This window comes from Choloepus didactylus, chromosome 17 (assembly GCF_015220235.1).
Source record: "Choloepus didactylus isolate mChoDid1 chromosome 17, mChoDid1.pri, whole genome shotgun sequence".
Classification (NCBI taxonomy): domain Eukaryota; kingdom Metazoa; phylum Chordata; class Mammalia; order Pilosa; family Megalonychidae; genus Choloepus; species Choloepus didactylus.
In genome coordinates, this window is record NC_051323.1 from 20557965 (window position 1) to 20801557 (window position 243593).

Genomic DNA, 243593 nt, shown 5'->3' on the forward strand with positions numbered 1-243593 from the left:
GCTTCATAAAATGAGTTAGGTAGTGTTCCATTTTCTTCAATGTTTTGAAAGAGTTTGAGTAAGACTGGTGTCAGTTCTTTCTGGAAAGTTTGGTAGAATTCCCCTGTGAAGCCATCTGGCCCTGGGCATTTATTTGTGGGAAGATTTTTGATGACTGATTGGATCTCTTTGCTTGTGATGGGTTGATTGAGGTCTTCTATTTCTTCTCTGGTCAGTCTAGGTTGTTCATATGTTTCCAGGAAATTGTCCATTTCCTCTACATTAACCAGTTTGTTGCCATACAGTTGTTCATAGTATCCTCTTATAATTTTTTTAATTTCTTCAGGATCTGCAGTTATGTCACCTTTTTCATTCATTATTTTGTTTATATGGGTCTTCTCTCTTTTTGATTTTGTCAGTCTAGCTAGGGGCTTGTCAATCTTGTTGATCTTCTCAAAGAACCAACTTTTGGTGATATTTATCCTCTCTATTGTTTTTTTGTTCTCTATGTCATTTATTTCTGCTTTAATCCTTGTTATTTCTTTTCTTCTACTTGGTTTAGGATTGGTTTGCTGTTCATTTTCTAGCTTCTTCAGTTGATCCATTAGTTCTTTGATTTTGGCTCTTTCTTCCTTTTTAATATATGTGTTTAGTGCTAAAAATTTCCCCTTAGCACTGCTTTTGCTGCATCCCATAGGTTTTGGTATGTTGTGTTCTCATTTTCATTCGTCTCTATATATTTAGCAATTTCTCTTGCTATTTCTTCTTTAACCCACTGATTGTTTAGGAGTGTGTTGTTTAACCTCCAAGTATTTGTGAATTTTCTAAATTCCTGATGGTTACTGACTTCTAATTGTATTCCATTGTGGTCAGAGAATGTGCTTTGAATAATTTCAATCTTTTTAAATTTACTGAGGCTTGTTTTATGTCCCAGCATATGATCTATTCTGGAGAAAGTTCCGTGAGCACTAGAAAAGTATGTGTATCCTGGTGATTTGGGATGTAATGTCCTGTGTATGTCTGTTAAATCTAATTCATTTATCAGATTGTTTAGGTTTTCAATTTCCTTATTGGTCTTCTGTCTGGTTGATCTATCTATAGGAGAGAGTGATGTGTTGAAGTCTCCCACAATTATTGTGGAAACATCAATTGCTTCCTTTAGTTTTGCCAGTGCTTCTCTCATGGATTTTGTGGCACCTTGATTGGGTGCATAGACATTTATGATTGTTATTTCTTCTTGTTGAATTGCCCTTTTTATTAGTATGTAGTGGCCTTCTTTGTCTCTCAAAACATCCCTGCATTTAAAGTCTATTTTATCTGAGATTAATATTGCTACACCTGCTTTCTTTTGGCTGTAGCTTGCATGAAATATTTTTTTCCATCCTTTCACTTTCAATTTCTTTGTGTCCCTGTGTCTAAGATGAGTCTCTTGTATGCAACATATTGATGGCTCATTTTTTTTTATCCATTCTGCGAATCTGTATCTTTTAATTGTGGAGTTTAATCCATTTACATTCAATGTTATAACCGTGAAGGCATTTCTTGAATCAGCCATCTTATCCTTTGGTTTATGTTTGTCATATATATTTTTCCCCTCTATTAATATCCTTTATTGTACCCATACTGAATATCTTTAGTACTGAACCTTTCTCCAGATCTCTCTGTTCTTTCTTTGTTTCTCTGTCTGTAGGGCTCCCTTTAGTATCTCCAGTAGGGCAGGTCTCTTGTTAGCAAATTCTCTCAGCATTTGTTTGTCTGTGAAAAATTTAAGCTCTCCCTCAAATTTGAAGGAGAGCTTTGCTGGATAAAGTATTCTTGGTTGGAAATTTTTCTCACTCAGAATTTTAAATATATCGTGCCACTGCCTTCTGGCCTCCATGGTGGCTGCTGAGTAGTCACTACTTAGTCTTATGCTGTTTCCTTTGTATGTGGTGAATTGCTTTTCTCTTGCTGCTTTCAGAACTTGCTCCTTCTCTTCCGTGTTTGACAGTGTGATCAGAATATGTCTCGGAGTGGGTTTATTTGGATTTATTCTATTTGGAGTTCACTGAGCATTTATGATTTGTGTATTTATGTTGCTTAGAAGATTTGGGAAGTTTTCCCCAACAATTTCTTTGAATACTCTTCCTAGACCTTTACCCTTTTCTTCCCCTTCTGGAACACCAATCAGTCTTATATTAGGACATTTTATATTATCTATCATATCCCTGAGGTCCGTTTCGATTTTTTCAATTTTTTTCCCCATTCTTTCTTTTATGCTTTCATTTTCCATTCTGTCATCTTCCAGGTCACTGATTCGTTGTTCAGCTTCCTCTAGTCTTGTACTATGAGGGTCCAGAATCTTTTTAATTTGGTCAACAGTTTAATTTCCATAAGATCATCTATTTTTTTATTTAGTCTTGCAATGTCTTCTTTATGCTCTTCTAAGGTCTTCTTGATATCCTTTGTATTCTGTACTATGGTCTCATTGTTCATCTTTAGTTCTTTGAGTAGCTGCTCTAGGTGCTGTGTCTCTTCTTATCTTTTGATTTGGGTGCTTGGGCTTGGGTTATCCATATCGTCTGTTTTTTTCATATGCTTTATAATTTTCTGTTGTTTTTGGCCTCTTGGCATTTGCTGAACTTGATAGGGTTCTTTTAGGATGTGTAGACCAATTGAAGTTCCTGTCTCTAATTTATCAGATCTACCGCTTCGTGGAGTACACTTTCTCTAACTAACCAGCAGGTGGCGTCCACGAGCCACCTGTTCTCCACAAGCCAGTTCTCCCCTGCTTTGCATTTTTGGTGAGTGGGGGAGTGAGTCTTGTGGGGCCCAATTGGTGTACCAAGCTTGCGTGCGTAGTTGGTGTTGCCCACCCTGTATATGGGGCGTGTTTCTGGGCAGTCAAGGAGGGGGGGTAGCTCTAACAATCAAATCTCCCTGGTGATCCTGGAGTTTTAAAGCTGCTGCAATAGTCTAATCCTTCAGTTCAGTCCTGCCACAGTTTGTCTCTGCCACTGACCCACAAGTCCTTGGTATTGGCGTATGGCTCCTGAGACTTGTAAGTGGGTCCCTCTTCCAGGCCGTGCACCCCCTGGTCCTCTGTTGAGGGATGACTGTGCTATGTCACAGGTGAGTGCCGTCCCCCCAGGGCGGTTCTGGGCTGCTGGGCTGTGTAGGGAGGCTCCCAGTCTGCTGAAATGATGGCTGAATGGGGCTTTGTTAATTCACACTGCTCCACCTTCCCAACTCTGGGACAATCAGCTGAGGTTGCAGGGAAGGCTAATGTCCACGCCCAGTTTTGTGGAGTGTGCCTGTTATTTGAAGCACTTCCATCACACTGGGTTGTCTGGGGCAGTTCTGGGCTATGGGGCTGGCGATGGGCAGGAGTGTTTCCTGTCCACCAGGATGATGGCTGTGAGCGGACACCCCCCTTTTCTTGGGAAGTTGTGGTGTTTAGTGAAATTTCTCAGCCACTGGATTATTGCCTTTTCTCTCAGAGCTCTCTTAGTTCTGCTCTTGTCTTGACCTGCCCAAATTGGAAGTCTTTGAAGCTTTCTGTATTGAGCTTCTTAGAGTAATTGCTTTACAAAAAGAAAAAAGGATTAAGGGAGGGAAAAAAAAAAAAAAAAAGGGCCCTCCTCACAGATCTAATGGGTTATTGAAATGCTAAGAGACAAAGCAATTAGGGCCATTAAGGAAAGGTCCACAGGGCAGAGAGATCAGCTTTTCTTCGGGATTTGCATATGAGCCTGAGGGTCTGAGCTCTGCCCTTCCCATTTCTGTGTTCACCAGAACTCCCAAAATCCTCCGCTTTTATTTTGGAGTTTTTCGTGCTGTTTTTTTCTATGTCTGTCTCCTCTCTGCTGGGCTGGCTGCTCTCAGATTCTCTGGTGTCTGGTCTCAGTCTATCTATGGTTGGAGTTTGGATCAGTAGAATGAGTTTCCGATAAGGGCTGCCACTGCAGTTCTCCCTTCTCCTTCCCGGAGCTGACGGCCCCTCCTCCCACGGGACTGGGCCTGGCAGGGAGGGGCGCGGGTCCCCTGGCCGCAAAAACTTACAGATTTCGCTGATCTCAGCAGTTCCACGTTTTCATGAGTGTTGTATGAAGTTTGCTCAAAGTCAGATTGCACTGTGGTGTCCAGTCCACACAGTTCCTGGCTTTCTACCTACTTTCCTGGAGGAGTAACTAAAACATACAGCTCACCAGTCCGCCATCTTGCCCTGCCCTCTGTCTTTCCTTTTGTTGCTTTCTAGCTGTCATGGTTTTCTCTCTCTCTCTCTTCTTTTTCTGTCTCTCTACCTTCTTTGACTCTTCCTCTTTCTTTGTGGAAGAAATGGAGATGTCCTTATTGAGATAGTGGCAATGGTGCTGAATACATAAATATGACTATACAGGGAACCAACGATTGTTTACTTAGAATGTATGGTGTGTGAACCAAACCATCTTAAAAAAAATGGGTTGATATTAAGAAACACTGAGGACACAATATTGAGTGAAATAAAACAGACACATAAAGAAAAATATTGCAAGGTCTCACTGACATGAACTAATTATAATATGTAAACTCATAGACATGAAATACAAGTTACCAGGATATAGAATGAGGCTAAAGAATGGGGAGCAGCTGCTTATTATGAGCAGAATGTTCAACTAGGGGGAACTTCAATGTTTGGAAATGGACATAGGTGATGGTAGCATGTTGTGAGACTAACAGTGCTGAATGGTGTGTGAAGGTGGTGGAAAGGGTAAGCTGAGTCACATATGTCACCAAAAGGAAAGTTGGAGGTTAAAAGATGAGAATGTATAAAACAGTGCATCTTGTGGTGGACAATGTCCGTGATTAACTGTACAAATATTAGAAATCTCTCTCATGAACTAGAACAAATGTATAACACTGTAACTAACAGTTAATAACAGAGGGGCATATAGGGAGAAAAGTATACCTATTGCAAGCTATATACTACAGTTAGTAGTATTTAACAGTCTTTCATCAACAGTAACAAATGTACTATACCAAAACCATGAATTAATAATGGGGTGTGTGTGTGTGGTCTGGGGTATGGGAGGATCTGAATTTCCTTTTTTTGTCTTTATTTCTTTTCTGGAGCAATGAAAATGTTCTTAAAATTGAAAAAAAAAATTGTGGTGATGGATACACAGCTGTATGATTGTACACTTTGGATAGCTGGATGGTATCTGAGCAATCTCAATAAAAAAATTAAACAACAACAAAAAAACTACACTACACAGCTGTGATCAATAAAATGTGGGCAATCTTACAGCAGTGCTTCTCAAGCCATTTCTGGTGCATTTTCTTTTTTTTCTTAATTTCCAATCCACTACAGACTAAAACTTCTGCAAAATACAATCAAATGAAATAACACCAAAAACTATTAAGCCCAATTTTTAAAATTAAACAGACAGACAAGCAGGCATAAAACCACTCTGACAAACCGCAATAGTTTCTGAACACTCTCAACTTCTGTACTTAAATTGTCACAAGCTGGTAACAAATATCTTAGTGGACTGGCATTGGGTCTAAAGACCATATTTTGAGCAGCACTGCTTTGGAGAATAAATGCCCTTGTTTCTTCATCAAAAAAAATTGTGTGTGAGAGAGAGAGGGAGGGAGGGAGGGACGGAGGGAATGAAAGAGGGAGAGAACCTATAGATTAAATATAATATGAAAGACCTATCAGCCAGTTGCAATGTTTGAACCTTATATGCATCCTAATTCTAAGTAAAATGTAACAAAAACCATTTATGGGACAGTTGAAAATCTGAACTGGATTTTCATTAAAATGAGAAAATTTTAAGGAGACTGGCTAAGTTAAACAGAATTATCATCTTTTAGAAATACATAATGAAACATGGGTAAAATGGTACGATGTCTGAGATTCACTTTAAAATAATGAAAGAGGAAGAAGTTATGATACATTTTATGAGTGCCCTTCAATTGATAAACTGTTGAAACTAGGTAATTAGCATAAGAGGGTAAATATTCTACTTTTAACGTGCCATATTTTCCATAAGTACAAAATATTAAATATTAAAATAAAATTTAAAGTTTTAAAAACCCGAATCCCATAATTTTTTCTCCAAAAGAATTCAAAAGGAACAGTTTTGGAGAGGCAAGTCACTGTCACATTTTGTGCCAGAAAAAGGAAGCTAAAAACTTTTATTAGAGTACTCAGGCGATAGAATTAAGACTTCCTCATGGGGGGGTTGATGCAACAAACTTTTTAAATAAAGAGGCCATGCTGAAAATAACTTTTTCTTGTTTTGATGTATAGATGATGAAATGGTAGAAGCTTACTCCAGATTATAACTCCAACCCAACGAATAAGCAGAAACTGTTATATATATATATATATATATATATATATATATATATATGATGTCCCAAGTGTGTGTGGTATGGATAAAGGAGGGAGGTGTTTCAAGGTCTTCTGAAAAAGTCAAGAACAATTCTGAAACATGCAAAAAATATATATTTATATATATTTCTAGAAAACCTCCTATCAACTTTTTTGTACTTGGAGCCCTATGATAAAAATTCTAAGCATTAAGTTCAAAAAGCAGCAGAGGAACATTATTTACTATGCATACATAAGATCTGTAACTAGGATGAAAATCACCCCTTCCACTTTGATGCTTTAGCAGTTCCTTTTGTTCTAATTTCGAATCCCAATTTAGAAAGAGAAAATACTCTTTCTCTAGATAATCAATTTGAAGAAATATGTGTGACATACTTAGGTTCTTAAGATGCAAACTCTGAGGTTGATCCACACAAGATTAAAGAATGTTGTAACTTTTCTAGTCTTAAAAAAAGCTTCAGATGCCAAGTCCAGGTAAAGGAAGATTCTTCAAAAGTATGATACTTACCCTTGACTGCGCTGCCTTAGCTTGCTGGCATCACAATCTCTAGCCTTTTAATAGTTTTCTCTCTCATTACTCATTCATCATGTAGTTTTTAATTACAGCAGACTCTTGGTACTCACAAGCCAACCCTCCTCTTCACCCTCACTCCCCTTGTTTGGGGCATGTAGTATTTTCTAATTTTTTTTCAGGCTGTTGCTAAATCTAAAACAAATGTGCAGTAAGTTTTAAGAGCAGTAACAAAAGGTTGCTGCTTTTTGTTCTTCACTCCACGTCTTGCTGATTGTGAGGAAACATCTGTGCTGTGATGGGAATACTACATCTAAAAAAATAACTTTTTCTCTCCACTCATCCTCTTTCTATTATTAATTGGTATGCTCTAAGCTCGGAAGGAATGAGAGCTCAGATAAAACAATGCAGTCAGCAGGCTTATGTCTGAAACATGGCTTACACTAAAAACTTTTAGTACAGGGCTTACCAGTACCTGCTAACAATCCCCTGAATTACTTTTTTTGTACCTTTACAACTACTTACCAACATATTAAATTATAATTCAAATGGCTTAAAAACAAACGTCGGTGAGCCATAGGAAGTGAAGGATGCTTTGTAATTTCAAGCTAATACTAAATGACTTGCTAGGTCCAAGTCCTGGCAGATATACAAGGTTTTAGTAAAAGCAGAGAAAGTATCTTCCTGACATTAAAAATACCAAGCATACTCTTACTCAAACCAATTTGGGCCAAACATGCTGTGATCTAATTTTATCCAGAAAAACTGAGAGATTTAAAAAGCTTTGACCTGTACATGGATTGGTAAAGTACAGTGAAACACTGTCATGCTATGAATTCTAGTAATACATGGAGAATTCCAAAACACCCCAAGCCAAAAGGGCTGAATAGAAGAATCTTTTCCACAATCATAGACAAGCAAAAGTATTTAATAAATCAACCACAAACACAGATGGTATTTTAAATATACAGTAGGAACATTTATTTTAACACTTCTAAAAGATATTTCTCCATGCCTGATGATTTGATATAAAAATCAAACCCATCATACTTTCCCCATCAGTCTCTCTACATCAAGGGCAATCAGAAATTTGTACAACATGAATATTTGCTTCTGAAACAAAAGGTACAAATTAAGTGATAACAAAATACACAAATCAACTGGACCCTAAATGAAATTCTAATGAATTCTTTCCCCTTTCCTCCAATCACCTAGAGCTTCTTTCTTCAGCCTCAGTCTGTTCCTTTTCCTTTCTTTGCTTGGCCATGAACTTCTGTTAAAAGCAATTTGCAATATAAAATTCTTATCAGACATTGTTTTGCTGTGTATGCACACATACCTAACGTATTTCATTGTATTTACAATTTTAAAGAACCTGGTCCTACAAAATAAAGATTAGAAACACAGTGCCTTTTTATCAACATTCCTTCTTTTCACTCATCAGTCATCCAATATTTGTGATATAGCAGGCATTGTGCTTGGGGATTCAGTGGTTGGTAAAGACCGATAATGCCCTGTACTGTGTGGAACTTACATTCTAGTGGGGAAAGAGAAACAGTAAAGGAAAACTTAGAATAAACTAATACAGATAAAATAGTTAATAAGTTAAGCTATAATTTAATAATCATTTATTTTTACAATATATTTATTTTAAATCTATTAATACTTCTACTTCATCTATTTAATCTATTCTATTAATAAAGAAGAAAGATAATTTAGGGTGGTGGTAAGCATTACTGAGTAAATATAATAAAGTAACTGACTGAGGCTGACCCTTTTTTGAGGTGGGCTGGGGTATGCTACTTTAGCTAGGTCTTTCTCAGGCGAAGGGCTTTATGGGTAGCTGATATTAAGAGCTGAGACCTAAAAGATGAGGCAGAACCAGCCATGCAAGTAGGACTGGGAGGGGGGCAAAGGGACAGCAATATATAAAGATGCAGAGGCAGCAAGCGGCCTTTTTGTGTAAGGAAAAATAGAGTGAAAAGAGCCCGGAAAAAAGTTGGAACAGAGTGAACAATGAAAAAAAGTGAGGTCAGAAAACTATACAAGGGATCTGATCATGTAGGGCCTTACGGACCCACAAGAAGTTTCGGTATTATTCCTAACGCAACATGAAGCCACTCAAAGATTTTCAACAGAGAAATGACATGATGAACTAAGTTGAGAGCAGAGATAGCACAGTACAAAATTTTAAAGGCTTTGGCCTAGAATAAAACAGAGCTGGGTTCAAATCTTAGCTTTGCAACCTTGGGTTTAGTTATTTAACATCTTTAAGCCTGTTTCCTCATCTTCAAAATTGGAATGATAGCAACTACTTCATCAAAGTGATAGGAGAACTGAACAAGCCTCCAGCATATAATAGTTTAATAGATGTTAAATGAATACCTGTGCCCCAAGATCAATGGTGAGGGCATGCAAAACAATTCTTAAACACTCAGGAGGAATCAGAATCATTGCTTTGACTAGGGCTAATGATGATTCTTTAGAGTAGCACTTGCCAAAGATAAGTATAAACTAATACAGCGGCTTCTGTGATCAAATCAGTTTAGGAAATGGGTTAAATAAAGTTAAGCAGGGTTTTTTCTGACTAGACATTTCAGAAATTTTAAAATACTAAAGTGTACATGACTCTGTAGGGCATCATAATAAGCAGATTCCCCTAATTTAATGGAGTGTCACAAGGGACTTCTGATCTACAGAACTTACTTTGGCAAACGCTATTGTTCAAGGAAAAGGAGCAAGCTCCTGGCAAAGTATAGTGAAAGAGAAAAATAGATTTTGGACTTAAAGGAATAAACGGGTATAAACATTCAAAAGTTCTCCCAAAGGGAAATACTGTTCACAGATAAAGATTTTAAGAGAAGTTAAGAATAAAGAACTATTTACCTCTGTATTTTGCTTATGACGAGTACTCTTGCAGTGATTTGTCATTGCTTTTTCACCTGAGTAGAAGAGGGAACAAATTGGACAGAAGAATCCAGCCTTCGGTACAAGAAAATCTAAATCTAGACGACAAAAAGAGAGAGAGAAGATAAAGGAAGAAAGGAACAAAAATTTATCTTTAGTTGTGCTGTAATCAATGTAGCTAAACATAAGAGCAATAAAGCCTTTAATCATCAAACAGGTCTTTATTTTTTAACAAATTCTACAGTATTCCAGAGCCAGTATGCCAGTGCACTGGTGCACTGCAAGTTGAATCGATTCCCATGGAAAATCTTTAAATAACAAAGAACTTTTCAGTTATCCTTCAGAATACCAATTCACTGGAAAAGAATCTGGTAGAGAGTTTTTGAAATAAACCTCTTAGGAATCCCTTATTAAAATAAATCAGGGGGAAGAGGCAAAACGATGGGCTACTGCCTGCTTATTGATATACTGACTAAACAAATAAGGTCTCCTTCAGCCTTCTTTCGCAGGCCATGAACAAAGTTTGCTAGTGAAGCTTTTCAGCATGTTCTGCTAAGCCATGGAGTTTCTGCCTGGGCCAGTGTAACTCCATTCTCACCAGAGCAGCAAGGAAAAGCGCCAGGAATAAGAGATGAAACATACACCACACTTCAAGAGAGTAATAAAAATAATCTTGTCAGGTTAAAAAGAACAAAACAAAACAAAAACCTAATAAGCTGTCTTCAGAAATGCCAATGTGTAAAACTTGTTAATTTCTACTCTATAATAAATAATCACCAAAGCAAGGTTATTCATCTAAACAACTGAAAACTTTTTATGGTGTTTATATTTCATAGGGATAAGGAAAAAAAAGTCATTTTTGCTTTACCTTCAGGGATATCAGGTGTGTCTGATGTGTCTAAAGAAGAGTCCTCAATCTTCTTGCGCTTTCTTTCTGGTTCTGAATCTTTTAATTCAGACTCATCATCATCATCATCTAATCATTAAAATATTTCACAGAAAAAAGAGTTATTCAAAATAGACTTACGGACTTCATGAAACTAACATAGGATAATCCTCTCTGTCTTCAAAAACTAACTTATAACTCATCTCTCCAAAGAAATCTTCCTTGGATAATCTCACCTGCCTACTCTTCATACATTATTCTCCAAGATTCTTTGGTGCAAGGAAAAGATGGGTAAATGTGCTCAGCTTTATTAAATAGATATAGGGGAATAGGGCTAAAGCTAATACCACATTTTATTTCTATATTGTTCCAGAAAGAATTTAAAAGCTAACAGAAGCGATTCAAATTTTATAATTACTGGTAACAGTTAAGCTGCATATGGAAAGCGTTGGGTTGAGCGGAAAGTGTGCATTAAGGGGCAAAGGATGCAGGCAGAGAGTAATTCTGATACCTTGTACTGTCCTTTTTAAAACCCAGGAAAACTGACTGCCTAAGACCCTTATTAAGACAGAATTACAAGTGAGATTACAAATCTATAAAGCCCAGCAAAGTAAATAACATATAAAAAACATCCAGTGTTAGCAAACTCTGCAGAATATGATCTTGGGGGAAGACAAAAATGGAAACTGGTTCCAAGCAATTCTGGTTACTCTCAGTAAGTGAAATACTTTACTGTTGCATAGTACTTGATGGATCCCTTTCACATACTTATCATTCATTTAGCTTTTATTTTGTGTATGAAAGGCAGGTCACATGAACATTTTCCCTATTTCCTCATAGACGGAGAAAGCAAAAACCAGAGAGGTGGTAAACTGATTTGCCCACGGTGGGCATGGCTAGTAAGTGACACAGGCCAGAACCAGAATTTCAAGTTCAGTGCTCCCTCCAAGTCTGAGGGGATAACTAGGAATTTTGAAATCATCAGTTATTCTTCTCTTTTTCCTTGCATCCCACTGGTCCTGAAGATTCTATTAAAAAAACACAAAACCTGTCTCCCTTTTCATGATCTGACAGTTAATCCAGCCTGGTCTTCCTGCCTCCAGTCTCTTCCTACAATAGTTTATTCCTTCACCAGAATAACCTTTCTCACTCTGCTCCCGCCACTCCCATTTCTCTTTTAATACTAATTTTACTTAATCTAAATAGATCAAAACAAGTAAGTTTGAAATTGCATGGTGGGAAAATGACTTTTTCTTGAGCTAGGTCCTTCAGTCAAACATACTGCCAATTAATAGAAATTGTTAAATAAGCAGTAAATACATCAACCTTTCTACAATACTCAGTTGAGATGAGGCAGACTTAAGCAAGCTGGTAGATGAAATTGCCCTATCATAACAGAACCCCCCCCCCCATAATCTCAAGAAAACATATTAGGAGCTATTAGTCAAATTATTAAAATACTAACTCTGGCTTGGTTTCAAGGAGTGACTATGAAGAATAGACAACGCAGGAGAAGTACCTATTTCTCTTTAAGGCAGAGAGACTTTCAGAAAGAGGGCATGATCAATATTAACAAAAGAAGCAGAGAAGTCAAGTAAGACTAAATTAAGGGGGAGAAATCCTGAAAAATCAAGTTTGACAAGAAGCTAATGAGGGTTTCTTTATCAAGATCAATTTCAGGAAGATGGTAGAAGAAACAAACTCATCCAGATGAATGGGAGATGAAGAAATGAAAACAGGTGATTCATTCTAGATGCTCTGTTCTGAAAGGAAGGAGAAAAGATGGGAGCTAGAGGGATCCCAAGGGTAAGGGCATTTTTTTTTTTTTTCCCCTAAAATGGGGAAGACTTGAATTTATTTTATGTGAGAGGAACCACTATAGATAAAATACAAGTTGGCAGACAAGAGAGATTCTGTTTGCGCTGGTAAACAGAACAAAAGCAAGGTCATCTCCAGTAAAACACAATGGGAAACAGCCATATATTACAACTGCTTAGAAAAGAGGAAAGAAGGAAGGCCAATAATAAACTGTGGAGCAGCACTGAGGGCCCAGCTGAGGTTAGTCAATAAACTTCTTGGACTGAATCATGGTTGACAGTTTTTCTTCAGAGAAGGTAGGAAAGATAAGCGAGAGGGCAAGTAGGGTGCTATAAAGAAAACGAAGAAAGAAATACCATTATAGTGCTGTTCCACACATATTTGTTCCTGATTTTTTACTTTTCTGAGTCAATAAATTCCTTGAGATCTGGCACTGGGTGCTTTTCTTTTTTCTAAACTTTCTAGCATTTTGCTATGAATAATACAGCGGTCACAATGACAAGTATTTGTTGAGTGACTAGATTAATTTTCCTCACTGGACAACTAACTGCTCCTTATTTGTTTCAACATAAATTTTATTAAAGTCATTAAGACATCTTGTTTTATTCATTGGCTATCTGGCAGCATCCACAAAGCAAAGGATATGGTCTACATATAACAGCTAATTAATAAATGATTTCTACCTGATGCTGCAACATGGTCAGAATAACCTTTCATGGATCATTTCCACAAATTTTTCAAATTCTATTATCAATGGTCTATTATCTGTCCAAAATAGAAAGATAAAAACCTTTAACCAAATCTTATAATTAGAAGTTTGCCTCCCCCATCCCCAATCTACTTTAATCTTTTAAACTTTTTTTCTTAGTAGAACTTTGGAACTTTAATCACCACCTCATGTTGTGTTACTCTCTTCCCCCTTACATCAATCCTGCTTTACCTTCACTAATTTTGAAGGCCTCTTAGCCTTTTGCTGGTTCTGATGTATCAGCTTTTTCTGGTAGTGGTGTTCCCTCAATTCTAACTCTCTTGGTTGGTGGTTTAGCTTTAAAGAGAAAGTCTAATTTACTGCTATAGTAACAGTGTTTAAATTGCTCTCAACTATGAACAGCTAACAAATAATTTCAATACCTTACTCTTTCTCAAACAAAATAACAAAATGTGAGAAGGAAACCTATTTCTGAAATAAAACAGAATTCTATTAAGAAATATTTGTATCAGTTCAAACATTCTCTTTTTCTTTTGCCAATTTACCTTGTGCCAGACAACTATACTTTCCTACCTTCCTTTCCCAAGGTGCCTACACACATTTTTCCAATTTGGTCCATATGCCTGTAGGACCTTCCTACATTGTTTTCTTAGTTTAGTCAAATCTTTTAAGATTTTCTTCCATGGAAATTATTTTGATCTTTCTCAAGTCCTGAGAGTGAGTTGATCTATTATTCTATACCATCAAAATAACAATGAAATGATACTTTTATGAATTGTTCTAAATGCTAAGTCTAAGCAAAAACTGGAAGGCAGTTCTGGTACAAAAAGCCTTTTGCTTATCCAAAGCTGCGTTTTTCCCATAATACAAATATACCATACCAATTTTAGTCCAATTCTAATCTGGGAAATCTCTCTTGCTTCCTGGTTGTGTTGTCTTTTCCTGAGGTGTATTAACTTGGGCAAGCTCTGCTCCCCAAGAGAAATTTATGGAACTTTAACACACTTCTTTGGAAATCAGCACTGCCTGTAACTGTTGTTGGTGTCTTAATATCAACACAGAAAGAAATTGCTAGCAATGTTACCAAATACGTTTTTAAATTAATTTTAAATGTACTCTCCTCATAAAATAGAAAAAACTATCACTCCCAAGTATCTACCTGCTAGGTGTCTTTCAAGCATAGTTTTCAGATCTTCTTCCATAACATTCTCATTTACTTCACACATTTGGGACAAAGCTTCCAGTTTTGTCTTCTTTGCTTCCACAGCTCTCTTCTTTCTATCCCCCATTTTATCTGTGGGATGATCATTTTTGCTTTGTGCCAACTCAACTTTTAAATCATTTTCTCCATCTTCCTCCTCTCCAACTTCATCAACAGTAACAAAATTAAGCTCTTCTTTAAGGTTGTTAAAATCTGCCAGAGAATCTTCATCTTCTTCAGTTACTTCATCCAAAGTCACTAAATGTAGATCACTGCTGTCATCCTGTATTTCATCAACAGTAACTAAGGTAGTAGGATCTTCAGGCATCTGAGAAGAAATGAACCCAATGGAATCCCTTACAGTATTTCCCTCATCTCCTTTAGTATTTAAAGTGGCAAAAGTTATGTCTGCTGACTCATTTAAAGGTAGCTCTTCTACTTCTCCAATTTCATCCACCGTTACCAAGCGTTCCTGTTTGAGATCTTGTTCTTCAGCCACTGACAGAACAGTAACATCTTTAGGTTCACTGTGGGAAATGCAATCATCTTGATCAATTAACTCATCTAATGTAAGAAGTGAATTTGAGTTTTTTACCATTTCTTCCATATTTAGTTCTTCTTCATCAATTACTTCATCCACAGTGACTAGAGCTTGTGCTAGATGTGCAGCCGCATCTTCTTCGTCCCCAATTTCATCCAATGTTACAAAAGATAATTCTCCTTCAGCAACATGAGGGGCAGAACTTTTCCCCTTCTTCTTCTTTAAGTTAATTTCAGAGGAAGGGGTACTTTTGACAGCTTCTTTCCTTTTTCCCTTTGGTGGATTCTGCTTGGCTTGAGAAGGATTCACTTCTTCTATAACCTCATCCACAGTAACAAATTCATCCAAATTAAATGGAAATAATGGTTCCTGTTGGGAAGTTAAAAATCAGTGTTGTGAACAACTATTCTGACCACTGGGTGAGTTCCAAATAGTCGTAAATGTGCATGCAGTATCATTTGTGAGAATGTCAGCGCAAAAAAGTATTCTAAGGGGTACTAAAGAACTTAAGAGTTACCAATCACCTGTAAGTCATAAAGTAAACAACTCCAAAGGTAAAATCTTATTATTCTCATTCCACCTTTACTTAGATTACAATTATTTCCTAAATGAGCTATGAGTTTTGAAATATGACACACAGATATACTACATTTAAAGCAACTGCCAAACAATTAATATAATGTAAGGAATTTACTATTTCATATGATAAATGGTATTAACAAGTATCTAAGAAATTTAGTGGACTTCTAAAAGGACCTCAAAATATAGTTAACTGGAACTGTTCCATTGGCTAATTTATAGATAAAATAAAAAAACTGCATATTTTAATATATACAATGTTATGACAAAGTTTGTATTTTGAGAAAGCTTTATGAAACAATTATTACTGAGACTTACTATTTAACAGAATTCTACTTAAGAAACAAAAGCAAAACCAGTAACTTAAAAACAGTTTTAGGAAATAAATTTCCAGCAGGTCTCCCAAAATTAAGTATGTTATCAATGATCAATTACAAGTACATATAATGATGACATCAGAATATACAGCCAATATTTCTGGGGAGTAAACTGGTAATTAAACTTAAGTCTATGGACCTAACCATAATCCCTTCTTCTACTTCTTAAGAAGCTAGGAATACTTCTCCTTGCCCCAGAAAACAGGCCCAAATTCATCCTCTACCAGGCTAAATGAAATAACTGAAAAAATATTTGATGAATGGTTCAAACCTAAAATACCAAACAACCAAATATAAAATATAAGAAGTTTGTTTGACAGTAGAACTCAGTACCCAGAAAGTAAAATCTTGGAGCCCATCCAGTCAGGCTAAATTAAAGCCACACAAAAGGATTACCTGTTTGCAAGTTCAATGGAATGGGGAGAACTCAGTATATCAAACGCCAGTTTCCTTTACACAGAAGATTTTATTCTGCATTTATAACCTACTGCTGTCAATGAGATGGGTGGTTATTTTCCAATCACCCGCTTCCTTTCTATTTTCTTTCATATTTCCCGCTTAAATTTTTGTCCTGCACTAAGAACACAAACTACTTAGGCTAGCTCAAGGTAAAAAGTCAATTAGTGGCAGGATTAGTGGCAGGGTCAAAAATAAAACTTCTCATTCCTGACCCTTGCTCTATCCCTCATCTCACTCTCTAATCTGAATTAAGTAGTTATTATAGGAAATACACAAGTTACAAGATAGACGAATTCTGCTCATGGAGGGACAGAAAAGAAGGGTCAGTCGGTTGTTTCTCACCTCTTTAGATTTGGAACTTCTAACAGTGGTGCTTTTAGAATTCTTAGTGTTTTGCCCAACCAAAGTCTGAAATATCAAATAAGAAATAAAGAAAAACAGAATTTACAACCATGTTATTAATGCTCTTCTTGATAAAAACACAACAAAACAAAAAAGTCAAACAGCGAACGTTATCTGAACACATTCACTTGTGCAAATTAACAAATAGTGCACATGCAGAACTAGGTCAACGATCATTTAATGGTATAAGCATAGTCTCTATAAGTTGCAGTTAAATTCAGTTTTACTGATCTTTTTTCCTTATAGCCACAACTGAGTTGGGCAATCAGTGACCTGATAAAGGCAGCTTCCACTTAAAAGACAAAACAGTTTCCCCTTCAGAAGCAAAGTTCTAAATCACCTTATGAGATTCACTACAGACTTTTTTTTAAACCACAGTTATATTTCTGACCAAATTTTATCCAAATAATGCTTTTCAAACCTGTTAACAAAGTAAGAACTTGAGCTTAATATTCTAAATATATAACGACTTAAATCAATGGACTTGTTTAAGAAAGGGAAATAGGAGCTCGGGGGTGGAGTAAGGAGATGGAAGTATGAAACAATATTACATCTCCTACTCCATAGCTACAGCAGCAGAGCGAATCACTTCACAGAAACACTGAGCCAGTCTTCCTACCCTCCTCACCTTATTGTTGCTGTCATCCCGTTTCATGATGGAAGCTCTAGCCTCTGTTTCCTGAGACTGTTTGGTTATATCCCTGTAATCCAGTTTAGAATCCTTGCCTTGCAGGGCTGAGATCCTTCCATTGCCTCCTCTGGTAATACCGCTCTGAGAGGGTTTGGATTTACTGCTGCTTTCTGCAAAGCCTGACGTGGCACTTGTAGATTTAAGAAGACCCAATTCCTTGGCTAAAAGTTTCTTTTCAGCATTTATTTGATCTCTGAGCACCAACTTTAGAAAACTTTTCTGATTTTCAGTTTTTGAAGCTGTAGCTTTTGCCTTTGGAGAAGAGGCCAGAGCAGCCTTGATACTTGATTTACTACCTGATACATGTGATACAGGCAGCATACTAGTTTTACTATTTTCATCAGGCTTATTGGCTTGGCCCAATCCTTTACTGGGGTATGCCTTGTTCACAGTGTTTTCTTTCATTGCTGCCACAATCTTCTCCAACTTCTCTGAAACCATCCTAGCTTCATTCTTTTCAGTTCCTGTCTGCAAATCCATTCTGGTTTCCATAGTATTAAATTCATTCTCCTCCTTTTCCTCCATGTTACTTTTTTCAGAAATCCCCTTTTTGCTCACTGACTTCTCATCTCCTGTGGAAATTCCTGCTACGAAGGCCACAACACAAGCAGGTGGCACTATTTCTGAAACTGTTTCATGTTTGTCCACTTCAGCTACAGCTTCTACCATAGACTGTGTAATTCCAGAAAAGAAATCTTCTGTTTCAGATGGAGATTCTTCTAGAATTCCTCTGATACTCCTTTCTTCTATAAATGCTCGGTCAGATGCTGAAAACTCTGTTTCAGGGTTAATAATTTCTGCCTCTTCCTTCTCAAAGTCACTAGTATACACTTGCTGATTTATAGCAGACTCCTCTGCATTTTCAGGGAATAATTCAATACTGGCAGGAGTGGATGCTACAAGAAGAATTTCTTCTCTGATTTCCTCTCCTTGAGTTTCAACTTCAAATGTTTCAATAGCAAAGTCAGAGTCACTTAGTGATTTTTCAAGTTCTTCTTCAAAAGTCTCTTCCTGCTGTACAGAAGTTTCTGCTTGAATGTTGGAAGTAGTTTCTTCTTCAACCTCACTAGGTTTAACAGAGGGACTATCATCTGCTGTTTGCACCTCACTCTCCTCAACTGGACTGTTTTTCAAGTCAGGGCTAAAAGTATTTAAAAACAAACAAACAACAACAAAAAACAAACAAAAAACACAAACAAAAATCAAACTATGATGAGAATTCAACCATTATAAATAATCCCGTTGATGCCAATTGTTAAGACTTCCTGATGCATTAGGATTAAGCACCGGGAAATCGAGACAATCAGCATTAAAATGGTTAAAAGATTTTGACGTAAATATGTAAGCAATATACAATTTTAAGAGTGCTTCCCCACATTGCAGGTATCTTGCAGTTCAAAGGAAATAATGGCAAAATTATGACTATCAATATGATTCTCTTACTCATGTGAGTTACAACCACACTTTACCCTCCTTGGGTCAAGTCTGTACCTGATATTACAATGCTGACAATATGAGACACCTCAATTTATTGTTAGGTGGCATCTTCCCAAAAGGGATAAAGGAAATAATAAAATATGTACATAGTTCTACAATGAAACTAATAACCCATACACTGAAATCTCAAATTTTATAAATGAACCTTGCCTAGAAAAAATATAAATAGGAATTGGTAAGGGGAAAAGTCCACACTTAACCATATTGCCTTTTTTTTTTTTTTTGTGGATATGAAACAGGTTTGTTTTGAGTTTCCCAAGAACTGTATTTATTAATGATATTAATATTAATGATGTTAATGATAATACTTACAAGAAAACTTTCTTTGGAAGTATCCTTTAAATACTCTATTTATAGTTACAGTTGAAACTCATAGTCACCTTAACATGAACTATATATATAGCCCTATTATAAAACAGTGCTTTGGGCTACATTATGAGAAGGTATATGTTAAAAGAGAATAATTTACTACCCTAATACATAACTTAAAAATTTAAGTAAAATTATCCAGAAGAAATGGAGGAAATACATGGCAAGTATATGCAATTGATTTTATCTCATCATGGTACTCCCAAGTCCAAGGTAAACCAAAGTTTACAATTCTATAGTTCTGATATTTTCCCTGAGTCAGAAAAACTATTTTTATACTAAAAGGTTATCTTTGAGAATAACAAGGAAAATGTTAGCTTCTGAAGATAATGTCCAGCATGCCATCAACACTAATAACACTTTACCAAATATATTCACATAATTACATTAGAAGCAGCAGGTTAGAGAAAGACACCAGAAAGTGATCTTGCTATACTTAAGAGTACTGACATTTTCCTCCTACTTTTCAATGAGGGACAGGATGAGACATTGACAACTTAATGCTTCTCAAAAGGTGGCCATATGTCCTTTAGTTAACAATGCAAGATGATATGTTTTTGTTTTGAGATGTTAATCATATTTCAGAAGTTCAGAAAAAGTGCCTACTATCACAAGTCTAATCATTTGAGCCAATAAAAACTGGCCCTACTTCCCAAGATTCTAAAGATTAAGCTTCCAAAGGAGAAAAGTTTTCCAAGAGATCAGAGGAACCATTCTTTATGAAAAGTTGTAAAGGCAAAGATTTTGAGGAATTTATTAAGTTGAACAGTCAGTAACCACAGACTTTAATATCTATTTTATAAATTTGTGAAAGCCACCCTTTGTATGCTGAAAAGGATTTAAAATTTTTTATTGGAAATAATTCACAATCCTTACATTCAAAATACCAATGGCCGATTTTTAAGTGTTCCAAATTCTTAGGAGTGAAAATAAAATTTGTGGCCAAGAAAAATATGACAAAATAAGAAAAAATTGTGATATTCATATTTACAGCAGTTATGTGACTTTGCAATAATCATTTGCAATACTCATTTGCAATAATTCCTTCCTCATAGATTTTACAAAAACACCCAGGAACCTACTGGACTAGCAGGAAAACTACCATATTTAAAGTTTGTCAATAATAAAGGGTACAATCTTCAATATAAAATGAATTGTTATGTAGTTCTATACTTCAGAGAACACTAACATACTTGAAAAAATGATTTAATTCCTTATTTATTCTTATGAGTTAGTTGGTCTTCAAAACTTATAGTGCTTCCTTCATAGAACTTATTCACCAAAATTAGTATCTGGTTTTCTGGCTAATATGGGAAAAAGGCTCAGTATTGATCAGGTTAGTTTGGAAGATCAGTTTGAGAAGTTGTATAAATGACATTAACATCAGTTTAGTTAAAAGTCCATTAAAAGATCAAAAGAAAACAGTCATATTCTGAGAACTAGCACAAAAAAAGGATTCCAGGAAGGCATTTTATATGAGCAGATTTCACAAAAGAAGGAAATCTGCAGGTTTCTACTACTCTGATTCCATTACTCATATCCAGTTAGTATTAAATCTGGAATCTCTTAGCATACTGGTATCTGATTCCCCACTACCCCTCTGCAACCAATACCAGTTTCACAACGCTCCAGAAAAGCATACAATAAAAGCTGAAAATGAGAAAAAACGTTAAGACCATATGACACACATTCTGAGAAACTTTAGACTGGGACTTAATACGGATTATGCTTATTTCAGAGGGCCACTGGTTACTTCCCAACATTATTAATAAACCAGTGAAAAGTTTATCTAGCATCCTTATTTACAGTCTTAATTATATGATAAATAAATCTTGTTTACTTGGGAAGGGGAGGAGTGAATACAGGTACATTATGGACTATTAAATTATCAATAAATTCACATAAGATTTCCTTTAAGTGGGAAATCTACTTAAATAGTTTAATTATAAACAAAAGGATCATATTCATGATGAATTAGCACCCACAAAGTTTAAAAAAAAAAAAAATCAACCAACCAACCAACACCAGTATTTTCTCAGAATCAGTTTATTACAAAGAAATTCTGGCCACATCTCACATCTTTTTTTCTAATGCCAAATAACCCAGAAAAAAAAATGACTGCAAAGTTGGAATTAAGAAGTTATTTGTGCTAGAATTTTTTATTAATTTTATGAGCTTGGACAACTATCTGTAAATTCATTACTGCTTTTGATTTTAGGAAAAAAGTCTAAACAGTGAGAGGAAAAAAATGATCAAAACACAAACAGCTGTTCTTATAGACCTGAGAGAAATTTTGTCAAATGAAATACATACAATCGATTTTTGGAAGAGCCTATTTACTTACCAGCCACTGAGTTACCGTGGCCAAACTGTAGGTCAATCTATGCTACATGTGGCACTGTTACTTTTTAAGCCCTCTGTGGGCTTTTATATTAAACACTGCTTGTGTTATTACTTTTAGGCATGTGAATACAATTGTACGGTGATGTGCACTTAAAAAGTCCGTACTGACACATATAGCAATGCTACTGCTTAAAGCTACCAAAATATTTATTGTGTTCATATTAATCTTTATTATTTAAAACTGTCTTGTTTTATAAGAATTAGTTATTGGGAAGAAAAATCCCTAAGACATTCTGTTTTTCAGGTTTCTTAAAATTAGATAGGACAGCAAATAAAATAATTAATTTCCATATTTAAACACTTTCAAACTGCTGTTTCAAACTAAGCTCATACTACTTGGACTGTAAGAAATATGGGTGAATCACTTAGTATAGAGGAGAAAAAAGAAATATTCTAAATACGTGATTCTCAGTGAAGAGCAGTGAAAGAGAGGTTATTGATTGGTGGGCAAGAGGGTAGGGTGATAATGGTGGACATTCATCAGAATGAAAAATTTACTAAGGAGAAGGTGTACTACATGCGACCAAAACAAGACTGGGAGTCTCTAGTTCGAGTAGATTCTGAAGAACAAATTTTTATCCTTTGAAAATACAAAGTAGTATACACAGTTATTTTCTTTTACACATATCCCCTTTCCTTACCCCAGCTGCTTTATAAAACAGCAAATTCCACATTAAACTCTAACTTAAAATGCTCTGAAATGAAGCAAGTGCTCATCTTTCCTGGCTGAGAGTTAGAAAATGCTAGTCTAAAGGTTCTTCTCTCTTTCCCTGGCCCAATTTTAAAGATAAGACATTAAACAAAGATTTTTCTCTAATTCAATATACTTCAATCAACCAGATAAAAATGAACAAACTTAAGTGGTACCTTCTTAGTTCCAAGACCGTAAGATTAAAGAAAATTATATAAAAAGATTAAAATTTTACTACTTTGTTTATTTTGGAATAGAAAAGCTAACAAAAGGAACAACAATGATCATGGAGTCGAGCTGTTCAAAAGCATTTCAGCAAAACATTTTATAAAGAAGTCATATTTGTAAATGTAATACATTGACACATTCAGTTTTTTAAAAATAAATAACAAATTCCTGAACGAGACAATACAAACAAAAACAAAACTAGGTCAAAAAAGAAAACCGTAACTGGCTCATACAGAGAATGGAACAAACATGTAAGAGAGGAACGCTTGGCTGCATGTGAATTACTATAAAATACGGAATAAAATTTAGTAACTAAATATTAGACAAAAATATTAGCATATTAAAGCAACATACCTTTCTTTCCCTGGTTCTGAGTCTTTCTCAGCTTGAGCCTGCAATATTAATTCCACATTTTATTAAAGGCTTTTAAATATTTAACCCATTGATGCATCAATGTAATGTTTTCAGTGCTTAAAATCGAAGCTAAAAAACAATACATCTTTAAAAATGTACTGAATAGCTAGTTTTTAAGCATCCACATAAATATCAGATTCTAGAATTTTTTCCCATTAGATGAAGACCCCTAATTTTAAGTTATACAGAACAACTGCCATGAGCAATTTAATCAGAAAAATAAGTTTACATAATGTTGACATAAAGAAAAACTTTATTTTTAAATTTTAAAACCCTCAAAAGTTATCACCACCTTCTGCTTGGGAAAAAAAAAATAAACCTGAAACATCTTATCTTCCTTGTGATTATATTATTTTTTAAAACTTAAAAAATAAAAATCAGTTGACACAGAAAACGTCCCACTCAAAACAACTAGAAGTTTTGGGCAAAATTTAACAATAATCCTTATTAATATATATCTGAACCCCAAAGAAACAGCTCTGAGAAGAGAGTAGATTATATTCAATAGCAATTAAGTTAAATGATGAAGACAGTCTTTTTTTTTCTCTCTCAACAACGAAATATAATCCCTAAACTGCACAAGAAAGCTGAAGCTATTGAAGAAAACAAAAATGACTGGAAATATAAAAAAGTGAGTTTCAAGTTAGAGAGATATTTCCTCCTTTACAGACCCATTCTCATTACTAAATTCCACAGCAAACATCTTCATAATCAATCAAGATGTAAAAAATGCACATACTGGTTTTCAGTACTTAGAATTAAGTTAAATCACCTTTCATACGCACCTAATTATAGTCATAGAACTAAAGGTTGTAACTTACTACATATGGAAGTAAAATTACAGATAACAAAAATGGGGGGAGCATGCATGGGTATGCTTAAAAGAGGGTGATAAAGAGATGTTGATCAACTCATTTTAAACAGTGGAAAATTAAACAGTGCTATAACAAAAATCTGGGGTCAAGTTTTCCTTCTATTTTATAATCTATTCCCTGGTTCAGGCCTTCATTACCTTTCACATAAACCATTACAATATCCTGAAATTAGTCCACCTGCCTCCACTATCCAATTCACCATTTGTTGAATGGATATAATGGACACTATGTGACACGATCAAGATCATACAGCTAGCTTATCAGTGGTGGAGCTAGGTCTTTTAAAATAAGCCAAATGTGCTCCCCATTTTAAAAACTATAAAACTAAGGTTCTGAGTAAGGGCTTGGGAAGTAAAGTGCCAGTTCAGGCAGGGATTTTACAGAAATTTCACCCATTTCATTTTCTTTAAATCTAAGAATCTGGGACTGTATATCTAAGAGAATTTCTATAGTCATTGTTTAGTACAATTCTGAACTTAACTGAAATAAACAACTTCAGAAATACTGAAGTTATGTAAAATTTTTCAAATGCAATGTTCTATCTTCTTGACCAAAAGGGAGAAATGAAAGGAAATGAAATAAGCTTCAGTGGCATAGAGATTCCAAAACGAGCCGAGAGGTCACTCTGGTGGGCACTCTCATGCACAATATAGACAACCCCTTTTAGGTTCTAATGAATTGGGGTAGCTGGCGGTAGATACCTGAAACTATCAAACTTCAACCCAGAACCCATGAATCTTAAGATGACTGTATAAGAATGTAGCTTATGAGGGGTGACAGTGGGACTGGGAAAGCCATAAGGACCACACTCCCCTTTGACTAGTTTATGGATGGATGAGTAGAAAAATGGGAGAAGGAAACAAACAGACAAAGACACCCAGTGTTCTTTTTTACTTTAATTGCTCATTTTCACTTTAATTATTATTCTTGTTATTTTTGTGTGTGTGCTAATGAAGGTGTCAGGGAATGATTTTGGTGATGAATGTACAACTATGTAATGGTACTGTGAATAATCGAATGTATGATTTGTTTTGTATGACTGCATGGTATGTGAATATATCTCAATAAAATGAATATTAAAAAATGCAATGTTCTGTTGAGAAAAAAAAGGCTAATAAAAACTTTCAAATTTTTTTCTGAAATTATCCAGTTAAACGAGTTACTCAAATTTGTGCTTAAATTGGTTCCTATCATGTCACATTTACCATAAGCACTCTATTTTACTTGGGTTTAGATAGTGGAATTTCTTTTTCTTGTTTTTGTACTGGAGCAAGATTTCTGGTGGATTTACAAACAAAAATAAAAGATACCAAATTATTTATCCCCTACTTTTGAGATACCCAAACTATCATACATTATCACCACATAAGCCAAGAACCTATAAAATCTTGTTTCCTACACAAAAACAGAGTTTAATGCGGTCACTGCTATAGGGGGGCAGCCACGGAACCCTCTGCGCTCAGCGTTGCTTGAAGGGTACCGGCGGCAGCTCTTCCCGGAGGCGAAGGTGAGGCGGGGGACTTGGCCGAGTCCCTGGCGGAGGCGTGCAAGGTGTGGAGGGCGGCGAGAGAGGAACGCGAGACACTCTCTTTTCAAGGTGGTTAAACAAAAAAGCCCTTTATTCAGGGGTGAGCACAAGTTAAATAGGGTGGCATAGAGGGAGGGGTCGGTGGTAGGGGTGTGTGGCCCTACATGGCAATGCTGAGGGGATAAAGGCTAGGATTGGTTCTGAGAGGGCGCGGAGGTCGTTTGAAAAGGGCGGGAGTTGCTCTGGCAACGGAGAGGGCGGGAGTTGCTTTGGCAACGGGGAGTGTGCGGGCAAGATAAAGGGGGCGGTTTTCTCTGGCAAGCTTCCTCTAACAGTTGTATTTTGGGTGAGGGAGATGGGGCCTGTAGCCGGCTCCACTTTCTCAGGCCCGGGGGGCTGTGGAGGGTTAATACTGCCCATGCCCACTACCCTCTCCAGGGGCTGGCCAGGTTCCCTGGGGGGGGGCTGTGGAGGGCGCTACTGCCCATGCCCATCGCCTCCCCCAGGGGCTGACCAGGTTCCCTGGCCCCGGCCCGCCAAGTTGGAACTCAGCACCAGCAACCCGCAATTCCCCCTACTTTTCTAATTAGAGGAAGAAGCTCACAGGAGAGATCCACCAAGGGATGAGGGAAAGGGGAGGCCGGGGAGGGGAAAAGGATTGACGGCAGCTCAGAGAGGCTGGAGCTCGGCGTTGGTGTGGCGCCCGAGCGTTCGAGAGGGGCCTCGCTGCTTGCGGGATGGACGAGGGTGGTGACGCTGCGGAGGGCTAGCTTCTTGAGTAGAGGCAAGTCGTTGATACTGGACTTGCACAAATGATAAGACAGCATTGGCCTGGTTTTTAACAAGTTGGACAATTCTGCGGATAATGCAGGGCCCTAGGGTGAGAGCTAGAATAATCATTAGTAGGGGGCCAATGAGAGGGAGGAGGTATGGGAGGAGGGGGGTAAAGATGTGGGACCAATAGTTGGTGGCTTCACGGTCTCTTTTGCGTTGTTCTAGTCCCTCTCGGACCTTCTTTAGGCTGTTTTCGGCGAGACCTGTGGAATTGGCATATACACAGCATTCTTCTCCTAGGGCGGCGCAAAGGCCTCCTTCTTTGAGGAGGAGAAGGTCGAGACCTCGGCGGTTTTGGAGCACGACCTCAGAGAGGGAGTTAACAGAATTTTTAAGATGGGAAATAGCGTTTTGTAGGTGACGAATGTCCTCGTCAACAGCCGCCCGGAGGTGAGTTAGGGCGGAGCCTTGACTGGCTAGCGCAGCGATTCCGGTGCCAGCGCCTGCAAGACCTAGGAGGGTGGCGAGCGTGAGGGCGGTGATGGGCTCTCGCTTTTGCAGAGGGGCAGGAGCTGCAGTTCTTTCTAGGCGGAGGAAGAAGTCTTCCTCGCTGTGGTATAGGACCCTAGGGATAAGGACAATTAGGAGGCAAGTTTCATGAGTTGTATTGAGGGTTTGCATGTTAAGGCAGGGGGTAAGTCCTGTAGAGGAGCAGAGCCATTGGGAGGAGTTGTGGGGAATAAGAAATTTGGCAGAGCTGCCGGGGGATGAGTAGTTGGCACAAGCTGTGAGGTTGGGAGAGTTGTATGAGAGAGGGCGGATGCACTTTCCTGTGGAGGAAACTGAATGAAAGGTTAGGGGGACGGCAGAGGTATTCCAATTGCATTCCGAGGGGCTATTCTCTGTATTTTCCGAAAAGGAGAGGTTGGAGGCGACGGGCTCATACAAGGAGGAGGAGGTGGAGAGGCAAAGCCAACAGGAGGAGGTAAGATTGGGGTGGGAGGAATTCACTGAGGTGAAGGCTGCTTGGATAAGGCCGAGGAGGGGAGAGGAGTAATGAGAGGGGTCAGAAAAGGTTGGGGTGGTGGGGTTGGCGATGCGCTGTTTGCAGCTGAGGTGCGGCTGGAGGGCCGTGGATTAAGGGGGTTAAGGACTTTGTTGGGGCCAACGCCGCTCGGATCGGTGGCGGTGGGGTGTCTCTTTTGTATGGAGAAGAGACCACCCCAATCATAGCCCTCCATGTAGAGGCGGAGGCCATAAGTGCGGCCACAATTGTCCTCGCCGGGGTTTTTAACCTTAAGGGTTATATTGCGCCAATTTGGCTTTGTCCATGACACTTGGAGGTGCTGATCTCTATTGGGAGCTTCAGACCATCCGTGGGCCATTGTTTCACACCCCCAGGAGGGGCAATAAAAATGCGAGGGGTCAGCACAGCCTTTGCCTGTGGAGGGACATATGTAATAACCAGAAACGAGGCCGCCTTGACATTGATTACGTAACCAATTATTGTTGTTTAAACCTGTGAATTGAACAAAATCACAAATGCTGGCAGTAAACGAAGGAGCCTCGGCTGTAACATTATAGAGGAGGTCCTTCTCTATTCCCCCCATGATATGGACTGTCCAGTTAAAAGGTTGGTGTAGTGAGTTGGCCTGGGTGGAAGAGGCGAGAGCAAGCATGATCATTAGAAGGGAAGTAATGCTTGGGTGGGGGTTATGGAGGTGCAGGGGGCTGGCTTTTGCCCGTCTGTATAGGCGCATAATCTCCATGATTTCTTGTCTCTCCGGGGGTACCTCCGGACTGGGCTCCCGGTCTAGGCGCAAGGTTGTCATCTGGTACACCAGGGTGCGGAGACGACGGCGTTCTCGTCTCGTTAGACGCGTGGCTGCTGGTGGCGGGTCGGATTGCTCTTCCTGGGATCCAGATTGGCTGTGATGCATCATCTGGGAAAACACAAGCAAACCCGCGCCCCTGGGCAAGGAGTGGGGAGGGACCCTTCCAGGCATTACTCTCTGGGTCCTTCCAGTAGACCATCGGGGCCTGGGTGGGCCTATACAAGGGCCCCCAATGTTTATGTAGGGGCGAAAGCCCTTCCTTATTGAATGTGAATAGGTTAAGGTGAACAAGGGCTGCTGTGATAAGGTCCCCTGGAGTTGCCTGGGGGAGCATGGCCCTTTCTTTTTCAATTTGTGTTTTTAAGCGGCGGTGGACTGCTTCCACAATGGCTTGCCCCTGAGGATTATAAGGGATGCCGAAATGATGGGTGATGTTATATAACTGAAGAAAGGCCGCAAAGGAGGCACTGCGATAGGCAGGCCCATTGTCCGTTTTTATGTCCCAGGGGACTCCCATGAAGAGAATTCCTTGTCTCAGGGCCTTGATACAGTGTTTGGCCGTTTCCCCGGCAAGGGGGACTGCATAACACATGGCCGAGAAGGTGTCAATCATTACATGTACATACTTGAGGCGCCCAAAGGACGGAACGTGAGTTACGTCCATTTGCCATCTAGAATTTGGTTTTAGGCCTCGTGGGTTGACTCCCTGAGGTTGCAGGGGGCCAAGCGGCGCGAAGGGCGCACAAGTTGCGCAATTGCGGACAAGATGTTTACAGGTGTCTAGGGGGAGGCCACATAGATGATGCAACGATGCAGCCGAAAAGTGAAACTTAGAATGCAATAACTTGGCCTGGTTAACAGCGTCCCCCGGAGGGGCCGCTGTGCAAGTTAGCATTGCTTGGGTATCTTGAGCTGAGACTGCTTGGTCTACTATACTGTTGCCATTAGCCAAGGGCCCCGGAAGGCCTGAGTGACTACGAATGTGGCTAATGAACCAAGAATCCTGTCTATGCTCCAAGATGCTCCTGAGGTCAGAAAGTGCTTTATCGATGGCCGAGTTCCCGGGGAAAAAGGTGGAAAACGCGAGGACTCGGCAGACCTGATAAGTGTAGAGGCTGTCGGTGAAAATGTTTACTAGGTGGTTCCAGTGGGTGTTCAGCGCGTATGACACCGCTAGGATTTCCCCCACTTGGACTGAATGAAGGTTGACATAGCTGAATAGGCGGGGTTCTGGGTGGTCCGGGGGATAAGAGAGGAAGGCGAAACGGGTTTTGGAGGCGTCAGTAAAGACGGTAGTGGCACCCGGGATGGGTGCAGAGGAGGGGAAAGGGTGGAAGGGGCTGCGGAAGGGAAGCTTGGCGAGCCCCTGTAACAGTCGATGGCTAGGATAGTGGCAGCTGAATTCCCCATGAAATCCTTCTAAAAGGATTTGCATGTCCGGGTTATCACGTATAAGCAGGCGGGTTTGGCCTGCGTCCAGGGGCCAAACAATTTTTTCCGGCGGCGCTCCAAATACATGAACAGCCAGGGTGACTAGATCTGAAGCTAGGCTGATCCAGAGCCGCACTGTGGGGCAGATTTTTCTAAGCCGGCTTTTAGCGGGGTGCGCCCAAAGTAGAGGGCCATCTTGCCACAGGCAGCCCATGGGTGTTCCGGGCGTAGGAAGGATGAGTGCCATAAGATTGCCCTCTCTAGTGCTGAACCTGTTGAGACAGCAGGCGGCGAGCGCCTTGTTAATGGCGGCAATGGCCTCCTTTGCCTCCTGGGTGAGCTTAATGCGCCGGGAGACTGCTAGCGGCGGGGCTTCTGGGACACTCAGCAGCATAAAGAGTGGTTGGAGCTGCGCAGTGGTGATCGGCAACGCAGAGCGGAGCCAACTGATTTGACCGCAGAGCTGTTGGAGCTCAGTGATGGTGACCCGATCTGGTATGTCCAGCTGGGGAGCGGACGGGGCAATGGTTTTATCAATGCTAAACCCTAAGAAGGCCAATGGCGGCACAATCTGAACCTTTTCGGGCTGAACCGTAAGGCCGAGGTCAGCTAAATTAGTGGTGAGGTCTCTGAGGATTAGAGGAAGCGCCTCGGCGTTCTCAGAGGCCACCAAGATGTCATCCATGTAATGGATGAGCATGGCCCGCTTTCGCAGGGGGGCCACTGCGTGATTAACATACATTTGGCAGATGGCCGGACTGTTACGCATCCCTTGAGGGAGGACTTTCCATTGGTACCTGCTAGCCGCGCCCGCGTGATTGGGGACGGGGACTGTAAAGGCAAAGCGAGGGCGGTCTCGCTCATGTAGCGGGACGGAAAAGAAACAGTCTTTGATGTCAATGGTGGCTACGTGATAGTGAGCCGGGATGGCCACCGGATGGGGGAGGCCAGGCTGCGGGGAACCCATGGGAAGAATATGCTTATTGATCTCCCACAGATCATGGAGGAGCCTAAATTTCCCTGTGGCTTTTTTATGAATAACAAACACTGGCAAATTATAGGGACTAGTAGAAGGTTCTATGTGGCTTGCGTCCAATTGTTCTTGGACAAGGGCTTGGAGTGCAACTAATTTGTGCGTGGGAAGGGGCCACTGCTCCACCCATATAGGTTCCTCAGTATCCCACTGCAGAGGAACGGGCGCTGGAGGTGTTAAACGAGCAGTGGTGCACATTATTGGGGGGGCTGCGTGGTAAGCACTGCCCCAGAGGCGGCGAGGATATCACGGCCCCATAAAATTTGGTCTATGGTGTGTAGGAACAACGGGCGGAAGGTGCCTGAGTGGCCTTCTTCATCCTCCCACTTAATGGGTCCCATGGCCTGAAGAGAAGTGGAGGTACCGGTGGCTCCCACTACCGAGGGACCATCGAGAACCATGCACATGGTGGCATAGTGAGCGGGCATGCAAGAGACTTCTGCCCCTGAATCGAGCGTGCCCGTGTACCATTGCCCCCCTATTTTTAATTTACGGGTAGGCTTTTCCGGAGTGATAGGGAGTGTCCAGAGAAGCGTTTTATGGCCTTCCTTTTGAGGCTTTGGCGGGGAGACTTCAACGGTGCCGTTAGATGCCACATGCCACTGGTACGGGCAATCCTTCCTAGGGGAGGAAGGATGACAATGGTAGGGGCACTCGGGAAGTCCTTTGGGGCCACCGTTGTGGTCCCCGGTGGGATGATTAGTTCCATTAGAACCAGCTGGGAGTTGTATGGTTACAGAAACAATCATGCAGAAAGTACAGAGTTCCCATATATTGCCCTCCCCAGTTTTCCCCATTATTAATATTTTGCATTGGCATGATGCATTTGTCACACTGATGAACCAATATTATTATAGCTCTATTATTAACTAAAGTCCACAGTTTATATTGGGGTTCACTCTTTGTGTTGTGCACGCCCATGGATGGTTTTTTTTTTATTTTTATTTTTATTGTGATAACATATACAACAGAAAATTTCCCACTTTCACCACTTTCAAGCATACAAATCAGTGGCATTGAGGGCAGCAAGACATTGTGAATGTAATTAACATGCAGAAGTTTTTCAGTGGTACTCAAAGGATAAAAGAACGATGGAAGAGAGAGCTCTTCCTAGACTATGATTAATTATGAAATAGATGGGTAGATGAGGAGCCCCGGCTGCAAAGATAGCTCAGGCAGAGCTGAACAAGCACAACTTTCTTTGGTTCTTTTGGTGGTACGCTGCTGCAAATTAGTGCTATTTAAATAATTTGCTATATTCTGGTTAAATAAGTTTAATAAAAATTCCTGGTTTATTTTATTTTTATGCCTACGGGATGTTGTATCATGTAAAATAATTACTCAAATAAAATATTTCTCTTGTGAAAAGCAGTAAGTAAAAAAAAAAAAAAAGAACCAGCTGGGACGCTGCCTCTTAGGGGCGGGGCTGAGGCTTGCCCCGCCTGGAGTTTAAAGCTTGCTCAGCGCCTTGGTGCTGACCCTGACTGGGGCGGAGGGGTTTGGGGTTAGATTTGCAATTGCGCGCCCAGTGATAGCCACGCTGACAGCGTGGGCAAGGAGTGGGAGGGGGGCGCCCTTTGCGCGGCATGAAAGGTGGGCGGTTGACCTCCGCAATGGGGCACTCCTGGGCAAAATGGCCGCTCTGCCCGCACTTGAAGCAACCGGCGGTGGCGGCTAAGGCGGCCGTGACAGCGCCAGAGACAGCCTGGGCTAGGGACGCGGCAGCTGGGTCAAAGGCGCTGCAGGCAAGCACCCAATTGTGTATGCTCTTCTCCCGCAAGGGAAGGATAGCCTGCTTGCAAGGGGGACTGGCTCCCTCGAGAATGAGTTCTCGAGCGAGGGCCAGTTGGGCCTGGGGATCACTAACCTTTCGAGCGCAGGTTTCTTCGACCCTGGAGACAAAGGTGGCGAAAGGCTCACTCGGCTCCTGGAGGAGCTTGGTGAATTTATTAGGCCGACAGGCGAAGCAGTTGGCAAACGCTCGTAAGGCGATTCCCCGAAGGATAGGCCAAAAGGTGGCGGGTGCATTGATATAGGCGGATGCGTGTATAAACGCTCCCGTGCCCACGTAAGCCTCGGGGGGATGAATGGCTCCAGTGGCTGCGTCTTGCTCACTCTGCCTAGCTGCTTCTGCCTGGAAGTGGGCACGCCAATCAACGAACTGGCCGGGGCCAAGGATGGTATGGGCAAGCGAGGCCCAGTCCTGGGGGAGGCAAAGGTCCATGGCGATTTCCTGCAGTATTTGGGAAGCGTATGGGCTACCCAATCCGTCCTCCTTGACGGCCCTGCGAAGTTGCTTGATAGTGTCTGAGTCAATGGGATACCAGTCGTATGGTTTTTGTGGTGTGGGGGTAACGTTAAGGGGAAAGCAGCGAAAAGCACGAGGGAAAGGAGGACGCGCTTGCAGAGGGCCTGGCACAGGAGTGGGGGCAGGGGCAGCGTTGCCCCAAGGGTTGCCTTGAGGTGTAGAAGGCAGCCAGAGGTTGTTTACTGACGGGGCGGGAGGGGCAGCGGCAGCCGCTGGCAGCGGCTCTAAGGGGGAGAGGAAGGCGGGTTGTGAGTGGGGGGTGGGTGTGGGTTGCGGCGGCGCAATCCAAGAGTCCGCCGAAGGGGGAAGCGGAAGCGGGAGGTTCCAAGTGTCGCCAGATGGCGGCGCGGTGGGCGTAGCTAAGGCGTAAGATGGCAGGTCAGCTCCGCCCTGTGGAAAGGCGGGGTAAAGCGCATACGGTTTCCGGGCCTGGCTCAGGGCTGACGTCATCGCTGGAGCACTTCCTCCCTTCGGTGGAAGAAGAAGGAGGAAGTTCACCATCTTGGCGAGACTCGGTATTGTTTCGTTTTTGGGGGGTGACTTCGAGCGCGTTGTTAATTTGCTCGACTAAGGATTCTGTGTCCGAATCGTGGTCTGCATTGGTCTCACTGTCCGAATCTGTCGACTGAGTCGACAGGGCCTCCTTGGATTTAATGGGGCCTCGATCAGGGGGGAGGGAGCCTTGAAGGCAGGAGCGGATGGTTATTAAGGTGGGGAGCAAGCCGGGAGGGAAGCGCTTGCTCTCATGTTCCATGGTGTTGGTGACCCGATTAATAAGGCGATCATAAGTGACGGGGTCCCAAAGATGGCAAGTGGTGAGCCATGGGTTAAAGGGCAGCAGGAGGTCCCAGTATACTTGCAGCTGCCGGACAGACACCTTGCAACGATGTGTGTCCAGAAGACCCGCCAGAGCGCGAACTTGAGGCGCTTGGCGTGCGGATAGACGATTACCCATAGCGGAGGGGAAAGGAGGGGGGGGTCGTCTACCGAGCAAGAAGAATGAGGTAAACCGTGGCCGTGAGGCCGAAGAAGACGACGAGAACAGAAAGCAGGACTCTCTGGTAACGGGAACAGTTTAAAATAAATACAACTTGAACAAATAAAAGAATAAACAAACTTCTTTCTACCAGGATGAAACCAAAATGTATTCAAAGTAGCCTAATGCATTCCGGAGACAATCACGTTACATGTATGGATTCACTCTACTCCTATGCTCATAGTAAGTATAAGAATGCTTATACTATGCTTTTCAAAATTACCTCAATTTACTGTCATTCAGACAAATTTATACTGCTCGGTGAACCATGAAAATTCAAACACTAATTATAAAACAAATTTTTAAAAGAAGAGCTATCCAAATTCAGAACCAATTTACTCTCTGAGAATAATTCTTGAAATTATCTTCAGAGTACATGTTCTAGCTTTGGGAGAATAACATTTACACTTTCCTCATTTTCTGAAAGCAGAAAAGTTGATACAAACAACAAAAACAAAAACCCCAAAAAACAAAAAACCTTACCTCTGATGAGTCCATCTTTGGAGATAATGTGCAGGTCAATACATGGTCACCTATGTTCTGTGGATTTTGTTTGAGGAAGCTGTACATTGACTGAGCAGATTCAGGACTATCTAACTGAAGAATTGCCTTCGGAGAACATAAAAAACTATCAATATATTTTTCTTCCAGACTTTAGATATGTGATTACAACATAAGATTAATACTTATTTCAAAATAAACAAGAGAAAACAATCCTTAGAATGCTGAGGCAAAACTGCAAAGGATGGCAGGTATTTTTAAAAAGAAGTAAATATGGAATTTCTATATTCCATCTGTGCCCCCTTCTTCCATCCTATGTCACAGTATTTCTAAAGCCATGACCATGCAGGATACATGCTGAAGAAATTAATACCAAGTTGTTGGTTAATTAGGTACTTTTTATGAAGTAAATATTGTCAACATTGATTTGAAACCCTGCCTTTCTAGGTAATAATTTGGTTGATCAAAATCTAATTTTAATGGACATATACCTGAAAGAAATATTAAATACAGAGGGCATAGCCAATGCAAATGGATGAACAACATATGTTCTTTAAAGGAAAGAAGACATATCACAAAGGTAAGGAATGATTATTCTTCCTTCCATATAAGTAAACAAACTTAACACTATGTGTTTTATGGCTAGAAGGAATACAAAAATACCTAATAACACTCCTTCATTTTACAAGTAAGAATTCAGAAGTTCGACTTAGCAAAGGTCACAATGGTAGTTAAGGGCAAAGTTTGATAACTCAGGTCTAAACTTTACACTATAATAGTGTAATGCTCTTTACACTATTATTACTTTTCTCTCCTGTGCAAGTCTTATTTTCCCTTAAAAACCAGGAGTTCTCAGCAGAGATACCATCTCTTCTTGTCACAGCCCAAGAGAAAATATCCTAGTTCATTACAATCCCACTAAGAGGATGGATGATGTTTACAGGTGCTTCAGTTAAGAAGCTGAATTAAAAGTTGCAGACCATAAGAGTGGTTTCAGCTACTTTTTCTCAATGAACACAGAGCTAAAACAGGAGATCTTGTTACCTTTTTTTTATTATTCATGAATATGTGGTGATCCACTTTTCCAAACTGAAGTCCAACACAAAGCACACACTGAAGTCCATCTTCAGGTAAGTTATCAAGATGTACAAATCGACTGTAAATTGTATCTGTATTTGCCTATAGGTTTTTTTAAGAGATAGCATAGAAAAACAAAAACACAGTATCAAAAAGTAAAACAGATTAACAGCAATTTAATATTTTAAGAAAATGACTACAAGGGTTAAGATACTGAAATCTTAATTTTAGATTTGAATAATCAGAAAAAAATAATATATTAAAACAGGAGGGATAACCTTTCTTCTTTTTATATAATATTTACCCAAAACATCCTCAAACAGTGTACTGACCTTTTTGGCCACTTAACTATGCATGCAAGTATCTGGATAAATTTTTCACCCCTATCCTAACCCTTTATTTCTTACTTTTACCAATAAGAATACCTTGACATTCCACACCTCAATATCTTAAAATTGGTACTAACGTTTTCTTTAATTTCTAAAAGGTGAACAAATAAAACAGTGTTTCTATCAACTAAATAGCATACAAAAGCATTTAAATGCACAACTCACCTCTGGGTCATTCTCTTTAATCAGGGTTATAAATACAGCTTCCTAAAAAGCCAAGTCAGATAAAGGTTGAATGTGTAACCTCTTCCTCATTCATATATTTAGTCAACATTAATAATATAAAAAATCAGATTTTTCTATACAAATAAGCATTTAGCAATTATTTCATAAAAGAAGGCGGCAACTCCCCCCTACGTGGGACCCGACTCCCAGGGGTGTAAATCTCCCTGGCAATGCAGAATATGACTCCCGGGGATGAATGTGGACCCAGCATCGTGGGACTGAGAGTATCTTCTTGACCAAAAGGGGGATGCAAAATGAGACAAAATAGTTTCAGTGGCTGAGAAATTTCAAATGGAGTCGAGAGGTCACTCTGGTGGACATTCTTATGCACTATATAGATAACACCTCTTAGGCTTTAATGTATTGGAATAGCTAGAAGTAAATACCTGAAACTACCAAACTCCAACCCAGCAGTCTGGATTCCTGCAGACAATTATATAATAATGTAGATTACAAGGGGTGACAGTGTGATTGTGAAGACCTTGTGGATCACACCCCCTTTATCTAGTGTATGGATGAGTGGAGGAATGGGGATAAAAACTAAAGGACAAATGGGGTGGGATGGGGGGATGATTTGGGAGTTCTTTCACTTTTATTTTTTATTCTTGTACTGGTTCTTTCTGATGTAAGGAAAATGTTCAGAGATAGACTGTGGTGATGAACGCATAACTATGTTATCATACTGTGGACAGTGGACTGTATACCACGGATGATTGTATGGTGTGTGAATGCATTTCAATAAAACTGAATTTAAAAAAAAAAAAAAAAAAAAAAAGGTGGCAAAAGTTCTTTTCCTTCCAAGAATCTTTCCCTCTTCCTAAAAAAGTTATTTAAGTCCCACCCTACTCATACACTTTAACTCTTCCTACTCCTAATCCTCATTAGGATTAAAAGGACACTCAAATTCACATACAAGGGAATATCAAGAAGATCAGATACACAGGGTACCCATAGTGTACAAGTGTAGAGCAATTTGGTGCTGCTAAAATATAAAAAGGCTAAGAGTAGTATGAGGCAAGGAAGACAAAGTTGGCATATGTTAGCTTACATGTGCAGGAAAGGAACTTGCACTTTTATGAGACTATGGTTCTTAATATGTTTTTCTCTTCCACACTACTGACTTGTATAAACAATCCTAGCAATTATATCACTTTAGAGTGATTCTCAAGGAAAGGCTTTTTCAAATCACATGCATTCCCACTTCCCCTAAAGATTCCAAACATGCCTCTCAGCAGTTGAAAGTAAATGTTTGTGGCCACAGAAAAACATTGGAGGGTTTCTAAATCAGATGAATTTGAATAAACTTCAATTTTATGTCAGTCTTATGGTTTTGTGGAGAAAAGAGTTAAGGGAGAGAAAACTGAAGTTAAAAAGAACAATGAGAAGGCTACTTTGTGGTCTAATAGTTTTTAAGAGATAAAGCCACAGTTGATGGAACGAAAAAAAAAAAGAGGGAACAAACCCCAGAAATATGTAGGAATTAAAACAGAAAGACTTCGTGGTTGACTAGATGTGGAATATGAGAAAAAATGAAGTAATTCAGGTTTTCAAACAGCAGTTTTCAACTTTTTCCACTGCAACATACAAGAGGTACAGGATTTCCACACCATCAAAGTAACATTCAAGTGGCAGGATGGGAGGGTGTGGAGGGGGCAGAGAGCAGCTTTTGCTGTATCTGAAACATGTGGACCTAAGGAAGAAAACTAGAAAAGGTAACAGACCGGAATAAAACTGTTAGGAAGTTTATTGATATTCTAGTTAAAATAATGGTATAAGTCTATTATTTACCTCATCTTTTATATTCATGTTTTCAGGAGCCATACTTATTGTGAGTTGATTTCCATCCATCGACATTGGGAAGCAAGTATAAAATTTTACCATAGAATCTCCAGATTTTCTATTTATTTCCATATATGCCTTTTAAAATAGAAATAAGAATGAAAAAATAAATCTTGTTACTTTTATTTAAGTTTAATAACTAAGAATCAAATGAATTAAATAACAGTGAATATTTTACTCTTTTCTCTATATTATAATCTTTTTAAAAAACAGCTTTGAGATATAATCATGAAGTTAACCTGCTTAAGTGTACAATTCAGACGTTTTTAGTATTTTTATAGAGCTACAACCGTCCAAATGATAAAGTAATGTGAAGCCACAATTATCTCATCTGTACTAGCTCTCCTCCCCTACTATTTTCTCACTGGCTCTAATTAGCTCCTAATATATCTTCTATTCTACTCTCATAGATCAAGTAATTGCCAACTCCTCATATTATAAAAATACCAATTCCCACCACTCTAAACATGTCATTTCCATTACTTTAAACTCTTTCCTGAAATCTCTCCTCCTCTAAAATACTTCCCAGAAGTTGCGTATTATTAAAAACAAATTTTATTATGTAGCTTAAAAATTACAAAATAACAGTTTTATAGAAAACAGAACATACTGATAAACCTGGTTCTAAGTACTGATGACATCATTAGATGGAGTCTGAAAATGGTTACTTCCCATTTGTGTATCATTGGTAAAACAGAAGAAATACTAATAAAAAGTGTTCTACAAGATTTTACGAGGTCAGTTTTTAAAAATTTTATGTAAAACCAACACACTAGTAAGCCATTCCTTCCCATTATCAAAACTATGTCTGATTAGAACACTACTAAAATAAGGATACCTGTTTTATATTTTTAAAATCTCTTAGCTTGAAACAGTTTAATTACTTTGAGACTCTGCTGAAGTCGCTTTTTCTAGCTTTGTGAATTTAATGTTTTTCAAAATGTGCTTGCAGACAATATGAACAGCTGTTATGAACTTTTACCTTGTTATGAGATGATAAAATCAAAATATCTTTTAGACCACCAAATGGTTTTGCTAGGTTGTAAATTTCTTCCATAGAATACCCTTTATTTGGCAAATTAGAAACAAGGATCACACACATTTCTTCTGTCTCCTTCAAAACAAATTAAAAAATTAAAGTGACATTAAAATTTCTTTACCTGCTTTTATATTTAAGTTTATATTGCAGGTCATCTATTACATTAGTACTTAAATTGTATTAAATACTGAGTCAAGTCTGATTAATTCAGAAGGCTAGTCTGAACCTCATATGAAAAACAAAACCAAAAATAAAATGCTAATCTACTTTTTTCAAATACAGAAACTATTTGCAGTCAGGCCATCTGTCATCTAGGCCAGGTCTTTCGGTCTTTTTCAACCAATGTTTAAAAACAGAAAAACTTGACTATAATTCATTCCCTTCACTTACTGTTGTCATTCCTATATCTGGTGATGCTAACTTTCCCAAACTCAAAATCATTGTATATCCTTTCACCTTCCTGAATAGAATCACCACTTTTAGGCAATATAAAAAAGGCTACCTAGTCTTCTTAGGACCCTTACCCCATAACCCAATCTGTTTTCCATTCTCTCAAATTATTTTATTTCTTAAGACCATTATTTTATCAATGACAATTTTTCCTTTAGTGGATGTTGAGAAAATCCCCAAAGGTGTGCTCTAATAAATTTGGCAATTTGTGACTCTTCTTTGAAAAACAGGTGGGAAGTTATTATTTTCATAAACCAGTTGAGAATAACCATGAGCAAGTCATTTTTTTATAACGTAATTTATTTATTTTTTTAATCATTTTATTGAGATATATTCACATACCACGCAGTCATACAAAACAAATTGTACTTTCGATTGTTTACAGTACCATTACATAGTTGTACATTCATCACCTAAATCAATCCCTGACACCTTCATTAGCACACACACAAAAATAACAAGAATAATTAGAGTGAAAAAGAGCAATTGAAGTAAAAAAGAACACTGGGTACCTTTGTCTGTTTGTTTCCTTCCCCTACTTTTCTACACATCCATCCATAAACTAGACAAAATGGAGTTTGGTCCTTATGGCTTTCCCAATCCCATTGTCACCCCTCATAAGCTACATTTTTATACAACTGTCTTCGAGATTCATGGGTTCTGGGTTGTAGTTTGATAGTTTCAGGTATCCACCACCAGCTACCCCAATTCTTTAGAACCTAAAAAGGGTTGTCTAAAGTGTGCGTAAGAGTGCCCACCAGAGTGATCTCTCGGCTCGTTTAAGAATCTCTCTGCCACTAAAGCTATTTCATTTCCTTTCACATCCCCCTTTTGGTCAAGAAGATGTTCTCCGTCCCACGATGCCGGGTCTACATTCCTCCCCGGGAGTCATATTCCACGTTGCCAGGGAGATTCACTCCCCTGGGTGTCTGATCCCACGTAGGGGGGAGGGCAGTGATTTTACCTTTCAAGATGGCTTAGCCAGATAGAGAGGGCCACATCTGAGCAACAAAGAGGCATTCAGGAGGAGACTCTTAGGCACAAATATAGGGAGGCCTAGCCTCTCCTTTGCAGCAACCGTCTTCCCAAGGGTAAAACTTATGGTAGAGGGCTCAACCCCATGAGCACGTCATTTATGTTCATAAACGGTTCCTTCTAACCTGCTTTAAGTGAATCTAAAATACTCTATTGGTGCCTTAAAATATACTTAAAACAAAACAATAAGTTAAGACATATGGCTTGTTACTATTTAATGAATGGAATTACTAGCCAGAAATAAATTTATGCTTAGCGAATGAATAATCTCAAAATTTAAATCAGTAAAATGAGATTTTAATATATTCATAATAATGACAGATGCAATCATGTGAAGACCAATAAACTGAACTTTATGCCATCCAAATAAAACTGCAAACTCCTCTTGCTCCTCCAAAAAAGCAAAAATCTGGTATTATAATTACTAACATAACTTCCATCTGCTTCTAGAAAAAATGAAAATCCACAGACTTCGACTAGTTTAAATTCGACAACCTACTGTCTATCTGAAAAGCCATTTCAGCTTAACATATTGTTCTCAGTGAAAAGTAATCCTCAAAAACATGTACATTTATTGATAATCTGGTCCTAAAGTTTGGTGATTCACTCAAGGTTTTTCAACTAAAACCATACTAATAAAGTCACAAATTACTAGCATTTTTTACCATGTCAAATCCTGTAATTTTTTTTCCTACTAGAATATAGTTTAGTTTATAGTAACAAAAATATCATGTTGCCTCAAAATTTCTTAAACTTTAAAGAAGTAAAATATAGAAACTGACCATTCCAACTGGTTCATTTTCTGTGGTCTCCAATGCAGCTTCTTAAAACACAAAATAAAATAAAAATTCATACATGCAAATATACTTTATCAGCTTCTCACCTCATTCCTTAATGGATTTAACAGTAGCTACATGAAAATGCATACAAATGACAGAAGATCAGAGAATCATTAAAAAACTAGCAGTAAGTTTAAAGTTTAGTCTTCTTCCTTCTCAGAATAAAATTTCAAAATAATCCAGAGACAAGGTGAAGATCTAAATTATAATATTCTATATTTTCTTTAGGTATGATTCTAGTATTGAAATATACATATACACAAGCGATACAAAATTAACAGAATAAAATAAAATTTCTCTTTACCTACCTGAAATATTTTCTTTAACACTATTTTCAGTGGCTTTGGCCTCCATACTGGTCTTTATTTCAGAGTTTTCTGCATGAAATAGACGGCTTTAAAGTCTAGAAAACACACTAGTACAACTAAACTTATGAATCTAAGCAGGAGCTTAAGCTTGTTTAGTATACTTTGTCAGTTCAAGTCTCCTTAGGCTGAACTGACAAATCAAAGCTGATAACAAGCTTATCTTTGAAAACCATAATAATCCCTTTGGGGATTTTTAAGCAGTAACTTCAAAAAGTAATTTAAACATAGACCAAGAGGATCTAAAGAAAAGAAAGCACTGAATGACAGTATTTCAAGCTTACCTGGCACAGTTACAGGTTTACTAGAGTCCTTGTTTTTGACATTCCCAGCTTTTTTTATTTCTAGAGACTTCTTTCCACTAGATTTTCCTTTTTAAAGTAGAATTGAACAATTATTCTAAAAGACTGTTCAACCATTAAGCATGATTCAGATACTAGTGTATTAGTAAATAAGTAGTCATAAAACAGTTCATTTCCAGATATTCATTATTTGTAATTATTTTCAAAATCTGTTCACCAATAATATTAAAAGAAAATTTAAACTGTAATACAGTTTTTGTTGATGGCTATAAATGAGCCACAAGGTTAACCCTTACCTCATGTGGCAGAAGTACATCATAATCACACACACACAATAACATATTTTGCAATTTCTGAAAAGGTTCTTTAAAATTAAGTTATAGTTGACTGGCAAAAGATGAGATCATGCTACATGCTACATTTATTTTAAATAATGTCCCATTTCTTTATGGAGGAAATACGTTCTCCAATCATGGAGGAAGTCGTCTTAAAAAAAAAAAAAAAAAAAAAGTAACATCAAGAATTGTGCAAGCTGGGGAGGGTAATATGAGTTGGCAGCTCTAAGAAAATGAGGAAAACAAAGATAAAGCAATTTGTAGGGGAGAAATGGCTGAGTACCCTAGTTCACAGCTGTAAAAAGTGTTTTCAGCCCATAAGCATGAAATATACCTGCAATGGCAGATACTGTTGAAGAATAAATTAAAAACAAAACAAGAACTAGACAGGTCAGGTTTTAAATATCAAAAGAATTGTCCACTAAACTCTTAAAAGAATTTATAGATGCTACAAATTATTACTTAAATTTAAAACCTGTTTTTGAGATTATATTCTTTAAGGAAGAATTATAAATAAATGTAATAAAAACTTCTCTTTCCTACATCTTACCTGTTTTGATTGAAGCTTTAGTACCTTTAGCAGCTACTGTTATCACAGATTTTACAGAACTCGTTGATTTCCCTAAATCACAAAAACTAAAATCAAAACTGGTTTATTTAATCAATACCAATGATCTGCAAAGAACCTTACAGAGAAAGAATATAAAAAGTACAGACTATATTTATCCAAAACATTAAATACTATCATCTTTGGGGTGGGTGTGGGAGTACAGGCCATTTTCTACATGTAGTAATGTTGATAATTTCTTGAGGAAGGGAAATATCACTGAAATAAGATTTCACCTTCCTGCTAAGGTTCTTAAAAATAGAATAAGGAAACACCAGATACCAAGTAAAATAAATAAATAAATAAAATAAAATAAGGCAAATTAAATAAATCTCTGAATATGTGGATCAACCAGAAGCAAAATCACTAATTCCAAGAACATAAAAACAATCTTGTGATGCTTTTAATGGTTCCAAAAGCAGTTATATCTATGGCCTCCCAACCCATACTTCCTTGGCTCCCCGTTGACTGAAAAGCATTCAAGAAAAAACTACATCATGAGTGATTGCTGACTCATTCCTAGTGGGTTCCATCTACATAGGACTATATCAATTGCTCAGACCCTTCTTTACACATAAGCATCTATTACTCCTTTTTATTTTCTAAAATGGTGCTATTTAAAAAGACTGTAATCATCAAAGTATGGCTGAAAAAAATCATTACACAGTCAAAAATCTTTCCACTCAGAGGTTTGGCTCTGAAAATTAGGATTCATAACAGAGAGATAGCATCAGGAAAGGGCTCAGGATCAGAAGTCAGCAGACCTAAGTTGAAATCCAAGTATAATTTTGAAGCTTTGGACAAGCCATTAACCGATTTCTGGTAATCAACTTCCCCATTTATAAACAAGGGTAATTGACTACCCCTGTGAGAATATGATTGTTCTTTTGCAAACTTAAATCGCCATACAAGTAAAAACAATTAATTACACACACGAAAATCAATCAAAATAGTTCACAAAACCAACATTTATATTCAAAGACAAACCAAAATCTTTGCTCAAAAGGAGCAACACCAATGCTGGGTATAGGAGCATAAGGGGAAAAAAAGGCAAGAATTAACTTCCAACAGTTAAGGGTAGCTAGTGTCTTTCGTACCCATTCCCCAAATTTCCATCAGTGACTCCCACAAACTTACTATCAAAGTAGTATCAATGTGTTTGTTAAATAAACACAGCTTCCAGACAAGTTCCCTAGCCAACCCCCACACCCTTGGATTAATGCTTTCAACAAACTACTTTATGGAAATTCTGGAGCTGTCCCTAAGAATGTATTTGACAGTTCAAGGCTATTTCCTTTCCTTTTCTAACATTATAGTGGAGACAATTTAATCCATTTATCTCTATCCATGTAAAGAGATGACCCTGAATTAACAAACCTTTAGCAGAAATGGGAGGAAAAGTAGAAAGAAGGATAATACTAGAGAGCAAAGGGAAGAAAATTAATAAATGTTTTTAAAAAAAAGAGAACCTAACTTGCTGCATGTTTGTTATCTGGACTATTTTATAAAAGAAAGAAAACAGAGAAGATCTCAATAAAAGAGAAAGCTGGAAATATCTCTGACATTCTTCCCATGAAATAGTTTCTCCAGTTAAATAGAGCCAATGAAATTATCTTATTTTGATTAATTACTAGAAGGAAAGCATTATTTATTGAGTCATATTTCTCAAAATTTCTGGATAACTAAAAATTTCAAAGATTAATATAAATTCAGCAAATACTATGTTGCATGAAACCCAATACTATCCTTATATGCTTCCTGAATAATTAAAAGTCAACTAATGTGTCCAGAATTATAATCAAAAACATACCTGAAGATTTATTCACTTTGGCTACAGATGTCTTGGCCTGTCCAGTTTCAGCTAAAATAACAAGGAAAAAAATCAGTAAGGTTTACAATTAAGATTATTTAACTTGAGCAAAGAGTTAATCTGGCAATAATTTTTAAGGCCATCATTCAGGAGCTCATGGCCATATGCTCTTAACACTGTTAAGAAACATTCCCATACACATCGTTGTATGACCCTGGAACTAAAACTATGGATTAAGTATTTATACATGGATTTGCTAAGTCAAAAGGCACTCATGTTTAAATTTTAAGGATTAACATCAAATTTTCCTACAGAAAGGTTTTACTGATTAATATTCCCATCAATAGCACATGACAAGTGGGGCTTCCCCAATTCCACACATAGTATGTAACAGAAATTATTAATCACTCTAATCTAAGATGGAAATTGGTATGATTAAATTTTTGTTTCTTTAATTATAAGTATCAATTTTCATATGGTTTAAGTCATCTGTAATTCCTTCTCTGTGATCTGCTTTACCTTCTGGGTTGTTGGTGTCTTATTATTTAGTAGAGCTCTTTACATTAAGGGAATTAGTCAATGTCACCCAGATAACAATTATTTTTAAAGCAGTCATATTAAAAAAAAATTCTCTACATTTTCTTGCAATATTTCACAACATCTTATATATCATTTTACTCTTTGATCCATCTGTAATATACTTTGGTATTATAATGCTTTACTTTTAAAAAGTGGCTAGTCAATTTAATGAATAATCTTTTCATTATGCTTATTCTTTTATATTTCAGCATAATTTGAAATATAAGCATAATGATTTACTAATGTTCCATATGCTTTCTGGGACTCTCCGTATTCTGTCCCAGTGACCTTTTGTCTATTTACACAACTATATCAAACTATTCTAAATCTAGTAGCTTTATTTTAGCCATTCTAATAGATGTCTTGTCAACTTTTGAAGGCAGTATTATTAGTCTGTCTTTTTCTTCTTGTTCCCCTCTCCCCATTCCCTTTCTGAAAGGAAGTTTTTCTTTCCTCCTAACATTATAAACCAGTTGAAATAGACCTTCAGTTATTGCTTCCTTAAAGGTTTGGTGGAACTCACACGTGGGAATTTTTTGGGCCAAGTGCTTTTAATGGGGAAATAACTGTGACTTAAAAACAACAATAACAAAAAACAGTGGTAGTCTCTGAATGGTGTTTTGTAGGTTTACTGGGAATAAATGGGGGAGGGGGGGAAGAGGGACACTGCAAATTATTCTAAACACTTAAAAAACAGTTATGAGGATCTAAGATGGTGGCATAGAGAGGAGTGAAAGCCAGTTAGTCCTCCTGGAACAACTAATAAACAACCAGGAACAACTAGTAAATAATCCTTAATAACTGCAGGGGGACAAACGTGACTGTCGACTCATCATACACCAACCTGAACTGGAAGGAATGCCTGAGATCCCAGAATAAATTCTGTAAGTAAAAACTGCGGATCCAAGCCGGTAGCCCCCTTCCCCCACAGCCCGAGCTGCAAACCCTTGTGGTGCTAGAGAGAAGCTCTCTCACAGCAAGCAAATATACCTCAGCTGAGCTCCAAATGGGGTTTTAATTAACAAGCCCGGACTGCTTGCTGAGAGCTATGAATCCCCAACAAGCAGAGGCTCTGGGTGACGACTGACCTTGGCGAGCCAGAGGGGTGGCTGCAGACAGGCCCTGAAAGGGGCTTTCTGTCCCTGTTTTGGCTCAGTGGAGAAAGCCTCAGCCATTTTCAGTTCTCAGTGCTCTGACTCAGAAAAGAGTGGAGATAGCACAGGCAGTACACTCAAATGCTATGACCTCTCCCCAGGGGCTTATCCTTCCTAAGAGGAAATGGGGTGGGGCCCAGCTCTACTACTTTGCCTTCCATTCAGAACCAGACCCCAGAGCCTGGGGGAAAACAGCCACAGGTCACACCTCCTTACACCAGTCTGGAGTTACAGGCTGACAGGCACCACCTGCTGGGCAGAAGAGCACAGTGACCTGAGGCATCACAGGGTGTACCAATTTTCTAAGACACAACCTCAGGGAAACTGGATACTGAATATTTCTTCCTTCTGGGACCTGAGCCCGTTCTGGTCTGGGAAAATCTGATTGGGGTAACCAAGGAAACCATGCCCAGACAACAGAAAACTACAACCAACACTAAAGAAAAATGAAGTTATGGCCCAGTCAAAGGAACAAACTTATACTTCAACTGAGATACAGGAATTTAAACAACTAATAATAAGTCAATTCAAAAAATTTGGGGAAGACATGGTGAAAGAGATGAACTGTACAGTGAAAACACTGGGCATATATGAGGTAGAACTTGAAAAGTTCAAAAAACCAACTGACAGAATCTATGGAAATGAAACGCAAAATGCAAGAGATGAAAGACACAATGGAAACATACAACAGCAGATTTCAAGAGACAGAAGAAAACACTCAGGAACTGGAGAACAAGGTACCTAAAAGCCTACACACAAAGGACAGGAAAAGAATGAGAAAATACGAGCAACATCTCTGGGAACTTAAGGACAAAACGAAAAGCAAGAATGTACGTGTCATTGGTGTCTCAGAAGGAGAAGAGAAGGGAAAAGGGGCAGAAGCAATAATAGGATATAATCAATGAAAATGTCTCATTTCTTATGAAAGATATAAAATTATGGATCCAGGAAGCGTAGTGTACCCCAAACAGAACAGATCTGAATAGGGCTACGCCAAGACACTTAATAATCAGATTATCAAACATCAAAGACAAAGGGAGAATCCTGAAAGCAGCAAGAGAAAAGCTATCCATCACATACAAAGGCAGCTTGATAAGACTATATGGGGATTTCTCAATAGAAACCATGGAGGCAAGAAGAGAGTGATATATTTAAGAAACTGAAAGAGAAAAACCACCAACCAAGAATCCTATATGCAGCAAAACTGTCCTTCACATATGAGGGAGAGCTTAAAATATTCTCTGACAGACAATGACAGAGTTTGTGAACAAGATACCTGGCTCTACAGGAAACACAAAAGGAAGAACTGTAGATAGAAAGGAAAAGACAGGACTGAGAGGTTTGGAAAACAATTTTGGGAGATAGTGGCACAGCAATTTAAGTACACTGAACAAAGATGACTTATGTGTATGGTTGAAAGAGGAAGGCTGGGACCATGTGGGACACCAGAACAAAAGACAAAGGATAAAGACTGGGACTGTGTAACTCAAGGGAAACCTAGGGTGCTCAATGATTGTAATAAAAGGTACAAATATGTTTTTACATGAGGTAGAACAAATGAACGTCAACATTGCAAGGTGTTAAAAATAGGATGGGATTGGGGGGAAAATACATCAATGCAAAGTAGAGACTATCATTTACCGAAACATTGTATTATGCTTCCTTTAATATAACAAAGGCAATATACCAAAGCAAAACGCGTATTCAGGGGTGGGGAATAGGGGAAGGGTATGGGACTCCCAGCATTGGTGATGTTGTCTGACTCTATTCTACTTTAGGTTAATGCTGTCTTTCCTTTAGCTGCTTTCCAGCTGTCAAGTTTTGTTTGTTTTGTTTTGTTTTCTCTCTTTTTCTTTTGTCTCTCTACCTTCTTTGACTCTTCCTCCTTCTTTGTGGAAGAAATGGAGATGTCCTTATATACATAGTAGTGATGGCGCGGAATACATAAATATGTGACTATACAGGGAACCAACGATTGTTTACTTAGGATGGAATGTATGGTGTGTGAACAAAATCATCTTGAAAGAAATGAGTTGATGAAGAAAACTTGAGGGTACTATATTGAGTGAAATAAGACAAACACATACAGGCAAACATTGCAGGGTCTCACTGATAATGAACTAATTATAATATGTAAGCTCACAGACATGAAATATAAGTTACTAGGATATAGAATGAGGCTAAAGAATGGGGAGCGGTTGCTTATTATGAGCAGAATGCGCAACTAGGGGGAACTTAAACGTTAGTAAGTGGACAGGGATGATGGTGGCATGTTGTGAGAATAACTAAGAGTGCTGAAAGGTGTGTGAAGGTGGTGGAAAGGGCAAGCTCAGAGTCACGTATGTCACCAAAAGGAAAGCTGGAGGTTAAAAGACAGGAATGTATGAAACAGTGAATCTTACGGTGGACGATGTCCATGATTAACTATACAAAGATTAGAAATCTCTCTCATGAACTATAACAAATATCTGACACTATAACTAGAAGTTATTAATAAGAGAGGCATACAGGAAAAAAATACACCTATTGCAAACTATATACTACAGTTAGTAGTATTTTAACATTCTTTCATCAACAGTAACAAATAAACTATACCAAAACTAGGAATCAATAATGGAGGGGGTGGATAGGGGTATGGGAGGATTTGAGTTCCATTTTTTTTTGTCTTTATTTCTTTTTCGGAGTAATGAAAATGTTCTAAAAATTGAAAAAAAAATTAATTGTGTTGATGGATGCACAGTGGTATGATGGTACCATGGGCAACTGATTGTACACTTTGGATCTTTGGATAGTTGTATGGTATGTAAACAATCTCAATTAAAAAAAAATAAATTAAAAAATATATATAAAATATGCTAAGTAAAAGAAATCAGAAAAAAAAGTTATTAAAAACTAGGAACTATGGCAGGTATTTTACATACATTATTGAGTCCTTGTACTTATTCCTGAAGAGATTCCATAATTATGCAGTCTTAAATGCTAACCATTTGCTTAATACAGGGATGAATTAAAGAATGCAATTTGGGTCTTTTCTTTTAGAAAACAATAAATAACATCCTCCTAGAATCATCTTTCAATAAGTTTCTAGTAAACTGGCAACATATACACATTTGGAGGAATATTTAATGTGATAACATTCACATATAACATACCAGTAGAAGTTGAAGTCACAGTTTCAACAGCTTTTGAAGCATCTGTATCTTTTCTATTTAAAGAAGAAAAATTAAGCAAAGACTTAGAAATTCTAATTTGTATGAACTTCTAAAATTTCAATGCTTAAATCCAAAAAAGATTTAAAATAATTCACTTTGAACAATGTCTCATTTAAACTGTAGTTAGGGTGATAAAATATATTTAAAATGCAGTTTAAATACTAAAATTTATTATTTCATACGCCCATCATTCCTACATATGAAATTATGGAATCACTTACTTTAAAGTAGATGCTGATGCTTTCTTTGAATCTGAAGCCTTTTTCTTCACCTCTTTGTTCTATGAAGGAAAATATTTTGAACAAAAAAAATTGAATTTCTTCTCCAATTATAAAAAGCAGTTGAAATTATACAGGAAAGGATAAGAAATCCAAGAAAAAAGTCATTTTAAAATTTCCCATCCTAAACCATAAATGCTTACTATTTTTTTAATATAGAAATACAACTGAAGTATTTTCTTCAAATTTATGATCATATAGCGTAATTTTACATCCTGTCTCTTATCACTAATCCATTTTCTTATCATTAACTATCTTTCAAAAACATTATTTCTGAAAGCCTTGTGACAGTTCAGATGTCTAACTGCTAACCAACCTGGTCCAATCCACCACCAGCTTTTTTTTTATTAGTATTTTTTTAATTGTAGAATATAACATATATACATAGAAGTGATAACTTTCTAAGTGCAATTTAACAAGTAGAGAGCAAATTTCAAAGAATGTTATGGGTTACAGTTCCACAGTTTCAATTATTTCCTTTTTGTGAAACATAACATATATATGCAAAAAGGTAGTAACTTTCGAAGTATGTTACTGTTAAAAGTAGTAATATAGGAAATTTCCAAAAATGTTATGAGTTATAGTACCATAGTTTTAGTTATTTCCTTATTATGAAATATAACATATATACAAAAAGGTGACAGCTTTCAAATTACAATTTAACAAGTAACTATAGAGCAAATTTCAAAGAATGCTATGGGTTACAGTTCCACCATTTCAATTCTTTCCCTCTAGCTATCCTAGTACCCTAGCAATTAAGAAAAAGAAAATTATTATATAGAGATTCAGTATTCATAATCCTTTGTTAAATTTCCTCTTGTTTGTTGCCACTCCTTCCTCTAGTTTAATCACCTTCCCAATCTTCAGGGATGTCTAGGCAGTGACCATCCTAACTTTTCACATTGAATAGTAGTGTCAACATTATGGGAAAAGGGGACACATCTGCTTGATGTTCTTGAAGAGGTTATTGCCTCTGGGTTTGGGGACTTAGTTAGCACAGGAGTTCTGCGGAGGATTTAAGTTTCTGAAGAATCAACTTAGTGACTGGAACGTTTATAGATCTCAGATAGGGATCTGGAATTTTGGGGACTACTACTGATTCAAGCTTATACCAACTTTTGATTTGATTACTACAATATCCTCATAATGCTCTCTCTGCTGTCTTTCTTTGCCATTCTACCTACCCCCCAGTCAACTTTCAACAAAGAGCCAGACCTATCTTGCCACTCCTAGAAGAAAAACCTTTCATTACATTCAAAGAAACAGTTAATATTTACAACAGTCATAGAGTTTACATTGTATATTCCACCCATCCACCATCCCCAAACCACCTTTTCCTCTACTCCTCTACTCTGAACCCAAAGCATCCTTTGTATCTGTCTTTTGCAGCTGCTATTCTGTCTGGAATGCCCTTGACTCAGGGCATGGCTTGCTCCCTCACCTCCTTCATGTTTTTGCTGGTAATTGCCTTTTCAGTGAAACCTTCTCCAACTGCCTTACTGAAAAGTACAAAGCTCCTCATTCCCCAACAGCAATTCTATTCCTCGTTCCTGATATTTTGCTCCAAAGTAATTGGTGCCAACAGACATAACATGTATATATATTTATTTCCTTGTGGTCTATTTCCACCACTTGAAATGAAATTCAGTGAGAGCAAGGACTTTGTTTTATTCACTATCTATCCCCAGTGCCTAAAGTAGTGTGCATTCAATAAATAATTGGTAAATTAATCTGAATTTCATCATAATTGCTTCCCCTTATTTTATAATTTCTGCCCTTTTTGGGCATCCTTGCTATTTCCTTTTGAGATATATGGAATTTTATCCCAAATGCCTCTCTCCCCCAAAGAGATTTAGAAGATCTTTACCCTTCTATTTTTATACTACTAGCACTGACCTTACGTTTTCAAAGAAATCTGACAGTGCTGATTCTTTGTGTACAGGTTAAAAAACTTAGCCCAAATTATTATATTATTTTTTATAAATTTAAGTGGTCTTTTTGGCAATTTATTTTATGAAAATATGATTAATTTTATTTTTAAAATGGTTTCATTTAAATCATTACCAATGAGTTTCAATATATTGTATAATAACAATAACTTTTCCATTTCTTAAGTTCTTCATTTTGATAGTAATTTTTTAGGAAGCATATATGGGTAAAATACTTATTTCTAAGCCCATGCATGTCTGAAAATACCATCCTAACTCACAACTTGGTAGTTGACTTCAGACAGACATACTGAATCACAATAATTTACCATCTTACTTTCATGCAACCCTGAGAATGTGTTGTTCTGCTATGGAAGGATAGATTATTCCTTTGTACAGTTACACTGTTTCTGCTTGTATAACTATAGATTGCCCCTCCGTAACTATGAGATTTAAAATCTTTACCAATATTTAAGTGATGTCCTCTTTCCATTTATATGCCATCTCCTGTATGTGTCTACCACATCCACCTCTTTCATCAATTTCAGCTCTTTAACATTCACTAATAGACTCCAAGAGGGTGGGACCTCATTCTTCTAGTCCACCACTGTATCTTCTGCAAATATCACAATGCCTAACACATATAAGATACTTAAACAACAGTTGTTTTTTTTTTCTTTTTTTTATTAAGAGAGAGTGTGAACGCAGTTCCCCAATACCACAAATTATTCAGTAGTTTCCCACATTTCAGGAAATCGCAGGGGTCAGCACATCCAGAGTGCAATGGACAAGCCTCGCCGCGGGAAAACCACTTTTGTGATCATGGTGTCTCTCCTGCCGGGTAAGTATTAACAATAGTTTTTGAATTAAAATTAAATTCTCATCTGAATCTAATTTCATCTTTTCAGATTTATCTTCTTGTTACTCACTAAATTGTCTGTAAGGCTCAAATTGCTGTTCACTGCCATCCAACATTATTTTTCACTTCCATGCAATGAATCTTAGTTGACTACTTACTCTAGTTTTAGATGAATGCCCTCGTGATTCTTGCTGAAAACACTAAGTTGTTCTTTGCAGGTATTTGAGCTACAACAGTATTTCACAGTTGCATGGGTTCTGTTTGTTGAAAAACACAATCACACTACTTTCTAGATCAAGGGTCTGCCCCTTTAAGGAAAATTTTGTGAATATGGGGCATGTATGCATTTCTCTGGAAGAAAAGACTGCTTCCTTTTTACTGGTAGTGGTGGTGGTTGGTGTAGCTTAAAAAGGTTCAAGATCATTGCTAAGGATTAAGGATTATGTTGGTTTATAAAAAGGACAAAGTAATCAAATTTCTGCCAGACTTTTGCAAACTTTAATCTTTCAGTTTTAAATACAGGGATATGGGAAACTTTGATCTTTCCTGTAACATTTCTTTATTGGGTCTGAGAATGAGCAAAATGGAGAGAATGCCAAGTGAAATCACAGCCAGAGTTAGAGGCAGTACTAACTGGGAACATCAAATGCAGGCAGAAAAAGTCTTCTTTTTGGTTTAGACTAACCATGCCAAAATCAAGATCCAAGCAAAGGTAACTACTGCACTGTCCTTTTTCCTACTTTGGGCTTCTAGTCTACTTTGGGCCTACTCTGGCAGGAAAATTTTGTCTTCCACTTAATGTGGTTACAAAACAAAAAGACTGTCCACATATTTCCAATCTTAAGAAGCATTACCAGAATTCTGGGGACCCCCACCTCACACCATCCCTAGACATGCTGTTCAATCCCAACAGAAGTGTCGTGAGTTAGCCTTCTATTCCATATCATCCGAAACATATTGAACTGAAAGTCAACAATATTTTTGACAGATGGATGGCATGTTTTCTAGTTTATGGTGCTGATATTTTCCCCTATTTATTACTTTGAAAATCAGGATAGGACATATGGCTGGCCTCTTGGGACTTACATTGCTACCTTACCAATCTTAGCAAAAAGTTATCCAAGATAATTAATTTGTCTGAAACACTCCAAGACCCTAAATCTATCCTTATTTCCCTATTTTCTCAGATTAAACTTCTCAGAATTAAAAGAAGAGTAGCCTTCTCCCTAGTTCTCCAAATTTAATGATCAACTAGGTCTTGCTTGACAGTCACTAGTATAAACCACTTCTTCCTGTTCTCAGGATTAACCTACCTAAAACCATTATCATTATCACAACAGATTGTGTGAACTGACTGAGCCTTCTAACAGGACATCCACACTCTTTCGTCTCTTCTCCCCTTTAATTCACCTGCTAAACAGTCTTTCTTCACCTTCAAAGTCACTTGCCTAATTTATTCTGCAGACCTCTTTCAGACAACTCTTTCTAATTCATCTATTTCATTATGCCATACCCCTGTTCAAAAATCCTGAATAATGTTTAACTGTCTACAGGATTAAGGTTTAACTTCTTAAATTATGCATTTAATTTTTGCTTCCATAATCTCCCCTACACCTAGAGATCATGTGTCACAGTTTTGGTAAATCACATGAAGGCAAAAGTTGCTGGGAAACTCATTTTTGCCAGAAAAGAAAATCAAAATCTTTTCACTCTTGAATTTTATTCCTTACTTCCTGCTTAGAAGACAGAAATGATGATATAGAAGGTGGCACAGGAAGACAAAAAGGCTGGGTTCCTGTATAAATGGAACTCCTGCACCAGCCCTGGACCAACAACCTACAGATTTCCTGTTCAGAGATAAATAAAATCCTTGTTTCTTTAAGCTACCACTGATCAGTTTTCTGTTAGTTGAAACTGAAAGGACCCACAACTGATAAAACAGGTAATAACCAGGATCACCATACTTTCCAAACCAGGAGAATGAGGATAAATGGATAGAATACAACAGGTATAAACTAGAATGATAGATTATTTTAGTAGTAACTAACCAGAAAACATAAGAGAAATTAAAAATAAGGATCTGTCCTCTCAACATGAATAGTATTTATAATACATACAAGTAAATATAAATAAACCTAATCCTCCACAAACTACGTCAGAACTTTATGGGGAAAAATTTTAAAAACTACTGAAGGACATGAAATGAAAGCTAAATAAATGAAGAGAGAAACTTTTTTATTGGAAAGGACTCAGTATTATAAAGACATCAATACAAATTCAATGCAATCTCAGTAAGATATTTCAGAGTATTTAAGCTGATTCCAAAACTAATATGTAAGAGTTTAAATGTTTAAGATTAACCAAAATGATTTTAAATAAATAACAAAGAAAAATGACTCTACAAGAAAGACAGGGAAATACTACCAAGTTATAATAATTGAAACCATAGAGTAATGGCACAAAAGTAAACAAACAGATTGATACAACAGAATAGTCTAAAACAGTCCTAAATACATCTAAAGGATCATAAACATGACTTTTTCAAATGAATGAGGAAGAACAGACTATGTGTAAATGGTGTTGGGGTAACTGGCTACACATTTTGATAATTAAAAAAAAAAAGCACAGCTGTAATAAAAAAATGCCAAAGAAAATACCTCTCAAATATAACATGAAATGAGTATCTAGGATAATGAACACCTCAAATCAATTTTTTAAAAAGGCAAGTCACACAATAGAAAATGGGAAAACACAAAGACAGCTCATTTTAATGTAATAGAAATGGTTAATAATTACATAAAAGTTTCTGAAGTTTACTAATTAGGAAAATGCAAGTTAAAACTAGATAACTATTTTTTACATATTGGGTTCTTAAAACTGAAAATAATAAGATGTTGGTGATACAACTGAAATACCAGTATTCATAAATTATCAGAGTATAAATTATTTAGCTATGTGCTTTACCTATTATCTATTAACATATATTCTGTGACTCAACAATAACACTGGTAGGTAACACCCTAGAAGCAACATTGTAAATGCATTAACCAAAATGCCTGTGAAGGGCATATTAAAAAAAGTTAACTAAATTCCTGTTTACAGCAGTTAAAAAATAGAAATAACCTAAATATCAATCAATAAGGAACTGATAAAATAAACTGTGGCATATTAATACAAAGTTATACCAAAAGGAATGAGAAAATAAAAATGAGAATCTATATGTACTAACATGGTTGATCCCCAAATCAGTATTACTGATGACACCTACAGAGTAGGCATTCTGTAGCAAATTAAAAAAAAACAAAGCTAAAAGGCAACAGCAAAAACAAACAAATACCCAAAGCTAAAAGAACACATATATGTAAAGCAAACATTATTAGCTATTTTAAATCAACTATATAGATAATACCTATGGATATATAAGCTAAAGCACAGAAAACGATCTAGAAAGGCTGAACTCATAAACATTGGTAGGGAAGCAAAAGGTGCAAATTAATGGAATACTGTATGATTCTCTTTGTTAAAAGTTGAAAAACAGGCAAAACTCAAGTACAGTATTAGAAATCAAGTCATGGTTTGGGGAGAGGGAGGGTGTAAGGACTGGGAAGAAGCATGCGAGGGGCTTCCAGAATGTTCTCCATGTTCTATTTTGTGACCTAACTATTGGTTTCACAGATATTTTCTATTAGTCTGCTGCTTGCCGTTTGATACTATGTGTAATACTATATATATATAGTTTTGATTTCAGTGTACTTAAATTCACACACACATAATCTGTTGAGTTATACACATTTATGTTTTGAGCAGTTTTCTGTATGTCTATCATACTTTATTTATAAAGTTAAACAAATAAAAAAAAAAATAAAACACCCTGTTTTAATCAAGTTTACCTGTGATTTTTTCTTTCCTGGAACACTTATTTTCACATTTTTTCCTTTTAACAGAAGAGGTGTTGTTTCAACATATTTCATGACTGCAGTAATTGCCTCTTTAAATTCCATTTCCAAGTAAGCCTAAAATAAATAAAATTACTTATTTTTACTCCACAATTTACCTTAAAAATTCTATGCATTTTTTAAAAATTCAGTTTTACTGAGATATATTCACATATCATACAATCATCCATGGTGTACAGACATCCAACGTGTACAATCAACTGCTCACAGTACCCTCATATAGGTGTGCACTCATCACTCCAATCTATTTTTTGAACATTTTCCTTATACCAGAAAAAGTAAAATAAGAATAAAAAATAAAAGTTAGGAAAGAAAACACCCGTATCACCCCCCCAACCTGTTTTTCATTTAGTTTTTTTGTCTACATTTTTCTACTCATCCATCCATACAAAAAATGATGGTTAGATGTCACAAAGTAGGTGGCAATGCTTAACCGTATGCGTGTTGTGCAGACCCGAGGGCCTCTCCTATCCCTGTCAAGGGGAGTGCTAACCTTCTCTCCTTTGATACAACATTCTATGCATTTTTTTTTAATCATCATTTTATTGAGATATATTCACATACCAGGCAGTAGCACAAAACAAATCGTACTTTCGATTGTTTGCAGTACCATTACATAGTTGTACATTCATCACCTAAATCAATCCCTGACACCTTCATTAGGACACACACAAAAATAACAATAATAATAATTAGAGTGAAAAAGAGCAATTGAAGTAAAAAAGAACACTGGGTACCTTTGTCTGTTTGTTTCCTTCCCCTATTTTTTTACTCATCCATCCATAAACTAGACAAAGTGGAGTGTGGTCCTTATGGCTTTCCCAATCCCATTGACATCCCTCATAAGCTACATTTTTATACAACTGTCTTCGAGATTCATGGGTTCTGGGTTGTAGTTTGATAGTTTCAGGTATCCACCACCAGCTACCCCAATTCTTTAGAACCTAAAAAGGGTTGTCTAAAGTGTGCGTAAGAGTGCCCATCAGAGTGATCTCTCGGCTCGTTTTGGAATCTCTCTGCCACTGAAGCTTATTTCATTTCCTTTCACATCCCCCTTTTGGTCAAGAAGATGTTCTCCGTCCCACGATGCCGGGTCTACATTCCTCCCCGGGAGTCATATTCCACGTTGCCAGGGAGATTCACTCCCCTGGGTGTCTGATCCCACGTAGGGGGGAGGGCAGTGATTTCACCTTTCAAGTTGGCTTAGCCAGAGAGAGAGGGCCACATCTGAGCAACAAAGAGGCATTCGGGAGGAGACTCTTAGGCACAAATATAGGGAGGCCTAGCCTCTCCTTTGCAGCAACCGTCTTCCCAAGGGTAAAACTTATGGTAGAGGGCTCAACCCATCAAAACACCAGTCCCCTATGTCTGTGGTCATGTTAGCAACCATGGAGGTGGGGTAGGCGAATACCCCTGCATTCTCCACAGGCTCCTCAAGGGGGCACTACATCATTTTTTTTTTCCTTGTTTTTCTTTTTCTTTTTTTTTTAACTTTCCCTTCTTTTTTAAATCAACTGTATGAAAAAAAAAGTTAAAAAGAAAACAAACATACAATAAAAGAACATTTCAAAGAGACCATAACAAGGGAGTAAGAAAGACAACTAACCTAAGATAACTGCTTAACTTCCAACATGTTCCTACTTTACCCCAAGAAAGTTACATAATATAGCAACCTTTCTGTGAACTTGTTCCTACTATATCCATCAGAAATTAACAGACCATAGTCATTTCTGGGCATCCCCAGAACGTTAAATAGCTTATCTGTTCTTCTTGGATTATTGTTCCCCCTTCCTTAATTGCTCTCTACTGCTAGTTCCCCTACATTCTACATTATAAACCATTTGTTTTACATTTTTGAAAGTTCACATTAGTGGTAGCATATAATATTTCTCTTTTTGTGCCTGGCTTATTTCGCGCAGCATTATGTCTTCAAGGTTCATCCATGTTGTCATATGTTTCACCAGATCGTTCCTTCTTACTGACGCGTAGTATTCCATCGTGTGTATATACCACATTTTATTTATCCACTCATCTGTTGAAGGACATTTGGGTTGTTTCCATCTCTTGGCAATTGTGAATAATGCTGCTATGAACATTGGCATGCAGATATCTGTTCGTGTCACTGCTTTCCGATCTTCCGGGTATATACTGAGAAGTGCAATCGCTGGATCGAATGGTAGCTCTATATCTAGTTTTCTAAGGAACTGCCAGACTGACTTCCAGAGTGGCTGAACCATTATACAGTCCCACCAACAATGAATAAGAGTTCCAATTTCTCCACATCCCCTCCAGCATTTGTAGTTTCCTGTTTCTTTAATGGCAGCCATTCTAACCGGTGTTAGATTGTATCCCATTGTGGTTTTAATTAGCATCTCTCTAATAGCTAGTGAAGCTGAACATTTTTTCATGTGTTTCTTGGCCATTTGTATTTCCCCTTCAGAGAACTGTCTTTTCATATCTTTTGCCCATTTTATAATTGGGCTGTCTGTACTATTCTCATTGAGTTGTAGGATTTCTTTGTATATGCAAGATATCAGTCTTTTGTCAGATACATGGATTCCAAAAATTTTTTCCCATTGAGTTGGCTGCCTCTTTACCTTTTTGAGAAATTCCTTTGAGGTGCAGAAACTTCTAAGCTTGAGGAGTTCCCATTTATCTACTTTCTCTTTTGTTGCTTGTGCTTTGGGTGTAAAGTCTAGGAAGTGGCCGCGTAATACAAGGTCTTGAAGATGTTTTCCTACATTATCTTCTAGGAGTTTTATGGTACTTTCTTTTATATTGAGATCTTTGGTCCATTTTGAGTTAATTTTTGTGTAAGGGGTGAGTAGGGGTCCTCTTTCATTCTTTTGGATATGGATAGCCAACTCTCCCAGCCCCATTTGTTGAAAAGACCATTATGACTCAGTTCAGTGACTTTGGGGGCCTTATCAAAGATCAGTCGGCCATAGATCTGAGGGTCTATCTCTGAATTCTCAATTCGATTCCATTGATCTATATGTCTATCTTTGTGCCAGTACCATGCTGTTTTGGCAACTGTGGCTTTATGATCAGCTTCAAAGTCAGGGAGTGTAAGTTCTCCCACTTCGTTTTTCTTTTTTAGAGTGTCTTTAGCAATTCGAGGCATCTTCCCTTTCCAAATAAATTTGATAACTAGCTTTTCCAAGTCTGCAAAGTAGGTTGTTGGAATTTTGATTGGGATTGCATTGAATCTGTAGATGAGTTTGGGTAGAATTGACATCTTAATGACATTTAGCCTTCCTATCCATGAACATGGAATATTTTTCCATCTTTTAAGGTCCCCTTCTATTTCTTTTAGTAGAGTTATGTAGTTTTCTTTGTATAGGTCTTTTACATCTTTGGTTAAGTTGATTCCTAGGTACTTGATTTTTTTAGTTGCTATTGAAAATGGTATCTTTTTCTTGAGTGTCTCTTCAGTTTGTTCATTTCTAGCATATAGAAACATTACTGACTTATGTGCATTAATCTTGTATCCCGCTACTTTGCTAAATTTATTAGCTCTAGTAGCTGTATCGTCGATTTCTCAGGGTTTTCTAGATATAAGATCATATCGTCTGCAAACAATGACAGTTTTACTTCTTCTTTTCCAATTTGGATGCCTTTTATTTCTTTGTCTTGCCGGATTGCCCTGGCTAGCACTTCCAGCACAATGTTGAATAACAGTGGTGACAGCGGGCATCCTTGTCTTGTTCCTGATCTTAGAGGGAAGGCTTTCAGTCTCTCACCATTGAGTACTATGCTGGCTGTGGGTTTTTCATATATGCTCTTTATCATGTTGAGGAAGTTTCCTTCAATTCCTACCTTTTGAAGTGTTTTTATCAAAAAGGGATGTTGGATTTTGTCAAATGCTTTTTCAGCATCTATTGAGATGATCAATTGATTTTTCCCTTTCGGGTTTTTAATGTGTTGTAATACATTGATTGTTTTTCTTATGTGGAACCATCCTTGCATGCCTGGAATGAACCCCACTTGGTCATGGTGTATGATTTTTTTAATGTGTCTTTGGATTCAATTTGCAAGTATTTCGTTGAGGATTTTTGCATCTATATTCATTAGGGAGATTGGCCGGTAGTTTTCCTTTTTTGTAGCATCTTTGCCTGGTTTTGGTATTAGATTGATGTTAGCTTCATAAAATGAGTTAGGTAGTGTTCCATTTTCTTCAATGTTTTGAAAGAGTTTGAGTAAGATTGGTGTCAGTTCTTTCTGGAAAGTTTGGTAGAATTCCCCTGTGAAGCCATCTGGCCCTGGGCATTTATTTGTGGGAAGATTTTTGATGACTGATTGGATCTCTTTGCTTGTGATGGGTTGGTTGAGGTCTTCTATTTCTTCTCTGGTCAGTCTAGGTTGTTCATATGTTTCCAGGAAATTGTCCATTTCTTCTACATTGTCCAGTTTGTTGCCATACAGTTGTTCATAATATCCTCTTATAATTTTTTTAATTTCTTCAGGATCTGCAGTTATGTCACCTTTTTCATTCATTATTTTGTTATATGGGTCTTCTCTCTTTTTGATTTTGTCAGTCTAGCTAGGGGCTTGTCAATCTTGTTGATCTTCTCAAAGAACCAACTTTTGGTGATATTTATCCTCTCTATTGTTTTTTTGTTCTCTATGTCATTTATTTCTGCTTTAATCCTTGTTATTTCTTTTCTTCTACTTGGTTTAGGATTGGTTTGCTGTTCATTTTCTAGCTTCTTCAGTTGATCCATTAGTTCTTTGATTTTGGCTCTTTCTTCCTTTTTAACATATGCATTTAGTGCTATAAATTTCCCCCTTAGCACTGCTTTTGCTGCATCCCATAGGTTTTGGTATGTTGTGTTCTCATTTTCATTCGTCTCTATATATTTAGCAATTTCTCTTGCTATTTCTTCTTTAACCCACTGATTGTTTAGGAGTGTGTTGTTTAACCTCCAGGTATTTGTGAATTTTCTAAGTCTCTGATGGTTATTGACTTCTAATTGTATTCCATTGTGGTCAGAGAATGTGCTTTGAATAATTTCAATCTTTTTAAATTTACTGAGGCTTGTTTTATGTCCCAGCATATGATCTATTCTGGAGAAAGTTCCGTGAGCACTAGAAAAGTATGTGTATCCTGGTGATTTGGGATGTAATGTCCTGTATATGTCTGTTAAATCTAATTCATTTATCAGATTGTTTAGGTTTTCAATTTCCTTATTGGTCTTCTGTCTGGTTGATCTATCTATAGGAGAGAGTGATATGTTGAAGTCTCCCACAATTATTGTGGAAACATCAATTGCTTCCTTTAGTTTTGCCAGTGTTTCTCTCATGTATTTTGTGGCACCTTGGTTGGGTGCATAGACATTTACGATTGTTATTTCTTCTTGCTGAATTGCCCCTTTTATTAGTATGTATTGGCCTTCTTTGTCTCTCAAACCATCCCTGCATTTGAAGTCTATTTTATCTGAGATTAATATTGCTACACCTGCTTTCTTTTGGCTGTAGCTTGCATGAAATATTTTTTTCCATCCTTTCACTTTCAGTTTCTTTGTGTCCCTATGTCTAAGATGAGTCTCTTGTATGCAACATATTGATGGTTCATTTTTTTTGATCCATTCTGCGAATCTATATCTTTTAATTGGGGAGTTTAATCCATTTACATTCAACGTTATAACCGTGAAGGCATTTCTTGAATCAGCCATCTTATCCTTTGGTTTATGTTTGCCATATTTTTCCCCTCTCTCTATTAATATCCTTTATTGTACCCATACCGAACCTCTTTAGTACTGAACCTTTCTCCAATTCTCTCTGTCCTTTCTTTGTTTCTCTGTCTGTAGGGCTCCCTTTAGTATCTCCAGTAGGGCAGGTCTCTTGTTAGCAAATTCTCTCAGCATTTGTTTGTCTGTGAAAAATTTAAGCTCTCCCTCAAATTTGAAGGAGAGCTTTGCTGGATAAAGTATTCTTGGCTGGAAATTTTTCTCACTCAGAATTTTAAATATATCGTGCCACTGCCTTCTCGCCTCCATGGTGGCTGCTGAGTAGTCACTACTTAGTCTTATGCTGTTTCCTTTGTATGTGGTGAATTGCTTTTCTCTTGCTACTTTCAGAACTTGCTCCTTCTCTTCTGTGTTTGACAGTGTGATCAGTATATGTCTCGGAGTGGGTTTATTTGGATTTATTCTATTTGGGGTTCGCTGAGCATTTATGATTTGTGTATTTAGGGTGTTTAGAAGATTTGGGAAGTTTTCCCCAACAATTTCTTTGAATACTCTTCCTAGACCTTTACCCTTTTCTTCCCCTTCTGGGACACCAATGAGTCTTATATTTGGACGTTTCATATTATCTATCATACCCCTGAGGTCCATTTCGATTTTTTCAATTTTTTTCCCCATTCTTTCTTTTATGCTTTCATTTTCCATTCTGTCATCTTCGAGGTCACTGATTCGTTGTTGAACTTCCTCTAGTCTTGTACTATGAGTGTCCAGAATCTTTTTAATTTGGTCAACAGTTTCTTTAATTTCCATAAGATCATCCATTTTTTTATTTAGTCTTGCAATGTCTTCTTTATGCTCTTCTAGAGTCTTCTTGATTTCCTTTATAACCCTTACTATGGTCTCATTGTTCATCTTTAGTTCTTTGAGTAGCTGCTCTAGATGCTGTGTCTCTTCTGGTCTTTTGATTTGGGTGCTTGGGCTTGGGTTATCCATATCGTCTGGTTTTTTCATATGCTTTATAATTTTCTGTTGTTTTTGGCCTCGTGGCATTTGCTGAACTTGATAGGGTTCTTTTAGGGTTTGTAGACCTATTGAAGTCCTTATCTCTAATTTATCAGATCTACAGCTTCCTGGAGTACACTTTCTCTAACTAACCAGCAGGTGGCGTCCACGAGCCACCTGTTCTCCACAAGCCAGTTCTCCCCTGCTTTGCCTTTGTGGTGAGTGGGGGAGTGAGTCTTGTGGGGTCCAATTGGTGTACGAAGCTTGCGTGTGTGGTTGGTGTTGCCCGCCCTGTATATGGGGCGTGTCTCTGGGCAGTCAGTGAGGGGGGTTGGCTCTAACAATGAAATCTCCCTGGTGATCCTGGAGTTTTAAAGCTGCTGCAATAGTCTAATCCTTCAGTTCAGTCCTGCCACAGTTTGTCTCTGCCACTGACCCACAAGTCCTTGGTACTGGCGTATGGCTCCTGAGACTTGCAAGTGGGCCCCTCTTCCAGGCCGTGCACCCTGGGTCCTCTGTTGAGGGATGACTGTGCTATGTCACAGGTGAGTGCCGTCCCCCCAGGGCAGTTCTGGGCTGCTGGGCTGTGTAGGGAGGCTCCCAGTCTGCTCAAATGATGGCTTAATGGGGCTTTGTTAATTCACACTGCTCCACCTTCCCAACTCTGGGACAATCAGCTGAGGTTGCAGGGAAGGCTAATGTCCACGCCCAGTTTTGTGATGTGTGCCTGTTATTTGAAGCACTTCCGTCACACTGGGTTGTCTGGGGCAGCTCTGGGCTATGGGGCTGGCGATGGGCAGGAGTGTTTCCTGTCCACCAGGGTGGTGGCTGTGAGCGGACACCCCCGTTTTCTTGGGAAGTTGTGGTGTTTAGTGAATTTTCTCAGCCACTGAATTATTGCCTTTTGTCTCAGAGCTCTCTTAGTTCTGCTCTTGACTTGACGTGCCCAAACTGAAAGTCTTTGAAGCTTTCTGTATTGGGCTTCTTAGAGTAATTGTTTTAGAAAAAGAAAAAAGGATTTAAAAAAAAAAAAAAAAAAAAAAAAAAAGGGCCCTCCTCAGAGATCTAATGGGTTATTGAAATGCTAAGAGACAAAGCAACCAGGGCCATTAAGGAAAGGTCCACAGGGCAGAGAGATCAGCTTTTCTTCGGGATTTGCATATGCGCCTTAGGGCCTGAGCTCCGCCCTTCCCCTTTCTGTGTTCACCAGAACTCCAAAAATCCTCTGCTTTTATTTTGGAGTTTTTCGTGTTGTTTTTTTTTTCTATGCCTGTCTCCTCTCTGCTGGGCTGGCTGCTCTCAGATTCTCTGGTCTCAGTCTATCTATGGTTGGAGTCTGGATCAGTAGAATGAGTTTCCGATAAGAGCAGTCACTGCAGTTCTCCCTTCTCCTTCCCGGAGCTGACAGCCCCTCCTCCCACGGGACTGAGCCTGGCAGGGAGGGGCGCGGGTCCCCCGGATGCAAAAACTTACAGATTTCGCTGATCTCAGCAGTTCGACATTTTCATGAGTGTTGTATGAAGTATGCCCAAAGACAGATTGCTCTGTGGTGTCCAGTCCACGCAGTTCCTGGCTTTTTACCTACTTTCCTGGAGGAGTAACTAAAACATACAGCTCACCAGTCTGCCATCTTGCCCCGCCTCCTATGCATTTTTAAATGGACTTAATGATTCCTTGTGGAACAGACTATGAAATTACTTCAAGACCTGGTTGCTTTTGCCTCTCTTTTTGCCTTGCTAAATTATAATTTATCTTCAGGGTATTTTTCACATATGAAATGGACTTATTCTACTTTTAGAATTTTATATACCATTACTTAGATAGGAAGAGAGATACAGGGTTCCATGGCAGACTCAAGAAAAAAGAGGAAATGGAAGGCAAGGCTTATGGAACAATAGGAGGGAAGGCAGGATATGGTCTGGTTCTAGTCAGAACCTTTGAAGGCTTCTTAAAGACACTACCACTAAGTTCCCTTGTCTTATCTCACTACTTCATGCTCTGCTTAGTCTAGGGTTATTCATAGCTTTGATGAACTTTTAAGAAGTGAGCTAGAGGAATATAACCAACATCCAAGAAATACCAAAAAATGAAATCCTCTGTTACAGTATAACCTAACTGGTGTTCTGAAGTAGGCATCAGTGAACTATGGCATCCTTCCCATCTTTCCTTGTAAAGTTTCATTGAAAAACAGCCACCTTCACTCATTTACATATTATCTAGAGCTGCTTTCACAATACAAAGGCAGGGCTGAGTAGTTGCAAATTTAAAACTAGCCCAGAAAGCCTAAAATACATACTATCTGGCCCATTACAGAAAATGTGTGCCAACCCCAGCTCTAAAGAATATAAAACAGTAGTCTGGTACCTTGTTCAGTTGCATCCGAATATATACATAACTCTCAATGAACTCTCAATATGAAATAAAGCAGCCAAGAGATTCAACAATTATCTTTACAGAATCACTAAAGTAATGACTTTATATGCATTTTTAGACCAGATGAAACAACTCACCTCCTTCCTGTATGGAACAATCAGGACATCATTAACTTTTCCAAATGGTTGAAATACTTTTCTAACCTCATCTTCAGTACAGCCATCCTCTGGTAATTCAGATACAAGAAGAACTGAACCATAATTCAAAGACTGGTCTTTCCGCAGCTATATTTGGGGTGGAAGAGAAAAATAAAAATTAAACCAAATTAAGCCACAAATTAATAATAATTCCCAATACAATTTTTCTACCACTAATCTGAGTCCTTTAAAGGATTTTTCTAAAAATTTTAGCACAATAAAAACAATCTTTTAATGCTAAATATAAGTGGTTTGAAATGTTCTGATGTTTCACCACTCAAACCCAACAGTAATGAGTTTGTAAGTAAAAGGTCACAGATGCTCTTGTAGACCCTTTTCTGTTAATATACATGTTGTAATGATGAAGACCTATGGAGCAGTCCAAAACCATTAGAGTATTTTTTATATGAACTTGCATTGTTGTCTAGAGAGATACATCATTTTAATATATTAATATGTATCTGTATACAAAAATACAATATAATATCAAACTTGCCACCTATACAAAAAATTTACTAAATTTTTTTTTTAAAGTTCCACTGCTACCACCTAAGGAGTCCTGAAACAAAATGAGAACAATTTTATATTTATATATTATCTTAGTCCAATTCAGTCTCTTCAAACTTTTCCCTACATTCAATTTTTCTTCTCAATGCTCTTCTAAATATAACCTCTTTAGGTGCAGGGAACAGTAGTTGTTAAGTCTTTAATATATGTAGACAATGTTGACAGAAATGTGTGCGTAAGTATTTGAAGAACTGGCAACATTACAATACACTATCTGATAAGATGACATAATAGAAATTATCCTAATGATAGTCTAAGGATGTTTTGTTATATTATTAACTGTAGTGGTAACTTAACATACTCCATAAAAACAGTACCTCAGTCCTACCGTTCTCCCACCTACTCCCATATTACTGATGCGTCTTGAAAATGCTTACATTTCTTCATTTTGTTGCATACTTATTTTTGTAGTACTAATACATACCTAATTAAATTATATAAATGAATGAATTAAATCATACTTTATACACACTTAATGTCAAAATTAGAGGGAAAGAATATATAATTCTATAAAAATAGAAATAAAAGAATTTAATAATCTGAAAAAAAAAAAAAAAAAAAAAAAAAAAAAAACAGTACCTCAGTATTGTAACCAGTAGGTTACAGAAGAAAATGCACCAGTATCAGTACCCAGAAAACAGACTATTCTGCAATATACAACAGAGTATTTGATTTCTGAACTCTACTGTGGAAAGTATAGAACAAACTGAAAATCATCAATTCTCAGTAGAAAGTCACTTATAGCCTACTAACAAAAATTACAAAAAATCATTAATGCTGCGGGTGATTACATTCACTTCACTAATCATGGCAAAACTCATCAGAACAATCTGTTTGTTAGCCAGCCAAAACACTAAACCATCAAAATGTTCTCACCTTTTGATACCTCAAATGCCAAACTTTGGAGTTCCTGAGATATAAGATTTGAGTTACTAACCTTTCATTATATTCATAAGAGAAACCAGTAAAATATTCCTCATCAACATAATTTAAAAAGTCACCATTTAGACTTATTGGAAATATGGAAATTAAAAAATTCTAGACAACTTTGTTTCCTATTTGTCATAATAAACATATGCACTAACTTAATAAAAGGATTACTGACCTTACGTTGGACAGAGACGGCTTTATCAGACACCTGTTTACCTTCTGGTAAGCTGTCATCTTCAAGACTCTTTGATTTGTAACGAGTAGAATGACCGCCTACATTTGAATCACTCTTTGTAGAGCCTGTAGATTTAACTGATGGTTTGGATGCACTGCCAGATTTAAGCTTTTGTGCTGATGAATGTCCTTTATCAACTGCTTCAAGATGCTTCTGTTTATTAAATTCTGATGTGTGCCCAGATCGTTGTACCACATCTTCTAATGCTTTTTTTCTATCTAATAAAGGCAATATAAATACCGCTTCAACTGAAAAGAACTTAAGGTAGGAACCATCTCATTACATTATAAAATAAATAATCCCTCAAGCAGGCAATTATCTATCACATAGAACCATTCTCAAGTCAAATAGAGATAATATACAAAGAAAAAAATTAATAGTTACCCAAAAGGCTTTTATATGAAATTCTTCTTTATCCAGTGAGCTTCCCTTATACCAGAGGTCCTCAAACTTTTGGTTTCAAGACCCTATTACACTTCAAAATTGATGTACCCAGAGTGCTTTTTTTGCTTGTTATATTTATCAATATTTACATTAGAAATCAAAATACTTTAAAAATATTTAAGTCATTTAATAATAATAAACTCATATGTTAACATTTTCTTGAAAAATAATTATACCCTCCCCCAATAAAAAATTTGTGAGAAAAGTAGCACTGTTGTACATTTTCCCACACACTTTAAACTTTAATGATGGGCTTAAAAGATGACAACCAGATTCTCATATCTGCCTTTGTATTCAAACTACTGGATACATTTTGGTTGAAATATGAAGTAAATCCAGCTACACAGAGATACGTAGCTGGAAAAAAGGAGGACCTCACAGGATACTGAAAATATTTCAGAGACTCCCTAGAGTTTCTTTGATTAATACTTTTGAGAACCACTGTATTATACACTGTATTTATAAGTACTTCCATTTACATTCAATCTTTTAGAATATATTGAATACAGTAAGAGATCTGCTCAAAGTATTTCCTAAACATTTATAATGGTCTCTTTCACTGTACATGTGAACTTCAATATATATAGGAGTAACTCTACAAAGGTTACCAAGCCAATATTAAGACACATAATTTCAAAAAAGTTTAAAATAAATGCATGGAAGACAAATCTATAATCATCTATTAAGGTAAGCTGTTCGTATACCTTTGCTTTTTAAATTTGATGTTAGATAGTCAGACACCCTCTCCCACATTTCATCCTCCAGTTACTGGAGGGGAGAAGAATGAACTAGGTTGGGATCTGGGTCAGATTTAATGTAGCAACTCCAAAACTCAGTAAAATAGAAGACTTCATTTCTTAAAAACGTTTTAAAAAGTTGAGGCGAACAGCTCAAAATGTCACCTTCTATTAAATCTTGGCAGTGGTACATGTCACCATTTCAAACTTACTGGAAATATAGAAGTAATAAATTTTAAAAAATATACTCTAAATGCAGTAAAAGAGTAGATTTACTATTTCATAGCCATTGGTGTACCTGATGATCTCACTGATCTCCTTGATATCCTTTCAGGGCTAACCGATCGATACCATTTTGGACTATCTCTAAATGGATTTCTAATGCGATATGGTGAACGGGATCTGGATCTGTATCTAGGAATGAAACGATGGTAAACTCTTGGACTTCGACTTCTTGGTCTATATACATAACGCATTGGGCTTCGAGATCGACGGAACCTGTGACTTGAGCTTGATCTCCTAGAATGCCTAGGACTGGGGGAATGAGAACGTCTTCTTGGAGTTTGATTTTCTTTTCTATTGCCCTCATTTCTACAAAGTAGGGGGAAAAAAAAAACACAAGATTCAGCAATTTAATGTCAATTTAAGTTGTATGAAATGACAAAAGTAGCTTCTTAGAGAACAAGACTACTAGCAATACCAAACTCTGATACCATGTATTTACTTAAAACAAAGTAAAAATAAACACCCTTTTGTTATGATGCAATTAAGTCGAATACCATCATCACTTTCTTGGTCTTTTCCATAATACTATTACATCCAATTATGTTTTTAAAGTATTAAGTTACATCAAGAATTGGGGAAATTATTTATTTTTCAAAATTTTTTGTCCTTAAAGATTATGCTGTCTGGAACACTTCTTTGACTGGTGCATTTCCATATGTATAGAATGAGTAGGGCCCACTAGGGGATACCAAGTTTAATAAAACCACTCCCAGTCTTCAAGGCATTTACAATCTTAAATCCCACGAACATAAAATAATAATAAAGTGTCAGCATAAAGTATTTTCAGAAAAGACTAGAGAAAGTAGATGTTCTGAGCTATCACATTTAAGCTGGGGTAAGAAAGGATTCACAGATGTTGCTGCCTTTGCCTGCTGTTTAAAAGTAAAAATGGTGACTAGTGACTAGCAGGACTCAATTCAAAACAAGATCTTAAAAAAATATATTTGTTTATTTTTAAAAGAAAATGAAGTTTTAATAGTATCACTATAAAAATTACCTTCTTGATGGGAGGATCTCAGGATTCCAATCAGGATACCTATTTTGAGAATAAATAATTATTAAAGAGCAGTAAGACTGTAAGGCTCAATTAATTTTTCCCAGCAGTAGACCAGAACTGTCCAAAACCTAAGTTTGCATAGTGATTTACTCATGTATTATTTCATTATGTTATATATTAAAATATGAAAGTTTTCTGGGAAGTAAAATATTTTGAGTGTCTAACTCAATAAATAATCAAAGTATTATGCTAGTAGGAACATTAGGGAAAGGAGACACATTATCCATACTTCAAGGCCTCAGAATTTAAGTAAAACAGGCAGTACACATAAAAGTGTTGAGGCACAGAAGAGTTCTAAGATACTACAAGCTTGGAAAGGGATTAAAAATTCACCCATTTTGCGCAATTTCAGGGGACACCATACTTGTATTTATGTGGCACTTCATACTATATGGTATGAATGGTGCCCTACAAGTTGTTCCAAGTGGTCCTAGGGAGAGAGACATCTATTGGGAAGAATCAGAAGAGAATTCAGAGAAAAGGCTGCTTTTCAAAAGCCTTCAATAGACATGGATCAGGTTAGGTTTCATGTAGTGGCAATACATAAATGAAGGAATGGAGGCAAACACCAGGGTTCTAGTCCAGGAACCAGTTTGGCTGCTCATGGAAATGATGAAAAGGAATTATGAGAGGAAAACCCTGGAAAGACAGCTCAGAGACAAATCATGAAGGGCCCTGAAATTGGGTAAGGAGGTTGTACCTAAGCAGAAGGCCATGGGGAACAAAAGAACATTTCTGAAAGGAAGAGAACACAGGAATGATAATTGGTATTATCACTGGATAATGCGTATCTAGATTTAGAGAAACAGGTCAGGGCTGAACTACTTAGAAATCATGGATGTAGAAGGCACAGCTGCAGTCTTAAGAATGAGTGAGACCAAGAGAAAATGGTGTTTGTACAAAAAAAAAAGGGCTGAGGTCAGAATCTTACATATATATCAACATTTAAGAGTCACGGAGACAAAGGTAAACCAAAGAGGGATTAAAGAGCAATTACAGAGAGAAAAAGAAGTAGGAAGAACAGCAACATCAAAGAAGCCTAAGAAAAAAGACTGCATCTTCATCTTTTCATCTTTAACTTTTCCAGGGAATCTAGACTGATAGTTGGACTTGAAGATTAAATCATGTATTATTAATATTCAAGAATACAATTTCAGTAGCAAGATGAGAGCCAGGTAAGAAAACGGAGGCAGCAGATTTTTTTTTTAAGAAGTTACATGGCAGGAAATTTAAATTAGGACAAGACCTTAGGAACAGTACAGTAGTTTCTATTTGTTGCCATTTGTGTCAGGCATTGTTAGTGGGCTAACTCAAGAAATTCTCTACTACTTTTCCCTCACCTAACTCCACTATAAGGGCTAGAATAGCTAAATATTTGCTTTGCTCGACTCCCTACAAGATAGCCAGTGAACCAGTGGGACATAAAGAGCAAGACCAGTGAAACTATGAGTTGACAAAAGAGGAAGACATTAAAAAAAAAAAAAGTTAATATACCTATCACCTAGTTTCAATTATCAATACATGGATAATTTTGTTTCATCTACTCCCACACTTCAAAAAATTTTCATTAATTCCTAGTCTTAGAGTATCAGACAAAGCTGGGTTTAAGTCTAGGTGCTGCCATTTAATGGCCATGTAACTTTAAGCCAGTTATTTAATATGATTAAACCTTAGCTTTCTCGCATGCACAATGCCAGAAATACGGCTGGTTCTCAAAATATAAAAGTTATTACTAAATTTCCAGAGCTCTTCAGTTTATAGATTTATGAGAATTTAAGGACTATTATTCAAAAGCTGGAAATAATGTTTTAGATTGTGAATAGGATGAATGCTGGAATACATGTTTTCTTCTCTACTACCCACGGCAGAAAGATATAGCATGTATATTATTCTGTAAGTAGAGTTTAGACTACTTATATACTGCCTAACTAGTCAAAAATTTATTTCAGAAGGTCTGCAAGCTACTCCTTCAATAATGGTTAAAAGCAACGACCTAGACAACTGACATTTTCTTGTATCCCAATGTGACATAAAAAGCATATAACACCTATACCTATGAGAATTTTTGCCAAAAATATTTAACGTGGCTTTCATGAGGAAGGAAACAGACAATTACAGAATATAAGATATTTTACAAGACAACTTTCCCAGACTTTTCAAAAAAAGCTGCTATCAGGAAAACATCCCTCTTGCCAAAAAATCAAACCAAGAAACCCAGAGTGGGCTATTCTAGATTAAAAGAGACTGCAATGCATGAATCTTGACTCAATCCTGGATTAGGGGTGAGGGGTAGGCAGGGATAGTTATAAAAGGCACTCTGGAACAAGCAGGAAAATTTGAATTTTCCCTATTTATTACATGGCATTAGATAATCACTGTTAATCTTCTTAAATATGTTTTATTGTGGTTATATAGAAATTTTTCTTTATGTTAGGAGTTAGATGTTGAATTTAGGGGTAGAGTGTCATAATGTCTATAACTGATTTTCAAATACTTCAGAAAAAAAGATATAATAAATGTGGGAAAGGTTAACATCTAGTAGATATAGATGAAGAATATATGAATCTTTACTATCCTTTCAACATTTCTGCAGCTTAGAAATTTTTCAAACTAAAATGCTGAGAGGACAAATACAGGGTTTAGGAGCAAAGGTACCTGAGCTAGACAGACTAGATGGGCCATTTATTTGCTGTGTGACAACAGAAAAGTTGCCTCTCTATGCCTGGGTTTCCTTATTGGAAAAATCTGGAATTATCATTACACCTACCCTTAATGGGGTTATTCTGAAAATTAAATGAATTAAACCACTTAGAATAATGCAGAACACATCATAAGCATACAACTATCATTGTTATTTATTATGATTAATACTAGAAGTCTGATGTACTGGACAACAATTGTTCTCAAGTTAACCAACTACCCTTATGTCATAATCCAGAAAGATCTACCATATTATATTTATTAAAGAGAGGGAGGATAAGGTAAGCCTTTAAAAAAAGGAATTAAGAACTTAAATGTACATCAAGAGAGGAATGACTATATAGATTAAGGAATATCCATAAAACGGAACACTATGGAATACTCTTTAAAGAATGAGATAACACGTTTTGCTTTCTATTTGACATATGTTAACTTTTTTGCAGTCAATAGAAAGCCATGAAGGGTTTACTCAAAAGCACAAACTGGAATAAGGTTTTTTTTTTTAAAAAAAAAAAAATGTCATGATCCAGGTCTGGCTTATACCACTTTTAACTCTAGGAGGTAGAGTCCCTAATTCCCATAACCACTATAATTGGTTTAGAGACAGATAACTAACCCAAAATGGACTAAAAGTGTCAAACCAAGGATTTCTGCAGCAGTTATAGGCAAAGAGGTGACTTTTTTTTTTTTTAACTACAATATGCCAGCTATACAGACCACTTAAGTCTAACACAATAGGAGTCATTTTTGCCACATGGAGAAAATCTGCCTGAGATCTGAAGAAGTCAATGCAGAAGAGAACAGCCAAAAAATGGAGATACTTCTGATACTTGGATTTTTGTTTCAGCTCAAAATCAACTGTTTCTGAAATCAGAAACACCCTTTAAACTTCCCTATTAAATCAGTTAATAAATTCCCCTACTTTTAAAAACTATTTTTGAATTGCGTTTGTCAAGAGTTCTTAATAATAATCTCAAAAAACTGTTGATGTTTTCATAAAAATTAAAATCAAACACCAAAACAGCTGCCAAAAATCTATTTGCCCAGGGAACATGTTACTGTCATTCTGGTGACCAGAATGGTGACCTGACGCCAACTTAGGCAAGCATGTTTAATGATACTGCAGGGGTGGGGTGGAGGCAATTTCCAGAGATAGCGAATACTGTTAAACTCATACTTTTCACCCTCATGGCAGGTAGGGGAAATCTTCACAGGCATCCTGTCTTAAAGAAGGAAAAGGTGGAAGAGTTGAAGAACCGTTGTTAAAGAACATCTATTTTGTTCATTCTCTACTTAAGGTTTACTCTGAAAATAGGTTTTAAGCCAGAGGAGCACTTCAGACCTGAAATTAAGTACTGCTTTTTGGTTTGGGTTGGCTTTTAGTTCTGTATTGACCCTTTGGGAAAGAGGGGTGGAGAAAGGAGAAGGGAAGGAAACGTGCTTTCAAATAAATAAACCATCCTGAGGAAGGCAAGCCAGAAAGGAACACAACAATGATACAAAAAAAATTTACCTACTGGGAATTAAGTTAGGAAGGAGTCAGAAGAAAAGAATCATATTAATTCTCCTGCTTTGAAAAACTATTAAATGTACCTCTACAAAATTAATATTTTAAATAGACAATAGCCTTTTAAAAATCTTTTTCTCCAAAGTATCAAACTAACAGCATTTAGCCATCATTACCTGAACATAAATTCTTATAAATTCGCTACCTATAAAAAAGAAAAATGTTCTTACTGTTGACGTAACCGTCGACAGCTCTCAATATGAGTGGATGTATTCTGATGCTGAATCCAATCCTATTGTAAAAGGAGAAAAGTCCTTAAATTAAAATATTTCTTATGACAACTAATGAGTTAGGCTTTTAAAAATGACAGTGTATAATAATTTTTTCAAACCTTACAAAATCTAGTTATAAACAAATAGCACTTGGCTATTCAATAAAATTTCCACAAAAATTAAAGACTCCAAACAAATGCACCTCACTAAATTGCATTCTAAAATATTTTAATATAGAAAACATTTAAAAAATCATACCCATGGATATTCATTTTGAAATCAAATATGTATTTAAACTTGGAGGAATAAAAGCAAGGATCAGAAGAAATTCATCTCAAAACATAAAAACAACACTCCAGAGAACACCAAAAATTCTACAAATAAAATGGTATCTGTGAAATGGGATCTTTGAAATACAAGGTCTCAATAACCATACCTATAAAGTTCAAACTAACATTAACATCATCAAAACCCTACCTCTTAGGCCAGTACCATTCCAATCAAGGTACTCATTGTATTGGCAAATGGTATGATTAGCAAAAATATTAAAAATTGTTACTGATCAAATCTAATTTATTTGCAACATTTAAGAAAAAGTAATGCCATTTCAAAAGACAAATGTCCCTAACACATAGAGCTTTATAATGAACACAATCCTTTCTTATACATTACTTCATTTACAAACAAATCTGCCCTAAAATTATAATCTGTACCCATAAGTAACTCCTAAAAAATACATCTGATTAAAAAAAAAAAAAAAAAAGCCAATACAGTTTCCAAAGATACAGTCCCAGAAGTAACAATTAGTTGAAAGCATCATACATGTTACTCAATGTTTTATCGTTCCTCCAGCATTTGAATAGGCAAAAACGTATAACACAGTCCTGTATTTTAAAACTTCCCTTGAGGAAAATCTGTATTTCCATTTCAAAAACATTTTAGTTTATGTCACTGCTAAAACACGAACTAGCAATTTCCAATGTTAAAACAACTATTTTGCCTTGGCAAGAACTACCTGAAAATAGGTGTATACTACTTGTAATACTCAGCAACAAGTTAGAAACCCTAAACTAGTTCATTAAGCCATGGAACTGATTGTTGGCTGCAAAAAAAAGAAAAGTTCGCATATTCTGCTTAGTAATACAAATAGAGAGCTACCAAGAGATTAGCAGTTAGAGTCTCTAGTAGTGCTAATCCCATGCCTTTGATATTAATTGGATATTGTTTAAATCAAACATACATATTGGCAGACAGCAGATTGGGTTTATTTGGACCATACAGTGTTTTATTTTACTAAGTTTCCAATATTTAAAAATCCGGAAATTTATACCACAAATCCAGATTTCCAGCTTTTCTTGGGAAAAAAAAAAAAGATCTGATAATACTAGACATGTATTCTATATAGCAACTATCATCAGCTAAAGCTGATAACTGCTTCTTTAAGGCATACTCTCTCCAGATCAAGTCTCTCTCCCCTCCCCCCACTCCTGTAAGTTTTTTAATAGGTCCTCTTTACTCACTGACATTGTTTTACCTCAGTAAATATGTTTATACCATCCCAATTTCTAGACACTCTCTAGTAAACATATCCAAAAAAGGTAAATGTCCAAAAGTAGCACTGCCTCTTCCAGAGAAAAACTGCTATTTATCTACTAAGCAGGAGTTTACTGCAAGGGCTGCAGACTTGAAGAGCCTGGAATGCAACTGTAAAAATTACCTACCCATATCAGAGCTCACTTTCTATCATCCAACTATGCTAAAAATCCTTTACGCATGTCAGTACTTTCTCTAACAATTATTTTTCAGTCAGGTCACAGCTTCTAAACCAAGGATAGCCTACATGTGCATTTATTGCTTCTCTGAAGTCTGAGCCCCAATTTGAAAAGGACATATATTTCATGTCCTATTGTTACCTTCTCAAAGCACATCTTCAGGATATAAAGTTTTAAAGACTGGGAGACGTGAGAGAGACATTGTCAGAAGTTACTTAACAAAAAATTTGCAACTGGTAAATTTATATCTATTGGCTACATATCTATGTCATATATATGCACCCTTACAAGGCAGCAAAAACATATCACAGAAACAAGAGAGGCGTTTTGTACCATCCAAGTCCATGTTCACAAACCCCTATCACTTGTTCATCCAGTAGTGAAAAATTCATTTAGGTGATCCCCAGATCCCCATTCCATTGTGTTGTTCTGCATGTTAAGATACCCTTTAAAAAAAAAAAAAGACAATCTCTATGCACTCTAATGATCATTAAATGATTTGTCTCTCAAATTTTTACTTCTATCATATTAACCCAAGCTTTCACCACCTAACACTTCAATACTAGGGAAGCCTCCTAATTAGGCACTCAACCCTCTCTCTTCTCATTCCTATTCACCCTGCACATGTAAGCCAGATTTATCTCCCTAAAATACACTTTTTGACAAGTCAACTCACATATCAAGAAACTTAATTAGCTTCCTAATGCCTTTCACCCAAGTCTAAACTCCTTAACGTTAGCTTTTCAAGGCTCTTCGTATTTATTTCTACTATGCTAACCACTCTAATCCAATTGCTTGCCACTACAATGAAATGCAGATTTCTCTTAGGAACTTTGCTCCTCTGCATGTTTCCATCTGGAATGTCACCCCTCCTCCCCTAAGTCATATCTAAAGCCTACTGATCATCTCTAAAGCCTACTCATCATCTAAGACCCATCTTCAACCTACCTCATCAAGTCTTCCCTCTTACTCTAGTCCATACATATATAGTGCATTTAGTCACTACCACTCAATTAGTCTTATTTAACTATAAAACCCTAAATATAAAAAGCCCTTTTATATTTATATTTAGGAAAGCATATTTGTATTTCTTTTTTAATCACATACCACTAGATACAGAAAAGCTATTGGTAAATTGACAATGCCAGCTTGAACTAATATAAGCCTGAAATCAATCTCCCCTATAGCATACCCACACAAGTTAAATACAATCACCAAACCATTTATTGCTCTGTAATTTTTTTTTTAAACTCTTTGGGTGTGTAATTTTTCTCCTCAATGAGACTGTATAAGCTGCTTCAAAAAAAGGACTTAATCATATATAGTTCTTCATTTCTACCACAGCATCAAATATATAGTTGTATAAAAAACTGATAATCAACAAATGCCCACTGAACAAATACATACCCTTTCTACTCTACAGAATAAAAAATCAAAGCTTCAAATTTTTAATTTTAAAATATCAAAACAACATTTTCTGGGACTCATCATAATTAATTAAAAAATCAAAGTAAATTGACAAACTGTGTGACATACCTAGTCACAGGAATACAAAGAGTCTAACACTCAATTTAGTACTTAGCGGCCAGAGCTACTTCCAAAGCACTGTGAATCATTCTGAGATTTTTCAAGATAAAGACTTTGCTATGCCTTTTAATGGGAGTAAGGCAACTTTTATTTTATTAGAAAACAGTAGTATATCTGGCTAAAATGAGGTAGAATTACTGCTGTGAGGGTTACTGTTAAGCAGTAAGGCTGATTCTTTTGCTTAAGTTGACTGAAAGACAAGACTTCAACCCTAGGTATCACACTCTGTTGGCTGAAACCTGGTGAGTGGGTAATAAAAGACAATAAATGGAGAGCACTGGAAGAAGGGGGGAAAAAAAAACAAAACAGTAATAAGATTAACACCTATGGATATTTAAACCTATTCCAGGTACACAACCAATGTTGTGGCCTTGAATCAAAGTTGGTTCTTATGGGAAGCATATTCCCTTCTTACCATTTATAATCTAAATTTACAAATCACATTAGTAACTAGAAACAGTGGCTTCCAAATATGTAAGTAAATAAAACTAATTTGGAAATCCCTATTCAACTCTACCAATAATTACCATCAAATGGTATGTTCTACATTATACATTAACCTACCTTCTAGCACCTTCTAAGTATAAAAAACCATGAAGGTATGCAAAGCTTCTTTATTTTTTAAATATTTTTCTCTAAAATTTCTATCATACTACACTCCTTTCTGAGACCATGGCTGTCCCCAAATAGTTCATTCATCTTGATTCAATTTTGCTACATACTAGGTAATTTTAGGCAGTGCCTTATCATCACATACTTAAAATCACTAGCCATATACAGTCGGAAAATATTTAAATAAGCATTAGCTGTCTTTACCCAAAACAGGTAGTTACATGCAAGGCTCCAATATACTGTCTCTTAAAAAGTGTACAGTATAAATGTGTTATATCAATTTTTTACACTTTCACACTAACAGAAATACATAATTCTCTTATTTAAAGATGATTTGTATGATACTGTCTTAAAGGAAACAGTTTATGTTGCATAAGTTTCTTGGGGTTCATCATAACTAATTATAAGTTCAAAATACATGGACAAATTATGTGGTATACCCAGTCAAAGGAATACAGAAAGCCTAACACTCAGTTCAGTACTTAGGCCAGGACTACTTACAGATTACAACTAAGTGTTGATGTTGCAATCAAAACTAATTTCTGCCATTTCCATACTGCTTAGTTAACACCAGCATACATATCAGAATTTAGAGGAAATTTACGCGCTGAGTATCATTATACAGTGATCTTTAAAAACACTCACCTTCAAATGACTACATTCTATGTTACACAGAGAACACATATGTGGAAATATTCTTGGAGATGCTGCATAATAATCATTCATCATAGAAGGAGTTGGAAGTCTCTTCATCTTCTGGGTATCAGCATGTGAAAACTTTGGTAGCCATGATGCTTTCACAATCCCAAAGGGAGACTGAATGGGCACGTCAGCTTCTGACTGGTAATTCTTTTTACTTCCTCCTGATCCAACATGTACGTTAGATGAATTAATCACAGGTTCATGTGGGATCCTCTCTTGCTGACTTACAGCTGAAATTAGTTCAGATGAAAAAGCTTGTTGGTTCACAGATGGAGGAATCAGAGACTGACTCATCGTCTGGCTAACTGTTTGGCTAATGGATTGGCTCACGGTTTTTACAGGTTCAAGGACTGACTGGCCTCCTGAAATGTGTAAGCCTGACATCTTGGTTCCACTCTCAACTGGGAAAAAGGACTGATTATTGGAGGACTCGCTGGAGAAGTCCATCTGTCGAAACACATCTTCAACAGGAAACAAAGAATTACGCATCACATTTGGAGTGGGAACAGATGCAGAAATACTCTGCTGTGACCGAAATTCATTCTTGACCTCATCAGTTGGAATTTCAGGGTCATAAATACGTACTTCAAGTGGGTCTTCTGTGTAGCCATATTTGCTTGCATGCCCATAATCAATCACATTACTTGAAACTCCCTCACTATCAAGTGTTTCTTTATTTCTGCTCTGAGAAGGTAAATTAGGTAATCGGCGCCCCATTTTCCGCATTCTTATATCCCTCAAAATTAATGGCATATTTTCAGGAGTTAGCTGTTCATCAGGATAGCGACTGAGTTCTTCCAGGTCTTCATTAGACAATCCAAAACTTGCTAATATACTCGAGGCACTCTCTTTTGTATAGCGGCTCTGTACTTTAGGACTCTGCTCTGTAACCTGTGTTATAGAACTCTGTTTTACTCCTACAGATGCAGATATAGGAGGATCATCATCCCATCGGCCACCTTGAGGCTTTCCCTTCTTTTGTTGTGCTTCATGAAAATCCAATTTTTCTTTGGTCAATCTTGGATCAGTCCGGTGTTGAGTTACCTGAACATTCATTCTCTGTGGTCCAATATTCTGATAAGAATCATGGCCAGCAAATCTGTGTGGAATTCCACGAGCTCTTCCTGCTGGGTAAAATCTTGGAAGATTCATAGATCCAGGCCTTATAAATGGTCCTGGAGGCCTCATCCCAGAAGGGTTAGGTGCTCGTGGCCTCTGAGGTGGAAAGTTTCCTCGAGGATTAAACCTGGGTCTCGACATGGCTATTTTCAAAAAAGCCTGATTTAATATATTATAAGGTGGTGCTGAACCATGTGAGGCAACGGCATTCAGCTGCTGAAGCGCCAACTGCGTCTTAATCTGAGCAAAGTACAAAGGAGATGGGCCCAAAAGAAGTGGGTTTGCAATGCCCAGGTTCAAGGAATTCACAAGTGGTGCGAAATTTTCCAAGAATAACACAAAGCTGAAAGTTAAAACACAAATATTAGATCATTTTAACTCAAACTACTTCATGAAGTGGGTTCTACAGCCAGTGTAAAACATTTTGAAATAAAGCCATGAAACCATTCTGCATTTCATATACTTTTAGAGTTAAGGGTTTAAGAGGATCTTAAACTTCCCCCAACACTTTCTCTTCTCTTCTTTCCCAAATCCAGAATATAAACCCCAAACCTCAAGCCTGAGTTCATGTATATTGTGTTGCACTGGGTGCTTGCTGTCCTATATTCTGAATGGTAATTATAATTCCTTTTAAATAACCTTGAAAAAATTTGAAGATTTACTTTAAGTTTTAATACTGAAAAGAAGATGAAGGCATTAAAATACTTAGAAACACAAACACAGTAAGTGTATTATCAGACTTAAACAAACAATGAAAATAGGAACTTTAAGTTTTATGAGATCCATCTTTCAAAGACATTCTTCCTTGGAATTGGCCTTCACAGTTAATAGATTTCACATAACAATTAAACTATACTTAGGTTTCTGTTATTAGGTAGTTTCTTTTAAGATAAAAACTTGTCCCCAATAATTTAATTACAATGTCTAACAAAGCAGTGTGCAATGGCATGGGAATTGGTCATAACATACAACATAACAGGTAACAACCAGTCGTCCTTTTCTTCTTGGATTCCCTTCAGTCAATACAGATATTTATATAGATAATAACAATGACAACTTTATAGAACATTGTCCATGTGTCAGTTGCTGTTCTAAGCACTTCACATGGATTAATTAATTCTCACAACTTCTGAGATAATATAGTTTTTCAAAGGACACTAAGGCACAGAGAGGTTAAGTAACTTTTCTAAAGTTACAAAAGTAAGTGGTTGGGTCAGGATTTGCATTCAAGGTAAATTGGTTCCATAATCCCAGCATTTAAACACTAATAGATGTGAATATCTTGCAGTTCCCAGATACTTAATGTCTGAAAATGGTTGCTTCCCAGCCAATCAGAACGCAGCACTACCCACTCCAACCCACTTAGTAGAGAAATAGTCATTTAGTTATTATTCAGGACCAAGGCCAGCAGCCACACAACTTGCCTTCCCTCTACCAGTTTTTTTTTTTTTTTTCTTAAAAAAGCATCGATTATGCCTAGGCTTCCTACCAGTTTTGTACTTTTATGTCTGAAGGAAATGCAGGATGGGAAATGTGAGGTCTTGAGACATCTATGTCTGCTACAGATCATATTTGATAATCAGTGCCTTCTGGTCCAACCTACAATTTTATCAATAATTCTACTATATACTTTTTCCTTTATTTACACATACTGTTAGTAAAATGTTAATATGGCTAAGACACAGACTTTATCAGTTAACATTCTCCCTTCCAACCATCTTGCATGCTACCACCAAATTTAAAAAGAACCTTTTATCACATCACTGTTCTGTTCAAAACCCCAAGAGCATCTCAAATTCTTTACCTCTTAGCTTCATGTTTAAAATCCAATTAATCTAAGCAATCTTCACCTTTCTAATTTTACCAGCCACTTATTCCAGTTAGGTCTTTGCTCCTTCTCTTCTCTTCCCTCCTCTCCTCATCTCTTCCAAGAATCAAAACAAAACAAAATAACCCTGTCCTGAACTTTTATTCATCCTTGAAGATAAGCCTCCATTAAATCTGCCACGACTACAAAAGCCCAGAGTGTGTGTTCCAACAAACTTTATTTGCCTGTGTTATATCTGACTCATAACTTTTACTATCTTAAGTTTTTGTGCTTAAATGCATGGTATTTTCCAACAATCTACTGTCAAATGAAGGCTTATGCTCACTGTGTCTCATCTCCCAAGCATGTAACCCCACCTCTGACTCAGAAGACATTCATACATTCATTAAGCCATTTGAATGATCACATCCAAAGTTCTCATAAATTAACATACATAATATTTTAACTAAAAAATACAACATGTACACAGACTTCTGATTCACTAGATGAAAGCAGCAGAGACAAGCTTATTGTACAAAGAAATCCAAATCCTGTAAATAATGTTCATTTACAGTAAACTCCAGATCTTTGCAAACAACCATTTTATCATATGAAATATGCCCACCTTATATATAATAAGGATAAGGAAATATACAAAAATATTTCCAATCATTAAACAAAAACAATCCTTGCTTGAGGAAGCAAGTTGGTCAGTCTGTCATCTAGTTCCTCGAACTATGCACCATTTTCTCTATTCGATGAACACTCCTCTCTCAACTTCAGGTGCATACGTTCCTCCAGTCTTTCTCCCCCAGTAATAAAAACACAAAAGGAAGAGATTTCAATTGCAGAGTCATCTAATTACTGCAAGCAATTGATAACAAGTATCAGTTCCAAGTGCCTACATTTCAAATTCTTTAAAGACAAAGACCAACTGATGTATATCCTAATGTGCTTAGCACTATCTTTCAATGACATAAGTAAACATTTATACAATAGAAAAGCACAGCTCTTCACAAACTGTTATTATGCAGAATACTAGTGTCCTTGTAGGTCTTCCACAAAGGAGTGCCCACACCAAGAAAGTATGAAAAGCTCTGCACATACTACCATTCTTAAAATGTGCAATGCCTGTTAGCACATTAAAGATTCTGAGAAGTCCCGTTATCATTTTGCACTTTCCAAAATTCAGTTTTCTACATGCTATACAGAAGGATGATATTCAAAACATTTAGTAACTGGTCAAGTACAAGCAATGAACAATCAGAACAGTAACTTGCCTTATAGTGTGGAAGCAAGGTCCTGAGCCCCTCGTTCCTACATCCCTCTTAGCCTTTTAGTTATTGGATCATGAGGTGGTGGTGGCTGGGGTAGTACTGAGGGAGGTACTGGAAGAGTAGGGGAAACAGGGGTGCAGCTAAGCAGCTATTTCCTAAGCAGGACAGAATTATATCCACTATTTTAACAACCAGCAGAACTGAATCAGCCACTGAATTTCAGTCCTAAAAAGATACTAGTCTTTCACAGAACAATCTGTAACACACATGAAGAGAATTAAAGAGGCTTTTCTTAGTTAAGGAATTTCTATCATCAATAAGCTGAAGTTTAGCTTGTTTGTAGTTTTTAGGAGCCTTATAAAACAAAACAAAACAAAACAAACAAAACACATACACACACTGAGATCTCCTATACAGTTAGTTCCCTCATGAAATCGAACATGAGGACAGGGTACTAAATACTAAGTTAACAGCCCTAGCTCTCTCAGAGAGACCTCTCTCCCTTCTCTCTTGGGAAGACAAGCTGGAAGTCTGTTCAACCAGTTATTAAAGCATTCTGATCCCAGGACCTTCTAACTGGAAGTGGGAAAGTTTCTCTTAACATTCATACCCTGGGAAACTTATCATTATAAGCACGTCTTTCCAGTAAGGCTCTTCTGCCAATCTTTTCTTCAGAGAGCAAGTTTCTTATATAGCAAAACTTCTAACTTTCATCCAAGGCTCCTAGTTTTCAGTCTAGAATATTCCATATCATTTTAGTTTATAGTGAGTAACATTTTCAGATAGTAATCCACTGATGCAAAATCACAGGACACCTCCTTGTGCTACCATATCATTTTAATTCTGGCAGAGAAGTTTCTGACAAAGTAACTCATAAAAACATCATAAAGAGAAGAATTATGATATATTAATATATATTTGTTCGGCTGTTCCCAATTCTATTCGAATTCCCTCTACGATCACGTGAACTTTAAATCAGAAGCATGAAACACAGTGTAGGCACTGGTAAGAACTGACAAATATATTTTTAAAAATATAATAAAAAGTCTGCCTGCAGTCTATATGCCAGGTAGCATATCTTCAATGGTCAAAAAAAGTCTTACTAAGAAATAGCCTGTGTTTTCTTTGTGAATGAAATTTAAGGAGTATATTTTATTTGTATAATTCTCATTTTTTATTTACATATATAAGAACATTTTTAATCAGTTAGGAAAGTTACTGTTTGTTTAGACTTCTCTTTTAGAGCTATCATTCACATCCACTCCAGTAAGATGTTTTAATTAAAAGTATGTATGAGTAAAAAAATGGAGGCAAAAAAAAAAAAAGGCACCCAGTGTTCTTTTTTACTTTAAATGTTCTTTTTCACTTTAATTTTTATTCTTATTACTTTTGTGTGTGTGGTAAGGAAAATGTTCAAAAATTAATTCTGGTGATGGAGCACAACTACATGGTACTGTGAACAACTGATAGTACGCTTTGTATGACTGCATGGTATGTGAATATATCTCAATAAAATTGAATTATTAAAAAAAGGATGTTTGTTTTATTTCAAGCTTTCTATTTATAAGGTTATGTTATAAACTTCTCTTGCAATTCTAATTCTGAAGTATTATTTCTTCAAATCTAACTTAAGGACAGGCAAGCGTCATCATCACCTTTTCTTTTTCAGACCTATCAGTGATGCCCCAGGCAAAAACTAGTTAATGCAAATGCTAACACCTAATAAGAGCACAGAAATTTATGTCCTTCTCAATCAATCCATGGGAATAAACTTTCCAAATCAAGTATCAGATCATTCAGGACAGCTAAAAAAAAAATTCTAGGTACTCTTTAAAAATTTAGAGAAACTGTCTCCTTAGTAATAAACATAGTAGAGTAGATATTGTTAACCTAGTTAGCAAATGATTATTAACAATACTGTTCTAGATGGCATATGGTGATTAAGCCAGAACTCTAGTTTTAAACACTGAGCAATTCTTCAAAAGAATTAGAGAAACCGAAACGATTAAATATAGTTAGAAAATCTTTTGTTAGTTTCCCTTTTCATGTTCTGCAATAAGAGGGTTTGCAGAGACTGAAAACTGGTTGTATAAACTACAGTGCATCTACACTTTGCAACTATAAAAAGGAATGAAGAGTATTATACTTCTGCTTTATCCTTAGGTTATATATATATATATATATATATATATATATATATATAACCTAAGGATAAAAATTAGGAAGGGAAAAAAACCCTTAAACTGTTTTCAGTAATCATACTGTTTATTCCTACTACTGGTGTTGATATTCTGAGATTGCTGTGTGTGAACTATGGTAAATGCACAATTATATTGGTAAAATTTCCTCATAGGAAAAAGGAAATAACAGATTGTTAAAATTAAATAACACCTCTGTGTGATCCTGAACTCAAATTGAAAATATCGGTATAATTCATGACACATTTACTCTTAATATTATATAAATCTGAAAAGAACTAAAACAACTAAGCTATTAGCAATGCACACCCTTAGTGCCCAGAAATGTTTTCCTAAAAGACACCAGAGCTCTTTGGAAAAACGGCTCATTCCAGGAACAGGGCAGAAAATGTTATGAGATTAACCTGGAACACCTTGTACATAGCAGGGAAGCTATCAAAGACCACTGGAGTCAGATTAAAAGAATTTAGGAATCAACCTGAAGAGACCCTCACCAGCCAAAAGTGGGACAATTTGAACATCAACAAGATAAATGCAATGAATTGAAACATATCAATATAAACCCATGAGTTCATAATGTTACTTACTCTTATTCTGCCTTTTCTGTAACAACTGTACTTCAAGGTAATCAAATAATTGATAAATGGAAGTTGTCTTTATAAAATTAGTCCAGCAAATAAATTAAAGAATGATAGAATATCTTATTTTCCAACAAATGAATTAGTGGATCTCTACAATCATCACACCATCACACAGAAAGACAACCAGAATTTTATGTCTCCTGATGGAAGCACACTATGAAGTATTCTTGGAAAGCAAAAAGAACCTGAATCTGAATGCGATTAAACCTCTAGATTTAATTACCAGTTTACAGGAAATGTGGTGGCGGTGGGGGGGGGGGTGCGGGGGGTAGGGGTGTCACAAGGATGGGAACAGGAACAGGAACCAGAACAGGTAGAGAATCATGTTAATATCACAGGGATGCAATCAACACTCAGATCCGACCTGAAAAATCTACCTGACAGACAACTTGGTTTTCAATAAAAAATTGTGAGACAGACAGAATGACTATAAGGGTTAATAATGTCTTAATCTGGGGATTCATGAGTGCTAGAAGCACCATCAACCCCTTGAAAACACATGCAAATTTAAGTGTCTGAGGGTGGAAGTGATGTGTATTTTATCTTCCTTCTCCAAAGATCCACAGCTTTCATTAGAATTCAAAGGAACTCATGGCCTAAAAAAGCTTAAAGGACACAATTTAAAGAGAGACAGACATAAGGGACCATTCAAGTATCAGTATATACAACATATGGACCTTAAGTGGATCCTGATTTGAACAATTTTAAAAAAATGAGATAACAGGGAATTTTAACAGTGATTGGATTCTTTAATAATATTAAGGTATTGTTAATTTAGGAGTGGTAATAGTATTGCTTTTAAAGACTCCTTATCTTTTAGAGATGCAGACTGAAATACTTATGACAAAATATGTCTGCAATTAGCTTAAAAATAATCAAGGTAGATGTGGATAAACAATATTGGCAGGAGCTAGTAACTGTAGAATCTGGATGACAAGTACTTGAGGTTTCACTATCTACCATTCTATTCCAAATATATTTAAAATTTACCATTATTAAAAAAAAAGAGAGAACCCAAGTCTTTCAGAGATCTAAAAACTGCTTCACTTAAATGTAGCAATAATTCAAGTTAACCTTGAAATTAACAAAAAATTATGTTACAATGTTCCAGCTCTCTAGCTATGAACTCAAGGTGAGAAACACCAGATTTTGGATGCAGAACCTCAAGTAGACTCTCTAGTTTGAAACTGAATGTAACTAATTTTCTATGTATTAGGTTCTTTGGTGAACAAAAACCAAACAAAAGTAAACGTAGTCAGGGTCAAGGAAAAATATCCATAAACATTAGTGGTACTGAAAAGAAATTCTTTTTGCAGAGCAATTTATCAAAAACAAAAGCTACAGGGAGATTCCAAATGGAGATGAGAGGTCTGTCTGGTGGGCATTCTTATGCACTATATAGATAACTCTTTTTTAGGTTTTAGTGCAGTGAAATAGCTAGAAATAAATGCCTGAAACTATCAAACTACAAACTGATTCTTGAAGATGAATGTATAGCAATGCAGCATAAAGGGGTGGCAGTGGGACTGTGAAAGCCTTGTGGATCTCAGTCCTTTTATCCAGTGTATGGACGGATGAGTAGAAAAATGGGGACAAAAAACTAAATGAAAAGTTTGGGGGTGATTTGGGTGTTTTGTTTTACTTTTATTTTTTATTCTTATTTTCACTTTTTCTGGTACAAGGAAAATGTTCAAAAAATAGATTGGAATGATGACTGCACAACTATATGATGGTACTGTGAACAAGTGATTATACACTTTGGATGACTATATGGTATGTGAATATATCTCAATAAAATTGAATTAAAAAAAGAAAAACACACATAGGACTGTACAACACAAACACTGAACCTTATTGTAAATGGCCGACTATGTTAATAGTACAATTATAAAAATGTTCTTTCATGAATTATATGTATTTTATGCATGATTTTTCTGTAAACCCACAATTTCTCAAATAAATTTTTAATTAAAAAACAAAAAAACAAAAAAAAAAAGCTACAGAAGTTTAAGCACTTTTGACTCAGGGAGAAACCTGAGAATTTGTGCCAAGTAAGTAACCTTGGAATATTAGCTACCTAGTTATTTTTAAATTATTAACTTAAATTTATCACTGCTATGTGCTAAAAACTGGATATACAAAGAGAAACTGAAGAATCTTTTACAATCCAGTTACTCTGTCTGGTAGGTAAGTATGTGGATTGTGCTGTTTAAAAATGAATATATAAAATAATACTTAGGATAAACACATCGTGTATCCTGACTGCAATGGTTTTAAAATCTATGCATATATGAATGTTGATAAATATCAAAAGCAAATTTAAGGTAACAAAAAGCTTAATGTTCACTAATCCCTTTTTCCTATGAAATTGCTTACATTCATATAGGAAAAAAAAAAAGAATAAATTTGAGTTTTAAAACATACTCCCCCTCCAAAGAAAAACAGGCCCCCGTGGTGGATCTGGGTATCTAAGTGGTGGGGGATATGAAGAAGTTCTCTGTATAGGTTTTGTATTATGTTTGCAACTGTCCTGAAAGTCTGAAATTATTTCAAAATTAAAAATTTAAAAAAAGGCCCCAAAGTAATGAATTTACTTGAAAAAACATTAAAGAAACTCCCTTTTGAAATTGTTTTTTAATAAGTTACCATATTTTTTTAAAAAACTCCTTTTTTTCACCTTTAATAATGTATTTCAGAAATACTCCAGTTAATCATTTCCCTTCCAATTCACTATTACTACCTACAGCTTTTTATATGTTCTTCCTTGCTTTCTACCTCCTCTATTTGGCATTTAATTGTTAATTGCCATCTTCACATATTTTCACCCCTACTCTTGATTTCATTTCTTCAATTTACTGAATATTTGAAGAATATTAACTATAGAGATTTTACCAGAAGATTAAAAGAAAAATCTGTAAATGTCAATGTCAATTTAATTGGGGGGGTGGGAATCACTCAAGATACAACACTAGTAATATTTTAACTACAGGCTTTTCAAAATTAATATATGGACAAAAAAATGAATGTTAAAGATGCAATGCCTATACAATCATATTACCTATGTAACTATGTAAACAATAAAGTCAAATGAGTTTCTAATCCAAAAATAGAGTCTCAAGTACTTGAAATCTGCTATGAGAAGCTGAAACCCGAGGGATTTCACCAAGGACGGCATTCACTAATTTGATAATTTGAAAATATCATTAATATCACAGAATTCACCCAATCAAGGTATAACAAGTGATAGCCAGGTACTTAGAACAAATGCTTACCACAGTAAATACAACCTTTGGTATCCAAAACCATTAAAAAATATGACATTTTATGGATAAGTCGGTTTCCTAATGGCTGAGAAGTGAATATTTACATTTCAATTTAAATGTTTTTAAAATGAGCAATTCCTAATAAGTGCTATAGCAAGGTATTTCAAGTTTCTCATTTTCCTTATTCTCCCACCCATATAGCATTCAGTACCTTGGGAGGAATTATATATGGCTTAAAAATATCAATAGAAGTTCTGAAAGAATTTTTTTAGGGACCCAGAGCACGAGCCATAGTATTCAAAATCAAAGCTTTTAATGGCTAGGGTCAGGAACCACATACAAAAGATATGAAAACACCTTCTGGATTAAGAGAAGCTTCAAAATTTACAGAAGAAAATCAGAGGAAAAACTCTTGATGTTGAACTGTACTCCAGAAAAGTGTTTTTGTTTTTTCGGTGGAAGGGGATGATAGTAGAGGGGGCGATAAATTCACACTGGGAGAATATAACTTTCTTCTAATTCTCAAAAAGGCATATAAACCAGAGAGGTTAAGAAACTACTTAATGGTTTCAGAATCTAGGCCTTTAAGGCCAAATTTAGGTGGTTTTAACTACTGCCTATCCACCACTCCCTCTCCCTCTATCCAATTTTTAGCTACCAGCTCTGTGAAACTGACACATGCCTGATGCTTTTTCCTGCTATCACCACTTGCGTTCATCTCAACTTTCTAAATACTGGCTTTTGTTTGTTTGGGTTTTGGTACGGAGAAGTATTTAGCAGTTAATAGCAATAGGTCAAAAGATCATTCTTAGTAAAGCATCTTCTTAGAAAAGTGTCCAAAGCCTGAATGCCACTGGGTGTGGGGTGAGGAGGAGATAATATTAAGTTACTGTTGTCATTAAGTTCTCAGAGGCTCTATATTATCAAAGACCCTTCTCCACCCTTCTTTTTTTATTTTTTAGTGGAGAAGGAAGAGTTTAAAATCTCTCATTCAATTTATTAAACATTTTTAAAGAACCTATTATACGACAGTCACTGTACTAGTCTTTGGAGTTTCATAGCCAAATAAAACCACAATCAGGATGCCAAAGTGCTAGCAATCCCGTAAGAAAAACTAAGCAAATCAACCGCAGTACGGTTTGTACAAACCCTCATCACTCTACACCACAGCTGGTCTCCATTCCAATTCATTCTCTGTCAGATTAATATTCTTAAAACATTTCTTTTAGCAATCGCTCCTTTACATAAAAATCTTCACCACTTTACCACTGCCTGTAAGATATTATTCAAACTCATCATCCCGGCATTTAATATTTACAATCTGATCCCAATCTATCCTTCATACTTTACTACCTATTAATAACTAAAACCTTCCGTTAAAGTCAAATTAATCTATTTACTATCTCTTGACCATCTCTGATGCATTACAGCTTCCACACTTACATTTATACTCTACCACCTAGAATACGGCTACCTCTTTGAATCAAACCTATTCCTCAAGATTTTTTCCAAGTCCCACTCACAAGAATCTCTTTGATTACATTCCACAGCAGTAACTAACATATGCACTTTCAAATTCATTTCTAAGCTGGCAGCTTGATAATTAAAAACAAAAACAAAAAGAAAAAACATCTTATTCAGTAACTCAATTCACTTAGTTACAGAACACTTGTACTCTTGGGTTACTTACCACGTTAATGATACGAAAAGAAGGTCTTTAAGTAGGTATCATGGCAGAGTAAAAAAAAAAAACTGAGGACAAATAAATATGGGTCTGAATCCCAGGTCTGCCATTTAGTGGCCTGTTTCCTCACTTCCAAAATTGGGAAAATATGTTCCTCAGAATTTTAAAGATTATTAACATCAGAAAATCTCCTGTATCAGTACCTGATGTCTACTATTCTTAGTACTGACAGATACATACAGACCAAAATATAATGCCAAGAGAATTTTCAACCATACTTAACCACTTTTTAAAAATGTATTTCAGAGCATGAAAAGCATGTATCTCTGTATACCACATGAGAAGGGTAAGGTAGGTTGAGGATGGAGGCATCCTTAAAATACAGTACGATGGATTAAAAGGAGCAGCAGTTTGATCACACAGACCTGAATTTATAGTCCAAGAAATTCACCACTTACTATCGAGATCTTGGACATGATACTTAAACCTTAATCCTGAGTATCAGTTTTCTCATCTGGAAAAATATCTTCCTCTATGGATTATGTATGGTGTCTGATTTAGTTCCATTCTCCTTCCCTCATTCCTTTGTTGAGTAGGGCTTTTCAGGCAGCCAAACCATATTCCTGAATATCAGTAACTTTTAAATCTCTGCCTCTGCAGGGCAGTTAAATTTGCGGGGGGGGGGGGGGTGTTAAGAGGTGAGCAAAAGCAGAAATTATTTTTAAAATTCCTATTCACATTCAAAGCACCTCTTTCTACCTTAAAAGATTCACAAGAATACAGCTAAATCTCTAAAGAACAAAACTTATCCTGGAAGAACCACAATGTAACAGGTATTCTGAAACCCCAGAGGTAAAAGCAATCCAGAAAGTAAGCTGTTCATTTATAAAAGTATTTTGAAGCCATAATCCACAATAAAGTAAAAGTGTAAAAAAAAAAAAAAAGTAAAATGCAAAAGGATCTGGAAAAAAAAAAATCACAAGCTCCCCAAATGTACAAAAGTATAATCTAGTCTAAAGCTATACCTTTTCCCTGGCAATTAGAAACTCAAAAGCAACAATTATCTACATAAATTCAGAAAAGCACTAGCATAAAGAGTCAAATGTTAGACTCAAGTACTGACAAATGAAATGATGTGCTGGGGATTTTCTTTAAAATAATCTATGAAAAAATTTTTACATGTTTGAAAGTTTCTATAATAAAAATTTTTTAAGTACTAAACATTAAGTATGATATTTTAACAGAAAACAAAAAAAGGGAGGAGAGCATAAAACTTACACGGATTACTGAAGAAGAAAGAAGTCAATCTTTTCAATCCAACTTAACATTACCATACCAAGGTCTAACAAAAACCAAAATTAATTTGTTATCCTTAACAGGCAAAATATGAGTAACAAATTCAAACTTAAAAGTCTCATTTTAGTTCATTATTCGCAAACTCTCCCTTTCCACCTAACCTTTTATCAGTTATTAAACACACATTTCACTTTTTCTGTTTCAGTCTATCTTTTGGTAGAAGTTAACCTATGAAATGAAGAAAATAAATTAAGCTAAACAAGCAAAGGAGTCCTTGATAAGAAACTTCTCATTAAGAATTAGGTTATATTACACCAAAGAAAAACCCCTGCCTTTTGAAAATGATACTGATAAAACCTGTAAACATTATGACAAGAAACAGGAACCATAAGAAAAGGGTAAATTTAGCATTAACACCTGGAAAACAACCAAATTAAGGCAATCATTATAAAGTCTTTTTCATTTAGCCCCAGGAGCTCCAGTCATAAAGAGGTTTGTTCACCTACGGGAATTTATACATAGCCAATTTATGAAATCATTAAACAAATTCGGGGAAAAAAACTAAGTTGAGATCTGATTTCTTAATTACTGTCTCCTTTGAAAACAACCGCAATTAAGTATTTATGCTTTAAAATAAAATTCTTCCTAATTATATAATCCATACTTGTTACAGTAAAGAATAAAAAGTAGTAAATAAAACCATCACCCAGAGTAAACTATTATTTTGATATAGTTCCTTCTAATTTTGTATATATATGGGCATGGAGGGGGGCAGGATACAACAAACTTTACCGTACAAAATTAGAATTCCACTATTTGTTATTTTCAATCGACATTTTTGTTTTTCTGAATATTCTTCAAAACAGAATATTTAATGGTCACAATGGTCACAAAACATTTTGAACTCAAGAAACTTTTGACAAGTAGCAGTCAAAAACTCTTGTGTCCTTTTACGAACTAAAACATGCCACTCTAAAACAAAAATATTCAATATAGTGTTAACCATAAAAATTATTTTGGAAGCACCTAGTGGAAACTGGGTTCTTGAGGCAGGCATGAAGAAATGGCTTGATGGATTCCAAAGACAGCACCATAATCTAAGACGTCCACTACCATGGACAATCAAGAACTTATTTTCATAAAGTCTTTCAGGAAAAAAAGGAACCCTTAATCTGCCCTTACAGATATGGGCAGACGTGACATCTCTTAGAATCCAAAAGCATCATCAAAAATTAGCCAGCTAATCCTAACAGCTCTCTTAGATTCATAATGAAAAGATTTATATCAAACCCCACACTTAGACTTGATAGCTCTTCATGGTTTACAAAGCACCTTCATGTTCATTATCTCATTTGAGCCTCACTACAACCCAGCGAGTGAGGGAATCCTAGTTTACAGACTAAAAGTAAAGCCTTAGAACTTAACCAGGAAGTGAGGAGCAAGATCTTATAGACCATACATCTCCAAGTGTTCTTTCCATGCTGCATCTCAGCTATATAAAATGTAAATTTACTTATAGCTTTTAAAAAACTAATTATAAAAAGTAATGCATGTTTATTACAAAAAAAAAGAAAAAAAAGGAAAGAAAACCACCCTCGTATTATGCAGAAAACAACTGGGTTTTCCATAATCCTACCAAAAAAGAAAAACCATCATTAACATTATTTTTCTCGGTATATACCTACATAACTTGGTGCTGCTTTCTTACAACACTGTTTGTCGCAGAATACATAAAACCATTTTGGTATTTAAGAATGCAGTTATTACACTGGCCAGTTAGTAGAAATGAGTCCAACTGTACAGTCAGTCACAAACACTAACATGCCATCTTACGCTTTCCTTGGGTTAACTAGCACTCAATCTTATAAGCTTGACTACCATGTAGATAGATAACTTGGCCAACTCTTTTTCTACCATTAGTCTTGTCCCCTCTTGTCTAACAAAAAACATGCAAATCACAATGCTGAAAGTGCCACAGTATCATGCCGGACGTTAAAATGCGAAAATTTGATGCCTTCAAGGAAATGGTCAAAGAATTGGAAAACAAAATTAGGAAGACATTTAGAAACATTTTTTGGCATTATGAAAGGTATCACAAACTTCAGTGCCACCTGGAAAGGTTGATAAACGTCATGATTTCAGGAGATTTGAAAAGAATAGAAGATTAATTGCTAATGCACAATGCCAGGAAGAGATCTTCATGAGGCCCATGCAGTAACAACCCTCTATGGCAATGACTTAATATTATTATTATTTCGAGAAAAACAACTTTTTGATAAAGGAGTATGTGAGTGTACTCAGACAAATAAGCCTTTTTAACTTCCTCTTTTCAGAGCATGTGCACTGCATACATAAACGGGTGTCTCCAGAGCAAAACACTGCATTCACTGTTGAGCGGTGCCATCCTGGAGATGTGCACTAGTGGTCCTGCTTAACTCCCCAACCCCAATAAATATAATGGAGCAGTCCAAGAGAAACTACCTGATTCAAGCTGAAGTAATCAAGAAATCAGACCTTTTTTTTTTTTTTACTAGAAATGAGGAAAGTGGTGAATGTTGTGCATACCTCAAATGCTGTTAATAGCCGTATTTACTGCCTAGTGAGAAATTAAAAACAGTGAAACAAAATAAAGCCAGTATAATAGAAGTAAAGCAGGACCAAGAGATAAATAATACAGTACTAAAGGCATCCAATACCCAGTTCCAATTATTCCTCAGGCCTAACTGCATCACTGGTCTCCCTGTCACTTGACTTAATTTGTAGAGTGCATAGGCCAAATGTTCCCATCTTACCAAAGCAATTAAAGGTGAGTTTCTGAAATCTTTGACTAAACATACCTAAAACAATCTGGACAAATGAGTAAGAAGCTTAAAGTCTTCACAATGTACAAAAGAGCACATATATTATGCTTCCTTTTGTATAAGAAACAAAGGGAAATGAGAAAACATACAAATATCTGTTTATGGTTATAAAAAGAAACAAAGGAAAGTTAATGCAGACAATCATGAAGCTACCCATAAAGGATAATGGATAGAAAGGATGGAAGAGAGGAGAGTGACTTTTCAGAGTACATCTTATTGCAGAGTGAAGGGGAAGGAAATCTAAAACTGAAAGCAAACTGAGGCAAATTAATTCAATCATATTTCAAATGAATATGAGAACACTGAAGATGGAAAAGAAAACCAATCCAAGTAACTTATGAACACAGTATTTGACTTACGTACCCTCAGTCTTGGGTGGAGCTGGAGAAAGAGGAGGAACTGCAAATAAAGTCTTATTCTTTTTAATAGGTTTGTTTTTTGTCATGTATGGACAATGCAATTCTGTAACTAACTACTTTAGATACATTATAGGATTGAAGAAATGAATGTTTTGGGAACCAGAGGTCTTGGTGTAGAAGACAAGACATACAAATATGAAATGGAGGAATCAAGAAAGTAATAAATTAGGATCCCCAGGTGATTCATGGGCACATTAAAGTCTGAGAATCAGGGGCTAAACCATGATACTAAACCAAACCTTCTTAGGTCAAAGTTGCTCCTCAGGTTCTTATTTAAATAACTATGCTACCTAGGGAGTATGTGAACTCTTCACACATCGATGCTTTACTTCATTAACAAAAACTCAAGAAAACCACACAATGGAGCATGAGGCGGAATGCACACGGACCTGGTTGAAATACCGCCTAGCAATATTCAGGCATTAAAGACCTTACCATCTTACACGTGATGCTGTTCTACAGATGGATAGTCCTTAAGCAGCTTTCACTCTAATTAAAGAAGGATGTAATTAAATTAAATCATTGAAATTCAGCGTTAGAAATGCAGGGGATAGGCTACAGCTAGTAAATACTTAATAGTTCAGAAGGTGAACAAAGCAGAATTGGGATTGAGTTGTATTCCAGCTAGCCAAAAAGGAAGAGCTGTGCAGAAGCAAACTCAGGTAGGTGTGTGCCGGGATGGGGAGGACTCTGGGAAATGAGCTGTGCAAGATGTCAATCATCAGCTCACGAAGGGCTTTGTATTGACCTTGCAATTAATGGAAATAATTGTCTGAGGGTTTTAATTTGGGGAATGACATGTTCAGATTAACAATAAAGACTCCTTTTGGTAAGAGGAAGTTGGATGAGAATATGAAAGCCTGCCATCTGAGTTCATTTAGAAGACAACCCAACACTACGAGAGAGAGAAATGGTGAGGGCAAACTCAAAAGATAGTTATTTTTTTAAAAAAGTAATAAATCAATAAACCACCAAAAAACTGGGAGTCCCTACATCCATATCAATCAGTCAACCAGTGGCGGAGATGGGAGGGCTCTTTCGGAGTGCAGAGTACCTACTAGTAAATACAGTCCTACCTAGTAGTAAACATACAGGAACTGCTGGAGTTAGAAAATCAATTGCAACCATCATGGTAAAAATTCTTCTTCAGGCAAGAATCAGTGGGGTAATTCTGACAAAGATTAGGGCATTTGCATGAATGTCTCCGCACAAACTGATTAGTTCAAAGGGGAAAAAAATTAGACAACACGTTAATCAAACATAATGTCACCCACAAAGGGCCAAAAAGACATCATGCGCCCCTAGATCTGCTACCCTGAAAAGGACCCATCATCACTTACATGATTTTTCTGGTCAGGAATGCATAATCTGAATCAAATCAAGAGGAAACATCATACATATCCAAAATTAGAAATGTTCTATTAAAACAACAGATTGTATGCAACAAAAAATCAACTTCACAAAAGATAAAGGCTGTAGAAATACTACAAATTAAAAAGACTGAGACTTGACAACTAAATGCAAAACTTGATTCTGTACTGGAGGGGGAAAAAAACTGCTAAAAAGGACATCATTGGGTCAACCAACAAGACTGGAATACGAATAGATTAAATAATTTTATCAATGTTAAATTTACTGAAGTTGATGACTAGAATATGGTTATGAAAGAAAATATCCTATTCTTAGGAAACAGACACTGAAGTAGAGATAAAGGAGCCTAATGTGTGTAGCTTACTCTCAAATAGTTCAGGAAAAAACAATAACTGTATATATGTGGGTAGAGGATGTGTGTGTAGAGGAAGAGAGGGGAAAAAAGGGAAAAGAGGGAAAAGACAGGGCATTACCGTCAAAAAGATTTTATGTCCAACATGGGACTATGATTATAAACATATACTGAAGTAAAAAGGACTGTAAGCAAATACGGCAAAAGGCAGAAAACCTGCAATATGATAAAGAGCATCGATCCTAAACAGATTTTTGCATTCGGTCTGTCTCTTTTTCTGTATCATGCTCACTCTCTAACTACTGACAGTCAGTCAGCCCACTGTGCAATCCATAATAATATGATCTTTGGGGAAATTTCCACTGATCTGAAGATACCCACCCTGCTAGGAGGGGTGCCAGCAAATGACTTCATGCAAAATTGGTTAACTCCCATTAAGTAAAATTTAACACTATTAACTCAGCTTTAGAAGTAGTGCAGCATAGTGTCTTAAGAACTTAAACCCCTAGATTCAGTGTTTTAATTTTGGAGCTGCTTCTTGCTTACAAAGTGACCCCGAACAAGCGGGCTAACCGAAGCCCCAGGTGTATCATATGAAAAATTGTGGATAAAAAAAGTACCCACCTCAGACTGTTATTGTGAAGATTAATTAATATTATGACTTCCTGACACACAATAGATGCTCAAAACACGTTAACTATTAAACAAAATGTTTTACTTAAAAAGCAGGTAGGTGTCTGTTCCTTTTACTAAAACAGGTAATTTCTGAAAATTACAGTATTAGAAACAGGAATTAAGTGCTTATTTCCACCTCTCAGTATTTCCTAAATTGGAATGTAGCAATTGTGTACAATTTAAAATTCAAATCAAAAGCAAAAATTATCTAAATAATATGTAAAAAGAAAAGTTTTCCTTTAACAAGTAAATTGCAGGGAAAAAAAAGGTGGATGGAGGGCTTAAAAATAAACAGACTCAAGAGCAATAACAATCAACTGCCATGTATAGACCTTACATGTGTGTGGTATGAGACACAACTGGGGAAACATGAATATGATCTGATATTAGAAATTATTAGTTATTTTAGGTTTGATAAGCATTTTTAATACTTCAGAGAAAAATACTTAACTATATATTGATAAATTGATATGATATGGGATGTGCTTAAAAATAATGGAGATTAGGGTAGGGGTAGAAATCAAGACCAACCATTACTGGTAATTGTCAAGGGAGATAGTTATGTGGGTGGATCATTATGGAATTTCCTCTGCTTTTATGTAAGTTTAAAATTTTCCATAATAAAATGAGTTTACTTGAAAAGTAAAGAAATTCAAAAGAAAAGAAAGTTGGCAACATTCATTCATTAGCAAGAACAGGGAAATTAGTTGGAAGTTTAATAAAATGAAGACTTGAACATAAAAACTTTAGAGAGGGGTGGAATAATAAATGCATTTTGATACTTAAGGGGTGCAGAAGAGTTGAAAAATGATAACCCAAAATATATGTATACCAAAATACCCACTAAGAAATCAACAAAACAAATGTCATAAAGCTATTTCCCCTATGCTCCCTGAACTCATCTTTCCAATCCAAAACCCGTTATTCTTGACCCTCACTGAACATGTGTTTTATTTCCATACCTCACCTTTTCTTCACTTTTTCCTTTCCATTCTCTTCTCATCTTCTATATACCCATTTTCCTTCTATTTTCATTGTTAACCACAAACTTCAAGCTAAAGTAAACATAATGAAGTTGAAGGAATGAAAGAATAAATAAAGTTGGATACAAACTGGGGTTTTTTTAGCAACAGCGACAGCCATAACTACTTTCAGTTTGGAGGATCTCTAAACCATATCTGAACGTTCATTAGTTTCTGTTTCCTTGCAAAACAGTCCAAACTATGTGACTAGGTACCCATACCGGAAGCACTGTTTTTTAGTATGTAAAGCATTTTATTAAGAATTTGGACAGATTTATTCGAACTTTAACCAGTACACATTAAGGCATAGTGCACAAGAGCACTATCGGAGTTCTTGTCCAGGTTCTGCCAACTACCAGCTGGGTTCATTCACTCTGACATCCAAGCATCTAATACATACTAGGCACTGGGGCAGAAACAAAGCTGAACATAACAATCACATAAATAAATAGTTACAATATATTCTGATAAGTGCTACAGGAGAGGCATACATAAGGTTTAGAAGTACAAAATATATGAAAGATGATTTTTCAGCTTTGAAACCCTATTAATTTTGTCAATTCTTTTAAGCCTCTTCCTTTTAATCAAAGGGAATATCCACAAGTTGCAATTTTCTATCATATGATGCCTATGCACTTCAAAATTTGCCATAAAAATAAAAGCACCTATTATGTCACTTAATCCATACATTGTCACTTAATCTTCACAATAATCCCACACAGTGTTATCACCAATTTAGATAGGAAATAAAATGTTCAGAAATACTAAAATAACTTACCCAAAATCACACACATAGTAAGAGGAAAATAGGGATTCGAATCCAGATCTTCTGATTCCAAAGCCTATTTCCTTTCCACTACACTATTTGTCTCTCATTTTCTTTCACTACATAAAAACAAAATTTCCAGATATCATCTTCTTAAGTGCACCCAAGAAAAAAATGTTAAGACATTCATGAAGGACAAAATGACTGACTGTGAGAAGCCTTCCTTTAAACCAGAGTCTGTGTTGTATCCAACCTCCATAACAAAATGCAAAAAAAAAAAAAAAAAAAAAGTTACAAACTTAAATAATAACCAATATTCAAGTTAATAATTGTGATATGAACACATTCTGAAATCTAGTTCATAAAAACGAATGAAATTTTGTGATTTCTTTCAACTGTTTTATCTTTACCCTTGTTTTTTTCCAACACAAACCATCAGAAGGCAATGGCCAAGCATATTTTAGTGTATTAACAGTTAAGACTCCACATAATTATTTAAAAGTACATATTACAGAGCATGAAATACAAAATAAAGTGAAATACTGTCAAATATATATATATATATATTTAATGCAACATAGACCCACAAAGTCTAGAATGCCTAAAAATTTTAAAGTTATTTTGAAGGAATGTAAATTACACATTTATTTTTGCAAAAAACGTCCTTAAATTCATCTTTTTTTGTGTGAACTTTTTTCCAGAATATCAATTTTAACTGCAAATCTAAACCAGCAACCATAATATCCCTGAAAAAGAAGTTAATCCTTACAAGTGTGAAAAATAAATGAATTTTTTTTGTACACAATTCCAAAACTGGCTAGAAAAAGAATGTGAAACAATGTAAGGCTCTAGATTATGGTAACACGATTTTCCTCAGAACTCCCTTGGATTAAACTAGGTTTTTGTGTTTCAAATTTCGCCTAACAGCAAATTTTAAGATTTAAAAAAAATTAGTTTGAGGCAGCCTTCATCGCCTAGTTAAATTAAAGATTCTGTAATAACATTAAGTCTCCCTCATTCGCAATTACCTCAAACAACAAAAGATCTAACAGTCCCAATCGCCCTCAAAGATTCAAACGTGTGATCTACATTTTCTCCCCTTTAATGGAATGGGGTCCAAGCCAGAAATCAACACAAAAACAACCCGCTAATTTCTGTATTCACGATTCCTCTGAGAAATCTGGAAATAAGTCTTACAGCCATTTACGAGCCCTCACGGAGGTGACATTTTCTTCGCTTTCAAACCCCCACAAGGCAGGCATAGGAAACACCGACCCGCCAAAGAAGCCGCTGAATCCTAACATTTCGCCCTTAATCCCAACTCCCCCTTCCAGCCCCAAACACAAATATGCTCTTCTCTCCACTCTTCTTGCACAATGTCGCTTGTAAAAGGGATCGGCTCAAACTCCACCACCTCTCTTCAAGGCCCGATGGGAATGGCTACTCCCTCCTCGGTGCTCCCTCACCACCGCTTCCTCTGGTTGTCAGGCCTGGCGCGGCCTCCGCAGGCCCTGCGCGGATGGGGAAGGGGCCGCCCCGGCCTTGCAAAAAGGCTCTTCTCGTGCCTCGACCCAATGCAACGGCGTCAAGCGCTGTTCCCGAGGCAGGTTCCTAGCACGGGCGCCCGATAGGCCCTCCTGGGCAGTGAGCTGAATAAACGCGGCAGCGAGGTAGACAAGCTTCGCTTCCCATCCCCTCCCGTGAGCCCCCAACCTCCTCCCGCCCCCGCCGTCTTCCCGCCGCCATTTTGTGCGCAGCCGCTGCGACACAGATACAATAGCAGGCCCGGATCTCACGGGAAAAGCTCAAGACCCCCCACGCTATGGGCTCCCGCCTTGTGGCCCCCTACTCCCCGCAAACCAGCAGTCCTACCTATGCCTACCCGACTAACAGCAGGATCCCATTTGCGCCCCACACCGTTTAGCACACAGCCTCCAGCCTCGACGCCGAAGAAGCTACCGCCTCCAAAGAGCTTCACGCATGCGCGCCTATCAAGCCTTTGCGAGCCCTCATCTACTCCCGCGCCTGCGTACCACCGGCACCGTGCTCTGTCGGAGGCTCCAGCAAGGGGCCAGAGCAGCTTGGTTCCGGAAGGGGGCGCGCCCGCGTGTATGGCGTTCCAAGGCGCCTACTGCAAAACTGAAGTAGCCACATTAGTGCCTTTGCCTATTCCATAACTATCTTATCCAAATTGTGCTCATCCTTTCAGAGCTGTATTATCTCATCTTCTCCATGAAGTCTTCGTGATTATTCTTGCCTTCGATAACATTAGAATACGCAACACTTACCTGGCACTTGATGTTATAATGCTTTGTATGATCTTGCCTACCTTTATCCTCTCCCCTTCTTTTTTATTTTTGCACCCCCATAGCAGTGATGTGATGTATATCATTGCTACTCAAAATTGCAGGAAGTTAGAATTATTTAAGCTTCCTGAGTTAAAAAAAATCCTAACACTCTGAAAATCCTTTTTTATGTCATTTCACAATAAAAATACCTACCTATGTGCTAAATATTTTTAATCCTCATTGTACCACTGAAAAACCTTATGTTGCAAAAACTTCTAAAGGATACTTTATTAATAACATAAAAAGTCAGTCATTGGCAAAATCTAATAAATCTCATAAGCCCTGCCTTACTGATACAACACAAATCATACTATCCATGCTGAGTCTCAGACATCTGTTTTATCTAGCACTCAAGCAAGTGTGTTTCTTTTATTCACATTATAATAAGCATAAGAAAGACTGAAAGAAAAGTCTTTTTTAAAAAACATATCTATTGGATATTCATTTCAAACTAAAAATCCAATACCTGCTAGGGGCAATAAGTCAATAACAACAAAGAAAATGCCAACACATTCTCCCAAACCCTCAATTAACCAATGTCATATAAGATATGTTTCCTTCCATACATTTCCTTATGTTCATACAAACATACACAAACATGTGTTTGCACATAACGGGAGAGGTTCTTTATTCTTTTTTTCCAAAAATTTACACATTAGCTTGCTATTCACTTTTCTGATTACTGACATTTCTCCAAGTAAACACTACAGATCCTCTCTTTTTTTAAAAAAATAGTTGCATAATAGTCATAGTACAGCTGCACCATCAATTATTCAATCATTCTCTGTTGATGAATGTGCCTGGTATGTATACTGTAAAGACACATTGTGGCTATAAAATTAATAACAGCCAGTAATCTTACTAAACCATAAGGCAAGAATGACACTATGTCACTAAAGAGTATCATGCAACTCTAGCCAGGGGCTTTCCACAGTCAAGGCCACCTCAGCAGAGATGTAATTTTAAGAAACATTAAAATAAGGCTTACCCTTCCTTACAAGATTGAACTCCATTTATGAAAAAAACACCCGGTAACTGACTCCAGCTGAATACAGGTATATGGAAGTGGATAAACTCCCGAAAATCTTGAGAGTTGTCTCTGAATGGAGACCCTCCTGGTAACTTGGTTGCACAGACATTCTGACTGTAAGGTACCCACAACACCAGCATGCTCCCACTGTCACCATTATAAATTTTAAAGTTAGAAGGAATCAATATATCAAACTGTTCCATAATGACTTCTGTTTTCTTTTTTGTATAAGAAGTCCCAGAAGCATACATGCCCAGAAATTACACAGAGATTTTACAATTACAATATCACAATTTTCTTTTTTACATTTATATATTTAATCAGTCCAAAATTTATTATTGTTATGATATGATGTAGAGACCTAACTCTGTTTTCTTTCAAAAGGAAGAAGCCCATTGGGGGATCCGATTGTGATGATAAATTTCATGGGTCAACTTGGCTAGGTTACGGTCTCCAATCATTTGGTCAGCAAGGACTGGACTGATTGTTACTGTAAGAATATTTCATAGATGGATTTACATCATTAGTTAGTTGATTGGATCTATGGCTGGTTGCATTTACAATCAACAAAGGAGATTGCCCTCAGCAATAAGGAGAGTCTCCTCATCCAATCAGTTAGAGATCTTAAAGTAAGAACTCAGGATTTCAGAAGTCAAAAAGAATTTCAATTTCAATTTCAGCCACCCAGCTTCTCTATTTTTTTAAATAAGATTTATTCACACACCATACAATCATCCAAAATATACAATCAACCAATCACATTATCATCATATAGTTGTTCATTGATCACCCCGATCTATTTTTTTAACATTTTCCTTGTACCAGAAAAAGTGATAATAAGAATAACAAAATAATAGTGAGAAAAGAACATCCATTCTCTTTTATTTCTGCTTCTCAGCCTCATCATTCCAAAGTCTTGTCTTTGAGTTCACTGATTGTTTCTTCTGCTTCTCTATTAAATTCCCATATATAAAATGAATTTATGGGACCAAGATGGAGGGATAAAATGTTCCAGGGTGCCATCCCCCCAAATCTTTGGCGAAAACAGGCAAAGCCATCTTCCTCAAAACTCCAGGAAGCAGTTAAAAGGTTGCAATAACTGGGTGAGTGCTGAATCAAGAAAACAGTTTTAAAAATGGCAGAAGCTGGTCCCTCCCCTGGCCCTTCCCAGTGCAGTATGGAGCCAGCCTGTGCTCCAATTGTAGGTCCCTGGCCATGTTCCAGAAGGATCCCAGTAATCTCTATGCACATACTGGGGTGCCTGTATTTTGGTGCCAGTCAATCAGTTAGCAGCCTGAAAGACCCAGCCTGGAAACTCACCTCTGGCTCACCCTTCCAGAACCTGCCCTGCAGGCAGAAGCAGCTTGTGGACAGCTAAAGAGGTGTAAGAAACAATTAAGTCAAAGAGGCCTGGGGCAAAGGATTAACTGCAATAACACATATAATGGAGCACCCAGGAAATAGGGAAAGTCTATCTTGCAAGGAGTAGAGGGGGCATTCAAATTCCTGTAAACAGGGGAATTACTAAAATCATGAGTGATCACAAGGCCAGGACAAGAAACAGGCTCAAGAAAGGGAAGAGGACCCTGCACTTCAGTTCACTGATCTTCTTGATAGGAGGGCTAAACTCCAAAGGAAAGCACCAGCTAATGCAGAGCCAGCTTGCAAAGAAGGCCAGACTTCAGACATACTGGCAAAGACTTTTAAAAAATGATCTTCATTATGCTCAAGGAGATAAAAGAAAACACAGAGAAAGAGTTAAAGGATATCAGGAAAATGATGAATGAACAATATGATAATATCAATAAAAAGACAGAAGATTTTAAAAAGAAGAGAAATACTGGGGTTGAAGACCACAATTACTGAAATGAAAAATTCCCTAGAGAGTTTCAACAGCAGATTGGTTCTGGCAGAAGAAACAATCAGTGAACTCAAAGATAAGACTTTGGAATGATGAGGCTGAGAAGCAGAAATAAAAGAGAATGAAAAAAATGATCAGAACCTAACAGACCTACGAGTCACCATGAGGTGTACCAGCATACGTAATATAGGAGTCCCAGAAGGAGAAGATAGGAAAAGGCAGAAGTATGAATATCCAAAGAAAAAATGGCAGATTCAATGCAATCCCAATTAAAATTCCAACAGCCTTCTTTGAAGAAATGGAAAAGCCAGTAATCAAATTTATATGTTAGGATAAGGGGCTCCAAATAGCGAAAATCATCTTTTAAAAGGAGAACAAAGTTGGAGGACTCACTTCTCAATTTGAAAACTTATTACAAAGCTATAGTAATCAAAATGGTGTGGTATTGGTACAAGGACAGACATATAGACCAATGGAATCAAACAGAGTTCAGAAATAACTATGGCCAATTGATTTTTTACAAGGGTGCCAAGTCCACTCAATTGGGAAAGAATAGTTTCTTCAACAAACGGTTCTGGAAAAACTAGATAGCCATATACAAAAGAATGATGGTGGACACCTACTTCACACCATATCCAAAAGTTAACTGAAAATGAACCAAAAATTTAAATATAAGAACCAGAACTATAAAAATCCTAGAAGAACGTAGGGTAACATCTTCAGGACATGTTAGACAATAGTTTTTTAGACTTTACACCAAAAGTACCAGCAAAAAAGAAAAAGTAGATAAATGGGATGGGACCCATTAAAATTTAAAACTTGGTGCATCAAAGGACTTCATCACGAAAGTGAAAAGACAACCAACAAATGTGAGGAAATATTTGGAAACCACATATCTGATAAGGGTTTATATCCAGTATATATAAAGAAATCCTACAACTCAACAAGAAAAAGACAACAACCCAATTGAAAAATGGGCATAGATTTGAATAGACATTTCTTCAAAGAAGATATACAAATGGTCAATAAGCACTGCTGAACCTCATTAGCCATTGGGGAAATGCAAATCAAAATCACAATGAGATACTATTTCCCAGCCACTAGTATAGCTACTATTAAATAAGTTTTGGAGAGGATGTGGAGAAAGAGGAACACTGGTTCATTTTTGGCAGGAATATAAAATGGTAAGCCATTTCCTTGGAAAGTTAAATATGGAGTCATCATATGACCCAGGAATCCAACTTCTAGGTTGTGCCAGTTCGATGTATTATGTCCCCCCAAACACCATTATCTTTGATGCAGTCTTGTGTGGGCAGACATATTAGTGTTGACTAGATTTTGGTATCCTTTGGATGTTTCCATGGAGATGTGATTCAGTCAACTGTGGACAAGACTTTTGGTTGGATAATTTCCATGGAGGTATTGCCTCACCCATTCAGGGTGGGTCTGAATTAAATTACTGGAGCACTGTATAAGCTCAGACAGAAGGAGCAAGTTTGCTACAGCCAAGAGGGAGACTTTAAAGAATGCACAGAAGCTGAGAGAGTAGCTGCAGATGAGAGACAGTTTGAAGATGGCCGTTGAAAGCAGACTTTTGCTCCTGAGAAGCTAAGAGAGGACAAACACCCCAAGAGCAAGTGAGAATGACATTTTTGAGGAACTGCAGCCTAGAGAGGAACATCCTGGGAGAAAGCCATTTTGAAACCAGAACTCTGGAACAGACGCCAGCCACGTGCCTTCCGAGCAAGAGAGGTTTTCACCATTGGCCATCCTCCAGTGAAGGTACCTGATTGTTGATGCATTACCTTGGACACTTTATGGCCTTAAGACTGTAACTGTGTAACCAAATAAACCCCTTTTATAAAAGCCAATCCATTTCTGATGTTTTGCATTCCAGCAGCATTAGCAAACTAGAACACAGGTATATTCCCAAAATAATTGAAATGCAAATGCACACAGATATTCATAGTGGCATTATTCACAACTGCCAAAAAGTGGAAGCAACCCAAGTGTCCATCAACTGATGAATGGATAAACATAATATGGTATATATATACAATGGAATATTATTCAGCCATGAAAAGGAATGAAGATCTGAAACATCAACAACATGGACGAAACTTGTGAAATAAGCCAGACACAAAAGACCAAATATTTCATCACACTGATATGAAATAACCAAAATATGCAAATTCATAGAGGTGCAGGTAGGGTATGGGGAGTTAATGATTAACTGATTCTGTTTGGTGTGATGGAAAAGTTTTTGTAGTGGTTGGTGGTGTTGGACTACCAACATTGTGAACATATTTATCGCCAATGAATTATATATCTGAAAGTGTTTAAAAGGGGAAATATTAGGTCATAAAAATGTTACTAGATAAAAAATTTTTAAAAACCGTAGGATTATACAACACAAACAGTGAACCCTTAAGCAAACTATGGACTATAGTTAATAATATAATTATAATAATATTGTTTCATCATTTGTGACAAAGGTACCATCCTAATGCAAAATGTTAATAATAGGGCAAACTGTGTGTGTGTGTGTATGTGTGCACGCGCGTGCAAGTGTGAGGGGGTATATGGGAACTCCGTATTTTCTGTATGATTTTTCTGTAAAGCTACAACTTCTCTAATAAAAAATGGATTTGTGGATGCTCTAGTCTCTCTCTTACTGATCTATTTGTCTTCCCATGGGTCAATACCATTTGTTCATTCTCTTTGTTGATCCAGTTTCCCTTAAGGGCCTACTCTATGCCAGGAACTATTCTACGCACCAGAGTCAGTGGCAAGCCAAAAGCTCCAATTCCTGCCCTCATGGCAATTACAGTCTTGATGGGGGAGAAAGATGATAAGCAAGTGTTCCGGTTTGCTAATGCTGCCATTACGCAAAATACTAGAAATGTATTGGCTTTTATAAAGAGGGTTTATTTGGTTATAAAGTTACAGTCTTATGGCCATGAAAATGTCCAGACAAAGGCTTCAACAGTAGGGTACCTTCACAGAAGAACACTGATGGTGTCTGGAAAACCGCTGTTAGCTGGGAAGGCATGTGGCTGGCATCCTTGCTCCTAGGTTGCATTTCAAAATGACATTCTCCAAAATGTCTCTCTTAGCTGCAGCTAACATCAGGGCTCCGCAACTCCAAGCATGTCTAAGCATCAGCATCAGTAAGCATCTGGGCCTGTGTGGCTCTCTTTTAAAGTTCTCCAGTGATTAAATTAAGACCCATGTTGAATGGGCGAGGCCACGCTTCCATGGAAATAATCTAATCAAAGGTATTACCTACCCACAGTTGGGTGGGTCACATCTCCATGGAAACAACCTATCCAAAGATCCCAACCTAATCAACACTAATACATTTGCCCCCACAAGACTGCATTAAAGAACATGGCATTTTGGGGGACATAATACATCCAAACCAGCACAACAAGTAAATATGTAGTATACCAGATGGAGAAAAATAAAGCAAGATCAAGAAGCATGAAATGTGCACGTGAGGGAGGCTGCAATTTGAAATAGGATGGTCAAGAAAAGTATCACCAAAAGGCAGCATTTGAGTAGAAACCTGACTTAGGTGAGTCAATAAGCACTGAGATATCTGAGAGGGAGAAGGTTCCAGGCAGAGTGAACAGAAAACACAAAAGCTCTGAGGTGAAGCCAGTTTGATGTACATGAGTAACAGCAGAAAGGTAAAAGGGCTTGTAGCTGTGTGAGTAGAGGGGACAGAGGAGATGAGGCAGAGGGCACCCTGAATACCCAGGGGCCATTTTAAGGGCTTTCATTTTTACTATAAATATGATACGGAGATTTTGAGTAAAGTAGTGATGTAATTTGACTTACATCACATTCAATACTTACTCCATGCCACTCTTTTAAGCACTGAAAGACAGCAGTGAACAAAAATCAAGTACCTGCCCCCATAGAGTTTACATTTTAGTGGAAAAGTGACAATAAATGAATAAATATATAAAGTAATATAAAATGAATAAAATAAAGCAAGTAAGGGAAAATGATGAAGCAGGGCTGGGTGATGTTTTAGATAGAATCAGGGAAGTTCTGTCTGATGAGGTGACACCTGAGCAGAGATATAAAGAAGGTAGGGGGAAAGCCATGCAGGTATCTAGAAGAAGAGCTTTTCAACCACAGGAAACATCAAGTGCGAAGACCCAGGGGTAGGAGCAGGTTGGATATATTTGAGAAATAAGAAGGAGGCTAGCACATTTGAGGTGAAGGATGAGATAATGATGGGGAAGGAGCTTGGGAGCAGATCACGTAGAGCCTTATAGTTTACTTAAGATAATATATAACATGGAATAAACCACTGGATTAAGAATAACAAGTTATCTTTCTAGCCTCTACTCTGATACTAACCTCCCTGGACTTCAGTTTTCTTGCAATTAAAGTTGGGGGGGTGGCGTTTAACTTGCCCAAAAGAAGTGAGTATCAAAATCTGCAAACTGAAAAATGCTTATTAATATTCATGGAATTCCTAAGAAAAATGTATTTTTAGCTTAGAGTCTACTATGTTTGTGTTACTCCAAGATTTTATGCCTTCCAGTCATTATGGACCACCTCCAGAAATTCTTATTCCCATCTAAAAATGTCAATATCCTTGACAGAAAAATTTTATCCTCCTCCACAACTTTTCTTATCATCATTCTAATCCACAATTCCCCATCCACGTCTGTCATCCACACTAGTTTCTGATTGGCCAAACAACAAGTATCAAGCAGGTCTATACAGCTCTCTCTGAGCTCTACCTAATGCCAAGCTGGTCTACTCAGCATGTGGACAACTCAAAACCTGAAAGTATTGGGAAAAAAATAGTCATCACAAACTTTCTCCTATGATTTGTTAATGTCAGTGGGGCTTTGTCTCAATGACTTAAAGATTCTCATCACCATTTCAGCCCAAGTGCAAGTGTTCTGATAAACAGGATTTGAGGCCACTACTGCCCTTCTCTTGTCTTTAGAATCAGAATTGAACCTCATAGATAGATAAGGAACCAGGATGAAAACTCTACAGGGTGTGTCCATAATTTTATATGTGTGTGTGTGTGTGTATCTCCAGAAACTAATGCAAGAAAACAAGCAGTTGTTTTTTTCTGAACTTTCATCAAAGCTGGTACAATGGTGGCCAGAAATATGTTTGCATAATCTTATTAAGGTGGTTTTAAAATACATCCTTAAATTCTTATACATACTTGTGATGGAGTCTAATTCCTCATGCTTTAAATGCAGGTCAGACTTCATTAATAGTTTCTAATAGATAAAATGTGATGCAAGTGACATTATGTGACTTCCGAGGCTAGGTCTTAAATAGGAGTGTCTCTCTCTCTCTCTCTCTCTCTCAGTGTCTCTCTCTCTCAATACTCACCCTTGGGAAATGAGCTGCCATGTCACGAGAACATTCAAACAGCCTGTGGAGAAGCCCATAAGGGGAGGAGTTTAGCATCCTGCCAACAACCCAATTGCCAGCCATTGCAGTGAGCCACTTTGGAGACAGAACCTCCAGACAGAACCTACAGATGACCGACGCCTAAGTCGACATCTTAAAAGCAACCTCGTGAGAGCCCCTGAGCAAGAATGCCTAGCTGTCAGTCCTGAATTCCTGACCCACAGAAACAATGAAGTTAAAAAATGTATATTGCTGATTTCAGCCATTAAGTTTTGGGGTAATTTTTTTTTATCAGCAGTACATAATTAATGTACTTGCTATCTGCAGATCAGGGCCTCAACTCATTAAAAATATGAAACAAAAGCTGATATATCAATTGGTGACCAATGAACTGGAATTCAGAAACAACAGGATCTTGGCTTGATCTCTGATTTAAGTGTTATCAGTTCATTTCTCAAGAGTGAAATGGGAATAATCCTTTACCTTTGGGATTATCATCTTATAAACCCCTACCCTGATAGCACTGTGTGCAGAGTATACCTATAGCTACAAAGCAATTCAAGAAAGAGATCCACTTCCAGAATATAGGTATGAAGAGCCCAACTAACCCACTCCCCAGTTAAACAACCATAACCAATGAAAATTATTTAAAAAAAAAACTATCTGTAAATTGTCCTAAGGGCATGCAGGAAGGGAAGAAGCATTTATTCAAGAAAATCTGCTAAATCTCAGGAAGAACAGCAAAAGTCTGTGGCATGGGTGGCATGACCCATTCCCTTGCCTACCCCCTTCCCTGCTGGCTCAGTGTGATAAAAGCTCCATTTCAACTGCTATGCTTCTAAAGAGTTCCTCTAACCCAGCTCCCAGTCAGGGCATATAGTATCTTTCTGGAGGGAAAAGCCACCAGTATTTCTCTTCCCTCTACCCCTAGTTCTACTACAGAGAGAGTAAATTTCAGGCAAGTGTGGCAGAGAGGTTGGGAACCCCTTTCTTCCCACGCAACCCTCATTCATTCTGCAGCAGCTTTACCTCAGACACAGCAGCCTGAGAATTCCGGGGTCCTGGCTGCCCACATACTATCCCATTCATAGGGTGGAGGTTCCACCCCAGGAGGGGCAAGCTAAGACCAGAGGCAACTGCCCCTACCCAGAGCCTTGCTCATGAATTAGGATTGCCGCTTCAAAAGAAGAGGACCACTGTCCCCTACACCAGCTCTCGAAGAGTGTCTCAAGATCTTGCCCAGAGGGAAGGGTGAGTCATAAGATCAGAGCAGTCCAAATCTCTCCCCAAAGGAACTGATTTTATTTAGAACAGAATGTGGGGAAGTTCAAGCCTGTCAAAATAAACTGAATCACCAATAATAATCAATATAAAAGTTTATTAATAGAGAAGCTGCTTGAGTAGGGAGATCCCAAAACAAAGTAAGAGTCTCAAAATACTTAGCAAATTACATTGACTTATAAAGGTAATTAGGGGATTTCCAAAGGGTAATTACAGTTATTGGTTGACATTTATTTTCCTCATTATAAAAGAAAGTCTCACAAACAAGGAACGATCACAGATTGGTTATTAAAGTATGTTTGTCTATTTCTCATAGGGTATTTCTATTGCACTGAAACCAGTTTATTTGCAATTGTTGCTTAAACTGCAACTTTTCCTGGGTACGTTCTGTTTTTTCTGAAAGCTTCCACTTTTTTAAAAAAGAAAAAACAACTTACAGTTCACTGTGGGTGTTGTGAAGTTACATGGATTATTTTATTTTTGAATATTTAACAAATTTAATAAGCCAACCAACATTCTGCTTTAATTTGCATTTAATTTATGATGAATTTATTCCCGAGCTGTAAGTTTTTGTTTCTTCAGTTTCTTCTGGGATATCTTTTTCTTCTGTGCAACCTCTTCTTCTGGTTTAGGGAACAATCTGTTCTTTCTCAGTAAGGATCATCTCAATGTGACAGGGGGAACTCATGTATGGGTTAATCCAACCATGAGCTCTGTAAGTCCGGCGGAGCATCTTGGGGGCTTTGTTCACCTGGATGTGCTCAATGACCAGAGAATCTACATCTAAACCCTTAAATTCAGCATTACTTTCTGCATTTTTAAGCATGTGCAACAAAAATTCAGCACTCTTTTTGGGCCATCGACCCTGCGTCCAGCCCCACTGTTTGGCCTGGGCACACCTACCAACACCACCGTTGTAACGACGGAATGGCACACACTGCTTCTATAAAGTGACGTCTTTCAGATACTTGGTGGCTTTTCGAACATGCATACCCTTGATGGCCTGAGCAGTTTCTCGGGTGTTCTTAAGGTGAACAAGAAGATTTGAACCTCTTGATTTGCATGATTTTGTGGGGTTTTCAGGGTCAAGTGAGCAGCGAACCATTTTCAGAGATCACCTTGCACCGCTTATGGGAAGAGCTACATGGATTATTTTAAAATTTTTATTCTACTACCATATATACAACCTAACATTTCCCCTTTTAGCCACATTCAGATATATATTTTAGTGCTGTTAATGCCATTTGCAACAGTGAACCATCACCACCATCCATTACCAAAATCTTTCCATTGTTCCAAACAGAAACTGTACATTTTAAACCTTACTTCCCTATTCCTATTCCCACCCTGTCCCCTGGTAACCTATATTATAGAACACTTTTATTTTTAACTCTTTAGAAAGTCTTTGTTACTTTTCAGAAAAGGGGTCACACTAATGTAGGCAACCAATTTATTTTACCTAACAAGCCTAAGGGTGGTTGTTGGGGACTGAATCACACCCTCCACAAAAGGCAAGCTCAGGTCCTAACCCCGGTTCCTGTGGGTGTAAATAGCACCTTTGAAGATGTTATTATTAGTTAAGATATGCCCAAACTGAAATGAGGTGGAGGCCTTAATCCAATTTGTCTGAAGTTCTTATAAGCAAAGGAAAATGGACATGGAATAGAAGGCCATAGGGCAAAGGAGCCTGAATTTCATTGGATTAAACTGTGAAACAATTTATGCCTCAGGGCATAACTGGAAAGAATAGAGCAATCAGTATGTAATGAATGAAGTCTACCAGATGGGTGTGACAACCTAACAGGCAGATCAGCGAAACAGAAGAGCAACTATAGATCTCTTAAGGGATGATGGAGTTAGTCTCACCAATTTATTCCTCACAGTCCTGGTGAAGGTTGTGCCCTCCGGACATTCTGGGAATGGGTAAGCAGGTCTTAGAAGATGGTAAGTTCACTCCGGCAGTTCCAGCATTTCTACTTCAGACAATGGAGGCCACCTTTTGATCCATGTTTCAGCCAATCACCCAAACAAACTGTTAATGCCCTTTCTAACCTTTCAAGCAACAACATTGTATCTAGAATCTCTGCTTAGTGGACCCATATCAATAAATTCAGCCTGATCCAACTTTATGTTCCTTCCACCATTATTCTACACCCTTAATATCCATTCCCAGACACAGTCCTCTGATTTCTGTCTATATAAATTGGAAAAATCATGCAGTTCTTTTAGAGTGTGGTGCACCTCCTCATGGGTCACACTTCGTACCTCACCTTTTAGGGCCTATTGGGACTTCCATCTAGTTATAGGTCTGGAAGAAAAGAGGGGTGGTGAGGGTGGGTCACGAGAAGAACTAGAAGTGTCTTGCAAGCTAACTACCTCAGAGCATTCCACTGCAGTTGAATAGGATTATTCTTCAGACAGAGTTGTGAGATCTGTTTCCTCAGGGGAGTGGTTACAGATGAGGGAATTTTATAAACGCATTCAGACTAGAAATGAAGAAGTAAAACTATTTCTATTTGGACATGACATGATCTTGCACATAAAAAATCCTAAGGAATTCACAGACAAACAAAAACCTAGTAGAACTAATAAATAAGGTCAGCAAGGTTGCAGAATACAAGATCAATATGTAAAAATCAATTGTATTTCTATACAGTTGCAGTGAATAATCTGAAAATGAAATTAAGAACACCAAATTCCATTCACAATAGCATAATACAAAACTCTTATGAATAAATTTAACAAAAGAAGTGCAAAACTTCTACTCCAAAAACTACAGAACATTGTTGAAAGAAATTAAAGAAGACTGAAATGAACAGAAAAAGACATTCCATGTACATGGATCAGAAGCCTTAATATTATCAAGATAGCCATACTACACAAATTGATATACAGATTCAATGCAATCCCTATCAAAATCTCAGCTGGCTTTTTGCGTAGAAATTGATAAAATAATCCTGAAGTTCATGTGGAAATTCAAGCTACCCAGAAGAGCCAAAGCAATTTTGAAAAAGAACTGTGCTAGAGCCTCATGTTATAAATCTACAGTAATCAAGATTAAATGAACTGGCGTAAGGATAGACTTTGCAGAGCAATGATATAAAATTGAGAGTCCAGAAATAAACCTTGACAGTTACAAAAATTGATTCAAGGGTGCCAAGACAATTCAATGGAGAAAGAACAGACATCTCCACAAATGATGCTGGAACAACTGGATATCCTCTGGTCAGACTTCTCTCACCTCAAATTACCTCAGAATGGATCAGAGACCCAAACGTAAGAGCTAAAACTATAAAACTCTTAGGAGAAAACACAGGAGTAAACCTTGATGACCTTGGGTTAGGCAATGGTTTCTGAACTATGACACCAAAAGCATGTGACAAAAGAAAAACTAGATAAATTTACTTGTTTGAAATTAAAAATGTTTTTGCCTCAAAGGACACCACCAAGAAAGTGAAAAAGCAATCCCCAGAATAGGAACAAATATTTTCAAATCATATTCCTGAAAAGGGACATGTATCCAGAATATATAATGAACTCTAACAACTCAATACTTAGAAGGCAAATAATCAGAATAGACATTTATCCAAGGAAAATATACAAATGAATTGGTCAATAAGCCCAAGAAAAGATGTTTGACATCATTAGTCATCAGGTAAATGCAAATCAAAGCTACAATGAGATATCACTTCACACAATAGATGGCTCAAATAAGTCAGATCAGAACAAGAGTTGACAGAGATAGGGAGAAATCAGAACCCTCATATATAGCTGCCGGAAAAGTAAAATGGTGCAGCCACTGGGGAAGATAGTTTGGTAGTTCCTCAGAAGGTTAAGCATGGAGTTACCATATGACCAAGCAATTCCACTCCTAGGTCTCTACTCAAAAAAAATGAAAACATAGGTCCATACAAAAACCTGTACACAATATTTGTAGCAAAATTATTCGTAATAGCCCCAAACTGGAAACAACTTAGTCGTTCATAAACTGATGAGTGGATACATAAAATGTGATATATCTATACAGTGGAATATTATTCAGCAACAAAATTGAATAAAATACTGACACATGGTAATACACAGATGAACCTTGAAAACTTTACGCTAAGTGAAAGAAGCCAGTCACAAAAGACCTCATTTTGTGGGATTCCATTTATATGAAATGACCATTATAAGCAAATCTATAGAGATAGAAAGTAGATTGGTAGTTGCCTAGGGCTGGAGATGGTTGAGGAGAAATGGGAAATGATCATTATCAGACGGATTTTTTTTCAAGTGATGAAATATTCTAATATTGATGTGACGATGGTTGCATAACTCTGGGACTATACTAAAAACCATTGAATTATACACTTTAAATGCGTGAATTGTATAGTATATGAGTTATATCTCTATAAAGCTGTTATGTGAAAAAAAGAAATTTAATTTGTTCACTGTTTTCTAAAGATAAAAATAAACAAAATACAGTCTTCTCAAAAGCTCTCAAGTCTCTCAAAGCATTTTACAAAGTTTTTATATATATATTTTGTTACAAAAGCATTAAAGAATATTAAAAAGTATTTACAAAATAAAGAAAAGGAAATCACCACCACCCTCTGGCAGGAATCCAGGTGAGCTGCTGGAAGACCACGTTTCATGGACCAATGGAAGGTGAACTCTTCATCGTTCATGACTCAGTGGCACCTCTGCTGACTTAACCCAGTCATCTTGTCATTCCCTGTAAAGTAGGCAGCTGTTGCCTTCTACTGAGTCTACCACACAGGAGATCCAGTATTTCTAGCTTTCTGCTTCACTTCTTTTGTCTTCCTTGTCCCTTCTTTTTGAGAGCATCAAATTCAAATGTGTTTGAGTCCCATGGTTCCCTTTGGGGCAGAGGTCTAATACTAATCTGCTCACAAGTCACTGGTCTGGCTAATTTAAGGAGGCTATGAGCTAAGGTACTTATTTAATTAGCTGTCACAAAGGCAGTAAGATATTATGAAGCAAAGCATAAAATAGTACGCAAAAATAGTAAGCAAAGCATAATATTATATGAAGGAAAAATATCTCGGGCCCACTTCTCCCTCCTGAAGAAGAGAGAGGGAGGGCAAGAGCACACTCAAAATCTAAAAGAACCTACTCCAGGACAAGCACTTCTTGACTTTGTTGTAATCAATGTCTTCTTAGTTTGCCAGGATTGCTATGACAAATACCACAAATCGGTTGGCTTAAACATATTGTCTCACAGTTTGGGGAGGCTAGAAGTTCAGCATCAAGGTATTAACAGGCCATGTTTTCTCCAAAGTCTGTAGCATTCTGATGATGGCCCAATTCTACCTCTGTCTCATGGTGATCTGTCTCTTTCTGCCTCCTCCTCGGGCTTCTACTTCCAAGTTCAATTTCCTTTGTCTATAAGGACTTCAGCCATATTGGATTAAAGCCCACGCTCATTCTTTTGTCCACACCTTAACTAATCACATCTTCAAAGCTCCTATTTACAAATAAGTTCTCACCCACAGGACAGGGGGTTAGACTTGAACATATCTTTTGTGGGGGGCATGATTCAATCCCCAACGTTATATTACATAAACAGTTTCATGCCTTTCTTTTTTCACTTTGCAGCATACCATTAAAACAAGCACAGGACTCCAGGAACCACAGATGTCAAAATGAAGTGTCATGACATTTTTAAAATGCTTAAAGAAAAGGATTGCCAACCCAGAATTTTTTTCATGCAATTTTATTGAGATATATTCACAAAACATACAATCATCCAAAGTATACAATCAGTTGTTCACAATATCATCATATAGTTGTGCATTCATCACCATAATCAATTTTTGAATATTTCATTACTCTAAAAAATAAAAATAAGAATAAAAATAAAAATAAAAGTGAAAAAGAATACCCAAAACATCTCATACCCCACCTCCTGACCATTATTCATTTACTTTTTGTCCCCATTTTTCTACTCATCTGTCCACACACTGTATAAAGGGAATGTAAGCTACAGCAACCTAGAATTTTATATCCAGTGAAAATATCCTTCAGGAATTAATGTGAAATAAAGACACTCTCAGACAAAAGAAAACTAAGAGGATGTGTAGTCAGAAAAACTACTCTAAAATAGTCACTAAAGGAAGCTCTTCAGGCACAAGATAAATGATACCAGAAAGAAACTTGGAATTCAAAAAATAAAGGAGGAACAAGAAAAATAGTAAATATCTGAGTAAATACAATGGTCTACTCTTCTCCTGTTGAGTTGCTTAAATATGTTTGATGGCTGAAAGCAAAAATCATTGTCTGCTGGGGGTTTCAATGTATTTAGATATAATGTAAAAGACAACTATAGCATGGAGGGAAGAGGAGAAACAGTTCTTGGTGCTAATGACTCTGCATTCCAATTAAAGTGGTAAAATGTTGATTCTAGATAGACTGTGAAATGCTACGTATATATTTTGTAAACCACTAAAAATAAAACACTATACAAAGAGATATAGTCAAAATCACAATAGAAAAATTAAATCAAAATACTAGAAAAAATGTTCAAATATTCCAAAAGAATGCAAGAAAAGGGAACTGGGAGCTAAAAAGTAGAAGGAACAAACATAGAACAAGTAATAAAACAATAGACCTAAATTCAAACATATCAATAATTGCATTAAATGTAAATGGTGTAATCAAACCAATTAAAACCAGGGATTGTCAGAATGGATAAAAATACATGACCTAACTACATACTGTCTATCAGGAAGTCACAAAATACAATGATATAAGTGGGTTAAGAGTAAAGGATGGTGATTTCCAGTCATCCCCTTCTATAGAAGCTGGAAGGTGAATTAGTCAGAAGACCAATTAGCAGGTCATTTGGGCGTATTTTTCCCTGGAAGACACGCCTCGCCCTACTGATCACGGAGTCCCAATCATTTGTCTTTGCCCATCTAGATCAATATATGAGTTCTATAAGTGGACCCTCATGAATTTCATATGTGTCCTCCGGCACCTGGAAAAAGTCTTAGGATGAGGGCCACTGTTTAGTCTGACCTGAGCTCACATTCTGAGAGTCTGTCTCCAACCAAGTGCCAAATTACCTGGATAATTGCACCATCTGGGTTTTGCTGGAGAGAATGAGTTGGTTGTGGTTGGCCTAGAGGAGGCCCCCGCCTCTTCTCTCCATCCTCTTCCCCCCAGTTCAAAAACTTCTTGCTTCAGCTCTTCCAGAGCCAGGAATTAAGAAACCCTGGGGAGGCCAGCGTGGAAAGTTGCATCATTTTTGCATTCTATTACCCAGAATGCCATACTGACTCTGCAGGAGCTTCACAGCATTGTCCTCGTAAACCTGGGAGGATCTGGCTGGGGTGCTTGGCTCGTTGAGTTCTCCTCTGTTTATTTTGAGGGAAAGGGTCTTTTTCTCCACAGGCACAAGTCACCCCACTGTAGGGCTAAGTGACGAGGTTGATGAATGTATTAATATTAAGTAGATTCACAGTTCTGAGAAAATAGCAGGCTAGGATTTAGTGGGATAAATCCTTGAGCTTCTTTCTTCTCTAGTAAAAAGCATACTGAAATTACCACGGTCAGCATTTCCTCCATGCTAGTGGAGGTTCCAAGGAATAAGGAACAATACATTGTTGCAGCAGATGAAGAAAAAGGCAAGAGAAGGTATAGACTCCGCCCTTGAGCAATTCCCAGTCCAGTGAAGGAAGCTGCACAAACCAAAAAAAAAAAAAAAAAAAAAAAAAAAGAGTAAAGGATGGAAAAGATACATCATACAAACACTAAACAAAAGAAATCTATTTTAAGATCAAAGTAGAATTCAGAGCAAAAGAACAAAAAAAGCTAACAGAGAAACGGAAGGGCATTACATAATGTGAAAAGGGTCAAGTCACCAAGAAAATAGAACAATTCTAAAAGTACTTAGCAACAGACCTTAACAATACATGAAGCAAAAACTGGCAGAAATGAAGGAGAAATAAACAAATTAACAGTTACAGTTGGAGACTTCAACACTCCTTTCTCAGTAATAGCTAGAACTAGCAGACAGAAAATTAGCAAGGATATAGAAGAACTGAATAACATCATCAACCAATTGGGTGTAATCATGATTTATAGAACACTCCATCCAACAACTGAAGAATACACATTCTTTTCAGATGTACAAGGAACATTCACAAAATAGACAATATTCTGGATCACAAAGCAAATTAAAAAAATATAAAAGAATAGAAATCATACAAAGAACGTTCTCAGACTATACTGGAATTAAACTAGAAATTAATAGCAGAAAAACTAACAGAAAATCTCTCCAAATACTGGGAAATTAAACAACACACTTCTAAATAATGCATGGATCAAAGAAAGAAAACATCACAAGTGAAATTAGAAATATTTTGAATGGAATGAAAATGGAAATACAGCATATCAAAATTCAGAGGGAAATATATAACATTAAATGCTTATATTAAAAAAGAAAAAAGATGCCAAATCAATAATCTAAGCTTCCACCTTAAAAAAAGCTAGAAAAAGGAGAGCAAAATAACCTAGATTGAGAGGGAGGAAGGAAATAATAAAGATAAGAGCAGAAATTAATGAAATAGAAAATAGAGCAATAATAGAGCAAATCAGTGAAAACCAAAAGCTGTTTCTTTGACAAGATCAATAAAATTGATAAACCTCTAGCCACTCTGATCATGAAAAAAAGTGAAGAATCAAATTATCAATATCAGAAAAGGAAAAATAAAGGACTATTATAAACAACTTTATACCGATAAATTCATGAAATGGACCAATTCTTTGAAAACTACAAACTACCAAAACTAGTACAAGATAAAATAGATAACATGAACAGTAGTATAACTATTAAATAAATTGAAATTATTGTTAAAACCTTCCAAGAAAGAGATCTCCAGGTCCAGACAGTTACAGGGGTGAACTCTACATACCATTAAAAGAAGAATAACACTAATTATATATAATCTCTCCAAAAAATAGAAGAGGAAGGAAAATTTCTCAAATGGATCATAGATTTAATAGTAAAGCATAAAAACATAAAAATTGAGAATAAAACATAGGGGAAAAACTTCATGACCTGAGGATAGAGAAAGAGTTCTTAGCTATGACACCAAAACTATGGTCCATAAAAGAAAACATTATCTAATTGGACTTCATCAAAATGAAAACTTGTCTTTCAAAGAACTGTTAGGAGGATGAAAAGACAAGAGGAAATATTTGCAAATCTCATATTCAACAAAGGACTTGTATCCAGAATACATAAAGAACTCTTAAAACTCAACAATAAATCAACTATATAAAAAATAAAAACAAATTAATTAATTAATTTTAAAAAAAGAGTTCATAATAAAAAAAAACCACAACAATGAACAAAATGTGCAGAGCCCCAATCAGGAGCTTGTAGAGAATGCAGGAGTATTGGGCTTCCCCATCTGGATGGTTGCTAATGTGCTTACAGACATAGGGGACTGGTGGTTTGATGGGTTGAGCCCTCTACCACCGGACTTGCCCTTGGGAAGACGGTTGCTGCAAAGGAGAGGCTAGGCCTCCCTGTAATTGTGCCTAAGAGCCTCCTCCCAAATACCTCTTTGTTGCTCAGATGTGGCCCTCTCTCTCTAACTTGGTAGGTGAAATCACTGCCCTCCCCACTACATGGGATCAGACACCCAGGGGAGTGAATCTCCCTGGCAACGTGGAATATGACTCCCGGGGAGGAATCTAGACCCAGCATCGTGGGATGGAGAACATCTTCTTGGCCAAAAGGGGGATGTGAAAGGAAATGAAAAAAGCTACAGCGGCAGAGGGATTCCAAAAGGAGCCGAGAGGTCACTCTGGTGGGCACTCTTACGCACAATATAGACAATCCTTTTTAGGTTCTAGTGAATTGGAGTAGCTAGCAGTAAATACCTGAAACTATCAAACTACAACCCAGAACCCATTAATCTTGAAGACAGTTGTATAAAAATGTAGCTTATGAGGGGTGACAATGTGATTGGGAAAGCCATATGGACCATACTCCCCTTTGTCTAGTTTATGGATGGATGAGTAGAAAAATGGGGGAAACAAACAAACAAACAAACAAAGGCACCCAGTGTTCTTTTCTACTTTAATTGCTCTTTTTCACTTTAATTATTATTCTTGTTATTTTTGTGTGTGTGGTAATGAAGGTGTCAGGGATTGATTTTTGTGATGAATGCACAACTATGTAATGGTACTGTGAGCAATCGTATGTACGCTTTGTTTTTTATGACTGCATGGTATGTGAATATAGCTCAATAAAATGAATTAAAAAAAAAACTCAGCAATAAGTAAACAACATTAAAAGTTGGGCAAAGAACTTAAACAGACATTTCACTAAGGAGGATATAAGGATAACAAATAAGCACATGACAAGTTGTTCATCATTAGCCATCAGGGAAATAGGAATTAAAACCATGATGAGTTACTACTACACACATATTAAATGGCTAAAACAAAAAATACTGATAACGCCAAGTGCCACTGAGGAAACAGAGCCAAGGGTACACCCACACATTGCTGGTGAGAATACAAAATGGTACAGCCACTCTAGAAAATGGTTGGCATTTTCTTATAAAGTTTAACATGCTTCTACTATGTAACCCAACAATCCCACTCCTGAGTAACTACACTAGAGAAATGAAAACTTATGTTTACACAAAAACCCTGTACCCAAATGTTCATAGTAGCCTTAAACATAAAAGCCCCAAACTGGAAACAACCCAAAAGTGCTTCAATGAGTGAATGGGTAACCAAACTTTGATAGATCCAAACAGTGGAATACTGCTCAGCAAAAAAGAGAAGGAATTATTGATACATGCCACAACTTAGATGAATCTCAAAGACATTGTGCTGAATGAAATAAGTCATTATAAAGAGGCTACAAGCTGTATGATTCCATTTATATGATATTCTGGCTTGCTAAAGCTGCTGGAATGCAAAATACCAGAAATGGGGTGCTTTTACAATGGAATAAATTAATAAACTTAGAATTTACAGTTCTTAGGCCATGAAAATGTCCAACTCAAGGCACCAACAGGACGATATCTGCACTCTGAAGACAGGCTGCCAGCATCCGAGACACCTCTGTCACATGGGAAGGCACATGGCCAGCATCTCCTGGTCCTTCTCTCCTGGGTTTCATTACTCTCAGCTTTTGGCTTCAGTGGCTTTCTCTCTGTTTTCTGTGGGTGCTCTCTTAGCTTCTCTGAGGCTTTTTCTAAACTTCTCTGGGGCTTTTTTCTGTCTTTCATCCTCTTTAAAGCACAGCAGTAAAAGGATTAAGACCCACTGTCAATGAAGTATGTCACATCTTAATTGAAATAACCTAACCAAAAGGCTCCCACCCAATAGGTCTGCACCCACAGGAAATGATTAAAAGAACAGGATCTTTATGGACTACATAACAGCTTCAAATTACCATGTATGAACTTGAAGGATGGAACCACAAGAGCTATCAATCATCACTGCCCCTTCTGCCAATGCCCTTGTACTAGTTTAGATATATTAGGTCCCGCCAAAAGTCATATTCTTTGATGCAATCTTGAGGGTGTAGACATTTTAGTGTTGATTAGGTTGGAACCTATTAGTTCAGTGTTTCCATGGAGATATGACTCAATCAACTGTGGGCGAGAACTTCCACTGGATTATTTCCAAGGAGGTGTTGCTCTCCCTCCCCATTCAGGGTGGTTCTTTATTGGATCATTGGAGTACTTTAAAAAGAGCCACACAGGCCCAGATGCAGAGCAACTGAGAGTGACATCTTGAAGAAGAGCTGCAGCTAAGAGAGGACAAAACACCCCAAGAGCAACATTTTGGAGAACACCATTTTGAAACACAACCTGGGAGCAAGCAGGCACCAGCCACGTGCCTTCTCAGCCTACAGAAGTTTTCCATACATCAACGGCCACCCTTCAGTGAAGGTACCCTATTGTTGATGGACTAAACTGTAACTTTATAATCAAATAAACCCCCTTTATAAAAGCCAATCTATTTCTGGTGTTTTGCAAAACAGCAGCATTAGCAAACTGGAACACCCCCCATGTTTGTGTTGGGCGTGAGCCACGAGAAGTAGGACAACTCCTTCAAGATTGTCAGCAATGGGGCTACTGCACTACCAACTGCCTCCATCTCAAAAAACACAAAACTATACTGGTCAGAAAGCCAGGAGATATGGGGAGAGGGAGGCTGTGACTATAAAGGTTTAGCCCAAGGGAGTTTTTTGGAGTGACAGAACTATTCTATATCTCAAACGTGGTAGTGCTTACAAATCTATATGTGTTAAAATGCATAGAACTGTACACCAAAAGAAAAAATTTTACTGCATGATAATCTAAAAACTGAAACAAACAGGCTTAGGATAGTAACAAATAGGTTATATAGAAGAGGAAATAAAACAGACAATAAAGAAAAAATGCTCCAATTTATTAGTAAGCAAAGGAATGCAAATTAAAACAGGAACAAAATATTGTTCACGCATCAGATTGGCGAAAATGACTAAGAGTGATAATATCTACTGGTAGTGAGGATATGGGGAACTGTTCTGATTTGCTAATGCTGCTGTTATGCAAAATACCAGAAATGGGTTGGCTTTTATAAAGGGGGTTTATTTGGTTACAAATTTAGAGTTCTAAGGCCATAAAAGTGTCCACACTAAGACATCAACAAGAGGATACTTTTACTGAAAAATGGCCAATGGCACCTGAAACAACTCTGTCAGCTGGGAAGGCATGTGGTTGGCATCTGCTGTTCCTTTGCTACCAGGTTGCATTTCAAAATGGCTTTCCCCAAAATGTCTCTGGGTCTCTCTTAGCTTCTCCAGGGCAAACTCTGCACCTCCAAACGTCCTTCTGTCCGCATCTCCAACTATCTCTAAGTGTCAGCAACCATCTAGGTCTATGTCTGCTCTTAGCTTCTCTCTTAAATACTCCAGTGAACTAATCAAGACCCACCCTGAATGGGTGGGGCCACACCTCCATGGAAATAATCTAATCAAATGTATCACCTACAGTTAGGTGTGTCATATCTCTACAGAAACACTCAAAGTTTCCACCCTAATCAAAACACTAATAAATCTGCCCCCACAAGATTGCATTAAATAAAATGGCTTTTTGTGGGACATAATATATCCAAACTGGCACAGGAACTAAGCAGCCTTATGTGCTCATGGCGAATATATAAAATGGTAAAACCTTTTTTAGAGGGCATTCTGATGACACTTTAAAGAATATGTACATTTCCTTTAAAACACATGGTACAATTCATTTATTGCATTCTAGTATTTACCATGGTGCCTGGTATATAAAGAATCAATAAATGTGTGCTAAATGGTTGAAGGGATTCAGAGTAGACACACATTAGTGAAAAATGAGCCTATCAGGTAAGGTTTCCTGGAAGAGAGGAGGCTTTGAGCTGAACCTTCAAGAATGGGGAGTATCTGAATCAGTAAAGAGAAAAAGAAAAGGATATTTTAGGAAAAGGAAAAGCTGAGGTACAGTGGCTCAAGAGGCAGAATAAATACAGTAAATTGGCAATCACCCAGGCCTCAATGAATGAGAAGAGTGGGCAGCTAGAGAGTAAGAAAGGGAAATTTCTTTTTACAGTGAGATCCACCACCTCCTTTAGGGCCCAAATTATATTCTACTTCCATTGAGAAACCTCCTCATATCCAGAATTAATAGTTTGCAGCATTGCACTTTGATAGCCACTAAAGGAAGCCTCTTTGCCAGTGGTTCTCAAACTTTATCCTTCATCAGAATCACCTAGAGTATTTACTAAAACACAGATTGTTGGGTCCACCACTGTCTAGAGTTTCTGATTCGGTATGTCAGGAGACCACAATTGGAGAGCCACTGTTCTAGCCATGTTGGCTTCCTTTAAATTGCTCAAATACCATTATAGTGAGCTTATTTTTGGCTCCCCAACATACTTCCCTCTAACCCCTCTTCCTCCAGTAACCAAACACTTTTCCAGAGCAGAACCAATTCCAAGTGCTCTAAGTGGGCCGATCTCTCTCCCCTAACCACAGAAAACACATGAACCAAGCCTGACCAATCAGAACAGTCCATTCCCAAGGTTAGCGTGATTGGTTCAGAAATGGCAACATGGCCAATCAGAATCCAATCTGGGATTTTTCTGCCAGAGTCAGAGTCACAATCTAACGTGGTTGCTAAGATGTTGAGTCCTGAGCTTCTGGTGGCTCTCATGACTATCAAATGGAGAAAACTTGTTAAAGAGAAAAAGAGCACGTGGGTGACATCATTTGAGCCCTTAGATCCAGCTATGCCCAAAGCCAGTCTATTCTCTAAACATTTACGTTCCATGAATGAATAAATTCCATTTTTCTTAAGCCAGTTTGAGTTGGGTATTTGTCATTTACAAACCAGAATCCTAACTAATATGTAAATTGGTAACAGAAAGGAAAGAGTCGCAATGGTACACTTTAAAATATGGAATTGGTTCAGTCAAGTAAAACAGAATACCACAGGGCCCCCTATATTCCTAGATGTGAACAAGCAATCCTTATTTCATGGTTACAAAAGAGCTAGTTAAAAGTGTAACTTAGAACACTGACTTTGTGTCTCCTAAGCATAAAGCTTTAAAGGCTGGTTCGGTTTGCTAAAGCTGTGGGAATGCAATATACCAGAAATGGGTTGGCTATTTCAATGGGGATTTATTAGGTTGCAACTTTACAGTTCTAAGGCCATGAAAATGTCCAAATTAAGGCATCAAGAAGTAGATATCTTCTCTGAGGAAAGGCCAATGGCATCCTGAGTTCCTCTGTCACATGGGAAGGCACATGGTGATGACTGCTGGTCCTTCTCCCCTGGGTTCTGGTTTCAAAATGGCTCTCTCTCCAAAATGTCTCTGGGCGTTTTCTCTCCAAGCATCTCTCTGCTCTGAGCTCTCTCCAAAATGTCTCTGCCTTTTATCCTTTCATACAGGACTCCAGTGAGGGGATTAAGACCCACCTTTAACTGGGTGGGTCATATCTCCATGGAAACAGTCTAATCAAAAGCTCCAATCCCACAATAGGTCTGCCCCCACAAGAAAGGATTAAAAGAACATTTTTTTTTTTTTCTGGGATATATAACAGCTCCAAACCAGCACAGAGGCTTTTAGGAAAATTTTAGATATGGGCATATTGGTCCAATCAGAATAAGAGAAAAGACTTACTGCATTTTGGTGGAGATCCTTTCCCCTTCTGAACTTCGAGACATTGTTTAGGAAGTCTGTAGCCTTTATAGCTACTGGCAGCTACCCTGCAACCACAAGAAGCCAACCTTGGAATGAAGTCTAAAAATAAAATTCTATCCTGCTTTAATTTGCCTTTTTTTTCCTTGCTTTACCTTCTGAGAACATAACTGTATACCCTTTAACAAAAATCCTTTGTATAATGAAAAGAAACAAAATCCCTCTCATCTTCTCTTAAGTGACTAATTTAAAGGTGAGAAATATGGAAACATAACTGACAGGTAAACAAAAAAAAACAGTTATCAAATACCTCCTAAATCAAAAGCAGCTAAATTTTATTTTGAAGGCTTTTCTTAAACACGAGAAAATATGCAAACACTTTACTCATCTGCTTAATAAATGGAAACAAGGTAACTCCATGTATAAACACAAAAACATTTAAATTTTAATTCCATAAAAAATTAACATTTATTATCAGGTATTTTTCTAAAGGCTTTTTCATGTATAGAGTCACTTAATTCTAAGAATAACCCAATGAAGCAGACACTAGTCTTATCCCCATTTTATGGAAATGAGGCAGATAATTTGCTGAATGTCACACAGTTAACAACTGGAGGTCTTTATGGGAACTCAAGGAGTGGGACTCCAGAGTCCACATACTTAATCACTGCATTATAATGTCTTCCTGGAATTATGAAGTCTTTGAGGAGGACAGAGGTACAGGGGGCAGATAAGGAAGAAAAGGAGGGCAGAAAGCTGAGGAGGCAATATTGATGTCCGCTGAAGCCTGAAAAACAAAAACTCATTGACCAACATTAACTCTTTAACATGTATAAAACCCTTCACCTAAATAATGGGCACTGCAAAAACTTGTCAGAGCAAGTATTCTGATCATTCTTTAAGTTTTGAAATATAAACATTCTTTAACTTTCTTTCTTCCTTTTCTTCAGAGAGGGTCGGATGTCCTAATTGCCTCTTCCATATCCAGTTTTAAAAAAAGAAAAGGAATCTTAGAGTTGTGTCACCACCTTGTGGCCTTTTATGGTATTGCTCTTGAAGACTAAAGGCATCAGGGTCCAGAATCCAGAAAAAACACCAATGACAATCTTAGGACTGATACTTTGCATTCTCTTGAGAATTTTGGTCATCCTCTATGGGCTCCTAAGTTTATCTACATATTTTTTTAAGCATGTTGAGCAAAACTGGGCACAATCGTCTATTACTGACCAAGGCTGACCATGTCCACAGCTTTTCTAAGGAAAGCTGTCCCACCAAGCCCCAGCTAAGGGGGAAACCTGAGTGACTTTTCACAGTTATAACAATCTCAAGACATTTCTTTATGCTGAGTTCATTTGGGATTTCCTTGGTCTAATCCAATAAGACATCAAGTCAAATCAAAATTCATATGCTAGTCACCATCCTATTTCCTCCCCCAGAGGGCTGGTCTCCTCTCCCAAGGGTATTTCCCCTTCTCCTTCATTGGGAAGGAGGAGGGACAGACTGGTGCTTGGGGAATATAGCAACTACAGTTTCCAGGCAATCACTTCAGGGTAAGGGTTGAAGCATACTCCAGTCACATGTACCCTGTGCTGCCACAACCTGGCATTGGCAACTGAGAGCCAACTTCAACTTCCAGCTGACCTCAGGTAAGTGCATCCACCTCACCTGCTTTTCTGCCTTGCTTATGGTAAAAATAATCTTTGAAAATCCCTTATTCAAGTACAGCATACACAGTTCTGGATCTAATTCATCACTCAGCTCTCTATGACCCAAAAAACCATAGTCATTCTGGAGCATTCCCATAACATTAAGTTTACCCTCCATAACTTATCTGTCCTTAAGCTTTCAATCTTATACCATAAAGTATGAGACAATTTCTTTCATCAAATTAAGGAAGTTCTATTTCTAGTTGTTAAGAATGTTGTCATCATTGGATACCAAGTTTTTCTCCTGATATGGAACATCACATTAATCGATTTTCTGATGTTAAATCAACTTAGCATTCCAGGGCACACTCCAATTTGTGATTTGTCAATTTTATTATTGCTAGATCTGGTTGGTTAATATTTTATTTAGGATTTTGCACCTATGTTCTTGTGTTTACACCTATGTTCCTAAGCTTTGCTTCAAAGTAATTTTCCTTTCTCAAAATGTCCTTGACAAGTTTTAGTGTCAAGATCATGGTGGGCTCATAAAATGAGTTGCGAAGTATTTGTTTTTCTGTTCTTTAGAGGATTTTGTGAATGATTGGTTTGATTCCTTCCTTCAATGCTTGGAAGAATTTTCCAGCTAGACCATCTGGGCTTAAAGTTTGATTCATGAAAATGTTGTTTCCTTTTTATTAAACTTTTTATTTTGAGATAATTATAGATTCATATACAATTGTAAGAAATAATAGAGAGGTCCCATGTCCCCTTCACCCAGTTTCCCCATCTTGTAGAACTAAGTACAATAACACAACCAGGAGACTGACACTGACACAGTCGAGATACAGAGCATTTTCATCTCCAGAGGGACCCCTCATATTTCCCTTTTATAGCCACTCTCACTTTCCTCTCACCCCTCACCATCAAAAACCCAGGGCAACCACTAATGTAGTGACCATTCCTACAATTTGTCATTTCAAAAATGTTACATAAATGGAATCATACAGTATGTAACATTTTGGGATTCTTTTTTTTTCCCACTAAGCAAAATTCTCGGTACGAATAGTTTAATTATTTTTATTGCTGAGTAGTGTTTCATAGCATGGATGTACTAGAGTTTGTTTTAACTATTCACCCTTTGAAGGACATCTGGATTGATTCTAGTCTTTGACTATTGTGAATAAAGCTGCTAGGAACATCATTGCACAGGTATTTGGGTGAATGTAGACTTTCATTTCTCTGGGATAAATGCCGAAGAGAGCTATTGCTGGGTTTTATGCTTTTTTGTTTTGATTTTATGTTTTATGCTGGGTTGAGTTTACGAGAAATTGCCAAACTGTTTTCTATAGTAGCTGTCCCATTTTCCATTCCCATCAGCAATGTATGAATGATCCAGCTTCTTTGAATCCTTGCCAGCATTTGGTGTCATCACTCTTTTATTCTCGCCATTTTTAATTTAGCCACTCTAACAGGCAAGTGCCTAATGATGTTGAATATCTTTTCATGGGCTTATTTGCCATCTGTATGCCTCTTTGGTGAAATGTCTCCTTGTGCTTTTGCCAATCTTCTAGTTGGATTCTGGGTGTGATGGTTTGAATCTGTTATGTACCCCAGAAAAACCTATGTTTTCTTAAACCAGTCTTGTGGAGGCAGACCTATGTTTGGGTGGGACATTTTGATTAGGTTGTTTCCATGAAGTATAATCCAGCCCATTCAAGGTGGGTCTTAATCCCCTTTCTGGGGTCCTATATGAGAGGATAAAAGACAGATGAAACTGAGAAAGCTCAGAGATGCTTAGAGAGAAAACGCCCAGAAAGACATTTTGGAGAGACACTTTGGAGAGAGCCAATGAAACCAGAACCCAGGGGAGAAGGACCAGCAGATGTTGCCATGTGCCTTCCCAGTGACAGACAGACCCCAGATGCCAGCAGCCTTTCCTCAGAGAAGGTATCTTCCTCTTGGTGCCTTAATTTGGACATTTTCATGGCCTTAGAGATATAAATTTGTAACTTAATAAAACCCCATTTAAAAAGCCAACCCATTTCTGGTATATTGCATTTTAGCAGCTTTAACAATCAGAAACAGTGGGTGTGTGTTTTACTATTGAATTTTGAGAGTTCTTTATTCTAAATATTAGTCCTTTGGAAGACATGTGGCTTGCAAATGTATATTTTCTTTCAAATGCTAATATTTTATTAAGAATTTTTGCACCTATATTCACAAGGGACATTGGTCTGTGGTTTTCTATTTATTTGTATTACCTAGTTTTGGTATCAGAGTAATACTAGCTGCATAAAATGAATTAGGAAATGGTCCTTCATCTTCTACTTTCTGGAAGAGACTGTATAAAATTTATGTTAATTCTTCTTTAGAAATTTGTTAGAATTCTCCAGTGAAAAAATTTCAGCCTGGAGATATCTTTTTTGAGAGTTTTTAAATTAGGAATTCAATTTCCTTGATAGTTATAGGGCTATTCAAATTATTTCATATTGGGTGAATTAGGGTGGTTTATGTTTTTTAAGGAATTGGTCCATTTCATCTAAATGTTGTCAAATTTATTTGTGTAGAGTTGAACTTAGTATCCTCTTAATATATTTTTTTATATCTGTAAGGTTTGAAGTGGTATTTCCTATTTCATTACTAATATTGGTCATTTGTTTCTTCTCTTTTTCTGTCAGTCCTGCTAGAAGTTTGCTAATTTTATCTATCTTTTTGAAGAACCAGTTTTTGGTTTCATTTATTTTCTCTATTGTTCTGTTTTCAATTTCATTGATTTCTGCTCTTTATTATTTCCTTCCTTCTGCTTGCTATTGGCTTATTTTGCTCTTTTCCTCTAGTTTCTTGAGGTGGTAGTTTACATTATTGATTAAGATTTTCCTCTTTCCAATGTAAGCGTGTAGTGCTATAAATTTCTCTCCCAGCACTGCTTTAGTTGTGTCTCACAAATTTTGATATGTCATATCATCATTTTCTTTCAGTTTAAACTATTTTTAAATTTTCCCTAACATGTCTTCTTTGTGTTATGAGACTCTGGATCTTATTTAAACTTTCTTGTTTTGCTGGCTTCCTCTGAAGATCTAGCAGAAGAAGGGAAGATGGGGTAGAAATCCAGGCTTCCCATTCAGCCTCCAATGTCACCCAAGTTGGGGCTCCTTGTTGTTGCTGAACAGGGGTGGGATTTCCAGCTCCCCACTAGGTCTCCACTGATACATTCCCAGCTAGGAAGGGTAGGCATGCCTTGTTACTCCTCCCTAAGTAGCCTCGTTAATAGTGAAAGTCCTGATTCTTTACTAGGCCTTCTCTGACACTACCTCACCAGGGAGGGCAGGAGCACTCACTACTGCCGGATAGGGATGGAAGTTCAAGCTCCCAAGGTGGTCTCCACTGTACCATAGTGGAATGGCCCCATTAATGTCTGGCAGTGATGAAAGTTCTGGCACCCTACTAAATCTTCTCTGACATCACCCCAGGGAAAGGGGTGGAAGTTAGGGTACCTCATTACAGACTGACAAGGGTGGAAGTCCAAGTCTTCCCCACTTCCTACCCTCCGGCCTTTGCTAACTTGGGTGGAGTTGGAACCAGAGTTTTTCCTGTGGTATTTGGCTGTGTAGCGTGGTTATCATCTAAAAGCTTTCCTTCTTGCTGGGCTTCCCCTTTTCTGGTCTTTTATTTAGAGGAAACAGGATTTTGTTGGGATTTTTTGTGTGTACATCTACTGGCATTTGCAGGTTGCCAGTTTCTTCAGTTCCAAACCTAGAATATATATGAGGCAAAAAGAAAACACAGAACTCACACCTTGTTGTTCCTTAGGGCCCAAGGCTATTTCTTTCCACATTTCAGAATCTCCTTATATATGTTTTACGTATCATGTCCAGGGTTTTTATTTGTACTTAGTGAGAATAAAGAAAAGTCCATATATTCAATCTTCCTGGAAGCAGAAGTCTATGGGAATGTTTTTAATTGTAGATTCGACTGTAATAGAGCACTACCTATATTTGCTAGTTCTTCCTTTAGCTTTCTTAGCTTTCTTTTTCTAAGACTTGTCCACATCACACAAATTTTTGAATTTATTGACATAAGATTCTTCATAATAACCTCTTATTTTTACTCTTTATATAATCTGTAGTGATGTCCTCTTTTTATTCCTGAATTGGGTTCTTTGTACCTTCCCTCTTTTATTCTTGATCACTCTGCTTGGACTTTATATGGCTTTTTGAATCTTCAGATTTGTGTCTTTTATCAGTTTTAGAAATTTCTCAGCCATTATATCTTTTTTTTTAAACCTTCATTTTATTGAGTTATATTCACATACCATGCAGTCAGACAAAACAAATTGTACATTCAATTGTTCACAGTACCATTCCATAGCTGTACATTCATCACCTAAATCAATCCCTGACACACACAAAAATAACAAGAATAATAATTAAAGTGAAAAAGAGCAATCAAAGTAAAAAAGAACACTGGGTACCTTTGTCTGTTTGTTTGTTTGTTTTCTTCCCCTATTTTTCTACTCATCCATCCACAAACTAGACAAAGGGGAGTGTGGTTCTTATGGCTTTCCCAATCCCATTGTCACCCCTCATAAGCTACATTTTTATACAATTGTCTTCGAGATTCATGGGTTCTGGGTTGTAGTTTGATAGTTTCAGGTATCCACCACCAGCTACCCCAATTCTTTAGAACCTAAAAAGGGTTTTCTAAATTGTGCATAAGAGTGCCCACCAGAGTGACCTCTCGGCTCATTATGGAATCTCTCTGCCACTGAAGCTTATTTCATTTCCTTTCACATCACCCTTTTGGTCAAGAAGATGTTCTCCATCCCACGATGCTAGATCTATATTCCTCCCCCGGAGTCATATTCCACGTTGCCAGGGAGATTCACTCCCTTGGGTGTCTGATCCCACGTAGGGGGGAGGGCAGTGATTTCACCTTTCAAGTAGGCTTAGCTAGAGAGAGAGGGCCACATCTGAGCAACAAAGAGGCATTCGGGAGGAGGCTCTTAGGCACAATTATAGGGAGGCCTAGCCTGTCCTTTGCAGCAACAGTCCTCCCAACGGTATTCTTTCACTTCCACCAAACTCCAGGCCTCTTTGAATTCCTGGACAGGCTTACAGTAAATATTTCTTTACATGACTAAATCAATTTCTGGGTTTCATACAGCTCTCTGCTCTTCCCATTGCCAATAACTCAGTGGTTCCATGATTCCACATCTCATAAATCCTGTAATGTAACACAGCTTGGCGTTTTCAGGGACCCATAAGGGGCTGCTTAGTGTGTGGTAAGTGGGGTGACCCATGAGGTTGGAGATGCCAGGGCAAACAGCCAATCCCCTCTTCTTTTTTTTTTTTTTTTAAATCTTCATTTTATTGAGATATATTCACATACCACACAGTCATACAAAACAAATCGTACATTCGATTGTTCACAGTACCACCACACACCTGTACATTCATCACTTAAATCAATCCCTGACACCTTCTTTAGCACACACACAAAAATAATAAGAATAATAATTAAAGTGAAAAAGAGCAATTGAAGTAAAAAAGAACACTGGGTACCTTTGTCTGTTTGTTTGTTTGTTTCCTTCCCCTGTTTTTCTACTCATCCATCCATAAACTAGACAAAGGGGAGTGTGGTCCTTATGGCTTTCCCAATCCCATTGTCACCCCTCATAAGCTACATTTTTATACAACTGTCTTCGAGATTCATGGGTTCTGGGTTGTAGTTTGATAGTTTCAGGTATCCACCACCAGCTACCCCAATTCTTTAGAACCTAAAAAGGGTTGTCTAAAGTGTACATAAGAGTGCCCACCAGAGTGACCTCTCGGCTCCTTTTGGAATCTCTCTGCCACTGAAGCTTATTTCATTTCCTTTCACTTCCCCCTTTTGGTCAAGAAGATGTTCTCCGTCCCACGATGCCAGGTCTACATTCCTCCCTGGGAGTCATATTCCACATTGCCAGGGAGATTCACTCCCCTGGGTGTCTGATCCCACGTAGGGGGGAGGGCAGTGATTTCACCTTTCAAGTTGGCTTAGCTAGAGAGACAGGGCCACATCTGAGCAACAAAGAGGCATTCGGGAGGAGGCTCTTAGGCACAACCTTAGGGAGCCTAGCCTCTCCTTTGCAGCAACCGACTTCCCAAGGGTAAAACCTACGGTAGAGGGCTCAACCCATCAAACCACCAGTTCCCTATGTCTGTGGTCATGTTAGCAACCATTGAGGTGGGGTAGGCCAATACCCCTGCATTCTCCACAGGCTCCTCAAGGGGGCACTACATCCTGTTTTTTTTTTTTTTTTTTTTTTAACCTGCTCTTCCTTTTTAAATTAACTGTATGGAAAAAAAAATTAAAAAAAAAAACAAAACAAAAAAAACAAAAACAAAAACAAAAAAGAAAAAGAAAAACATACAATAAAAGAACATTTCAAAGAGACCATAACAAGGGAGTACAAAAACGACAACTAACCTAAGATAACTGCTTTACTTCCAACCTGTTCCTACTTTACCCCAAGGAAGTTACATAATATAGCAACATTTCTGTGAACTTGCTCCTACTATATCCATCAGAAATTAACAGACCATAGTCATTCCTGGGCATCCCCAGAACGTTAAATAGCATATCTGTTCTTCTTGGATTACTTGTTCCCCCTTCCTTAATTGCTCTCTATTGCTAGTTCCCTTACATTCTACATTATAAACCATTCGTTTTACATTTTTCAAAGTTCACATTACTGGTAGCATGTAATATTTCTCTTTCTGTGCCTGGCTTATTTCACTCAGCATTATGTCTTCAAGGTTCATCCATGTTGTCATATGTTTCACGAGGTCGTTCCTTCTTACTGCCGTGTAGTATTCCATCGTGTGTATATACCACATTTTATTTATCCACTCATCTGTTGAAGGACATTTGGGTTGTTTCCATCTCTTGGCAATTGTGAATAATGCTGCTATGAACATTGGCATGCAGATATCTGTTCGTGTCACTGCTTTCCGATCTTCCGGGTATATACCGAGAAGTGCAATCGCTGGATCGAATGGTAACTCTATATCTAGTTTTCTAAGGAACTGCCAGACTGACTTCCAGAGTGGCTGAACCATTACACAGTCCCACCAACAATGAATAAGAGTTCCAGTTTCTCCACATCCCCTCCAGCATTTGTAGTTTCCTGTTTGTTTAATGGCAGCCACTCTAATAGGTGTTAGATGGTATCTCATTGTGGTCTTAATTTCCATCTCTCTAATAGCTAGTGAAGCTGAACATTTTTTCATGTGTTTCTTGGCCATTTGTATTTCCTCTTCAGAGAACTGTCTTTTCATATCTTTTGCCCATTTTATAATTGGGCTGTCTGTACTATTGTCATTGAGTTGTAGGATTTCTTTATATATGCAAGATATCAGTCTTTTGTCAGATACATGGTTTCCAAAAATTTTTTCCCATTGAGTTGGCTGCCTCTTCACCTTTTTGAGAAATTCCTTTGAGGTGCAGAAACTTCTAAGCTTGAGGAGTTCCCATTTATCTATTTTTTCTTTTGTTGCTTGTGCTTTGGGTGTAAAGTCTAGGAAGTGGCCGCCTAATACAAGGTCTTGAAGATGTTTTCCTACATTATCTTCTAGGAGTTTTATGGTACTTTCTTTTATATTGAGATCTTTCGTCCATTTTGAGTTAACTTTTGTGTAGGGTGTGAGGTAGGGATCCTCTTTCATTCTTTTGGATATGGATAGCCAACTCTCCCAGCCCCATTTGTTGAATAGACCATTATGACCCAGTTCAGTGACTTTGGGGGCCTTATCAAAGATCAGTCGGCCATAGATCTGAGGGTCTATCTCTGAATTCTCAATTCGATTCCATTGATCTATATGTCTATCTTTGTGCCAGTACAATGCTGTTTTGACAACTGTGGCTTTATAATAAGCTTCAAAGTCAGAGAGTGTAAGTCCTCCCACTTCGTTTTTCTTTTTTAGAGTGTCTTTAGCAATTCGAGGCATCTTCCCTTTCCAAATAAATTTGATAACTAGCTTTTCCAAGTCTGCAAAGTAGGTTGTTGGAATTTTGATTGGGATTGCATTGAATCTGTAGATCAGTTTGGGTAGAATTGACATCTTAATGACATTTAGCCTTCCTAACCATGAACATGGAATATTTTTCCATCTTTTAAGGTCCCCTTCTATTTCTTTTAGAAGAGTTACGTAGTTTTCTTTGTATAGGTCTTTTACATCTTTGGTTAAGTTTATTCCTAGGTACTTGATTTTTTTAGTTGCTACTGAAAATGGTATCTTTTTCTTGAGTATCTCTTAGTTTGTTCTTTTCTAGCATATAGAAACATTACTGACTTGTGTGCATTAATCTTGTATCCCGCTACTTTGCTAAATTTGTTTATTAGCTCTAGTAGCTGTATCGTCGATTTCTCAGGGTTTTCCAGATATAAGATCATATCATCTGCAAACAATGACAGTTTTACTTCTTCTTTTCCAATTTGGATGCCTTTTATTTCTTTGTCTTGCCGGATTGCCCTGGCTAGCACTTCCAGCACAATGTTGAATAACAGTGGTGACAGCGGGCATCCTTGTCTTGTTCCTGATCTTAGAGGGAAGGCTTTCAGTCTCTCACCATTGAGTACTATGCTGGCTGTGGGTTTTTCCTATATGCTCTTTATCATATTGAGGAAGTTTCCTTCAGTTCCTACCTTTTGAAGTGTTTTTATCAAGAAGGGATGTTGGATTTTGTCAAATGCTTTTTCAGCATCTATTGAGATGATCATTTGATTTTTCCCTTTTGAATTTTTAATGTGTTGTAATACGTTGATTGATTTTCTTATGTTGAACCATCCTTGCATGCCTGGAATGAACCCCACTTGGTCATGGTGTATGATTTTGTTAATGTGTCTTTGGATTCGATTTGCAAGTATTTTGTTGAGTATTTTTGCATCTATATTCATTAGGGAGATCGGCGGTAGTTTTCCTTGTTTGTAGCATCTTTGCCTGGTTTTGGTATTAGATTGATGTTAGCTTCATAAAATGAGTTAGGTAGTGTTCCATTTTCTTCAATGTTTTGAAAGCATTTGAGTAAGATTGGTGTCAGTTCTTTCTGGAAAGTTTGGTAGAATTCCCCTGTGAAGCCATCTGGCCCTGGGCATTTATTTGTGGGAAGATTTTTGATGACTGATTGGATCTCTTTGCTTGTGATGGGTTGGTTGAGGTCTTCTGTTTCTTCTTTGGTCAGTCTAGGTTGTTCATATGTTTCCAGGAAATTGTCCATTTCCTCTACATTATCCAGTTTGTTGCCATACAGTTGTTCATAGTATCCTCTTATAATTTTTTTAATTTCTTCAGGATCTGCAGTTATGTCACCTTTTTCATTCATTATTTTGTTTATATGGGTCTTCTCTCTTTTTGATTTTGTCAGTCTAGCTAGGGGCTTGTCAATCTTGTTGATCTTCTCAAAGAACCAACTTTTGGTGATATTTATCCTCTCTATTGTTTTTTTGTTCTCTATGTCATTTATTTCTGCTTTAATCCTTGTTATTTCTTTTCTTCTACTTGGTTTAGGATTGGTTTGCTGTTCATTTTCTAGCTTCTTCAGTTGATCCATTAGTTCTTTGATTTTGGCTCTTTCTTCCTTTTTAATATATGCGTTTAGTGCTATAAATTTCCTCCTCAGCACTGCTTTTGCTGCATCCCATAGGTTTTGGTATGTTGTGTTCTCATTTTCATTCGTCTCTATATATTTAGCAATTTCTCTTGCTATTTCTTCTTTAACCCACTGATTGTTTAGGAGTGTGTTGTTTAACCTCCAGGTATTTGTGAATTTTCTAAGTCTCTGATGGTTATTGACTTCTAATTGTATTCCATTGTGGTCAGAGAATGTGCTTTGAATAATTTCAATCTTTTTAAATTTACTGAGGCTTGTTTTATGTCCCACCATATGATCTATTCTGGAGAAAGTTCCGTGAGTGCTAGAAAAGTATGTGTATCCTGGTGATTTGGGATGTAATGTCCTGTGTATGTCTGTTAAATCTAATTCATTTATCAGATTGTTTAGGTTTTCAATTTCCTTATTGGTCTTCTGTCTGGTTGATCTATCTATAGGAGAGAGTGATGTGTTGAAGTCTCCCACAATTATTGTGGGAACATCAATTGCTTCCTTTAGTTTTGCCAGTGCTTCTCTCATGTATTTTGTGGCACCTTGATTGGGTGCATAGACATTTACGATTGTTATTTCTTCTTGCTGAATTGCCCCTTTTATTAGTATGTAGTGGCCTTCTTTGTCTCTCAAAACATCCCTGCATTTAAAGTCTATTTTATCTGAGATTAATATTGCTACACCTGCTTTCTTTTGGCTGTAGCTTGCATGATATATTTTTTTCCATCCTTTCACTTTCAATTTCTTTGTGTCCCTGTGTCTAAGATGAGTCTCTTGTATGCAAAATATTGATGGTTCATTTTTTTTGATCCATTCTGCGAATCTATATCTTTTAATTGGGGCGTTTAATCCATCTACATTCAATGTTATAACCATGAAGGCATTTCTTGAATCAGCCATCTTATCCTTTGGTTTATGTTTGTCATATATATTTTTCCCCTCTCTCAATTAATATCCTTTATTGTACCCATACCGAATCTCTTTAGTACTGAACCTTTCTCCAGGTCTCTCTGTCCTTTCTTTGTTTCTCTGTCTGTAGGGCTCCCTTTAGTATCTCCAGTAGGGCAGGTCTCTTATTATCAAATTCTCTCAGCCTTTGTTTGTCTGTGAAAAATTTAAGCTCTCCCTCAAATCTGAAGGAGAGCTTTGCTGGATAAAGTATTCTTGGTTGGAAATTTTTCTCACTCAGAATTTTAAATATATCATGCCACTGCCTTCTTGCCTCGATAGTGGCTGCTGAGTAGTCACTACTTAGTCTTATGCTGTTTCCTTTGTATGTGGTGAATTGCTTTTCTCTTGCTGCTTTCAGAACTTGCTCCTTCTCTTCCGTGTTTGACAATGTGATCAGAATATGTCTCGGAGTGGGTTTATTTGGATTTATTCTATTTGTAGTTCGCTGAGCATTTATGTTTTGTGTATTTATGTTGTTTAGAAGATTTGGGAAGTTTTCCCCAACAATTTCTTTGAATACTCTTCCTAGACCTTTACCCTTTTCTTACCCTTCTGGAACACCAATGAGTCTTATATTAGGACGTTTTATATTATCTATCATATCCCTGAGGTCCGTTTTGATTTTTTCAATTTTTTTCCCCATTCTTTCTTTTATGCTTTCATTTTCCATTCTGTCATCTTCCAGGTCACTGATTCGTTGTTCAACTTCCTCTAGTCTTGTACTATGAGTGTCCAGAATCTTTTTAATTTGGTCAACAGTTTCTTTAATTTCCATAAGATCATCTATTTTTTTATTTAGTCTTGCAATGTCTTCTTTATGCTCTTCTAAGGTCTTCTTGATATCCTTTGTATTCTGTACTATGGTCTCATTGTTCATCTTTAGTTCTTTGAGTAGCTGCTCCTGGTGCTGTGTCTCTTCTGATCTTTTGATTTGGGTGCTTGGGCTTGGGTTATCCATATCGTCTGGTTTTTTCATATGCTTTATAATTTTCTGTTGCTTTTGGCCTCTTGGCATTTGCTGAACTTGATAGGGGTCTTTTAGGATGTTTAGACCAATTGAAGTCCTTATCTCTAATTTATCAGATCTACAGCTTCATGGAGTACACTTTCTCTAACTAACCAGCAGGTGGCGTCCACGAGCCACCTGTTCTCCACAAGCCAGTTCTCCCCTGCTTTGCCTTTGTGGTGAGTGGGGGAGTGAGTCTTGTGGGGTCCAATTGGTGTACGAAGCTTGCGTGTGTGGTTGGTGTTGCCCGCCCTGTATATGGGGCGTGTTTCTGGGCAGTCAGGGAGGGGGGGTGGCTCTAACAATGAAATCTCCCTGGTGATCCTGGAGTTTTAAAGCTGCTGCAATAGTCTAATCCTTCAGTTCAGTCCTGCCACAGTTTGTCTCTGCCACTGACCCACAAGTCCTTGGTACTGGCGTATGGCTCCTGAGACTTGCAAGTGGGCCCCTCTTCCAGGCCGTGCACCCCCTGGTCCTCTGTTGAGGGATGACTGTGCTATGTCACAGGTGAGTGCCGTCCCCCCAGGGCAGTTCTGGGCTGCTGGGCTGTGTAGGGAGGCTCCCAGTCTGCTGAAATGATGGCTGAATTGGGCTTTGTTAATTCACACTGCTCCACCTTCCCAACTCTGGGACAATCAACTGAGGTTGCAGGGAAGGCTAATGTCCACACCCAGTTTTGTGGAGTGTGCCTGTTATTTGAAGCACTTCCGTCACACTGGGTTGTCTGGGGCAGCTCTGGGCTATGGGGCTGGCGATGGGCAGGAGTGTTTCCTGTCCACCAGGATGATGGCTGTGAGCGGACACCCCCCTTGTCTTGGGAAGTTGTGGTGTTTAGTGAAATTTCTCAGCCACTGGATTATTGCCTTTTGTCTCAGAGCTCTCTTAGTTCTGCTCTTGTCTTGACCTGCCCAAATTGCAAGTCTTTGAAGCTTTCTGTATTGGGCTTCTTAGGGTAATTGTTTTAGAAAAAGAAAAAAGGATTTAAAAAAAAAAAAAAAAAAAGGGCCCTCCTCAGAGATCTAATGGGTTATTGAAATGCTAAGAGACAAAGCAACCAGGGCCATTAAGGAAAGTTCCACAGGGCAGAGAGGTCAGCTTTTCTTCGGGATTTGCATATGAGCCTGAGGGCCTGAGCTCTGCCCTTCCCCTTTCTATGTTCACCAGAACTCCAAAAATCCTCCACTTTTATTTTGGAGTTTTTCGTGCTGTTCTTTTCTATGTCTGTCTCCTCTCTGCTGGGCTGGCTGCTCTCAGATTCTCTGGTGTCTGGTCTCAGTCTATCTATGGTTGGAGTTTGGATCAGTAGAATGAGTTTCCGATAAGGGCTGCCACTGCAGTTCTCCCTTCTCCTTCCCGGAGCTGACAGCCCCTCCTCCCACGGGACTGGGCCTGGCAGGGAGGGGCGCGGGTCCCCTGGCCGCAAAAACTTACAGATTTCACTGATCTCAGCAGTTCCACGTTTTCATGAGTGTTGTATGAAGTATGCCCAAAGTCAGATTGCTCTGTGGTGTCCAGTCCATGTAGTTCCTGGCTTTCTACCTACTTTCCTGGAGGAGTAACTAAAACATACAGTTCACCAGTCCGCCATCTTGCCCCGCCCTCCCCATTATATCTTTAAACATTGCTTCCGCTCCATTTTCTTCTTCTCTCCTTTTGGGATTCCAGTTTCATACTTATTAGATCCTACTGTATCTCTACATCTCTTATTGTCTCTTTTGTATTTTCTATCCTTTTGCCTTTCCATGATTCATTCCAGATATTCTCTTCTGGGATTTATCTTTCAATTATTCAATTCTCCCTTCAGCTTTGTCTAATCTACTCTTAATCTCATCTACTGGGTTCTAAATTTTGAGTTTTCATTTTTACAATTTCCCCTTGATTCTTTTTTTTTTTCCTAAATTTTGAGTTTTCATTTTTACAATTTCCACTTCATTCTTTTTTATGGATTCCAGTTCTATAACAAACAATGGCCTTATCAGAATTTATTTGCTACTCTTTTTCAATATGTACTGTCCACTATAGACAGGCTAATACCCCTCCATTCTGGGAACAAACCATCCTTATTTCCTTCTCTATGAGTTAACCATGATTTCCTTCATCTGGGATGTGTACCCTTCTTCTCTCCTCTTACCCAAATGCCACCCATTCTTTTCTTTTTTTTTTTTAACCTTTTTAAATGCAATTTTATTGAGATCTATTCATAAACCATACAATCATCCAAAGTGTACAGTAAGTTCACAGTATCATCATACAGTTGTGCATTCATCACCCCAATCAATTTTTGAGTATTTTCATTACTCCAAAGAATAAAAATAAGAATAAAAATAGAAGTAAAAAAGAACACCCAAAACATCCCATACTCCTCCAACCCCCCCATTCATTTAATTTTTGTCCCCATTTTTCTACTCATCTGTCCATACTGGATAAAGGGAGTGGGAGACACAAGATTTTCACAATCAGTCACACAGTGTAAACAATATAATTATACAATCATCTTCCAGAATCAAGGATACTGGATTGCAGTTCAACAGTTTCAGATACTTCCTTCTAGCTATTCTAATAAACTAAAAAATAAAAGGGATAGCTATATAATGCATAAGAATAGTCTCCAGAATGACCTCTCTACTCCATTTGAGATCTCTCAGCCATTGAAACTTTATTTTGTTTCATTTCTCTTCCCCCTTTTGGTCCAGAAGGCTTTCTCAATCCCATGATGCTGGGTCCAGGCTCATCCCTGGGAGTCAGGTCCCACATTGCCAGGGACATTTAAACACCTGGCCACCCATTCTTTGAGTTCAAACATGAATGGAATTCCTTTCATGAAATCTTCCTTGATATAGGCTAATATACAAGGGTGATCTTTGCATCAGAAGAATGAAGATGAAAATACGAAAAGATTTACCAAATCTGCTGAGAGTCTTCTCTACTGAGGTAACTGCCATAGACTGCTGCTCATTGGTAATTTTCTGATAATAGTAGTCCTCAGAAAAGGGAGGAGGGCTAGATCTGAGAAAACAGGAAATATATTGCAGTAGCTAACCAAAGAAATTACCAAGAGGAGCTGCAAGAGATAAAGTCACTCTTTGAATGCCAACCCTTCCAGGTAAGGAAAACTCTGCCAGGATTATGATCTGGTTAGGTCTCTGTCAGAGGAGGTAAAGAGGTTTGAGGACTACCTCTAACTCTGGCCTGTCAGCAAAAGGGAATTCTTAGTCAGAGTGGAGAAAATTATATAAGAAGTGAAATCTAGAAATATAAGATTCACCTTTAGTGCTTTCCTAATATTCTTATGACAAAGTCTAAACTTCCTGTCAAGGTTTACAAGGTCCTTCATGATCTACTCCTAGACACCTCTCCATTTCCACCTCTTGAAAGTTCTCTTCTATGCCCTCCATTCTCCCCACCTCTGTACTGTAAAATCTGGGCCAGGTCTTCAGTGCTCCCATAACACCCTGCACTTCCCTTATTATAGTACTTAACACTCTTACTGTAATTACCAGTCCACTTAGTCTACCTTCCAAGACTAAAATTCTGTGAAACCAGGGGTCATGACTATTTTGTTTGCCACTATAGTCCCAGCAATTCACACAGTACCTGGCACATAGTAGATACTTAATATTTATTGCCTGAATAAATGAACAAATGAATGATGGATGGTTTTGGGGAAAATCTGAATATCAATCAAGAGTAGGGAGAGTTTCCATACTAGTAATAAGAAATAAGAAATATATTGGGCCAATTTTCGACCATTGAATTGTGAATGCTCACAAGGAGAGAAAAATAGAAAAGGTAACTACACTGGTCTCACAAATATCCCTCAGATCCCATATTTCAAAAATATGTTTCTTCATTCATTCATAAAACAGTTAAGAGTCTAGATTTTGGGATGAGATGACATGCTTTCAAATTCTAGGTTCACCATCTTCCAGCTGTGTAACCTTGAGCAAGTTACTTAATTTTGGTTCCTCATCCACCTCATATGATGGGATCAAATTAGATCATTCTGGTCAACTACTTATTAAAATGCCTGGCATAAAGTCCTTAATTATTGTTAACTATTATTAATTGAACAAATATTTCCAATCCCATTATGGGTCAAGCATTGTTTTCATGTCCTGGGTATAGCAAAAATGAACAAAACATAGTCCTTGTCTTTAAGGAGCTCAGACTTTAGAGGGCAGAAAAGAAAAAAAGAAGTCTGGTAACAAAAGACAGAAGGAAACAAAACCAAGGAAAGTACATGAAAGAATCTGCACCAATTTGTAAGAATAATGCCAGAGTGGCTAATGATCCTTATGTGCTTTAACTTAACTACAGAACTAACAGAGAGAGAGAGAGAGAGAGAGAGAGAGAGAGAGAGAGAGAGAGAGAATATGAAGGCAGCAAGAAAAAAAAGCTTTTTTATTATGTTCAGAGGGGGAAAAATGTTAAGGGAAAAAAGGCTTACTACTTAGAGTTGTTTATACAGTGTTTATATAATGTTGATGGATGAGCCATACTTCTCAGTTTCTGTTCTCTTCTGTTCCTCTTCCAAGGAAAATGTTTCAGAACAGAGAGATTGTGACAGGGGGGAATGAAAGACTAGGATAAGAGGTTCTTCCTCAGTGCTCTAACTAATTACATCCCAAGTCCCTGATGAAATTTAAAAAAAAAAAAAAACCAGCTCATAAAAGGTCCAAGAAGACAGGAGTTACTTGTCGAGCCACTTATCCAAAAAGTATACCAGTCAATGTGATATCAAGAAAAGTTTTCAAGACAATTATTCAAGGTGTGAATTAAGAGGCAGTGATTATCAGGACCCAACATGGCAGGGACAAACTACCTTCATTTCCTTTTTGGCCAGGCTTACCAGATTAATCAGGAGGTGCCATGATGTACCAGTACTTCAACAGGACAGCTGACAAATTTAATCATGCTATTCTTGTAGACAAGATGAAGAAACATGGTACAAAGCTGAGACATTGAGGTGAACTAGTTGAATAACCCAAACCAAAAAATGCTTTTAAATGGACTCATATCAGCCTGGATGGGACATTTATTTTCTTTGGATACAGAATTCCACTGTCATCCCTCTCCCAATCAACATGCTTATTAATAACCTGGGTAAAGATGTGATATTCACTTCATGAAACTTTTAGAGGATGTGAATCTGACAGTAAACTCATAAAAAAGACCTGGGTCCAAAAAAACTTAATCATAAAAGAATAGAACATGAGATAATGGAAAAAGCATACAATCACTATGTGAAAGAGATACAAATAAACAAACAAAAAGGCTGGAGGCTGGGCCAGTCTCTGCCACCAGGACACCACTCTGTCTGTGTCCATGACAAAGTAAGCTAACTTCTCTGGGTCTCAGATTCTCATCTAGAAAGTGAGAAAGTGGTAATAATTGATCTCTAAGATGAAATTCTATGAGGATGGGGAAGACATTGCTTAATAGCAGTACTTAAAAGTGGGTATTTAACTAAGTAGCTGAGGGTTATTAATGTTAAATAGCTGTCAAAAAATTCAATGTGAGCAACTCCATTAACAGAAGTATAGTATACATTATATGAGAAAGAGAAAAAGACAGAAAGGGTAACATGATATCTATATCTTTAAATATTTGAGACCTATCAAGTATAAGTGGCCCCAAGTGTTAAGAACATGATGGGTACATGAAAACTTTCAGACACATAAACTTGGCTCAGTAGAAGGAAGCTCTAACAGACAGTTGTTTAAAGAAGTCTGTCCAATTCTAGGTTGTAAAGAGCCATTTCTAGAACCAGAGGTACCACAGAATTCCATTCTCACCTGTCCTATTTTTGGAAAAAAAATTACCAACGACAAAAACCTGAAAAGCATACTCTATACATTTGAAGATGCTATGAAGCTTGTAATCATAGCAAATATATTGGTTTAGAAGAAACAAAAACTATCCTAAATATAAGATGGAATATGACAAAAAGAATGTAAGGACTTAAGTTTGGGTTGAAAGGCCAACTATACCTATACAGGATGGAGGGAAATGCAACTCCTCAATAGTTTTCACTGAAGCTTGATAAGAATCATGATGGCTGATAATATATCTAATGCATTCTTTGGTTGCATGGATTATCCTATAACAACCATAATAAGGTAGGCAATAATCCTATTCTATTTTGCACCAGTTAAATCATACCTGAGCATCACTGTGTTCCTGTCTTGGATGTGTGTAATCTTCCAGTGCTTCCTAAGTGTTGATATTGTTTCTATCTTCCAACCCTAAGTAACAGAGCAGTGAGAGACCCAGTGACAGAAATGCTAAAAGAAGAGCTAGGGGAGAGGCAAGGGCAAAGCTGACACTTAGACCTGTTCCCAAATAACACAGAATGGGAGCAAGCAGAATCCTCTGAATTGTCCTTTAAACTACTGGCAACTTGGAGAAGACATAGTTAGAATACCTGGACAGAAGGAACTGTACCAAAATACATGCATACATACATATAACTATTCAAATACATCTAAATATAGACCCTTATACACCAATAAGTAGACCAGAAGCCTACAAAGACATACAGTGGCTCCTCATTCTTGCCAGATTCCATATCTGTGGTGCTTTCCCATCATTTGCAGTCATTCATCAGACATAGGCACGTTCCCAGCTTCTGTCCTATAAGGTGACACTGCCTTCTTGTTTCAGCTGTCACACTGTAAATTGTGTTTAAATGTTGCTCTTCAATGTTATGAAGGCAGTGATACTGTATCTAAAAGGCAGGTCAAATAAAGAACTTCCTAATGAATTCTCTTTTTTTTAATGCAATTTTATTGAGATATATTCACATAACATACAGTCCTTCAAAGTGTACAATCAGTTGCTCATAGTTGTGCATTGATCACCACAATCAATCTTTGAACATTTTCATTACTCCAAAAAAAATAAAATAAAATTAGAATAAAAAAGAACATCCAAAACATTCCATTCCCCTCCTCCCTGCATTGCTCATTTACTTTTTTCCACAATCATTCATTGTTTTTTTAACTCTATCAAAAATTAAAAACAAACAATAAAAAAAATTCAAACAAAACCAAAACAAAGGAATAAGAAAAAACAAATAACCTAAAATAACTACATTGTTTCCAACATGTTCCTACCCTACCCCAAGAGAATAAACAGACTATAACCCAAAAAAGGAATAAGAAAAACAAATAACCTAAAATAACTACATTTCTGCGAACCTGTTCCTACCATAACCCCCAGAAATTAACAAACCATAGTCATTCCTGACCTAATGAATTCTTGTATGCAAATTTAAGGAGGAAGCAAAAAATATATAAGGTATCTTTAAAACAGAAACATGTGTAAAACAAGGTTATATATTGATCAGTTGACTAAGTATTATGACCAGAAGCTCACAGGAATGTAACCTGTATTTCCCCTAAGGGCAATGGTTCAGTATTTGCTAACTCTGTGTTTGTGGTGAATTTATAGACCATGACTACTCTGAATAACAAGACTCAACCGTATGCACAAAAATCTGGATGTTAGCCATGAAGTACATACTTATGAACACATAGGTTCAACTACAGAGATCAAAATATTCTGAAGCTGGTATATATATTTATCTCTGTAGCTACTCTATGAGTTACCACAATTAAGTGAAAGAAAGTCCAAGCTGCATAGAAGAATGGATTCATAGTGACTAGAGAACTTCTTTTTCTGGTAACATGACTGGTGATATACTTGAAAAGCCTTCTTACTGAAATAAACCAGATCAATTATAAATTAAAATAAACAAACTTTAATGCATGGATATCTACTTCACACTATACACAAAAACCTATTCTAGGTGAATTACACATGCAAATGTAAAAGGCAAAAATTTTAGTTTTAGAAGAAAATTAAGAAAAACCTTATGACCTTGAAGAAAGAATTTCTTAAAAGGGAAAGGATTAATAACATCAACTCATTCAGTATTAAGAGCTGTTCATCAAAAGATACCATAAAGAAAATAAAGTCAAATCACAATTTATTGGTATCCAGAATATAAAGCAAAAACTAAAAATAAGATAAAGACAAACAACCCAAAAGAAAAATGGGAAAAAGATCAACAGTCACAAAAAAGAAAACTTTTCTCCCCAAATTTTTACATCTGTTCCAGTCCTGTAATCTCCCTTTTGGCATATTCTGGAGATTCTCTTCAAGTCTCTCTTTTGTGTTGGATCCCATGTGTGGTGGGGAGAAGAATACCTGCCCTCCAACCACCACCAAAGATGTCCACATTCTAATCCCTGGAAACTGTGACTATGTTATCTTACGTGGCAAAGCGGACTTGGAAGATGTGATTAAGACTTTGAGATGGAGAGATTATCCTGGATTATCCAGGTAGACTTGATGTCCACCTCAGGGGTCCTTATAAGATGAAGGTGGGAGGGCTGGAGTCAGAGAAGGCAACGTGGTAATGGAAGCAGAGCGCAGAGTGATGGGGACCTATGAGCCAAGGAAGGCAGGAAGTTTTTGGAAGCTGGAAAAGGCAAGGAAACAGAGTCTGTCCTAAGAGACTCCAGAAGGAACACAGCCCTGCTGACAGCTTGATTTTAACCTATAAAAACCCATTTTCGATTTCTGACCTCTAGAAGTGTAAGGTGATAAATTTGTATTGTTTTAAGTCAACAAGATTGTGATAAATTTTACAGCAGCAATAGGAAACAAATACGCCATGTTTGTTAGATTCCAGCCTTTTCCTTTTCTTTTTTTACTTCCTCCTTTTGGTGTAACGTCTTCTATAGTAATTTTTTAGGAAAAAGTACACAGGAATAACATTTCTGAGACTAAACTTCTGAAAATAACTTTACCAAACCTTCATGCTTAATTCATAGTTTGCCCAGACACAGAATTCCAGATTGAAGGTCATTTCCCCTCAGAATTAAAGATATTCCATTTTCCCTTCTCTCTGTCTTTTCATTCCATTTTCTAGAAGTAGACACAGCAAAAAAGGAAAAAATATCTTAGATGAAACAGAGACTATGCACAGAGAAGAGAAGAGAACTTTATAAAACATTATCACTAATATCCTCAGAGAGATAAAAGAAGATATTTTACAAATGAAACAAGAACAAAATACTAACAAGAGGGTGGGGTAACATTCAGAGATACAAAAGAGCTCTTGGAAATTTAAAAAACATGAGAGCAGAAATGAAAAACTTACAAAGGAGCTGGAAGACAAGTTAAGGAATTCCCTCTGAAAGTACAGAGATGGAAAATTGGGGAAAAAATAAGGGGAGGACCCATCCAAGAATTCTAACACTCAATTAACAGGAATTCCTGAAAAAGACAAGTGAACTAAAAACAGAATTCTGAAATAAAATTATTCTATGAGTTTCTTCCGGAGACAAACATGAGCAAATAAGCCAAAAGAGAGGAAGACAAAAGGATACATAAAATAAGAAAGAGAAAACAGGAATCTCAAAGAGGACAGTTAAGGGAACTCCCAGGATGACAGTTATGACTCAGACATAAAGGGTAACCAGTACGAAGTAGAACAACATAAACCCCAACACAAACACGCTGAAGGCTGTCATCAGGATCCTCATAGTGATTGTGCCATCTTTAACCTAAGAACAAAATGTAGTGAGCCTGATCTGGTGCTTGGCTTGTCCTCATCCTTGTTGATAAATTTTCTCTTGTCCCCTAATTCACATTTAACCGACTCAACTGAGAACACTTGTTTAACCAAAAAGGACATTCTGTTTTAACCTATTCCTAAGAACTGGAGGTAGGCTATGGTAATCTCTGAAACAGAAAATATAGAATGGCCTGTCACCTGATATCAGACTTCTACTGGACATCCGGTATTTAGATCCAGTTCACTCCAGATGTGGCAGACAACATGGATCCTAGGACTCACACATAATATTACCTACTGACTTCCCCAAAGGGGTTCTCATAAATGTTCAGGATATCCCAAGCCAGGTCATAACCCAGAGGCACTTCTCTCACACTGCTCTGTTTGTGCCTTCTACTCAGTTCATCAAAAATATTCTTTTTTGTAGTTTAGAGATACAAACATAGAAGTAAAACTGAAAAGCAAGGGAAGAATGAGGAAAAATCGGTATTGTGAGCTAGGTCTAACAGGAAGGAAGGGGATGCAATTGGAAAATGGTAACAGAAAGCTTAAGAGTACTGGAACTGTTCTATTTCTCATCCTGGATTGTAGGTACACACTTTTTTGTCTTATTATTGTTCTTTAAATCATATATGTAGGTTTATTTACATTCTTCTATATGTGTGATTCACATCATCATTTAAAACAAATTATTGACCAAACCTGTATTAAGAAGAAACCTCCTTAACCTGATAAACCAACAGCAAACATTATTACAAACAGTTGGAAAAAAAGAGGGAGAGAGAGAGAAAAGAACAGGGGTGTCCACTTTAACCACTTCTATTCAGCAATATAACAAACGTCCCAATCTAAGTCAAAAGGCAGATTAAAAAAAAAACAGTATACTAATTGAGATGGAAAGAACAAAGATGTCATTATCTAGATACGATTGTTTAAGTAGAAAACTCAAGAAAATCTACAAACTTATGAGAATCAATAATATTTAGCACATTTGCTAGGGAGAAATAATAGTTATCTGCATTTCTATTTACAAACAAAGAGTTAAGCTCCTTCACTTTAAAAAAATAGTATTTACAAGAACAATAAAAAGGATATATAAGAATAAATCTTACAAAATATTTTTTACAAAGAAAAATACAAAATTTTACTTGAAAGCTATTAAGATGACCTAATAAACAGGAAAATACATTATGTACACAGTTAAGGAGACTCGCCATTGTAAAGACTGACGCCCAAACTGATCTACTGATCCAGTGTAAAAGGATTGAAAAAGATAAACCATGCCAAATACTAATCAAAAGAAAGCTGGAAAAGCTATATTAATCTCATACAAACAAAACTTCAGAATAAGGAATACCACCAAGGATAAAAATGGGGTATTACATAAGGATAAAGGTATCAATTCTCCAAGAATACATTGCAACCTTAAATGTGTATGCACCTAACAAGAGAAGTTCAATATACATGAAGCAAAATTGCTAGAACTGAAAGGAGATGGCACAAATCCACAATAATTAGAGATTTCAACACTTCTCTCTCAGTAACTAATAAAAACTGAAAGAAAATCATTCAGAATATAGAAGGCCTGAACAATACTCTCAATTAACCAGATCTAATTGACATTTATAGAATACTTTGGCCAACAAGAGCAGAAGAAACATTATTTTCATCTGTACTTGGACAGAGTCTGGGCCATGAAACAAACCTTAAAGGTACTGAAAAGAATCAAACAGAATATATTTTCAGAACCTAACAAAATTAAACTAGCATTCAGTGACAGAAAGATGTCTCAAAAATCCTCAAATATTTCAAAATTTAAAAACACAATTTTAAATAACCCATGGGTCAAAAAAGAAATCTCAAGGGAAATTAAAATATATAAACTGAATGAAAATGAAAACATTACGTTAAAATTTGTGGGATGCAAAGTACTGCTTAGCAGGAAAATCATAGCAATAAAGGCTTATGATAGAAAAAAGGTCTCAAATCAGCAATCTTATCTTCTGTCTTAAGAAGGTAGAAACTAGAAAGAAATCAGGTCTCAAAACATCATACTATATCATCCATTTATATGACATTCTTGGAAACACAAAATTATAGTGATGTAGAACATAGTGGATGCCAGATGTTATGGGCAGGGGAAGGGCATGACTATACAGGGAAGTCTTGGGAGTTTTTTTAAGTTATGGAACTGTGCTGTACCCTGATTGTGGTGGCAGTAACTAAAAGTCTATACATGTGTTAAAATCAGAAATGAAGGAGAGGTCATTCCAACCAACCCAACGGAAACAAAAAGGATTATAAGAGGATATTATAAGCAATTGTATGCTAAAAATAAGATAACCTAGATGAAATGGACAAATTGTTAGAAATACACAAATTACCTAACCTGACTCAAGAAGACATAGAAATCTCAAGTAAAAAGATTGAGTCAGTAATCAAATCCTCCCCAAACAAAGAAAAGTCCAGGACCAGATGGCTTCACTGATGAATTTTACTGAACATTCAAAGTAAAATTAACATTAATCCTTCTCAAACTTCCTAAAACACAGATTGCTGCCCACCCCACCACTATCAAAGTTTCTGATTCAACCGGTATGGGATGGGGCTGAAGGTTTTATACTTTCGACGAGTCCCCAGAGGACACTGATGCTGCCAGTCCAGGGACCATTCTTAGAGAATTTGAGGATTTTTGAGACATCTTTCTGTCACTGAATGCTAGTTTAATTCTGTTATGTTCTGAAAATATATTCTGTTTGATTCTTTTCAATACCTTTAAGGTTTGTTTCATGGCCCAGACTCTGTCCAAGTACACATGAAAATAATGTTTCTTCCACTCTTGTTGGCCAAAGTATTCTATTGTTTGTATTCTATTGTATTCTTAGAGAGTTTTTAGAAACATACCTTCCATTATATCCATCTGACCCCAAATAAAGATGAAAAGGGAGTAAGGAGAGATGTGAAGAATGGAGGGTTACTATTTTACTCCTTGATATTGTCCTTTCTTTGAATAAATACATTTTTTCCTAAATATTCGGCAAAATTAAAAACACCCAAATAGACACTGAGTGTTAGGGAGGAAAAGGGGCTATACTAATAGCAATATTTCAGTATTAAAAAATTATTTGATGCTTAGCAAAACATTTTCCATTTTCCTCTTTTCTCTTTGTTTTATTTGGGCTAGTTTGAGAACATTTGGAAAAGAATTTTTTCTGTGGGCAAAAGCTTTTCTAGAGTCTGTAAGGTCTATAATTCTATGAAAAGGCAACACACAACAAGCAATTGAGAGGGCAATGCCACAGCTGAGCCAGGGTGAGGATAGCACTGCCAGGGAGAGGGGAGCACAAAGCAGCTTCTCACAGACTATGGGCATCTGTTTAAAACCAGAGAATTTCAATTAGGCAACAACAGAAACTCAGGCGTTATTACAAAACACAACACAGGCTCTGGTGCTTCACCTGAACTCTTCATGTCCAAACAGAGTCCTGAGTACAGCTTCTGGTACTGTACTATCGAAGCTTATGGGGGTTCCTTTTTAATGGTTTGCCCTCAAGCTTTCACAGAGAATTCTCCATTGGAGAGGAGAAGGGGAAAAATCTTGTTACATAACACTAAGCAGTCTGATAGGTATTTGCAATGTTGAGATAAGTAAGCAGGAATTTTCCATTTTCACTTTCTAGAACTGCCACCATGAAACAAACCACCGTGAAAATATGTTTAATACTTAAGTTAAGGAAAAGTAGTCATTGTAAGTCAATTAGAACAATGTGCTGACCATATTTCACAGGCCTCTTGCCTAATTATATAGCTGTGATTTTACCTTTCACCTATGACAAAGGTCACAAATTCAAATGCCTATAGGGACCAAGCTGGTAACAAACTATGAAAGTGAACAAGTTAAAAGAAAAATCAAATGCCAGAAGAATCAAATGTCATTTTTGATGAACTATATTTAGCCACGTACCATAATACAAACAAGTATAATATTAGAGACTATAAATTTGAAACTAAAACAATAAAAATATTTAAAAGTAGGGACAACCAATTATTAATTTTTTTGTACCTCATAACAACACCTTTGCTCTAAAACCAAAATCCTGACATCTTTTCTCCTGCACCAAGATATCAATGTGATGTCTTGTTGCATGCAATTTGCAGTACAGAATTCAGCCCTGGATTCTTGAACTTTCAGTACTTTTAAAATTTTTAAAGTAAGAGAAAACAAATCCTCTTAAAGCAGGAACTTTGAAACAAAGATGAAATTTTTGCATAGTGATTTTTAGCTTTAGGGTAAATACTCCCGAGGTATTTGTAGTATTCTGATGCCCCATTGTCAAATACTTAGCTTTTGGTACTTTCATTTGTCATTTCCATTCACATTACTACTAATTAATTGAGAAACGTTAGCTTCTTTTCATAAAGTGTGAAATTGAAGAGCCTTTCTTAGAATTCAGTCTTAAATTCCACAACTTTGGAAATGAAGTTAAGGCCATAATTTTCAGTTCTGGAAACAAATTTCAGCATAGGAAAGAGTCCCAGATTATTCCTCGCCAAAAAAATATAGCCAAAAACACATATTTTCTAGAAATGAGAGAAATGAATCATATAAATGTGGCACTTCTTGGGAACACCCTTTCTAGAAAAATATTCACAATATTTAGATTGTAATGTTAACCCAAAAGGCCAAATCTTTGAGCTATTCTTCACTGGTAAACTGAGGCAAAGATTTTCCCTTAGATGACATGTAAAGGTTGATTTCTTTGAACAGTTCAAAAAAAAAAGTTTTCAGCCCTGTGCTGGTTTGAAGCTGTATGTACCCCAGAAAAACAGGTTCTTATATCTAATCCATTCCCGTGGGTGTGAACCCATTGTAAGCAGACGTTTTGATGAGGTTACTTTCAGTTAAGGTGTGTGTGGCCCTGTCCAACCAGGATGGGTCTTAATCCTATTACTGGAGTCCTTTATAAACAGAATGAATTCTGACATGAGAAGGAGAAACCCACAGGGAGCAAGAGGCTGCACACCAACAGAACCTGGAAGAAAAGGGAAAGACCAGGAGATGCCACCACGTGAGGAACCAAGGATCGCTGCAGCCAGCCCCGGAATGCTTTGATAATGCCCTGATTTGGACTTTTTCCCAACCTCAAACTATGAGCAAATAAATTCCCATTGTTTAAGAAGACCCATTTCATGGTCTTTGCTTGAGCAGCCTAGGAAACTAAAACAAGCCCTAAACTACATATAGGAGACCAGAGTGTTATGAATACCATTATGCAAAAAAAAAAAAAAAAAAAAAAAAAAAAAACCTATCTGAAGTTCAAGGTTCAGAATCCAGTTCATGGTGATAATTACAATACTAGATGCATTTCTAACTTTTTGGTCTTAATTTATTCCTAGTAAATTCTGCAATAAACAGACTACTAAGTCCATATCCATTGGGTCAATATGTCCAAGGTTAACTTCAACTATTTATTATTCCAGGAGCACTATCCATAATCAAGCTAATAAATTTTTACCCATTTCTCTTAAATTTTGACAGACTTTTCTAACATATATAAACAAGCAATTTGACATTGGCCTTTTCGTGGTCAATAAAACCAAACATTCTTCAGCCCATGGAAACTTTTAGACTCCACAAATATTGCTAACAGTGTGGAATTACCTATATATGTGTTTTCATGAGCTTCTGTTGAAAGTGACATAATTTAGATTTGTAATGTAATTTGGCTTTTAAGTTCTCAGTCATATCTTTGAGATGCTGTGAAATAGTATTTCCAAGTGTATTTATGTTTTTCTGATTGAGGTACATAAATTCTGCTCTATTCAAAAGGGACTGCTTTAATAACTTACCAACTATATAAAGTATTGATGCCCAGGAGATTCTTTTTTTTACCAAATACATGACTACCTTTCAGAGTGTCATCCCTTATTTAATTCCCATTCAAAAACAAAACCTATTGTACCTTTTCTGTATACTGTTACGGTGTTTACTATGTATGACTGATTTTTAAATAGCATCTTAATTTGCATTCTTTTGACACAGATACACTTTGCATATTAAAACAGAGGAATAATCTTTACTTCTGCAAAAAAAAAAGTTCTTTTCCATTTTTTTTTTAAGAATGAAAGGGGCTTTATCTTTCCCCACTTTTGAGAGAAAAGCAGACCCAAAATATATTTCCCTTCCTTTTGAAATCTACAGTAGAAAAACAGCAGCACAAGTACAAGGGATAAATGACTACGGATACCTGGCCTAGATACCCTGGGGCACGAAGGAATGGTGGGGACAGTTTATGTGAAGAGCACATGCCTGTCTAAAAGGGACAGCTGCTCCCCAACTCCAGCCTATTAGGGCCATGTGCTAATGTGCTCTCAGTGTTCCCAGAGCTTCCAAGTCTTTAAATGCTGGAAATACAGATTGTGTGTGTGTGTGTGTGAAGTTGCTTTATTTTAAAGTGTTGGCAATTCAAAAAAATCTTAAAACATTGTGAGAGCCAAACAAATGGTCCACAGCCCATCAATTTGGGACATCTTCCCTTCTATACACCTCATACTCCAACCTATTGTGAGATTTAAGTCCTACCAACATCGATCTATATTCTTAGTAAAACTAGCAAAGCAAACAGCGAAGTCTTTTCAACAAAAAGGCCTCCCAATTTTGGCTGAGGCTTAACAGCCTTCCACCAAACCTTGGCCAATTGCCTGGAACACCCAGTTGCTTCTAAAACGCCTAAGTTTTTTTGTGGGGGGAGGGCATGTTGTTTTTGCTTTTGCTTTTTCAGCAGCCTTGCCTCTTAACTTTTTGTCATCCAAACTGTCCTTGTGCAAATAAAACAGAGCTTAAAAACAGGAGTAGTTTCTCTTCTAAACAAAGCTGCAAAGGGAAAAAAATAAACAAACAAAAGAATTCCTGGATTGAACTTGATTATTGATAACTGTATAACTATATAGCTTTTATCGAGTGACCATGTGATTTTGAAAACCTTGTGACCAACACCCTTTACCCAGTGTATGGGCAGATGAGTAATAAAATAAAGACAAAAAAATTATAGACGTTAAGAATAAAAAAGAAAAAGACTCCTGGATTGAGAAATTCTAGTTCTATTTCTACAGTTGGTTCATGTCTTAACTCTTACATACATGGCACATATTCTGTTTGTCTATCTCAGGAGAAATTAGCAAAGCTGTCCTTCCCTATGAAAAATGAAAAACCTACAGAACAAAAAATGCTCAAGCAATGATGTCATTTAAAACAAGTAACAGATCAAAAAAATTTTAAGAAGTTGGGATTTTATATGCCATCTTCTCTAATCAGTCAATAACATTACAAATTATTAAAAAGATAATTTAAAAATCATGAGTACCTGGAAATTAACAAAAATACTTCTAAACAACCTTTGGGTGAAAGAAATCAGACCTGAAATTACATCTAGAATGTTATATAAAGGAGAAAGGTTAAGACCAAACTAGTAGGATAGCACCTCAGGAGCTAAAGCAGTCTTCAGAAGAAATTTTAGAGCCTCAGATTCCTTCACCGTTAAATAAGGTTTAAAAAAAAATGTAAAGGAATTATTATTCATAGTAAGGGAAAAGGATTAAAAAACCACAAGACAGTAGGAAGAGGGAATAAATCAAGATAAACCTGAGTAAATTTTTAAAAACAATAGCAAGGATATATAAAATTGAAAGCTTGTTCTTTGAAAGGACAACAAAACAGACAAAACTCTTTGTGGTAAAGAGTAAGGAAGGAAGGGAACGGTTGAAGAAAAATATACAGTGTGCTAGTTTGAATATATTATGTCCCCCACAAAAGCCATATTCTTTAATGCAGTGTTGTGGGAGCAGATTATTAGTCTTTTGATTAAAGTGGAAACTTTTGATTGAAATTTTCCATGGAGATGTGACCCACCCAACTGTAGGTGAGACCTTTTGATTAGATCATTACCATGGAGGTGTGACCCCACCCTCTCCAGGTGGGTCTCAATTAGATCACTGGAGTCCTTTAAGAGAGCTGAGAGCTCACACAGACCCAGATGCTTGGAGATGCTGGGAGATGGAGACAGAAAAATGTTTGGAGATGCTAAGGTAAGAGATGATGCCCAGAGTTTGCCCAGAGAAGCTAAACAGAAGACCCCCAGATGCTTAGAGAGAAACACCCTGGGAGAACAAGCAAGGATGCACAGAGGCTGAGAGAGAGAAGCTAAGAGAGACGGAAGCCCAGAGACATTTTGGAGAAAGCCATTTTGAAACCAAAGCAAAGGACAAGCAGATGCCAGCCACGTGCCTTCCCAGTTGACAGAGGTGTTCCAGATGGCATCAGCCTTTCTTCAGTGAAGGTATCCTCTTGTTGATGCCTTAGTTTGGACACCTTTATGGCCTTAGAACCGTAAATTTGTAACCTAATAAATCCCCTTCATAAAAGCCAATCCATTTCTGGTATTTTGTGTAATGGCAGCTTTAGCAAACCAGAACATATAGGATCAGAAATAAGAAAGGAGATGTCAAAGAGATTAAATAAACTGCAAGAGAATATTATATGCAGCTCCATGGCAAGGAATTTAAAAACCAAAAGAAAACAAATGATTTCTTAACAAAATATAAATTATAAAAACTGGCTCAAAAAAATAGACTCAACAGAGAAAAGGTTCAAAAGGACGTTATTGGAACATATGAAAAAATGGAATATAGACTCTAAGGTTTATATCATTGTTAAATTTCTTCAACTTGATAACTGCATCTAAGGTGGTTACATAAGTGAATATCCTGTTCTTGGGAAATGTGTGTGGCAGTATTAAGGAGCAAGATATATAAACCTCAACACTCAAGTGTTCAGGAAATGGGTAGACAGATAGATAGATAGGTAGAGACTGATTAATAGATATAATGACATAGGAAATGTGTCAAATGTTAACATTGGTGGATCTAGGAATCTGGGGGTCTACGGGTATATTGCAGTTCTCTGTATGGGGTTTGTATTATTTTTGTAAGTGTTCTGTAAGTCTGAAAGTATTTCAAATAAAAAGTTTAAAATTAAAAAGAAAAATAATGGCAAAAAAAGAAAAGAAAACTTGATTAGATGCATTACTATAACAGAAAAACCCAATGTAGTGTATCTATACATAATTATATAAACATGAAGAAAAATATAGATACATAGACAAATTAGTTGATAGACAGATAGACACGTAGATTAGCTGACAGATGGATGACAGACACATAGACATAGAGATACATAGATAGATACTGATTGATTGATAGATGTTGTATATTGAAATGCTATTAATGGCCTTGAATCCCCCCCCCCAAAAAAAGTGTAAACATGTTGATCACAATTAGAATGCAAACAAATTGAGAAAACACCAAAATATTGTAAACATGTTGACCACAAATAGAAGGTAAACAAATTGAAAAAAACATGTTTTGTAATAAGTGATAACCAGACATGTGGTGGTTTAAAATTGTATGTGCCCCAGAAAAACATATTCTTAAATCTAATCCATTCCTCTGTGTGTAAACACATGGTAAGTAGGACCTTTTGATGAGGCTACTTTGGTTAAGGTGTGGCCCACCTCCTTCAGGATGGGTCTTAATCCTACTACTGGAGTCCTTTCTAAGAGAATTCTTCTTTCTGACTTCTGAAATCCTCAGTTCTCTCTTTAAGACCTCCAACTGACTGGATAGGAGACTCATCTCCTTGCTGAAGGCAACTTCCTTTGTTGACTGTAGAGGCAATCAGCTGTAGATGCAATCAAATAACTAATGCTGTAAATTCATCTATGGAATACCTTCACAATACTAACCAAGCCAGTGCTTGCTTACCAAACAACTGGACACAATAACCTAGCTAAGTTGACATGTGAAATTAACCACCATAGGGACCAAAATGAAAAGCCTTCTAAATTATTTATTTAACTTATCACTGTCTTGCTGAGTGAACCTAAACAACTTGCTTAAAACAAGCAAGCAAACTAACAAACAAAATGAACAAACTCAGAATACAAATTTATTAATTTCAGCAATACAAATAAGCTCCCTGTCAATCAAATTTTTGAATAGAAAAGTTGACATGGGAAGGCAAACTAAATCTAAACTTTGTTGGATGAGTAAAGTAGGGGAAAATGTATGCATCAATGGAAAACCATGCTTTGTTTAGACCACACTTTTCCAAATTATCTGAGTCTAACCTTTCATTGCTATTGAGCTACTTTCCCTTATTAGCTTCTGCTGTATAAAACTTATATTAGTGCAAAATAATCCTTGTTTCTAGACATGTAAAATTTGTCTGGTAAAGGTTCAAGTGGCTTCCCTCCTACCCTGTGGACTTCCTGATTTATAAATGTGTCTATATTTTTGAATCTCCCTGTGAACTGGTTGTAACATCTTACCAGTTCCTTCATTTAAATAATTGAGTTAAATAAAATCTTAACATGTGTTCATTTTACATCTATATGAGGATCATGATTTTACCGGTTTTTTAAAATAAGACTTAAACAGTATATATATCTATAACAGGGGAAATCGAGTGATCTTAACCAAACAGCACAGACTTTAGAATAACACAGCTGTGGATCCAAATCCTGGCTCTTCCATTAGGACCACTGCACTGTACAACTCCAGAGGGCACCATTCACCTTGCAGTTTTTGTGAACGGTTCTTCCCTGCATAGTGCTTTGCACAGGTCTGCACTGTTATCATAGCAGCACCCCCTCCACTAACTTCAACAGCAACTGAGTGTGCATGGGTATGCTAACAGAAGAGAGCTGTCCCATCCCTTTGCCTTGGTGATAGAGATGTTTAATGAACCAATAAAATATGTATATGTGCTTAACTATCAAAATACAGGCAAAGAACATGGGATAGAAATAAATACAGAAAGAAATAAGACACTTCTATGGCCTTAGAACTGTAAATTTATAACCTAATATATCCCCTTTAAAAAAGCCAAAGAAAAAAGAAAAAAAGAAAAAGAAAAGAAAGAAAGAAAAGAAAATTAAAAAAGAAGAAAAGAAATAAGAACTACTCCTAAATGTTAACAGCTTAGATTAGCACTGTCCAATAGAATTTTTTACAATGGAAATGTTCCATATCTGCACTGTCCAATACAGTAGCTACCACCCACATGTGGCTATTGAGCACTTGAAGTGTACTTAGTGTGACTGAGGTACTGAATTTTTAATTTTATTTAATTTTAATGCATTTAAATTTAGCTACGTGTGGCTAGGGGCTACCATATAGGACAACACAGGTAGATAACTAGTATATGGACCAAAAACTTCTGTAGCTGCTGGTACAAACTGCGAATGCTGGAGGAACTTCAAGTCTGACTCTAACTACCCAGAGTTAGGCCAGGCTGCACAGGTTGATGGCAATCATCCACAAGACTGCACTTTAGCACCAGTCACAAGTTTGGGGGCCCACGCCACCCACACTTCTGATCAACTGGCTACCAACTCAGGGGTTCTCATAAGCCCCGTGGGCTTGATGATTCACTGGAACAATTCACAGAACTCAGTGAAAGCACTATACTTACAATTATAGTTCTTTTTTTTTTAAATTGAGATTGTTCACATACCATACAACTATCCAAAGATCCAAAGTATACAATCAATTGCCCACAGTACCATCATATAGCTGTGTACCCATCACCACAATTATTTTTTCAATTTTTAGAACATTTTCATTACTCCAGAAAAGAAATAAAGACAAAAAAAGGAAACTCCAGTCCTCCCATACCCCTAACCACCCCCCCTCCATTATTGATTCATAGTTTTGGTACAGTACATTTGTTACTGTTAATGCAAGAATGTTAAAATACTACTAACTGTAGTATATAGTTTGCAATAGGTATATATTTTTTCCCATATGCCCCTCTATTATTAACTTCTAGTTATAGTGTCATACATTTGTTCTAATTCTTGAGAGGGATTTCTAATATTTGTGCAGTTTATCATGGACATCGTCTACCACAAGATTCACTGTTTTATACACTCCCATCTTTTAACCTCTAACTTTCCTTCTGGTGACATACGTGACTCTGAGCTTACCCTTTCCACCACCTTCACACAACCATTCAGCACTGTCAGTTATTCTCACAACATGCTACCATCAACTCTGTCCATTTCCGAACGTTTAAGTTCCCCCTGGTTGAACATTCTGCTCATAATAAGCAACCGCTCCCCATTCTTTAGCCTCATTCTATATCCTGGTAACTTGTATTTCATGTCTATGAGTTTACATATTATACTTAGTTCCTATCAGTGAGACCCTGCAATATTTGTCCATATGTGTCTGTCTTATTTCACTTAATATAGTGCCCTCAAAGTTTCTTCATCAACTCATTTTTTTTTAAGACCGTTTTGTTCACATACCATACATTCCGTCCTAACTAAACAATCGTTGGTTCCCTGTATAGTCATGTATTTATGTATTCACCACCCTCACCACTATCTCAATAAGGACAACTCCATTTCTTCCACAAAGAAGGAGGAAGAGTCAAAGAAGGTAGAGAAGGTAGAGAGACAAAAGGAAAGATAGCATTAATCTAAAGTAGAATAAAGAGTCAGACAACATCACCAATGCCAGGAGTCCCATACCCTTCCCATATGTCCCCCCCCCCATATGCATTTAGCTTTGGTATATTGCCTTTGTTATACTAAAGGAAGCATAACACAATGTTTCTGTTAATTATAGTCTCTAGTTAGCATTGATTGTATTTTCCCCCTAATCTCACCCTATTTTTAACACCTTGCAATGCTGACATTCATTTGTTCTATCTCATGTAAAAACTTTTTTGTACCTTTTATTACAATCACTGAGCACCCTAGGTTTCACTGAGTTATACAGTCCCAGTCTTTATCTTTCCTCTTTCTTTCTGGTGTCCCACATGCTCCTAACCTTCCTCTTTCCATCATGCTCACAGTCATCTTTGTTCAGTGTACTTACATGGCTGTGCTACTATCTCCCAAAATTGTTCTCCAAACCTCTTACTCCTGTCTTTTCCTTTCTGTCTGCAGTGCTTCCTTTAGTATTTCCTGTAGAGCAGGTATCTTGTTCACAAACTCTGTCATTGTCTGTTTGTCAGAGAATATTTTAAGCTCTCCCTCATATGTGAAGGACAGTTTTGCCGGATATAGGATTCTTGGTTGGGGGTTCTCTTTCAGTATCTTAGATATATCACACCTCTTCCTTCTTGCCTCCATGGTTTCTATTAAGAAATCTGCACATAGTCGTATCAAGCTTCCTTTGTATGTGATAGATCACTTTTCTCTTGCTGCTTCAGTATTCTCTCTTTATCTTTGATGTTTGATAATCTGATTAAGTGTCTTGGTGTAGGCCTATTCAGATCTATTCTGTTCGGGGTATGCTGCACTTCTTGGATACGTAATTTTATGTCTTTTGTAAGAGAAGGGAAATTTTCTTTGATTATTTCCTCTATTATTGCTTCTGCCCCTTTTCCCTTCTCCTTCTATGATACCAATGACATGTACATTCTTGCTTTTGTTTTGTCCTTAAGTTCCCGGAGATGTTGTTTGTATTTTTCCACTCTTTTCTCTGTCTGATATTTTGTGTGTAGACTTTCAGGTGCCTTGTTCTCCAGTTTCTGAATGTTTTCTTCTGCCTCTTGAGATCTGCTGTTGTATGTTTCCATTGTGTCTTTCATCTCTTGTGTTGTGCCTTTCATTTGCATAGATTCTGCCAGTTGTTTTTTTGAACTTTCGATTTCTACCTTATGTACACCCAGCATTTTCATTATACGGTTCATCTGTTTTGCCATACCTTCCCTAAACTTTTTGAACTGATTTAGTATTAGTTGTTTAAATTCCTGTATCTCAGTTGAAGCATAATTTTTCCTTTGACTGGGCCATAACTTCATTTTTCTTAGTGTAGACTGTAGTTTTCTGTTGTCTAGGCATCTGATTTTCTTGGTTACCCCAATAATGTTTTCCCAGACCAGAAGAGGCTCAGGTCTCAGAAGAAGACAATAGTAGCATGTCTCCCTGAGGGTGTGTCTTAGAAGATTGGTACACCCTGTGAGGCCTCAAGTCACAAGAGGCACTTGTCAGCTTGTAGCTCCAGAATGGTGTAAGGAGGTGTGGCTTGTGGCTGTTTTCCCCCAGGCTCTGGGGTCTGGTTCTGAATGGAAGATGGGTAGTAGAGCTTGGCACCACCTTCTTCCTCTTAGGGAAGAAGGAGAGGTCATTTATATTTGAATGATCTCTCTCTGCCTGTGCTATCTCCACTCTTGTCTGGGTCAGAGCACTGGGAACTGAAAATGGCTGAGGCTTTCTTCACTGAGCCAAAAAAGGGACAGAAAGCCCCTTCAGGGCCAGTCTGTGGCCACCCTTTGGCTCTCCAAGGTCAGACATCACCAGAAGCCTCTGTCTGCTTGTTGGGGATTTGTATCTTGTATTAAGCAGTTCATGTTTGTTACTTAAACCCCCAGTTGGAGCTCAGCTGAGCTATATTCGCTTGCCAGGAGAGTGCTGCTCTCTAGCACCATGAGGCTTTTCAGTTCAGGCCATGGGGGGGGGGGGGCTTCTGGCTTGGATCTGCAGTTTTTACTGACAGATTTTATGCTGTGATCTCAGGCATCTCTCCCAATTGTATGATGAGTGGACAGTCATGTTTGTCCCCCTGCATTTATTCCAGATTATTTACTAGTTGTTCCTCATTGTTTATTAGTTGTTCTACTCCTCTCTATGCTGCCATCTTTTTCCATGCCCCAATTATAGTTTTATTACAGTAAAAGGATACAAATAAGAAGAAGCCAATAGACACATAGGGTGTGGTCTGGGATGGTCTCAAACACCAGCTTCTGTGGCTTCTCCACCTGGCGTCAGGACATTACCCTCCTGGCACAGGATGTATTTTACCAATCCTGGGAATTTACTCAAGCTTCAGACTGTCCTGAGTTTATATGGGGTTTCATTAGGTAGGCATGATTGATGGAATCAAGGCCCACATGGCTGAACTCAATCTCCATTCTCTTTCCCTCCCAGAGGTCAGGGAGGTTGGGTTGTCAAGACGTGGCTTGAAGTTCCAAACCCTAATAACGTGGTTGGTCTTTCCCGTGTGGCCAGACCCCACCCTGCATGGCCAGACTACAGATGTGGTTGGCCCCTCCCTGTTATCTCATTAGCATATGAACTAACAGGTAAGATAGGGGCCCACCACGAATAACAAAAAACACTCCTTTCATGGGAAATTCCAAGGATGTAGAGGTTAAGTGAAAGCCTACATATTAAACTGTGGAGCCCTCATGCACTGGACAGAAATGAGTTAAAGCAGGCCTGAGACTGCTATTCTCTGAAAAAGGCCTGCTTGCAAGTTTGGCCATTGAGTGGTATCGAGAATAGCTGATTTGGGCAAGGTTCCCACCATTCTCTAACTGATAGAAGCAATTTATGGTGCCCAAACATTGTCTGTACAAACACTGTGGTGTATGCTAAACACCTGCTTTCCTCTGGGAATCTGGAATTTCAGTACACACTAGGTAGAAGGTGCCTATGTTACCAGCCCACAATAAAAAGCTTGTGCTGTTAAGTCTCTAATGAGCTTCCCTGGTAGACAACACTTCACACATGTTGTCACAATTTCATGCTGTATGAATTAAGCACATCCTGTGTGATTCCACTGGGAGAGAACTCTTGGAAGCTCACACTTGGCTTCCCTTGAACTACACCCCATGCACCTTTTCCCTTTGCTGATTTTGCTTTGTGTCCTTTCACTGTAGTAATGTAATAGTTGTGAATATGACTGTGTGCTGAGTCCTGAAGTCCTCCTAGTGAATCACTGAACCTGCAAAGGACTGGAGGCTTCTCCCTGAAGAAAATGAAAAGGCAAAACAAACAAAGGCCTCGGAGGGAAGAAACAATGAAGAAAACAAAAGTCCCAAAACAAAAACTACAATTAACATCTTTAAAGAGAAAAGAAAAGATATTACATCCATAAAATAAGAGCAGAATGCTATGAAAAGAAGCAACCAGATAACAAGAAAGAAATTTACAAAATCAAAAATATGATAATCCAAATGAAATACTGAATAGAAGGGCTAGAAGATAGAATTGAAAAAGATCATCCAGAAAAGTTGAAAAAGAGAGAGAGACAGAAAATAGGAAAGTGAAAGATAAGAAAATTAAAGGCTCAATCCAGGAGGTCCAAACCCCAAAAACAGGAAAAGAGAACAGAATAAATGGAAAGAAGGAAATTATTATATTTCACCAAAGTGGAAAAAAAAACAGTCCCCAGGTTGAAAAGGCCCACCAAGTACAAAGCACAATGAATGGAAAAAAGAATGACACCCAGGGTACATAATCATAAAATTTCAGAATACCAGAGAAAAGATCCTAAAAACTTCAAGAAAGGGGAAAAACAGCCAATATATAAAGGAACAGGAAATATAATGGCATCAGATATCTTAATAGTAATACTGATAGTTTATACACTAGAATTAAATCTTAAAAATTCTGAAGAAAAACCTAGATTTCTATACTTAGCCAAACTACAATTAAAGTGTAAGGGTATAATAAAGACATTAATAAAGACATTTTTTGAGACATACAAAGACTTAGAAAATTTATCTTTTCTTAAAAGATAGATGGAGAAAGTCTGTGGGAGCCCTTGGCCCAGGGCCTTCCCCAAGTGCCTTGAAGACTGAACACAGCAGCTTGCTTAACCTAGGATAGCTAAGGTCTGATCTGCTCTCCTGTGTAAAACCAGGCCTAAATGTAATCTACAGCTTGCCTGCCTCCTGAAACATCCTCCTCCCTGAAACTCCCTGAGGTACTATTATTACAAGATAATCTATCATCCTCCCCTCCTCCCTGTTGACTACAACCGATCCCTCCCTACCTCACAAGACCCCCGCTCCTCTCATACCCATTTGAATGTCTTTGTCCTAACCCTTATAAACCACTCCCTGGCATCCCCTGCTTTTGCCCAGTACCTTATACACCAAGCTCTGAACCCGCCACCATTCAGAGCAGCTGACTTCCCACCCTGTAGGTAAGCCCCCAAAATAAAAGCTCACATCTCAGAATATGCTTTCTTTAGTCCTTTGGCTGCAAAAGCCCTCTTGGGCTGTGACAAAGTGCTTCAGCAAAATCACTGAGTAAACCAAACCAAGATCCAGGTAAGAAAGGATCCAGGACTAGAGCTATGTACCAAACCTAGAGAACTTTATCTTCTAGACCTTCTGTTCAGAATTTCATTTTACTATAATATTTTTATATTTGTAGAGCTCTCTGATTGTTTCTTTCCATGGCATACTGTTTTTATTTTAAGGGTGCAATATCTTTTCTCATCTCTTTAAAGATACTAGTTTAGGTTTGGTGCAAATCTAGAAAAAGCCCAGATTAGGGTGTGAAAAATGAGAGTGTATAGGAAGGAACTCTTAAGGAAAAAAAAATGAAGCATTCTTTCATTTGTTTGAGCATTCAACCACATTTGAACATTTGGGAAAAATTAACCATGGTTGATAGAAAATTAGGTAAATAAAAGTAACAATCTTAGTCTATCATTTGACTCAACATCTAATCATATTTACCTAGTGATAATAATGTCAAACCTAGTAACTGATTGTGCCAGTTTGGATGTATTATGTCCCCCAAAATGCCATGTTCTTTGATGCAATCTTGTGGGGGCAGACATATTAGTGTTGATTAGGTTGGAACCTATTGATTGACTGTTTCCATGGAGATGTGACTCAACCAACTGAGCAAGAACTTTGATTGGATAATTTCCATGGAGCTGTTAGGTCTTAATTAAATCACTGGAGCCACATAAAAGAGCCGACACACAGAAGGAACTCAGTGCTGCAGCTCAGAGACATATTGAAGACAGCCATTGAAAGCTGACACTTTGGAGAACACCATTCTTTTTTTTTTAATCTTCATTTTATTGAGATATATTCACATACCACGCAGTCATACAAAACAAATCGTACTTTCGATTGTTTACAGTACCATTACATGGTGGTACATTCATCACCCAAATCAATCCCTGGCACCTTCATTAGCACACACACAAAAATAACAAGAATAATAATTAGAGTGAAAAAGAGCAATTGAAGTAAAAAGGAACACTGGGTACCTTTGTCTGTTTGTTTCCTTCCCCTATTTTTCTACTCATCCATCCATAAACTAGACAAAGTGGAGTGTGGTCCTTATGGCTTTCCCAATCCCATTGTCACCCCTCATAAGCTACATTTTTATACAACTGTCTTCGAGATTCATGGGGAGAACACCATTTTGAAATGCAACCTGGAAGTAAGCAGACACCAGCCATGTGCCTTCCCAGCTAACAGAGGTTTTTCCAGATGCCAATGGCCTTTCTCCTGTGAAGGTACTCTATTGTTGATTTCTTACTTTGGACACTTTATGGCCTTCAAACTGTAGCTTTGTAACCAAATAAACCCCCTTTATAAAAGCCAATCCATTTCAGGTATTTTGCATAACGGCAGCATTAGCAAACCAGAACACTGATTTAACCAAATACTGAGATAAAATCTCAGTTGGGAGAACGGAGGAAGGTGTTCTAGTTTGCTAATGCTGCAGAATGCAAAACACCAGAGATGGACTGGCTTTTATAAAAAGGGGGTTTATTTGGCCATACAGTTACAGTCTTAAGGCCATAAAGTGTCCAAGGTAACACATCAGTAATCAAGTACCTTCACTGGAGGATGGCAAATGGCGTCCGGAAAACCTGTGTTAGCTGGGAAGGCACGTGGCTGGCGTCTGCTCCAAAGTTCTGGTTTCAAAATGGCTTTCTCCCAGGACATTCTTCTCTAGCAAGCTTGCTCTTCTTCAAAACGTCACTCACAGCTGCACTCCGTCCGGTCTCTTTGAGTCAGTGTGTTTTATATGGTTTCACTGATCAAGGCCCACCCTGAATGGGTGGGGTCACACCTCCATGGGAGTATCCCACCAAAGTCACCACCCACAGCTGGGTGGGGCACATTCCAAGCAAATCTAACCAGCACCAAAAGTCTGTCTCACAAGACTACATCAAAGATAATGGTGTTTGGGGGACAAAATGCATTCAAGCCGGCACAGAAGGGGAAGTAGAATTAAGAGAGGGTAAAAGGATTAAATCCTCACCTATCAATTCTCAATAAATAGTATCTAAATCATTTAAGTCAAGAGATAGTAATAAAACATACTTTTTAGAAAGACAGAGGTAAATGCCAGAAAAAAAGTTAAAAGAGTTGAAGAGTGATTGCCTCCAATAAAGAGATAAAGAGTAAGGAGCACTGAACAAGTGTCCATATTTTTGTGGTAAGTCTTTAAGAAGTGCTTTATGTTTTTAATGATGTATGTGGTAGACTGAATTATACACCCCAATTGTTCCGGTCTGCTAAAGCTGCCAAAATGCAAAATACCAGAAACGGATTGGCTTTTATAAAGGGGCTTTTATTAGGTTACAAATTTACAGTTCTAAGGCCATGAAAGGTGTCCAAACTAAGGCATCAACAAAAGGATACCTTCACCAAAGAAAGGCTGATGGCATCTGGGTTTCCTCTGTCACATGGTGACATCTGCTGGTTCTTCTCTCCCGGGCTCCAGTTTCAAAATGGCTTTCTCCAAAACATCTCTGGGCTTCTGTCTTAGGTTCTCTGGGTCCTTCTGCTTGATTCTCCCAGAGCATTTTTCTCTAAGCATCTGGGTGGTCCTCCCTCAGCTTCTCCAGGACAAACTCTGGATTTCATCTCTTAGCTTCTCTCCTGGTTCTGGTTTCAACTGCTGTCTCCATAATGTCTTTCTGTCTGCATCTCCAAGTGTCTCTGAACTCTCTTCAAAATGTCTCTGCCTTTCATCCTCTCATACAGGAAGTCAGTAAACTAATTAAGACCCACCCTGAATGGGCGGGGTCACATCTCCATGGAAATAATCTAATCAAAAGGTCCCACCTACAATTAGTCTGCACCCACAAGATTAAAAGAATATGGCTTTTCTGGGGTACATAATAGATTCAAACTAGCATCCAATAAAAGACATATTCTTAACCTTAATCTGCATTCCTGTGGGTCTTAACCCATTTGTTACAGTGTAACTGAGAAGTTAAGATTTAAGACATGACTATGATTACTGAATCATTATATAGATATTCCTGTTTACTTTCTGGTATATTAGAGTAGACAGAGGGAAATACCTGAAATCTCTGAAGTGTAATCCCGCTGCCTTGATCTCTGATAATGATGGTATAGGCTTTATCTTGTGCCCCTGTGATTGTAAAAACCTTGTGACTAACTCTCACTTGTACCCATTTTATCTGTTTTTTTGACTTTAGAGTCTTATGATCACTAAAGACAGCCCCTAATGTTTATTAATGAAGGGTCTTGGGTCAGTCCAGAACTAACCTACCACAAGCCCAAAGTTATCTTTTTTTTTTTTTTTTTTTTTATTAGTTACAGTCTCTAGTTTATGCTGATTGCATCCCTCCCCCAATGCCTCCCCATTTTTAACACCTTGCAAGGTTGACATTTGCTTGTTCTCCCTCGTAAAAGAACATATTTGTACCTTTTATCACAATTGTTGAATACTCTAGATTTCACCAAGTTACACAGTCCCAGTCATTATCTTTCCTCCTTTCTTGTGGTGTCTCACGTGCTCCCCATCTTCCTCTCTCAACCGTATTCAGTTACCTTTGTTCAGTGTACTTACATTGTTGTGCTACCATCTCCCAAAATTGTGTTCCAAACCACACACTCCTGTCTTCTATCACCCTGTAGTGCTCCCTTTAGTATTTCCTGTAGGGCAGGTATCTTGTTCACAAAGTCTCTCATTGTCTGTTTGTCAGAAAATATTTTGAGCTCTCCCTCATATTTGAAGGACAGCTTTGCTGGATACAGGATTCTTGGTTGGTGGTTTTTCTCTTTCAGTATCTTAAACATATCACACCACTTCCTTCTTGCCTCCATGGTTTCTACTGAGAGATCCGCACATAGTCTTATTAAGCTTCCTTTGTATGTAATGGATTGCTTTTCTCTTGCTGCTTTCAGGATTCTCTCTTTGTCTTTGACATTTGATAATCTGATTATTAAGTGTCTTGGCGTAGGCCTATTCATATCTCTTCTGTTTGGAGTACGCTGCGCTTCTTGGATCTGTAATTTTATGTCTTTCTTAAGAGATGGGAAATTTTCATGAATTATTTCCTCTATTATTGCTTCTGCCCCCTTTCCCCTCTCTTCTCCTTCTGGGACACCAATGATACGTACATTATTGTACTTTGTTTCATCTTTGAGTTCCCGGAGACATTGCTCATATTTTTTCATTCTTTTCTCCATCTGCTCCTTTGTGTATAGGCTTTCAGGTGTTTTGTTCTCCAGTTCCTGAGTGTTTTCTTCTGCCTCTTGAGATCTGTTGTTGTATGTTTCCATTGTGTTTTTCATCTCTTGTGTTGTGCCTTTCATTTCCATAGATTCTACCGGTAGGTTTTTTGAACTTTTGATTTCTGCCGTATACAGGTCCAGTGCTTCCTTTACAGCCTCTATCTCTTTTGCAATATCTTCTCTAAACTTTTTGAATTGATTTAGCATTAGTTGTTTAAATTCCTGTATCTCAGTTGAAGTGTACGTTTGTTCCTTTGACTGGGCCATAACTTTGTTTTTCTTAGTGTAGGTTGTAATTTTCTGTTGTCTAGTCATGGTTTCCTTGTTTATCCACATCAGGTTTTCCCAGACCAGAACAGAGGGAAGAAATATTCAGTATCTGGTTTCCCTGCGGGTGTGTCTTAGAAAATTGCTCCACCCTTTGATGCCTCGGGTCACTGTGCTTTTCTGCCCAGCAGGTGACGCCTGTTAGCCTATAATTCTTGCCTGGTGTGAGGAGGTATGGCCGTGTTCCCCCAGGCTCTGGGGTCTGGTTCTGAATGGAAAGGGCCCCACCCCTTTCCTCCTAGAGAAGACAGAGCCCCCAGGTGGAGGTCATTAGCATTTCAATGGTCTCGCTCTCTGCTTGTGGTGTCTCCGCCCTTCCCCGAGTCACAGCCCTGGAAACTTAAAATGACTGGGGCTTTCTCCACTGAGCCGAAAAAGAAACAGATAGTCCCCTTCAGACCCAGTCAAGGCGACCCTCCGGCTCTCCCAGGTCAGTCGTCACCCAAAGCCTCTGTCTGTTTTTTGGGGCTGCGTACCTGTAGTGAGCAGTTCACACTCGCTACTTAAAACCCCAGTTGGAGCTCAGCTGAGCTATATTTGCTTGCTGGGAGAGAGCTTCTCTCTGGCACCACGCGGCTCCGCAGCTCGGGCTATGGGGGAGGGGGTCTCACGACTTGGTTCCACGGGTTTTACTTACAGATTTTATGCTGTGTTCTCGGGCACTCCTCCCAATTCAGGTTGGTGTATGATGAGTGGATGGTCTCGTTTGTCCCCCCGCAGTTATTCTGGATTATTTACTAGTTGTTTCTGGTGTTTTGTAGTTGTTCCAGGGGGACTGCTTAGCTTCCACTCCTCTCTATGCCGCCATCTTGCCTCAGTCTCCCAAAGTTATCTTGATAACTGAAGCTGGATCTAACCAAAATGGCCCACCTGATATGCACAGTAGCTTAGACTTTAACCTTTAGGTGACCTATACCTCATTATAATACTAAAAATCACACCCATCATTATATTAAGACTGCCATTTTCTTATATACTTTCTAAGCATGTAATCAATATGTGTGTGTTCAATAATTAGATTATCTTTAATTACATCATCTGGAGCCATTGTGTTCATTATCCTAAAACCTGCCCATCTTTCAATACAATAAAGCTATCAGAATTCCTGCCATTTGGAGAGACAGATTTTTGGGGTCAATGGGCCATCTGATCTCCTGCTTTGCGCCTAGCAATAAACTCTTTCTCTCTTTGAAACCCCGGTGTCTCAGGAATTGGTCATTTGAGTGCATCAGGCAAAGAATCCACCACCTTTGTCCAGTAACAACAGGACTCTTTGAAACTGTGTTATCATTTAAGATGTGGAGTCATTAGCGAATAGGGTCCTCTAAAATCCTATTTAGGTATGGCCCACTGAATCAGGGTGGCCCTTAATCCATATTACTAGAGGCCTCATAAAGAGAAGCCAGAAATCAGCAGGAAACTCGAAGAGCAGAAACCAAGCCGAGAGAGATCACCATGTGCCCAGAAGCACAGAAGCAAGTCAGGGGGCCCCAATGCAAGTCAGCACCACAAAACTTCGGAGAGTGGGGTGGGGGGGAAGCATGGCCTTGCCAACACTTTGATTTTGGACTTCTAGCCCCTGAAACCATGAGACAATAAATTCCTGTTGTTAAAACACCATTGTATGGTATTTGTCATGGCAGCCTAGAAAATAAAACAATGTACATGTATGACTTTGAATTTGAAGTAAACTTTAAAAAAATAATTTAATGATTAATAAAACAAGAAGGTTTTACAACTCTTTACCTTATGTTCAGGTTCCCCAAGTGATTTCCTCTTTAACCAGCAAGAGAGCCTTTGCACACCAAAAGTCCAACGATGAAGAAAACTCTTCCTTTAATTGCTCTTCAATGTTTTAATCAAGGTCCATCTCATTTCTTTATTTACTCTTTCTGGGCTAATTCTTTTTAGAAAACAACTTTCAGTGAGGATGCTCTCTATGAATTGATATGAAAAGATCTCTAAGATACATTGGCAAGTGGAAAAAGCAAGGGAAGAAAACTGTAACTATATACAAGAAGGGGCTGGTATGTGCACAAATATATTTGATTTGTATATGTATAAAATATCTGTGGAAGGATAAACAATATACTTGTAATAATGATTACACAAGATAGGAGAACTGGCGTATGTAGGAATTAAGGAGACTTTTCATTGTATACCTTTTTTTTCATTCACTTTTTGATTTTTAACCTTATGAAATTATTGCCTACTCAAATAATTTTTTTAAAAATTTGAGTCATATCTCTTTATCTTGTTACAAAATTAAAACAGTTATTTTCAAAGTTTGGGATATAATACAAATAAAGAAAACAATAACCCCAAAATCCCACCTCCTCAGAGATAACTACTTTTAAGATTTTGATGTGCAGTGCAATCGTATCACACATATTGAACTTGCACACATATATGCCAGCTTTAGAACCTAACCATTAGTCTTTTAATCCTCATAACAATAAATTTATTAACATATATTAAAATTGTAAAGGCTCAATTAAAATAGAAAGGAGTAAATCCTGTGGTTAAGCAGGAACACTTGAAAATTACCCATTCATCTCTAGGGATTTGATCATTCTTCCAAAGACAGAATGATTTTAATGCCTAGATATGTGAATACAGCATTCCCTTTTTTCCTTGTTTCAATCTAGCTCAAAGGTTTTTAAACTTTAACTACGCAGAAGAATTTCTCTCAAAGTGGTAATCCTATTAGATTAAGCATAACTTTCTTACACTTCAGAATCTTTTTATAAACATTTCCTTTAAATCAAAATGGGATAATATTTTTAAAGAATTTACTCTTTTTTCCCTATCATATTGTGAACATTTTTCATTTCATCACATTTCTACTACAACATCATTTTTTTTTAATCATCATTTTATTGAGATATATTCACATACCACGCAGACATACAAAACAAATCGTACTTTCGATTGTTTACAGTACCATTACATAGTTGTACATTCATCACCTAAATCAGTCCCTGATACCTTCATTAGCACACACACAAAAATAACAAGAATAATAATTAGAGTGGAAAAGAGCAATTGAAGTAAAAAGAACACTGGGTACCTTTGTTTGTTTGTTTCCTTCCCCTACTTTTCTACACATCCATCCATAAACTAGACAAAGTGGAGTTTGGTCCTTATGGCTTTCCCAATCCCATTGTCACCCCTCATAAGCTACATTTTTATACAACTGTCTTCAAGATTCATGGGTTCTGGGTTGTAGTTTGATAGTTCCAGGTATCCACCACCAACTACCCCAATTCTTTAGAACCTAAAAAGGGTTGTCTAAAGTGTGCGTAAGAGTGCCCACCAGAGTGATCTCTCGGCTCGTTTTGGAGTCTCTCTGCCACTGAAGCTTATTTCATTTCCTTTCACATCCCCCTTCTGGTCAAGAAGATGTTCTCCGTCCCACGATGCCGGGTCTACATTCCTCCCCGGGAGTCATATTCCACACAACATCATTTTTAATGACTGCATAATTTTATATTATATGAATATATAATGTGAATTATTATATTATATATTTTCTAAGAAAGAAATTACAATTTTCCTATTTAGGGACATTTGGTGTTCTCAAAGTTTCATCATCATAAACAACGATGCAACAAATATCCCAGTAACCAACCTTCTGAATATATCTGTTATTATCTCCTTAGAATAAATTCTTACAAGTGGGATTGCTGGGCCAAAGTACCTCTAAAAATTCAAGGATATTAATAGCATTGGGCAAAATGCCCTCCAAAAACCCAGTTAACTTGTAATGAGAAAGAAGTGTAAGTTACTTAGGGGAAATGTCAGAGAATGCTTTACCGATTCTGTGAGTCATCTGTTACCCCAGAAGTATATCCCCAAATCTCAAACTACAAAATTGTGTACAAGTAAGTCAAAAAAGGAGTCAATGAACATTGGTATCAAAAACCAGAGCTCCTGCATTTATGCTCAAGGAAAACGCTGAGGCTTCATAAAGAGGGAAAAAAGAAAACTCCTTTAGCAATGACTCCTCACTGAGAGATGAAAGAAAGACTCAAAGTTTTCAAAACTTTCCAACTTAACGTTATAAAATCACAACATTCAACATTTAGTTAGAAGTCTTAATACTCATAATTGCTACAGTATTTCATCACCACATCCCTTTCTTTAAGGAGAAAATGCCATCATAATCTCAAGCAGGCTGACATTTCAGTGGAGAAAGACAAAAAAATACAACACATAACACCTCACCCCACCCCCAAACATAGTCCGTACTGTTAATACCACTCCAAAATTTGGAACCTGTGTATGTAGTTCTGGGTGAAAGCAAACCTAATTGGAAAAAAAAAACTTTCAAAATTTATGACCCAGAGCACTATGCATGCTTTTTTTAATTCTTTATTTTACAAACTTCTGTAGTGAAAGAAATGTATTACTATAAAATAAGAAAGCTTGACTCTTATAATTTAGGAAACATCAGTGTCAATGTTATTCAAATGATTCACCTGATATCAAAAACCACTTTTGGGTGAGAGGAACATTATGTAAAATTTTTAAAAAGAACAATCTCTAACAAATTCTTTAAACCATTCTAATTCTCATAGTAAATACGTTTTCCTTGCCACCACAAAACGTTCCCAGAGGCGAAAGATAAGGAAATACTACATCCTTATATAGCACCCACACCACCTCTTCCTAAAATACACGAAAAATTTAAATAAGACACTAAGAATCCTGACAACTGGGAGCAACAAAACAATACCCAAGTCCTTTACGCATATGTTAAAAAAAATTACAGAAAAGATAAAAGTAGGGGTGTTTTGTGATTTTGCAAGAGAATACCCAGTAGTATTGGCAATTTTAAAGGATGCATTTAAAGTACTTAACTTTTCCTAATTACCGAAGAAAATAAAGCAGCATGTATATTTTCCAACCCCTAATAAGAACAATAATTATAATCTTCTATATGCCTTCATTTAAAAAATCCTCAGAAAGCGGCAGACTGAACTGCTGTACCTTTTTCTCGATAGGCAAGCGCTTTTCCTTACTCTTATGGGTTAGGAAATAGGCACTCCTTTTCGACTTAGACAAACCCACGGAGTTTGGGAAAGGGCAAAAAGGTTGAAACGTTGTCACCAGAAGTTGGACCTAGAAACGAATGCCAAGAAGGCTGACAACACTGGAGCGTTCGCTTCTACAAAATGTCTTTCCACTCCTGGCTCCCGGCCTAAAGACGGGGAGAGGGCAGTACAGCGCTGGCACTCAACCGCCAAGCAATTCATTTAATTACTCTAAGCGACCGTTCAACCTGCTCCATCCACAGTAAACTTCCGAGAGCATCTGGAGAATCGGCCCGGGAGTTGGGGGTGAGGGGGACCAGAAAGAGCTGATGCTGCTACGGACTCCCCCACCCCCACCCCCAGGCTGGGACAGGAGCAGTGTCCCTACAGGTATGCGGCTGGGCTTCCTTGTGACTCTGGGAACATCCAAATCGCTGCAATAAGCAGCCAGGCCCGGCCAGCGTCCTCCTGCCCTTCCCGGACGCAGGGGGGCCGCCCTGAGTCCGCAGGCCCGGCCCGACTCTGCGGCGGGACCGATTTGCACTCGGCTGTTAAACGCTATTTACAACAATCCAAAATCTGGAACCTAGGCATGCAGTTGTGAATAAAAGCAAGCTTTAAACAAATGGGGGAGGGGGGCAAAACTGATGAACCCAAACCCGATGCATGGTTTTCCTTTATTTTTCGGTTATTTTGCAACTATTCTTTAATGAAAGAAGGGTATTACCATAAAATAAGAAAGTTCAAACATTATTTAAGAAACAAAACTATCAGTGTTGCATTCTAATATCAAAAACTACTTTGGGGTGGCGATATAGCACACTCTGAAAATCATAATGAACACAATGACTTTTTTTTAACAGCAATCTTTAAAAAGAGCTCACACTTGTCCGAGCTACTTGACTGACACAGAGGCGAGCCCTGCGCTATTCTGCCACCCCTCACCCACCCCCGGGTATCCCTGCGTAGCTGATCTACTTCCTCGCGGTCTCCCCAAGCCCCTCCGCGCAGCGCCGCGCGCCAGCCGAGCCACAGCGGCATCGGAGAAAGAGCCGCGGACCCTGCGAAGCCGCCCGACAGGTGCCTACGCGGGCACTGCTCCCCCGAGGTGTCCCACAGCTATTCGCCGGGTCTGGACTCGAACCGCGAGACCCGAGGTCGCAGATGCGCGGCCCCCAAGAGGCCCAGGCTGCCCGCCCGTCCCCTTCCTGCCTGCCCACCGCCAAACTGCCCCTCAGGAAGGGCGGGCGCAGGGGGCAAAGGGAGCTCTCACCGCCTCAGCGGGTCCGATACCCGCGACGCCGAGGCGGTCGCGGAGACAGGGTTCGGCGTCGCGGCCCGGGTAGCGGCCGCAGATGCAGTTTGGGTAGTAGCCGCGTCGGGAGTGCGGTCCCGCGGCATCGCCGGCTCGCGCGCGCGCGTGCGCGCGCGTAGCACCCCACGGCTCCCCGCGCTCCCCGCGCAACCCGCGCTGTTAGCCCGGGTGGTCACAGGCTTATCGCCCAGAGCACGGGGCCCGCCCCCTCTCGGGGCCAGCCAGTGGGCGCCCAGCGCGGGAATCCGCAGGCAGGGCCGCCCACCACCCTCAGGGGCTGTGCCAGCCCCGGCTACACCGGAGACTCCGAGGTCCTGGTGTCAAGCAGAGTCTAGGACCTTTGGGACACGCTTTTGATCTTGCAGGCTCGCTCTTTCTCTCTCTCTCTCTCGCTCTCTCTCCTCTCTCTCTCTCTTCTCGCTCTCGCGCTCGCTCGCTCGCTCTCTCTCTCTCTCTCTCTCTCTCTCTCCTTTTTAGACAACATTCCTTCCTCTGCTATTTACAGAACACCTACTGAGGGTCCCACAGTGCTTGGGAACACACGTGAATGAAAAAGAGCCTCAACTTTCCAGGAGCTCCAGTCCTTTGGGTGGATGAGCAGATAAGTAAGCAAGTGATTACGGAAGCCACAGAAGACACATCCCAAATGGAAAGTCACATTGTTGGTAAATTGCTTGGGGCCGGTGGGGGGCGGTGGGGTGGGGGCGGGGATTTTGGCAGGGTGAGAACTAAAAGGCTTATTACCCTGCAATTAATTCTGCCTGGCCTTGATTCACAGTGAAATCCACAAGTCCTTTTTTTTTTTTTAATTGAACTTCAGTTAGATAATACCTGTGAGATGGTTAAAATTTTAAGTAGAATCAAAACTACCTGATAAGCAGTGAAAAGCATGTTTCCATACTTGGTCTGCCCCCCCCCCCAAGTTTTCTTTCTTCTTGGGCTACCACTTAACCAATTTCTTGCATATCTTTTCAAGAGACATTCTTTTCATTAAATACAAATGCACTCTCCACCACACACACACACAAACACACACTACTCTACACTATTTTGCACCTTATTTTTCTTTTGTTTACTGGTGTATCTTGGATACCCCTCATTCTTTTTAATGATTGTGTAGTATTCCATCAATTTGTTGTTTGAAGTTGCTTCCAGTCTTTTGCTATTACAAACAATGCTGCACTTTTCTATCTATCTGCAGCTATTTGCCACGTGAACATATACATCTTTGGGATAAGTATCTAGGAGTCACATGCTAAGTTAGAAAGAAGGACTGTTAAAATTCTGATAAATATTGCCAAATTGTTCTCCCTAGAGCTTGCTTCAGTTTACTCTCCAACAGCAATTTATCAGGGTGCCTGTTTCACCACATCTTTCTCTATACAGTATGTCACCAAACTTAACAGTTTATATTTCCTTTTCTTTGAGCCATCCATTCATATCCTTTACCCATTTTTCTATCAAGTTGTTAATCTTTTTCTTTTTGAATTGTACAACACAGAAAGATGAAATTGGTTCATTTTGAATGAATTGCTTATCTTTGTGTTTGCCTTTGTATATGGTATTTTTCTTGCATAGTTGCATGTATTGATTTTTGTTTTTTAAGTTTCTAGGTTTTCTTTTGTCTTGCTTAGAAAGGCTATCACAACCACTAAGATTTAGAAAAATTCTCCCCTGGTTGTTTCTAGGATGTTTGATACCTATATGGTTAATCCATAATGCAGATAATCTACAAAACAAATAATAGGTGTTATGACAAAGAAATAAACCTCAACAAAGAATATGAAAACACAGTTCTCCAAGGAAGATACACAAATGGACAAAAAAATACATGAAATGATGCTCAAATCAGTCATTAGGGAAATGCAAATCAAAACCACTATGAGGTACTCCTTCATATCCACTAGTCTGGCCATAATAAAATAGATAATGACAAGGATTGGCAAGGACATAGAGAAATTGGAATCCTATGCCCTGCCAGTGGGGATATAAAATGGTGCAGCCACTTTAGAAAACAGTCTGGTAATTCATCAAAAGATTAACGAGAGTCACCATATGACCCAGGAATTCCACTCCTAGGTATATACCCAAGAGAAATGAAAACATACATCCACACAAAAATGTGTACACCAATGTTCAAAGCAGTATTATTCATAATAGCCGAAAAGTGGAAACAACTGAAATGTTTATTAACAGATGAATGGATAAACAAATGTGGTATATCCATACAATGGAATATCATTTGGCTGTTAAAAAATAATGAAGTACTGATACATGCTACAACATGGATGAATCCTGAAAACGTTATGCTAAGTGAAAAAAACCAGTCCAAAGGACCACATATTTTATGATTCTGGTTATACAAAATGAAATAATTGGCAAATCTATAGAGACAAAAAGTAGATTAGTGGTAGGGGAGGAGTTGTGGGGATTAGGGGGTGATGGCTAGAGGCACAGGGTTTCTTTTGGGGGTAATAAAAATATCCTAAAATTGATTGTGTGATGGTTGCACAATTCTATGATGAATGTATGAAAAGCCATTGAATGGTACTCTTTCAGTGGGTGATTTGTATGGTATGTGAATTATATTTCAATCAAGTTGTTAAAACAAAATCAATAACCAGACTTCACTGGACAAGACATTAAAGTATAAGAAATAGTTCATACATGAAGAAACTCAGAGAAATAAATCTTGAAGAAATGATTAGCTTTGCTACCAGGCTAATTGAAAATTACAAAAGAGAATATTGATGGATCTAAGAAAAATGTCTAAATTCATAGACTGATATTATTTATTAGAACAACTGCTTTAGAGAATACTGTGGTAAAGTACAAGAGCTATGAAATTATTCTTATTTGTCCAATGATTCACATTTGAGAACACATTCCCTGAAAATAATCCAAACAAGATTATTACAAACATTGAGTGTTTATAGCAGCACTGTTTGTAAGGCAAAACAAAACAAAATTGAAAAATATTCAAATATCTAATAATTGGAAAAGTGTTTATTAAAGTAGCAAACATGGACTACATTAATAAATAGGAAAGTATATGCAAAATAATAAGAAAGGCAGAATACAAATTAGTCTATAAACACTGACGAGAGTACATAAATACTGTATACATTGTTGAGCATAATGAGGAGGAAATTTAGTGTTAAAGGGTACCAGGATTCTTCTTAGAAAAAAACAACTTTGGGAAAATACCTTGATAAGCTGTTCCAAGTATAAGGTGAGACTCTGAAAACATGGTGTTCTGGTTTGTTAATGCTGCCATTTGCCGTATACCAGAAATTGGATTGGTTTTTATAAAGAGGGTTTACTTGGTTACAAAGTTACAGTCCTAAGGCCATTAAATGTCCAAGGTAAGGCATTAACAATAGGTACGTACCTTCACTGAAGGATGGCCGATGGCATCCGCACATCTCCATGGCTTCCAATGGCCGTCTTCAAAATGTGTCTCTCAGCTGCAGCAAGGGACTGGGCCTGTGTGACTCTTTTTAAAGTACTCCAGTAAATCAATCAAGACCCACCCTGAATGGGCGGGGCCACACCTCCATGGATCCCCATACCCCACAAGATTGGATTAAAAGAGCATGGCTTTTTCTTGGGGGACATAATATATCCAAACTGGCACACATGGGTATGAGCAGAAGTTAACACAAGAATGGTGATGCTGCTCTGCTTGAGAACACGGAGGAATTTCGTTTTGCTCCTGAGAAAGAGGGAGAGAAGGTGATGAGAAGAGATGGGAGGAGCAAGGAGGAGGTGAGGCCAAGGAGAAGTCTGGGTTACTGCATGAAGTGAAAGGCCAGTGATAGGGTAAGAAAATGGACTTTTCAAAGAACAGGAGCGTCTAATATACATTTTAAGTTGTTTCCTCACATCTTAAAATCTCACCAAAGCTTTGTATGAATGATGTTTTGTGGAAACTATAGAAAAGGCTAAAGTTGAGGCAGTTGGAGCAATGAAAAGACAGCACACAAAGATGATGTGTGGGCTGATCTTATTTAGATTGCAAAGAGAAAGGAGGCTCTAGCTGACATTTGCCATACATACAGATAAAAAACAATATGATGTCAATAAGTTTTTTAGTTTATGAGAGGCTTATATGTATGAATTTTTAAAAAATTCCCCTTGTTTCTAACCATACTGAGCCACAACCACTGACTGAAGCAGAATGAAAGGAGCCTGGCTAAACCCCTGCTATGGTGAAATCCAGGGGAGTGTTCAAGAGCACCCTAGATGATGGCTGGGGGTAATGGAAATGAATACGTAAGACAGAAAATTTATACCCACTCTCTTAGCAGTAGGTCTGGAAGGAGTTTTGTCAGGGTGTCCAAATTTAGGACAATCTGTGTTCTATGTAGAAGTGTTATTAGATCAAAATATGATCAAATGTTCACGAAGGCTGGTTTGTGAGAAAACAAAAGAAGGAATCTGTAAATGACACTGCCAGTGAGCATTTTGAAGTTATTAATTGCCCAACTCCAGAATTCATGACTTCCACTGGCTTAGGCAGAGGAGGGTTACTAACCAGCCCTAATTTACAGACGGCAGGTCTGTGGCTCAGGGCCTAGAAGTGATTTTCCCAAGGTTATGGAGCAAGCCAGAGGGTGAGCTGAAAATAGAAATGCACCTCACAACTCCCACACAGGCTATAAGATAACTTGTGTACTGTCAGCAAAGAGTTGAGGAATGACTGTCACGGAGAGGTTAGCATAGTTTTATGGCTAAAGGAGTCTTGCTCAATGATTGCAAATGCTACGTAACAATAGTAGATGACCTAATCCTATAAACAGTAAACCAAACAAAATTTTCAAAGAAAAAAAAGAAAGAAAGAAAACCTTCTTCTATGTCAGTTGCAAAATAAAAATCATGCAGCGCCACTGTCATGAAACACCACCTCTGTGATGCTTAAACCTACAGAGATAATCACTGTCAGCTCTTCCTCTCTGAAGATTAAACTTGCAAATAATGACTTCTTAACACTATAATATCAGCAAACCTAGAGGATTTCACCGAGTGTCTAAAAGTTTCCGTAAGTGCAGGATTTCTGGAGATTTATACCCTCACCGATAATCATCTATAAATTTCTTTACTGAATGAATAGAACCAGAAAGTAGAATGGAATAGTCAGACAGTGAGAGCCCCACGGCTCAACTGCTGCATTCAGGCCCTGGAAGGATTGCTCAGTTCCCTGCTGTGCTTTACCTGGCGATATTTTTAGGAAAACAACAAAAGCTAGAACTACTCTTAGATGACTATTCTCTAGGATGGCATCTTACCTTATACTGATCTACTCAAAAGAAAACTTTACAAATTTAAATTTTCAGGAGTGTTGTGAATTCCATTCCCACTTTTCAGAAAGGATTCTTTCTGAAGTCTGCTGCATAAAGTGAGTTAATATTTTCTGTCCAGCCCTGGTGGGAATATCACAAGCCATCACAGACTATGGTCTTGACTGCTGGCTTCCAACTCACATAAAGGGCTGCACAGTTACTGCTTCTGCTCAGTCCTGCAGACTCGTGCCTTCTACAAGACCCTGGACAGAAAAAAAAAAAAAAATCTAGATAGAAGAGAGAAAGCAAAGGGTCTACCAAACTATTTCTCAGCAAGCTCTCACTTAACTGGTAAACATCGTGGAACAGTCCCCTGGCCATATTATAACCTCATTGTCTGAAAGCATTTTACAGAGACCCCCTAAAAGCAGGAAATACAGATCTACCTGTATAAAATGTATGCCAGAAGTATCCATCAATAAAATCAGGATTATTAGAAATGTTAGCTTTGCAGGCAATATTTTATTAGTATATGAATAACCAAGTTATTGTGAGGTGAACAAATAATCCAAACATCCAGATTTACATGAAATTTTCTGCTCCTCCAGTCTCTTTTAGCATAAATATTTGTACTGCTCTCTTTTTTTTTTTTAGCAGCACAGTGACATAGTTTAAGACTTTCTGGGTTAAATACACATAAATACATAGGTTAAAGATATGCTGCATGAAGCGTGAATATAGTTTTATTCATAATGCCTTTTGAGCACTGGCAATGCACAGGATTTGTCTCTGCTAACCCAAACAGAAAGGCCATGTTTCACATAAAGGAAAAAAATCTGAAGAACTCCATGGTATCAACATTGTATATGGATTATACCTTTGCTTGCTTCCACTGCTTACTTCTCTTAGTTTAGCCCATACTCTGTTTTACAATTTCAGCTTTTTATTTTAGACCGTAGTTTAGCAATTTCTGTGGACAAGTTCCAATACATGAGCTATTTTAATTATACATGTATCCATCCATCCATTGACATTTTTGTTACTATAGGGAACACAAGCTCGCTTCCCTTAATAAGTCTGTAGTTGAATGGGGGAGATAGACACAGTGACAAACACAATATAAGAATGTATGAAAGTGATCGAGGGAGGCTCTGGGGTCAGAAAGACTTCAGTTCAAATCCAGCTCTGTCATTTACTAGCTGAGTGACCTTGGTGAACTACTGAACTTCACTGAGTTTCAGTTTCACCATCTAGGAAAATGAGTGTGGCAGGCATCTTTCAAAGATGGCCCTCAAAAATCATGCTGTTCATGCCCTTATGTAATCCTCTCACCTCGAATATGATCTGGGCCTAGTGACTTCCTTCTGGCAAATAGGATAGTACAAAAGTGATGGGATGTCACTGCCATGATTAAGATACAAAAGACTGTTGTTTCCATCTCACTGGATTTTCTCTATTGCCTTCCTGTCAACACACTTTGATGAAGCAAGTTGCCATGTTAGAGAGGCCCATGTTGCAAGGAACTGAGGGTGGCCTCCAGCCAACAGCCAGGAAGGGACTCAATCCTGCCAATAACCATGTGAATGAACTTAATTGGAAGCAGATCCTTCCCCATTCAAGGCTTGAGATGACCACAGTCCCAGCTGCCACCCCTTGTTTGCAGCCTGTGAGAGGCTCTGAAGCAGAAGATCCACCTAAGCCAGTCCAGATTTCCAGCTCAAAGACACTATGAGAAAGTAACTGTTGCTTAAAGCCACTAAGTTTAGGGGAAAATTTGTTACACAGCAATAGATAACTAATACAATGGGATAACATTTCCTTGCAGAATTATTGTGGGGATCAGCATGTATATGAGAATTAGAATAATTATGACAATGACAACAGGGGATCCCAGCTAAGTTTACATTAAGATTCCGAATCCAGCAGGAGTGCTACTAGTTGGCAGAAGATATTTTTAGTGCTTGAGCCCATGAGGAGTAGAAGAGAGATGAAGCTATGAGGAACAAAATATTGCATTCCTCATTCAAGCCTGGACTATGCCTGACCCTGATAGAAAGAGGGCTTGTGGGTAAAAGCTAAAGTGGCAGCTTTGTGCAACTCATGGCACAAGGGAACCAAGTGACAACGTTGGACAAAGAATTGGGGAGGGGGTCATTCTCCTACTTCTACTTAGATCAGAGCATGGCCACAGCTACAAAGCAAGAACTGAAGGAATAGTGCAGTTGTTCAACTCAAAGTTTTCCCACCTCAAGAGCATGGACAGCAGCACTCACAGCAGGGAGGAAGAGTCCTCATGGATCACTCGCTGCAGTGGAGGTGACAAAGCCCGCCCACTTTTGCTCAGATTGGAGCTCAGCTGGCGCTATGCATGTGGTTGGTGACCTTAAGAAAAAACCCATTGAAAGGAGCACAAGCACACTTGACTCTGGGCAGCTTCTGGGTTATAGTTGTCTCAAAGTATGTGCAGAGTTTCAAATGGCAAAGAAGGGTAAATAGACATTCTAAATAGAGGAAACAGCACAAGCAAAGATTCAGAGCTGAGAATATAAATCAATTGCTTAAGGAAAAGTACATGGTCTTGTGTGCCCTGAGAAAGGAGTACAAACTCCTTCCTGTTTGGTTTCTGACTTAGTCTCCAGAGCAATAATTCTCAAACTTTTAGGTCTCAGTTTTCCTTTCCACTCTTAAAAAACGTTGACAACTTCAAAGAACTTTTGTTTAAGTGGATATCTTTTGAATACTTACTCTACTAGAAATTAAAACTGGTAAAATTTAAAAATATTTAGTTTGAATTAATCAAAAATACCAATAATAAATACTTTGCATGTTAACATAATTAACATTTTTAGGAAAAATAACTATTTTTGAAAACACAATAAAAATAAGTGAGAAGAGTAGCCTTCTTTTACTTTTTTGAAAAAAATCTCTTTTATGTCTGGCTTGATAGAAGACAGCTGGATTTTCATATTTATTTCTGCACCAATCTGTTACAATATCACACGTCATATTTACTCCAGAAAGCTGCACTATACACTTATGAGAGAATTAGAGTGAAAAGGCAAAAGATTTCTTTTAGTATTATGAAAATAGTTTTGAAGTCCCAGACACCTTGAAAGAGTTTTAGGGACCCCCAAATGTCACTAGACCACACTTTGAGAATCACTGCCCTGGAGGAAGAACAGTAGATACTATGATGAGAAAAATCCAGAATTTACAAATGAAGTAACAATGATGATACTAGTAATGATAATAGTAATAGCTAGGAGGCGGCGGGGCAAGATGGCGGACTGGTGAGCTGTATGTTTTAGTTACTCCTCCAGGAAAGTAGGTAGAAAGCCAGGAACTGCATGGACTGGACACCACAGAGCAATCTGACTTTGGGCATACTTCATATAACACTCATGAAAATGTGGAACTGCTGAGATCAGCGAAATCTGTAAGTTTTTGCGGGCAGGGGACCCGCGCCCCTCCCTGCCAGGCTCAGTCTCATGGGAGGAGGGGCTCTCAGCTCCGGGAAGGAGAAGGGAGAACTGCAGTGGCAGCCCTTATCAGAAACTCATTCTACTGATCCAAACTCCAGCCATAGATAGACTGAGACCAGACACCAGAGAATCTGAGAGCAGCCAGCCCAGCAGAGAGGAGACAGACATAAAAAAAAACAGCACAAAAAACTCCAAAATAAAAGCGGAAGATTTTTGGAGTTCTGGTGAACATAGAAAGGGGAAGGGCAGAGCTCAGGCCCTCAGGCTCATATGCAAATCCCGAAGAAAAGCTGACCTCTCTGCCCTGTGGACCTTTCCTTAATGGCCCTAATTGCTTTGTCTCTTAGCATTTCAATAACCCATTAGATCTCTGAGGAGGGCACTTTTTTTTTTTTTTTTAAATCCTTTTTTCTTTTTCTAAAACAATTACTCTAAGAAGCCCAATACAGAAAGCTTCAAAAACTTGCAATTTCGGCAGATCAAGACAAGAGCAGAACTAAGAGAGCTCTGAGACAAAAGGCAATAATCCAGTGGCTGAGAAATTTTGCTAAACACCACAACTTCCCAAGACAAGGGGGGTGTCCGCTCACAGCCATCATCCTGGTGGACAGGAAACACTCCTGCCCATCGCCAGCCCCATAGCCCAGAGCTGCCCCAGACAACCCAGTGTGACGGAAGTGCTTCAAATAACAGGCACACTCCACAAAACTGGGCGTTGACATTAGCCTTCCCTGCAACCTCAGCTGATTGTCCCAGAGTTGGAGAGGTGGAGCAGTGTGAATTAACAAAGCCCAATTCAGCCATCATTGCAGCAGACTGGGAGCCTCCCTACACAGCCCAGCAGCCCAGAACCACCCTGGGGGGATGGCACTCACCTGTGACATAGCACAGTCATCCCTCAACAGAGGACCAGGGGGTGCACGGCCTGGAAGAGGGACCCACTCGCAAGTATCAGGAGCCATACACCACTACCAAGGACTTGTGGGTCAGTGGCAGAGACAAACTGTGGCAGGACTGAACTGAAGGATTAGACTATTGCAGCAGCTTTAAAACTCCAGGATCACCAGGGAGATTTGATTGTTAGAGCCACCCCCACTACGTGACTGCCCAGAAACACGCCCCATATACAGGGCGGGCAACACCAACTACACACGCAAGCTTGGTACACCAATTGGACCCCACAAGACTCACTCCCCCACTCACCATAAAGGCAAAGCAGGGGAGAACTGCCTTGTGGAGAACAGGTGGCTCGTGGATGCCACCTGCTGGTTAGTTAGAGAAAGTGTACTCCACGAAGCTGTAGATCTGATAAATTAGAGATAAGGACTTCAATTGGTCTACAAATCCTAAAAGAACCCTATCAAGTTCAGCAAATGCCACGAGGCCAAAAACAACAGAAAATTATAAAGCATATGAAAAAACAAGACGATATGGATAACCCAAGCCCAAGCACCCAAATCAAAAGATCAGAAGAGACACAGCACCTAGAGCAGCTACTCAAAGAACTAAAGATGAACAATGAGACCATAGTATGGGAGACAAAGGAAATCAAGAAGACCCTAGAAGAGCATAAAGAAGACATTGCAAGACTAAATAAAAAAATGGATGATCTTATGGAAATTAAAGAAACTGTTGACCAAATTAAAAAGATTCTGGACACTCATAGTACAAGACTAGAGGAAGCTGAACAACGAATCAGTGACCTCGAAGATGACAGAATGGAAAATGAAAGCATAAAAGAAAGAATGTGGAAAAAAATTGAAAAAATCGAAATGGACCTCAGGGATATGATAGATAATATGAAACGTCCAAATATAAGACTCATTGGTATCCCAGAAGGGGAAGAAAAGGGTAAAGGTCTAGGAAGAGTATTCAAAGAAATTGTTGGGGAAAACTTCCCAAATCTTCTAAACACCCTAAATACACAAATCATAAATGCTCAGCGAACCCCAAATAGAATAAATCCAAATAAACCCACTCCAAGACATATACTGATCACACTGTCAAACACGGAAGAGAAGGAGCAAGTTCTGAAAGCAGCAAGAGAAAAGCAATTCACCACATACAAAGGAAACAGCATAAGACTAAGTAGTGACTACTCAGCAGCCACCATGGAAGCGAGAAGGCAGTGGCACGATATATTTAAAATTCTGAGTGAGAAAAATTTCCAGCCAAGAATACTTTATCCAGCAAATCTCTCCTTCAAATTTGAGGGAGAGCTTAAATTTTTCACAGGCAAACAAATGCTGAGAGAATTTGCTAACAAGAGACCTGCCCTACTGGAATACTAAAGGGAGCCCTACAGACAGAGAAGCAAAGAAAGGAGAGAGAGACTTGGAGAAAGGTTCAGTACTAAAGAGATTCAGTATGGGTACAATAAAGGATATTAATAGAGAGAGCGGAAAAATATATATGACAAACATAAACCAAAGGATAAGATGGCTGATTCAAGAAATGCCTTCACGGTTATAACGTTGAATGTAAATGGATTAAACTCCCCAATTAAAAGATATAGATTCGCAGAATGGATCAAAAAAAATGAACCATCAATATGTTGCATACAAGAGACTCATCTTAGACACAGGGACACAAAGAAATTGAAAGTGAAAGGATGGAAAAAAATATTTCATGCAAGCTACAGCCAAAAGAAAGCAGGTGTAGCAATATTAATCTCAGATAAAATAGACTTTAAATGCAGGGATGTTTTGAGAGACAAAGAAGGCCACTACATACTAATAAAAGGGGCAATTCAACAAGAAGAAATAACAATCGTAAATATCTATGCACCCAATCAAGGTGCCACAAAATACATGAGAGAAACACTGGCAAAACTAAAGGAAGCAATTGATGTTTCCACAATAATTGTGGGAGACTTCAACACATCACTCTTCCTATAGATAGATCAACCAGACAGAGGACCAATAAGGAAATTGAAAACCTAAACAATCTGATAAATGAATTAGATTTAACAGACATATACAGGACATTACATCCCAAATCATCAGGATACACATACTTTTCTAGCGCTCACGGAACTTTCTCCAGAATAGATCATATGCTGGGACATAAAACAAGCCTCAGTAAATTTAAAAAGATTGAAATTATTCAAAGCACATTCTCTGACCACAATGGAATACAATTAGAAGTCAATAACCATCAGAGACTTAGAAAATTCACAAATACCTGGAGGTTAAACAACACACTCCTAAACAATCAGTGGGTTAAAGAAGAAATAGCAAGAGAAATTGCTAAATATATAGAGATGAATGAAAATGAGAACACAACATACCAAAACCTATGGGATGCAGCAAAAGCATTGCTGAGGGGGAAATTTATAGCACTAAACGCATATATTAAAAAGGAAGAAAGAGCCAAAATCAAAGAACTAATGGATCAACTGAAGAAGCTAGAAAATGAACAGCAAACCAATCCTAAACCAAGTACAAGAAAAGAAATAACAAGGATTAAAGCAGAAATAAATGACATAGAGAACAAAAAAACAATAGAGAGGATAAATATCACCAAAAGTTGGTTCTTTGAGAAGATCAACAAGATTGACAAGCCCCTAGCTAGACTGACAAAATCAAAAAGAGAGAAGACCCATATAAACAAAATAATGAATGAAAAAGGTGACATAACTGCAGATCCTGAAGAAATTAAAAAAATTATAAGAGGATACTATGAACAACTGTATGGCAACAAACTGGATAATGTAGAGGAAATGGACAATTTCCTGGAAACATATGAACAACCTAGACTGACCAGAGAAGAAATAGAAGACCTCAACCAACCCATCACAAGCAAAGAGATCCAATCAGTCATCAAAAATCTTCCCACAAATAAATGCCCAGGGCCAGATGGCTTCACAGGGGAATTCTATCAAACTTTCCAGAAAGAACTGACACCAATCTTACTCAAACTCTTTCAAAACATTGAAGAAAATGGAACACTACCTAACTCATTTTATGAAGCTAACATCAGTCTAATACCAAAATCAGGCAAAGATGCTAGAAAAAAGGAAAACTACCGGCCGATCTCCCTAATGAATATAGATGCAAAAATACTCAACAAAATACTTGCAAATCGAATCCAAAGACACATTAAAAAAATCATACACCATGACCAAGTGGGGTTCATTCCAGGCATGCAAGCATGGTTCAACATAAGAAAATCAATCAATGTATTACAACACATTAAAAATTCAAAAGGGAAAAATCAAATGATCATCTCAATAGATGCTGAAAAAGCATTTGACAAAATCCAACATCCCTTTTTGATAAAAACACTTCAAAAGGTAGGAATTGAAGGAAACTTCCTCAATATGATGAAGAGCATATAGGAAAAACCCACAGCCAGCATAGTACTCAATGGTGAGAGACTGAAAGCCTTCCCTCTAAGATCAGGAACAAGACAAGGATGCCCGCTGTCACCACTGTTATTCAACATTGTGCTGGAAGTGCTAGCCAGGGCAATCCGGCAAGACAAAGAAATAAAAGGCATCCAAATTGGAAAAGAAGAAGTAAAACTGTCATTGTTTGCAGATGATATGATCTTATATCTGGAAAACCCCGAGAGATTGACGATAAAGTTATTAGAGCTAATAAACAAATTTAGCAAAGTAGCAGCATACAAGATTAATGCGCATAAGTCAGTAATGTTTCTTTATGCTAGAAAAGAACAAACTGAAGAGACACTCAAGAAAAAGATACCATTTTCAATAGCAACTAAAAAAATCAAGTACCTAGGAATAAACTTAACCAAAGATGTAAAAGGCCTATACAAAGAAAACTACGTAACTCTACTAAAAGAAATAGAAGTGGACCTTAAAAGATGGAATAATATTCCATGTTCATGGATAGGAAGACTAAATGTCATTAAGATGTCAATTCTACCCAAACTCATCTACAGATTCAATGCAATCCCAATCAAAATTCCAACAACCTACTTTGCAGACTTGGAAAAGCTAGTTATCAAATTTATTTGGAAAGGGAAGATGCCTCAAATTGCTAAAGACACTCTAAAAAAGAAAAACGAAGTGGGAGGACTTACACTCCCTGACTTTGAAGCTTATTATAAAGCTACATTTGTCAAAACAGCATGGTACTGGCACAAAGATAGATATATAGATCAATGGAATCGAATTGAGAATTCAGAGATAGACCCTCAGATCTATGGCCGACTGATCTTTGATAAGGCCCCCAAAGTCACTGAACTGGGTCATAATGGTCTTTTCAACAAATGGGGCTGGGAGAGTTGGATATCCATATCCAAAAGAATGAAAGAGGACCCCTACCTCACACCCTACACAAAAATTAACTCAAAATGGACCAAAGATCTCAATATAAAAGAAAGTACCATGAAACTCCTAGAAGATATTGTAGGAAAACATCTTCAAGACCTTGTGTTAGGCGGCCACTTCCTAGACTTTTCACCCAAAGCACAAGCAACAAAAGAAAAAATAGATAAATGGGATCTCCTCAAGCTTAGAAGTTTCTGCACCTCAAAGGAATTTCTCAAAAAGGTAAAGAGGCAGCCAACTCAATGGGAAAAAATTTTTGGAAACCATGTATCTGACAAAAGACTGATATCTTGCATATATAAAGAAATCCTACAACTCAATGACAAAAGTACAGACAGCCCAATTATAAAATGGGCAAAAGATATGAAAAGACAGTTCTCTGAAGAGGAAATACAAATGGCCAAGAAACACATGAAAAAATGTTCAGCTTCACTAGCTATTAGAGAGATGCAAATTAAGACCACAATGAGATACCATCTCACACCGATTAGAATGGCTGCCATTAAACAAACAGGAAACTACAAATGCTGGAGGGGATGTGGAGAAATTGGAACTCTTATTCATTGTTGGTGGGACTGTATAATGGTTCAGCCACTCTGGAAGTCAGTCTGGCGGTTCCTTAGAAAACTAGATATAGAGCTACCATTCGATCCAGCAATTGCACTTCTCGGTATATACCCGGAAGATCGGAAAGCAGTGACACGAACAGATATCTGCACGCCAATGTTCATAGCAGCATTATTCACAATTGCCAAGAGATGGAAACAACCCAAATGTCCTTCAACAGATGAGTGGATAAATAAAATGTGGTATATACACACGATGGAATACTACGCGGCAGTAAGAAGGAACGATCTGGTGAAACATATGACAACATGGATGAACCTTGAAGACATAATGCTGAGCGAAATAAGCCAGGCAAAAAAAGAGAAATATTATATGCTACCACTAATGTGAACTTTGAAAAATGTAAAACAAATGGTTTATAATGTAGAATGTAGGGGAGCTAGCAATAGAGAGCAATTAAGGAAGGGGGAACAGTAATCCAAGAAGAACAGATATGCTATTTAACGTTCTGGGGATGCCCAGGAATGATTATGTTCTGTTAATTTCTGATGGATATAGTAGGAACAAGTTCACAGAAGTGTTGCTATATTAGGTAACTTTCTTGGGGTAAAGTAGGAACAGGTTGGAAGTAAAGCAGTTATCTTGGGTTAGTTGTCTTTTTCTTACTCCCTTGTTATGGTCTCTTAGAAATGTTCTTTTATTGTATGTTTTTCTTTTTTGTTTTTTTTTGTTTTTTTTTTTAATTTTTTTTTCCATACAGTTGATTTAAAAAGGAAGAAAAGGTTAAAAAAAAAGAATAAAAGGAAAAAAATATGTAGTGCCCCCTTGAGGAGCCTGTGGAGAATGCAGGGTTATTGGCCTACCCCACCTCAATGGTTGCTAACATGACCACAGACATAGGGAACTGGTGGTTTGATGGGTTGAACCCTCTACCGTAGGTTTTACCCTTGGGAAGACGGTTGCTGCAAAGGAGAGGCTAGGCCTCCCTATAATTGTGCCTAAGAGCCTCCTCCCGAATGCCTCTTTGTTGCTCAGGCAACTCTAGCTAAGCCAACTTGAAAGGTGAAATCACTGCCCTGCCCCGCTATGTGGGATCAGACACCCAGGGGAGTGAATCTCCCTGGCAACGTGGAATATGACTCCCTGGGAGGAATGTAGACCTGGCATCGTGGGACGGAGAACATCTTGACCAAAAGGGGGATGTGAAAGGAAATGAAATAAGCTTCAGTAGCAGAGAGATTCCAAAAGGAGCCGAGAGGTCACTCTGGTGGGCACTCTTACACACAATTTAGACAACCCTTTTTAGGTTCTAAAGAATTGGGGTAGCTGGTGGTGGATACCTGAAACTATCAAACTACAACCCAGAACCCATGAATCTCGAAGACAATTGTATTAAAATGTAGCTTATGAGGGGTGACAATGGGATTGGGAAAACCATAAGGAGCACACTCCCCTTTGTCTAGTTTATGGATGGATGAGTAGAAAAATAGGGGAAGGAAACAAACAAACAGACAGACAAAGGTACCCAGTGTTCTTTTTTACTTCAATTGCTCTTTTTTACTTTAATTATTATTCTTGTTATTTTTGTGTGTGTGCTAATGATGGTGTCAGGGATTGATTTAGGTGATGAATGTACAACTACATAATGGTACTGTGAACAATCGAATGTATGATTTGTTTTGTATAACTGCATGGTATGTGAATATATCTCAATAAAATGCAGATTAAAAAAATAGTAATAGCTAACACGTATTGGATGCCTACTACATGCTATTATTCTAAGCACTCAGAAAAACCTACAAGTGATTACAATTACACTTCACAGATAAGGAAACTAAGGACAAAAGATTTGTGACAGCTAATTTCATGTGTCAACTTAGTTAGGTAATGGTGTCCAGTTGTTTGGTCAAGCAAGCAGTGAGTGTTGTGAGTGTATCTCATAGATGGCTTTAAATCATTAGTCAGTTCATTGCATCTATGGCTGATTCCATCTGCAATCAACAAAGAATACTGCCTTCAGCAAGGAGAGGTGTCTCCTCAATCAATCAGTTGAGGCCTTAAAACAAGAACTGAGGATTTCAGCAGTCAGAAAGAAGAATTTCTAGCTCTACTTTGGCCAGCCATCTTCTAGGGAATTCAGCCTCACCTTCATCGCATTTTCAATTCATGGCCTGCCCTGGGGAATTTGGATTCACCAATCCCCACCAGCCTATGAGCCAGTTCCTATAATAAATATAGTTCCTGTCTGTTCTGTTTCTCCAGAGATCCCTGACTAATATGGAAGTTAAATAACTTGCCCAAGTTTACACAGCTAGTAAGTGGCGGTAGAGCTGGAATATAAACCCAGGCAGCCTGACTTCAAAGCCAGTACCCTTAACCACTGCATTCTCCTGTCTCTCTAACAGACAAAGGCCCAGGGAATAATTAACAAAGGGCTGCAGTCATCCCAATCCCCCACCCCTGCTCGCCCTCCTCTCCCTGCCATTTTAGATTTCAATGCTCTTTTCTCTTCCTCTGCCTGGGTAGGGAGCCTCATGTTTCTGTTCACTCTCCAGTAAATCCTTGTCCATTGCCCTGTTGTTCATTGTTTCCCCCACTCCACAGAAATTGCTCTCTCCAAAGGCGCCAATGACCTTATAATTACCAGATTCAACAGCCACTTTTCAGTCCTCATCCTCCTTGCTCTTTAAGTTATGTAATATTATTGGCCTCTTTCTTTTTATTAAAATTCTCTCCTCTCTTTGTTATTCTGACATCAGATGCTTCTGTTTCTTTTACCACGTATTCAAGAATATCTTTTCAGAAAATCCTCTGCAGGGTCCTCTTCCTTGGCCTGTCTCTTAAACATCATTGTGCTGGTTTGGATGTATTGTGCCCCTCAAAACACCATGTTATTTAATGTAATCTTGTGGGGGCAGATGTATTAGTGTTGATTAGGTTGGTATCTTTGGATGAGGTTGCTTCCATGGAGATGTGACCCACCCAACTGTGGGTAATACCTTTGATTAGATTATTTCCACAGAGATATGGACCCCACCCATTCAGGGTGGGTCTTGATTTAATCACTGGAGTCCTATAAAAGAGCTCACAAACAAAAGGACCTCAGAGCAGCTCAGAGAGACATTTTGGGGGCAGCAACTAAAAGCAGACATTTGCTGATACTTTGGGGATGCTAGTCCAGTGTTTGCTCTGGAGAAGCTACAACAGGACAAAATGCCCCAAGAGCAACATTTTGAAGAAAGTAGAGGATCTAGAACACAATCCGGGAGCAAGCAGACACCAGCCATGTGCCTTCCCAGCTAACAGAGGTTTTCTGGATGCCATTGGCCTTCCTTCAGTGAAGGTATACTCATTTTGATGCCTTAATTTGGACATTTTTTTATGGCCTTCAGACTGTAAATTTGTAACCAAATAAACCCCCTTTATAGCCAACCTATTTCTGGTATTTTTGCATGATGGCAGCATTAGAAAACCAGAATAATCATCATTCCCCATTGTTTGGTCGTAGGCCATTTTTCTCACTCTTTATCTTCTCCAACTGCCGTATCACTCATTCCCATGGCTTTAATTACTAAATATATACTGTGGACACCCAAAGACATTACTTACAGCCCAGTCCTTTGTCATAGATGCCCTCAGGCACCTTAAACTCAGTATGTCCAAATCTTCATACATTACTTCTTCCTTCAATCGGTTCTTCCTCCAGAGGTCCTTGACCTGGGGAATCACATCACCATCCTCCCTGAGCCAGACACTTGGGAATCATTCCAGACTTCTACCTTACCCCTAGGATCTATTTCATGGGTCTACTGAGTCTACCTCTGAAACATTCCTGAAATCCATCTCTCCATCTGCACTGCTACTACCCTAGCTCAGGTCCTTCTCTTCTCCCATCTGGATTGTTATTCTGACCCCATTAGTAGTTTACTTTCTTCTCATTTGGGCCACTGACAGCTCATCCACAGCATCCAGAGTTGCCACTCTAAACAACTCCAGGGAGCATCATTACATTGTATTTTATATTAATTATATTACTGCTTCCTCCCCAAATTATGCAGCACTGAGGCATTGTACCACACTACTTGTGAAGCATGCTTTCTAACTACCATGTCTCACTAGGTTACCCCATAGCCTAAAACCACTTCAGTGACCTCCCATTGCCTTAGTATAAAGCCTAAACTCCTACACAAAGTGTTTCAGTTATTATAGCTGTGTAACAAGCTACTCTAAACTTAGTGGCATAAAATTACTACTTTTTTGGACTCATGGATTCTGCAGGTCAGAAATTTTGAAAGGGCACAGTAGGGATGATGGTTCATCTCTGCTTCATGATGTCTAGGGCCTTCACTGGGGCATCTCAATGGATGGCAAGTGGAATCATCCAAAGTCTCCTTTGCTCACATGTCTGGTGCCCGGACTGGGAGGAGAAGATTCAGACTGCTGACCAGAGCACTTACAGGTAACCTCTGCTGTGGCTTGGCAGTCTCGGGGTAGAAGGGCTTTTTATGTGGTGTTCCAGTTTGCTAATGCTACTCTTTTGCAAAACACCAGAAATGGACTGGCTTTTATAAAGGAGGTTTATTTGGTTATAAAGTTAGTCTGAATTCCATAAAGTGTCCAAGGTAAGACATCAACAATTGGGTACCTTCACTGAAGAAAGGCCATTGGTGTCCAGAAAACCTCTGTTACCTTGGAAGGTATGTGGCTGGTGTCTGCTTGCTCCCAGGTGGCGTTTCAAAATGGTATTCTCCAAAATGTCAGTGTCAGCTTCCAACAGCCGTCTTCAAAATGTGTCTCTCAGCTGCAGCTCTTCTCTCAGCTCTTGTGCATTTTTCAAAGTGTCTATCTTGGCAGTAGCAAGCTTGCCCCTTCTGTCTGAGCTTATGTAGTGCTCCAGTAAACTAATCAAGGCCCACGCTGAATGGGCAGGGCCACACCTCCATGGAAATTATCTAACCAGAGTTATCACCTACAGTTGGGTAGGTCACACCTCCATGGAAACACTCAAAGAATTACAATCTAATCAACACTAATACACCTGCCTACACAAGATTGCATCAAAGATAATGGTGTTTTGGGGGACATAATACATTCAAACCAGCACACATGGCATCTCAGGGTTCCAAGCACGAGTAATTCCAGCTAACAAGGAGAAGCTACATCATCTTTTCTGACAGCCTTTGAATTCACACAGTGTCAGTGCCACCACATTTTGTTGATTATAGGCAGATTTCTTTAAAAAGAAAGAATCTTTTAAGCTTAAAGCAGGTGGCTTTAAAAGGAGTTAAACCACATTCTGAAATGACAAAAGAATAAAAAGAAAAATCACTCAAACAAAATAGAATCCAAAATAGACACAAGTATAAACTGGAATTTAATGTTTGATATACGGATATACAGATACAATGTTTGATATGGCTTTTCAAATCAGAGAGAAAAGAGATGGTAACTCAAGTACCTGTCCAAAAGTCAGCTTCTTCTAGTAGATACTGGAAAAGTGGAAGCTTTTCAAACATCCTTCTTATTTCCCCTGAGTTGTCTCCTCTGTATGTGTCTCTCCCAGCTCTTCCCTTGCCCTATCCCTCCCACCTTACTTTGTTGATCTCTGCCTGGAGCTCCTGAACATGTCCCTTCCATAGATTCTGCTCCTTCAGTATCCACACCCCTACCAGACAAGGCTGTGTAGGTGCCTCAGACTCTACTAAAAGACTGGGAAAATTAAAAGAAATTGCAGTGGAGGAAGGGAGAAGTTTAAAAGCTGAGTGCAAAACATGTTTGTTTGTTTTTTTCCAGAAAGCACCTATGGTGTTCACTCAGTCAGTCATTTAATGTATATTGATTGAGTATCCACCATGTGCCAGGCACAGTCCTAAGTGCTAGGGATAGAGTGATGTAGCAGATGATGCTGTGGTCCCAACTGTATCCCCTCAGCCTTACCAGTGTCGTGCACACCATCCAACTTCTTCTTATCAGCACCTGTACCTTTTTATCTGTTGGCTTTCTTCTGCAGCCCAAACATGGTCAGAAGAACACAAGAATTAACATATTCTAGAAACAGCCCTCATTCAGTGATTGACAGGAGTTAGTGTATGGTTACCTCAGCAACCTTGCCCTCAGGATTTTTTTTTTTTTTTTTTTTTTTTTTTTGAGGCCGATAGTTCCCCCACAGGACTGAGCTCCAGTCACCCACACTGGTAACTTGCTTGATAATGCCTCCTTTATTGGCCGCTTTCTCATCCCTGTCTTATGTCTCAATACCCTTACCAGTGTTTCCTGGAATCATATCCCATATAACAATTGCACTCAAATTCTTGTCTCAGGTCTGTGTCTAGGAAAATTTAAACTAAGATAAGTGGTCAGAATTTTTTTTTTATAACCTGACCTCGTGAAAAAAATAGACAATAAATAAGTAAACAAATGATTGTATGAATTTAGAGTATCAGAAATGCTATGGAGAAAAATAAAGCAGGACAAGGGATAGAGAGGGTGATTAGTGGGCATAAGCGGAAGGGATACAATTTAGACAGAGGGATTAAGAAAAGCACTTCTGAGGAGGTGATTTTGAGAGAGGCTTAAATGAAGTAAGGGAATAAGCCTGGAAAATGTCTATGGAAAAGTTCTTGGCAAAATACATGAAGAACAGCAAGAATCAAAGTGGGGGCCCCTTTTCTATTCTCCACCTATACTCACTCCCTTGATGATGTCATCCAGGTCCATGGATTTAAATACCGTGTGTATACTTTCAACTCCCATTATATCTCCAGCTGGACCTCTTTCCTGGAATTCATAGTCATAAAACTGACTATTTACCAGACATCTCCATTTGGATATGTATCAGACATCTCAAACTTAGATCCAAAACCAAAAGTCCAATCTTCTCCCCAAGCTTTCTGCTCCCACTGAAGTGTCTTCCCCTTTTGCAGTAAATGGGCAACTTCATTCTTCCAGTCTCCCAGGCCAAAATTATTGGAGTTATTTTTGACTCCTCTCATTCACTTCTCACATCCAATCCAGCAGCAAATTCTGTCAGTTTTGCCTTAAAAATATATCTAGACTCCAATTACTTCTTACCACCTCCACTGCCACCACCTTGCTCCAAGCCACCATCATCTCTTGCCTTACTGGTCTCCCTGACTCTCTCTTGCCCTTACTACAGTTTACTCTTGCCCAGCAACTGAAGAAATCCTTTGAAAACAAAGTCAAATCATCTCACTCAAGGGAAAAACCAAAGTACTTACAATGGCCTACAACATGTTACCCTGTATGTATTTCCACTTACTATTCTGACCCTGTTGCCTAGTATTCTCCCTCTTGCTCATTTCATTCCAGCCATATGGGCTGTTTTGGTTTGCTAAAGCTGCCTAAATGCAATATATCAAAAATGGATCAGTTTTTACTATGGAGATTTATTAAGTTACAATTTCCAGTTCTGAGGCCATGAAAATGTTCAAATTATGGCATCAATAGGAGTATACCTTCTCTGAAGAAAGGCTGCCAGCATCTGGGACACCTCTGTCACATGGGAAGGCACATGGCTAGTGTCTGCTAGTCCTTCTCTCCAGGTTTCATTGCTTTCAGCTTCTGATTCCAGTGGCTTTCTCTCTGAATGTCTATGGGTCCTCTCTTAGCATCTCTGGGCATTTCTTTCTCTAAGCTCTCTAAATGTCTCCACCTTTTATCCTCTCATAAAGGACTCCAGTAAAGGATTAAGACCTGCCTTGAATGGGCTGGGTCACATCTCAATGGAAACAAGCTAATCAAAAGGTCCCACCCACAATAAATCTGCCCCCCCCCCCAGAGATGGATTAAAAGAATATGGCATTTTCTGGGGTACATAGCTTCAAACCAGCACATGGGCTCTTTTTTTACTTTTCTTCAAAAATGCTCCCATCTCAAGACCTTCCCCCAGTTAGCCAGGAAGCTGGCTCCTTCTCTCCTTTAGATCTTCACTCAAATGTCACCTTCACAGTGATCTTTTCCCTGCCCAGGTCCACTGCATACAGTTGGGCACCTGACTAAAGGGACAAATGGGGGCTGAAATCCAGCCTTACCACATGGGACACACTGGACACTCAATAAATATTTGTTGAATAAATGAATGAATGAACAAAAGAAAGGACAGACACATACATGACTCCTAATATAGTACAAACCTTTAAGGAGGGAAGAACATTTCTTAACTGCCTTATCTTGGGTGCTCTCATGCTGTTATCACAGCCTCTCATGATTATGCACAGTGCTGCTAGTTCCTTTTTCCTTTCCTTGGTTTACTGATTACACTCATTCAAGCTTGCTGGGAAAAAGAAGCCAGGTGGTTCTTTATGGCCCTTCCTCAATTGCACAAAGACTTGGCTGAGGCCATGGAGATTTCCCTAATACTCTCGATGACCAGATTGCATTCTTAATTCCAACATATCTTTCTCATTTTCTATGAGGGGGCAGGAAAGGGGGTTGTGTTATCCTTCCTAAGAAACAGCAATTATTCGAAACCATGCTATTGGGGCCATTGGCTACATCTGGAAAAATAAAACTAGTAGGGGCCACCCTGCCCACTGATGCTTGCGGGTGCTTGCCTCACATTGCGCAGGGCCCCACAGCCACGTGACCTCCCGACCCTGCTGTCCTGGATGGCTCTGGTGGCAGTCAGAGCCCTGCTGGCACTGAGGTTGGCAGCTGCCTCTGCATTCACATTGCTCTCAGGCCACCTGCGGCTGCTGCCTGTGGCTGCTGCCCCCAGCAGGCAGGTGCTCTCTTTGCCTGCGGCCCTGCATGGCTCCACGTCACACCCCAGGGCCAGGGTCATGCTGGTACTGTCCGGCTGCACCAAGATCCACGAGGCCTTCACATAAGCCCTGGGAGCCCCCGCTCACAGACGCTGAGCTCCAGGAAGAGCCGGAGTCAATCATGCCTTTTCCCGGACCAGAAAGGCCTTCACGGTGCAGGGAGACACTAAAGAAAATAAGGAAGAGCTGCCTGTGCAAAGTGCAGGGGACACTGTTAGGTTTTTTGACCAAGAAGAGAAGAGATCAAAACTCAATGGAGAGATCTAAGATGGTGGCATAGAGAGGAGTGGAAACTAGCTAGTCCCCCTGTTAATAAACAACAAGGAACAACTAGTAAATAATCCATAATAACTGCGGAGGGACAAACATGACCGTCCACTCATCATACACCAACCTGAATTGGGAGGAATGCCCGAGATCCCAGCATAAAACCTTTTTTAAGTAAAAACTGCAGGTCCGAGCCGGGAACCCTCTCCCCCCACAGCTGGAGCTGCAAAGCCTTGTGGTGCTAGAGAGAAGTTCTCTCCCAGCAAGCGAATATAGCTCAGCTGAGCTCCAGCTGGGGTTTTAATTAACAAGTGTGGACTGCTCGCTACAAGCTATGAATCTCCAACAAGCAGACAGAGGCTTTGGGTGACAATTGACCTTGGAGAGCCGGAGGGTAGCCGCAGACTGGACCTGAAGGGGGCTTTCTGTCCCTGTTTCAGTTCAGTGGAGAAAGCCTCAGCCATTATCAGTTCCCAGTGCTCTGACCCAGACAAGGGTGGAGATAGCACAGGCAGAGTCTATTCAAATGCTAATGACCTCTCCCTGGGGGGGGGGGTGTCGTCCCTAAGAGGAAAGGGGTGTGGCTCAGCTCTACTACCCGCCTTCCATTCAGAACCAGACTCCAGAGCCTGGGGGAAAACAGCCACAGGCCACACCTCCTTATACCAGTCTGGAGTTACAGGCTGACAGGCATCACCTGCTGGGCAGAAAAGCACAGTGACCTGAGGCATCACAGGGTGTACCAATTTTCTAAGACACACCCTCAGGGAAACCAGACACTGAATATTTCTTCCTTCTGGGACCTGAGCCCATTGTGTTCTGGGAAAACCTGATTGGGGTAACCAAGGAAACCATGCCTAGACAACAGAAAACTACAACCTACGCTAAGAAAAATGAAGTTATGGCCCAGTCAAAGGAAGAAACTTACACTTCAACTGAGATACAGGAATTGAAACAGCTAATAATAAGTCAATTCAAAAAGTTTTGGGAAGATATGGCAAAAAGAGATGACCCATCAGGAGGAGCTAAGATGGCAGCATAGAGAGGAGTGGAAGCCAGTTAGTCCCCCTGGAACAATTCATAAACTACCAAAAAAGTAGTGAATAACCTGGAATAACTGCAGGGAGACAAACGTGACTGTCCACTCATCATACACCAAACTGAATTGGGAGGAATGCCCAAGATCACAGCATAAAATCTGTAAGTAAAAACTGCAGACCCAAGCCAAGAGCCAAGAGCCCCTCCCTCACAGAAGCCCTGCAGTGCTAGAGAGCAGCACTTTCCAAACAAGCTAGTATACCTCAACCCAGCTCCAACTGGGGTTTTAATGTTAACTGCTCAATATAGACTGCAGATCCCCAACAAGTAGACAGAGGCTTTTGGTGATGTCTGACTTGGGAGAGTCAGTGGACATATCTGTCTCAGGGTGGGGAGCCCAGAGGATTGGGTGCTATCTCTGGCCGACAGGTGAATCTGGGAGCTTTCTGTCCCTTTCTCTCTCTCACAACCTGGGCAGCTCAGAAGAGAAAGCCTCATCCATTTTCAGCTCACAGCTCTTCGCAGTAGAGAAAGCCTCAGCTATTTTAAAATCTCAGCCCTCTGAGTAAGAGAAACAAATAATCTATTTATATGCAAATGACTCCTCTGGAGGGGGCATAGCTTCCCAAAAGGAAAGGGAGGGGCCCAGCTCTACTACCTGCCTTACCAGAACTGGACCCCAAAGACTGGGGGAGGAGAGCCATGGGCCACACCCCCTTACACCAGCCCATGACAGGCTGACAGGTGCACCTGCTGGGCAGAAAAACACAGGGTGTGTCAATCCTTTAAGAAAAACCATCAAGGAAACCGGACACTGAATATTTCTTCCTTCTGTGACCTGAGCCTGTTCTTCTCTGGGAAAACCTGATTGGGGTGGCCTAGGAGGTCAGATGCCTAGACAACAAAAAACTACAACCTACACTAGGAAAAATGAAGTTATGGCCCAGTCAAAGGAACAAACTTACACTTCAACTGAGATACAGGAATTTAAACAACTAATGCTAAATCAATTCAAAAAGTTTAAAGAAGATATGGCAAAAGAGATAGAGGCTGTAAAGAAAACACTGGGCATACATAAGGCAGAAATCGAAAGCTCAAAAAAACAACCAGCAGAATCTATGGAAATGAAAGGCACAACACAAGAGATGAAAGACACAGTGGAAACATACAACAGCAGATCTCAAGAGGCAGAAGAAAACAGTCAGTAACTGGAGAATAAGGCACCTGAAAGCCTACACACAAAAGAGCAGACAGAGAAAAGAATGAAAAAATATGAGCAACAGCTCTGGGAGCTTAAGGACAAAACAAAAAGCAAGAATGTATGTGTCATTGGTATCCCAGAAGGAGAAGAGAAGGGAAAAGGGGCAGAAGCAATAATAGAGGAAATCATAAAAATTTCCCATCTCTTAAGAAAGACATAAAATTACAGATCCAGGAAGTGCAGTGTACCCCAAACAGAATAGAGCTGAATAGGCCTACTCCAAAACACTTAATAATCAGATTATCAAATGTCAAAGACAAAGAGAGAACCCTGAAAGCAGCAAGAGAATAGTGATCCATCACATACAAAGGAAGCTTGATAAGAATATGTGCGGATTTCTCAATAGAAACCATGGAGGCAAGAAGGAAATGGGGTGATATATTTAAGATACTAAAAGAGAAAAACCACCAACCAAGAATCCCCATATCCAGCGAAACTATCCTTCAGATATGAGGGAGAGCTTAAAATATTCTCTGACAAACAGACAATGACAGAGTTTGTGAACAAGGTACCTGCCCTACAGGAAACACTAAAGGAAGCACTGAAGACAGAAAGGAAAAGACAGGAGTGAGAGGTTTGGAAAATAATTTTGGGAGATAGTAGCACAGCAATGTAAGTACACTGAGCAAAGATGACTGTGAGTATGGCTGAAAGAGGAAGGTTGTGACCATGTGGGACACCAGAACAAAAGACAAAGGATAAAGATGGGACTGTGTAACTCAGGGAAACCTAGGGTGCTCAATGATTGTAATAAAAGGTACAAATATGCTTTTACATGAGGTAGAATAAATGAATGTCAACATTGCAAAGTCTTAAAAACAGGGTGGGATTGGGAGGAAAATACAATCAATGTAAACTAGAGACTATATTTATGGAGACATTGTATTATGCTTCCTTTAATATAACAAAGGCAATATACCAAAACTAAATGCATATGGAGGGGTGGGGAATAGGGGAAGGGTATGGAACTCCTGGCATTGGTGATGTTGTCTGACTCTTTATTCTACTTTAGGTTAATGCTATCTTTCCTTTTGTTGCTTTCTAACTGTCAAGTTCTGTGGGGTTTTTGTTTTGTTTTGTTTTGTTTTGTTTTTCTCTCTATCTTTTCTTTTTTCTCTCTCTCTCTGCCTTCTTTGACTCTTCCTCCTTCTTTGTGGAAGAGATGGAGATGTCCTTATATAGATAGTGGCGATGGTGCTTGTTCTAGTTTGCTAATGCTGCTGGGATGCAAAACACCAGAAACGGATTGGCTTTTATAAAAAGGGGTTTATTTGGTTACACATTACAGTCTTAAGGCCATAAAGTGTCCAAGGTAACACATCAACAATCAGGTACCTTCACTGGAGATCTGGAAAACCTGTTAGCTGGGAAAGCATGTGGCTGGTGTCTGCTCCAAAGTTCTGTTTTCAAAATGGCTTTCTCCCAGGACATTCCTCTCTAGGCTGAAGTTCCTCAAAAATGTCACTCTTAGTTGCATTTGGGGTATTTGTTCTCTCTCAGCTTCTCTGGAGCAAGAGCCTGCTTTCAATGGCCATCTTCAAACTGTCTCTCATCTGCAGCCCCTGTACTTTCTTCAAGTGTCCCTCTTGGCTGTGGCAAGTTCACCCCTTCTGTCTGAGCTTATATACTGCTCCAGTATTTTAATTCAGACCCACCCTGAATGGGCAGGCGAACACCTCCATGGAAATTATCCAATCAGAGTCATCATACACAGTTGGGTGGGGCACATCTCCATGGAAACACTCAAAGAATTACAATCTAATTAATACTGATAGGTCTGCCCACACAAGATTACATCAAAGATAATGGAGTTTGGTGGGACATAATACAATTCTAACCGGCACAGTGCTGGATACATAAATATGTGACTATACAGGGAACCAACAATTGTTTACTTAGGACAGAATGTATGCTGTGTGAACAAAACCATCTTAAAGGAAATGGGTTGATGAAGAAACCTTGAGGGCACTATATTGAGTGAAATAAGACAGACACATAAGGGCAAATATTGCAGGGTCTCACTGATACGAACTAATCATAGTATGTAAACTCATAGACATGAAATATAAGTTACCAGGATATAGAATGAGGCTAAAGAATGGGGAGCCATTGCTTATTAAGAGCAGAATGTTCAACTAGGATGAACTTAAATGTTTGAAAATGGACAGGGGTGATGGTAGCATATTGTTAGAATAAATAACAGTGCTGAAAGGTATGTGAAGGTGGTGGAAAGGGTAAGCTCTGAGTCATGTGTGTCACCAGAAGGAAAGCTGGATGTTAAAACATGGGAATGTATAAAACAAAGTCCAAGATTAACTATAAAATATTAGAAATCTCTCTCATGAACTAGAACAAATGTATGACACTATAACTAGAAGTTAATAAAGAGAGGCATATAGGAAAAAAATATATACCTATTGCAAACTATATACTACAGTTAGTAGTATTTTAACATTCTTTCATCAAGAGTAACAAATGTACTATGCCAAAACTACTAATCAGTACTGGAAGGGGCATGGTTAGGGGTATGGGAGGATTTGAGTTTCCTTTTTTTGTCTTTATTTCTTTTCTGGAGTAATGAAAATGTTCTAAAAATTGAAAAAAATTAATTGTGTTGATGGATGCACAGCTGTATGATGGTACCATGGGCAATTGATTGTACACTTTGGATCTTTGGATAGTTGTATGGTATGTGAACAATCTCAAAATATATATCTATATATTAAAAAAAACTCAACTGGAGAAAGTTTTATTGTAGCCATGCACAGACAGGCTCAAGCCTAAGAGTGGCAACAGCCCCAGACAATGGTGGGAGTACAATTTTATAGCTTTTTGGGAGTGGGGGTTGGGGGAACAATTGGTGGGTAAGATAGAGAAGTAAGGAGTTGAGTCAGGGAATTGGTTTGCTCAGGGTAGGATAAGAAGTTGACATCAGGGAAGTTATTATGTTATGGAAAATTTTTGTTTTTGTCCTTGTTCAGACTGTTACATTAGCTAAGAGTGGGTTTTATGTAAACAGTCATGTCCATTGTGGGAGAGCTTCCTGGAATATTTGCTAGGGGTGTGATGTGTATGTGTTGGGGGTGGGGAGTTTTGCCTAACATTCTAGGCTTTTTCTCTTAGTTTTCTAGGGTTGCTGAGAGGCACAGATCTGTCTTTTGTATCTGCTTCCCACTGGTGGGGGGCATAGAGTTGTCCCTACAATTTGTTGTGGGGTAGTGGCTGGTAAGGGTGTTTTCATTGGAGGAGTAGCATGTTGCTGACCACTTGGTTTGTTACAACTTGAACAGTTCTGTGAATAGACTTGGTTAGAAGTTGTAAGAAACAAGGTCCCAGAATGAGCATAGAGGAGATGAGAAGTAGGATAGAAGTGGAAAGAGAGTGGCAGGGTTGATAGTAAAACAGCAGGAGACAGTAATGTGAAGAGCTTGCAGTAGGGTGAGGAATGTTTACATTCTGTAAATTATTAAGCACTACACACAACATTGAATATTAATTACTGCTTTGGGTGGTGGTTAGAATATTTAATGCTATTCTGTTTCACAAAACCACTTTTTTTAAGTTGTGAAGTTCCATTGTTAAGCAGTGACATCACCAGTTTTTACCATTTTCTAACTTTGACCACAGAAACAAATTTCTTTTTTGCAAACTTTTTGCAACTTTCTGTATCAACTTTGACTACAGAAATAAATTTCCCCCTTCACAAACCTGCAACTTTCTGTTATGGATACCCATTCATGCTCCATCCCACACTTCTAAACAATTACTTAGGACAAAGCCATTTTCCTTTCTTTTTAATTAGAAAAACATTCTTTATACCTTTTATACAACATACTATTACCATTAAAATTAAACTCGCTAAATATTTAAAACACTTTAGTTAATGCATTATTGAGGCAGTAATACACAATTTTTAACAAGAATTAATAGCACTTGTATGTATTAAACTGGATGGCTGAGTGGTTTAACAACATATAATCTGAGTTTTTATTAGTAGATACAGTTTTAGGTGAGGGGATATATAGTATATATATATATAATATATATACTATATATACACAATGTATATAATATATATACTATATATATATATACACATAGTATATATATTATATACATATATATTAATTGGTTTACCTGCTACTGAGAGAGTTACCTGAGGCTCCATGGGTGAGGCATGGGTGATCATTGCAGGGCCTTATGTGGTTCCTGGGAACCTTCAGTCCTCCACCACTAGTCCCAGGACTTCTGAGAGGTCAAAGCTGCGGGTCTTAGTTGGGTGGGCAATGGATGTCCCCATGCCTTGAGGGGCCTGGAGGCAGTCAGACTTCCAATGATCCTCCTGCTTGCAGAGCAGGCATGGCCCTGGGGGAAGGGGGCTGGGGATTTGGGCATTGTCTGGCCCAGTGCTTGGGCTGTCTGCATTTTTTTTTTTTATATTTTTTTATTTTTTTTGATCTTCATTTTATTGAGATATATTCACATACCATGCAGTCATACAAAACAAATCGTACTTTCGATTGTTTACAGTACCATTACATAGTGGTACATTCATCACCCAAATCAATCCCTGACACCTTCATTAGCACCCACACAAAAATAACAAGAATAATAATTAGAGTGAAAAAGACCAATTGAAGTAAAAAAGAACACTGGGTACCTTTGTCTGTTTGTTTCCTTCCCCTATTTTTCTACTCATCCATCCCTAAACTAGACAAAGTGGAGTGTGATCCTTATGGCTTTCCCAATCCCATTGTCACCCCTCATAAGCTACATTTTTATACAACTGTCTTCGAGATTCATGGGTTCTGGGTTGTAGTTTGATAGTTTCAGGTATCCACCACCAGCTACCCCAATTCTTTAGAACCTAAAAAGGGTTGTCTAAAGTGTGCATAAGAGTGCCCACCAGAGTGACCTCTCGGCTCCTTTTGGATTCTCTCTGCCACTGAAGCTTATTTCATTTCCTTTCACATCCCCCTTTTGGTCAAGAAGATGTTCTCCGTCCCACGATGCCAGGTCTACATTCCTCCCCGGGAGTCGTATTCTACGTTGCCAGGGAGATTCACTCCCCTGGGTGTCTGATCCCACGTAGGGGGGAGGGCAGTGATTTCACCTTTCAAGTTGGCTTAGCTAGAGAGAGAGGGCCACATCTGAGCAACAAAGAGGCACTCCGGAGGAGGCTCTTAGGCACAACCATAGGGAGGCCTAGCCTCTCCTTTGCAGCAACCGTCTTCCCAAGGGTAAAACCTGTGGTAGAGGGCTCAACCCATCAAACCACCAGTCCCCTATGTCTGTGGTCATGTTAGCAACCATGGAGGTGGGGTAGGCGAATACCCCTGCATTCTCCACAGGCTCCTCAAGGGGGCACTACATCTTTTTTTTTTCCTTGTTTTTCTTTTTTTTTTTTTTTTAACTTTCCCTTCTTTTTTAAATCAACTGTATGAAAAAAAAAGTTTAAAAAGAAAACAAACATACAATAAAAGAACATTTCAAAGAGACCATAACAAGGGAGTAAGACAAAGACAACTAACCTAAGATAACTGCTTAACTTCCAACATGTTCCTACTTTACCCCAAGAAAGTTACCTAATATAGCAACATTTCTGTGAACTTGCTCCTACTATATCCATCAGAAATTAACAGACCATAGTCATTCCTGGGCATCCCCAGAACGTTAAATAGCTTATCTGTTCTTCTTGGATTATTGTTCCCCCTTCCTTAATTGCTCTCTATTGCTAGTTCCCTTACATTCTACATTATAAACCATTTGTTTTACATTTTTCAAAGTTCACATCAGTGGTAGCATATAATATTTCTCTTTTTGTGCCTGGCTTATTTTGCTCAGGATTATGTCTTCAAGGTTCATCCATGTTGTCATATGTTTCACGAGATCGTTCCTTCTTACTGCCGCGTAGTATTCCATCGTGTGTATATACCACATTTTATTTATCCACTCATCTGTTGAAGGACATTTGGGTTGTTTCCATCTCTTGGCAATTGTGAATAATGCTGCTATGAACATTGGCGTGAAGATATCTGTTCGTGTCACTGCTTTCCGATCTTCCGGGTATATACCGAGAAGTGCAATTGCTGGATCGAATGGTAACTCTATATCTAGTTTTCTAAGGAACTGCCACACTGACTTCCAGAGTGGCTGAACCATTATACAGTCCCACCAACAATGAATAAGAGTTCCAATTTCTCCACATCCCCTCCAGCATTTGTAGTTTCCTGTTTGTTTAATGGCAGCCATTCTAACCGGTGTTAGATGGTATCTTATTGTGGTCTTAATTTCCATCTCTCTAATAGCTAGTGAAGCTGAACATTTTTTCATGTGTTTCTTGGCCATTTGTATTTCCTCTTCAGAGAACTGTCTTTTCATATCTTTTGCCCATTTTATAATTGGGCCGACTGTACTATTGTCATTGAGTTGTAGGATTTCTTTATATATGCAAGATATCAGTCTTTTGTCAGATACATGATTTCCAAAAATTTTTTCCCATTGAGTTGGCTGCCTCTTTACCTTTTTGAGAAATTCCTTTGAGGTGCAGAAACTTCTAAGCTTGAGGAGTTCCCATTTATCTATTTTCTCTTTTGTTGCTTGTGCTTTGGGTATAAAGTCTAGGAAGTGGCCGCCTAATACAAGGTCTTGAAGATGTTTTCCTACATTATCTTCTAGGAGTTTTATGGTACTTTCTTTTATATTGAGATCTTTGGTCCATTTTGAGTTAATTTTTGTGTAGGGGGTGAGGTAGGGGTCCTCTTTCATTCTTTTGGATATGGATATCCAACTCTCCCAGCCCCATTTGTTGAAAAGACCATTATGACTCAGTTCAGTGACTTTGGGGGCCTTATCAAAGATCAGTCGGCCATAGATCTGAGGGTCTATCTCCGAATTCTCAATTTGATTCCATTGATCTATATATCTATCTTTGTGCCAGTACCATGCTGTTTTGGCAACTGTGGCTTTATAATAAGCTACAAAGTCAGGGAGTGTAAGTCCTCCCACTTCGTTTTTCTTTTTTAGAGTGTCTTTAGCAATTCGAGGCATCTTCCCTTTCCAAATAAATTTGATAACTAGCTTTTCCAAGTCTGCAAAGTAGGTTGTTGGAATTTTGATTGGGATTGCATTGAATCTGTAGATGAGTTTGGGTAGAATTGACATCTTAATGACATTTAGTCTTCCTATCCATGAACATGGAATATTTTTCCATCTTTTAAGGTCCCCTACTATTTCTTTTAGTAGAGTTATGTAGTTTTCTTTGTATAGGTCTTATATCTTTGGTTAAGTTGATTCCTAGGTACTTGATTTTTTTAGTTGCTATTGAAAATGGTATCTTTTTCTTGAGTGTCTCTTCAGTTTGTTCTTTTCTAGCATATAGAAACATTACTGACTTATGTGCATTAACCTTGTATCCCGCTACTTTGCTAAATTTGTTTATTAGCTCTAGTAGCTGTATCGTCAATTTCTCAGGGTTTTCTAGATATAAGATCATATCATCTGCAAACAATGACAGTTTTACTTCTTCTTTTCCAATTTGGATGCCTTTTATTTCTTTGTCTTGCCGGATTGCCCTGGCTAGCACTTCCAGCACAATGTTGAATAACAGTGGTGACAGCGGGCATCCTTGTCTTGTTCCTGATCTTAGAGGGAAGGCTTTCAGTCTCTCACCATTGAGTACTATGCTGGCTGTGGGTTTTTCATATATGCTCTTTATCATGTTGAGGAAGTTTCCTTCAATTCCTACCTTTTGAAGTGTTTTTATCAAAAAGGGATGTTGGATTTTGTCAAATGCTTTTTCAGCATCTATTGAGATGATCAATTGATTTTTCCCTTTTGACTTGTTAATGTGTTGTAATACATTGATTGATTTTCTTATGTTGAACTATCCTTGCATGCCTGGAATAAACCCCACTTGGTCATGGTGTATGATTTTTTTAATGTGTCTTTGGATTCGATTTGCAAGTATTTTGTTGAGGATTTTTGCATCTATATTCATTAGGGAGATTGGCCGGTAGTTTTCCTTGTTTGTAGCATCTTTGCCTGGTTTTGGTATTAGATTGATGTTAGCTTCATAAAATGAGTTAGGTAATGTTCCATTTTCTTCAATGTTTTGAAAGAGTTTGAGTAAGATTGGTGTCAGTTCTTTCTGGAAAGTTTGATAGAATTCCCCTGTGAAGCCATCTGGCCCTGGGCATTTATTTGTGGGAAGATTTTTGATGACTGATTGGATCTCTTTGCTTGTGATGGGTTGGTTGAGGTCTTCTATTTCTTCTCTGGTCAGTCTAGGTTGTTCATATGTTTCCAGGAAATTGTCCATTTCCTCTACATTATCCAGTTTGTTGCCATACAGTTGTTCATAGTATCCTCTTATAATTTTTTTAATTTCTTCAGGATCTGCAGTTATGTCACCTTTTTCATTCATTATTTTGTTTATATGGGTCTTCTCTCTTTTTGATTTTGTCAGTCTAGCTACGGGCTTGTCAATCTTGTTGATCTTCTCAAAGAACCAACTTTTGGTGATATTTATCCTCTCTATTGTTTTTTGTTCTCTATGTCATTTATTTCTGCTTTAATCCTTGTTATTTCTTTTCTTGTACTTGGTTTAGGATTGGTTTGCTGTTCATTTTCTAGCTTCTTCAGTTGATCCATTAGTTCTTTGATTTTGGCTCTTTCTTCCTTTTTAATATATGTGTTTAGTGCTATAAATTTCCCCCTTAGCACTGTTTTTGCTGCATCCCATAGGTTTTGGTATGTTGTGTTCTCATTTTCGTTCGTCTCTATATATTTAGCAATTTCTCTTGCTATTTCTTCTTTAACCCACTGATTGTTTAGGAGTGTGTTGTTTAACCTCCAGGTATTTGTGAATTTTCTAAGTCTCTGATGGTTATTGACTTCTAATTGTATTCCATTGTGGTCAGAGAATGTGCTTTGAATAATTTCAATCTTTTTAAATTTATTGAGGCTTGTTTTATGTCCCAGCATATGATCTATTCTGGAGAAAGTTCCGTGAGCACTAGAAAAGTATGTGTATCCTGGTGATTTGGGATGTAATGTCCTGTATATGTCTGTTAAATCTAATTCATTTATCAGATTGTTTAGGTTTTCAATTTCCTTATTGGTCTTCTGTCTGGTTGATCTATCTATAGGAGAGAGTGATGTGTTGAAGTCTCCCACAATTATTGTGGAAACATCAATTGCTTCTTTTAGTTTTGCCAGTGTTTCTCTCATGTATTTTTTGGCACCTTGATTGGGTGCATAGACATTTATGATTGTTATTTCCTCTTGCTGAATTGCCCCTTTTATTAGTACATAGTGGCCTTCTTTGTCTCTCAAAACATCCCTGCATTTGAAGTCTATTTTATCTGAGATTAATATTGCTACACCTGCTTTCTTTTGGCCGTAGCTTCCATGAAATATTTTTTTCCATCCTTTCACTTTCAGTTTCTTTGTATCCCTGTGTCTAAGATGAGTCTCTTGTATGCAACATATTGATGGTTCATTTTTTTTGATCCATTCTGCGAATCTATATCTTTTAATTGGGGAGTTTAATCCATTTACATTCAACGTTATAACCGTGAAGGCATTTCTTGAATCAGCCATCTTATCCTTTGCTTTATGTTTGTCATATTTTTCCCCTCTGTCTATTAATATCCTTTATTGTACCCATACCGAATCTCTTTAGTACTGAACCTTACTCCAAGTCTCTCTGTCCTTTCTTTGTTTCTCTGTCTGTAGGGCTCCCTTGAGTATCTCCAGTAGGGCAGGTCTCTTGTTAGCAAATTCTCTCAGCATTTCTTTGTCTGTGAAAAATTTAAGCTCTCCCTCAAATTTGAAGGAGAGCTTTGCTGGATAAAGTATTCTTGGCTGGAAATTTTTCTCACTCAGAATTTTAAATATATCGTGCCACTGCCTTCTTGCCTCCATGGTGGCTGCTGAGTAGTCACTACTTAGTCTTATGCTGTTTCCTTTGTATGTGGTGAATTGCTTTTCTCTTGCTGCTTTCAGAACTTGCTCCTTCTCTTCTGTGTTTGACAGTGTGATCAGTATATGTCTCGGAGTGGGTTTATTTGGATTTATTCTATTTGGGGTTCGCTGAGCATTTATGATTTGTGTATTTAGGGTGTTTAGAAGATTTGGGAAGTTTTCCCCAACAATTTTTTTTTCTTTTTTATTGAGATATATTCACATACCACGCAGTCATACAAAACAAATCGTACTTTCGATTGTTTACAGTACCATTACATAGTTGTACATTCATCACCTAAATCAATCCCTGACACCTTCATTAGCACACACACAAAAATAACAAGAATAATAATTAGAGTGAAAAAGAGCAATTGAAGTAAAAAAGAACACTGGGTACCTTTGTCTGTTTGTTTCCTTCCCCTATTTTTCTACTCATCCATCCATAAACTAGACAAAGTGGAGTGTGGTCCTTATGGCTTTCCCAATCCCATTGTCACCCCTCATAAGCTACATTTTTATACAACTGTCTTCGAGATTCATGGGTTCTGGGTTGTAGTTTGATAGTTTCAGGTATCCACCACCAGCTACCCCAATTCTTTAGAACCTAAAAAGGGTTGTCTAAAGTGTGCGTAAGAGTGCCCACCAGAGTGACCTCTCGGCTCCTTTTGGAATCTCTCTGCCACTGAAGCTTATTTCATTTCCTTTCACATCCCCCTTTTGGTCAAGCAGATGTTCTCCGTCCCACGATGCCGGGTCTACATTCCTCCCCGGGAGTCATATTCCACGTTGCCAGGGAGATTCACTCCCCTGGGTGTCTGATCCCACGTAGGGGGGACGGCAGTGATTTCACCTTTCAAGTTGGCTTAGCCAGAGAGAGAGGGCCACATCTGAGCAACAAAGAGGCATTCAGGAGGAGACTCTTAGGCACAAATATAGGGAGGCCTAGCCTCTCCTTTGCAACAACCGTCTTCCCAAGGGTAAAACTTATGGTAGAGGGCTCAACCCATCAAAACACCAGTCCCCTATGTCTGTGGTGATGTTAGCAACCATGGAGGTGGGGTAGGCGAATACCCCTGCATTCTCCAGAGGCTCCTCCAGGGGGCACTACATCTTTTTTTTTTTTTCCTTGTTTTTCTTTTTTTTTTTTTTTTAACTTTCCCTTCTTTTTTAAATCAACTGTATGAAAAAAAAGTTAAAAAGAAAACAAACATACAATAAAAGAACATTTCAAAGAGACCATAACAAGGGAGTAAGAAAAAGACAACTAACCTAAGATAACTGCTTAACTTCCAACGTGTTCCTACTTTACCCCAAGAAAGTTACATAATATAGCAACATTTCAGTGAACTTGTTCCTACTACATCCATCAGAAATTAACAGACCATAGTCATTTCTGGGCATCCCCAGAACGTTAAATAGCTTATCTGTTCTTCTTGGATTATTGTTCCCCCTTCCTTAATTGCTCTCTACTGCTAGTTCTCCTACATTCTACATTATAAACCATTTGTTTTACATTTTTCAAAGTTCACATTAGTGGTAGCATATAATATTTCTCTTTTTTTGCCTGGCTTATTTCGCTCAGCATTATGTCTTCAAGGTTCATCCATGTTGTCATATGTTTCACCAGATCGTTCCTTCTTACTGCTGCGTAGTATTCCATCGTGTGTATATACCAAATTTTATTTATCCACTCATCTGTTGAAGGACATTTGGGTTGTTTCCATCTCTTGGCAATTGTGAATAATGCTGCTATGAACATTGGCGTGCAGATATCTGTTCGTGTCACTGCTTTCCGATCTTCCGGGTATATACCAAGAAGTGCAATTGCTGGATCGAATGGTAGCTCTATATCTAGTTTTCTAAGGAACTGCCAGACTGACTTCCAGAGTGGCTGAACCATTATACAGTCCCACCAACAATGAATAAGAGTTCCAATTTCTCCACATCCCCTCCAGCATTTGTAGTTTCCTGTTTGTTTAATGGCAGCCATTCTAACCGGTGTTAGATGGTATCTCATTGTGGTCTTAATTTGCATCTCTCTAATAGCTAGTGAAGCTGAACATTTTTTCATGTGTTTCTTGGCCGTTTGTATTTCCTCTTCAGAGAACTGTCTTTTCATATCTTTTGCCCATTTTATAATTGGGCTGTCTGTAATATTGTCATTGAGTTGTAGGATTTCTTTGTATATGCAAGATATCAGTCTTTTGTCAGATACATGGTTTCCAAAAATTTTTTCCCATTGAGTTGGCTGCCTCTTTACCTTTTTGAGAAATTCCTTTGAGGTGCAGAAACTTCTAAGCTTGAGGAGTTCCCATTTATCTATTTTCTCTTTTGTTGCTTGTGCTTTGGGTGTAAAGTCTAGGAAGTGGCCTCCTAATACAAGGTCTTGAAGATGTTTTCCTACATTATCTTCTAGGAGTTTTATGGTACTTTCTTTTATATTGAGATCTTTGGTCCATTTTGAGTTAATTTTTGTGTAGGGGGTGAGGTAGGGGTCCTCTTTCATTCTTTTGGATATGGATATCCAACTCTCCCAGCCCCATTTGTTGAAAAGACCATTATGGCTCACTTCGGTGACTTTGGGGGCCTTATCAAAGATCAGTCGGCCATAGATCTGAGGGTCTATCTCTGAATTCTCAATTCGATTCCATTGATCTATATGTCTATCTTTTTGCCAGTACCATGCTGTTTTGGCAACTGTGGCTTTATAATAAGCTTCAAAGTCAGGGAGTGTAAGTCCTCCCACTTCGTTTTTCTTTTTTAGAGTGTCTTTAGCAATTCGAGGCATCTTCCCTTTCCAAATAAATTTGATAACTAGCTTTTCCAAGTCTGCAAAGTAGGTTGTTGGAATTTTGATTGGGATTGCATTGAATCTGTAGATGAGTTTGGGTAGAATTGACATCTTAATGACATTTAGCCTTCCTATCCATGAACATGGAATATTTTTCCATCTTTTAAGGTCCCCTTCTATTTCTTTTAGTAGAGTTATGTAGTTTTCTTTGTATAGGTCTTATATCTTTGGTTAAGTTGATTCCTAGGTACTTGATTTTTTTAGTTGCTATTGAAAATGGTATCTTTTTCTTGAGTGTCTCTTCAGTTTGTTCATTTCTAGAATATAGAAACATTACTGACTTATGTGCATTAATCTTGTATCCCGCTACTTTGCTAAATTTGTTTATTAGCTCTAGTAGGTGTATCGTTGATTTCTCAGGGTTTTCTAGATATAAGATCATATCATCTGCAAACAATGACAGTTTTACTTCTTCTTTTCCAATTTGGATGCCTTTTATTTCTTTGTCTTGCCGGATTGCCCTGGCTAGCACTTCCAGCACAATGTTGAATAACAGTGGTGACAGCGGGCATCCTTGTCTTGTTCCTGATCTTAGAGGGAAGGCTTTCAGTCTCTCACCATTGAGTACTATGCTGGCTGTGGGTTTTTCATATATGCTCTTTATCATGTTGAGGAAGTTTCCTTCAATTCCTACCTTTTGAAGTGTTTTTATCAAAAAGGGATGTTGGATTTTGTCAAATGCTTTTTCAGCATCTATTGAGATGATCAATTGATTTTTCCCTTTCGAGTTTTTAATGTGTTGTAATACATTGATTGTTTTTCTTATGTTGAACCATCCTTGCATGCCTGGAATGAACCCCACTTGGTCATGGTGTATGATTTTGTTAATGTGTCTTTGGATTCGATTTGCAAGTATTTTGTTGAGGATTTTTGCATCTATATTCATTAGGGAGATCGGCCGGTAATTTTCCTTTTTTGTAGCATCTTTGCTTGGTTTTGGTATTAGATTGATGTTAGCTTCATAAAATGAGTTAGGTAGTGTTCCATTTTTTTCAATGTTTTGAAAGAGTTTGAGTAAGATTGGTGTCAGTTCTTTCTGGAAAGTTTGGTAGAATTCCCCTGTGAAGCCATCTGGCCCTGGGCATTTATTTGTGGGAAGATTTTTGATGACTGATTGGATCTCTTTGCTTGTGATGGGTTGGTTGAGGTCTTCTGTTTCTTCTCTGGTCAGTCTAGGTTGTTCATATGTTTCCAGGAAATTGTCCATTTCCTCTACATTATCCAGTTTGTTGCCATACAGTTGTTCATAATATCCTCTTATAATTTTTTTAATTTCTTCAGGATCTGCAGTTATGTCACCTTTTTCATTCATTATTTTGTTTATATGGGTCTTCTCTCTTTTTGATTTTGTCAGTCTAGCTAGGGGCTTGTCAATCTTGTTGATTTTCTCAAAGAACCAACTTTTGGTGATATTTATCCTCTCTATTGTTTTTTTGTTCTCTATGTCATTTATTTCTGCTTTAATCCTTGTTATTTCTTTTCTTGTACTTGGTTTAGGATTGGTTTGCTGTTCATCTTCTAGCTTCTTCAGTTGATCCATTAGTTCTTTGATTTTGGCTCTTTCTTCCTTTTTAATATATGCGTTTAGCGCTATAAATTTCCCCCTTAGCACTGCTTTTGCTGCATCCCATAGGTTTTGGTATGTTGTGTTCTCATTTTCATTCGTCTGTATATATTTAGCAATTTCTCTTGCTATTTCTTCTTTAACCCACTGATTGTTTAGGAGTGTGTTGTTTAACCTCCAGGTATTTGTGAATTTTCTAAGTCTCTGATGGTTATTGACTCTAATTGTATTCCATTGTGGTCAGAGAATGTGCTTTGAATAATTTCAATCTTTTTAAATTTATTGAGGCTTGTTTTATGTCCCAGCATATGATCTATTCTGGAGAAAGTTCCGTGAGCACTAGAAAAGTATGTGTATCCTGGTGATTTGGGATGTAATGTCCTGTATATGTCTGTTAAATCTAATTCATTTATCAGATTGTTTAGGTTTTCAATTTCCTTATTGGTCTTCTGTCTGGTTGATCTATCTATAGGAGAGAGTGATGTGTTGAAGTCTCCCACAATTATTGTGGAAACATCAATTGCTTCCTTTAGTTTTGCCAGTGTTTCTCTCATGTATTTTGTGGCACCTTGATTGGGTGCATAGACATTTACGATTGTTATTTCTTCTTGCTGAATTGCCCCTTTTATTAGTATGTAGTGGCCTTCTTTGTCTCTCAAAACATCCCTGCATTTGAAGTCTATTTTATCTGAGATTAATATTGCTACACCTGCTTTCTTTTGGCTGTAGCTTGCATGAAATATTTTTTTCCATCCTTTCACTTTCAGTTTCTTTGTGTCCCTGTGTCTAAGATGAGTCTCTTGTATGCAACATATTGATGGTTCATTTTTTTTGATCCATTCTGCGAATCTATATCTTTTAATTGGGGAGTTTAATCCATTTACATTCAACGTTAAAACCGTGAAGGCATTTCTTGAATCGGCATGTTATCCTTTGGTTTATGTTTGCCATATTTTTCCCTCTCTCTATTAATATCCTTTATTGTACCCATACCGAATCTCTTTAGTACTGAATCTTTCTCCAAGTCTCTCTGTCCTGTCTTTGTTTCTCTGTCTGTAGGGCTCCCTTTAGTATCTCTAGTAGGGCAGGTCTCTTGTTAGCAAATACTCTCAGCATTTGTTTGTCTGTGAAAAATTTAAGCTCTCCCTCAAATTTGAAGGAGAGCTTTGCTGGATAAAGTATTCTTGGCTGGAAATTCCTCTCTCTCAGAATTTTAAATATATCATGCCACTGCCTTCTTGCCTCCATGGTGGCTGCTGAGTAGTCACTACTTAGTCTTATGCTGTTTCCTTTGTATGTGGTGAATTGCTTTTCTCTTGCTGCTTTCAGAACTTGCTCCTTCTCTTCTATGTTTGACAGTGTGATCAGTATATGTCTCGGAGTGGGTTTTTTTGGATTTATTCTATTTGGAGTTCGCTGAGCATTTATGATTTGTGTATTTATGTTGTTTAGAAGATTTGGGAAGTTTTCCCCAACAATTTCTTTGAATACTCTTCCTAGACCTTTACCCTTTTCTTCCCCTTCTGGGACACCAATGAGTCTTATATTTGGACGTTTCATATTATCTATCATATCCCTGAGGTCCATTTCAAGTTTTTCAATTTTTTTCCCTATTCTTTCTTTTATGCTTTCATTTTCCATTCTGTCATCTTCCAGGTCACTGATTCGTTGTTCAACTTCCTCTAGTCTTGTACTATGAGTGTCCAGAATCTTTTTAATTTGGTCAACAGTTTCTTTAATTTCCATAAGATCATCCATTTTTTTATTTAGTCTTGCATTGTCTTCTTTATGCTCTTCTAGGGTCTTCTTGATTTCCTTCATATCCCGTACTATGGTCTCATTGTTCATCTTTAGTTCTTTGAGTAGCTGCTCTAGGTGCTGTGCCTCTTCTGGTCTTTTGATTTGGGTGCTTGGGCTTGGGTTATCCATATCATCTGGTTTTTTCATATGCTTTATAATTTTCTGTTGTTTTTGGCCTCGTGGCATTTGCTGAACTTGATAGGGTTCTTTTATGGTTTGTAGACCTATTGAAGTCCTTATCTTTAATTTATCAGATCTACAGCTTCGTGGAGTACACTTTCTCTAACTAACCAGCAGGTGGCGTCCACGAGCCACCTGTTCTCCACAAGCCAGTTCTCCCCTGCTTAGCCTTTTTGGTGAGTGGGGGAGTGAGTCTTGTGGGGCCCAATTGGTGTACCAAGCTTGCGTGTGTAGTTGGTGTTGCCTGCCCTGTATGTGGGGCGTGTTTCTGGGCAGTCGGGGAGGGGGGGTGGCCCTAACAATCAAATCTCCCTGATGATCCTAGAGTTTTAAAGCTGCTGCAATAGTCTAATCCTTCAGTTCAGTCCTGCCACAGTTTGTCTCTGCCACTGACCCACAAGTCTTTGGTATTGGCGTATGGCTCCTGAGACTTGCAAGTGGGCCCTTCTTCCAGGCTGTGCACCCCGGGTCCTCCGCTGAGGGATGACCGCGCCACGTCACAGGTGAGTGCCGTCCCCCCAGGGCAGCCCCGGGCCGCTGGGCTGTGCAGGGAGGCTCCCAGTCCGCCCAAACGATGGCTGAATGGGGCTCCGCCAATCCACACTGCTCCACCCTCCCAGCTCTGGGACACTCAGCTGAGGCTGCAGGGAAGGCTAATGTCCACGCCCAGTTTTGTAGTGTGTGCCTGTTATCTGAAGCACTTCCATCACACTGGGTTGTCTGGGGCAGTTCTGGGCTATGGGGCTGGCAATGGGCAGGAGTGTTTCCTGTCCACCAGGATGCTGGCTGTGAGCGGACACCCCCCTTTTCTTGGGAAGTTGTGGTGTTGGGCTGTCTGCATTTAAAGCAGGCTCCCAGTGGTGGTTTCCCTATTTGTTTAGGAGGGCCTTGGGTCTCTTTCAGTGCTGAGGCAAGAAGCTAGTAAGCTTGGGTGCGAGATTTGGCTTTGGCTTCCTCCTTAAGTTTTTCTTGCCAGGCCTGCTCTATATCCCTATTGTTAAAAATTTTAAAGGCCAAATTAATTAGCTTACTTTGGTTAGTTTGAGGCCTTGCTTCTTGCTTTTGGAGTTTTTGGTGGATGTTGGGGCCTGACTGAGAAATAAAGTGGGTATGTAGAAGTAAGGTGCCCACAGGGGAGTCTGGGTCAAGATTAGTATAATGTTGGAGGACTTCTCTAAGCCTACCTAGAAAGGCTTCTGGGTTTTCATCAGTCTTTTGGGAGATTTCTTTTAACTTATCATAATAAACTGCTTTATGTGCAGCTGTTTCCAGTCCTACTGTGAGACAAGTTATCATAAGTTTGCAAGACTGTCGGCCAGGTTTTCCTTCCTGATAATTCCAGTCAGGTTCCTCTCTGGGTACTGCAGTGGCTCCCACAGGGCTATTATTAGGGTCCTGTCTATTTAAGGTGTCTGCATGAGTTTGAGCTGCCAGCCATACTTGTTCTTTCTCCTTATGGTTGAGGCATGTAGAGAGAATGACATAGAGATCTCACCAGGTGAGTCATAGGACACAGTAAGGTATTGAAATTCTTTAAGAAATTGAGCAGGGTCAGTAGAGTATGAGCCTAGGCACTTTTCAATTTGGGAAAGGTCAGAAAGAGAGAAAGGAACGTGGACGTGGATGGGCCCCTCCAGTCAGACACTTCTCGCAAGGGGAGGATAGGCTGAGGATGGGAGGAGCAGGTCCTTCATGGAGAGGGAAGAGAGGGTTGAGGTTTTGAGGTGGAATCTGGAGATGGGGGAGTGTCATTTCCTGTCTATGGCTCAGCAGCAGCTTTGGCTTGTTTAGGAGGGGCTGCATAGGGAGGAGGAGGAGGGGAATTGAGGAGAAGGTCTTCAGCAGGATTGAAGAAAGAGTCATGAGGAGGAGGAAGAGAGGAAGGGTTGGGAAGAGAGGGAAAAGAGGAAGAGTTGGGAGGAGGGGAAGAGGGGGCACTGGGCTCTGAGATAGGCTGTTTTGGGAGAGGGGAATGGAGAAGAAGAATTTGGTAAGTGGAACAAGTTTGGCAGAGAGCAGGGCACCTGCACAAGTCAAAAAAGGCCTGGACATATGGGACTTCACTCTACTTGCTGACACGCCGACAGTAGTTGTCAAGGTTAAAAAGAATTTATGGATCCAGGCTTCAGTTTTCTGGCCAGGTGGATTTATTATTTAATTTGTATTGTGGCCAGGCAGAATTACAATAGAATATAAGCTTCTTAGGTTTTAGATCTACCCTGAGGCTGAGTTCTTTGAGTTTTCAAAGTAAGCACCCTAGAGGGGTGTTCCTGGGAGGTCAGGATTGTTTGTTTCCCATGATTAGATAGGGTAAGGAGAAATCCCAGCTCTCAAGCTTAGGAACAATTAAGAGGGTGACCCCCCCCCCCCAAGAGTTCCTAAGCTCCAGTGCAGTGATGGAGGAGCGGATGGTGGCATTTCACCATCCTACCCACCCCCAGGGTCTTGGACCCAACAGGATCAGCTCTCACCTAGTGCTAGGATTCCCATGAATATTGTCCTGGACAACATAGAAAGAGAGTTCCAGAGGGGAGAGAGAGAGGGCTTTTTTTACCTTATCCAGAGGTGATTTGCTGGTGTTGCATGTTGAAGTCAGGCAAATGGATTCTGACCCTTCTGATGGAGCGTCTGTCTTCTCTCACAGTCCCAGGTTTCAGCACCAATATGTTAGGTTTTTTGACCAGGAAGAGAAGAGACCAAACCTCAATTGGAGAAAGTTTTATTTATGCGCAGGTGAGCTGAAGCCTAAGAAATGGCAACAGCCCCAAACAAAGGTGGGAGGGGAGTTGGGGGAATAATTGTTGGTGGGTAAGATAGAGAAGTAAGGAGTTGAGTCAGGGGATTAGTTTGCTCAGGGTAGGATAAGGACTTGATGTTAGGGTAAGATAAGGAGATGACATCAGAGAGGTTATTATGTTATGGAAAATATTTGTTTATGTTCTTGCTCAGACTGTTACATTAGCCAAGAGTGAGTTTCACGTAAACAGTCGTGTCTGTTGTGGGAGAGCTTCTAAGGGTGTGTTGTGTATGTGTTGGGGGTGGGGAGTTTTGCCTAACATACCTCACACTTCAGGGCCTGTTGGGACTTTAGTCTAGTTATAGGTCTTGAGGAAAAGACTGGTGGTAGGGGTGGGTCATGAAAAGAATTAAAAGTATCCCTCAAGCCATTTACCACAGGACATTCTGTTGCAGTTTCATCTTGTGAAACAGGATTAATCCCTCCAGACAGAGGAGTGAGGGCTGCTTCCTCAGGGAAGGTGAATATAGGTTTAGCAGGCACTGAAGGGTTAATCTTTTTAGGTGGACGTTAAATGGCAGACTTCTTAGGGCAGAATGGAGGTTGGGTAGCTGTTTCCTCAGGGCAGACCATTACAGGTATATCTAGCAAAGACTCAGCAGAATCTAGGGTTCCAATATCCTCACTGCAATTATTATCAATCCATATGTTCCGATCTCAAGTTTCAGGATCTCATTCTTTTCCAATCAATGCCTTTACTTTAACAGCAGACACCTGGCAAGGCTGAGATTTTAGTTTACATTGTAAATCTGCCACTCACACAATGAGACCCTGGGTCTGGTTTTCAGAAATCTTGAGTCTTCAGACACAGGGAATAAAATTTTCTTTCAGGGCACACATAGAAACTTTTGCATCTGTCATATGGTGCTTAAGTTTCAAATTTGAAACCTTTAGTTCACCCTTTTCTCTTATAACTTTATCTGGCATATCTAAGAACAACCAACCAACATCATTATACTGCTTAACTCTTCAAAACTCTGTTAAGGTGTCAAAAACACCATCACCCAGAGCCTTGCTTCATACAAGAGTATGATTAGTCAAATCAGATGGTGATATTTTGTGTATTTCCATTGCCAACTCACGCCATGGACTGTCAGTGCCATCTTGATTATTGGAAATGGAGTCATTAGTGCCTCTGAATCTAAACAGAGTGGAAAACCAATTATAAATGCCCATTTTAAGATTCTGTTTCTCAAGAACCACCCTACTTCTGGTACCAGGCTGTATTAATTAGGGTTCTCTAGGGAAATAGAATCAACAAGAGATATCTGTAAATACAAGATTTTACATAAGTGTCTCACACAACTGTGGGGATGCACAAGTCCAAATTCTGTAGAGCAGGCAGTGAACGGGCAACTCCGTTGAAGGTATTCTATGAACTCCTCAGGCAGCAAACTGGCAACTCCAATGAAGATGTTCAGTGAACTCCTCAGGAAATGCTTCACTGGCTAGCCAAAAAGAAGGTCCTCTATCTCTCTCCCTTAAAAGTCTTCAACTGATTGGATTAAATCCAGCTAATTGAATTCTCTCAATGTGGAAGACATGCCCTTCATTGATGTAATCAGTCACAGCTGCAGTCAATTGACTGATGATTTAATAAACCAGCCTTCTGGTTCATTAACCAGCCACAAATGTCCTTGAAGTAATGGTTAGGCCAGTGCTTGTTGACCAGACACCTGGACACCATCACCTGGCCAAGTTGATGCATGAACCTAACCATCACACCCTGTTAATGCTTTTACCAATAGAATGGGATGGATATGATGTTCTGGGACTTCTGAGTCCAGGCCAGAGAGGATACTAGCTTCTGCTTCTGATTTCTTGGAATACTTCTTAGAACCTAGTTTCTATGCTGTGAGGAAGCTTGGAAAGAGAGTTAATGTGCAGAAAAGGGTAGGAAATTTGACTCCTTAGGGCAAAGGGGCAGGTGGAAACTGTGGAAACCCAGAGTTTACTCCGTGTCTGTTTTTCAATCCCCCCCTTTCCCCATAAAGTCTGAAACCCTTGCTGCTCTTATCTATATTTTAGTCTTTTCCACTCACTGTGTGCCCCTCAAGGCCAAGAACCACACATCACATCCACCAGTGAGTCCCCAGTGCAAAGCTCAGCAACTGGTGTTGAAAAGATGGGCAGTGGTTGGATGTTGACTGGATAGATAAATGGGTGAGGCAGCATCACATGGGTGTGAGCCCTTGGAGACCCACAGACCATTCCTGTTCTTATCTCCTTCCAACACTTCCTGTCTAACTTTCCTTCCCACCATATAGGTGAGATTAATACATACATCATTTGCTAAAACACGAGATACAAATAGGAAAATGGCAAATTAGAGACTCTCTTGCCTATTCCCCAGGCCCTGAAGTCCTGGCTCCCGCCCAGGGCTTCCTGCCAGGGGACAGAAGCTGTTCTCTCTCTTGCCAGCTTGCTGTGCTGACAGCTCTAATTGCTAAATGAAAAGGCTGTGTTTCCAGCAGGGGGAGAGGTTCTCAAAAGAGTGTTTGGAATCCGGCAGCCCTGGGAAAGGAGCACAATGTTGTGCAATCAGAAACTACCACCTCAGCAGGAGAGGTCAGCGCTAGATTTTCCATTACAGGAGGAGTAAATTTGGAACCTGGAGGTATTCTTGGAATTTTGGTTCTCAGAGTAGAATGGGATCCTTCTGATCACTGGGAATGTGGGTGAACTTTGCTTTCACTATTCAGTCTCCTACAGAAATATAATGGCTTGCAAAAGATAAATTGGGAGTGGGGTAAGGTGGGATTTATGGGCTCTGCAAACATTCACAACATGGATCTTAAAAATACATCAATCAATAACACCTCTTAGGTTTTAATGTATTGGAATAGCTAGAAGTAAATACCTGAAACTACCAAACTCCAACCCAGCAGTCTGGACTCCTGAAGGAAATTATATAATAATGTAGATTACAAGGGGTGACAGTGTGATTGTGAAGACCTTATGGCTCACACCCCCTTTATCTAGTGTAAGGATGAGTAGAAAAATGGGGATAAAAACTAAAGGAAAAATGGGGTGGGATGGGGGGGGTGATTTGGGTGTTCTTTTTTCACTTTTTTTTTTTTTATTCTTGTTCTGGTTCTTTCTGATGTAAGGAAAATGTTCAGAGATAGATTGTGGTGATGAACACATAACTATGTTATCATACTGTGGACAGTTGATTGTATACCATGGATGATTGTATGGTGTGTGAATGTATCTCAATAAAACTGAATTTTTTAAAAAAATACATCAATCAATAAATATTTGATGGATATGTACCTGTGGGGTAGAGAAAACAACAATTCTAAAACACAATCCTTAAAGAAGTGGCAACTGAGGAATAAATCAGGCAAGTCACAAAGATGTAACTAAAGATGCTAAACAAAATATGATAATGATCACATAATGGATACAAGCATTCATAAAAGGCAATCATTACTATTACCTTAAAATGGATGCATTTGCAAAAGAATATTTAGATTATTGAAGTCAGGAGAGACTTAAGAAACTGTTGGGGAAATTTGGAAACTATCTTATCAGCCATCTATAATCTCAGATTTGGTCTGTAAAGTCTCTCTATGTTCAAGTCCTTTAATCAATTTTTTCTGGTCAACATTGATAATTGATAACATTTTCTTGCACAGTCTTGATTTATCATTAGTCTAATCATTTATCACATAGCTATATTTTAGTTTCTGACTGATCTATTGATAAAAGCTAATGCTTTTTGTTACAATAGTTCTTCTTCTCAGGGTAAATAGAGAAGGGCTAGATCAGGACACGCGGGTGTCTGGATCAAGCTAATGATTGGATGCTCCAATTAATTCAATGCGTAAAGAATATTTGTTCAGTGTTTCTTCAGAGGAAAAGTGAACACTGCATGGAAAAGGACTACAGATGGTCACACACTTGCACACTTGACTCCGCAAAACAAAAGCCATGTGCTTAACTGGACCTACTCTCTTTAAAAACAAATAATTGGGGAAGAGGAAAGAAAGCAATATTGCTGAGGTTGAGGTGGGAGGGCAGAGAGTGAGGACTGTAATCCAGAAGACCATTTCATTCCAGCAGTTTGTGGGACAGTGTGTCCAGAACCAGCTGCTGTCAGTCCCATGCTGCCCACACCATTAGAGGTCTTTGGCCTCTCCATGCGAAGGCCAGAGACCCAAGTATCTCCTGAAGTACTCAAGCCTGCCACCCACCAACATGGCTTGGACTCCTAGAGCCTCAGCTCCCCTGCCACTCCAAGGGCAGAGATCCCAGATAATACACCACTTACAGGGGGTGTAAGGAGCTGCTCATCCATCCCCCTGCTTCCCTAATACTAATGTCCAGTTGAACTAGTGCTCAGCAGCTGCACTCCCTCTTCTAGACTGAAGCTGAAGCTCTTTTCACAAACCATAACACAGGATCCCCAGAGAGAATCTAGTGACCTTTTTAAAGTAAGGCACTCCTATCAGGACTACCAAGGCCTCAACACAAACCACCATTCTTGGTGGAGGGTTGGAGGGCATTAAATATAATTGGTGGTTCACTCACTTCTTTCCTATCCTAACAGCATCACTAATAGACTCATCCAAAAAGAGAGGCAATTTGTTAGATCCCTGGAACTTGCTCTAAATCCAGAGGCTGCAGGCCTTGTTTATTTCCCCTCTGACCTTGTCTTTCCCAGAGCCAGGCTGTCTTTTTATAGTCTCTAGACTCTTAGCTTATAGCAAAGTTATGGGGGTAATTCTATCCCCGAAGGATGTCAGGTCTGGTCATGTCAACTCCGTGCCCATTTCTCATGGAAGCTGACCTCAGAAGAGGTCAAATATCATCCCAGGGAATGAGAATTCCAGCTTTTGGGCAGTGTTTCTTGAAGGCCTGGCATCTGAGGCTAGGGCACACATCCCATCACAGCTTGTAGCAACTGCACCCACCAGGCAGTTTGCTTCTTTTTAATGTTCCCTAAAGCTAAGGAGGCATGATGCATCCTGACTAGTTATAGCCCTGAACATGGTTTACAAAGCACAGAATCAGAAATGACATCCTGTGCCTTACATGAGACTTCTACACCAAAGTCCAGGAATGCCTAGGAAGCCTGAGGAATCAATGCATCCTCTCCAACTTCCAGTGCTTCCTTGGATGTTTCTGACTCAGGTTCCTGACCTAATATGGACACTTTCCATATTAGCCTCTATCTCTTCCCTCCCCCATAGCCAATCTGTTTATCAGTGAGATTGACTTCCTCCACAGAGGACCCGGGCATCTGACTTCTGACCTACCCCATGACCCCTGCAGTTCACCTCCCAGGTTAGAAGGGCACCTTCTTGTCCACTTGAAAACTGCCCACCACACACAGTGATGACCAAACAGAGCATCTCATGCACAAGCTCAACGAGAACTAGTACAAGACTGATGTGCCTTAGCAGAGTTCTCCATCACTGCAGGATTTGTGTTCAACAATTTGCTCTCTTTCTCTTCTCAGAGCACACCCACCATGTTCCCACATCTCCCTAGACCACAGACCTGGAGCTCCACAAGTTCCATAGCAGTGATGTCTGACCACACTTTTCTCAATTTGACCTTGAACCTTCAAACCCACCAGATCTGCCTGTGAATCAGAGGTGAGAAAGGACAAGGATTGCTCACTTCAATTCTGTTCCTTCCCTAGGAATTACTCAGCATCCTCTGAGTTTTACTGGCAACCTGATCTTATCCCAATTCAGCTCCTCCCAGCTCTTGACTCTTGATTTTGCCAACATTTAAGGCTCTGTTCCCACCCCTCACTCCTGGATTCATTGAATGAACTTGGTTTACAGGGCTTAACCCATCTGTCTAACTTCAAAGGGGACAGAATAAAACACTCTAGCATGAGTTGAGAAAAAAATAGGAAAGACTCATTTGGTTGTTATTCCCCCCTGCCACCAAGATCCACCTAGTGTCCCGGTCCCCTCTGTTACTCCTTGTCCTTGGAAGGAAATTCTATTCCTTCACCCCTACTTCCTCACCTCACATTGCTTATATAACCTAGCTCCTACTCTCTGCCTTGCCCCTAAGATTAATTCTCTGGCTTATGATGTGTACTTCTTTTGCCTTTGATTCTGGCTGTGCCTTTTGGCTTCAGCCACATAAACATGAGAAAGAGGTGCTCCACCCCCATGTCCCGACTGGAACCCACCAAAGTCAGGTTAGTCCTTGGCTGCAGCTCTCCTGATAAAGGAGGACGAGCCACCCAGGATCCCAGTGCTTACAGCTTTAGGACAAATACCAAAACTGCCTCCAAGAGAGGGTGCCAAGGCTGAGATAATGTGACTGAACCCAGTCATCATGCAAGGAGCCAGAGGCAAGTAACAGGATCCTAAAGCAGAGTCAGGGAGCTAGGAACTATGAATGTGAGAACCAGCAGAGAGAACGCTGCAAACGGAAATTCCATTAAAAGGATCCCATGTTCACACCTTGGGGTTTTCTAATTAAATATGTTTAATCAAAGTGATGTGTAGACATGGTTTAGAAAATCAATTGGTTTGACAAGGCCTCTGACAGAAATCACCAGTCATCCTTGATTTCTCAGTTAAGATTTTTCAACTTTTTAGTTATTGTTTTTGATATTTATCTTCATATATTAATAATATGCTTACATACACTTTATTAATTTATTTATTTTTACTTTTAGACCATCTATTTAGTCTGTCTACTGACTTTCTGCTGTGAAATATGGGGAATTAGCTCCTTATACCACTCACCATATATTTCCCTCTCCCTATCCTCCAAATGTGTTTATATCCCAAATCTTTATGAAATCGATATTCAGTGTTAACACGAATATGAGTATGTAAAAATAACGTCATAGAGGCAGCAGAGCACAGTGATTAAGAATAAGGACTCTGGAAAACACAACCTGGATTTGAATCCTACCTCCATTCCTAGCTCTGTATGTGGGCTAAGTAATGGCCCCAAAGTTGTCTGCGTCCTGATCCCCAGAACCTGTGAAAATGTTACCGTGGGCGGGGCAAGATGGAAGACTGGTGAGCTGTATGTTTTAGTTACTCCTCCAGGAAAGTAGGTAGAAAGCCAGGAACTGCGTGGACTGGACACCACAGAGCAATCTCTCTTTGGGCATACTTCATACAACACTCATGAAAATGTCGAACTGCTGAGATCAGCGAAATCTGTAAGTTTTTGCGGCCAGGGGACCCGCGCCCCTCCCTGCCAGGCCCAGTCCCGTGGGAGGAGGGGCTGTCAGCTCCGGGAAGGAGAAGGGAGAACTGCAGTGGCTGCTCTTATCGGAAACTCATTCTACTGATACAAACTCCAACCATAGATAGACTGAGACCAGACACCAGAGAATCTGTGAGCAGCCAGCCCAGCAGAGAGGAGACAGGCATATAAAAAAAAAAAAAAACCATGAAAAACTCCAAAATAAAAGCAGAGGATTTTTAGAGTTCTGGTGAACACAGAAAGGGGAAGGGCGGAGCTCAGGCCCTAAGGCACATATGCAAATCCCGAAGAAAAGCTGATCTCTCTGCCCTGTGGACCTTTCCTTAATGGCCCTGGTTGCTTTGTCCCTTAGCATTTCAATAACCCATTAGATCTCTGAGGAGGGCCCTTTTTTTTTTTTTCTTTTTTTTTAATCCTTTTTTCTTTTTCTAAAACAATTACTCTAAGAAGCCCAATACAGAAAGCTTCAAAGACTTTCAATTTGGGCATGTCAAGTCAAGAGCAGAACTAAGAGAGCCCTGAGACAAAAGGCAATAATTCAGTGGCTGAGAAAATTCACTAAACACCACAACTTCCCAAGAAAACGGGGGTGTCCGCTCACAGCCACCATCCTGGTGGACAGGAAACACTCCTGCCCATCGCCAGCCCCATAGCCCAGAGCTGCCCCAGACAACCCAGTGTGACGGAAGGGCTTCAAATAACAGGCACACACCACAAAACTGGGAGTGGACATTAGCCTTCCCTGCAACCTCAGCTGATTGTCCCAGAGTTGGGAAGGTAGAGCAGTGTGAATTAACAAAGCCCCATTCAGCCATCATTTGAGCAGACTGGGAGCCTCCCTACACAGCCCAGCAGCCCAGAACTGCCCTGAGGGGACGGCACTCACCTGTGACATAGCACAGTCATCCCTCAACAGAGGACCCGGGGTGCACAGCCTGGAAGAGGGGCCCACTTGCAAGTCTCAGGAGCCATATGCCAATACCAAGGACTTGTGGGTCAGTGGCAGAGAAAAACTGTGGCAGGACTAAACTGAAGGATTAGACTATTGCACCAGCTTTAAAACTCTAGGATCACCAGGGAGATTTGATTGTTAGGGCCACCCCCCCTCCCCGACTGCCCAGAAACACGCCCCACATACAGGGCAGGCAACACCAACTACACACGCAAGCTTGGTACACCAATTGGGCCCCACAAGACTCACTCCCCCACTCACCAAAAAGGCTAAGCAGGGGAGAACTGGCTTGTGGAGAACAGGTGGCTTGTGGACGCCACCTGCTGGTTAGTTAGAGAAAGTGTACTCCACGAAGCTGTAGATCTGATGAATTAGAGATAAGGACTTCAATAGTTCTACAAACCCTAAAAGAACCCTATCAAGTTCAGCAAATGCCACGAGGCCAAAAACAACAGAAAATTATAAAGCATATGAAAAAACCAGACGATATGGATAACCCAAGCCCAAGCACCCAAATCAAAAGACCAGAAGAGACACAGCACCTAGAGCAGCTACTCAAAGAACTAAAGATGAACAATGAGACCATAGTACGGGATATGAAGGAAATCAAGAAGACCCTAGAAGAGCATAAAGAAGACATTGCAAGACTAAATAAAAAAATGGATGATCTTATGGAAATTAAAGAAACTGTTGACCAAATTAAAAAGATTCTGGACACTCATAGTACAAGACTAGAGGAAGTTGAACAACGAATCAGTGACCTGGAAGATGACAGAATGGAAAATGAAAGCATAAAAGAAAGAATGGGGAAAAAAATTGAAAAAATCGAAATGGACCTCAGGGATATGATAGATAATATGAAACGTCCAAATATAAGACTCATTGGTGTCCCAGAAGGGGAAGAAAAGGGTAAAGGTCTAGGAAGAGTATTCAAAGAAATTGTTGGGGAAAACTTCCCAAATCTTCTAAACAACATAAATACACAAATCATAAATGCTCAGCGAACTCCAAATAGAATAAATCCAAATAAACCCACTCCAAGACATATACTGATCACACTGTCAAACATAGAAGAGAAGGAGCAAGTTCTGAAAGCAGCAAGAGAAAAGCAATTCACCACATACAAAGGAAACAGCATAAGACTAAGTAGTAACTACTCAGCAGCCACCATGGAGGCAAGAAGGCAGTGGCATGATATATTTAAAATTCTGAGTGAGAAAAATTTCCAGCCAAGAATACTTTATCCAGCAAAGCTCTCCTTCAAATTTGAGGGAGAGCTTAAATTTTTCACAGACAAACAAATGCTGAGAGAATTTGCTAACAAGAGACCTGCCCTACTGGAGATACTCAAGGGAGCCCTACAGACAGAGAAACAAAGACAGGACAGAGAGACTTGGAGAAAGGTTCAGTACTAAAGAGATTCGGTATGGGTACAATAAAGGATATTAATAGACAGAGGGGAAAAATATGGCAAACATAAACCAAAGGATAAGATGGCTGATTCAAGAAATGCCTTCACGGTTATAACGTTGAATGTAAATGGATTAAACTCCCCAATTAAAAGATATAGATTCACAGAATGGATCAAAAAAAATGAACCATCAATATGTTGCATACAAGAGACTCATCTTAGACATAGGGACACAAAGAAACTGAAAGTGAAAGGATGGAAAAAAATATTTCATGCAAGCTACAGCCAAAAGAAAGCAGGTGTAGCAATATTAATCTCAGATAAAATAGACTTCAAATGCAGGGATGTTTTGAGAGACAAAGAAGGCCACTACATACTAATAAAAGGGGCAATTCAGCAAGAAGAAATAACAATCGTAAATGTCTATGCACCCAATCAAGGTGCCACAAAATACATGAGAGAAACACTGGCAAAACTAAAGGAAGCAATTGATGTTTCCACAATAATTGTGGGAGACTTCAACACATCACTCTCTCCTATAGATAGATCAACCAGACAGAAGACCAATAAGGAAATTGAAAACCTAAACAATCTGATAAATGAATTAGATTTAACAGACATATACAGGACATTACATCCCAAATCACCAGGATACACATACTTTTCTAGTGCTCACGGAACTTTCTCCAGAATAGATCATATGCTGGGACATAAAACAAGCCTCAATAAATTTAAAAAGATTGAAATTATTCAAAGCACATTCTCTGACCACAATGGAATACAATTAGAAGTCAATAACCATAAGAGAGTTAGAAAATTCACAAATACCTGGAGGTTAAAAAACACAATCCTAAACAATCAGTGGGTTAAAGAAGAAATAGCAAGAGAAATTGCTAAATATATAGAGACGAATGAAAATGAGAACACAACATACCAAAACCTATGGGATGCAGCAAAAGCAGTGCTGAGGGGGAAATTTATAGCACTAAACGCATATATTAAAAAGGAAGAAAGAGCCAAAATCAAAGAACTAATGGATCAACTGAAGAAGCTAGAAAATGAACAGCAAACCAATCCTAAACCAAGTACAAGAAAAGAAATAACAAGGATTAAAGCAGAAATAAATGACATAGAGTACAAAAAAACAATAGAGAGGATAAATATCACCACAAGTTGGTTCTTTGAGAAGATCAACAAGATTGACAAGCCCCTAGCTAGACTGACAAAATCAAAAAGAGAGAAGACCCATATAAACAAAATAATGAATGAAAAAGGTGACATAACTGCAGATCCTGAAGAAATTAAAAAAATTATAAGAGGATATTATGAACAACTGTATAGCAATAAACTGGGCAATGTAGAAGAAATGGACAATTTCCTGGAAACATATGAACAACCTAGACTGACCAGAGAAGAAATAGAAGAACTCAACCAACCCATCACAAGCAAAGAGATCCAATCAGTCATCAAAAATCTTCCCACAAATAAATGCCCAGGGCCAGATGGCTTCACAGGGGAATTCTACCAAACTTTCCAGAAAGAACTGACACCAATCTTACTCAAACTCTTTCAAAACATTGAAGAAAATGGAACACTACCTAACTCATTTTATGAAGCTAACATCAATCTAATACCAAAACCAGGCAAAGATGCTACAAAAAAGGAAAACTACCGGCCAATCTCCCTAATGAATATAGATGCAAAAATCCTCAACAAAATACTTGCAATTCGAATCCAAAGACACATTAAAAAAATCATACACCATGACCAAGTGGGGTTCATTCCAGGCATGCAAGGATGGTTCAACATAAGAAAAACTATCAATGTATTACAACACATTAAAAACTCGAAAGGGAAAAATCAATTGATCATCTCAATAGATGCTGAAAAAGCATTTGACAAAATCCAACATCCCTTTTTTGATAAAAACACTTCAAAAGGTAGGAATTGAAGGAAACTTCCTCAACATGATAAAGAGCATATATGAAAAACCCACAGCCAGCATAGTACTCAATGGTGAGAGACTGAAAGCCTTCCCTCTAAGATCAGGAACAAGACAAGGATGCCCGCTGTCACCACTGTTATTCAACATTGTGCTGGAAGTGCTAGCCAGGGCAATCCGGCAAGACAAAGAAATAAAAGGCATCCAAATTGGAAAAGAAGAAGTAAAACTGTCATTGTTTGCAGACAATATGATCTTATATCTAGAAAACCCTGAGAAATCGATGATACATCTACTAGAGCTAATAAACAAATTTAGCAAAGTAGCGGGATACAAGATTAATGCACATAAGTCAGTAATGTTTCTATATGCTAGAAATGAACAAACTGAAGAGACACTCAAGAAAAAGATACCATTTTCAATAGCAACTAAAAAAATCAAGTACCTAGGAATAAACTTAACCAAAGATGTAAAAGACCTATACAAAGAAAACTACAGAACTCTACTAAAAGAAATAGAAGGGGACCTTAAAAGATGGAAAAATATTCCATGTTCATGGATAGGAAGACTAAATGTCATTAAGATGTCAATTCTACCCAAACTCATCTACAGATTCAATGCAATCCCAATCAAAATTCCAACAACCTACTTTGCAGACTTGGAAAAGCTAGTTATCAAATTTATTTGGAAAGGGAAGATGCCTCGAATTGCTAAAGACACTCTAAAAAAGAAAAACGAAGTGGGAGGACTTACACTCCCTGACTTTGAAGCTTATTATAAAGCCACAGTTGCCAAAACAGCATGGTACTGGCACAAAGATAGATATATAGATCAATGGAATCGAATTGAGAATTCGGAGATAGACCCTCAGATCTATGGCCGACTGATCTTTGATAAGGCCCCCAAAGTCACCGAACTGAGCCATAATGGTCTTTTCAACAAATGGGGCTGGGAGAGTTGGATATCCATATCCAAAAGAATGAAAGAGGACCCCTACCTCACCCCCTACACAAAAATTAACTCAAAATGGACCAAAGATCTCAATATAAAAGAAAGTACCATAAAACTCCTAGAAGATAATGTAGGAAAACATCTTCAAGACCTTGTATTAGGAGGCCACTTCCTAGACTTTACACCAAAAGCACAAGCAACAAAAGAGAAAATAGATAAATGGGAAATCCTCAAGCTTAGAAGTTTCTGCACCTCAAAGGAATTTCTCAAAAAGGTAAAGAGGCAGCCAACTCAATGGGAAAAAATTTTTGGAAACCATGTATCTGACAAAAGACTGATATCTTGCATATACAAAGAAATCCTACAACTCAATGACAATAGTACAGACAGCCCAATTATAAAATGGGCAAAAGATATGAAAAGACAGTTCTCTGAAGAGGAAATACAAATGGCCAAGAAACACATGAAAAAATGTTCAGCTTCACTAGCTATTAGAGAGATGCAAATTAAGACCACAATGAGATACCATCTAACACCGGTTAGAATGGCTGCCATTAAACAAACAGGAAACTACAAATGCTGGAGGGGATGTGGAGAAATTGGAACTCTTATTCACTGTTGGTGGGACTGTATAATGGTTCAGCCACTCTGGAAGTCAGTGTGGCAGTTCCTTAGAAAACTAGATATAGAGCTACCATTCGATCCGGCAATTGCACTTCTCGGTATATACCCGGAAGATCGGAAAGCAGTGACACGAACAGATATCTGCACACCAATGTTCATAGCAGTATTATTCACAATTGCCAAGAGATGGAAACAACCCAAATGTCCTTCAACAGATGAGTGGATAAATAAAATGTGGTATATACACACGATGGAATAATACGCGTCAGTAAGAAGGAACGATCTGGTGAAACATATGACAACATGGATGAACCTTGAAGACATAATGCTGAGTGAAATAAGCCAGGCACAAAAAGAGAAATATTATATGCTACCAGTAATGTGAACTTTCAAAAATGTAAAACAAATGGTTTATAATGTAGAATGTAGGGGAACTAGCAGTAGAGAGTAAGTAAGGAAGGGGGAACAATAATCCAAGAAGAACAAATAAGCTTTTTAACGTTCTGGGGATGCCCAGAAATGACTATGGTCTGTTAATTTCTGATGGATATAGTAGGAACAAGTTCACAGAAAGGTTGCTATATTATGTAACTTTCTTGGGGTAAAGTAGGAACATGTTGGAAGTTAAGCAGTTATCTTAGGTTAGTTGTCTTTTTCTTACTCCCTTGTTATGGTCTCTTTGAAATGTTCTTTTATTGTATGTTTGTTTTCTTTTTAACTTTTTTTTTCATACAGTTGATTTAAAAAAGAAGGGAAAGTTAAAAAAAAAAAAAGAAAGAAAGAAAAACAAGGAAAAAAAATGATGTAGTGCCCCCTTGAGGAGCCTGTGGAGAATGCAGAGGTATTCGCCTATCCCACCTCCATGGTTGCTAACATGACCACAGACATAGGGGACTGGTGGTTTGATGGGTTGAGCCCTCTACCATAAGTTTTATCCTTGGGAAGACGGTTGCTGCAAAGGAGAGGCTAGGCCTCCCTATATTTGTGCCTAAGAGTCTCCTCCTGAATGCCTCTTTGTTGCTCAGATGTGGCCCTCTCTCTCTGGCTAAGCCAACTTGAAAGGTGAAATCAGTGCCCTCCCCACTACGTGGGATCAGACACCCAGGGGAGTGAATCTCCCTGGCAACGTGGAATATGACTCCCGGGGAGGAATGTAGACCCGGCATCGTGGGACGGAGAACATCTTCTTGACCAAAAGGGGGATGTGAAAGGAAATGAAATAAGCTTCAGTGGCAGAGAGATTCCAAAACGAGCTGAGAGATCACTCTGGTGGGCACTCTTACGCACACTTTAGACAACCCTTTTTAGGTTCTAAAGAATTGGGGTAGCTGGTGGTGGATACCTGAAACTATCAAACTACAACCCAGAACCCATGAATCTCGAAGACAGTTGTATAAAAATGTAGCTTATGAGGGGTGACAATGGGATTGGGAAAGCCATAAGGACCAAACTCCACTTTGTCTAGTTTATGGATGGATGTGTAGAAAAGTAGGGGAAGGAAACAAACAGACAAAGGTACCCAGTGTTCTTTTTTACTTCAATTGCTCTTTTTCACTCTAATTATTATTCTTGTTAATTTTGTGTGTGTGCTAATGAAGGTGTCAGGGATTGATTTAGGTGATGAATGTACAACTATGTAATGGTACTGTAAACAATCGAAAGTACAAATTGTTTTGTATGACTGCGTGGTATGTGAATATATCTCAATAAAATGATGATTTAAAAAAAAAAAAGAAAGAAAGAAAGAAAGAAAAACAAGGAAAAAAATGATGTAGTGCCCCCTTGAGGAGCCTGTGGAGAATGCAGGGGTATTCGCCTACCCCACCTCCATGGTTGCTAACATGACCACAGACATAGGGGACTGGTGGTTTGATGGGTTGAGCCCTCTACCATAAGTTTTATCCTTGGGAAGACGGTTGCTGCAAAGGAGAGGCTAGGCCTCCCTATATTTGTGCCTAAGAGTCTCCTCCCGAATGCCTCTTTGTTGCTCAGATGTGGCCCTCTCTCTCTGGCTAAGCCAACTTGAAAGGTGAAATCACTGCCCTACCCCCTACGTGGGATCAGACACCCAGGGGAGTGAATCTCCCTGGCAACGTGGAATATGACTCCCGGGGAGGAATGTAGACCCGGCATCGTGGGACGGAGAACATCTTCTTGACCAAAAGGGGGATGTGAAAGGAAATGAAATAAGCTTCAGTGGCAGAGAGATTCCAAAAGGAGCCGAGAGGTCACTCTGGTGGGCACTCTTACGTACACTTTAGACAACCCTTTTTAGGTTCTAAAGAATTGGGGTAGCTGGTGGTGGATACCTGAAACTATCAAACTACAACCCAGAACCCATGAATCTCGAAGACAGATGTATAAAAATGTAGCTTATGAGGGGTGACAATGGGATTGGGAAAGCCATAAGGACCACACTCCACTTTGTCTAGTTTATGGATGGATTAGTAGAAAAATAGGGGAAGGAAACAAACAGACAAAGGTACCCAGTGTTCTTTTTTACTTCAATTGCTCTTTTTCACTCTAATTATTATTCTTGTTATTTTTGTGTGTGTGCTAATGAAGGTGTCAGGGATTGATTTAGGTGATGAATGTACAACTATGTAATGGTACTGTAAACAATCAAAAGTACGATTTGTTTTGTATGACTGCGTGGTATGTGAATATATCTCAATAAAATGATTTAAAAAAAAAAAATGTTACCGTACATGGTAAAAGTGACTTTGCAGATGTGACTAAATGAAGGATCCCGAGATGGGAAGATTATCCTGGATTATGTGGGTGGACAAAATGAAAACACAAGAATCTTTCTAAGAAGAAGGCAGAAAGCTCAGCATCAGAGAGAGGAGGTATAAGGACAAGTAGAGGATAGAAGGGGAGAGGATGCTACCTTGCTGATTTTGAAGGAAGGGGCCCTGAGCCAAGGAATGTGGGAGTCCTCTAGAAGATGGAAAAGGCAAGGAAGTAGACATGCCCTAGAGTCTCCAGAAGGAACAGAAGCCTATCAACACCTTATTTTTAGCCCAGTGAAACTTATTTTGGAACTCTAACCTCCAGAATTGTATGAAAATAAATTTGTATGGTTTTAAGCAATTAAATGTGTGGCAATTTATTACAGCAGCAACAGGAAACTAATACATTGGGTAAACTTCAGCAAGGCGCTTTACATCTTATCTATAAAATGGGGTTAATAATAGAACCCACCTTATGAGTTGCTGAAAGGATTAAATAAGTTAATAAATGTATAACATTTAATGCCTAACACATGGTAAGTGCTACATGTACATTTGCTATCGCTGTTCTTAACTAAGCCAAACTACACTATTATATGTCTTTCCTTTTGTCTTTTCCAGGAGCTAATAATTCCCTCTTAGTCTTCTATGTATATGTCACTAACTCATTCCCAGCTATAAAATTGCTTATTGATATGGCCATACATGTAATGTGACCTATCAGTTCTGTTTTTTTTCCAGGAGACATCACTCCTGGAGCCCTGAATTATTCTGCTGTCCTGCAGGCAGGATACTTACCAGTCCTGCTACACAGCTATTGCCCTTCATTGTCATTCTGGGAATCCCTTCATTCTTCTTCTCTGTTAGGCCTCCTGCTTTCCTTGGTTCCCTGTTTTCTTCTTTCTCCGTTTACTTCCTGATTTTGATGGTGCACATCCTCCAGTAGCTCCTGATAAAGGGTACTTGAGAGGTGAATTTATTGAGAACTTGCATATAGGAAAATGTCTTTATTCCACCCTTGCAACTAATTGACACTGTGCCTGGGTACAGATTTCTAGGTTAGAAATAATTTTCCCTCCAAATTTTGAAGACGTTACTCCAATGACTTCCGTCTGATTTTCTCTTTTGATTCCTGATTTTTATGTGTGACCTACTTCTCTCTAGAAACTTTTAAGATCTTCTCTTTAACCCTACTGCTTGAAAAATGCTTTTACTTGAATTCTAGCTTCTAATAGAATTTGACTCCATTTTTTATATGTGACTGCTGACAGCTTTCAATCCCCACGTGTCCCCTTTCCCCTCTTGCTCCACATCTGGACAAACCAATAAGAAAGCCCAGGTGCTCCCTCCTTCAGCACTAGCAGAAAGTTCAAACCCTGCAAGCCCTGGCCTGCATTGCAAAAACCCAGCCCCACTCCTAGTCACAATAAGAATCAAAGCCAATCACTCCTCCTCCCTCTCTGAAGGCATTTCAGACCTGCTTGCGTGCCTGCCCTGCTGTCTCCAGAAAGCCTCATTACGTGCATAATAACTCTCTTCATACCTTCTTGGTGCATGTGTGGCATCTTCAGTGCAGATATTTGAACCAATTTTGGGTGGAGGTTCATTTCCCTACTGCAGGGTGACGACAACACGGTTCCACAACTTACTGGCTGAATGATTTGGGGTAAATTATGAAATTTTCTTCCTGCCTCAGTTTCTTTGTAAAATGGAGATAATAATAGTATCTCTTTCATAGGATTGTTCTGAAAATTAAATGGGTTAATACCTCTAAAGTGTTAAGAGCAGTGCCCAGCACATAGTAAAAGTTCAATAAGTGTTAGTTATTGATCTGAGGCCTCTTCATTCAAAATTTGGGGCACTCGGACTCTTAATTAAGGAACTCAGGTTATGACAGTCGTGAGACTTTGTTTTGGTGTCATTTAATTTATAGCATCTCCTCTTTTGTGAGCTACTCTTTCTTTCTAAAACATTTCTCTTCCTTTGTCTCCTATTTTCCAACCTATATATATATTTGGTTTAGAGGACATTTCCTAAGCTTTATCTTCCAGCTCTTCTGTTCTGGTCTTTATATACATTCTCTCATATTTAATTAATAGTAGAATTTTGTTTTTTTCTTTCTGTTTTTGGTTTATTTACCAAACAAAAGTTCTCACATATTTATTACTGAGCCAACATATTTATGCAGAAGCATAGAAACAAAGAAAAAAAACAGTTATTTTCCCAATAAGATAAGTCCAACTGCTCAGAAAGTGTGACTTTTTCAATTTGATATGGCAAGGTGCTAGTGACCTTGATATGGCATAAATATGTGTGCCATCACACGTGTCATTCCTTATTGACCCAGATTGGTTCTTCTTCAGTGCCTCCTCTTGGAGTCATACCTCATTTTCTTGCCAGTTTTCATTAGAATCTATTAGGGAATAAGACAATTCAGGTTTCATTTCTTGGCTAGGAATTGCTTAATTCTAAAAGTCTTGTGAGAAGACACGGTGAGGCTGGGAGCCAAAAGCACACACCATGATGGCAGAAGTGAGCAAGAGAGGAATCCCTGTTTTTTGACTTGCCACGTAGTCATCCAGAATAAATAAGCTCCCAGCATCCCTTGCAGCTAGGTATGTCCCCATGACTAAGTCCTGGACACCAGGATATAAATGGAAATGGTGAGTGGAATACTTCCTTTAAGTCCCTTAAGGGAAATAGACACACTGTTCTTCATCCCTGCTCCTGCCTACTGGCTGGAATGAATGTGAAAGCCCCGAGTTTCTCATTTTCAGGCTTCTTATATGTGAAAGCAAAATCAAATTCTAAATTTTTAGAGGTTTTTAATTTTGATATAAAAGTTTTTTATTATCATAACATATAGACAACATAATATTTCCCAATTTAACCAATTTCAAGTATATAATTCAGTAGTGTTAATTACATTCACAATGTTGTTCTACCATCACCACCATCCATTACCAAAACTCTTCCATTACTCTAAACAGAAACCCTGTACCCATTAAGAATTAACTCCCCATTCCTCACCCTGCCCCTGTACCTTGTAATCTAATTTCTTTCTCTCTGAAGTTGTATACTCTCATTATTTCACATCAGTGAGATCACACAATATTTGTGCTTTTTGTCTGGCTTACTTCACTCAAAATGATGTGTTCAAGGTTCATCCATATTGTAGCATATACTAGAATGTCATTCCTTTCTACAACCAAGTAATATTCCACATTGTGTTTATCCATTCATCCACTGATGGACACTTGGGTTGCTTCCACCTTGTGGCTGTTATGAATACTACTGCTATGAACATTGGTGTAAAGATATCTGAGTTCCTGCTTTCAATTCTTTTGGGTACATACCTAGAAGTGAAATCATCAGGTCGTATTGCAATTCTGTACTTAGCTTTCTGGGGAATCACCAAACTATTTGTTTTAGTTTGGTAGGCTGCCAAAAGCAGATACCATAAAATGGGTTGGCTTTTAACAATGGAAATACATTAGCTTTCAAGCTTACAGTTTTGAGGCCAACAGAAATGGACAAATCAAGGCATCATTAGAAAATATTTTCTCCCCAAATACTGGCTGCCAGCAATCCTGGATGCCTCTGTCATATGGCAAGGCACATGGAGGCATCTGATGGTCTCGCCCTTCTCTTCTGGGTTTCATTGCTTTCAGCTTCTTGCTTTCGTGGCTTTTCCTCTCTTTTTCTGAATTTCATTCTCTTATAAAGGATTTCAGTAAGAGGATCAAGACCCACCCTGAATGGAGGTGGGCCACATCTTAACTGAAGTTAGGATTCTACTCACCAAAAGAACCTACTTATAATGGGCCCACACTCACAGGAATGGATTAACATCAAGAACATATTTTTCTGGGGGTAAATACAGCTTCAAACCATCACACTATTTTCCACAGGGCTGCACCATTTTACATTCTTACTAACAACACATGAAGGTTCCTATTTTTCTGCATCCTTACCAACACTTGTTTTTCCATTTTAAAAAATAATCGCCATTCTAAGCGGTGTGATGTGGTATTGCATTGTGGTTTTAATTTGCATTTCCTAATGCTAATGATGTTGAGCATCTTTGCATATGGCCATTTGTATATCTTATTTGGAGAAATGGCTATTCAAGTCCTTTGCCCATTTTTATTATTTTTTTATCTTCATTTTATTGAGATATATTCACATACCATGCAGTCATACAAAACAAATCGTACATTCGATTGTTCACAGTACCATTACATAGTTGTACATTCATCACCTAAATCAATCCCTGACACCTTCATTAGCACACACACAAAAATAACAAGAATAATAATTAAAGTGAAAAACAGCAATTGAAGTAAAAAAGAACACTGGGTACCTTTGTTTGTTTCCTTCCCCTATTTTTCTACTCATCCATCCATAAGCTAGACAAAGTGGAGTGTGGTCCTTATGGCTTTCCCAATCCCATTGTCACCCCTCATAAGCTACATTTTTATACAATTGTCTTCGAGATTCATGGGTTCTGGGTTGTAGTTTGATAGTTTCAGGTATCCACCATCAGCTACCCCAATTCTTTAGAACCTAAAAAGGGTTGTCTAAAGTGTGCGTAAGAGTGCCCACCAGAGTGACCTCTAGGCTCCTTTTGGAATCTCTCTGCCA

The 243593-nt window shown here is 38.3% G+C and overlaps 1 protein-coding gene, 2 non-coding genes and 1 pseudogene across 6 annotated transcripts; all 4 read right to left on the reverse strand.

The window, feature by feature from the left end:
- Nucleotides 1-7805: 7805 nt before the first annotated feature.
- On the reverse strand, nt 7806-177978 carry ZNF638 (zinc finger protein 638). Of its 4 annotated transcripts, none has more exons than XM_037807374.1 (28): nt 101912-102013; nt 79232-80750; nt 74574-74635; nt 70077-70115; nt 69093-69385; nt 67554-67831; nt 65822-65968; nt 56557-56679; nt 49823-49881; nt 49542-49594; nt 44657-44707; nt 42790-42861; nt 41887-41973; nt 41546-41614; nt 41181-41221; nt 38857-38988; nt 37824-37952; nt 35976-36017; nt 35389-35523; nt 34327-34452; nt 27994-28143; nt 22964-23001; nt 17359-18562; nt 16671-16736; nt 14331-15282; nt 10627-10734; nt 9738-9856; nt 7806-8124 (listed from the first exon to the last, which is right to left on the reverse strand). In XM_037807374.1, exons 2-28 carry the CDS (start codon nt 80546-80548, stop codon nt 8059-8061), a joined length of 5958 nt encoding a protein of 1985 aa, XP_037663302.1. In that variant the 5' UTR covers nt 80549-80750; nt 101912-102013; the 3' UTR covers nt 7806-8058. The 4 variants fall into 4 exon arrangements, 3 of the variants coding, with proteins under 3 accessions (XP_037663302.1, XP_037663301.1, XP_037663300.1); XM_037807373.1 differs by having other exon boundaries at nt 101922-102012; XM_037807372.1 differs by lacking the exons at nt 27994-28143; nt 101912-102013.
- LOC119513017 lies at nt 52496-52656 on the reverse strand. Its single transcript, XR_005212525.1, has one exon. It is a non-coding gene; the product is annotated as a U1 spliceosomal RNA (small nuclear RNA).
- Nucleotides 57012-57137, reverse strand: LOC119513032. Its single transcript, XR_005212537.1, has one exon. It is a non-coding gene; the product is annotated as a U6atac minor spliceosomal RNA (small nuclear RNA).
- LOC119512604 lies at nt 112443-113145 on the reverse strand (annotated as a pseudogene).
- Nucleotides 177979-243593: the final 65615 nt, after the last annotated feature.

Bases quoted from the DNA above. Each gene is read 5' to 3' on its own strand.
- ZNF638 (XM_037807374.1), bottom strand. From the start codon at position 80,548: ATGTCGAGACCCAGGTTTAATCCTCGAGGAAACTTTCCACCTCAGAGG. The intron at 23,002-27,993 runs GTACCCCCGGAG...TTAATATTGCAG, and splicing joins ACCGGGAGCCCAGTCCGGAG to GCTCAAGCTGAGAAAGACTC. The intron at 10,735-14,330 runs GTAGATACTTGG...TTTAATGATTAG, and splicing joins GCTTGAAAGACACCTAGCAG to ATGATGATGATGATGAGTCT.